At 40.7% G+C, this 253,969-nt stretch overlaps 11 protein-coding genes and 1 long non-coding RNA gene across 13 annotated transcripts; 8 read left to right on the forward strand and 4 right to left on the reverse strand.

Moving 5' to 3' along the window:
- The first annotated feature begins 24,140 nt into the window (after nt 1-24,140).
- Nucleotides 24,141-25,910, forward strand: LOC146698211 (uncharacterized). Its single transcript, XM_085472647.1, has 3 exons — nt 24,141-24,643; nt 24,789-25,105; nt 25,314-25,910. The coding sequence occupies exons 1-3, from the start codon at nt 24,192-24,194 to the stop codon at nt 25,667-25,669; spliced, it is 1,125 nt and encodes a 374-aa protein (XP_085328773.1). The 5' UTR covers nt 24,141-24,191; the 3' UTR covers nt 25,670-25,910.
- A 15,404-nt stretch (nt 25,911-41,314) lies between these two features.
- Nucleotides 41,315-102,614, reverse strand: LOC146698212 (eukaryotic translation initiation factor 3 subunit H). Its single transcript, XM_085473240.1, has 8 exons — nt 102,440-102,614; nt 94,086-94,242; nt 63,917-64,084; nt 59,139-59,238; nt 56,277-56,426; nt 46,544-46,664; nt 42,080-42,212; nt 41,315-41,602 (listed from the first exon to the last, which is right to left on the reverse strand). Exons 1-8 carry the CDS (start codon nt 102,539-102,541, stop codon nt 41,508-41,510), a joined length of 1,026 nt encoding a protein of 341 aa, XP_085329366.1. The 5' UTR covers nt 102,542-102,614; the 3' UTR covers nt 41,315-41,507.
- Nucleotides 102,615-103,990: 1,376 nt separating this feature from the next.
- LOC146698213 (double-strand-break repair protein rad21 homolog A-like) lies at nt 103,991-112,250 on the reverse strand. Its single transcript, XM_085473242.1, has 14 exons — nt 112,140-112,250; nt 110,611-110,802; nt 110,315-110,444; nt 110,041-110,140; nt 109,442-109,548; nt 109,048-109,245; nt 108,785-108,910; nt 108,563-108,688; nt 107,163-107,386; nt 106,438-106,591; nt 106,145-106,290; nt 105,570-105,746; nt 105,294-105,377; nt 103,991-104,987 (listed from the first exon to the last, which is right to left on the reverse strand). The coding sequence occupies exons 2-14, from the start codon at nt 110,752-110,754 to the stop codon at nt 104,796-104,798; spliced, it is 1,908 nt and encodes a 635-aa protein (XP_085329368.1). The 5' UTR covers nt 110,755-110,802; nt 112,140-112,250; the 3' UTR covers nt 103,991-104,795.
- A 79-nt stretch (nt 112,251-112,329) lies between these two features.
- Nucleotides 112,330-118,512, forward strand: LOC146698214 (uncharacterized). Its single transcript, XR_014923001.1, has 3 exons — nt 112,330-112,397; nt 117,943-118,133; nt 118,259-118,512. It is a non-coding gene; the product is annotated as an uncharacterized LOC146698214 (long non-coding RNA).
- Nucleotides 117,078-158,587, reverse strand: LOC146698215 (exostosin-1b-like). The gene is made up of 11 exons (XM_085473241.1): nt 156,682-158,587; nt 131,151-131,244; nt 126,229-126,336; nt 124,326-124,445; nt 121,769-121,901; nt 121,229-121,347; nt 120,298-120,393; nt 118,999-119,088; nt 118,640-118,800; nt 118,375-118,546; nt 117,078-118,092 (listed from the first exon to the last, which is right to left on the reverse strand). Exons 1-11 carry the CDS (start codon nt 157,632-157,634, stop codon nt 117,907-117,909), a joined length of 2,232 nt encoding a protein of 743 aa, XP_085329367.1. The 5' UTR covers nt 157,635-158,587; the 3' UTR covers nt 117,078-117,906.
- Nucleotides 158,588-165,588: 7,001 nt separating this feature from the next.
- washc5 (WASH complex subunit 5) lies at nt 165,589-178,316 on the forward strand. Its single transcript, XM_085473243.1, has 29 exons — nt 165,589-165,663; nt 166,173-166,442; nt 167,274-167,419; nt 167,578-167,662; nt 167,872-167,972; nt 168,307-168,499; nt 168,611-168,763; nt 168,919-169,032; nt 169,553-169,724; nt 170,506-170,633; nt 170,969-171,098; nt 171,425-171,537; nt 171,999-172,165; nt 172,467-172,542; nt 173,350-173,460; nt 173,825-173,965; nt 174,500-174,580; nt 174,710-174,811; nt 174,977-175,156; nt 175,322-175,446; nt 175,592-175,754; nt 175,920-176,022; nt 176,096-176,175; nt 176,310-176,413; nt 176,587-176,716; nt 176,898-176,994; nt 177,239-177,392; nt 177,567-177,654; nt 177,931-178,316. The coding sequence occupies exons 2-29, from the start codon at nt 166,257-166,259 to the stop codon at nt 177,985-177,987; spliced, it is 3,480 nt and encodes a 1,159-aa protein (XP_085329369.1). The 5' UTR covers nt 165,589-165,663; nt 166,173-166,256; the 3' UTR covers nt 177,988-178,316.
- Nucleotides 178,317-178,439: 123 nt separating this feature from the next.
- On the forward strand, nt 178,440-182,918 carry nsmce2 (NSE2 SUMO ligase component of SMC5/6 complex). The gene is made up of 6 exons (XM_085473244.1): nt 178,440-178,841; nt 179,351-179,463; nt 180,200-180,353; nt 181,235-181,326; nt 181,783-181,889; nt 182,576-182,918. The coding sequence occupies exons 1-6, from the start codon at nt 178,727-178,729 to the stop codon at nt 182,685-182,687; spliced, it is 693 nt and encodes a 230-aa protein (XP_085329370.1). The 5' UTR covers nt 178,440-178,726; the 3' UTR covers nt 182,688-182,918.
- A 2,092-nt stretch (nt 182,919-185,010) lies between these two features.
- On the forward strand, nt 185,011-187,370 carry lratd2b (LRAT domain containing 2b). Of its 2 annotated transcripts, none has more exons than XM_085473246.1 (2): nt 185,011-185,235; nt 185,551-187,370. In XM_085473246.1, the coding sequence occupies exon 2, from the start codon at nt 185,742-185,744 to the stop codon at nt 186,564-186,566; it is 825 nt and encodes a 274-aa protein (XP_085329372.1). In that variant the 5' UTR covers nt 185,011-185,235; nt 185,551-185,741; the 3' UTR covers nt 186,567-187,370. The 2 variants fall into 2 exon arrangements, with proteins under 2 accessions (XP_085329372.1, XP_085329373.1); XM_085473247.1 differs by lacking the exon at nt 185,011-185,235 and adding an exon at nt 185,256-185,438.
- A 30,994-nt stretch (nt 187,371-218,364) lies between these two features.
- LOC146698219 (kelch-like protein 38) lies at nt 218,365-222,454 on the forward strand. The gene is made up of 5 exons (XM_085473248.1): nt 218,365-218,572; nt 219,623-220,843; nt 220,929-221,070; nt 221,162-221,267; nt 221,530-222,454. Exons 2-5 carry the CDS (start codon nt 219,624-219,626, stop codon nt 221,817-221,819), a joined length of 1,758 nt encoding a protein of 585 aa, XP_085329374.1. The 5' UTR covers nt 218,365-218,572; nt 219,623; the 3' UTR covers nt 221,820-222,454.
- A 3,222-nt stretch (nt 222,455-225,676) lies between these two features.
- fbxo32 (F-box protein 32) lies at nt 225,677-232,581 on the forward strand. Its single transcript, XM_085473249.1, has 9 exons — nt 225,677-225,949; nt 226,431-226,555; nt 226,868-226,917; nt 227,045-227,137; nt 229,488-229,581; nt 230,170-230,354; nt 230,480-230,662; nt 231,014-231,157; nt 231,287-232,581. Exons 1-9 carry the CDS (start codon nt 225,837-225,839, stop codon nt 231,374-231,376), a joined length of 1,077 nt encoding a protein of 358 aa, XP_085329375.1. The 5' UTR covers nt 225,677-225,836; the 3' UTR covers nt 231,377-232,581.
- Nucleotides 232,582-234,160: 1,579 nt separating this feature from the next.
- Nucleotides 234,161-237,559, reverse strand: prelid3a (PRELI domain containing 3A). The gene is made up of 7 exons (XM_085473250.1): nt 236,902-237,559; nt 236,436-236,604; nt 236,132-236,221; nt 235,971-236,041; nt 235,683-235,785; nt 235,366-235,442; nt 234,161-235,244 (listed from the first exon to the last, which is right to left on the reverse strand). Exons 1-6 carry the CDS (start codon nt 236,931-236,933, stop codon nt 235,371-235,373), a joined length of 537 nt encoding a protein of 178 aa, XP_085329376.1. The 5' UTR covers nt 236,934-237,559; the 3' UTR covers nt 234,161-235,244; nt 235,366-235,370.
- Nucleotides 237,560-238,176: 617 nt separating this feature from the next.
- elovl4a (ELOVL fatty acid elongase 4a) lies at nt 238,177-242,880 on the forward strand. The gene is made up of 7 exons (XM_085473255.1): nt 238,177-238,427; nt 239,367-239,449; nt 239,967-240,154; nt 240,414-240,494; nt 240,979-241,150; nt 241,925-242,052; nt 242,203-242,880. The coding sequence occupies exons 2-7, from the start codon at nt 239,383-239,385 to the stop codon at nt 242,527-242,529; spliced, it is 963 nt and encodes a 320-aa protein (XP_085329381.1). The 5' UTR covers nt 238,177-238,427; nt 239,367-239,382; the 3' UTR covers nt 242,530-242,880.
- Nucleotides 242,881-253,969: the final 11,089 nt, after the last annotated feature.

Genomic DNA, 253,969 nt, shown 5'->3' on the forward strand with positions numbered 1-253,969 from the left:
ATGCAGAGTTTTCCATCTCTTTTCAAGGGAAGTTTCAATTTCATAGGTTTTTACCAAACAAAAAAATCACATGGAGCATTAAGTGGTACTAGTCTGTATTTAGCAGAATCCCATTTGACACAGAACTCCCACTTTTTCATGCACAAACTGCACTGTGGCAGAACAAAATGCTAAGCACTGAAAAAGAAACCTTTTAACTGTGCTAATGACTCTGCTATTAAATGCCAACAGAAAAAACAACCCCCCAAAAAATAACCCCCACAAGAATAAAAGCACATTTACTCCAAACAAGATGCTCAAGGTCAAGATGAAATCTGGTTGGAGGCAGTGGCAGCCAGTTAAATTGTCTGGATCGCTTCATTCCTCCGTATCGTGCCGGGCTAAAGACAGAAAAGTGCCACAGGGCACGAATAAACCCTTAGGCCATCATCTGTAGCCCTCAACAGTGCTGTCAGAGGTGACACTTGTGACTAGTTAATCCTAAGTAATGAGACGTCAGAGGCCTGGAATTTTCCCGAAAAACTGAGTTGTTGCAGGAGTTGAAGGGGTCACAGAGCGAGCCACGGGCTTTTTCTTTACAGGAAGCTTGTTGCACAAATATGCAAACACAACATAAGCACTTATTGCAACTGCTCACTCAAGAATAATTTGAATAATCTGAAATTATTACTGTTGAGAAACTAAATAAATAAACAAAATCCTCTGACTCATCATCTGGAACCACGGGTGCATTTTGCGTTGGTGTGGAAATGGTACTCAGCTATACATGTGGCAGCATATTCATCTTGTCATGTTGTTTGCACACTTCTTTCTTCATGTGTGGTTCAAGGCGAGCATTCGCGACATCTCAAACTAGTCAGCGGACTGACTGATCACAGCTGCATGCCTAGCTAAATTAACATCAGATACAAATAACCATCGTCACCACCCTCACCCCTCCACCCACTCTGGCTCATCCATTCGCGGGCATAAGCCCCTCACACAAGAGCGAGCGGCTGACGTGATGGACAAATATCAAAGAAGCAACGGGGGAAAATGAAAATGGCTGGGCAGCAGCATCTTGAGCTGAGCCACAAGGTAAAGGGACAGAGTGAGACTAATGCAATGGGACGTGCTAAATGTGAGCTAAAGCACCAGCAGGACGTGGAGCAAGAGGGCTTCAAAGCGTGGATTGGGGAGAAGTGAGGGTGGGGGGTTGTTGAGCAGTGGAGGCTCTAATCCTAACTGACATTGTGTGAACTACAGTAACTAAACCACACATCAGTATGGATCCCATTCACTCGCTACAGATGATGACTGTATCCTTTAAGACAGGCTGACATACAAAGAGACAAACACAGCTTGAGATTTTATTATCCGCCTACATTGCTAACCATTTAATTGCACTTGCATTTGAAAAAAAATCATGTTTAAATTCAAAATGTTTTATAAACAAAAATCCTTATCCGTATTCCAGGTTGACTTGCCCCCAGCAAATTACACTATTATTGCTAAACTAGTGACTAATGCACAATGGATAATTGTGACAACAAGCTGCTTAAGAGGTGAGGAAGCTGTTTTCTTGTGTAATTTTTTTTTTTTTTTTAATCTGCCGTAAACCTGAAAATGTTTCCTAACGTTGGTAACAACCAAATAATTTCAAGTTTCCCACAGCAGGCTGCACAGTAACAAGCTCCAGCGGCACAACAAACTAAAAAAAGGCATTAATTTAGATAACTGTGGGTACGGAAGCTATGCCACAGAGATATCATGTGACTGTGAATAAACACAAAGGCAACATTAGGTAACTTTATAGCATCATAACCATAAAAGTTTTTTGGGCACATACATAGAAACTACGTTATATATTAAATGTTAAAGTTAGCCAGCAACTTATTATGCACATCTACCTAATGCAAATATTCTAATACAACTGTCCCAAATAAAGTATACTTAGTTGAAGCCAAATTTGTACTGCAGCAGCTCCAAGTGAAAGCACATGACACACGCAGTTTTTAATGTCCACTTTTTATTTAGAAAGTTTTTAGTGTTTTTTCTTTTCTTTTCTTTTTTTTTAACTTTATGATCATCTCAAAAGCTGCACTCTGCAGAGCATTTAACTGTGTGTTGTAGATATCATGTCAGGGTCTACTATGGCTGATTTAAATGGGGTAGATAACATTAGAAACAACATATTAAACTCTTGAAAAACTGCAATTCTGTTGACTAAACCTCCATGAAACCATTTTAAACAGTCCAACACAGTAACCTTCATTTTGGCAGGCGTTTATCAAAGGACAGAGCAAATAAACTCGCAATCAAGTGTACATGGTAAATTGTAAAATAACGATAACACTGATAAATGAAATTTTAAGAAGCGACAATTTCCAAGAAACAGCAAGCAGGATAATTATCTTTGCTGAAGAAGCATTTTGGATTTGATAACATACTATTGATGGAAAGCTTACAGATACAGGCCGTTTGCTGACTTGAAAAAAAAAGAGTGCCTTACACTACTATGAAAACAAAGCAGACGTCAGCTGTTAGCTTGTCATATGTCATTAAAAGAACAAAGTCAATTCTGGAGGCTGCAGCATGCATGCAGTAAATAGATTTGTTTTCAGCAGAAAGTGCAGTGTCAGTGTTTGGTGCAATAAAGGAACATCGTGTCTCAATCATGGGATTAAAAGGCCTTTTTACGATTAGGGTTAATTAAATTAAGGAATGAGCGATATCAGGATATTACAAGACAGACAATAAGTGTTACTTGGATCAGCTTGTTGTGGCTTCTGGCCTTTACATGGGACAATGAATACGTAACAGATCTGCATACTTATCATTTAAAAGTAGACGGGTAAGCCTCTCGACACCGAGCACAACAGGCGGGCTTGGCTCTTCACTCCGACGCTATTCAGGCCAGTGCTAACCTGACGTGTGGGAACACCCAAGGACCCAACCTGTTCACACACAATCTGCAGTGGCACAATCCCATTACTCAGCCTGTTATTGGCCCCTTTCACACAGTGCAGCACAGCACTGGATCAGTCAGCCACGGCCAGTCTCGCTGCCTCTCTGGGGAATAGACTGGCTTCATGATTTTCTAAGGTGCTCATCTCATACTCTCTCCCTCTCTCTTACCCTCCATTGTCCTCAGTGCTCCGTGCATGCTGTCTATCTTTCCTCGGTCCCCCTCCATTCCCACCTTCCCGTCTATCTTTCTTGCTCATTTGCTCTCTCATTCTGCCCCTCTTGCTCCTCCTCTTTATCCCTTGTCCTGTCTCTCTCTCCCTCTCTCTCCGCTCACTACAGTCCCGGCTCTTTCTCTGGACAACAGAATACCTTATTTAGCAGTCTGCTCAGCACAGCCATGGCAAAGCTGCCAATTCACCTGCTTAGATTGCTGTATTCTCTACTCTGTCTCCAAAACCCATTGCAATTACAATCCCTGCATAAGTAAATGCACCTGGTACATGGCCATGTCTGAACAGCACCCGTATCATAACTTCCCCAAATGCTTTATTCTGCGTGGTTCTATCCCCAACAAACTCTCCTTTAAAGCCTGTAAAAGCACTCATTATCTGGCACAGGTTACTGAATGTCTCCATGTGCATGGAAAATGCGCATTAAAAGAAAAGAAGCTATCTGAGTAGGTACTTCTAGCCAACATTTGAATGACTGTGTGCTGTCAGATACAATGCTGTATTCTCTTTTTAAACAGTGGTTAGCACTGTTGCCTCACAGCAAGAAGGTCCTCCGGCTTCCTCCAAATACATGCAGTTTGTGGGGATAGGTTAATTGGAAACACTAAATTGCTCGTAGGTGTGAATGTGGGAGTGAATGTGACTGCGATTGGTTGTCTCAGTCTTTGTGTTAGCCCTGCGACAGACTGGCGACCTGTCCAGGGTGTACCCTGCCTCTCGCCCTGAGACACCTGGGATTAGACTCCAGCGCCCCCCGCGACCCTGAAAAGGATAAGCGGAGGCGAATGGATGGATGGATGGAAAAAAAGGCGTGCAACCAGGCATAGCAAAGTGTAAAGTGAGCGACCTCAGTCTGATGTCAAACTTATGCTTTGCATGGAATAATCTTACCTAATTCTGTAATATATAAATTGCCATTTGTTGCAGAACAGAAAAAAACTGTTGTATTCCTCTTCTTATAAGAAGAAGAGGGAGAAGAAGAAAGAGCAAGCAAAATAAAAACATTAAGACCAATAAACTGTGTAGTGAGAAATTTGGGAAATGCACAACAATTCAAGCAAATGAAAACTTAAATAAAATTGGGGAAAGCCTTTTCATTAAAGCATGATTTGAGACTGAGAAATGAACATGCTCTAACATTAAAGTCCCTCTATGGATGAAAGGCACTGTTGAAAAAGAATCCAGAAAACTACAGTTAGAAACCACAGAGCTGCTTGTTTGCTGCAAAGACTGATCTTCTGACATCTTCTGCACTTTCTGATATATAATCTATATCGCTTTTCCTTTATTCTTTAGTCTTTGCGAAACTATCTAGATTCATTCCCAAAGACTATGAAGTACTCCGCCTTCAATAGCTGTAAGAATATTCAAGGCTTAGGAGGAAATTGCAACACAGCCTGGAAATTTAGCCATAAAGAGTTTTTGAATAGAAAAAAATAGATAAATGCCATTCTATGAAATTCTACTAAGAATTCAAGTGTCTCACTGGTTGAAAAAGTGTTTAACATGAAAGCCAGTTGACTGAATGATTCATCAGTTAGTGAAAACTGCTCACAGCAAGCAGCTGCTTGTAATGCATCTACAGGAGGGACAGAACCTGCCAACAGAATGTATAATGAACCCGACCAAGGCAAACAATGAGCAGCAAGTAGCACTGAAGATTTAGACTAGCGCATTCCCACTCAACTTTACCCATTTCATCTGTTTGAGAAGAACTGCAAAAACCATGACCTGAACAGCTTGTGCATGTGCCATGTATTTATTTCGGAGTTTCATCGTAACTATGCAACAGGCTTTTTAAAAATAAGGATTTGAAGGATTAAAAAGGTCATAACTTAGCATAAAATTTGAACTTTACTAGATTTTGGTTTTAAACCATCTACATCCTGACCAGTCATTAATACATGCCTTCCCTGATCTGAAAGACATTATAAATGTCTCTTTCTTGAATAGTGAAAGTTGACAAGTACAGTAACTGAGAATATTTGCTGCTTCTTTGCACAAAACAGATTTTGGCTTTAAACTCGGTGAACACCAATGCAAAGGCTTTTATTTTTTGATCCAGAGGACACTAGTGCATCCAGAAAATGAAGCTTATGCAGAGGTTAATTAAAGTACAGTTTCATCATTATGTCTGTGCTCATTTCCATTTGTGACTTTGGCCCCATCTTCTTAATTTGGTCTTTATGTTCCTAATCTAAATTAGCCTGCATGAATATATATATATATATATATATATATATATATATATATATATATATATATATATATATATTAGCATATATATATGCTAAATGATTACTTTTAATCTGAGCACTTCTGTATCAAATTCCAATAAGTCCATGTTGATTAAGAAGACTCTTGCCATGTTTAATAGTTGATTCTGGGTCACCCTGAGTCCAGCTTTAAGAGAGAAAAACGCAACAAAAGCTTTTTGAACTAAAAAAAAATTGGTAGTAAAGGTAGGGTTTTTTTTTTCTGAGAACCAAATTTATTTTCAACAACACCTCTGCTTAAACTTAAGGATGTGTGGCAGAGGGATTTATCTGAGTGTTACATCAATTTGACTGACTGACTTTCCATATTCAGTGCAATAAAACTGAAGTGAATTTCCATCACATCTATAATGCTGCTAACAGCCAAGAAAGCAAAAAAACAAAACAAAAAACAACAATGACAACACATTTTTAAAATGTCACAGGAAGTAAAGGGACCATTAAATGTGTTCTGATACAGAAAATACATTTCATTTACCTGGAGAAAATAACCCCACTGATATGGTCCTTGGCAGTGTGATAAAAGTAGCAAACTATGGTGAAGTTACTGTAATTTTCAGTCATTCAGCTTGAATGTATACATGCGGCATGTGAGCGCCTTGCTTTATATCAGATTTATGTGTGTAGGTGTTTGTGTGCACGTGCTTGCATGCAGTCGTGATGTAAAAAGGAGTTCTCTCTGTGTGTTTTCAAGGTATTGCTCATGTTGTGAGGACATAAATCTATTGACATAGATTGACAGAGTCACATTATGAATTCCTTAGGTAGGAAAAAAAAATCCATTCCAGTCCTTTTCCATCAGGTCAATAAAATTTCAGGCGTTTTTAAGGTTATTTTAGGGTGGATTGTAAGCATGCAGTTGATGTACAGTAGTTAAGGTTTCAGTGAAACTCAAGAAAATGTTTGTAAGTCTGTGCAGAGTACACTGAAATAATTATTACACAAACTCTGTATATGTATGTGTGCACGTCTGTGTGTGTCTGTGCATGTGTGTGTTTTCAACTGTCAACTGCCCAAACAATTAAGTCTGTCTTTAACGTCTGCTGTGATGCCATGCTGACCTTCTCATGGCTTGCAGAGAAACTGTGCAAACAGCTTGGGGCAACAGTCATTAGGATGCACACAAATTAGAACCTTTGCAGCGCTATTACACTGTTTGGCTACTGGCCCTTGGAGGACAGACATTCAACCTGAGGAATATTGAGCAAAAACACTCCACAGAGTTAATGCGAAGTTCTGTTTTTAAATGCCAGAACTCTGGGTTAATCTCAAACTAAAAAACTCTGAAAATGTATCTTCTCTGTCACCTTTCTGCGTAAGTGTCCTTTATAAAAATTTATATTTTACACTTCTGTTTTTTTCTTTACTAATTACTGTCTGTATTTATGTTTTTGCCTCTCAGCTCTTTCCATCACTGTGAAAAAGAATTTTGCAACAAGCAACTCAAAAACTGAGTATTGTGGGGTCATTAAATTATGTAAAGTTATTCAAATTGCACTGAACTACACACGTAGTGTCCTATATTCCTAAATCTTGTTGTCATTAACCTTGAGTGTTGCTTATATGTAATTCAAAGAAGCTTATAAAATGAGTTGTTCAATGCCTGGCTGTACAGGAGCGCTCTCTAGCTCTTTCAAACCTTCCTCTCTTGTGCAGAGATGTCATAGCATCTTGAGCACTGACCAAATATAAACAGAGAGGACTATAACAGATGGACCAAAGTAACACCACATAATTGGATTATGTTAAAGTTTCCTTTTTTCTTCTTCTATTTTTTTAAAACCGCATGTGATCATTTTTGGACATAAGGAAAAGCTGAGGAGAAATTGATTATAACACTAGGTATGTATTGGTTAGCAAGATTTGTCCATACATGATTTACTGAGATACTCAACAGGCTGCTGATTTTGACCAAAATCAGAATCACATTTCTTTTAAAACTTTTTTAGCCTGAAAAACTGAACAGCCAACTTCTCAGAGTGTCTTTGACGATAGTTTAACAGCGAACAGGGAGAAACTGGTCACATAAACACAGCTATGCCCATAATAATGTGCTACGGCCTAATAAAACATTAGGCCTTAACACCGTGTAAAAGAGTGACTTATATAAAAATTCGCTCCCAGTTAGGATATCGCAAAGTAGGAAAATATAAACCTGTGAAGAGGTTTCATTTTTACTGTTAAGCATCTCAATATGAGAGTCTATGAGACTATGAGACAGCCCTTAAGTTCTTGTTTCATGCGCAGCAGTTTTAGGCACTTTAATTTCAGCTTCATTTTACAGCCCGAAGGTTACTGCTTTCTCCTACAACTGATGTCATAGTAACTTAATTCCCCTCCATTAGCTGTGTTATACCATAAGTTATAAACCATCCATCTGTTTTTTTCAGCTCATCCAACACAAGGTTGCAGTGGGACAGGAGCAGTCAACGCCGTGGACATGGGGAGGTTATTAACAACACCCATATAAAGTCATCAGATGGAACAGCTAAACTAATTTTAAAAAAAAATCCAAATATTACATCATGTTTCTGGAATTTGGTAACTTGACATAAGGTGCTTTTACTTAATTGTTTTCCATTTTAAATCACTAAAGAGTTGCTCTGCAGTTGATCCTATCATGAGTTCAAACAACTATCTAAAGAAGTAGATTGTGGTTTAACCAACAGTAGCTACAACAGCCCAATACTGAGGTTACTATGCAAGAAGGCTTTGATATCATTTTGCTATCGCCTGGTGGTACTGATCACACTACTACAGCTCTGGTTGTCACCAGAGCCAGTTTATTTAACGTGTTGACCTCTTTGATGGCTCTTTGCCCACATAAAGAGCCTTTATGTGGCTATATTAGTGCAACAAGTTAAGAAGTTCAGACTAAAGGTCAAATTTTGCAGCAGCGTCAATTAACTGTTCTGTGTTTTTTTTTTAAATCACATAAACAAATTGCTCAAATTAGTTCAAGTGGCCAATTAAATGTTAAGAAAATAACATCCTAAACTTAGAATGTAGAGTTTGAAACTTCACGCAGATAACTCCTCTGTCAATGATAACTACATATTAAAGGACTGGGAGGGGACGTAGTCTGGATAAAGTGACAGATTGACAAAGATAAAAAGAGCCGTGTGATGAAAGCTTGAATATGTGATCATAATGGGAGATGGGGAAGAAGTGAGGACACGGTTTGAGAAACAGGCACACTGAGGATGTTGGTAAGAAAATGAAATGCAGAACGAGAGCGAGATGACATAACACACACACAGATGAGCAAGAAAGGAAAAGCCAGCTGTTCCTATCAGTGTGATACTACTAATGAGGTGGCAAGCTGTAGTTCTTGCAGCCATATATGGTGTGGTCACCTCTGTTGCAGCCGATTGTTGCGGGCGAGCAGTCATAAAACACGCTGAAATCCTCATCGCTCTGCAGATGCATTGAGGGGTACAGGTGTGGAAATTAGCCATTCGATCCAAAGGGGCCCCGTTTGCTGTTACCTTGGAAACCAGCTCTGGTCTGTGGAGTTTCTTTGTTCTGCGCTGCCTATCTGAAACTTCTCTCTTTGATAAGAGAGTAAGACGATGAGGCAAAAACGGGAAGAATCAGAGTGTCCGTCTTTGGCCCGCTGTGGGATGAAAACATGTCTGCAAAGCTGCACATTTAAATCATTCCAGTTAATCCACAGATGATAATCATTTTTCTTTTATTTTCACCTTTTGCATCTTATATTCTGCTTCTTAGCATCCTGAGCAACATTGCACGCACTTGCATGGGAACTTTTTTTTTTTTTACATTTCAGTGTCGTTAGTTCTGAGGCAATGTGTTCATTTTCGTTTCTCACTCTTCTCCTTTCACAAAATGGATAAGAACTGGATGATGCTATTGTGTGCTTTCTTTCCTTCTCTTCGAAGCTCCGGTGGCAGATTACTGGTCTGTCAGTACTCTGTGGCAGAGGTGGGACCAAGTCATTGTTTTGCAAGTCTCAAGTAAGTCTCAAGTCTTTATCCTCAAGTCTCAAGTCAAGTCTCAAGTAATGTCAGGCAAGTCAGAGTCGAGTCTCAAGTCACTGGTGTAAAAGTCCGAGTCAAGTCACAAGTCTGAAACTTTGAATTTCAAGTCCTTTCGAGTCATTCAAAAAAACGAAAAAAAGCATGTTGCAGTTATATGCTAAATGTAAATATTAGACCATGTAATTTTTAAATCTGTGTTTTTCTCAACACATGACAAAATAGTGAACTTAGAAAATATACACAAATTGTGAAATTGCACCTCTTTAAAATGCAGCTCAATTAAACCTAGCTCCAAGAATAATTTTCACCGACAGTTCTGAGATAAGCTGCATGTTGTTCTTGGATGCGGTTGTAGGACCGGCTTTAAAATCGCATGACAAAAATATCATACACATTAAAAAAACTGTATCACCAACGTAGCCTGGACAACATTTGCTAGTTAGATGAAGTCAGCTATCTCATCGTAGCATATTTATATGCATATTTATAATTATACGGTTCTTGGAGTGAGTGCATACACTCATGAAGTTTAGTAACTTCAGGTCACTGCAACAAGCCCAGGTACAGTTTACCGACGGATGGGTACAGGACCTTGAAATGCACCGTGTAGAACGAAAGACCATCGTACGTATCATAAGTTTACCAGTCTCACAAATCGTCGTCATAAATACACATTCGTTAACCGTTTATTAATAGGACCTTTGAGCTCAACGGTAATTAATCAGTAGTGGAAATAATTTCTGGTACCCATCACAGAAATGTAGCAGTGACAATAATATTGTATGCTGTAATCGTACTGGGCAATTAGTGATACAAAAAAACCCGTTTTATCCTGTGAATAAAAGTATGTTTCTGTCAATGTACCATAATAACAGAAGCGAAACGCAATATTGTGTCAGGACAATTCACTATTTATGCACAATAAACACAATAAATAAAGGAGCATAGCGCGACCATTTCTGTTCAGCGCCAGACTTGCTTGTAACCTATATCACCAATTATTTTATGAAAAATGACGTATTAACTACTAAAAAACACTGACCTTCGTGGAAATGCTTGGAGCAGACTAACCTGTGAGCTGGAGTGTTCTGGGACGTTATATTTGGTCTTTGAATGGCTGCAATCCAGACCATCCGTCGCGTCTTTGTTACTTCGGAAACATGGCTCGAACAATTTCTCTTCAACGACGTAATCCGATAACAACCGATCTCTTTACCCGTCGGTTTCCCGTGGCTGTCATGCGACCGGCTATTGCAGTTAATAATACAACAGCTTCTTGACATTTTTGTGTTTCTTTTTATCGCTGTGTAACTGATTTCAATTGAAAGTCTGTGTGCGCTAGTACCTCTTGCCACGAGTTCCCAGAATCCTTTGCGGTTCTACCCGTGAATGACGTCACATTTTCAATCTCTATATAATATGCATGTTAAATTTTATATTTGGGGTAAAATATCAAGTCTTTTCAAGTAAACCGGTTCAAGTCCAATTCAAGTCCCAAGTCATTGGTGTAAAAGTCCAAGTCAAGTCACAAGTCTTAGAACATTTTTTCAAGTCAAGTCTAAAGTCATAAAATTAATGACTCGAGTCTGACTCGAGTCCAAGTCATGTGACTCGAGTCCACACCTCTGCTCTGTGGAGTTCAGGTAGAGTGTGCTTTGTGCTTCAGCTCTCAGGGAGTGTGAAGCCAGAGCGATAACTTGTGACAATTTTTACATTTTCCAGCCCGGGCGTTTAATGGATACACTCATCAAACACAGCATATAATAAGCAGAATGCAACTCAGACAAACAAGGCTTCACGCCTGAATGCATACCTTTATGCCACTTTTTCCCATTAAAGGATTATATTCATTGCCTCTTTCTAAGGACCTGACAAACATGATTTCTATGCATGAGGCTTAAGGGATTTCATAAAGGAGGGCAGTAATAATAGGTCAAACCTATCCATCTGTCATAAACTACACTCTTTATGAAAAGCTCTGATGTAAAAGCTTGTAATAATGACAGTAAATCGGAGCGGCAAAATGTCAAAGTTGATGACTTGTCAGAGTAGAACTTTGGCTTAAATTTGGCTATTTGCCGCTGAAATCTAGCCAATTTTTTTTTTTAAACTTTTGTCCAAACAGATGGAAAGCATATTTAATTGATTCGGCTCTATTAGAACATTCAAATCATTCTGATATGCTTTTAGTTAATTTTCATTTTCCCATTGCTAATGGCTCTTGACATTTGTGCCCTGTGTATCAAATGTACCATCATAACTCCTCTGGAAACACTTTTGGCATAGCCCAGCAAACGTTTGATCTCAGAAGGCAAGAGTACCTTTAATCTTGATGCAACTGTGGTCGGAGAGTCATGTCCCAGGGGTTCCTGGTGAGAGCAGTGAATGACTGAGTGGTAGAAAAGCCAGTGTCATCAGTGCAGAGCCGGGGCTCTCTGGCTCCTGGTCTTATAATACTCCACGCTACAAGGCCTCAGCTGTGCTTGTGCTCCCCTCTCATCTTGTCCATCTGTGTCTGGGACCACAAGGGCACTCCAGTCCTCCCTCCATCGTGCTCTCTTCATCACTCTCTAAGTCACACCCTGCCTCCACGATTTAAGCTGAGCCTGAAATAAAGATGACCCGAATCTCTGAGTGGCTTATTAGGCACATAGTTGAATTCTTTCTGTACTCAGAGACAGCAAAGACAAAAAAACTCCATTCAAATTTTTTAATTAAAATTTTTTATCATTCTAGTGTCATAGTATGTGGTACAGGTGAACTCCACAACAGAAACGAAGAATGCCCAGGGAGCCTTAAAAATCACTTTTTCTGGGTGTCACTAGAAATTTAGGGCAATGCCACAAGCCACTGTGGGGGAACCACTGAGCTCTGCAGCACTTTGGTTGAGACGATAATAGGTTATCACTAGAGATTTTGAGCTTTGGCTGACTTGGCAAGAGAGAAAAAGAGTAGTACAAGTGGATTACGGCACAGACGCACTGCGGCCCGATGTGCTTCTTGGTTTGAGGCATAATAATAAAAAAGGAGGGGGAAAAAACAAAGACCTTCTTTGAAACTATCCTCCAGTCAAGTAAACTTAGAAAGTTAACTGGGTACAAGATACAAAACTATTTTTATTTTCTTTGGAGCTAAGGAAGAAGGTGTGCTCTATCATAAGAACCAATGGCAGTTTATACTTTGTGTTATCTTTGTACCGGTACTTTGATTTTACTGACATTGAATAAGCTGTTAAAAGAAACAATAAAATGAAAATCCTGGTTGCCTGTCCACCCACACATCACTCATATCTACTTCTCCAGATCAAATATTCATTCAGCTAGTTCCAAATATTTGACAGGTTTCAGCATCATCCCGTCCCAGCTTTTAATTCAAATTTTAAATCTCCTCCCTCGTAACTCGAGCATGATTCAAGAACATACATGTCTTTATTATTGAAATTAACTGCTACATCATTAGCATGTGAAGACATGATTCACATTTGAAGTGCTCACCTCTGCTCATTAAACTCACTCATTTGTTAATTACTCACCAGCAGAGCAGCACTTGCTTCGAACGTGACCAATGCTAAGAACGGATACAGCAGTGTAATCACTTTTACTGGATTTCTGCAAGGATACATATCCATGCTCTAGGATAATTGAGCTTGCAGTATAAGACTTGCTTTAATTGCTGCATAACTTTTCGAGGGTCCGTGTTATTTAACATTCAGTGAACCAAACACTGTAATGAGAAACTTTGCTTTATGTCTCTCTAATATTTGCCCTCATAGTGATCAATACAGTTTTCCAAGTGTTTGCAGAAAATAAACTCTGCAGCTCCTCTTTGCTACGAGGCTACGAAAGCAAAAGGCAAAGTACACATTCAAAGAGATTCAAGTGCTTTTTTTTTTTGCCTGATTTTTACCTTTGGAGTAAGTCCCATTATAGATTTATTATTAAAGCTGAAAGCACACACAGTTACCAACTATTCATAAATTCAGTGCTAAGCATGTAGCATAGCCACTAGCTACACTGCGCTTATGAGTTGATAAACTGGAATTATAGACTAAAACATCTGCAAATCGCAACCAATATGGAAGGGCAGTAAACCTGCATTCTTCCTAATGGACAGCAGGGGGCAATTGATTTGGTTACAAAGAATCAAATAGCCGTGTTCCACTAGTACCTACTGGGGTCAGCTAGTCTCAACTCGACTCAGTTTTTAAGGCTTTTTCTGTTAGATGACAGTACCTGATACCAGGTACTTTTTTAGTACCTACTCTGTCGGGGGCAATCTGAGGCGATCCGCTAATGTGACATCAACTGCAAGCCATCGAGTCGCTAGTCAGTAGTGTCACCCAACGACTTATGAAAGCGACTCCCTCGTAATTATCAAATACACCATTTTTGAAACCCTGGCAACACGTGAAATAGAGGCCATGTTGTTGTTTTTTATGTAGCTGCATCTGACAAAGAAAGTGTGTTGCTATAACAACCCTACAGACCCTGCAGTACTCGATTGTAATGGAAAATGTACGAAACCAAGTTGAGTCAAGTTGAGTAGGTAATAATGGGAAATGGCTAAAACTTTATAAACCACCCTAATGTTTTTACGGTCTCACTCGAAGGTTTCAGATCTAATTTAATAAAATAGGACTGTAAATTTGTATATTGTTGTCGCTTTTAGAACAAAAAAAGAGAATAAAAGAATTGTGGGAATGGACATGATCAACAAATGAGTTCATTATGACTGTGCAGTGTTTTTATTTAGTCAGTCAGATCCAGTCTTTGCTTCTAGTATCCTGTTGATAGAAAAAAAAAAAGGGGATAACAGTCAAATTGCTCGGAAATCGACTTTGCAAACCAATGGTTCATACTATAGTCACTACATACATCTTTTATATACAGTCTATGATTAGCATGACAAAAACCATTAAAGAGGGCTATGAAATAACCATTTTAGGAAGCAAAGTGAACTGTTAATCTTATCTAACAACCCTTTGTAAACAAGGTTTAAGTTTTCTTTGTTGAAATTGTTCTTCTTTGAGGGAATTTACTTCAGCGTTTTATATTATTTACCTTTACACTGATAAGAAGGCCAGTCCTATAAAGCTTATGATAAACTACTTAGTCTGATTGTTTCAATATAACTTTACAAATATTTTGTAAAGTTATACAACATATGACTTTACAAGCATTTTGTTGCATATGTAAATGAACTTTTACAGTCTTTATACATTATATACAGTGGGGCAAAAAAGTATTTAGTCAGCCACCGATTGTGCAAGTTCCCCCACCTAAAATGATGACAGAGGTCAGTAATTTGCACCAGAGGTACACTTCAACTGTGAGAGACAGAATGTGAAAAAAAAATCCATGAATCCACATGGTAGGATTTGTAAAGAATTTATTCGTAAATCAGGGTGGAAAATAAGTATTTGGTCAATAACAAAAATACAACTCAATACTTTGTAACATAACCTTTGTTGGCAATAACAGAGGTCAAACGTTTACTATAGGTCTTCACCAGGTTTGCACACACAGTAGCTGGTATTTTGGCCCATTCCTCCATGCAGATCTTCTCGAGAGCAGTGATGTTTTGGGGCTGTCGCCGAGCAACACGGACTTTCAACTCCCGCCACAGATTTTCTATGGGGTTGAGGTCTGGAGACTGGCTAGGCCACTCCAGGACTTTCAAATGCTTCTTACGGAGCCACTCCTTTGTTGCCCGGGCGGTGTGTTTTGGATCATTGTCATGTTGGAAGACCCAGCCTCGTTTCATCTTCAAAGTTCTCACTGATGGAAGGAGGTTTTGGCTCAAAATCTCACGATACATGGCCCCATTCATTCTGTCCTTAACACGGATCAGTCGTCCTGTCCCCTTGGCAGAAAAACAGCCCCATAGCATGATGTTTCCACCCCCATGCTTCACAGTAGGTATGGTGTTCTTGGGATGCAACTCAGTATTCTTCTTCCTCCAAACACGACGAGTTGAGTTTATACCAAAAAGTTCTACTTTGGTTTCATCTGACCACATGACATTCTCCCAATCCTCTGCTGTATCATCCATGTGCTCTCTGGCAAACTTCAGACGGGCATGGACATGCACTGGCTTCAGCAGCGGGACACGTCTGGCACTGCGGGATTTGATTCCCTGCCGTTGTAGTGTGTTACTGATGCTGACCTTTGTTACTTTGGTCCCAGCTCTCTGGAGGTCATTCACCAGGTCCCCCCGTGTGGTTCTGGGATCTTTGCTCACCGTTCTCATGATCATTTTGACCCCACGGGATGAGATCTTGCGTGGAGCCCCAGATCGAGGGAGATTATCAGTGGTCTTGTATGTCTTCCATTTTCTGATGATTGCTCCCACAGTTGATTTTTTCACACCAAGCTGCTTGCCTATTGTAGATTCACTCTTCCCAGTCTGGTGCAGGTCTACAATACTTTTCCTGGTGTCCTTCGAAAGCTCTTTGGTCTTGGCCATGGCGGAGTTTGGAGTCTGACTGTTTGAGGCTGTGGACAGGTGTCTTTTATACAGATGATGAGTTCAAACAAGTGCCATTCATACAGGTAACGAGTGGGGGACAGAAAAGCTTCTTACAGAAGACGTTACAGGTCTGTGAGAGCCAGAGATTTTCCTTGTTTGAGGTGACCAAATACTTATTTTCCACCCTGATTTACGAATAAATTCTTTACAAATCCTACCATGTGGATTCATGGATTTTTTTTTCACATTCTGTCTCTCACAGTTGAAGTGTACCTCTGGTGCAAATTACTGACCTCTGTCATCATTTTAAGTGGGGGAACTTGCACAATCGGTGGCTGACTAAATACTTTTTTGCCCCACTGTACATACTTCTACATACTTGTATAAAGAGGGTGTGCACATTCATGTCTTTACTTTCAACATCGTTCTCAGTGTGGGTATTTTTTAGCTACACAACAGTTGCTTACTCGTGTAATAATATCTATTTTAATGTAGGGATACATGCTAAATCTTGTAGACTTTTTAACTAGATTGAGTCAGCTTGTGAATAGCAAGGTGCAGACACTTACACAAAATGTCTTAAGATGGATTAAAATGATGTCCAAGCTCTTAACACTTTCTTAGACATTATCTTGAAGCTGAGGAATGCACTTTCCATTGTCAGTTCTTCTCCCTGGGTCATGTAGAGAGGCTGTGGGTGTGAGTAGGGAAAGGGCATTATATTCAAAATAATGAAGGGATATGTGTTAATGTCCTTTTGCTGAAGCGAAACTTTTACCTCTTCCTCCTCGGGGACTCTATTCAGGACCATCAATGAGGCTGGTAATTTCTTTTTAACATCCTAATTGTCTTTCTTTTTGTCTGCTTTTTATCTGACGCATCCAGTCACTCTTGCTCCAGTGAATTTTTGTCGGTGGCATAAGGTCTATTTCGTGTTGTTCTCAGCATTTTAATGCATCATTTGTAGGAGAGGCACACAGAATAATGTGCAGCCAATTAGGTCATTTCTGTTGGTCTGCCACTGAGAGGTAATTCTAGATGTCCCTTAGATGGCTGCTGGATGTTTTTGAGCAAACTTCTAGCACAAGGACTAAAAATATAGTTGGGATGTTTTCCTTACAGCTGGGAATCCCCCTCGTTTAATGTAACATCATGGATCTCTATTAGTAGACAAGGCTGGTGTTTATTATTAGAACCATCGTGCTTCTGAGTAATCTCCTCGGTGCTGTGTTTTATATGAGCTAGTAAAATGTAAAAATGGATCATGTCTGGCTGTAGAGGAGCATGACTGTGACACTATGGGTTGTAGTGTACTGCTCCTGATCTGAAAGCACACAAAAAAGAGGACCTGATTTAATGTGGCTTAACAAAATCTTTTCCTATCACATGAGTAAAAGAAACATAAGCGTAGACTAAAATAAGCAAAGCAGTCAGTGATAAAGTAGAGGATGTTAATAGATAATAAGTCAGAAAACATGGATCTGTGCTGTCATAAATAATAAAATAAGGACTTTATGCTACTTTACACACATAAGGTGATGGCTTTAGACTCCATGACTGCATCACCAGGCTGATTAAAAGTAGGCTGTACGTATGATATGTGAGTAGCCAGAGGAGACAAAAATAATGAACTGACTCCGGCATCAATTAGTAATAACCACGAGGCAGTGTTAGATAATGCTCAGCGGTGCATTCTGAAAAGTCAGCCAAACTAATGGAGCCGAGCTGGCGTGTTTGTGTGCACGCGTGTACAACTGCAAAGGAAACAATAAGATAAATTCTCCGTAGTGTTACATCTGAATGAATTCTTTCCGAGCCTTGAATCTCAAAGCAGAACTGAAAGTAATATTTTTCTTTTGGTAAATGGCTCCGTAACATGATGGATTTCCCGGCTTGTGAGTGATGCCTAAAGAAAAGTTCCTCGGGAAAAACTTTAAGCAACTGTCATTGTCACGTCAAAGTTTAAGAAGCATGTAATGAAATTCATGGTGTGTTTGCAAGGTCAGGGAGACAAGGATGTGAGGCTAAGAGATTAAAAGTATCCTTCTACTGACCCTCCAGGAGCCTTCAAGGTAAGCTGAAATGCTTTCTACACATTCTCCGTGGGTGGTCATTTTTGCTCTTGCTCGAAATGACTGGGATGAAATTCTATTGGATGCAGTAATGAGTGCACAGAGTTTAAAGAAGATGCTTTTAGGATGCTTCAAAATTAAGTCAGCTGTTTCGTGCCTTCTTCTGTTGAGCTTTTTTTTTTCTTAAACAAATCAATAAGTCATAACACATACATTTTTCATGTGCAGCACATTCACCCGTTTGTGTCTTGACTCAAAAGGCAAATTTTATTTATTTATTTTTAGCTTTACAGAACTGCTCTCATTCTAATAAATATCAAACAGCGGTAGACATTACACAAGCTGCACCCTCGCCCTTCGCTTTAGTAGGAGGCAAAGGTGAACACTTGTAATTACTTGGAGTATTTGTTGCATTTGCCGGTGAATTTTACTTTGAGGTGTGTTTTTTTAAAGCTATCTGCTGTTAAACTTCTCAAACACCAGTGAAATCTGATTAGAAATTATATCAGTGTAGTAAATCATCTTGTGAAAAGATGAAAACCCCATCTCTTTTTCCAATCTCAATCCTTTTTAGGAGACCATTCTAGATACAATAAACTCGCTCTTTGATGGGAGAATCACATCCATTTTATCTCCCCGTGCTCCCGCAATTGCACCGTTACCAACAAAACTTATTTTCTCCCCAAGCTCTAAACTACTTCTGTTCAATATAATATCCAATTAACTGACTCTTGTCCTCCTCCGTATGGTCCCACATCCCTCGGCAGTCAATGAAGAGAATCTGGCTACGGGCAAACTGCTTTGTTGGCCTTCCTGGCTCTGATGTTGACTAAGATTAATCAGCAATTTTTAAAATTTCTTGCAGCAGCTCAGAGATGCTTTGAAACAAGGAGCAGAGGGATCTGCTTAATGGAGAGGTAGTGCTCTGGAAGACGCGGTGTGGCCAGAAGGTGGGAGAGCGACCTGTTGTTGTTCACTGGGAGCAGACCGACAGGAAACAGACTACTAAGTGGCAAGGTGGGTTGGCGGTGGGTGTGCGGCTGAGCCTGACCCCTTTATCAGGGAACAGCACAGAGCTGCCAACCCCAGCCTGCCACAGCACTAATCACCCAGCCGCCTGGCAGTAAAAGAATAGAATCCAGCCCGGACTGGATTCACTCAGCCAGCCAAATGATAGCCTGGTGGAGAGGAAATAACTGCTTTCAGATCAGTATCGCTCATATCAGTCGATAAACAGTGTGGGTCCTCACCTGCACCTATGCCATCAAATTTTCTATTGCACAAAAAAGGGAGCTCTAAGCTGCTTGGCTCAAGATTAGTTTTTTTTTTTCCTTTGACGTTTGGCAAGCAGCTAACCTCTTGAAAAACAAATCATAACTTGCTAGTTGACAGCTGAATCTTGAGCCAGGCGTCAAATTATGATACTGTCAAAACAGCAAATTCCCACTGTGTATAATGAGCAAATTATATGTGCTAATAGGAACGGACCATCAAATCTGTGTGAAAAGGCAGCGCATGCATTATCTAACAAAGAAATCACTGCATCGAACATTAAACATTAAAAAGTTACTCTGGTGTCAGTCCAGGCTAGCATGCAACTTGCTTTTTAACACGTACGACACTGGACAGCCAAACATAAACTGCACGATAGTCTTTTCCAAAAACAATCAGCACATTCCAGTGAGTTAATAAACAAGCTGGCTGCTGAATTCACAGAGTGGTTTAGATGGATGTTCCTAATAGCTACCTCGCAGTCAGTGCCAACTTTTTTAGGTACACAACGCAAATACCAGGTTGGACCACCTTTTTCCCTCAGAACACTGTTAATTCTTCATGGCACAGATACAACAAGGTGCCGGAAATATTCCTCAGAGGTTTTGCTCCACATTGACATGACAGCATCACACAGTTGCTGCAGGTTTGTCAGCTGTAAATCCATGATATGAATCTCCCGTTTCACTACATCCCAAAGGTGCTCCGTTGGATTGAGGTCTGGTGACTGTGGAGCCCATTTCAGCAAGCTGAATTAATCGTCATGTTCAACAAACCAGTTTGGGATGTTATAAGCTTTGTGAAATGGCACGTTCTCCTGCTGGAATCAGCCATAAATGTGGGTACGCTGTGGTTAGAAAGGACTGGACGTCATCACCAACTATACTCAGGTATTTACATGATGCTCAGTTGGTACTAAGCAGAGATGGGCAGTAACACTGTTACTGTAATCCGATTACTTTTTTCAAGTAACGAGTAAAGTAAGGGATTACTACTTCAAAGGGTAATTAGATTACTGTTACTTTCCCATAAGCATGCTGCATTACTGTGTTACTAAACTGTGATTTTGTTTATGAGAGTGTCTCATGACAAAGATGTACGAGCATGCGACGTCTATGGCAGCAACAGAAGTGTGTGGATCAACAATAGATAATATAGAGTGCGGCAGAGAGTACGACCATGCAGCATTTAAGGCGTGGAAGTACTGACATTACTTTGAGTTCGATTGCGTAAAAAGTGACAAAAACATTAGCGTTCGCTGTACACTTTGCATGAGAAGAAAACTTCTGTCTACAGCGAAAAATTTAACTTCAAATCTGAACAAGTACCTAGCACGCTGCCACGGGACTGCGAGATTCAGAGAGAAACCCCCAGATCCCACCACTGATATGACCGCTGCAGCAAACCTCCGACAGCCCCACTCCTGCTATCCAGTTCAATTTAATTTTATTTATATAGCACTAAAATCACAACAACAGTCGCCTCAAGATGCTTTATATTGTAAGGTAAACCATACAATAATATATACAGAGAAAAACTCAACAATCATCTGACCCTCTATGAGCAAGCACTTTGGTGACAGTGGGAAGGAAAAACTCCCTTTTAACAGGAAGAAACCTCCGACAGAACCAGGCTCAGGGAGGGGCGGGGCCAAATGGTCTATTTTCACTCGCTAAACAGGTGAAAATAGATTTAAGAGCGACAGGACTTAGTGCCGCTGAATCTTTGATTTTATTTATTTTTTCCTGTGTTTTACTTGCATCTATTTGAAAGAGTGAGTGTAAACACAAAAATGTATTTATTTTATATGCTGGAATATGCAGAAAATAGTTTTAAATGTTAAACAAATTTCTTCAAGTCAAAGACTGTTGCTTATAATTAAATTTTTGCTTGATGCATAAAGTTAAAAGATTAAAACTAATAAAACAAGTTTTAAAAAGAGACTTTTTCATTTGAATACATTTAATATGATGGATTATGCAGAAAAAATTGAATTGGGCTGAAAGGTCTATTACGTTATTACCTATTCAGGTTGCGTAGCATGGTTTTTAAAAGTAACTAAGTAATAAAGTAACTAATTACTTTTGGAAAAATAAGTAATTAGTAAAGTAATGGGATTACTTTCTTGGAGAAGTAATCAGCAATTAGTAACTAATTACTATTTTCAAGTAACTTGACCAACACTGGTACTAAGTTTTTTTATTGTCCAATTTTGGTAAGTTTGTGTGACGTGTAGTCATACTTTCCTGTTTTTATTTAACAGCAGGAACCGGTGTGGTCTTCTGCATCTGTAGCCCATCTAGGTCTTGGTTCAACGCGTTGGGCATTCAGAGATGCTCTTCTGTATACCTTGGTTGTAACGAGTGGTTATTTGAGTTGCTGTTTCCTTCCCATCAGCTTAAAGCTGCCTGGTCATTCTCCTCTGACCTCTGAAATTAACAAGGCATTTTCACCCAGAGAACTGTTGCTCACTGGATATTTTCCATTTCTTAAAGCATTCACTGTAAACCTAAGACATGGTTGTGTGGGGAAATCTCAGTAAATCAGCAGTTTTTGAAATACTAAGGCCAGCCTGTGTGACTTTCAAAGTCAATTAAATCACCTTTCTTTCCCATTCTGATGCTTGGTTTGAACTTCAGAAGTTCATCTTCACATGTCTACATGCCTGTTGAGTTCCTGCTATGCAGAGGTGGGAAGTAATGAAGTACAAATACTTTCTTGCTTTAAAAACATTTGCTTTAACAGCTTGGGGGGGGGGGGGGGGGGGGGTATTATTTCCAGGGGTGGAAGTAACGAATTACAAATACTCACGTTACTGTAATTAAGTACATTTTTTGGGTACTTGTACTTTTACGAGTAATTTTTCAAGTGTGTAATTTTACTCATACTTGAGTACAACTTACACCATGTAATCTACTTCGCTACTTATAAAATCAAAAGTCACTACTGAGTACACCCACAATTTGACTTAATATTCAAACCTTTCGTCTGCATTTTTGCAGCCAATAACGCCGTGCAATCGAGACCGCGCCAATTTAAGACGTAAGCAAAGAATAAACTCCGCTGCAGCAGCAGGCACAGGTGTCTGGAGGTGCTAAATGGTGGAGTATAAACTACTTTATAGACGGAAGATTTGGAGACAAAGAAGCCAAAATGGAGACAGAGGACAACACTGTCAACCATGAAAACGACGTAGAAAAGACGGAGGACGCGTGCCCGTGGCCATACCTGGAGGAATTTTTCGTGTACAGAGGGAGAAAAGGAGACAGCGTCCAGATGCAGTGCAAACTTTGTTTGACCTCTACAGTCATTTCAGCTTACAAGACTTCAGCGTCTAATCTTAAAAAAACACATTGAGGTAAGAGCTTTTACAACTATACGTGTATGATATTGCTTTCTTATTTTTCATGTGTGTTAAGGTTACTAGTTTGGCTAAGATATTGTCACCGCCATTGGTTAGCCTGATATTAAAATAAGACGGAGCTAGCTAATGTGCGTGTGTGCATGCATAACTGAGCTACAATTCGTAGGAATGTTTTAGCTTATTATTTGGATAACCACCGTCATTACAATAAATTAAACTTGTAGTCATTTAAAACTCACAGGCCTACAATCAGCTGCCCTATATTTAAAAAAAACAAACAAACAACAAAAACTTGAACACAGTGCTGAGCTGCATCTCAAATTAATCTTCCAGCTCTCAGCTGACATGTACCAGAGCCCGATTGATGGATCAGTTGATCAGTATCATTGGCCTGATATAGGTCTATCATAGTGACATGGCTCTTAATCAGTAGGGTTATGTTTCCCAATATGATATCTTTTTTTAAAGAACATAATGTGGATTGTTTTTATTTGTTAGCTGTATGGGCAGCATTTTTGTGTATGTGATCCCTTTTCTTAAATTAGATTTGCTATATACACATATTTTGCTCTCTTAGTATTTTTAGGACCTGACTAATACTGAAAACTTTAGGGTGATACTGATAAAAAGGAGTTAAAAATTTAGATACTGATACATTGGTCGATACTCTCTTTACAGATAGTATACATATTACAGAACTTAGAATGTATACAGAAATTCATGTTTTTTGCAATGATCGTTCAAAATTGGTTTACATTTGTAAATAAATACAGCAATATATCTGCAAAATTTGACCAATTCACCACTCTTTTATACTATGCTCAACAATCAAAGATTAGCTCAAGTCTAGTTGAATAATGTTTTAAAAATGTGTTTTCCTGTAGTGTTAATCACAGTGATGTTATGAAGTAATGTATGAACCTGACGTATGATAATATTTATCTCTACAGAGGAAACATCCATCGAAGATTGAGCAGTACAATATCACTGTGGCATCAACATCTCGACAGCGAAAGACCACAGCCACACCAAACAAGCTCTCAGCAAATACGCAAGCCAAGTTACCAGACCTGATGTTGAGAGCTGCAAACAAACATGTTCCACAAGCAACTGTTGACAAGCTTGTCATCAATTTCATATGTGAGGGTCTACAGCCATTTGCAGTGGTAGAACAGCCATCTTTCAAAGAATTGGTTACCACATTACAACCTCAAGCCAAAGTCATCTCCAGACCCACTGTCCGTGCCAGAATCTGTGAAGCTGCTTATCACATGAAGATGACTTTGGTTGCAGCATTGGATAAAGTCAAATTTGTTGCTACCACTACTGATTGTTGGTCAGCTCATCAGAAAAGTTACCTTGGAGTCACATGCCATTGGATAGAGGAAGAGTCCCTGGAAAGAAGATCTGCAGCACTAGCATGCAAAAGATTGAGAGGGTCTCACACATTTGACATGCTTGCTGGTGCGCTTGATGATATCCATTGCCTCTAATCTTGTATTGGCAAAGTTGTAAGAACCACAACTGATAGTGGATCCAACTTTGTCAAGGCCTTCCACATGTTTGGGGCACAAAATGATGCAGATGAAGCTGAAGATGAAGCAGACCCAGAAACTATTGACCTGACTGACCATATTGACTACCATGAGGCAAGTGCAATTCTTGATGAAGACTCTGGTTTGGAGTATCAACTCCCGCCTCATCAGCGATGTGCATGTCACCTGCTAAACCTTGTGGCAACAACTGATGCTGCCCTAGCAGAGAGCATGAATGACACCTACAAGAGGCTCTCCCGTGCAACTTTTGCAAAATGCCAGGCCATTTGGAACAAAACTGGCCGATCTCATTTGGCTAATGAAGTGGTAGAGGACAAGTGTGAGCTACAGATCATTCGTCCCAATGCAACACGGTGGAATTCAACCTACCTTGCCATTGAAAGGATAATACGCATCATTGATGAGAAGGGGGAAGATGCCATCAGGAGCATTTGTGAGGAGTTCAAGGTGAAAATGTGAGTAAAATTGGACACCTACCAATATGGTTTCAAATTTTGTGAATTTTCCTTAATGTATGGTTAAAAACGTGAGCAGACTCTTAATATTAAATCAGAAGATCCCTATTATAGTCATGGTGGGTTTTGTTGTTGTGTCTTACAGGTTGAGTCCTGCAGAAGTTGCATTCCTAAGGGAGTACTGTACCACCATGAAGCCACTGGTGAAAGCTTCAAACATCCTTCAGTCTGAGTCCACTTCCTTTATGGGATGGCTCCTGCCAGTAATCCAACAACTACTGTCCAAACTTAGCAGGCTGGAGACATCAAGCAAGACATGCGTGCCACTCATCAGAGCCCTGCAAAATGGCCTTCAAAAGCATTTTGGAGCGATGATGGAGGATCCAGAGTTGGCTGCAGCTGCAGTCCTCTTACCCAAGTTCAAGACTTCCTGGACTGACAGAGCAGATGTAATAGAGGCTGGTAAGGATTCATGTGATCCCATTTTTGTGTATTTTTACATTTGAACACATGCTTAAGTGAGTATTTCACCTAATACGTTGTAAGTTATTGATGGTCTGTCCTGAATACTAAACAATCCTTTTTGAGAATTTGCCGATTTTAAATTTGTGTTCAGGAATAATCACTGAAATTTAAATAACAAAATTGTGTTATCTACTTGCAATTACAACCTTGACATACATCAAACAACATCTTGAAACGACAGAGCATGAGAGTGAGGATCAGCAAAGAGAGTCATCTGATGAAGATGAATTCTTCTCCAGACCAATCTCCAGAAGGCTGCAAAGTGCAGCTGAGCTTGATGGTTACCTTGCTTGTGCCACAGACACCATGGAGCTGCTGCACTCCTTCTCAGCCATCAAAAACCTCTCTCTTAAACTAAACACAGCTCTGCCTGCTTCTGCTGCGTGTGAACGACTTTTTAGCTGTGCTGGTCTACTCTTCACTGCCAAACGAAGTCGGATTGCCTCTGTTAATTTAGAAAACCAGCTCTTGCTGAAACTGAACAAAAGGTTCAGAAAGTAAAGTGTGAAAGAAATGCTAAGAGTTTAAGACACTTACCTGCCTGTTGTTCAGTGTATGGGGAAAAGTTTAAATGGTTCTACGCATGTTCAGAAACATTTTTGTCATTGTTTTAACAAACAAAATTCCTTCTTTTATATCTACATTTATTTACAAAACAAGTTACCTTTCTATACCTTGTTCATCTGAAAAATGTGCTTTGAACATAAATATTTATACTGGTGAATCGAGTTGAATGCCTGCTATTGACGACAGAATAAAACATCAGTCTGTTAAAAAGTAATTAATACTCTGAGTAGTTTTTGAGAACAGTACTTTGTACTTTTGCTCAAGTATTTTTTAACACCAGTACTTTTACTTGTAATTGAGTACAATTTAACCAGTGTAACAGTACTTGTACTTGAGTACAAATTTTGAGTACTCTTTCCACCTCTGATTATTTCCCAGTGGTGTGTTCCTCCCAACTTAAAACCAGTATGAACCCAAATGGTGAGAACAATAACGCACCCTAGGCAATCCTATTTGTGTATTGCACATGACGAAATGAAAAAAGGCAAACATAATTCATGCGTCATCTGCTGTGCTAAGCACAGGGTTAAAAGAATCCAGAACAGTGTTTTTGTTGTAGATGCCTATAAGATGTGATATTTCAACATCTAACTTCTACTACTGATGAGTAGGGAGCATAAAGGGAGTGATTTTTTTTAAGTAGCATGCCATTTCTAACAGCTCGACAAATATCATCAAGCACACAGGCTGTTTCTGTGCAGTTTGTCAGTCTGCTAGCTAAAGGTACAGCTGCTGTATTTCTCAGGGAGAGAAAAGAATGAGAGGCAACTTGAAGAGAGATGTAAGAAAGACAGGACAGGAGAGGAAGAAGAGGTTATATTTAAAGGTTAGGACTGCTCAGTGGATTTGATAAACTGGAAATTTATAGCCTATTTCTAACATCCTCAATCATTTTAGGGTGTTTTGAACAGATATTGGATTGATAGCCTCCATGATGTGTTGCTGAAGTTGTGTTATTTTTCCTATTGTGAAAAATCTTGCAAAACAAATTGAAATATATTTAGCTTATTCAAAGGTTGCATGAAAATACTGCGTAGTTAAGTGCAGGCTAGAAAGGTTCGTTTGCGGTAGTGTGGTGAAGTCTGCTGTAATGCATGATGTTGGACTGGAACAGAGCAGTGTGTGATGTGAGGTTACATCAAGGGTAGCAGACGTCAAATTAAATTTAATGTGATGATGCTGAATAGACTCACTCACTGAAGACCACTTTTATAGTGTCTGAAGGTTGGAAATCAGCCGTGATAGCTCGTGTAACGTCAGCTTATATCTTGATGAACCGAGCTGTGTAAACCCACTCTAGTAAACCTCAGAGCAGCAGCACGTTAGCTGATCACAGCCTGTAGACGCAGCTCACAACAGAAATTATTCTGACTTTTTTCCCCACACTGCACCACTACAACTGATCTCAGGTTCTCCAACCTGGTGAATCTCACTTTAACTCTCGACTACATTAATTTTTCTGGTTAGGTCTCGAGGCAACATCATCCTTCTACAATGTAGGCAACAGCAAATACAACTTTTTTTAATCCCTGTGTTTTTATCTCTTTATGATTTACACAACAGATGTTAAAGCTGAACAAATTCTTTAGAATTCAGATTTAAGCTGAAATAAAGATTTGTTCTAATAATATTATTTTATTATTAAATTAATGCTTGTATGCTTCGCATAGAAGCCAGTTCTCAACTCTGCAGCTCAATCAGTGATGCCGTCTTAATAAACTTTCTCTTTTAAATCACCCAAGTTTCTTTTTTTTGTAATTCTGAAATAATAGGAGTGGCAGTTTCCATTTCTCAGCACCTGTATCTTTTTTACAGTTTGTAGTACATCATCTCATGCTTTTAACAGATTATGTTTATTGCAGTAATTTGTCTAGATTTCTCCAAGGCCATCTGTCTTTTAAATGAACTCCTGCATTCAAAGGTACATGTCCACAAATTTGCTAGGATTTGATCCAGCGTTTGGACAACAACCAGCGCTGTGTACAAATATAACTCAGGTGTGTAGTGAGTTTGAACACATCAGATATGCTGCCTTTTTGTGCACAAACCATGTCAAATCAGCCCACAGCACCATAACCAATTCCTTCTAAAATGGGTGAAAGTTTCAGAAATTTCTCTTTACAGAGTATATGGATCGGGTGCCAGGTCAAATACAGCGAGACAAGCCTGCAAACAGCACCCTCAGACAATTTGTAGAGATCCTTGAGTGAGGAGGCGCACAAGAAATGACCAATTTCAGGTTTGAAAATTGTGTGTGAATTTATTCCAGCAGTGCCCAAGGTAAGCAGGGAAGGAAATGCTGACGCTTTGAAAAAGATTTACTACTGCCCGGCCTTGGAACGTGCCTCTCTGGCAGAGGGTTTGAACGGCATCAACCTGATTTTCTGTAAATCACTTACCTGCAGGCCATCATGGCCTTAAAAAAAAGCCAGTTATGGCTTCCATAAGCTTCCTCTCTATCACATTCCCTCCATAACAGGTTGGCAGTTGCATCAGTAGTACAGCATCTCCCTGCAGGTGGCTGGGGAGAAATTGAATTAAGATATTGTAGCAAAGAGTGAAAGTGCGGTTCTAGCTGTTCACCACTCGCCACTTTGTTTACTGATGTCCACATGATTGTCCATCTCTGTCGCTGGTCGGGGTTTCAACATGCAATTCACTTGGCATCTGTGTGCATGTGTCGTGGTGCGGTTGACACAGCATTTGCCGTGCATTGTATTATGTGTGGTTCAAGTCACAGGTGGTGGCCACGAATCACTGTGCCAAAATAATGTGGCTGAATGTCAGCGGGCTTCCTTCTTTGCTCACAGGAAATAAGTAGACGTGAAACGATAAGGCTCAGGGCTCAGGCGTTACCATTTGTTATAGTCAGAATGCATTTGCAAAGAAATCACAAAAATGATTGAAAGCTTAAAATTAAAATGGCAACATTTCAGTTTGCTGTAATTGTCTTCCCAGCTGGAAGATGATGTGGTAGTTCATTCTGTTAAAAGGTCAGCGGCAGCTGCTCTGGTGCCACTCTCAGAGTTTGCTCCTGTTTGAAAAGGGTCAAGTACATATTTAGAAACAGATCAGTAAGCAGTATTAGCTTTTCTTCAACATCAGTGCACTAAAGAAAATTCATTTAAAAAAAAATCTAAAAGCCAACTGTGAGTTATTTTTCTTAACACAGATAAGAGATCAAACAAAATAGGCTAGTTCACTGAGTGCACATGTTGAAGCGGGTAAAGCAGACTTAGATAATAAAAGTAAATAATTAATAGCACTGAGGGAGAAACTAGAAGGGATCGCGAATGAAGCATTTATCACATTTTTACAGAATGCAACTAATTAATCAATTTTAGTGATTTTCAAAACGTCTTCAACACCCAAAAGTGTTCCCCAAAAGACTCTCAAACTCATTGTGCAGTTTTACCACTTTAAATTATATATCATCATACAGAGTTTTCCCTTTGAGTGGTTTCTGTTGAACTCAGGCCTACAGCACTGGTGCTTTTCTCTCTTAAACTCTTAATAACCACCAAATGGATTGTGTGGATTACATCATCACATAAACATAGAACCATCGAGTGAACTGGTTTTTCATTTACAACGTGTAGACTCATCACGGCTCTCCAGTCAAGTTGATTATCCAAGAGTCTGAGTCATAATGCAGCTCAGACTGGTTTCAGCATCAGCGCCTAAATCTAACTAAAATCCGGCGGAGAATTCTGTCAACACCTCCGTGGATGCTACTATCACCATTTAATGGAGCGGTTGTGGAGGATATGGGCGATGCCTGGGAGGGTGCATCAGCGAAGATGACTATGTGCACAAAAAAGACATCTCACACTAGTCTAACAAGTACAATCTGATAAACAAGCGAAAAGGTACAACAGCAGAGTCAAAACATTACCACTGCATGGTTCCAGGCTCTGAATAGTCAATAGAAAGCACAAGGATGATAATGGCTTAGAAAATTATTCTCCATCTGCTAGTAAAAGCGGCTCTCTAATAAAATCCACAATCCCAGAATGGATCACAATCAATACAAAAAAGTTGTATTGATGGAAGTTACCTTAGGAAAGAAGACGTTCTTAAACCTGTCTTGGCAGAGAAACTTTTAGGCTCAATTTCTCAGACATAGATTAAGCCTAATCTTAGACTAAAAATTGTATTCATAGAATTTGTCCTTTCAGTTTAGAACTAGGCTTAATAAATGTGTGGAAAACTGGCTGTTAGTGCAAATATGTGTCCTGAGAGCAAAACAAATGGCAAGATACGCTGTGAGCCGAGTTTGAGACTAAAGAAAAATATGTTAGAGGCAAGTGCAGTAATTCCAAATCTTAGGTTATTTAGGTGAGAGCAAAGTGAACAATGAGAAATAAAAGACAGAAAAAAGTACGAAAAAAGGAAAACTGTCTATATCTCAAAAAAATTGGTGAATAATTCTGAAATAAAGGGATGTTCATTATGTTAGTCTCGCCACTATATGGTGTGAAAAAGAATGCTCTTAAATTAGGTGCTGCTTTTCATTGTGTGAAACAGACAGACTACATTAAAAGAGTGAGGAGGAGAGAATGAATAGGTGAACTGAATGTTAATGTTTACCTGCTGGAAAGAAATATTCAAATGCACATCAGTCATTCTGAGGACAGAAGCTGAGGCCAAGGCGTGCACTGCATTGATGATGCATGATTGAACATCAAAGGGGAGGGCGCTATCAGCATTTATCTTTGAGAGTCACAGCTGGGAGATAAGTTGCGCTTTAATTGTGGGTCTGTCTATTGTAGGTCACAAGCATCGCATCAATCACTGTACCTGGAGCGACCTGGCATCTCCCGACTTTAAGGAACGAAGGGAAGCTGATCATGAATTATAATTACTGCATTCATTTTCTTCATTAGAGAGAAAAAATGATAAGCAAGCAAATAAAAAACAAAGGACGGAGTTTAATTCAACACTTCTGGCGATACTTCTAGCACTGGTTTGGTTTAAAAGTCACAGTTGGGTTAAATATCAGTTTAATTAGTTTGAACAGGTTAAATGTCATGAGCACTGAGTGAGAATTGTTGCTCAGTTATTGAGAACAAAACAGTAACTTGACAACTGTGTCTCTCTTACTTGCCTGCAACACCTAAAATGATTTCCAGCCATTAAAATTGGTGTTTAATGACCCTAAATTGGACCTTCCAGCCAATCAGTCAACACTGGGTGGGAATAATTGTTCATTGTCCCATTGTTTTGTCTGCAGTTTTTGCACACCAACTCTGGACAGTTGTAGGAGAATCAGGTCAGGACTCGAGTTGTTCTTGCTCTTGTGAAGCAAACGACAGGAGATTGTTCACAGCAGCTGCGCTCTCAGTACTGGAAAGTTTCAGTTTCATTGGTTTGTGAATAGTGCGTGCAGGAAGACAGAGAACCACCAAATGGTCCTTGTAAATTCAACGGGCTGTTAGCTGGGACACTGGACATCAGCCAGGCTTTATACTGCGGAGCTAGCAGATTAAAGAGCGTTTAGTGTTCAAACCAGCTACATCTGACATTTGTGTTCTCGCAAGCACTCTGTGAGGTCTAGGAAAGTTCAGAGCTGTGGTGTTCATGTGAAAACAGCAACACTGTATATGGTCGGGTCACCCATGCCAAAGGAAGCTTTGTGCATACCTTTGTGACACCAACAGCTTTTAACAAAGCAACAGCATTTGATGTCTTGGGCATGTCGGCACTCTGGTGTTTCACATACAGGCAGTCTGAAGAATCTCCAAACACTTTTTGAGCTATGAAAAATATCTTTAAAAAGAGGTAAAAATAGCTCGAGGGTGCTGAGGGAGTTTTCAGAATCAGTGATAATGAAACCTTTTTTTAAAATACTACTAGCCATTAGGAAAGCATTGATTACAGCTAATATTGATTATTGCTGCTTTAAAGGAACTAGATGGCATTTAAGATAGGCACTCTGTCACTTTCCTGCTGGTAGTTTGACGAGAAGATCCATACCGCTGTCGTCTGTATTCTAATTTTGGAGCTTATTGAGAAAGCAGTTGATTAGCTTCATGTAGTCAAATACCACCTAGCAGTGCTCCCACAGCTATTAAATTAACATGTTGTATTGTGTTTGATGCATATACAGATACCATGTGATCTTTTTTTTTCATCTGTTTACGTTTGATGCTCATATTTTCAAACATCAGAGTTTAAAAGAGCAGCTGTCAAGTCTTTTAGTTATGCTAAGCTAAGCTAATTAGGCCTACTACATATATATGCTGTGCAAACATGAGGGATTTGTTAATTTTGTCAATTTTGTTAATTATATATAATAGAAATCAACGGTATGCTGCACTTTCATTCAAACATGAATAAACAGATTAGGTTTTCTACCATTACAAAATAACAAAATAAAAGGCATCCCCAAAAAAAAATAACAACAACAAAACAAATTTGTGACCTGCAAAATTCTGACAAGAATAAAAACCCAATTTATATTGTGCAGCAACCAAGCAAATCTAAGTATCATGCAGAAGATTACAAGCAACATGTGACTGATCTTGAGCAAGGGGGACCATCCAGTACATTTGTCTTAGAGTCCTGGGGATAAGACACGACATTAGTGATGGAGTGGGATCACAACAACGCACTGTAGCCTTGCCTGAAGCCCACGGATGCATGTGACAGACAGGGTATCATGCTCCGAAACCCTCCTTGAAAGGCTTCTGGTGCTGCTGTTCTGGGGATTAAACCAGCCTCATAATGGCCTGTGGGATTTGTGCCACTGCCGGGTGACAGCCGTCGAATTGGGTGGCAGGCAGAGACGAATTGCAACTAGAACACAGCGCTCAATCTATACAGCTGCCAATCAGAGTGAACATCTATTGACCAGGAAGGGGGAGAAAAAGAGATAAGGCAAATACAAAGCTGCTTCAATGACAGGTAGAGCGCTGTTACGTGAAGAAATGAATTCAGACCGTGGACTCGTGTGAATAATCCCATAAATGCTAAATTCCCTAACCATATCCACACCTCTTCCTACGACTGCATCTGCTCTCCACTGCTCTTGTTTTGGGGATTTGCAAGATGTTTTTTTTTTTTTTTTTCCACGGGAACTACTTTACATCCTCAACAACTCCATACAGGATCTACAGTTGCCATGGCAATATCCATGGCAGAAAAAGAGAGAGAGTGTAAAAATAAATAAATAAATAAGGGAAAAACTATTCACAGTTGACAGGGAAATAACTGGTTTCATTATATTCAGCCAGCTGATTCTCTCTATCACCAATGACAGGGCGACGGCAGGCGCGGTGAAAGAGCTTGTGTTTGTGCTCTAGCGGTAATAAATTACGACTGGGGTCAGGGCTGCGCGGGCCACGCTCGCTGATTAAATGAGACCAAACTTATATCCCTCTGACATCTCCCAGTCTCTTCTTCGGGAATCTGAAGGTGCAGAGACAAATCCCATAATCCTAATTAAGCATTTTCTCCTTTTGCAGCATGCAAAATGCCTGGCTGTTTACATACCTGAAGCCCTCATTCAACTTCCCTCGCTCAGTTCAAACATGCAGTTTGGGTTAATTCCTGCAAATACTGAAGAGGAAAGTGACGTCACTATAAGCTAGGAAAAGCCACCGAATCGTTAGCGAAGGAAAGAAAAAATATTTCTGGTTTTAAGGGTGGAAAAGTTTAAGCAATGCATCAGAAGACCACAGACTCAGCTTGTGCAGCGTTTGTGTGGGTATTTTTTTTTTTTACCTCATATTTGAAGAACTCATTCTCCTCTTCACCGACTCACAGCGGTATCATGGTCAATTGAGCAGGATATTGCAGGAGAGAAAAGCGCAAAAACAGCTGATATTGTGAGTTTCCATGTGTGTTTTTCTCCAAACAGAGAACATTTCAGAAACAAGCAGCACAAAGGAGAAGACACTCTGCACTTTTAAGTCCACAGAAATACCCCCCTGTAGGAACAAAAGGTGAAGTGTATGACCATATGGATGGACATTAAGTAGGCATAATGAATGTGCTCCAGAAAAAATAACTCATTACCGTCTGTCGGATGGCAGCATATTTACAAATGACAAGCAAAATAAGTGAGGTTTATTTTAACCCCATTTAACATTTAGAGGCAAATATAAACAATCAGTGAATGTATTACATGCTGCAAATTAGTTGTAAGCACATATAATAATAACATTTTAATTCAAAATACCACTCAGGCATGTGTTCTGTTTATTGGCACTTCACATTATAAAAATACCCAAGGGTTGTTGTTTTTGTTGTTTTTGTTGTTCTGTTTTTACACAATTATGTAAAACCTAATATTATGAGAGTTTGATTTGAACTTGGAATAGGCTTGGATGCTTATTGTGCGTCAATATGTGCCTTGAAAAAGTATCTTCAGTACAACAAAGTGTGAATGTACCTCAGTTTGTTTCAGTCTGTTTCTGAAGTGAACAATATTAGCATCTTCAATAATATCAAGATATGTTCTACAACTGTATAAAATACATTGCAAACCAAGTTTGCACAATAGGCGACCTCCATATTTGCTGTGGCAACTTGCCAGTGATTTGGGAGAGGCTTTGTGTGTCTGTGTTTCAGTACTGCTGTGAGCCTGTGCTTGGGCTAGTTTAATTGAAGGTAGGCATAGCTGATTGCACTTCCACTCCAGCCTACTTTTTGTCTTCCTAGGGGGGCTGTAGCTCAGGGGATAAAACAGACCATCAACATGTCAGACGGTTGGTGGTTTGACCCCTGGCTGCTCCAATCTGCATAACTTCAAGTAACCCCAAGTTGTTCTCCGATACATCCATTGGAGTATGAAAATATAGAAAGCATGTAAGCATAGAAAAAAGTGCTTGTATAAATGAGTGTTCAGGTATTTAAGTGCTATTTAAGAACCAGTCTACTTACCATTCATACTATGCAACAGGTATGTTGTATAATCCAGAATTAAGGTGGTTTAGATTAAAAACGCGTTGCATGCTCTTCCTCTGTGCAGACCAGGGCCTACATGCTTTAAGGTGAAGGCAGAGCTGGCTTACTCTGCACTAGGTAGTGGGTGTAGGAGGACAACTGCTGATACCTACTGAAGTTGTGAGCACACCAGAGAGTGTAGCTGACCTGTGGGGCAGGTAACCATGATCATGGACTTTGTGTTTTGTCTTCACTGCAAGCTGAACTTTCCCCCTTAAATTTCATGCATCAAATATTGTAACTGGGAACGTTTTATTGTAGTGTTTTTGTCTTTGGTTGTGAACTACTTAGTTAGACATTTACCCCAGAAAGGTCCTGGGTTCGAATCTACTGGCTGGCTGGGGACTTTTTGTGGAGTCTGCATGGTTGATCCATGCTTGTGTGGCTTCTCTTCAGGTCCGCCAGCTTCCTCCCACAGTCCATAAACATCTGGTGTTGTGTGAGATTGGATGATTGTCTGCATCACTGTGTTGGTTCTGTGATAGACCAGTGATCTGTCCAGGGTGTAGCACACCTGTTACCTGTTTACAACTGGAATCCAGCCTTTAATGAGGATATTTACCTCATAATGCACTTTCATCTCGCACATTATTAATGCAGCAAGAACAGCCACAGGATATAGTGGAAAGCTGTTACAAATATCAAATAAAAGTTTCCAAGATTGAGTCTTGTCTCTTTGAGTTTTAAAAACATTTATAAAGGTTTTCCTGTGTATGGCCTCCACATTCCACCAGACGAGTCTCTGTAAGCTGTATTCTTTTAAGAGATATTCCCTCCTTGTGTGTTTTTTAGTGGCGGAGAGACATATTCGTTCAATATTTATCATAGGTAATTAGTTACACTGCAATTTGGTGGCTGCAAAATGTGCTTCACATCATTTTCATGCTCAATTTATCACTCAGTGACCCCGTATGGTTAATGGATGGAAGCATTGGCATCTCTGACATTAGGAGAGACGTGTTTTGGAGTCTTCTCACACCCCCGTTCTCTGCGACCTGCTGGAGCGGGGGGCCGGGAGGAGGAGTTGGCCATCCGACTGGGGTCTGGAGTGTGGGGCCTCCCTGCTGCTGCGGAGTCGGGGCGGTCTGCTTCTCGCCACCGCAGGGAAAAAGGGTAACACCACCTGGGTCTGGGTGCAGTTTCCCCCTCCAGGGGCAAGGGTACCTAGTCCCGGTTCTTAGAGTACGCTTGGGGAGTGTGATCGTGTGTACAGTGTCTCTCTATGTCTGTCTCCACGTTGGTTGAGTGTTGAGTAATTGCATATGAGAGCTTGAGGGTGGGAATGGATGCTTGTATCTGTGTGTGCCTGTATGTCTGTGTCTATATGTCAGGTTGGGTATCAGACGCCACCTCTCTGGGGACATCTCAGGCCCTCCAAGGTATGGAGGCCTGTCACCCCCACCACTTCCCCTGCCGGTGGCAGATGCCCTCAGACATCGGTGCGTTGGTGGTTCTTTGTGTCCGGGGGTGGGTGCCCGGGTACACACCGGCTCACTCCTTGGTGCCTGCTTATCGGGGCCTGGAGCTCACTCGGGCCACTTCGGGGGTGGGGTGCCCTCGGCCTCTCGGCCTGGGGCTCGCTCACTCTGGCACAGCTGGCTGCCGGCGGAGCTCATGGGCGCGTCACTGCAACTCCCCCTGGCTTCTGCTCCGCGGCTGCTGAGTGAGCCCTCATCTGGGACTCCTCAGCTCTTTCTGGGACAGTGGCGCGGCTGCCCCTCTGTTGGTCTTCCTTGGTCTCTTGTGTTCTGAGGGCCTCTGGATGTCTGGAGTCTTGATCTCCTCCATACCTGCTTCATGCCCTGGAGGACGGGGCTGTGGCCCCCCCACACCATCTAGCAGATCATTACATGAAGGAACCTTTTAAAAAACAAAAAACAAGCGCGTCCATGCTCACAGGTGTACACACGGGTGCTCACACACACAAACGACACCCTTTTTGACTCCTACCTCAAAGCACACTGTACGCTGTCGATCTTACGTGCTGCACAATAATGTTTGATATTTAGTATTTACTGTTATATTCCCATATATCATCGTGATGTTGTTTATTGTATTGCTCTCGTTTTCTTCTGCTTCTGCTTTTTTCTTTCTCAACAGGTGATCCAGGTGATTGATATATGTATTTTTTTTTGTTTTTTTTGTTTTTTTGTCTGCTTATTTAGTTGGTTTTTGGTTTTTTTTTTTTGCCCTTTATCCCCGTCCCTCTTCTCCACTGTTTTCCCCCCCTCTTCCTTTCTCCCTTTTCTTTTCCTCATTCAAGTCTGTCCCGTATCTAGCAAGTGAAAATAAATAAATAAATAAATAAAATAAACAATAAAAGATGAATCAAATAGACCATTACAGCAAGGCTGGGATGGTCAATTTGGTAAAGTAAATCCGTTGGGCATCTTTCCTCGCCTTTAGACAATAATTCTGATGGCAAAAGAACCAAACGGGACAGGCAGAAAACAAAAATGTTTCATCATATGATATCAGTGATCATTCAGAATCTGTATTGATGTGCAATGACATTTCCTTCTAAAAAGACTAGTGGATCAAAGCCATAGAGGCAAAAAGCCCCCACCCACAGCATAGCAGAGGCACCATCTCAAATCACTGTAGAGGTCAAGGGTTCCGGTTTTAAAACGTGCTAAAGGCTTACAGTGTGTTAAACACAATTTATTGAGTTCATGTACTAAAGGGTTACTGACAAACAAGTTAGTTCCAGGAACACATCATTTGGCTTTGAATGTGACCCCGTCATGCCCTGTTAACTCTTAAAAGAGTACATATTTTAGCACCCATATTGGCTTATCAACTCAGCCGGCCGTTAATGATTATAATGATTTATATTGCTGTGGAGTAACGTAGAAGCACATCACCAGTTTGGCTCTCCTGCACTTCCACTCTATTGCCCTTGAGCCCTGCCGTGACTACATGATTTAGTCCAAACTGTTTTCCACTACAATCAAAACACTGTCACTTTAAATACCATCTGAACCTCTGTCACTGCCTTTGCACTCTGCAGGGGTCAGCGATGCCACACGATCCGAATGGATCTGTTGAGGGCATTTTCAAGTTTTATCATTTGCTCACACACCTCAGGGTTTGGGGACACAGGAGGTTGCCCCCACCCTCCCCCGGCCAGTCAGCCCCTCAAGGACAACGTCACCCAACAGGGGAAGCTTCAGAATTACAAACGATGCAGATTCAGGAGACACCGCTTCAAAAATCCAATCAATACCTGCTAGGAAGAAATGCCGCACATCACAGGACGCATCAATCACAAGCACAGCTGTGCCTGTCAAAGTGGCAGATACCTTAATTAATAAATATCAACTGAGCCTTCTGTTATGAATTAATATTTCCCCATCCTGCCTGCATGTCAGGGAAACATGTTATGATTTGGGGAAGAAATCATTTCCGGCTCGAGTGTCGCTGTTCCAATAAGCGTTTATTACGTTGGTTGACTTGTAATTATTGTTAATGACACTGTGCGGATGACAAGCAGGAGCACTACAAGTTATTACTCGACCAGGCGAGGCTGATGACAAGTTTAATAACATCATCCGCTGAATTAGATGATGCTGTTTAACCACAGGTCGAGGAAGAACAACAGAGAGCGCAGGCAGATAGAGCCGCAGCGTCATTATGATACACTGAACCGCACGCTGACAAGTCTCTTTATTACATGAAGCAAGAAGAGCCAATCATTCAGCGTCCCTGTTGCTGGGGTGGAGTGGACACCGGCGACAAGCTCCACAAATGAGCTGCGCTTTTTATGACTTCACAAGTAAGTACCGAGATAATGTGACACCTCTGCAGAGGATCAACACCAGAAACAGCTTACAGTTACATTTGAGGCGTTTCGCTGACGCTCTCACGCAGAGGGATTTAGCAGATGTTAAGGTTTCTGAGTTTAACTCGAGGACACTTCACGGGACTTTAGATGCCGACAGACATGCTGGATGCGCCGTCAACCTATAAGTGAGGTTTTGGCTAAGGATGAAACCTTCTTAATGGCTGAAGAGTAGAGGAAAGCCTGCCCCCCCCCCCTAAATATGTTCCTGTCTCGTGAAAACTGAGGCGAGTTAGTTCGGGAGGCCGGATTTACAGTGCTGTCGTGAATGCACCACGTAGGTAAGCGCGGTGTCTTTTGAAGCAGGTGGAGGAGGATGCCTCGCGTGTCAACAAGCACACCTCGATCACCAAACTAAAACCAACTGGAATTTAGTATTTGCCCAGATGTCTAATGTATTAAAAGCTGCAAAAGTCACCATAACTGTCGCCTTCACTGTACTGTGTGCACAATATATTTATTAATTCGTCATCATTGACAGTTTGGTGGCAAACAACCTAAACCAGGGGTGTCAAACTCAAATACACAGTGGGCCAAAATTCAAAACTAGAACAAAGTCGCGGGCTAACGTTAATATTTATTGAAATATATTTATTCCTCCAGATATAAGAATGAATCTTTTCTTATGGACTCAAACATGTTTTGCTGAAAAACTGAATATGGAACAAGCAAAGCTTAATACTAAACAATATATATATTAGCTGTATAATACCAGTAGGCCAGCTCTAATAGTAATTTGGTATGGCTTCGCGGGCCAAATGTAATTAGGCTGCGGGCCAAATTTGGCCCGCGGGCCAGAGTTTGACACCTATGACCTAAACAATATACCTGTTTAGGATGTGTGTAGGTAAGAATATGGCTGAAATGTCATCTTAGTGACCTTACCTTAATCTCAATAGATATTGCCTCACAGACCTGCCAGCCTGGCTGTAAGACTCCATTTTAATTAACTTTTCTCCCCCCAGAACTAAGGACTCGATGGAAAGCAGTATTGATACCAAGTGGTTTATCCTGTTGAAACAAGTAACTAGGAATAGAGTTTATAATCAGGTACAGCGAAGTGATGCCCAGAGGGCAGCAACGAGTATGTGCTTTGTATGATGTGGTCAGGTAGGTTCAATAAGATCATCGATTTCCTTTTGCCTCAGTGGTCACACGAAGAACTCCAATCCCTCTGCCTGAGTTCAGTAATTATTGACCAGGTCTTGAAAATGCTGGTCAGGAAAATGTTGCTCTGTTTCCATGATAAGATCAATGGATGGATAAAGCTTTTAAAAAAAGCACCAAAAAAAGGAATAGGGGTTGGAATTGTTTTTTTGTTTTTTTTAATGTGACAGTCAACTTAAAGGGAACTGATTACTCTTATTTCCAGGGTAGCTTTGCATGATTCACAGTTCAAAATAATCTTGCAGTATCTCATCTTGTGCCTTTGTGTAGTCCTTACTGCACTTACACTTCCTTTCATCTGATTGGACACACCTCCTAAACAGAAGGTCAGGCCAGCAGGTGGGTGGGGCTTTGTGCCTACAGGCAGAGCTGCATGCCTGAGATGACCAAATTAGGACCGTCTGCTCTCAATGACATCACACAGAGCCAGGGGTAGAAATAAAAAACTGAAACATATTGTTTAGAGCAGAATGAAGCCTGATCATCAACTTTAGCTCAGGGTAATATGAGCAGTCACCACTGCAACATGTATCAAAAGAATGGGCACAAATTTATCCTTGAGGGTTACATGTGACCGTTGCTTAGCTTTGTTGATATTATTTCTATTTCTGCTTGGAAGGTTTTAATCATAAGAATATACACCAGACATACATATCGATATGTATATTTATAAGCATTGCATCAGCCTGAACTTGTTAGGTCACTATTTGTTATGTAGATGTGGAAGTTCTCATGTTTTGCACAGTGTGTAATATGTGCTGGCTGATTGATATTAACATTTATTTATTCAGTGTGCATGACAAGAAATAAGAAAAGTCTTCTTTAACACTGTGGATTATAAAGTAAGTTCTTTAAGACCCAACAATCAGAAACATAACTGATTTATCAACTTTTATTTTTTCCTGAATAAAATTCAAAACCACTGAACTTTTTCCCTTGTTGGTAATTTCTCTAATCAAATCATTTGTTTTTTCTTTGGCAACACTCATCATCAAATACAGAATGTCACCCAGCATATATGACAGATTCTCAGCCTTGTCATTTGGCACACCTGCAGTGCTGCCCTGAAAACTCAACAAGCAAAATAATCTTTGCTACAAGCCCGATTTCACTTGTGGGACTTCTAAAAATAAACTCATGCTAATTGCAGTCATTGTAGAAGAAAGGCAGAGCATGGCGCGTTGTGCAATTTCACTTTAGGAAAACAAATGTCTACTTTTTGTGAGTGCGGTGAGAAAGAGGAGGGTTGGGAGGGCAAGTCATGTAACTGGCATTTCATTTAACGCTCAGCTTTCACTGATATTTCTGTTGCAGTTCTGTTTACATGAAAAAATGTCGTTTTCCCACCACGTGCGCCAACACGAGGCGAACCCACTGATAATTGGTTCCACCTGCTTAATGTTTGAACTGCGGATGAAAAGCATGTGGCAAAAACAACTCAAAGTACTGCGGAATTAGTTTGTACTTTCAAGCAGAGCTCCGTTCTCACATATTAATAGTCTGCACAAAAACATTCTGTACAAAAACCAATCATCTTTGTACAGTGAAACTGAAATTGCAATTTCCATCAAAAACAAAAGACAGCTCGACTGCGATAACAGACGAAGGAGACGGAGAAGATGTTGAGATGCAAGAGTTTTTATTTAAATCAAAACCAAGTGTTCAAAGTTAATTCTGTGTCTGGGGTGGTTCTAGACATAAAAAAACAACAACAAATAAATTCAGAGGAAAAAAAATAAAAAATGAAAATGAAGGCTGCTCCTGTGGGCATCATTAAGGTGGGTTTGCATCTCTCTTGCTCCTTCTGTCTCTCCTCTAGTTGTGGCCTTGGAGAGCTTCTGCCATGAACAGCTTCCCGAGGTTCTGCGAGGTGAATTCCTTCACATTCTGGCAGTAGTTGTTAATTTGCCCTGTTGGAGTGTAACCACATGCATCCACACGCCCCCATACAAAAGACACAAACACGCGCCCACAGAAACGTACAGACAAACACGCACGCACACACATGTACACAGACGGTGCACGCAACCAGGCGGGGGTGGGAGAGAAAACAGCAGCACAGCAAAACAGTGAATTAGTGTGGAGTCGGAGTAAACGGAAGGATCAGAATGTTGTCGGGAGGCGGAGGAGAGCTGAACAGCGTGAGACGGCGGCGGGGAAAAGGGGCGGTCGAGATGGAGATTGAGTCAATAAACTTTAAATTAATGTAATTTCGAGATAATGGCGGAGATAATTACAAAACAGAACCTGAGCTCCTGTGAGGGGAGCAGAGGCGGCTGATGGAGTTTGGAGGGAGGGGTGAGGGGGGTGGAGAGGGAGCTCTACAGTGGTCATGGAGAGTCATGACTATACTCGGAGGATGTGTGAGTGTGTGTTTGCGTGCATACCTGCAATGAGCAGCGTGTCCATGCGTGGTGGCGGCTGGGGGGGCTTGAATAGTTTGCTGATGTCCTCTTCAGGCAGCGGGGGCTCCCCTCTGCTCTGGCGCTGGGCGTTCTCTTGCTGCCGCCTCTGGAGGTACTGTGGAGGGAGCGATGCAGAGACAGAGAGGCGTGGCATTAGTGACGGCAGACACGGGAGAGGAGAGGATGAAAATAAAAGATAGATTGCGAATGGAAAAAGTGGGTTGGGAATTGAGGGAAGAAATCAAAAAAGTGGACAGAAAGGGAGAACGGGATGGGCCGGAGATGACGAGGACAGGATGAGAACATAAAGAGAGGGGAAACAGAGAAAGAGGAGGAGTGGGAGTAGCAAAAGTTAAAGAAAAAACAAGTGAAGTGAGAACAAGGAAAATGCAAAGTAACACAGAGACAGAAATAAAAGAGGAGAGCACAAAGTAAGAGAGACGATGCAAACAGTAAGAGGTGAGTGAGATGTAGAGAAACATAGTGATGAGAGATGAGATGTAAGAGACAGAGAGTAACAGAAGAGTTATAAGTGCTGACAGGGATGGAGTGATTTGTCGGGGGCTGACAGTCGGTAAATCAGTGAGGTGCTGGGTCTCTGGAGATCCTAAAAGCCTTCTTAATTTGGCAAGATGGAGGAGAGAGAGACAGACACACAGGTGGAAGAAGTGGTTGTGTCAAGGAAAGGAATAAAAAGTGAGTGGGAGCAGTGACTTCAACCACATCCCACAACGCACCTGTATGGTTGATTGAAGCTGAAAAAATTGCTAAGATAAACAATATGAATATGAAAATGAAAAATATAACTATTTGTTTAAATAAAACTTCTCTGCCACTGCACCGCAGCATGACTGTGTAATCAAAATGCTAATGCATAATTGTATGAAATTCTAGAAACAACTCTTTTTTTCTTATGCTCCAACTTACTCAGTATTCCATATAGATATACAATGCCTTAAAAAGTAATTTTTCCTACCAAGAAAAAAAAAAGTGTGGCACAAGAACAAGCAACCTTTGCTAAGTCAGCAAAATAGAAGCACCTTTGACTGCCACGCCCCCAACCACCCAGTTTTTCTGTACAAACTGCTCAATCTCTGACAAGTTCTATGTGATGTGTGTGGGAACAGCCGTCCTACTACAAAGCCTGAACTGAAATGGGGTCTAGACTACTGTGTATCTTTGACTTCATGTTTGAGCTTGATGTCTTGGTAGAAAATAATCCTATCCCAGCAGTTCTTTTACAGCCTACAGACAGATTTCTCTGAATTTTATTTTTCCTATAGTCATTTTACCCTCAACCTTCACAAGCTTTCCAAAGCACCACTACAGCAAAACTGCTGGAACCACTGTGCTCCCAGCTGGGGAACATGCCTTTCTGGCATTGTGCTGCTTTCCTGAGTAAAGCTTCATTATGACAGCCCAATATTTTCATTTTTGGTATAATAAGTAGAGGTCCGCACAGACCAGGATCAAATTCTACTTATTATAAACCACATTATGCTCTCAGTAGATATGATGGCTTCTTTTCCTGCCACGAGTGCCGAGTTTGTCAGAAAATATGTCTGACAATGAATATCATGAGGCGAGCTCATTTCCAGAGCACAATGTTTGTGTGTGCAAAATAGATGCTCTTAAACACAATTAAGGAATTGGTTTTTATTTACCCACAGAGATCGAATATAATAATTTAATATTTGGAGTCTGGCAGCGTACAGAATATTTTACTGTTGCTCCATGTGGTGAAATGGGACTCTTAATTATGTCCACAAATTAATCTTTGAAGCATGTAAATGAATTTTGGATTGACCTTCAATGAATTTACAGTTGTTCTCCGGAGAATATTGTGGCTTGTTAGCTGAGAATCGTCTTTCTGCTTGTGTCAGTGCTCTCGTTCTCTTCAGCTTAGGCCTAATTATCTTCTCGTCCCGTCAGCTAAGGTCCATCTTTGAGGGTTTTTTTTTTTTTAATATATATAAAAATAAATAAATTATTCTGGCATGCTTTTACATGCTCTGCATTTCCAGTGGGCTCCATCAACCTCCACGTCTCATTACTGTTGCTTCACCATGCGCTTTATCTGGTCTCATCTGACTTTCGCCAACCTAACCGAGAGGTCAAAGGTCATTTTTACCAAAGACGCCCCCCTAAGCCCCAATGGGCTTCATTTTCATTTTGAGCATATTTTGCTTCCAAATGCAGTCTCTCTTAAATTTAGCTGAATGTGTTTGCTTTCTGTTAAATTTTTACAAAATCATTACATGGCTATAGCATAACGTTAAACCTTTTAATCGGAGCCCTTTCGTTTCTATCGTTAACCATAAATGACAATTCCTCAGTTCATATGATTACCACACTGCGCCATACCTAACCTCCTTTAAAAGTGCGCCTCGCTTTCAACAGATGTAGGGAAAAAAGAGAAAATGAATGAATTGAAAGAAGTGAGATGTACATTTCCTGTTACAAAGACTAACTTGGCTGCAGACTGTTCCTGGGAACCTGATATTTACTGAATTCAGAGGGCTATAAATGAAAAATGGAGCCCTCTCAGCAGAACGCCTTTTTGCAACTTTCTATGATGATTAATAAGGTTCCATTTGTCCGGGAAGCAGCAGGGTCAATAGCACGAGATTACATGGAGCAAATACTGCAGATGTCTGAAAGGTTTTAACAGCGGCGCGCTTTCTCCTTCTCTGTGCGTTATTTGTTCATTGTCGAGACTCATGTGAAACGTGAAAAAAGGTGACACCATTAAAGGCCCCATCTGTGTGATATTGTGTATGACGAGAGTCTGGGTATAGGGGTGTACAGGGCTTCGGGGAGCTGGAGATGATGGGGAGGTCAGTGTGGGGAGGATGATGGATCATAATGGCTGCAGTGTGGGTGAATAGCCCGGGGATACGTGGGGATAAATCTAGGAGTGCGTTTTCGTTGTGTGCGTACTGAGGACGAGCTGTGGTCACCGATGCACGATTGTTGTGAGGTCTGCCTAATGACTGTGAACTTGGCTCTGGCTTTTTCTTCTGTCGGCCAAGATGCTGATGAGTCAGCCCCAATCGCCATTAATACCTCAGACATTTTCTCATTTCCACTTGCTGAAAATAATGACAAAATAGCGCGACCGGTTTTACCGTGGGTGTACGTTTGCGCGCACATTAGTGAGTCACCTGTGCCTCCGCTCTTCCACTTTCCCAAGCAGCGCGCCCGTGAGAGTCGCTGACTGTTAGCAATAGCATGTTTTGCCGGATGTTTATGATGCATCTGGACGAGGTTGTAGCTGCAGATGGTATGAGGCTCACTCTGTGTGTGTCTGTGTGCAAGTGCGTTTCGTTCTGGTTTGCTTCGTGCCTCCAGTTTGTGCTTGGAGGTGGTGTGTGCATCTGTGAGCCTTTACACACACAGTACATTTGTCACAGTGCGCTTGTGTTTTGCAAAACGCTTTTAAATGAAGTCTGAGTTCGTGATGTGTCTCGCTGTTACAGACAACAAATATAAACAGAGGATTTTCACTTCAGATGAAAGGCTCAGTTTACTAATGCCAGCTTTCGGTTTATATGTATCAGCTTTCCATAACCTCTGAACCTGCTTTTCTTAAGTACCTAAAGAGAAATATTGCTGTGACTGTATTACAGTGAGTAAGGACATTACCTCTTCCTTGACAGGAGGAGGATGAGGATGACGGTGCCTGAAATTGAAAATCTGCTGATCTACAGCAGTAACTGAAATGAGGTGACTGATGATAACACTATGACAGATATTGCAAAATTAACATTAGTCATTCTCTAATTGGTGCAAACTCAAGACAAGAGAAATCACTTTCAAACTGATCTCGGTGCCTCTGCTTGAATCTACTTGTGACACGAGTTTCATCTTTTATTCTTCATCTTTTTGTCCCCCTGCTTTCTGTGTCTGAACCTCTACAATGACAGCTGCATCACGTGCACGAGAATCTGCTGTGTTTTTTCACACAGGGATGAAAGTCAGCGTGAACATGACTCAAAATCACACTCAGCAACACAACTGAACTTTACCAGATCCAACCGGAAGATCCTGCGCTTTCAATCAAAATTATTTTGAGCCGACTTAACATGAATATGGTAGCGTTTCTTGCTTGATCCCTCCTCAGAACCTAGGACACGTATTTAACATTTTTACATTGTAGTTCCTGCTTTGACTCCTCAGTATGTACACGTATAAGCCTACAGGACCATATTCCTACATGTGCGTGTGTGGGGGTGTGTTTGATACCTGGTGCTTTTGCTGCTTGCCTGCTGTGATTATAGCTGCAATTGGTTGTGCCCATGTCTGACAGAAATCTACCTGCTGTTTTCCTGCTGAGACTGTGGCTGTAGGTGCATCTGTTTCTGTGTGTGTGTGTGTGTGTGTGTGTGTGTGTGTGTGTGTGTGTGTGTGTGTGTGTCACGGTGCATTCATGCATTCAAGAGTTACCTGGTGCTTCTGCTGCTGCTGCTTGCTCAGGTTGCGGCTGTAGGTGTTATATTTGACAATGTCTTGGCTCATGTCATCCACTCTGTCCATCAGGAGCTGAAGGCTCTTCTCCAAGTGGTTGCTGGAACAAAATTGACAGTGTGTCACTCAAACAGGTTTTTGTACTGTCAACAGCACTTGTGAACCTCAGTGAAATGTTTTTACCTTTTTACAAAAAAATCTCTTTAAATTAACAGCTCACACTAATCCATATTTAATTTCAACTTTTAGTTGTAACCTCTTAGTTATGTGCGATAAGTATGAAGGCTCAAAACAAAACAAAGGGAAAGACCTCAGAAAGCATCAGTATACTGGCACTGGCGTGTTTAACTGGCTTGGTTGGTGTGGAGAATCACAGGACTGACAAACTGCAAGTACGAGGAGACGGCTCTTCAGTAAGTTTACACATATCTCACACATAATAGGCTCCTCATTGTTGCTGCTCCTTCTAAATGTAATGTGATATGCAACATCGCCTTTATTGTTATGAGCTGTACAGATATGCTAGAGAATTTAGCTCCTGCTCCTTACTAGCTTTGTGTTTGACACCTGCTCATTGCAAGAAGAACACTTCAAATAAGACAGTGCCACTGACAAAACTATCAAGTTGGGCTAAGTTATGACTGACTGGGTGAAAGACTTGTTGCTTCATTTGGCCTTAGGAGGAATTTGCTGCTCCAGTGTCTTGCTCCGGTACACTTTGACAGGTGGAGCCAAGGAAATGTTCCCCTGTGGATGACCTGAGCAGCCTCCTGAGCTGAGATCCAATGCAATTCAATTCTATTCAATTTATACAGTGCCAAATCAAAACAGCAGTTACCTCGAGGCGCTTCATATTGTAAAGTAAAGACCTATGAGCAGGCATTTAGCAGCAGTGGGAAGGAAAAACTCCCTTTTAACAGGAAGAAACCTTTGACAGAACCAGGTTAAGGGAGAGGCAGGCATCAGGTGAGGAGAGGAAGACAGGACAAAAGACACACTGTGGAAGAGAGGCAGAGCTTCACTAATGATTAAATGCAGTGATTTATAAACACAGAGTGAAAAAAGGTAGGCGAAGAAGTAACACTCATTGTATCACTGGAAGCTCCCAGCAGCCTAGGCCTATTGCAGCATAACTACACTATTCCCATCTAGAATTGACCACTATGAATCTAAAACTTTCCAAGCTTTGAGAAGTCAAGGTCTTTGTATCCATCCAGACTTAATCTTTGACCTTTCACCGCCTACTAAATTTGTTGCTCTTGAGACCCATGACCTGAAAGTCACCTGTGATCCCAGGTTTGGTCAGTACTTGGTACAGGTCCTGTGGACCTTACTTCATGCCCCTCTCCTACACATTTCTGTGATGTCGTCACATCCTTCATGTTTTTCCAATGCTGCCATGCTGACAAGACTCAAAACAGAGCGCCACCAGCATTCCACTTCCCTCTCGTCCCATGAGCTCCATTTTTAACAGGATGTCTTGCTACCGCTTAAGTTCAACCTTCACAAGACTGCAGAGCTCTACTTCAAGTTGTATCCCTCTTGTACTTCCCTCTGTGGAGTTGTATTGTTTCATTTACGAATGTTTGGGTGCTACATAATGCAGTATGTACTGTGGGAAAACAGATTCGTAGTGTTTATTTAAATGACAGCTATACCCGTAAGAACTGCCAAAACCGTGTATGTTTTGGCAGTGTGCATACTTGTGCTGATGTAACTGTTGTGCGTTTGTATAAATATGTTAGTGTGTGGGAAGACTGGAGCGTGCTTTGAATGGTTTTAGTTACATTCCTCTCTGCTCTGAGTTTTATTAACAATTTCTAAAGGAATCAATATTTGTCTCTCAGCCCGTCACAATCTGTTTATTTTGTTGAAAGCCAAGAAAAAGAGATTACCGTCTCAACTCAAATTTGAGCCTAAACCCACTTAAACTCACTATATCTGCACTGACACCACAGAAACAATCTCCACTGTAACCATAATTGACCTGAGCCACATACATTTCCCATAACAATTTGTGCATATTTATTTCATATTCAATTCTTCAGCTTTCTGTAGTTCAAATGAAACCCACTCAGTCATGTTGGAGTATTCTGATCCCTTTACTTGTGCAGTTTATAAAATACCCGGTGTTTTCTTTTAGACTTGTTTGGAGCCCTGCCCAGTTATTTCAGATTTTGACTTTTCAGGTCAGAGAATCTTTTTCTTCAACTTCTCAGAGTTTTTTTAAATGCAGTTTGACCAACTCCAACAAGGCTGTCTTGTGCCTTTTACTCAGTTGGTCTCCATTTACCTACTCTAGCACAGAGGTCTAAATTGAGGGTTGCTGAATGGGCTGTCCTTTTAGCAGGCTTTCCCATTTCGCCAAAGGATTTCTAAACTAGCTGTTGTGACTGCTGGGTTTTGGTCACCACTACGACCAAGGACTGGCTGACTCGGTAACTCAGTTTGAAACCACCAGGTCATATTAGGAGTACTGGTGTATTCACAATTACAGAGGTCACTACGCTCTAAGCAACACTTAAAGATTTAGAAATGGTTTTGTGCTGTTGCCTTGATCCGTGTCTGGGTGGGCATCTGCAGAGAGTTAGACTTAATGGCTTGTCGTGACACGTACTGTGAATTGTGACTCTCTTAATACAGAGATGTTTTTATAGCAGCCCCTTGTCTGCAATACAACTCCGCCATTTTTGGTGAGCACATAAAAACCCCTCGAACCATTCGCAGAAGCTAAGGCCTCTTGATGGCTTTAGCAGAGGGATCATCACACATAACATCTCCCCAATCGAGCCTTCGCTCCAATGGATTCCGGTACATGTTCATAATACATTTTTTTTATTTTACTGACTGCCCTTAAAGCAAGTCTGGTTCTGGCCTCGAAGTACATTTCATATCATATGTTGACCTGAATTTGCAGTCCTAGATACCCTTTCGTGCTTGCGCCAGGCCCTCTTGGTCGTGACCTGCCTGAGGAGACCTGGTTTGAAAAATCCATAATAATCTCCTCACTTCTTAAAAACATATTTATAAACTTGCATTTATGTGATGTTGTTAGGTGATGTCTTTCACAGTCCATTACTGGCTACCACCTTGTTTTATTTAGTCGTTTGTGCTTCCTTTGACTTTAATCTTCCGCTTGTATTTATCATTTATTCTCATCATCTGTTATGCATTTTGCATCCTTATTCTTGCTAATTTAATTCTACCAAAGCTTTAACTTAATTGCATCCATTTCTTCTGGCTCTAATGTTTGGCCGTCTGATTTTACCTTCTGAGTATTATTTGGTTTGTTTGCCAAAGCACTTTGTAAACTCGGTTTGTAAAGAGGGGCTATAATTTGTATGGCTTACATAAAGCAATAAATGTGCATAAAGTGGTTTTGAATTTTTGTCTGGAGTAATTGCATACTGAGGAAAAGTTTCTCCTGTCACGGCGCTGCTTTGCAAGCAACAGATGACATAAAATTACAGTCCAACACTAAAAATACTGTAGTTCTCATATTTGAAAATTTACAGTTTCACTGCTGCATGCAAGCTCCGTTTTCAGGTTTTATATTAAAGCATGAGCAACATACAGAACAATATATCAGGTCTGCGGCTACAGTGCACACCAGAACAGAAACTACAGGACAATAAGTATTTGCATAAAGTTAAGCAGTAATACATTTTGGAAATTTATGCACATTCTAAAGACTCATCGTGATCATCTTGGTTTACCATCGCCTTCCATTAACTGCAAACACCTTAATTATATTTACATGAAAATATGCACACACCGAGAGAAAATTAATGCAACTAACCACAGGCATGCTGATAATTATATGAACAGTGCTGACAATGATTTATAGTGCTATTCTCACATGCCTTAACTATCTGTGACACTATCCGTATTATACTGTTGCATCTGCATGAGGCGTGCGTTAATATAAGCGATTAGATAATCTACTTAAATGCCTGCATACTGCCCTTTATTCAGAATTTTAGTCAGAAAAAGCTGAACAGGTTTCAGAAAGATCAAACTACTTAAAGCCATCATGCAAAACACGTAAAATTTCCACTAACTTCAAAGTCATTTCCATAATCTGGACTGCCTGAACCATTTCCAGTACAGTAATGTTTGCCTGTGAGGACTGTTGCGTGATCAGTTTGTCAACCCTCCATTGTAAACATGCAAACCGATGGCCCAGGACCAACTCTCAGCATAACACTTCCCTACTGCGTCCCTCTGACTGTGTCAGAATTGATTCTCACTGACGAGAGCCCATTTAAAACTATTTCATCCAGCAATATGGTGGCTAATTTGTGTGGTGCGCATGAATAATATATGCGAAAGAATCCATCTAGGATCCTTCAAAACATCTGCCGTTTATGTAAGTGTCAAATGCCTGAGCTGGACTGAGTGTGTGTTTGTGAGCTTTACTGTGTGCCGTGGGGAGTAAGAGTGACTTGCAATTTAGTGGGATTTCTTATCAGTTTGTATGTCTTTTGTCCCTGATTGTGAAATTGCAAGATTTTTGGAGAGCTTATGTAACAAATGAAAAAACGAGAAACTGACGAGTAAAAATTAAAAGGACTATTTTATCAAAGACTAAAAAAAAACTTCACTCCCAGTCCACAGACTTCCTTTACTGAGCTTTGAGCTTCCAACTGCATCAGTGTCTCGTGTGTCTGATAACTAGTTTAGTGCACTGGAGCATGTTCAGTTTGATATTCTGTTTTCAAAACCCTGACCATACAAGAAAAACCGCATAACTGCTCCGTGTCTTCTCCAAACACTCGAAAACTGAATGTTACCAGTTACAGAAAGTTGCTACAACTGCACGCTGAATAATGTATCCCACACTCCACAACGTCTGGCCATAAACTCCACAGGGTTAAATTATTCAGAGGCATCAGCAAGCTTTGCAATCAATACTGAATTAGAAATCAAAGTCTATCTAGGGATTTCGCACCATCGCCGATTCTGTCAAGTTCAGTGGAGGCCCGTACAGTGTACAGTAGGAGTGCCTGTGTCCACAGGGTTGTATTTGCCCAGGACAAAAGAGCACAAACCTGCATTGTTGTGTGAGCAAAAGTTGGCTGACATTCACTAAAACTGAAAGTTCAGAGGGGAGTTGTTTAACAAAGCTGCCAAGGAAATGACTTCCACTCTTAGAATGAGCGTTTTATTCTGATGGAGTCTTTTTAACTGATGGACTCGAGCACAATGTGGATTGCTGGCTTGCGCCGCCAGCGGAATAATTTGTTTTAAAGAGGACTTGAAATAAATCTAAAAAGATTTTTCCCCAACGTACGCGTACAGCATTGTCTCAGTTATATAAAAAAAGAGAAAAAGATGAATGTTAGCTTTGGCACAAATTTAAAACCTTATGTGACTGAATACCTTTCTCCATCCCTCACTGCTTCCTGCCCATTATCATTATTTCAGTTCCGTCTCCTTTTAAGAGAAGGATCTATTATTGGCTTTTGTTCAAAAATACCTCTTCTTATAGTCCATCTCGATGGATCAAGTTTGTGTGTCAAGGGTCAAATTTTTCTGCAGATCATTTCATTCACACAGACACTTCTGTCAACACCTGCCTCATGACCCCATTTCCAGTTATTTCTCTTCACCTGCATCAGCAGCTATAGCACACAAAGCCTTAAAAGTTCTCCCCTCCCCCTCACTCACCGAAAACTTATCAGGGTAATTTAATATCAGAGAAAATATGTTTACATATTTTTCACTTTTCCAACAGTAAAAGAGTCCAGGCAGGAGGCCAAATACACTAATCAGACAGATACTGGGGGTAATGAACTAAATGGGAAATTTACACATGAGTGAAGACCTTGTAAAAGGCCCAAAATGTAGTTTAGTTTTAATAACACTGCAAACATGGGTATTTCAAGAGGGCTGTGGGGGTTGAAAGGCTACATAGATGAATTTACATTCATACAATCCATCACCACGATCAACATCATGATCTGTGGTAAGAAGAACCCTGTTTGCTGGAGTGAAACGGCACTCTCTCAGCGTTAGACATAGATGACATTGACAAATGGGACCGCAGATTGGAAAATGAGACAAAAGGAAAAACATTAAATAAAACCCATTTCTTCTTTTTTTCCCCCGTTTCTTTTTTTTTGAAGGGGTGGAAATGAGGAGAAAAGGGTGGGGCTGTCAGCAGAAGATGTAGAGAGATGGAGCGCTACAATCCAATACGAGGGCAGAGCTGTGCAGCAATCTGACAACTTCGGGGAAACAATTTCATCTTGCCAGACATCCCATCGGCGGTTGTGTCGAAAAACCTACGGGGGAGGGCCATCCTGCTTCTGCTCCGTTTTGGGCGATATCAAAAGCTATGCTTCAACTTCAGAGTAATCACTTGGAAAATGGAACAATATGCAAGAATAGTGAGCCATTCTCCTTCACTCTATTTAGTAATTTGGAAGAAAATTGCTGGGGTTTCTGCCTGCCTCTGTTGGCCATGCTCATGGAACCTACATGTCTGCCTGCATGAGGCCTCATTTAAGTCATGCCATACTTGCGTTTAAGGACACAGTTGAGGAGAATAACAACAACTCCTGAAGTGCCTCGCCGCAGCGTGCAAGTGAGCACAGTGTTTTGCGCGCTGCCAGTGTGTAAATCAGCACTTTGAGTCGTTATTGTGCTAATTTCTCACACCTGCCCCCGGGAAGCTTTTTGATTAGCAGCTTCACAGCTGTTGCTCCACTTGCAGCGATTTATCTCCATAAATGATTGCTGATAAATTCTCCTGAGACTGATGCTGAGTGCCTCTGAGATATAAATGCGAGACTTAAAGAGCCAGGCTGTGAGTTGATATGGTTGGTTATATTTGTTCATATTGTGCTCATTAGTGATGGTAGGCAAAGTTTGATGGCAGGTCCTGCTTTTGAAGACATTTTGGAACAAATAGGCTGTGACATTTAAAATGTGGCATTTACCGGACCGAGTTTTAGAGTGAATCTCTCAATCAAACATCCAATTCCATCCTAAAAGGTACAGGATTGGGAAATCCGCGCCCTGGAATGCATTTGTGGGCAGTGATCGGAACAATTTACAAAATCCCCCCCCCCCCCCCCCCCCAAAAAAAACCAAAATGTAGCACCTACTATCTGGTACGATCCAGTTATTTTAGAATAAAGTTTAAAGGAATTGGTTTGATTACTTGTTCCTTCTTTTTTTAAATATATATATTCTTCATACCAAATAACATAAAAAAGAAGAAAATAATCCTATTTAAAAGTCCTCTCTCGTAACTTTTGCCAGCACAACATAAAACCCCATTATTTCCAAAAGGCTATTATGGGTGGAAAGGGACACAGTTGTATATGCTATTAAGGCTCCAGTGTAGTTTGTCTTCCAGCTTACAACTCCAATTTCAAAAAAAAGTTGTGAAATGTAAATAAAACACAAATGCAATGTTTAAACTGAGAAAATATACTATTTTCAGATAAATAAATAAACAAATAAATAAATAAATAAGGCCATTTTGGATTTAACAGCAGCAACACATCCCAAAAAAGCTGGGACAGGGCCATGTTTACCAGTGTGTAACACCTACTTTTCTTTCAACAACAGTCTGGGAACTGAGGAGACCAGCTGCTGGACTTTTAGCAGAGGAATATTGTCCCATTCTTGTCCGTCTGATTATTCTTGCTCTAGCAGCTCAACAGTCCTTGGCCTTATTTGCCATGTTGCTCATTTCATAATGTGCCAAATGTTTTCAGATGGTGAAAGGTCTGGATCGCAGCCAGGCCACATTAGCATCTGGACTCTTCTACTATGAAGCCATGCTGTTATCATAGCTTCAGTGTGCAGTCAAGCATGTTCTGGGTGAAATATGCAGGACCTTCCCTACAAACTTGATATGAGCATATGTTGCTCTAAAACCTGTATACACCTTTAAGCACGGATGGTGCCGAGCTGCCAATTTCACAGGCACGATAAAAGTGCTGATAAAAAGCTGGACGGTCCCTCTGCTCTTCAGTGCAGAGGGCGAAGCATGTTTACAAAATAAATTTGAAATTTGGATTTGTCCAGGTCCATTTTAACCCTGGAGAACCCATGGGTTCAGATCCGACCCCATTGGTTCTCCAGGGTTAAATAGGTTTGGGTCAGAGAAGAAGGCAGTGTTTCTAGACCATGTTCATATATAGCGTCATCTTTGGATCACTGAGACTGAACTTGATTGATTTCTGGAAGTGCTTCTAAGCCCATGTGATGATTTCCATGACAAAGCCCCACCTGTTTTTAAATGCAGTGTTGCCCAAAGACCTGAAGCTCACGAGCATCCAACATTTCCATCCCTGTCCCTTACACACAGACTTGTCCAGATTCTTTGAATCATTTGGTGAGATTATATACTGAAGAGGATGAGCTAATCAAAGTTTTCAAACTTTTACATTGAGGGACATTATTGTGAAATTGTTCCACGTGTTTATAGATGCAGTTTTTTGGAGTCTGCTGTACATCTTTACTTCTGTGAAACTCTAACAAGCTCTTTTGTTTATGTCCAGTCGTGTTACCTGAAATCGTGTTACTACCCAAAATTTGCAGTTCATTCCTTTATGCTTTTATTTACATTTTTCCCAACTTCCCAACATTTGGAATAGGAACTGTAGACACTGTGCATCCACCTCAATGTATCTGACCCTTTCCTCATGAATGAATCATCTGCATGTTCAACCATGTCAGAGCCATCTGACCTAAACACTGCAATGCAATAATAAAAATGTAATAATATTGATATGTATAATATCAATAACACATAAATCTATATTATCATACCAAGTAAAGTTTCTCAACTAGTACTAAACCCAAGTATAGGAGATGGAAGTGGATGTAAGATCCGGTGTTGTTGCCCTGGGGAGGGTACGCAAAAGGCAGAATGCATCAATAAACTGCTTATTCTTTCATTCAATCTAGCAGCTTTTGGAACAGTTGAGAAGACACAGATTAATGCCCAGGAGTTCGCTAATGTCAAATCAATTTTAATTTAGAAGTAGCCTTAAGTCATGTCTGTTGAAGCAGCCTGCAAGCTTAAAGAGATACCCTCAATATGGCTTCAAAGCTTGTAAGATGATTTTAAGAACTGCCTGCATTCTTTAGTAGATAAGTACTCAGTGTACTATGGTGACTATGTACAAAGAAATCAAACTAAGGTGACACTTTGCTCAGAGCTGGATTGTGTGGGCTGAAAGAATTTCCATCAATAACCACTTTTCCTCTGTTTGACTGTAGATTTTACACAAAGCCTGAAAAGAGATGGTACGAATTTCAGATGACCTTATTGAGCCATTAAGGTGAAATATTGAAAAACGTCCTGCAGTTACGATGTCCCACAGATCTTTTCATTTGCATTGTAAGATTAACTATTTGTCGGCTTTGCAAACAGGAGTCTTGAAACTTGAAAAGAAACCATAACACAGGGTTTTAAATCTGGGAATTAAAAAAAAAATGTATATACAACATCAGGAAGAAAACCAAAGCACTCACACTGCAATGCGGGCATGAGAATAGATAATAAAAGTAAAGCCGTACTAAAGGTTAGGAAACATATGTTGATAACCCTTCAAAAAAAAAACCATCCAGATAAGCTTCCCCTCTTGAGAAAAACGTGTAGTCCACCAATATCTTATTTGCCTTTTTACAACCGAGGTGTCTGGCCTTGGGCCCTTGTGGTAAATGGCTGCATGAGCTCATGTCTGACCTGCTTGAGAGGTTTAGCAGTTCGTGCTTGTCGGCGACCGTGGACTTGTCCTCCAGCTCCCACATTAGTACATTGATAAGATGGGAGTTTTTGATGACGATGGGCACCTCCTCAAACATTTGTTCAAAGCCAATGTTGGCCTTCTTCAAGCTAAAGGGAGACAGAGAAAGAAGAAAAGAGGGGAGGGGAGACAGGAGGTAAAGGTGAAATCACATTTCTTCACATTTCTCACGTGGATTTCGACCATCTTTCTACTTTAAACTCACTCGAAGTGTGATGGACCCAATGATGTGGCTGAAAATTAATGATACCAAAAAAAGTGGTGGGTGTTTAAACATCTCATATGATTTCTAAGGGAACCCTGATGGACTTCAGTGCCTGGCCCCGTGTGATAACCACTGTTCTTTTTGTTGTGCTGAATCACAGTCACAGGTTTATACTAACTACAGGAATTTTTTTTCTATTAGAAACATTAAGTTGTTTTAAAGGGACAGCTACCTTGACACAAAAGAGAGTGAATCAGAGTGGAAAATAAACAACTGTTAAACAAACCTGGTCTTAGCTGATCTATAGCAATTGCGAATACATTTTTAAGTGAACAGACGGTGGTTTGGGGTTAATAGTTGCTCTGCTGGGACTCATTTGCATTCAAGTGTTGAAATCAGTTTTTCTAGTCTGTTCCTCTGCTACTCCAAATTTTCGTGTTCGTTAGCATGCGTTTCTCCATATTAAAACAAAAGCTGCATTTCAGTATTGTGCAATATTGAAAAATATTATAATGCATGTTACACGCTGACATGTAAAAAATGCTGTCATTGATTCAGCAGTTCATATTGCCTCCCAATAGCAATGTTAGCCACAGTAACCAGTATGAACTTTGCGGGAGGGCTATTATGCCAAGCACACAAGGCACTGACTAATTCCTGATCAACTCCTCGGGAGCTGAAAGCCGCACCTCTCTCTCCCTTTTTCTAACAGGGGTCTGTTAACACAAAATGGAACTTCAATCTTTGCTTAATGTCTCACATAAATCTAATAACCCTGACTGACTGCCTCGGCTCAGCCTGTCACTCGCGCACAGTGGACGGGCTACAAACTAATGTCTGTATGTGTCTAATGTTGCCTTGTTAGATGCATTGTGCTTGTTATGAGATCAATACACTCACTGCATTAATCTGCCGTGTGCAATGTACCAGAAACAGAGATGTTTGGGCTGTATAATTCGTGTCTGTGTGATAAATAGGGATGTGGAGCATCACTGATTTTAAGTTATTCTGAAAGATATTGTTTTATATTCTAAGTAGAGCAGCACCTCAAGCAAACCTTAAGAGGAGACTTGGAGGCAAAAGCAAGACGACAATGGTGCCCCGGGCTCCGAGTCAGTATGGGTAACAGCAGTCTATAAGGAAATCCATAATGATATAAACACTGTTTGCTAAAGATTTGGCACAATTATCAATCTAGAGGGCTTTAAAACATTTCCTGCATTCGATGACCTTTTCAAATGCCGCCAGATTGATATAAAAAGGTGGCTATGAGGAAACGGAAGGACAGCACATTCTACGCAGGACAAATTGTTCAACCATACTAGACTCTGGCACACTTAATGCCACGCTCTTTACAAGTCGGGCCCCGCTGGACAGAGCCAAAAGGTTGACTCCACAGGCAGACTAATTTGAAGCTTCAGATTTTGCGTTGAAGTGGACGCTATTGACCACTGCCTTCATAGCCCGACAGACTTGGAGGGCAGTTCAAAGGGATGAGCCTATTCAACAGTCATCTATCCTTGCCTTTCATTTCAAAAAAAGGTGCACAATATATGCAAGCTTATGCAACATCAAATACAGCAACATGAAAGAGGCTGATTTTTTACTGCACATTGTAGCAGAGGGGAAAAATGAAACACTTTTGAAGTTTTGCATCTTTGGAGGAGGGAAAATGTTATTGATATTCAGATTTCTAGTCTATTTTGGAAATAATAGGATAGAGATGAGATTGTTGTAATGGGGCGATATTGTCCTTTCCTGCCCTGAGCTGCCCTCTTTCAATCACGGACTTATTGGGAACACTGATAGCTACAGATTGGGGCTATAATAAATCATAGGAACTAATGAAAAGCTGCAGAAATGAGAAGGATCCTGACTCTGGGCCAAACACAGTGGGTCAATAACAGAGTGGCTGGCAGACGCACACAGGTGGCGAAATACAGAGGAAATTGGGAGAGAGGGAAATGAAATGATGCAGTTAAATTGCCGTACTGCCTGCAAATACGCTTGCTTTTAGTGGATTTCAAAGTGTATATCTAAAGATTTTTAATGGACAGCCTGCGGTGTTTCTCCACTGGGCCGTTACGCTCGCATTTGTCCAAGCGTTTGCGCCCTCGTGCGTTTCTGCATGTGGGAGCTGGTGCACCGGCACCACCCTGAACTGCCAGGAAAATAGTCCCCCTCATTACAGACGTTTTTAGCAGCAATTTAAAAGCAATTACGATAAGCCTTGGGGTCAGAAAAAGTGTAAACATGGTACATTTGTTTGACGGGCAAGGGCGAGATGATAAATCATCATCATCAGCATCCATCTTCAACTGCTACTAAATACCTCCCCTGAGGATGCAAAGGCCATATTTGCATCCATTGAATAAACAGAATTGGAACTGTGAAAAAACCCCCACTAATAATGATAATAATAATAATAATAATAATAATAATAATAATAATTCTCAATTCCTATAAGCAATAGCAGCTCATGTGTATACATATAGTTATCTGTGAATATCTGCATTTCTGTGTGGGCATGGTCAACAAAGTAAAAGTAGTAGCATGAGTAGTATCCCGCTGTGTGTTCTGGTCCTGAATTACTCACCCCTCAGGTGTGAAATCTTTCTCTTTGCAGATCTCCATGAGTTTTGGGGTAAGCCTGTAGGCTTTGAGAGACAGGGAGCCTTGAGCCGTCTTTATAGGATCTAGAATGAGACAGAGGTGAGAGCTTGATTTAAAAAAAAGAAGAAAAAAACCTGCAATAACCATCTTAAATCATATGGGTTGCAGAAAACAAACTCATGGTTTTCATTTTGCCCATTTCAAATAAATAAATAAATACAACAATGCAATTTTGGACTCATTTTGGAAGTTTCACGACAGCTCTATTTATTGAACACAGTTTTGACATAGATTGCTTTCACGACTCATATTGTTATATGTGAAATCCTGAGTGAGAGAGGGATTGTTTTTTCTTTTTGATTTTCTTTCCCCCTTAAAGACGTGAAAAGTATTCACCCTGAATACAGTGATAAAACAGGGATGTTTCAAAATGTACAACACGGACTAGGATGATATCCAATTTTTCAGCACTGAGAATCATAAAACCCTTAAATTTTACAATTTTCATAAATGAAAAAGCCTAATGATTAATTTTCAGAGAACTGACAGGCTTGCCTTGCTATTAAGCCAAAGCCAAAGTTAAGCACTATATTTGCAAAAGCAACTTAGCATGACATGTCAACAATAATAATTAGCTTCCTTTCCATGCACGGAAAAGAGTGGTGTGTCTCTGCACTGTGACCGCCATCATCATAGGCCACAGTAGCTTAATCATAATGCACAGTATTCTCCTTAATAACTCTGAAATGTGGTTTCCAGCAGACTCCTTTTTACACCTCTCTAAAGTAAAGCCACAGTTTACAGATTAATACAGTCAAACTGAGCCAAAAACGTGCATGTCCCCAAAGTGAAAATATGAGGAACAAAAAGATCCTGTTAAAAGGGTCTCATCTGCAGATAAGCCATTATAACAATGACTCAGGGAATTTTCAGATTCCGTCAGTATGTCCTCTCCCCAATTTTCGGGATGGAAAACTCTATTCTTGTACTGGCATACAAAGTAGGAAAAAGAAGAACACTTACAAAATTGCTTCTGTTATAAAAATCAATTCAACACACTAAAATAAAGTAAAAGCAGCAAATAAGAAAAAACAAAGTTCACTTCCTGTTCAGATTACCTGCAGAAAATGGGTCTTAACTACATCCACCTTTTTACCTACAACTTAGCTAGTTCAGTTCATGTGGTCATCTCCACTGAGAGTGGTTGCTAATAGCAACAGTTCACCAAAGATAACCATCCTATACTTGGAGGAAGCCTGATGGCTTAATTAACATTTTGCATGATCAAGCCTGAAGCCCCAGGAGCCTCGTGAATTTGGACACGGAACCTTTATCTTTTCCTTCCCACAGACACTAATCTGTGCCAAGTGGTACACACATGATTTTATACATCAGTTCTGTTGGTCAATATGCAGTAAACTGTTAGACTTTTGTCTTTATTTTTGCAAATACACAGAAGGAAACTGCACAGAGCTGCTGCTGCTTAGCTCTGCGTTGGTCCATCTTAACCGCTTCAATTTTTCACCTCAAATAAGACAGTCACTGCACTGAACACATTCAAACAACTGGTTTAACAACCAGCTTTAACTCTGTGCTGTCACTGGACAGAAGCCATTAACGCCGCCAGTTGGCCACGGGATTGATTCCTTAATCGACGTAAATTGAACGGTGAGCTAATGAAAAACAGAACAAAAAAAAAAAAAAAAAAAAAAAGGAAATCAATTTTCTTTCCTTTTGACTTTAAACGGAGATATAATGTCAATTCCTTTGAGGCACTGTGATCTGTTAAGCGCTGCATTATTGACTGACATAACAGCGCACTCCTTTGGAATGAGAGGACGCTCACTGCTTGGCTAAATGGCTTTCTGGGATGACTGGATCAGAGGGTTGCATGTTTAAAATGGTCAAATTTAATCTTTGTCAATACTGAGTGTCTACAATCTAAAAACAATACAACCCAGGAGTAATGCTAAAGAGACAGAACAGGGCAGGGAGAGCTCCTCGGCAGTCAGCATTACTTAAACCTTGAAATTCAAAGTTGTTTTCATTAGCAATTTCCCTGCACAGAATACATTTATTTTCCTAAATCTGAGATTTTTTTTAAACTACAGTCCTCTTTATTGTCTGACTCTAGACTTGAAGTAACTGGATAAACTGTGAACGGTTTTAATGAAAGACTGCTTTAAATTCAGTGAGCTTGTGAGTCTTTTTGTGTCACCCTGGCTTTACTTTTATTTTTCGGTTCATAAACCTGAGGGAGAAAAACAAAATGAGCAATACAGAGAGGAAATACTTTCTTGACACAGTGTGGCATACTGACAGTGTCTATATTTGATTCCTCAGCTTAGAAAAGTTTAATGTGTTGGTCCATGTCCTCTGTAATGTCTAGGGTCCACACACCAACACCCCTGCCTTTGCCTACTGCCCAGCTCAATCTGCAGCTCACACCAACGCCTGCCTCTGCAGAAGGTGGGCCCACAGGGTAGCAGATCCATGCTAGTTTTCAGGCCTCATGGAGGCAGGCCTGGCCATCAGATGCTCGCTGGTGAGGTTAATCACCTCTAAACAATCGGTTTCTTTAGAATTTTCCAAATTGCTCGCTGTCCGGTCCCACCTCTGTGACAAAGGCCTTGGACAACACACTTCCCAGGATCACACGGACGCACAAATGACACGCCCTGGCAATTTGTCAAGGGCATGTCAAAAGGAGTCCGTTGAGGTGGTTCGGACATCTGGTTTGGATGACGACTGGGCACGCCTGACTGGGCGTACAACCCAGTGTAAACCCAGAACCTGCTCAAGTGACTGGATTTCTTATCAAGCCTGGGAATGCCTTGGGATCCCCCAGGAGAAACTGGGGAACATGGCTGGGGAGAAAGATTTCTTGAATACGCTGCTTAACCTGCTGCATCCACAGCCTGACTTCAGATAAGTGGAAAATAATGGATGGATGGATAAAAGAAAACAGCAGCACTCTGACAGGAACGACAAAACGATCGCCATTATCATCCATTTCATTGTCCACTTATCCATGTAATGTATTAATATGCTCCCTCTGAACTTGGTGTGGCAATAAAATTCCATTTATTTAGACACTAAGAAGTTAACACTTCACTAAGTAGTGACAGGTTTTCATTTTCTGTCATGTTTTGCTGTCATTTAAATCCTTACACCATCTGGGGTGGTTCAGCATTTCCGGGGAGCTTTTAAAGGCTTTTAGTGTGAAGCAGGTGAACCCACATAATGCCTGTTGGTCTCATGTTAGCAGCTACAGGCTACATAGTTAATCCAGTCTTCTGCGAGCCCGCCTTTCCCTCACAAGAGTTCCAGACCACGGCATCAACAGAATTTATTGTAAGGTCAAAAGCCAAAAGTCATCTCCATCTAAATCTGTACTATTGCAGATGTGCACAAAAATAAAAACTCTCTATAAATAATCGTCAGTCTCCTTGATGATATAGACTTGATGACAATGCAGAACTTGCAGAAATCCATCTTGAAACAAAAATCTAATTCCAGGCACATGGCGCTTAGAATTAGATTGTTTTTTAAACATCTGTGCTTACCTCCACTAATCTGTTCCTACATCTGTCAGACTGATTTATTGCTGAGTTTCTAAAAGTGCACCGCAGCAAAATATCTTAAGACTTCTCAGTGGCAGTCCTATTCTTGGATACCTATTGATTAAAGAGACTAAATTTGACATGTGGTTGTTTAATCATGGCAGAAACCTGAGTGACAATGAAGCATAAATGACTGTAATCAACTCTCTTGTAGAGGCACCATTTTGGTGCAAGAGAAAGAAAACAGATAACGACCATGTTTACTGAAACTAAGCAAGCTTTTCTGCTTTCAGGCCTAGGGTGAGTGTTTTGATGTTGCTGTGTTTACTTTATTTCATGAGGACTCAGCAGTACTTTGTGGGGCCAACTTTACTAGAATGACTTTCCACCAGCTTGAGTCTCTTTCAGTACTGGTGCCCTGTGAAAGGTTTGAATGGCTTTAGGACATGTGACAAATACAGCAGTGGATCCCTTCTCTCCTTTTGGCTTGATATCACATTATCAATACAACTTTTTTTTTTTAATGTAACAGCAACAGACAGTCCAAGATTTACACCTTTATTGTGGCTCTTAAAAACACACACAACATAAACTTGAAGGGGACCTATTATGCAAATTTCCAATTATTTTAATTCTTGAACCCCACTAGGGCAGCTTTACATTATTAAAGGTTCAAAATAATTTGGCTTATCCACTGTGCGAAATAAGCCATTTCAGCTTCCATTCCCCTACTTTAAGGCAGATTTCTTCTCGTGGGGGCTTTTATACTCAGTCACAGCTGTGGACCTGACACATTAGAGATACCCACTCTCACTGACATCATACGGAGCAAAAGGAAACAAAATATCAGAGATCAAGTGCTTTGAACAGTCTGAACTTTAGGCTCAGCTGCTCTTATTCTTTAAATGTTTATGCAAATTTAATATGAGCATCCACCGCCAGTGCAAGTATGAAAGAATATAAGAAAAAGTATAATAAGTAAATTATACTTAAATTGATGAATTCTTAATTTAACATCTATACCATGAATCTTTTTTATTTATATTCAAATTCTTTGTAATGTTCTGTCTGTTCATCTATAGTAAAATATATTTGATGTTTTGCCAATTTCTGGTCTTAACTTGCAAACAAAAGTAAACAAAATGATTAAAAAAAAAAAAAACTGTCTTTACGCCGTGTTCTGTACAGGACTACTCACCATATATGAGTACTACTGACTCCTCAATGGCGTGCTGGTAGCTGAACTGAGAGTCGAGCAGCGCTCGGCTGACAAAGGAGCCATAGTAGGTGGACTGGTACCAGCCCACATGCAGATGGTCAATGTTGACGTGACGCAGAGAACGCATCATCTCCATCTGGTACTGGACTAGAGGCAGAGGAAGAGGAAGAAATAGAGAGGAAGGGAGGGGAAAGTCAGGGAAATGGGACAAAGAAGAAGGGGAAAAAAAATCAGTTCACTGAAATCAGCTTCTTTTTTTTGAAACTGTGAATATCTGTTCTCCATCTGGAACTCTACATGGTGTATGAACAAGGGGAGGGAGTAATGGGAGAGAGGAGATGTGAGAAAAATGATAAATATGGTGAAGAAAAAGAGCAACCAGGATGTGAAGGACGAATGCAATGAAACTGAGGAAAAACAAAAGCTTCATCTTCTGTTATCAAGTGGCTGTGGTGGAGATTTCTAAAACAAACATCAGCTGGGTTCACCAGTCAGCCTTTCATTACTTGTGTCAGTTAATACCGTATTTTCACAACCATAAGGCGCACTTAAAAGTCTTAGATTTTCTTCAAAAAGTGCGGCGCGCCCTATAGCGCAGTGCGCCCTGTGTGTTGTAAGGAGGACGTAGTAGAGAACACCATGAGAACGCTAAAGGGTGAAGTGTGTGCGTTGACTTTATTGCACATACCTGTATAAAAGAACAGGTATGTGCGTTATGCAGGACATCGTTGTTTTAACAACCCTGAAAATGGCAAAGAGACACGCTTACGAAGCACAGTTTAAACTGAAGGCCATCAGCTACGCGGAGGAACATGGAAATCGAGCAGCGGCGAGAGAATTTAAGATTAATGAATCGATGGTTCGCAAGTGGAGGAAGCTGGAAAACAAGCTCCGGCAGGTCAAGAAGACGCAGCTGAGTTTCCGCGGACATAAGGCGATCATCGAGCAAAGAACGAGCGGGAGAAGCGTTTCGACGGTCACCATTCGGCTAAAAGCAGTTTCACTTTCACTTTTTATGAAACGGTGCCATTTTTCCATCCGGACCAGGACTACGGTAGCGCAGCAACTTCCAGCGGATTATAAGGAAAAGCTGGCCATCTTCCGCTCCTACTGCAGCAAACACATCGGCGACAAACACATCCAGCGATGGATGACCGATGGAGACCACAGTTTAACCAAGAGTGGAAACCAGCGCCGGGCGAGTTACGCCACAATTTGCCAATGGATTGTAGATGCTTGGGCTAACATGTCTGCTGGCACTGTTGTTCGAGCTTTCGCAAAAGCCGGCATCATTTCCGAGGAGCCGCACGGCACGGAAAGTGACTCTGACAGTGAAGAAAGTGAACCTGGCATGTTTGATGAAGATTTAGCGCAGCTGTTCAATTCAGACACAGAGGATGAGGACTTCCATGGGTTTGATTGATGATAAAAATGTGAGTACCAAACTTTGTTTTGCTCCTGCTTTATTTTTAAATACGCACACTTGTATGCTTGTGTGTTGTTGATGATGACGATTACTGGTAATAAAAATGTGAGTAAGGTACCGAACTCAGGTTTGCTCCCGCTTTATTTTTAAATACGCATACGGTACTTGTATGCGCCCTATGATCCAGTGCGCCTTATGTGTGTGTTAAATACAGTAATGGCACACATAACTGAGACTGCGCCTTTTAGCACAGTGCGTCTTATGGTCGTGAAAATACGGTACATCGTACTGGGGAGAGAACGGCAGGACAGAGACACAGACAGGCTTAAGCTAACAGAGAGAAGGCAAGATGCATTTTGGGGAGAGCCATTTCATTATGGCAGACACATCCTAAGGATGCACAGCCACAAATACAAACAACCTGCCTCGCTGGCTGTAAGTAACAACCAAAGCAAGCAAGCAAAACAGTATCTCTATGCAGGCTGGCTGGAGGAGGTTGATAAATCAGTTTGTGATTGGGCAGCTGTGGCCCCCTAGACCCCAGTCTGTAGAGCACATCCTTCTCCTACTGGGGCTGTTAGCAAGAACAAACTGGAGCGGTTTGAAAAGAGGCATGGGTGAAAAGCAGAAAGGGAAAGAAAAAAAGAGCAAAGCTGGGAAAAATGAAGGACACTTGAAATGGAGGGAACGTGTTAAAGAGGGGAAGTGGGATGAGAGGGAACACACAAAGAAAAATAAGGCAGGGAAGAAAACAATTTTTTTTTTTTTTTTTTTAATGGGTGAACTTCTTTTTTTATCTTCTGCCTTATGGTCAAAATTTGACCCCTGGCAGTTGAGGTTATGTAAAGCAGAGATCAGCCAAAGTCAAAATATATTAACATTTCATTTGGTTGTAATTAGCTGACCTCCAAGAGTTCATGGAGTGTTAAAAACACTGAGGTTTCTGAATCACTAAAATCCAAAGCGATGCAAGGGACCCCATCTGATTTGCATTAATCTCAAGTTTTCTTGAAGCAAACCTCCCACAAACCTGTTTCTTGCAACAAAACAAAGAAAATAATCAATCAAATGTTCTCCTTGAACTGAATTTTAACATTTGGCTTGGAGCAGTGGATGGGAACAGTCCCTTTTTGTGGCCCCATACATGAATTGATGAACTGGACGTAACAGTCTATCCTTTAAATCTTCCCCTTTATTTAGTGTTTGACATGGTCAGTGAGACAAAAGGAAGCAGAGTCAAACAGAGGGAGGAGGATGAGAAAGTAGGAGAGAAAAGGGTAACAGGAGAAGCAAAAAAGAGCGTGAGGAAAGGAGGGAGTGATGGTGATGGAAGGATAATAAGTCTGTTGGAGAGTGGCTCTGCTCGGGGGCTGGCTAGTAGCAGACTCCAAGACACACAGAGCTCAAGGCAGCCTGCCACCTAAATACAGCATCTGTCTGTGCACTTCTATGCCCATCAGTATGGGTACTTACCTTTTAGGCTCCACTGAGGCATGCACCAGCCCAGCACCCTATCATTAGCAGGGAAATTGTGTACAAAGTGATCTGTCTCTGATACAAAAGCTAAAGGCTGGGCGATTGACAACAGAGGTAGGAAAACCAATTGGCCATCTCTCCTCCCTAACTCAACACCACCTTCAATTCCTAGTTCGCAACTCTAATCTTTGTTGTGTCCAATATGCAGCTCAATCGGGACTTTGCTTTCAGCACATATTTCCTATTCCTTATGACTGTATTGCAGATTTAAACAACTGGTGATGATCTTCTTAAGTGATGGTTTAAGAAGGTCGTCATCAAAATAAATAAATAAATAAAAAAAATATGATGATCTATGATAACAGGGTTCTTGCTGATCGGAGCTGGCTCGGCCCTGGCTTATCGGAGAATTAAGAAAGCGGAACCGGCTGTTCAAACCCCCCCAAGGCTGCCCGCTGGGATTGAAACGATGGGACGAGGCGCGACTTCTCAGAACGGGCTCATTGAGAGCAGCATGGTTAAGACCTTGGAGACGCTTACAGCTGCCGTGAATACTCAGAATAACACCCCTGAGCGTATATTGGGTTACATCAAGGAGAGGCCTGCTCAGAATAACACCTTTGAGTGAAAGTTGGATTACATCGTGGAACAGCTGACTGCAGTCGTGAGTTCTCAGAATCGGCTCTCTGAGCAAAAGAATGTCAACACCACGGAACGCAAGTTTGATACCATCATGGGGAAGCTCGCAGTTCTCCAACGGGAGATTGAGAGACTAGTGTCGGAGTGTTAAAGAACAGCTTTGAAATTCTCATGAGGTGTTGCAAAAGAAAAATCACCATCATAATGCGGCTACCCGGTGCCAGCTGTGGGCTCAAGGCTGGAGCCGAACAAAAACTCCCTGATAACGACTGTGTTGAGTCTGTTCCTTCCCATTCCCTACAAGGCCACCTGGGTTGGCTGGAAGACTGTTTACTTAGCCTGGCAGGGCGAAGGACACAGTCTCAGCTGAACTATGGACACGCAAACACATACATATACTGATACTGATAAGCAATCACTGACGCATCACCCTCCCTACCCCGGATCCAACGCCACCTCCAACGCTTACCTCCCCTCTGATGTGGACATCGGGTCAGCTGGAGGCGCAGTCGAAGATTGCAGCGGTCCCAGATCAGATGTACACACTGGAACACTTTCCCATGTTGCTTGTCTGTGTTTATTGTGCTATGGTGTGTTGATATCTATGATTTCCTGTATTATCCTTTTGTGTTACACATTTCGATGTTTTTTTCCTTGCTACCTAGCCTGACCTGTCTCCCCAATGTGATGTTTGTGTATTGTATGTACGGTCGGCAAGGTCTGTCATCTCGGTTGTGGGCAAAAGACCAGCAACTGACAAATAAAGGCTATCTCATCTCATCTCTCATCTCAAAAGCTGCAAGAGCTGAACATGTGTTGGCGCGACACCACTTAAAACGGCCTGTTGTTTAAAGCGTGACTTTACACCATCGAGCCTTGCTGAATGTTAAAACGTGTCACTCTCAATCACTCGTCTTGGATCTCTGTCAAACGAGTTGATCTATAAGGCATTCAAGACAACTTCAAAGTCCGTGGGTCTTTCTGCAGTCGATATTACAGTTTAGATTCAAGGGTGGATTTCAGCGTTTTCTTTAAAATGAAAAGGTTGGTCAAAAGTCTAAGTATCCTTGAGAAGCATTTACAGGGAGGTTCTTTTTAACAGAGGAGCAGAAATCTAAGACTCAAGTGAAAAGTCACTGATCTTTAGAAGGTTAAGAAATCATATCTGAAGTACTCGGAATTTCAAAAGAGTGGAGCAGCCTCCATAACGAAAGAAACGCCGTCTCAATAGTGTCTTTCCCCCTGTAGCTTGTAGGACAAACTGAGCAGCAAAGAGGCAATGGGGCACAGAGAAACAAAGGGACAGCCATATATGAGCCTCAGTAAAAATGCTTTAACCCACTGGGTTTGTGGTTCTGATTCCTCAGAATTATTATTCATATTTGGATTGATATACAGATTTCCTTCAAGACTATTGTCATTTTTAAAAGTTCTGGAATAATATGAATTCTTCCCACTAAAACTTCAACAATGTGAGGCATGGGCAAAAAAAACAACCCAGAAAACAAACAAAAAGACCCCCAATTCACAAAAGGTGAAAGTCAAATAATAAAAATGCTGCAGAAATAGTAGAATTAGTATTCAGCGGATACTTTTGTATTGGCCTTCTTTAATTTTAATTTGAACTTTTTGGGGATGTTTTTCTCTTCTATTTTGCACAATTTGAATGTGTTTCCTTTGTGTTTGTTACATTTCCATAATTTGAAAATACATGCATGCATGCACCACTGCAAGTGATGGTGAGAAAAAATTAAAATATATTTATTCCAGCAGATTATCCCAGCATGTCATTAAGTCTCTTAACATTAAAATGACACCATGTGAATGGGAAAAGACTACCGCGTGTTCAAACTAATCAAAGTTTACACCAACTTCACACTGACTGACGTGTACTCTACTCGACTGGATGACACTCGGCTTCCAGACGAAACTCAAGCAGACAGGCCGCCTTGCAAACAAACTCCTACCGGCTGTACTCAGGTCAGAAAGGAAAAGACGAAGAAACAAAGACAGAAGACACATGAAGAAAATCAACTGTCTCTTAGCCTGAGAGCTAAAGTGAGATTCGGGGGCGAGTGAGACAACCAGCCAGTGGCAGGCCTGCAGAGGCATCCACTACAAAAATCTAATAGAAGATACAAGAGTCTTGTAAATGGCACAGGACCACTACCTTCTTTGTTCATAAACCATAAATTACAGCTGTGGAGGAAAAAAAAAAAGAACAACAAACAGCAAAACAAACTGCGTGGCATCTTAGCTGTGTCGACTCAATACTGATTGGAAGTCATAAACCTCTGGAGATCTTTCAATCTGCCTGATAACATAGGTGCTAAAAACAATTATTTTTATAGTTATATAATCACCAGTAACAAACTGACACTTATTGATGAGATAAAAAACTGTATGCACTTAAAGTGAAATTCTGTGTTCTTTTGTATCAACTGACACCGATAAACAAATCTCTCTCTACATCTATATATATTTATTTAGCTTACTTATCTATATCAGCTGATACCTGTTTATCTTCCCTATTTTTGTATTGTTCTCTATTATGACACAAGTATTCTTCATCACACTTTCTCTGAACCTTTACCAAGGGCAAAACTGACGTGACAGCACAGATAAATATCCTTCGCTGACACCTGTAAATGCCATCTTATTTGCCAATAGTCAATATCAGTCAACAAGCAAGACAGATTGGTACATGCTTGGAAAACACTGACACGCCCCCCCCCAAAAAAAATAAATAAATAATGAAAGAACATTTTTACTCTGAGTGGCCAATTGATTATCCGGTGCCTATTTTTGATCTACGCACTGACTGACATATTGTTTTATACCTAAAAATGAGTCATAAAGAGATAAGAAGTCAAAGCTACAAACACATCATGGGACTCGAGGTTCATACACGACAAAGAGAAGCTTTTGTACTTCCTGAATGTCAAAACAGGGAGGAAAAAAAGGCTAGAGTAATCTGACGTGAATAATGTTCTGTTCTTTCAACTATGACTGTGCCTGCTTTACTTTTACCTTCAATATAGTACTTACAGCACAACAGTTCATAGACAAAATGAAAGAGGCAGCGTGCATCATCTACAGGCTCACAAGTATCATGTGGATTAATTATCTTGAGGGTGCACACACATAATAGATGATCGTGCTCTTTCTTTTCCCTCCTTTCCCTTTCTTCATCCACCAAGGGTGAGACTACATTTAGTCGTGCTAAGGAACAACACAAATTCTACTTCACCAGAATAGCTGGAGAGCTACTCCAGTTAATATGGACTTTTTGAAAGAGAGACAGAAAGAGGACTTCTTTCTCCCCCCCTGTTGCTTTACTAGGGAAGCCAGTAATATTCTGTGGACATAACAGCAGCATTAGCCCAAGAACAGCCAATTTAACAATATCATCAAGGCGTGGAGGTGGGAGCGTGCCCCACCATTTGCTATTCCTCACTCATTTCTGCTGCCCTGCCGCCTCTCCTATCAATCAATCTGGTTCTGAGGCCAGACGGGGAATGAGTCTGTCCATTCCCTTAGTGCTGCTTGATTGTGTGTGTGTGTATTTAGACAAGAGACAAAGTGAAAGTGTGTTTAAAGGAGTATGTGAGGAAGTGTGAGTTCAACAGAAAATTGAGAAGGAAATAGGATGTGATGCAGAGAGTAAAAGTGTGACATCTGGAAAGGAGAGAGAGAGAGAGTGTGTGTGTGTGTGTGTGTGTGTGTGTGTGTGTGTGTGTGTGTGTGTGTGTGTGTGTGTGTGTGTGTGTGGAAAAGGAAGGTGAGAGACGTGAAGCTTAAGGATGGACAAGCCGTATGTATGTATGATAGACTGGAGGTGTTTATCAGTAGGGAGCAAAACTCCTTACCTTGGGGAGGAACATTCAGAGTCATAACCAACAACGCACTACCGTGTGTGTGTGTGTGTGTCTCTCCGCCATGAACCAGACAGACAGTCCATACTCTAATACTCAATGACACAAGAGGTGAACTGCGTTGGACCTTGCATGCTGCTGCAGGCCACAACATCTCTGTGCGGGCAGCAAGGTGTGTGTGAGCGTGTGTGGGTCTCTGAATGTGAGGCTGCACGTATCTGTGTGTCACAACACATTCTAATCACCACCTTGACAGGCTGACGGGGCCTTGCCTGGAAAGTCTGTTGCGGTTTAACACACACACACACACACACGCCAAAGTTTACATCCACCAGCGTCAAGTTAAGCAGGTGAGTAGCAGACAATGGTGCCAAGTGTTTGAAGCTTGGGAGAGCGACATTTCTTTACCCTCAGTTTCCTCCCACTACTTACCGAATTTGGCGAATAGAACATTTTAATAGTTTAAAATAAGGATAAATGGGCCAATCAGACCTCCATCAAAAATACATTTTCGTTATAGGGGGAAAAATCCATTTGGAAGCCGCAATGAAATTAAAATTATGACTTTCAGATGGTGCATTTATCAAGGAAAGTTAAAGAGAAAGAAAGAATATGTTAAGAAATATCTTCAATATTAAGAAATATCAAGCTATGCATATATAATGCATTTCTAATTTGTATTAACACCTCAAGCTGAAACTTGAAAAACACACACATACAAAAAAAGATTCAGTTCGTGCATGAAGTGTAACACTTTTGATTGTACTGAACAGACTGAAAACCCCTATTTCCACATATGTTCTCCACAGTGACAGCAAACCACACTCATTTTGGCATTTCATAAATACTTTAGAGCCACGAGGAAAACAAAACAAATGTTTAGCTTACAATTTAAAGACATCGTATTCTACCAGCGTACTGCTGAGTGAAGAAGGCTGTTGTTCTTCTCCCCCCCACCTCACCCTCAGGGCCCCGGAGCACAAACCCTAATTGAACAAGTCCACACTCTTGACCCATTCATTCAACACAGCTGACAACCCACTTTTACTCTGCACTCCATTCTGACAGTCATTTACTTTGCGACAAGGATGCCAAGCTGTTTTGGAAGGTAAAAACAGAGTGGTTCTTACCATCTCTGTGTTTACACATTTATTTTGCAGTTCTCTTTAAAAGCCTCTCTGACAAGCACTAAGCATTCTATAAATACTCCAGGCTTGACTTAACCCCATATGCAACTAAACAACGCTGCATCCACTACTACGTCTACTTCAGAGGACAAAGATAATCTGAATGTTTTTAGGCTTTGAGGCCGACTTCCTTCTCTTCTTTGTTGTTGCAATGCTGCTGCCCCGTTTGCCAAACCCTTCATCTAACCTTGCTACTCCCTCAGATTCCCTAAACAGACTCAGTAATGTTTGTACTTCTCTCCTTCTCCAAATCTGTTAAAAATTCCAGGTTATCTGCAGAGTCCAAAAACTCTTCACTCATACCCTGTCCAGATTTGGGAAAACAATGAAAAATGACCAGCGCAGAAAGTGAAAATAATGTCTCCACAATAAAACAAGGAAATGATGGACATGCTGTTACTCTCAAGGACAAATAAGATTAGCCATCATCAAATGCAGTGCATGTCTATATGCTGTACCCATGAGATGCAACTGAGACAAAATCCATAATGCTATCCATTCAGTCCCAGCCCACAAAGCCCATGTGGAACTCAAATTTAATGGCTGTAGCCCTTTTTTATGAGTTATTCATGATCTCCCAGGTTCGCAGGGTTTCTTTAGCACTTTAAGCTCACAATACCAACCTTCATCACGCTTGTTCCTTCATCACTGATTCTACCCACCTGTGCTTATAGCTTTACAGCTGACCCTTTACTACCAGATTAACCAAACAACAACAGTCACTAGGGTTGCCACAAACGATTATTTTGATAGTCGACTAGTCACCGATTATTTTTGCGATTAGTCGACTAATCAGAGCATGCATCCATTGGACGTAAAACCTACAGCTTACTGCACTAGCATGCATCTGCTCTTATATAACTATCATTAGCTTACAGCTTTAAGTGTTTAAAGTATGTGCTAACTAAAAATAAAGACAAGATAGTTTATTAAATTTAAATGAAATTTGCAGATTGTTTCGGTGAAGTTTAATAAACTCCTTGCTATCTAAAATATAACGGGACACCGGAGTATATTCTCGAGCATCTTACACTTCTGATAATCAGTTGTCTGCTTGACGTTTATACAGCGGTGTAAAAACTATAACTTTAATTTCAGCCAAACCGATTTACTCAGGAACAAATAAAATACTAAAAAAAGCCAAACAATAACATTTTTAAGTTATCTAAGTGACATATATATTTAACCTGAGTAGCGAAAGATGGCGGTGGGTTTGAAAACGATTTGCCGGGAGTCCGGTGTTCTCACAGGCTCTAGTGAGCCTTGCCCCCGGCTAGCTATCGAGCTAGTGGGTAACAGACGTCTCCGAAAACGTCGGAGCGCTTTTGAAAATATGTGGTGTCTTGATAAACTGAGCAGATATTTGAGGTTTACACAGCTACATTCTCGCCTGAAAATATGTTAAACGTTTAATTTTGTGACCCAGAAAGAATAATAAGAGTAATATTAAAACAAACTAGCTGCCACCATTGTTGGAAACTGAGCTGGGCTGCGCTATGAATTCTGGGACGCATCTTCTTCTTCTTCGGGGTTTAACGGCAGCTGGCATCTTCTGTTTCAGTCCGTTATTACACTCTTAAATCCTACTACTTATTCCTGCGTCTTTTGTGATCTTACAAAGCTTCAAACGATGCGTCGACTATTAAATCAGTCGTCGACGATTTTGATAGTCGACGTAATCGTGACTAGTCGAGTAATCGTGGCGGCCCTAACAGTCACACAGTAATACGTATAGTTTAACAGTGGGGTCATGTGCTAAAAGGCAGATTTAGTGAGAACTCTGAGTGGAAAGTTTGAGTTTTCTTCTTCCAGAAGACCCCCAACTTAGACAACCTTTCTTCAACCAACTCAGGGTTTCTCTACAAAACTGTCAATTCTTCCTTCATAGGCCACATAACATTAATTTGCCCCAGTTCACATCTCTACAATGACAGAAACCCCATTTAGTTGTCAGTTCGTGATTTGTTATAGTTCAACAACTATTGGCTGATTTCAATTCTGCTGGAGTACTGGCTAAAAAATTATTCCTGGCATGCAAAAATGGAAGCAATATAAGGATGGAGGAATGTAATCAGTTAATACTTTTCACACCTCTGATTCTGTAAAGCCCAGTCAAATTTAACAGCATGGGACCTTTAACATGACAAATGCAAATGCACAAGTTCCTGCAAATATAGTTTGCTTAATTAACAGCCACTAAAGACAATAGCTAGGTTTTGTCTAAAGTCTAATTCATTAGGGCCACACTCCTTTTCTCCCCACTGGCACAACACAATATGCCAATTAGGCTTCGAGCTAACAAGCGCTGCCCTAAGCAAACACATGTGCTACCTACATCAGCCTTAGATTGAAAACAAATGGAATAAATCAATCTCCACTTCTGTCTGTCTCAGGCAAACAATCTACACTTCCAGGCAGCGATATCCAAACACAAGTACACCCAGATGTGTGCACGCACATGCACACTACACAGACACACGCAGGTACAGGAGATGCCTTTAGCCAGGATTGATATAGCAGATGTCCTTAAGCAGGTATGATGGTCCTTCACAACCACTGCCAATCAGTGTGGTCAGTGTGTAACCTAACCAAGTATACTAAACTTTCCTTTTCTCTTTCCTTTCTGTGAGTGAGTTCCCCAACCTACATATGTTGTCACATCTAAATAATGCATATTTAGCAAAAAGAACATGAAATCTAAAAATGACAAGATTAGCAAATAATTATTTTAAAAAAACAACAACAAAAACCCCATTTTGGATAAATGGTGAGAAAACAAGTGTGAAGAGATAAATAATGGGTTGAAAAATCAGGGGTGGTGTGGATGAAAGAGTAGTCTACTTCATCTGACAGGCCTGAGAGGGTGTGGAAAAAAGGCCAGGAAACAGAGGCGTAGATACATTATCTGCAGCACAACACAGGCACAAGATAAATGAAGGCCACTGCTCCCCATCATTATGACATACATGATGACAGTAACCGAGAGGTGCAGAGGGGAAAAGTGAAGGGAGGAGACCAAGGGTAGGAAAGGAGAAAGTGTGATAGGCAGAGGGAAGAGAAAGAAGGTGACTGCCCGTCTTTCATCAAAAAAAAAAAAAAAAAGTCAATCTGCGCGTGTCTGTTAGGGATGCACCAGTTTAATATTTTACCTGGATATTGGTCCAATCTGGACTCAGAAAGCTTGGTCGGTGATTGATAACAACAAGCAGAGCTATGTGGCAATCCACTGAATTCAGTTCTATGTTAGTGACCTGGTTGCTGGTGGAAAAGCAACTAGCTAAAACTTAATTATATAACACACTTCAAGACAAGAAACCAGTCACAAAGTGTTACAGGGGTATTTAATTTAAATTAATTTTTTTAAGAGCAAATACAAGGTAAAAGTAAACCAGGTAAAACAACACAGAACATACAAACGTTCTGAATACATGAGTTTTAGTGCATTACAAAAGATCAAGTCGGAGGAGACGAAGGGATGAGCAAGTGTCTCCAGTTCACTTTTTGAGACAGAAAGGATGGGAAAGACCTTAGATGTTTGGAGAATGATAAAGTTATTTGCCATCCAGCCACCAGTTGCAGTGAGACAAAATAAAATGGTTAATTTATATGTGCTGAGATATAAAGGAGAGGTACAGTTCAATGTTGTCAGCATACAGATGATTAAAAAAAGGTTTTCAAACTACTACTAATAATATGACATAATGAGATAATAATATACCACAAAAATAACATGAGACTGAACCCAGATCCTTGTGGAATGCCACATGATTTTGGGGTGATAAGAGCTAACATAGCCAAGGAGGAAGCTAAAAGCAAAGTCCATGTAGTTTGGAGTCATTTCACACCTGCTTCGTAAACAGCTTTATTTTGTAAGGGAATAGAGGAAACTAGTGTGACTGTAAATTACAAGAGTACAAAGTAACCTGTTGCCATGTATTATTTTACTAATGAATACCAATTCCCTAACGGTGTTCCTTCCTCTAAAAAAGAAACCAGGAATTAACCTATTAATTTAAGTCTGGTGTCAAAAAATCCTCTGTAGTGGTATTCAATCACAACTGGAAAAAGACAGTTTGATGCATCTCCTGGGTGTGTGTGTGCGCGCACCTGAGAAATTAAATCATGAATGAACCTAAAGTAATAAATGAAGTAATAACCTAATTTTACTCAAAGTTCACCTGAAAAAAGCAAAAATTTTAAATCAACTTTACTGTTGAAGTATGACGCCCGAGTTCTCTCTAGACTGGATTTCATTTTCAAACCACCATTTCCAGCACACTGACCGTGAACACATTTTAATGACACTGCCAACCAGGACAGGTGTAACCTGACAGGCCAATCAGCATTTCCCAACAGCATGGTAATGTGCAGGCTTTCATTTACAAGCAATTCACTCTACAGATGACTTTATTAACAATAAATTAATCATTGTCACCATTAATTTCTGTAGCCAATCATCAACTTCGCCCTGCTATACAGTACAGTAAATATATCGCTGACCTTGGAACACTCTCTTTCCCATTATTTCAGTAAAACTCCACAGTGCACTTGTTCCTACAGCTATACATTAACAACGACTTTCGAAGACATTAAGTCCTCGTCCTCTTCTCTACAGAGGAAAGATGACAAACGCATTCTTTCTATGCATTGTCAAGGTCAGCTGGTGCGGATGTGAGAGAGCAGATAGCTCCGTCGTGGCATTCTGTCCGTCCGTGCATTCATCTGTCGGGAGACGGGAGCAGTGATAAATGTGCAACTTGTCGGGAAGTAAATGGTGGTATCGAGTTGTGGTCTGGTCCGGAGTGTCAGGAGAGGTGCGGGGCTAATTTTCAGCAGCAAGGCTATAATGGGATGTGTGTGCCTATTTGTGAGTGTCTCTGCGTGTTTGTGTGAGTGCACCCACCACGGTCTATGTTCCACCTGGCACAGTGGATTAGGTGCAATTAATCTTAGTTAAGCAAGCCCTGCGGAGAGCTGCCTCCGTTACACGCGCATGTACATACAAACACGCACACTGTGCCACAATCAGGCACACAAACCACCCTCAGTGATGCAGTGATGCACAAAAGGGAGTGCGAGCATACTGAAGCAGCTGCTTTGTGTGCATAACACACTGACGAGCTCACCGTATGCACATTTGACAACGCTGCTTGTCAGGCCTTTGTTTTTACAGTGGGAATGGGGAAGGGGAAATCATGTGTATTCGCATACTTGTTTATCTTCTCAAATGTGACAAAAAGGAAGGAAATTGGGTGCTCACAGTCATACAGGTGTTAGCATCAACAAAGGTAAATGTCATAGCTAGTGGAGGTTTATTTATTAACTGTGGTGGCCGATTTGGTGACATTATGAAGGCAAAGGGGAGTAAGATATCATCTGTGAGGTCACAAAAGCCCACGAGAGTATTAGAATGGGTAATGTTACATGTTGTTTCCTTTGAATGATGAAGCCTAGCAATAGAGCTGATGGGTGCTTCCCATAGAATGCTGAGCAACTACCTTAACAAGCTACAATACTTGCTAACAGCTGACCAAACATAACATACCAACATAAACATTCAGTTTGCAGAAAACCACATTCAACTTGTACACATTTCACATTTGAGTGTTTGTGAGGTCCAAGCAATGAAGGGGATACACAATTCAACACAGGCTTCCACATACCCATTTTTCAGTCATGCACATGCTTCTTCCTTTAAATGAATAATTCTCATGACAAATAAGAAATGCCTTAAATGCAATCAAGATTCATCAAATCATTAATACATATATTTGCACTCGAGCGAACACATTAAATGTAAAAATATTTTAAATACCTATTTTTTGATATTATACTTTAAGCTTCACATAAACAATACGAGGTACCCCTCGCGTTGCTAATGGCTGCAAACAGGTTTTGAAAGTGCACTCAGTCCTGTGTAAGAGAAGCTGGAGTAGCTACACCTGTGACTACATGAACTAAGTATCTGTGCAGAGAGAATTAATTTCTGCACCACCCACATCATTTGTTTCAAACTAAATCCCAAGTGGCTTCACCTGTGTTTTTTTTTTTTAAACAACTAATAATAAAAAATTCACAACTATCAGACTCGCATGAGTAAACGCTTGCCCATCTGTGACTAAAACAGCCCAGCAGAGCTGCAAAGGAAGATGAGAAATTTTGGATATTCAGGTTTCTGGAAGTAAGAGTCTTCATTGGCTTCTGCTTATAAAACGAACGGTGACTCTGGGGGAAAAATGCTGTCTCAATGTGGAAATGTCAACTACGTCTTTGTGTTGTCAGTCACTGCAGATACACAGCAAATTCAAAAGTGTTAGATTTTTTGGTGTTAATAGTCTCCTTGCAAAAGTAGAGTTAATTTTACTCTAAGCAGAGTCACATTCTTTTAATGTAACTCTGAGGTGTAAAATGATAGTAGTTAAAATCGAGTGTTAAAAATGAGTGTTTCTCTGTCAAATCTGGAGGTGTTACAATGGAAACATTAACTCTTGACCTCTTAACTCTGAACTCCTAGAGGGGCTATGACACCAATAGAGTAAATTCACAGACTCCGCCCCCAGCACGGCTCCAATCGAAGCTGAAGTGAAGCCGTTTCAGAACATTTTGCTCTACATATTTGAGTTGTTTGCCATGCTTGGTAAGTCATTTTTTTTTCAAAGATTGTTTCAATTGTTATTATGAGCTTTTACTTCTGTGGCTCTTTGGAGTTGAGACAAAGCTGTGTGAAAGGCATTAGCCGTGTTGCTCGCTGATAGCATAATATTCTGTTTTAGCTAGCTGAAAGGTATTGTTTGCGGGCAAATACCACAGCCTTGAAAAAAGCTTGCATGTGAATTTTCAGTCAAACGTTTGGTCAAATACACCTAAAACAATGTGTAGAATGTGAAATGTTGGTATAATGGTGCTACTTGAAGCCTGAAAACGATCGCCCATAAAATAAAATAAAAAAACGAGCAAACAGCAGTAGCAGACGTCCTGACTGGGTTCCACGGTAGCATTTAGATCCCTCCAGAGTTTTGTGCACACGGTTTAGGTAAAAATTAAAAAGGTTGAGGTTTTACATTTAGTTCAGTATACCTGTTGCCTGTGTCTTTGTCTTTTGGGAAAATACTTTACACAAGTAATGGCTCAAAGAGGATTCCTTTTTTTTTTTTTTACTGTGCTGCAATTGTTTACTGGATTATTTGTGCCATTAATTGGTGTCAACTAATTTTTATTCGGTCTCCGCACAGGATATGCTTGTGAAGATGGAATATGGGGGAGAGCAGAAGTGCGTTGAAGTTCCACAAAGGGATGAATGAAGGACATGCATATTGTATTGAAGAAATAAGTGATGAGAATGCTATTATTTGCATTTACCATGTCAGACCTTTTGATAAACAAAATTCTAATGAAAGTGAGAACATGTATACTGTTACATCTTTCAGAAAATGTTTTGAAATTGTGGTGCACAGTTCAGAATAAATGTTTTTCAAAAACCATTGCATCTTTTTAGTAAATGTTTATTTCCAAAAGAAATTTCTAGAAGTTCAGAACAGTAAAATTCCCGCTTTTTAGAATGAATTAGAAGATAACTCTTACGTAGTTAAACTAAAATACTCTTTGAGAGTTAATATATAAACTCTTAACACCAAGTGTTAAATTATCAACTCCAGACAGATTTGGTGTTTAACACTAAATCAGAGTTAACGTACCAACTCTCCAAAAAGAGTTAAATTAACACTCTCTGGTGTGGACCCATATAGACACTTTAATAGTGTTGAAATCAAATCCGACAGTGTTAATTTGGACATGCTGGATTAGCTGTGTACTTAGTTTACCTCAACTTTTAAACTTAGATTGAGTGACTTTTTAATATTCCTCTACGTTTCTTTTTTGTTGTTGTTGTTTTGTTTGTTTGTTTGTTTGTTTGTTGTAAATCCTGTGGTCAGAGAAGCCGAGCGGAGCGGAATGAATCGTTAGCACATGCACCGTGTTTTCCTTGTGATTTGTCACCCTCACAGCGGCTGTGCACTGTGTGACAGGGAAAAAATAAAAGAGACCTGTTGCTTCTAACATTCTTGTCAAATGATAATTTTACACACAAATATAGCCGAAATGCCAGCGCAGCTGTTGTCTTTATCTTGTGTGCGTGGTGATTTTGCCGCTACGATGCTGCGCTTACAAAATCAGTATCTTTAAAAATTACTGCCTTTAATGCTTTAAACCAAAAAGCAAATGTCCTTCCCGTGTCATGTTCAGCATCCCCACCTCATTTCTCAAATCCTTGTCACACCCCTCTCTCCTGCTTACCTTTCACCCTCCCACTAGTCCCTACAGCACACCTGGATTATCCTGCAGTCTGCAGTAATGCATTCTGACCCCCCTCCACACACACAGATGCACAAAATTTAATGCGGGGCAGAATCGTGAAGAGACAAAGGAGCAGATGAATAAAACAGTGGAACTGATGGCAATGTTGACGGCACCCGGGGGACTCACATTCTTGATTTATAACGCCAGGTGAGCATTCAAACACAGATACAGACCAGGCTCGCTGCTAACAGCCAGTCTTAGATCTACACTACAGTGAGAGAGACACAAAACTCAGGTAGAGGGGATGAAGATGAGGAAAGAGGAAATATTAGTATGGAGACAATGGGAAATGGAATGAGTGATTTCTTTTTCTTTTTTATTAGAGAAAAGGCCAATGTGCCCTTGAAAACTCCTAATACATAACAGTCCACATATTAGCTTTTATGTTTATGTATTTCCTTTAAAGGTGGGCTGCCAAGTGATTTCTAATTAGCCTCACTGAGGGAGAGTAAGGAAAAACGGAGGAAATCAATTTCCCATTTGGGGCAGGTAGACTGATCTATTGAAGGGCTAACTCCAAGGTAGACCTTATCAGAATAGGTGTGGACCATTTTTTACCCAATACACACAGGCTGAATATTATATATATGTAGATACACAAGCAAAGAGCAGAAATCACGACAAAGGCATTTTTAATCCTTGTGACTTCAATTAACCCACATCATCGTGTCTGCCACGAATGACAACGTTTAGAAAACTTACAAACCCTGCAGGAGGAGAAAGCTGATCTAACATGTCCCAATTAGGTGTTTTCTTTTTTTGCATTTTGCTAGATTTTGAGTTCCCATAAAATTGCTAGCATAGTGGTATGTGCTTCAGCACTTACTCATCACTGTGTTTCCTATAAATGTGAGGAGCCAGAGAGGATGCTCTCCTTCTAAAAAGCCCCGTCCGCTCTTACTGGTCTGCTCCCAAGGGCTGAGCAGGCACCACCTACCACATCATCAGTATACGCCTCCAGGGGAAGATGATTCATTAACATTTCCTTGGCATTTTATACGCAAACAGCAAACTATTATAAATAAATAAATGAATAAATAAATAAAAGTACCCACAAAATGATTTTCCCCCATCATTGGTGTATAAACAGCACACAGTATTCACTTTAATTTGATTTCATGGTGTCTTTACAATTCCCCTTAAGACAAAATTTCAATCAGAGAAGCTTCCCTCCAAGGTGTTTATTAAATCAACCCTCATGATGAAGATGAACCATTGCTTAAAAGAAAATTTGCCTATGAAAAACTCTGCAGCTTCCCTGCCCGTCAGTCAAAGCAGAGCAGAAGACGTCGTTACAGTTGCAACAAAAACATTGGAATCACCAGGATTACTCACAAAATGCTAACAATGCCTCCAAAACTGCAGTCAGGGTTCCTACTGCAGAAATGAAATTGGAAGTGTGGGTTGTAGAGGTGTTCCTCATTATAATGAAATTACATACACTCTGGTTGCTGAAAAACTATGTTCCTATCCTACTGTGTAAACAATTCCCAGATCACAACAACTCTCAAAGAACATAGGAAGAGGTTTTCTAGAGGTACAAAGCCAGACACTGCTTCAAAAACATTTCTAAAGACCTTGGTGGTAACCAATCCACAGTAAGAGAACCTTCACAGACAATCCACAGTAAGACACATTGTCTACAACAAAAAGGAAAATCAAGAACACAATGCGCCTTCCTGAAAGAGGTGGAAAGAAGATTTCAAGGATAACAGTGACACACAGAAATCTAATCTCCACAGAGATTAGATTTTCTAATCTCTGTGGAGATTAGATTTCTGACTTCAGAGAGTTGTTTTATAAAGATTGCAGTAAAAGGTTAGAAGCTTAAAAACAGTTACCACATTAAATATTGTGTTTAAAGAAGTTTACAACTCTTTGCAGTCTGTGATCCAAATGTAATGAACCAAATTGTGTTTATAATACAGCGGTCGTTCAAATACCTTGTTTAAGAAGTCAATCACATATGCATGAGGTTACGACACGAGGTCACCTGGACACAGATGGTAATTTAAATGCCTAAAATGCAATTAGTCTTGCCACACCCTAAAAGATACAAAAAAAATAAAATAACCTGAGAGTCTGGGAGAGGATGATCAAGCAGCATTTACACAAACCCACACACAGTCCTGACAACAGGTCTAATTAAGCAAGTAACTCCAAACACCAGCGGGGATGTAACAGAGGTGTGCAGTGAATTTACACCAACACATTTTGGTGCCCTTGTGATTCTTCAAGAACACGCACACCGTATTTAACAGACGACTTTGACTGCAACTGTAAGTGTTGTCTCATTTGAAACTAGGGCTGGGCGATATGACCCAAAATTCATATCTCGATATTTTTTAGCTGGATGGCGATATAAGATATATATCTCGATATTTTTTTAAAGCCATAAGGTAAGAACAAAAAGAGAGTTCTTAGTCAAAGCTGTGTCCCAGATGTCACACAGGCACTTTTATTAACATACAGCATAGATATACATGAAAAAAACTACTCAAAAATAAATTATGAGCATTTATTAAATAATAATGCTCCATAAATAAAAGAAAACTATGTTGTTTTTGTGCATAACAAAGAGCTCACAATTGCGCAGTCAAAATGTAAACTAAAAGACGCTGAGCATAATAACAAAGACAGATTTCAGAGCTGCTCTCTTTCCAAGTTCGTGACTGACAGCCTGGAGTTTGAAATTCACTTCATAACCGTGTCTCTTAACAGGTGCCATTTATGGTCCTTATACACACACAATACGGTAATATTACGTCGAAGCACCTTACGTATCACTCCGCGAAGCTCCTCGGTAGCCGTAATGCTCCGACAATCCATCAAGCCGGTGCAGCTCCGTAGCTTACCAAAGTCGAACAAAAAAAGTTTTTGACAGATTGCTGAGCGCTGTGTTCCACATAAAATCGGTTCGCGGCCATCAAGCACAACCAGAATTCATACATAAGGCGCACTGTCGATTTTTGAGAAAATGAAAGGATTTCAGGCCGTGCATGGCGTTAGCGTGGTTAGCTCGTTAGCGTGGTTAGCTCGTTAACACGTTGACGCCGTCCAGCCCAACGCACGGGGCGATGCGCAGTAACTCGTTAACGGAGATTTGCCGTGTCCATCTTGTCTCCGCCTGCAGGTGAAGCGATGGGGGAGGAGGGGGAGTTGTGTTCAGTGAAGGAGAGGCAAGGCCGAGTAACCTTGCGTAAAGACAAAAGCGGACAAAAGAGAGGCAAACTTGTGGCTCCACAACTATAATTATAAAGTAACATAGACTATATCGATATAAAAGATATTGTCACATCTTATATCTCGTATAAAAATATATCGATATTTTTAAAAAACTCGATATATCGCCCAGCCCTATTTGGAACATTAGATATTTAATATGCAAGTCACAACAAATACTGGCATTTTCAACAGACTCTTTAGAAAAAAAACCTTTACAAGTGCCAGTGAAGAAAATACTTTTGGCTACTCCCTCGCCACGAGGGGTCGCCACAGCAGGTAGCTCCATGTCTCTGATTTGGCAGCGTTTCGCTCTCGATGCAACCTCAAAGGGGATTTGTGCCTGAAGCCAGAACACTTATTAAAATGTCTATGAAGAAGAAGAAGAACAGGGACATTTTGGAAGGACTTTCTCTTTTCTCTTGGATAATTTATGCTGAGCAATTATGCAACATCTTTCTCTTATCATTCCAGCAACAGAAGCTTCCAAAGGTATGGAAAAAGTCGATTATTGCTCCAATTGCAAAGACTACAAAACCTACATCACTGAATGATTTTAGGCCTGTTGCTTTAACATCTCTAGTGATGAAATCCTTGGAAAAGCTCATCAGCATGGAGGTTCTGCTGCAGGTAGAAAAGCTTATTGATCCACTGAAATTTGCATACAGGCCTTGTAGGAGCGTTTACAATGCTGGGGTCACTTTATTAAATTTCCTATATTGCCAACTGGATGGGGCCAAAGTCCATGCTCGGCTCCTGTTTATTGACTTTTCTTCAGCTTTTAATACCATCCAGCCACATCTTTTAGCTGATAAGCTTCTTAACCAGTTTGGTTGGATTTTAGACTTTTTAACTAACAGTTTTCAGTGTGTGAGAGTAAATGGCTGTTTTTCCAATCAGCTGAATTCTTCTACTGGTTCACCACAGGATGTTGTCCCTCTCCCTTACTACACATTTTGAATACTAATGACTGTCGTAGTACACAGGCTAACAGGCATTTCATTAAATATGCGGATGATACACTCATTGTAAGCCTCCTTCATGGTGAAGAGTATTCCCATGGGCCTGTTATGTTTGTTTCTTGGTGTGGTGAGTCATTTTTAAAGATAAACACCTTGAAATCTAAAGACATGGTCACTGAGTTCAGGAAACACAGGATGCACAGTGTACTTTGTTAATGCTACTGATAAAACTTGGGCTGTTTTTTCCTCTCTTTTTTGTGTATGTATGTGTTGTTTTATGTGTGGACATGCTCCAAATCAATTTCCAATAAAGTTACAATTGACCATTGAGTTTTAAATCTGTAGTCTAAGCAGCCAGATTTCCCTTGTAAGGAGGCATTTTTCTTTACCCTGCAGCCCAATCATATTCACTACAATCTAAAGCTATGTGGCTAATTAGTATGCTGAGTAATTCAAACAAAGGCAGCAGGAGTGACATAAACAACAAATAAACTGAAAAGAGGGTGCCAATCAGCAAAAATCAACCTCATTAATGATTACAGGTTGTTTATACATCAAGGGTAGCTTTCAATGTGCCTTTTAATTAAGTGTCTTGTTAAGACTTAAGTAGCAACAACCTGTTATCAGCTGACATGTCAAATGTACAAGTGAAATGCTCCTTGGCTGAGAAGTGGCCATCATGTTTTGTCTAAGGGGGCTAGCCACAAAAACACATCTAATTACCGAATCAGGGAGCTCAAACTGCAAAACAAGCCCCCTTATAACTTGTTTGTTTCACAAGGCTGACAACAGCTCCCATCCTCAGGGCCAATGGGAAACATGACATGAGGCCAGAGGCCTTGCAGCCAATGCAACCTGTGTCAGGCAGAGAGCTAGCAGCTTGGGGCAGCAAGCTAATCAGAAGGCTGTGGGAACGCATTCAATGGGGGAAAGACTCCACAGATAAATACAAGCAACACATAAATGCATTGTGATATGTGTCTATTACCATACAATACACTACCCCAAAAAACAAGACACTGATCACTTTTTTACCCAGTATCAGCCCTGATAGAGAGATTTTTCTCCGAGTGGCAACACCTATGGTTCAGAAGAAGACTGCAGTGCTGCAATGATGTCACAGCATAACCACAAATGAGGTGACCATTAACTATCATCATGAACTTGCATAACATCAATCAACTTCCACTGTTATATCTGCATTTGCTGATGTTAATGCGCCTATGACGGCAGGCACTGTACTGCAAATCAGGAACACAATAATTACTCCAGTTATTCAATTTTCTTGGCGCTGGCATCAATGCAGTTGCTTTTCTAAGAGAAAACCAAAAGCCATTGCTGGCTTAGTACAGTTTGTTCAGAAAGAATTTCTGGGAAATAATTACCCCAACAGGACATTTGTCGGGCGCTTTCATCCTCTCTTTTTAAAATAGCATATTTACTTCTCACCGTCTCTTCTCCCCTTTGGTTTTCTTTCTTTCTCTCCCCCTCTTTCTCTCATTCATTCCCCCTGTCCTATTTATTAAAAAAAAAAAAAAAGACAAAGGATGAACTGAAGCTCTGCCATCACGTAATGTCGCATACTGCTGTTTCTGATGTCATTTAGAAAGAAAAAAAAGAAGAAAAAAAAAATAGCATATTTACTAATCTTCCCATTGTTGTAGCGGGAATGGAAGGAAGACTTGGAGCTACTGGGTGCAGGTGGGGACAAACAGGAGGGAGAGTGGGGGGGAAAGGAAAAGAAAGTTGATGATAAAAGAAGGAATGAAGAATGAAATACTAAAAGGAAGGAAACAATCAATGATTGCAGGAAAGAAGAAAATTGTGGGAAGAAAGGCTATAGGTAGTGCTTACCTGTGGTGAGTCTGGAAAAAAAAGGGAGGGGAAAAGAAGGAGAAGTAGTGGAGAGTGGAAGGAAGGTGACTAATTTTGTTCTACCTTCAGGATACCTCCTCCTGCTGCCGAAGTCTAGCGGCGTGGGTTGAATATCAAACACCGAAAGTGGTACTGAGCAACGGTTTGTTTGATACAGTCCCTTCTTACAAGCCAAAAAAAAAACCCCACTACCCAATTATGCTTTGTAATCCTGTGAAATTCATTAAGCCACAGTTCCCAACAAATATTAACAGTTTGCTGAAGGTTTTAGTGCTTGTGTTCACGAGGGGTCTCCCAGTCGAGATTCCCCCCACCCCAAACCCATTTTTTTTGGCCCGATACTGATCCAAATCTTTTCATTTTGTGTACCTGAGCCTGATCCAATAAATATTTACCCCATGAGAATTAAACATGTATCTGCCACATGGAATTAACAGCTATAGCCTATTAAATTTGACAAAAGCTACTTAATCAAAATACCAAAGGGTTCAAATCTACTGAGCTGATCAGCTTAAACTATTTAACGAGTAAGAAAAAAAAAGGTTAATTAAAAGATTGAAACTCGTGCAATAGATCCAACTTTTTATAACATCAATTGCATGGAGGTGAGGAGGTATTTCTCACCATTTTTTGAAATACTGAAGCAAACCAAATACTGAAGCAGACCAGATCAGAACGCAAAACCAACCCAGCTTCTACGATTTGGCAGCATCATTCTAAACAGTTAAAACAACATTTGGTGCTGTGTGCAAGCTAAGAGAAACTGCTTCCAAATCCCCCTCCCTCCCTCTCGTATATTTATCTAATGGGATAGAGGAGAAATAACTGTTTTGGTGAGCTAAGTGGTTTAGCAAATTTTGCCAATCCAAGGGTCAGAAGAAGTCAATCACCAGTGTGTCCAAATAATTTTTCACACTCCCGTGCTGTAATTTTCACTATCACACGCAGGGAAATACTTACAGTGTAGAGCTCGACTGTTATTAAGGGAAAAAATGGCAACAAGACTACCAAGCAGAGGTGGACAAAACAGAGCATAGGCGAGTAAAAAACAATAAACAAAGAACGGGATTTAGAGCAGCTTTGTTATTGTCCATAGCAATCCAATAAAGCATCTCTTCATCGTCTCAGATATCCAACAGGACTGGCTGCCACATCTATAGACTTAACAGACTAAACAGATTCATATATTCAAACAAATATATACATCACTAATCATACTTTGATTGAAGATGATTAAAAGAAGTGTTTTAATCCAGCAAAACGCAAATGAGTTCCTGGTATTGTGATGTAGTTGTGATTATTCAATAAGATTTCGAAAAGGAGTAGCTGCCCAAAGTTTTTGCTCAATGATTGTTTAAAGTTTTTTTTTTTTAAAATAGAAAAATCTTCGTGAACCTGTATGCAAATAGACAACTTCACGGCAAAATATGCAAAGATGGAAGAAAAAAAAACCCACACACACACACACTGTCAAATGCAGTGAGATCTCAATAAAAACTACAATACGCGAGAGTGCAGAGGTTATACAGAACCATAATGAGAAACATGGCACACTGACACAAAGAGCTGAAAGTTACAGTGTCAACGGAGCTTTATCCACCCGCCATATTGCGCGGCACAGACTGAACAGTGAAGCTGCATGAAGTGCACCTCTCATTACTTCTTCTGTGCAAACACATTGCTGCTACTAAGAGGAGAGGTTATTAACCACTTCCAGCATGAAGGGTAAGTAATGAAGGCAATACCTGTGGGAGATCTTCAGTGTACTGTGATCCAACAATGAATTGGCCTACTGTAAAGCTTTGATTACACTGGTTTGCATCTATGAGTCCGCTGTGGTCCCATTGGGTGTGGGCAATTTAAATTTCGTCATCAGATGGTGAGTGTGAGGGTCCTGCCTGTTTTTTTCCTCCACCCCGTACAGACTTGTCTGTGGAGCATTAGCATTACATATGCTCATATGCACCTCAGGCAGTAGGCTGCAGGCGGACTTCAAAGGAGTATAACAGGAATTAGTACTTGGTCGTCAGGTCTCCAGCCTAATAGGATATAATCAAGGCTTAACTAGTTAACATAGGTGTAATACTGTTAGCTAAACAACTAAAGGTTTCGGATTATATGAATGTAGCCTCTCAATCATGTAGGTCATAGTAGTATTGAGGGCTTGTTGGTTTGTGACAACCCTCACCTCCCATCCAAGATGCTTCTTCAGTTCTAAATCCTGGGAGGTGGTCCTGAAGGTCGTATAAACCAATCTTAATTATGCGAGTCATTACATGACCGAAGGTGTGAAACAAGGCACTGGTGATTATCATCACAGGGGCCATGGTCTGAAATGCTTGTGAGAAATTGCCTTGGAAATTGCCATCAAATGAGCTCTTCAGGTCACATGACTCTAGGTGTGAGTGGGGGCTAAATCGCCTGGGAGGAGCTCTCAAGGCCGCACTGTAGGTGGTATCGCGGGCCACTACGTCTTTTGTACAATGGTCGTTCAAAGTCAATGTAGATGGCCTACTTTACTCCTCTTTCAAAGCGTCAAGTCTTCTCAGTCCAAAATGTGAAAATGAGCATCATCAAAAGAATGTCCTTTCTCCTTTAAGTGCAAATGTACAGCAGTGTCGTCCTGCTGAGCTGCTGCTTTTATGTAACATAGGAGCTAGCTCTCCCGAAGAAAAGCTTGCTACTAGATGAAACATTTTTCACCAAAAAGAAGTCCAGTTGCTTTCATTTCAAGCCCTCAAGAGTATCAAATGATAACATTTACTTGGTTCTTTTACTCTTTTTCTACTACTAATAACTCTTTCAACCTGTTTTTCAATCGGGACAGTATGCTAATATGACACATTCAAAGTGTTTTTCTGTTTTTTGGAATATTTGGTACCCAAAGAGAAATTTTAGCCAGCACTAAGGGGAAAATACCACCTGCCAGTTTCAGTAATTTACTGAAGTAGAATAAACAGTTTTGTTTGCCTGGTCTAAAATATCTAGAAATGCACAGATTCACTGCCTTTATGGTGCGTGATTCGATCCCGCTCACTATCAAGTCAACCCCCAGATGATGAGTTGAGTCCGGTTAGCTGGTGGATTTGCAATACACCAGTGAAAACCCTGTGATAGTCGCTCTGTACTAAAATACCTCTGCTTTGTAATATTGCTGATATCACAACAAAAGAGTCGGACCAATGCACATCATTAACATGCTATTTGAGTGCCTCTACTGCACAAAATGCCAAGAGAATAAGTGCCCGCAGTTCCACACATTTCTCTCAATACATTTTGTCAATGATGCAAGGAAAGCGTGTGTGCAAGGACACTGGAAGATAGGAGGGCTGGGGTTCAGTCAAGGTCATTTCTTTTTTCTTTTCCCATTTTTTCCTCTCTCTCTTTTTTTTTTTTAATCTGAGGCCGATTCTGCTGTGCGTGCTCAATTACTCTTTATCTCATTCCTCACTCATTTTGGTCACATTTGCTGCCACTGACTGTCCTGTAACTACAGCTCTATACTGGCACCTGTTGATGAAAGCATAGCATAGCATATACATGCGCACACACAGACACACGGGAAGGGAGGGGAAAAAAAAAAAAAAGAGTCACGTAGCTGCCAATCCTGCCCATTGTTCATTTCGAGATAGATTCGAGGAGTAATTCTAATCTGAGGGGCCTCCAGCAGGCAATGAGTCAGTGTAAGATGATTTAGGTGTACACAGACACACACACAGATCACAAAAACACAAGGCACACACACCAATCTATCCACATATGCAGACCTTGGAAGCAAAATGTATTGAGGGTGGCTGATTTGAGGTGAAGAGAGTACACGCTTGTCAGCTCAGTCTGTGAAGGCCCAAATCTCCAGCTTTATCTCAGAGAGTATTGGTTAACTGATATGTATCAGAGTCTCATTATAATGGTCAGAGATAAGGCTGCATTGAAATAAAAGGTATAGGTCTGAAGCAAACACTGTAAAAGTCATCAAAAATTGATAAAAATGTTCAGATTTTGGACAGCGTTACCCATGTGCCTCTAGAGGACATGAGTCTACAGTATAACAGTGTGCGTCTGAATGAGTGTGTGTTGCTTCTGTCCACTTACAGAAAAAGAAAAAAAGAGCAAGGTACAGATTAATGGAGCACTGATTGAAAGTAGCGATGGAGCAATGTGATACTCATATCGCATATCGGTCTGACACAGACTCAAATGGCTGTATCGTGCATCTGTGACAGCTGGCTGATGCACGAGGCCAATCCATTCAGTTAATTTCCTTTATTCCATAGCTGTGTTCACACATACACTGCAGCTCTGAAATGTTCTTGACATTAGCTTGCAGAGCTATATGTGGAAAAAAAACTGCTCAATCTGGGCAACTACAACCACATCATAAGAAAATTTCCAAGCCTCTTTCTCAGTGAAGAATGCAGCTTATTAAGATCACTATCCGATTGGTTCATACACAAAGCATCACCAACTCAAGTGTGAGCAACTACCTCTGAGTCATTATCCAAGCTACTGCTCTGCAGCAAAGTTACTTTATTTGCAGAAACATTCAGCGTGGTTAAAAATCTTTGATACAGGCAGATGGCCTGGGTATCAGTTAGTAGCGCTGCCTATTGTTTGTCTGTACAATAGCAGCAGACGTTACATTGACAGAATTCGTTTTTTAATTCAATACGCATTTGTGACCTGATATGACTCAGATACTCTGTTATAACACAGTAGTACCACATAAATGTCTCCAGGAGTAAGTTACAATGTCTGATTCATTCTTCAACAAAACTCTGTTGTTCTGCTGCTTCTACAGTTGGTCGAGGTCACCCGCCCCAGCATCAGCACAGATGAAACACTAACAATTGCTACAGGGGCGACGAGACAGAGAGAAAAGGGTGGCCTGACTGGTCGCGCGTGTGTGTAGACGTTTCAAGCTTGAGTGTGAGACCAAAATGATCAAATGTACAGGCATTAAATCCGCTTTTCAATTTTATTTCTAAATGTGTAGTAGCATAAGTGCGTAGCATAAACTTTCTGTCAGCTTGGAGAGCGGAGATGGGAGCGCTGTGTAGCTACAGAATTGTCTGCTTTATGATGTGCTGTTGCCGTTTAAGAGGTCGAAAGCACGGAGAACATGAATGAATCCCATTTCCATTTCCGTTTTTGAATTTTGTTCCATACTGACAGAAAACCTGAAGCCTGTCACCTTTTACAGCTGGATCAAAATCCCCACTGAGCAGAGTTCTATTGTAGCTCTGTAAATTTCCCAGAGTTCACGGCAAGACGCTACTCGCTGAAGCCCTTGTTAAGTTAAAGGGAATGACAGATGGAAAATCCAGCGCTTCCAGTGTTTATAACACAACAAGCCATCACCGACACACACACACACCGACACACAGAGAGAGAGAGAGAGTGAGCTGCTCCTGACACTAACAACCTTAAGCAACCATTGGCGCTTGCATATGCCGCTGAATTTTTGACTATTGCTCGTTAGCAGCTGAAGCCTCACAGACCAGGATTTCTCCCTTTCCTCTGTTCTCGGGACCACCTCACATTCCTCCCACCCCTCAGTCTGATGCAGTGGGGTTTTTTTGTGCTAACAAGGAGAGAGTAACAATAAGGTGTGATAGGGGAAGGGCAGAAGTCAGAGGGCATGACACTCTTTGATAACAATGCTGACAGAAAGCAGCAGGGGAAAGGAAAACATGTGCGGATAAAGACCAAATCAAAACCCGTGCACGTTCGCACCGCCCACCTGTAACGCCAGAAGCTAGAGCACTCCATCCTTGGACTGCGCATCAACCCTTGGCACTGACAGGGTAGGACACCCAGCACCTAGTTAGCTTAGTTAGAAGTCAGCATTGACCTTAACATGACGCCGGAGGATATCTTACTCAAACTTTCAAGAAAACAGACATTCAGTTCGTTCTTGATACAAGTTTACTGTGACATCATCTCAGAAAATCAGTTACAAGAAGCCAAAAAACAAAAAATATAAATATGAATAATAATTATAATTATAATAACAACCTTGAATTTACTTTATTTAGTCAAATTTAGTGCCCTCTTTTCATTTCAGCACACAGTGATTCCATTGTGAACTTATTGGCATGTTAGATTCACTCATAATTTGTACCCTCTGCTGTCACTTCAGTCTGCGGCTGTCACCGTGTGCGTGTGAAGGGGCGGAACAAGGCAGCAAGCGCGGCAACAGAAGAGAGACGAGGAGAAAAAGACGAGAGCGTTACTTGAGTTGATGACAGCCTGTTAGCATGCAAACAAAGGCGTCCCAGCAAGCGGTAATTCTTCTAAAACCAAACACGGCATGCACCAACTGACTCCACATCACGGGCAAAGCCGGTCCTAGAACGGCGGCAACGCTGCAGATGAGTTAAAGCTAAATCAGCCAGCAACACAGGACCTGTGTCACCCCTTCAGCTCTGAGGGAGATGAGCACCCCCAGGTGTCTGGTCACAATCTCTTCCCCCGACCCCACCTCCATGCTGTTAGATAAGCTAACATACGTGGCGCGATAAGGGTCAATTTTAATGAGATTTCCACAGAAATCTACAAAGTAGTTCCCCCCAAAATTCAAAGACTTTCTGTTCACCCTTGTAAAATTTTAAAAACAAATTAGTTTGATGCAATATCTGATATAACATTTGGCTCACACGTCAGTCATGCCAAAATAAATTAATGACAAACAACAACACCTTTTGTCCTGCCAAAAACAATATACGTTTTCCACGGAAATGTTTCAAGTCAGTGTTTTCACAGCCATCTGGTATATCAACTCAAGAACACTGTGTTAATTAAAAACTTAATCATCCAAATTTGCAATTCATAATGTCACGCACCAGAATTTAAATGACAAAGCAGCTCTTATCTACAGTGGAGTTTCAAAATTTCATAATAAGCAAATACCACAGCTCCCATGTTGCTGAAGATTTCTTAATATCATCTTGTCATAAATTGAGCGGCCGCAGTCACCGGAGACACCATCATTTTACGGTTTTACTTGCGCTCGGTGCTTAACGGGTATTTATTTCACACTCTGTCGTGATGTGATAAGTGTGCGCGCGTTTTTACAGCTGCAGGAGAAGATCGATGGAACAAACAGAAAGCAGGCACACTGCTTTTAGTTACCTTCATCAAAGTCAGCATCATCCTCTGTGTGCTGGGGGAAAGGGAAGCAGTTGGTGATCTCAAGTCGGTCGTCGACTACCAGGCCCAGCAGGACGCCCTGAACCACCTCACTGCCCTGGCCCTCTTCTTGGTAGTGCTTGATAATCTTCAGCACCACCTGTGAAAAGGGGAAAAAAAAGCAACATTAGTGCTGCAGTAGAAAAGGAGGCAGAAAGGGAGGTTGATGATTCTTTATCCTGCTTTCAGTGGCATTTACTGAAAATTGATTTCATTTTCTGAATTGATAATATTTTATCCATCTTGTCGTTTATAGCATTTATGTAATTTCTTGCTATTGTTTGATTTATGGTACCAAATACAGTTGTCTCCCTGCTCGCCATGTTGATTTGAGCTCATTAGTGTGAGTTGAGGATTTTCTGTGTGAGATGCTGTTTAAAAGTCACATGGATGTCTTCCTCTGTTCTTTGGCACATTATTTTTTAATCACAGTACAAACACACTGAACAATTTTCTTATTTTCAAATAGAGAATAATGTCTAACCTCTAGTGTACAGAAAAGTGGTTTGATTTAGTAAAAGAATGCAAATAAAGACACATGATAAAGGCCTGTGATTTACGCCTAGGAAATGTGAAAATAGGAACTTCCAGTTAAAGAATTTATGTTGTTATGATTGTAACGTGTAGTTAATATACTTTAGGTTGATTGTACAACTCTAGTCACTTTGTGGCTGAGAATATTGTCCCAGCAGAGCACATATGACACATTTCTCATCAGTTCCCCACCAAGAACAACCAACACAAGGCTTCTGATTTCACCAACACCCAAAGTGATATCAAGAGAAAAACCAAACAAAAACCACCCAAAAACAATGAGACTTCATGCATCACTAGAGTTTTCTCTGCTTATATACACAAACTAAAGTGTTAGCATTACTCATTACGCAAAAGAATTACAACAACGTAAATATGAATAGTAACCCGAGGTTTAACAGCTCTGAAACAGACACCAAATTTGTGCTGTAAACGTCCACGGTCTTGTGTTTTTTCCTTGGAAAAGGTTAAAAACAGGTGCAGCAGTGTTTAGCATGAAGCATGCTAATCTGCAAATTAGTCATATGCTCATGTTACCAATTCTCCATAGTTCTCCATGTGAAACTGCTGCACCTGGCTAGCACGCTAATCGTGCTTATTGTTTTCAAAATTCAACACATTAAGAGTGAGCAGGAAACACTTCAGTATTAAAGCAATCATTTTTGCTCTTCGTGATTTTTATTATGCACATTTTGCTGTGGAGACTCCAAACACACACTAAACGATAACACCGAAGATAAATCCTGCTCTATAATGAGTGTCACACATACATCCAGACAGCTGTGTGCACCCTGCAGCTCAAAGAATAATGATCTAGGGCCTGTATTCAGTTGTGATGGATCACAAGGATGAAATGGATGTGTAGATGTGACATAAATAATATCACACTGCTCTGGAAACAGTTCCATTTTTTTGGTAGAAACAAGCGGTTGTCATCTGCTTGTGTAACTTTCGAGGTGCTGATGCTTGATATGGTTAAGCCCCCCGTAGCTATTACACACTTTCCCTCTGGAAAAACTATTACAAGTTGAAAAATCATGTTCTTGCACTGACAGGTGCACAGCTCAGGTTCAATACAGTTTTAACTGGGTGGTGACGGGCACAGCTACTCGTTATCAGCCCGGTCTGTAGTTCTCCTGATAGAGAGACAGAGAAGTCTACTTTTTTGGGAGTGGGATGAGGGGTGAATTTGCATGACATTGGCTCATTACTCTGGTAGGAGGAGCCTAAAACCCTGATCATATCAACAATTCATACTAATCCCCTAATGAAGCTACAATATTGCAAAACTGGGAGTTAAAAACAAAAAAATTAATACAGCAAAGCATCAGGAAATTCTGTGTGACAATGCATGATACTGACACAGGGACACTAAATACTGATATTTAATGTAAAAACTCAAAATACTCTGAGAGTACTATGAAAAAGAGGGCTATCTCATGCACCACTATCCTGAGATACCAGTAATAAGTGACGTATTTTGATATCAACAGGCTTTCTGGTGATTCCTAGCGAGATGTGAAATTGTGTAGTAAAACAGGTTTGGGGGGAAAAAATATAACTCCTCTAATACTAAAACTAGAACATTTCTAAACAAATTCTAGTAAATTTATAAGAGCTCTCCCAATAGACAGCTGAGCTTAGGTCTGTTGCCTCAGAGCAGTCTTCTTATTGTCCCTGCGCCTATGTGAGTTTCCTCTGGTGCTTTAGTCTCCTCCCACACTCCACAGATGTGCATGTTAAGTTAATTAATGATTCTAAATCCAATGTAACCCAATGATCAACTTGCAACCAGTCTAGGGACCCCCACATCACAACAAAAACACCACTTACTTTGGTAACAGATTGCATAATGAAGCATTCTGCACTCTTCACTGGCCACTAAGCTCTTACATAAAAACCACAAAATTGTCAAAAAATAACCATTGTTATGTTAGGAGAAATTCTGGGACAAGTTACTAAGGCAATCACTGACTGTGGTTGAGTGCTGGAGCCCGCTGTGGTAAGCACCACCTGCAGGCTCAAACACTGGTGCATCACTGATCTTGAGTGTGTACAAAAGGGCAGTTAGTATTCAGTGCAGCTTAGCAATTTACACTGGAGAGCGAAGAGGCGGCACACATAAAACTTTCAAGAAAAATGCCATCCTTGTACAGTGGGAGGGTATATTTGGACTCGTACTCCGATATCCCACATAATCGTGCTTCATCTGGACAGAGTGTCCATGCATCATCGTATGCATTTAATTTTTAATGCCAGATAAAAATGGGCCGATAGGACAAAGCCTCCGAATGATTCAGGAGTGGGTTTAAGCTCTAATGCTGTGATACTGACACCAAGGACGGCGGAGGAAAAACTATCGCACATGCACAATACAAACATGTGGCAGGCATACTGACAAGCAAAAAATAAATAAATAAAAAACTGAAAAGCAATGGCACAGAGCAGAGAAGGTAAAGCGTCTAAATGAACAGGAACAGGACAAAAAGCTGAAAAGCGCTGTGTGGAGGGGGAGAGCATAAATCACGCTGATAACAGTGTGGGCAGGTCACAGCCAGAGGCATTAATAATACACACATACACATTCACACATAGGAGCAGGGTGGCAGTCCTAAAGCCATGCTCACAACAAAAGAGCCAACACCACCATAAGGGAGCCCTCGCTGGTCTCGGGCAGCTGCTCGTGCACGCGCAAACATACACATACACATGCGTGCTTGTCCGGGGAGATGATTTATTTCAATAGAGCGCTGGCTCTGTCATGCAACAAGTAAAAAGAGCTAGAGGCGGGAGAAGAAAAACCAAATGGGTTGGAGTGGAGAGAAAAACAAATCTCATTCCCTGCCTGCCTGCTTTGGCATTTTTGACTGAGAGGGCAGGAAGGTCTGAGCAATAGGTCGGTGAAGAGAGACACGGGTGGAAAGGGAGGGAGAAACAGCAAAATAACTGAGTGGGAGCGCAATGGAGGGGAGCAAGGTGGCGGAGCTGGGTAGCGAGGAAATGCAATAGTGCAAATGTGAAACGGAGAAACAGGTGGATGAAGGAACGGATGACAAAAAGAAAGCAGTGGGGCAGTAGGTGAGGTGTAGCAAAGAGAGCGAGGAAGAATAAGGAGGAATCCGGCAGGGGAGAGGAGGGCTACAGTCGAAGTCTCCAGGAACAGTGGCATTGGCTGCTTTACCCTGTCCCCGGTCCCCTTTGAGCTTTGGCTCCTTTTTCCACCAGCAAATAGCTTTTCTAGTCTCCCTCCATCATTGAGAGCAGATAGCAACGGATACACAATGCTTTCAGCTATCTAGCTCTTGGCGATCTGCTCATCGCACACTTAAACAGCATCTGTCTGCAAAAAGGGAGGAGGCGAGAGATGGACAGTCGGCCAAAAACAACTCCAACAAGGTCAAACAAATAGGGCTAAACACGATGGGGGTTTAAAAAAAAAAAGAAAGAAAAAAAAAAAGGGGGGGGGGGGGGGGGGGAGAAATCCTGAATGCACAGAAATGCTTTAAAGACAGGAAGCAAAGAGGCATCTGCACTACAAGAAAAGGAAGGAAGGAAGCCTGGAGGTTTCAGTGGATTTGTAGTACTGGCTTCCTGGCGCTCAGTAAATGCCATCAGGTATTGTAAGCAAAGCCTGGAAAGCTTAACGTCTGTGCAAACCTGCATGCCCACAAAGACATGCCAACTCTCCTTCCAGTACCATCCCTCCCTACTACTCACGCTCTCAGACACACACACACACACACACACACACACACACACACACACACAAACTCACGTATAATTTTATTGATCCAGTACACCGGCAGCTAACCCAGTGATCTCACCTCATGTGGAGAGGCCCAAGATTGATATGTGGACAGTGCATTATAAATCAACAAGCTTAAAATTGAATTGTGCAAAATCAATTGCGGTCTAAATCCCCTGTTGGCTGCCTTTAATTCTTATCATAAATCTTCTGCCTCGCTCACACAAAGGGGCTTATATTCCTGCCACAACGGGGCTCAAGTTATGAGAAAGTACAGCAAGAGAGACGATCGCGTAATGAGGTTTTGTTTTTTTTACCCTTATTTTCTTTTTTGCGTTGCTGAAGTGTGAACGGACTCTAAACTCAACGCCGCCTGCAAAATATTTGACAGAGAAAATACTTTTGTGTGGCAGGAGTCGTCTGTTGGGTTAAGCCACGGATGAAGACCACGGCAGATTCCCACTTCATCTGCCAGCTTTCGCCTGCTGGCGTGGTGAGATCTTTCTCAAACATGTTTGATTTTGCTAGGCCAAGTCTGGCGTGTAATGTGAAGTAGTCCAAGACGGATGTATAGCAGCCACTGACTCTGGCAACAACCGATGGGAGCAGCTGTAGCAATGTGGGGAGACAAATAATCCAAAAAATGTACTAAAAGGAAAGTACAGAGGTCAGAGCAATACAGCTAATTTATAGTGAGGATATTTATGCATATCATGCGTCCTGTCTGCTGCACAGTCCATCAAGATAGCAGCCTGGTCTAAACCAGTGCACAGTTTCATGTTTGAGACACCTCATCTGAAACCATAATACACCTTAGTCATTTTTAATTAATTTTTTTTAATCTAATTTAAGATCAAAGTCTAGCCATTAATTTCCTTGACATGTAGTATTTTCATTGCTAGGAGAATAATCTGCCATGATTGAGGAATTCACAGCATATCCAGCAAAACATATGATTAACTGCTTATCCAGGGTTTCCCCACAGAGGTCCCGCCCCAATAATATCTGGCTATCTACCCATTTCACCTTTTTTTTTCCTGCCCAAAAGAATGACGCAATCCACTAGCAATTTCCTAACGAGCAATTTCCTCAGTCTTATTTTGAAAGTTCGGTTGCTAAACAGCTACTCCCCTTCCCATCTTGTGTTTCCTTCCTGGCATACTCACCAGTCGCTCTCATGGCTCTCAGAGTCTCTCATCCCACGGTCAGACTGAGTCCAGCTTTGCCATCTTGGACTGCCGCTGGCAACAATAGTCCTTGTTCTGCTCTGAGGATCTGCTGCGAGCTGGAGGGCCACTCTAACCAGAACCTGCAGCCGGTTTAGGACTGGTTCATGTGCTGCTCCATCAAGGCTGCGGAGCAGAACAGGGACCACCGTAGCCAGCTGCTCCCCAGGATGGTTTAGCTGGCATCCAACAGTGGGGTAAGAGACTCATTGGAGAGGCAGCTAATTACTGGTCTGTTAGTTATTTGTCACAAAGGGATCCTGCAACTAATTAGCAGTGGATAAAGTTTATATTATAATATTTACTATATTAGGTATAGATGTGCCTCCTTTCACACACACACCCATGTGTGCACAGCCACCTACTACCACAAACGGGAGTATCACTGTTATCTATTACTATTTTATTGATATTAGCCTCCCTGTTTAGGGTTTTATTCATATTTCAAACTCATCCTTTTCTCTCCCTTCGCACATCTAAAGCACTCGGTGGTGAAACATGGCTGGACTAATGTTTTTTAAAGATGTGACTGAACAACAAGCAGTAGCCACCGTGACCAACAGTGCTCGGCAAAAGGCTGCACTCCTCCGACCTCTCAGCAAGGTAACCAACTCAACTGTGGAACAGTGAGCTGCTTGAAATCTGATTATTGTTGACCGAGTCTTCTTTTTTTTACTTCACATTTCAACAATGCAAGTTTGTTTGACCTGAGCAGCCGCACTGGATGCAGTCGTGCTTTATTTTTGCTCAAGTACCTGCTCAGCGAGTGCTTCAGCGAGTGTATCAAGGAACTCTGAATGTCAAATTAAAATAAATAGCATGTAAACATGACGTATAGCTTCTGTGCTATGTAGAAGAATATATGTAAAGCTATGATTCTGCATTGGATAGCAAGTCATCTCCTGTGTGCATGGCAGCAGATCTGTACTACATTATTATATGACACCTCCCTGTCAAGCACAGGCTCAAGAACCTGAGGCTTATCTAAAAACCCCAGGGGGGCAGAAGGGACTGTTCTTGCTGAGAGTGGAAAATGACTGTTACATGAAATGTTAAGATTAAACTTACTTTGTTTTTTCCCTTCCTTTCAAGTCAGTGAGACCGTCAAATCACGGTGCCAAAATATCCTGCACAAAGCACTCTGACTTTTCCTTAATTCGTGGTACAAGAATAAGACGCGTGTCTGACGTGCATCGAGGCTTCTTCTCAACAGAGGCAATTGTGTGATCTCAGTAGGTGTTTAATGGAACCCACTGCAGTGCTGCTCTCCACTTCTGTGGCAACATCAGTGACTGAAACCTCTTCAAAAGCAAGGAAACAATTCAGTTCTACTACACAACAGCAGTGATGCTGTCTACGGGCAAGCCTCCAGCTAAACCTCTGACAGGCGTGTCATGACGCAACACGACAGCAACAGCTGCATCTCAATGCATTCAGGTGAAGCGCATTTCATAACGCCACCTGAAATAGACACCCTTCCTTCAGCAGTCTCCATTCAAATGAGGCTGCACACTAAGCTCTTCCTGACTGTTTTTAATTTAAGTGTTGCGATTAAAATGTTTGGCTGATAAAGCCGAGAAAAGGAATTAAGAAAATCTCATTAAGGGTCTAAATAATACACATGGAGGTGAAATATTCAGATTTGAAATTAGAGCCTAGGACTCTGGGGCACCTTTAATGAGCAAGATAAAAGGAAAGCAGCAGCTGGCAAGTTTAAGTCTTGGTACTGCGTTCAGGAACACTGGGGAAAAAAAGAAGGAAAAAAAAGAGCTGCTTTGTGTCCAGTGCCACTCAGGGCAGGAGGGAGGGAGAACGTCAGCGAAGCAAGTTTGTCCTCTGCTGTTTCTGCAGAGGTACTACAGGACAGGAAAGGGGCCATGGATTGTTTCAAGTCCAGTTTGAACATGTTCCACTATTTACCTGTTAATGAACAGTCGCAAGAGCTTACTAACAAGTCAGCGAGGAAGTAAATTTTGTGTCCAAAGTACACACAATAGCCACACAAACCAGCACACTGTTACAATACATGTGCCCAAGAACCCTAGGTCTGAACAAATCTGAAACAAAGGCCTCTCTAGCTGTGTATGTTACGGGAGACAATAGTATCACCAGGTCCCAACAGGAAAGGCAGAACAGTAACTTGTTAGTTTTTGTGCTGCAGAGGCAGAATAGTGGGAAAATGAATTTATTTACTGTGTTTTGTTAACCTAGCCACAAGAGATTTAACATCATCTAAAGCAAATTCTGCTTCAGAAGACTCACTTAACAAGGGCCTAATTTAATCAAGACAATAGGATCTGTTGGAAGGCACACAGGCCTTCTGTGGGTCTATAACAAAGGTCAGATTTGCCAGTGAAGGTACTGTTGTCTGCCACAATGAACACAGCTAACAAATGCAACCTCTAAAACACTTTACATCGTAAAAAAAAAAAAAATAATCAGCACCGGCAATAACACAATTCTGATACTCGGGGAAGTCCTGGTGCAAAAAACAAACACCCCTTTCGTTTAATGAAACCTACACACCGGCTAACAAAAAGACGATTGTTATTAGCATGTTATTAGTCTGCTAGTAAGTTTGGAATCTCTAAACAGAATTTTTTTTCATATGTTTACCAAAAACTGAATAACAAGGCTCCATGCACGTTTTATCCCTTTAAACAGAACCAGAAAGGGCCTTGTACTATCTCTCCGCCATGATGATGCTCACACTGTAACGCACACATCTGCTAACAACCGTTTTCTCTGCCGCTCGTTAGAAGCTGGTAACACAGACCCACACTAACACTTACCAGTCCCTCAATCTGGATCTGCTTTACGGGAGAGTCCAAAGTGCCGCCAGTAGAAGCCATCGCTGTGCTGGATACTGAGCTGGACTCCTTACGCGATGCCATCTATGTTGCGCTCCACGCGGAAAAAGGAAGGAAAGTGCTCGGCGACGGACGTTTCCGGTGATGATACGCCCGTTTTCCTGTCCGTGTAGAAACAAAGGCTGAGAATCCGATCTACTTCTCGTCTAGAAGTTCCAGTTGAAGTTGTTGGGGTTTTTTTTCATTTAGCGCATCGGAGTTGTAAAATAATACTTTTCTACAAGTGCCCTAACATGATATATGCTGACAACCGCCGCTACAAAATAAAATGAAGGAGCAATCCCCATACAGTTGTGGTCAGAAGTTCACATGCACTCATGATGTGCATGATCTACATGGTGCTTTGGGGCTTTTAACGCTGTCTTTGAACTGTTCTTTTTCTTTGATTGTACAGTCTACTAATGACTTTAAAGAAAAAAACCCCACATAGGCATAAACTCAGGGTCACAAACACACACACGTGTGTATGTGTGTGTATATATATATATATATATATATATACACACACACACGTGTGTATGTGTATATATATATATATATATATATATAGAGAGAGAGAGAGAGAGAGAGAGAGAGAGAGAGAGAGTTAGTTTAGAATGTTTTAGGGCGTTCAGGAACACCCATGAACCATCAAAGCTTAAGCCCGCCATGAAATGGAAACTATCCAGTTTTACATCACCACGAAGTAAGAGGTTGTCAACTAAGAATCAAGTCCCTGCTCTAAAATCGGTGGAGAAGTAAAGGTGAGGTTTTCAATCCTAAAAACACTCTACCAGCTATCAAGCATGGTGGTGGTAGCAACATGATATGGAGCTATTTTGCTAGCACTGTTATATTGCATTGCACAAAGCAGATGTAATAGTGAATAAAGAGGACTAGTCAACAGCTAAATGGTTAGTAGCCATTTCAATAGGACAATCCCCAAAACACACCAAATCTGATTAAAAGATACAGCAATCTAACATTAAGGTTCTAGAAAGGCCTCCCCAAAGCCATTCCTGAGTTCAAATAAACTCTACCAATCCTGCAAAGAGGACTGGTCAAATATCCTTCCAAAATTATGCCAGAAGGTTGTTCAAAAGGTAGAGCTTGCTAACAGCTAGCTAACACACACACACACACACACACACGCTTGTGCATACAAGTTTGACACAGTGTACATTCAAGATAACCCCAAATACATTAAAACTTTTGAACCATTTTTTTAAGTCATTAAAGATGTTTACTATACAATTGTTCCAACCTTTTAATGATTTTCCTTACCAAGTATAAAACTATTAAAGGCCCTACATTTCCATGACATCTATGCCCACAATGTCATCTATGCTCACAACTGTAACATTTAGTATTTTTGATCCCAGTCTCTGGTTTTTGCATTTCAGTGCTTTCTTTACATGGTCAAGCAACAAGAAAAAACTGAAAGCAGAAATGAGCCTTTGAATTTAAGGTGAATCAATACTCTCCTGTTAGTAATCAAAGTACTTAAAACACTTTATTTCAAATCTTTACAGATGTATCACAACTAGAAGTTACCCAAAGACTAAAAAGGTGGGATAATGAACTTAACTGTAACAAGGACATTACCTAGTTATATAATGCAAAGAGGTGAATAAGCATAAACTTAAAGGTACAAAAAAGAAATTTACATGAAACTTAATCGACAAACTTCCTGAATTATACATCTGATACGTGATATTTAATGCCAGGTAAGATTGACCAATTTTTTTTAAAAAACAGATTAAACATTTTGTTTTTCAAAGAACAAGTGCAACAAGGAGAGGATGGGAAAGGTTACACTTCTGAGCAATAAAACAGTACCTTTGCAGAACATGGACAGTCATTACAGGATGTTTTATTGAAAAGTACACTGGGGGGCTTTATCTAAAATCTGCAATATTTCAGTTGAAACAGGGGCAATGATACAAAACTCAAGGAATAAGCAGACAATAGAAATTTAACTTTAAGTTTACAAATTGGTGACTGAAAAATGTTGCTTTATAAATATTCTGTTAAACATTCTTCCTCGCTCCATTTGAACCAAGAATACTGCATGATTCAATCTGTAGTACAGTAAAATCTGTTATTTTAAAAAGTTTCCAACGCATTTGCGCCTAATCCCTCCCCCCTTTCCCCAGGGAAGAAGTAGGAGAAGGAAAAAAAAGAAGAGGGGGGGGGGGGGGGGGGGGGGGCATCAGGAAAACACAAAATAAAAAGGAAAATAGTTGAGAATCAAAAATGTATGCCTGTTGCAAGCAGTGTTTGTTGGTTCTTCCAATGTCTAAATAAGGTGGAATTTTGGTCCAGCTGTGGCGATGATGTCGCTGTAGGGCTCAGACTGGGTCACTTCGATGGCTTGCTGCTTCTTCAAGACGAGGAAACTGTAAAACTTGGCGGCTGCCTGCTTCCTGTTGTTGTTCCGGCACAAGTCCAGCAGACTAACAGACTGTGCACCAGTCTTAGCCATAACGCGCTATGAGACAAAAGCATTAAATAGATGTATGATCAAACATAACACAACTTTGAGATGATTCTCACTGTTGAGGTCAATTTGTGAGGAAAAGTTCTTAAAAGACTACCATGTTTCAAATTTAAATCCATACCATGGATTAAATCCATCCAAACCATGTTGCAAGTAAAGTACAAAGGTTAGTTGTTGTTTGTTTTTTTTAAAGCACTCTGTGAACTGCCCAAAGCCTTTTCATTATTACTTGCTAACAGGCTTAGTTATTTAAATTCCATTTTCAGAAATGTGTAAGCACCATAACAGCTTTCTTACCTGGAGACCATGCAGCATCTGTTGGGTTCTCTTGTTCCATCTCTTCTCTTCCTGATCTTGATCTCCACCCTGCCCTTCCTCTTCCTAAAGTACAAAAAAACAAAAAAAAAAAAACAAAACAATGATTAGCATCAACTGGTCCAGACATGTATAGCCACACAGACAGAAAAACTACTTCTCTTGATTGGGAACTTTGGACAAATTGGCAACACTGTCAACTACAAATTCTCCAGTTTTGCATGTAAATAAATAAAAGAATAGGCTATTTCCACTCACCTCTTCATCGCTTTCATCCTTCTTGTCTTTTTCCTTCTCCCCAAGAAGGTTGAGTTCAGGGACAAGGTCTGTGAGGTTGAGACTACTCTCCTCTGGGGGCAATTCCACCTGAGGCATGTCTAACCTCTGAGGCACGACTGAGCGGTCAGCCAACTGCTGCGGCTCCAAGGGAACCATCTAAAAAAGGAAAGAAAGCAGAAAACATCAAAATCAGGACCGAGTTAATACAAAATGCAGTAACCTGAAATGTTTTATTTCTACAACTGGACCCATTTTGATGTTTCAACAGATTCAAAACAACTTCATCTGTTGGAACCTTTCTATTAAATAACATTTAACACGAATGTGACCCTAACCAGGTGAAATCTTTAAGCCTGGTCTAGGAAAACACTGTTTAAGAACTGAAAATCTAACAAGAATCAGCTGTCCATTATATACATTTTAGATACAAACAACAGCACATTGTTATACGCAATGCAAAGGTAAACTAGACATCTGTAATTTTGCTGATTTTACAGCATAAATAATTTTTATTTATTTATTTAAAAAAAAAAAAAAAGGAAATAGATATTCACAGGAAGGGTGCCGTCTTTGTCAAGAGCCTTGCGTTTGACTGCACGTGGGGTGGAGGGAGGGGGCATGACAGTTTCATCCAAGGCCGTTCTGCTGCCCTCCATTGCAGAGGCTGCCAGTATGCTGGGCTCCTCCATGATAGGCTGGTCTGAGGGACACAAAGAAAGAGATTAATTGAAAGTAATAACAACTGTCGAGGTGAACACCACCTTATTTGATGAAATATGGTCTCCCTTCTGAGGCTTTAACACAACTAATGACATGATCTCCTCTCATCATTTCCAGCAGGACTTACCAGTAACATCTCTGTGCTGAGTTAAGACCTCGTCTCTAGGCACCTCTGGGTTCTCCAGTTCTTTGAGGAACTCATCCAGACTGTCTGCTTCGCCTCCCTTCCTCCTCTTCCTCAGCTCATCTGGCACCAGAGGTGTCAGGCAACGTGTGAACATCTGGTATCAGATATGTAAAAGTTAAAAAAAAAAAAAAAAAAACAACAACTTGTGAGAGGGGCGGGTGTTACTTTTTTTTTTTTTTTTTTACACATTTAAAAACCACTATATGACAAGTTAGTATTAAAACAAAAATGCAGAACTGTTGGGGAGGACTCATGTGAGACAAAAGGAAATTGTCCTAAATTATGCATCGACACATTTTCTATTTAGTATTCAGAAGCAGTAACGTCAGTGTTAAAGGACAGGGAAAGAGGCAAAAACAATCACTTCCTCCACCTCCTGCTCCTTCAATGCTCTCATTGTAAATCCCACAATCTGAACAGAATGCCAATGAAAAAATACTATGTTATAAATCTACTCCATCTCCTCTCCCTTTCCATTACACAGCAACTGAGGCTGACCTACTTGGAGAATTGGACTGCTGTTGTGAAAGTGGTGATAAGCACGCCAAAGTGCTAATATTCCTTAGCAGTGATTTCAGACAGGCAGCTGAAAGTCTGTGTTAGTTCTCAATGTGTGTGCGCATTTACCCACAAATACATGAATATTTATCACAAGTATTTGTTACCTTGAGCAGCCTGGCATTCCAGAGGGGCTGAGCAGGCAGAGAGAAGAGCTTCTCCACTCCTCCAGTTTCCTTCCACATCATAAGCTTCTTAGTGGGAGGGGCAAGGTCCAGGGTGGTGACAATATCTGAGTAGTCAGACAGTTGGGCTCTGATGGTCTTGCTGTCCAACTCCTTCACGCTGTCCACAATCAGTTTCCTTTTACGCTTGGCCTTGGTCTCTTTAACTGAAAAGAAACAAGAAAAAAAAAAGTTCACAATGGTTATTTCACCATAACTACCCTACAACTAAAATTACAATTTTAACCTCCTAGGACCTGGCGTCCACATATGTGGACATCACATTTTGGGTTATTTAGACCAAAATACTCAATTTTGCTCTACAAGCACCTGATATCCACTTACGAGGACATTATACTGCTGCTGTTCTATCAAAATTTTAAACGAATATCCTCATATGTGGCTCTCATTTTTCTTAGAAACAAAAATTAAGTTAAAAAAAATAAATAAAAAAAAAATCTGGTAATTCTTTGTTTTTACATTCATCGAGTCCCAATATGCCCAAATATCAAAGAGAAATTAAAAATGCATGCGATGGAAGAGTTCGGGTCTTAGGAGATTAAATTATTACGATAAGTGCTTAATGATGTTAAAGCTGTGTCTACAGAGAAGTTAGTAGTTTTTTCCCTATGTTACACCAAGCAAACATGGTTCTGTTGTAATCACTCCAGCTGTATACACAAATGGCACATTTAATTCATTTGTACTATATGCCCGTAAATACAGCCTGCACTGTATTTTCATGCTTCCACTCTATATAGCCCATTATTACCCAGAGAGTAAGAATGTATTACACTAAGCATGTTTATTGGAAGTGAGGACATTATCTTCCTATCAAACCTGTGTACACCTGCAACTATGTGGCTTATCCTGCAAAATATAGACAAGTAAAACTAAAAGTTAATTGCTCTGAGCAAATTATATATCAATATTACAGAAATTTAAGCCTTTCTTCAGTCCTATTAATTTGCAGCACTGCCTTCAAATTTCTCAGTACAACTAGAGACATTAAATAGAAAAGCTATCACAGCACTAAAGAAAAAGTGTAATGTTATTAACTTTATCTGTAGTTGGTTTTAATTTTGTGGCTACTTGGTGCTTATTGCCATAAACTAATCACTTTTAAGCATTTAAAATTGCAGAGCGAGTGTGTTTATGCAGCATTGACTATAGAGGCCCCCTTTTCTTTTTTTTTATGGACCGCAATTAAAAAAAAAAAAAAAAAAAAAAAAAAAAAAGAGTAAAACTGCAATGCTACAAAAGAATAATAAAGAAAGAATTCAATTCAATTTTTTCTCCTCTTTAATGCAGCCTTTCATCTCAACAAAAGAGCGGGGACTTACCAGTGATATCAATGGGCTCCAGGGCAAAGGCCTCCTCCTCATTGTGAACCAGAGTGGTCTGTTCTGTCTGGTCAGCCATGGCAGGCAGGGGCTCTGGTGGACCTGAGTCTGGGCTGTCTGGGCCCGCTGGACACACGCATCAAAAGAGGCAATATGGTCACTTATAACAGCACACAACTGAGGAGTTTTATCACCATAGTTTCTACAATTTTGTTTACTTACGTGACTGGAGGTTGTCAAAGTCATCCTCATCATCACCATGATCTGGAGGCATCATGACACTTTCTGTAATAGCTGGAGGATCGTCAAAGATACCGCCGCCGTCTTCAGAGCTCAGCAGTTTGTCAACTAAGAAATAATACATTTAGCTTTATCATGTTATCATATCTCACAGAACAAGAATTGTTTGCCAAGTATGAGAATGATGTGGCAGTGATGATGATGCGGTCACCAGATCCCAATGTGTAAACAAATATGCTTCTCACCCAGCATCCCCCCATCACTGTTGCCCATGGAGCCGTCCCCAAAGTCATCATACTCCATGTGGTTGGATTTGTCAGGAAGATTAGCTGGACCAGGTTCAGCCTCAAGCAACAGGTTAGAAGCCGTCGCACCATGTATTATATCCTCCTCAAATGTGCTGGCATCACGCATCATCTCTCGGTCGTCCATGCCAAAGTCAGCTGAGGAGTACAGCAGATATTATTATAAAATATACACCACATTTCTCATTACACAGAAATGAATTAAACATTTCAAACCCCAATGGATAACAAAGACATAATTAGTAAATCTAAATTTGCCAAGTGTGGTGACCATTACCATGGTTGGGTTGTGCGATGTGTGTGTGTACACATGAGGACATAAATAATGACCTACCAAAGTCATTGTCTTGCAAGAGGCTCAGGTTGCCAACATCTTCCCTCATGGTGATCTCCTCTACTCTGCTCTGGTTCAGGGTGAACTGCTGAGCAACATCTATGTCACTATTTGAAGGAGAAAGCAAACAAAGGTATTAGAGATGAGTCAAACAGTTGCCTATGACGTTATTATAAAGCCTCCATGTCAGCCCATCACTGAAACTCAATATACTTGTTGTTAATTGCAGTATTTATTTATTCATTTATTTACAATACAACTTGCAGAACTACATTTTTCTATGTAGTATACAGACTTCCATTAGCTACAATAGCCCATGTTGGTCTTTGTCACCACTGTTTGAATCACCAAATAGCTGCTCTTATTTACAAAGTTTTCATCTTTCTGTTATTGAACAATCTGTGTAATGATGGCAATTGTGCAATGAGATGGGCTTCACTGACAATAAAAATGGTTGATGAAAGCAAAAATTGGGGGCATGCGTTGCTGTCATACTTAACACCAAGGACTGAAAACACAGACCTTACACTGCATCCTATAATTGACAAAAGTATTTGGTAGAAATTACAAAATAAGAGTCGTTTACATAGTTGACTTACTCCAGATCTGGAAGTGGCTGGTCAAAATCATGGAATTCTTCAGGTAAGGTGATAGCATTGTACGCTGCCTCTCTGTTTTCCTCAGGTAGATCCACTACACCTGAACACAGACAAGCAGCAACGTAGTTTTAAACACACAACTTTGTATGTGGTTCTTATTTATGAGGTGTAGCACAATGGATCAAAGTCAGTACCACAGCAATGGGCTGGAAAATGTTTTTATTTATTTGGGGAAAACGGATCAAAACTTCAAGAAACAGAAAAAAGACCTTACCTGGTCTAAAAGCCATTTTGATCTTGATGAAAGCTTCATTACAGTCAGCAAGCAGATACTTGGCCTTCCTGTGGTAAATTCTCACCACCCCAAGGAGCAAGTGGCCTGATGTACGCAATGCCATCTTCACCTAAAAAACAAAAGTGCCCAAAATGCTCAAAGAAAATAAATCTTTACAGGGTTATTTGTCCTGTTTTAGTATTTCACCAGCTCAAGATCAAAACAAGCATAGAAAGTGGACTAAAAAGTCTACAGTAGAACCACCAGAATACCTGAGACTATTTTTGTTGTGTTACCTTGGGTGAGATGATGCTCTCCACACTGCTCTCGAGGTTGCATTCAAACACATGGGCCTTGGTCAGCTTTTTGTCCCAATGGGCCGCCAGCCAGATCTTGGCCAGCGGCCCACGTTTGCTGAGGACAAAGTGGGCGTAGAACATTGCCCTGCTTCTCCTGGGTCACACGCTCACCCCTGTGGTATAATTTACCTGTAAACATAATAAAGTAGTAAAAAAAAAAAAAAAAAAGTCAAGACAAAAGCATTACCATCCCTTAGGATTTGTGGAAAAACAATGCATCTTTTGCCCTACTTCAACAATACAATCCTCAACACTTTTGACTGTTCTTAATGTGGGATTAAGAGTCAAATCTACTTTTTGAAAAAGTCGAAGAAAACACCACTGGATAGTTGCACACGATTATTACTTAGTAATACGCTGCAACTATCATTTGGTCAGAAATATGCTGAATATTTAAGCCAAAATAAAACCTATTGCTTAATTACATATAACCTTGATGTTCCAACAAAACAAGCCATTACAAATAAAACGGATGGACACTCATGCAGATTGTGGAATAGAGATCCAAAATTTAACCAGGCCACCAAGCCGGAGTTGGGCAACAAGTCGCATGAGTCGTTAAGACACTACCCCATATTTTAAATAATAATGCCATCAGAATGCTTCTATTTAATAAACAGCGGTCTATTGTATCTCAAATTAACATTTTGAGACAACTTCGAAAGCCGCCGCTCATATTAAGCAGGGGGCTTGCTAGCTGGATTTACCGAGGCTACTTCATACTTCATCCAATTGAGCTCCCTCGAAACACTTTGTATACTTTTTTTCTTACAAATAAATTAAAGTTATGAAACTTTAATTGTTACTTACTGCTGGTAAGATACTAACTACACATAGAAAGTGAGATTCGAACGTTATCAAAACATGCGCCGTGACTTCATTCAAGTTCCGCCTATTTCCCACTCTCCGAGGCAAACACTGTAAATGCACATGTCTATCTGTGGAAAGTCGCACTTTGGCGGCGCTTAACTTCAATAATACGACAACGTTTTACATTTCCAAAATGCAATAATTAACTAGAAAAGCCCCACGCGTCTTTGAACACGCACTTCAGACAGTTTAACACGTTAAAAGCGCCAAAGAGTGGTCTGCGCCAGCAAATAGCCGGCGCCATCAAGTGGGATGAACTAAATTAGCCAGCAGCTAACTACAAAAGAAGCAGTGAGCAGCTTCGCGGTGAAGCAGAAAATGTGGATCAAACTGAATTAACTTAATTTGAGCAAAACCACAAATTTTATAAAATGGCAAGAACACAAACGAAGCACGTGAGGGGGGGAAGTGAAGCGCACAGGAACAAGGCGCCCATACTTTTTCCCTCTACACTAGCACAATACTATCGCTAACTGCTGGCTAACGGCTTCTTTTACACTGAAGGCCGCAGTGAATAAACTCACACATGCATGCTTACTTCCTATTGTAAAATACACAAAACTGCGCCCAAATATTTCCGCTGCAAACACACTTACCGACAGTATCCCCTCTTGAGCGAAACCCCAATGATTAAGTTATTTCTCCCAGCAAATTCTTCCCTGTTGTACTCATTAAAACAGCCAAGATGGCGCCAGTCGCCTTCCTCCCGCTCACCGCTGTCCTTTTAAAATCGACAGGATGTTTACAGTCAAAAATGGCGAAGGAGGAGTCTGCTAAGAAGGGTGATACTAACAGACAGCCTGCTGTGAACGGCAGCGGAGGATAGGAGGCGCTGTTGCACAGAGATCGCCAAGGTAATTTTAAATTCTGAAATATATATCGCGTATGTATTATTAAAATTTCAACAACAACAACAACAACCACAATAATACATATTAATAATCTTTTTTAGGACTTGCTAAGGCGACTGAGCTAATCAAGGTTATGTTAAAGACTATGTAAAGAGCAAAAAATGATCGGTTGTATTCACGTGGGATGGTAACACTCAAACAATGTCAATCCTTCTAACAGTATCCTTAGTGGGCAGTGAAGTGGTCATCCATGCAGTCCATAAACCATTTTAGACACAGAGATGAGGAACATGGCTAACAGACTGACTCATCTACAATCAAATTACAAAATGCACTAAGAGGATTTGTCTCATAGGCTACAGCATCTGTTGCATTACAACTGCTGCCAGCTGAGCATGTTTGTAATTTAGCAGCAGCAGCAAAGCTCTGTATCACTATATGAGGGAGATATCAGAGGAATTACTCTGTTAAATTCGTTGTTAAAGAACTGATTCATAACAATATTATTAGTCATCTTCAGTGAACATCAAATCCTAACAAGACAGTATGAAGTCACAAGGTCTGTTTATGCACCACAATCACATAATGCCGCCACATTCCTCGTGCATTCAGTCAATGTGATCTAGGCCAGATTACATTGGGGGCAAAAATACATAAAAAGTGAATATATTTCAAAACTGGATGGAGGTGTTTGAATGGATTACATCACTAATTTATGGGGACATCGTATGAAGTTTTAGAAAATGGTCTATGACCCATTTTAACACACTTTACTCCAGAGCCGCGTCTGGATCGCAACACAGTTTTGAGCTTCCATCTGTTAAACAAGATAATATTATCTAGATGATTGCTGTCTGCAGCTATGATGTGACGGATACGCCTTAATAGCTTTAGAGAAAGCAGCCACTTCTCTGTTGATGCTTTCCTGCTTTAGATGAGCTCCTACGTTTGATGTACAAGGTTTGAGTCAAAGCCTGAATGCATCTGATTATCTACATCTAAAAAACAGAAGTATATTATTATCTGCAAAGCTCTATTTAAGTTGAAAAAACCCCACTTAGGCTGTACTGCATTCTTATATGCAGAGACTTGCAGAAAAGGATGAAGCCTAAAAACAGCTGGAGATTTTTATCTAGGCAAATACTTAGGACTTGTATTCCTTTAATCCTGTGAAATTAATTGATTCTGGTTATTAGAGCAATAATGTCCCTAATCTAAATGTATTCAATTAAGTCACCACAGGGAGCACCATCAACTCTTCTGCAACGTAACTGCCTGTTAGAAGTCCTGTATGGCATTCAGATGAGCTGCAGATGTACTCTTCAAACTCTAAATGACTTATTCCTCACGTGCTTAGTTTTCTTTAAATATATGCATTTGCATAGACTAGATATCATCTACTTTTTTTTATTTTTTTATTATGGATAAAGACAGTTAAGTGTTTTATACCACTTGCAATAGAAGTGTAACAGAAAAGCAAATGTGCTCCCTCAATATAGTTCAAAATGCACAATGACTCTCAGGATTTTATCCCAAAAGGCAGCATGGAAGAAACATGAAATCCTTTATGAATTGTTTTTAGTTGCAGTGTTTGAAGTAAAGTAAGGCAAACAGACACCATGACTATATAAATTCCCATATCCCAAGAGATCTATATTGGCACTACAGAAAATAATATGTCTTATGACTTCAAATGCAGCAGAGATAGAGAGAGAAAAAAAGAAGCCCTTTCTTCTCTTTCTGAAGCTTGAGTGTGTCCTCAATCATTTCTCTTAGCATGGCATAATGTTATCTGATAGGGAGTGGCATTTCTCAGATTTGGCCCTGAGTCACAGTGCTTAATCCGACAGCAGGGAATTGTCCTGCCTGCCAAAACTGAGACCCATCACCACAGCAGATACACATCTCATCACCAGGATTAAGGAAAGTTGAACTGATTTGCAGAACATTAAAAAAAAAAAAAAAAAATACAAGAATACTTTTGGCATTGGATAGCATCCCCAAGGCGCTGTGGAAAAACTCCAGCGGTATCACCTCTGTAGTTTCCCACTTCAGTTTATCTAAAACTACACATTTTCAGCGACGCATCTAAATCATTTCTTTCTGAATTGGACCACACCGTGGATGTGGACCTGGTGTGAGTGTCCAAATGGTGTTCTTTTTGGTGTGACATGATAATTCATCCTGACTGGGCATTAGTCCAGCTTTTTCCAACTGCAGATCTTTTTTTGCTTTGAGTTTTGCCCAGTTGAGTTTGTGTGTGTGTGTGTGTGCGTGCGAGTGTATTGGAGGGAAGCAATCTTTCCTGTAGCTGTTGCTCCAGCTGAGTTGGCAGCTCTCATGCACCATGGGATCATCCTGGATAGATGCTGTTATTTATGCAGCGTGTCTAAACCAATCATCCTGACACAGATTTATGTAAACACTGCAGTTTCTTGGCATAGGATGAAATTCACACAAGCACAAGAAGGAAGCTGGAAGCATTATTCAGTTTGGCTCTTCTTTAGTGTGCACAGTACACAAAATATGTTTTGGGAGCCTAAAAATGGGTTGTGGGTAGGTCAAACAGGAAAAGGGAACAGAGCAAAAAAAGGGTATCCGGATCGCAGCCAAACAAAATTCCAACTTTAGTTTCAAAGTAACGAAAATTAAAACCAAAAACCACACAAAGAAAACCGTAAACTTATATCAAACATTTTATTAGATTTTTTTTTTCCTCGCCCCTGATTTGTTTTTATAAAATTCATTTTACAAAATTCAGAATTTTCCACTATCTTTCCAGCTTAATCTCTATAAAATTAGGTCTGCAGTTACAGAAGAGAGTGAAGGAAGCAGGCAGAGATTCATTCAGGTCACAATCCTGTCAGATGAATACCGCGTGTGAAAATTTACAGTATGTGTATTACATGTACTACTACCGCTATGACAACTGGGAAGGAGGAGGATTTTCGGGGGAATTCGCAAGTACAGTAATACAAGGCAGTATGCGTGTCAGGATGAGTTCAAGAAGACATTGAAAAATTATGCTATTACAGAAAAGGCAGGAATGTTTGTATCAGATGTGTGGTTATAGCATTCCAGTGTTGAACAATATCATTTAGGCAGCCACTATGAGTTACTGGATTTTGATAAAGGAAAAAAACACTACGAAGCAAAAGGCAGATGAGGAAAACTTTAAACTCGTGACAGTATTTCTTCTGAAGGCACATCAATATGTAACCTCTCGCCCTCTCAGATATTAACACAAGGGCACAGAAAAGAAAAAGATAGAGAAAATGTCACCTTATATATATTGCACAGAGTTTATTTCAGAAATGCAATTCTGTTTTTTGTTTTTTAAATTTACTGTCAAGCTGATAGCACATTCTCTGAAGTGAAAAATACCATGCAGCACCCTCATCTTTGGACTTCCCCTTCCTTTTTCTCCCCATATAGACAGAAAAAACACACCTGCTGGACCAAATAAATATGAGAAGGCGAATGGAGTTCTTCATATGAGAAAGGGAAATGGAAAAAAAACGAATGCTTGTATTGGCACATACAAAGGGCCGAGGAGCTTATCAAACTAATCATATGCTTGATCTTCTTTAAAAAAAAAACTAACAGAAACAAACAAAACAAATTATTAAAGGATGTACAGGGGTTAAGGGGTTAGAGTTCTAAAGAATTGCATTACATTTTGCCTGGATGATGCAGTGATTCAAAAACACATGCCCCATTCTAAAAATCATCACGTGACAACGTTTTAGATAAAATGATATGACATATAAACCAAAAAACAAATGCTGCTAATAGGATCCAACAATCAGAAATTGTTTAATAAAGAAGCAGAAAATCCCGATTTCTTCTTGGCAGTCAGCATATATTACTGCAGAAAATTAGATATGCCTCTCAGATTTAGAAGACTAATATATGTAGCAGAGGCCGGGAGATAATTTACCAGACTGACATACTGAATTGTGGAAAATACTTTCCAGTGTCTTTGTTTTGGATTACACTTGTTAAATGCGGGGTACGCACAGTGTCATAATGCCAATCTGAGGGCAAGTTTAAATCTGTAATTATCAGTGAGGTTTTTGATTGTGTGTATTCTTTAAAAGGAACATTGAGAATAATCCCTTACTACAGGATCTCCAGGACATTCCCCAAGCTGAACATTTCTACCCAGTTAGAAATAATGCAAATGCTCGGTGCAAATGTTTGTCAGCCGCGTCCTATTTATTTATTCTAAGTGAGGAAAAGTGGTAGTCTCTTCAGTATCATTTTTAAATTAGATAAAGGGTTTAAATGATTTATGAGGATTTAGGCATATATATAAATCTTGCCAAAAAGTTTTTCTTTCTTGCCTTTTCACAGTGGTGTGTGTTTCAATTAGTTGGCTCAGTTTGCTAAGCCTGTTCTAACAAAGGCAAAGCTGTATTGTTCTAGCCAAAACACATGTACAAGTATCCTAGCTTGTTATTTAAGAAGACTTTTTTCTAAAAAGCTCTCAGGGAAGTACAGTCTTGGATTCAATGAGAGATTTCTATCCCTGCATTTGCAAATCTAGTTGTGTAAGTTGGCTTTAACACCATTATAATTATACCATGAGAATGTAATCAGAATAGCACATGACAAGACTCAGATTTTTTCTTTTTTTGCTCATATGAATGAAAGCATGAATGAAAGAGCTACAACAAAATATATAAAAGCTGACTAGGAAGATTTTACTCCACGTTCCATGATTTCATTTACACAGAAAATAACAAATGACGGGGGAAACCAACAAAATAAGATAAAACTGACAGCAGCAAGATCAAAGTGCTCATTCTGCACCATGTCTTTTTCGGAGATTCCCAGATCCCAACGGCATCAGATAAAACTGTGAGGCACTGTGAATATCAGATCAACGACCGCAACTCAATTCTGTGGTCGCGGCTTTGTTTCCTCTCTTAACCCACTCTAAACTATTGGTTTTAAGACAATACAGAAAGAGTAGTGCTGGCCGTTCATCCACTGTATAAAAAAATAGCTAAACACAATCCAAAATAGTGTTATCCTCTTCATAATTATCAGTAATATTCTATCAGCAAAAACTTGCAGAATCCTGTGCATAGTGTACAGACCAGACCTGTCTCTTTCAGCGGGGTTGAAAGTGGTTTGCCACTGACGGGATACTGAAGCAGCAAGCTGTGAATTCAGACTCCAAGACCGCTTTGCTTCAAGGTCGAGAACCTTTAGCTCCTCAGGTGAGCTTCAGCAGGTGGTAGTCAGTGTAAATAGTGGGACTCTTGTGGTCAGGTCTCTCCAGTACACATTACAGTAGGTCAGAAAGGAGACACGGAGGAAGTACCAAGAACAAAAAAAAAGACACAGCCGCATCTGTTCCAGTTTCTTTTTCCCCAGTTCCAAACCCCATTTGCTTCTCTACTGATCCATCCATGCAACTCTGAAAAGGCTGTGCGCATCTCTGTATGGTCGCCCCCCTCGCTCTTTCTTTGTAGTGTCCAGAGAACGGGGGGGCTCAGGAAGGTTATAGCCTCTCTATGTCCCTGTACTTTTTCCGCAGTATGGACACCTGGTCTTTGAACAGGACTGGGTCCAGCCTCATTTGAGAATGGATCAGGGGCATGGTGCCAAACCAGTTGGCAAACTTGTTCATGCAGGTCTGACGCTGGGCAAAATGGTCCGGGTCAGCCCAACGAGATGCTCGGGAGCTCTGTGGATTGAAGGTGCGAGAGACACAGACAGTGGCAGAGGGTAAGAGATCAACAAAATAAATGATTCATCACCAATGACAGTGACCTTTCTGAGGCAATATTGCAAGAATACAAATTTAAATTCAGGTTTACAAATGACGACTGTTTTGTTTTGTTCCTTGACAGGAGGGATTTAGTGGAACTAAAGGCTATCAGAGCATAAAACACTTAACTGTGGATGATAATAAACAAATCCACAAAACCATCAACACAATTTAAGAAAAAAAAAATAAATGCCCCACCTGTCCCATCATGGTTTCCTTGTATTGTTTCTTCTGGGTGACCTTGATAGGTGGCAGTTTAGTCACCAACGACACCAAAAAATTCATGAGAATGTCCTCACAGTTGGACATCTGGTCAACCATGATCTTCAGACTGGCTGGAAGGTAGGTGGTGTACAAGTCGTGGTAGTATCTAAACAGGAAGTTTGACAGAGTGACTGATTATAATAAAAGGAGAAACTGTGTAAGCTCTGGACTAAATGGAATCGGAGATGAGTGACAGTACTTGTGATAGATAGCAGCCCCGGTCAGCACCATGGAGTAGTCATTGGTCCATTTAGATGTGTAACCCCACCGCTCTTTGTTGCTGTCCCAGAAGTGGCTACGGGCCGGGTAACCAACAATGCGGTCTGGGAAACTCTGCCACACTGTGAAGGCAAAGTCAACCTGGATCGAGATCACAGAGAAACAAAGTGAGACGGGCAGAAAACACAGCACATGAGGACAGGAGAACAGATGATTCCAGAGAAGTGTACCAACAGCATAGAGAGAGAGATGATAAATAGACAATGACTAGCTCGAACTTGGGCCACTTTTGGTCTTAAATGAAAACACAGTACAAGTGAAGTATGATGACAGTCTGACCTCTGTAGTGGAAAGCACCGTGTCCTCGTCCAGACTGAGTACAGCATCGGTGGGGATAGTGTTGTAGGGCAGAAAGCGGCTGCTTATCACCTGGTGTGATTTGGAAAACACAAGCAAATGTGACTGGGCGAGAGAAAAGAACAAACAGCTTTACTGTGCAGCTGATTACCAAATGACACTGTATGAATTAGCCTCATATGAGCACAAGTGAGGTGCATGTGCTTAACAGACGGCACCAACAGTCAGTGTCTTTCATGTCTCTTTGTGCTACAGAGCTGTTCATCTTACAGAGTCAGTGACAGTACAAACACACCGTGTTAATGAGGAGCTTAAAAACACAGATCAGGATCCATAAGTAGAAGAGTGCTTTTCCCTACAGTCTCTCATATATCTCTCTAAATATAGTTAAAAATAACTATTTTATTAAGTGATCATAAGGACTAAAAAATAAAAATGTGTCTAGACTTCTAAATGTCACTTTTAATCAAAGTGTAGAATGTGGGTTTTTAATCGCTGTCAGCAACAACCTTGTTGGCCACACTGGCATTCGACCCACGGGGCTTTAGTTGAATAAATACCTGCAAGTTTCTTATACACTACAAGTTTCATTTTGCTTGGAAACATGTTTACAGGATAAATACCGATAAACCTCCTTGAATCAAGCTCCAAGAAGTGAGAGAGAAAGACACAACGTTCCAGTGCCATGTCTGAAAAGCACTTATGCTTAAAATTTAAGTCTTCTTCATTATTTCTGAGACCTAAATGATAAATCCAACATTTTTGTATCGAATCCCCAGTAAATATAAAATAGGTTTAGATATTGAACCTATAGCTGACACACTCTAGCATCCTCCTGCATTAGGGAGGCTGTGGTCTTAGATTAGTAAGTGTTGAAAGCATAAAAGGTCATGCAGTAAACAGTAAATTAAAAAGGACCCAAAGGCTGTACTTGTTAGAAATTCACCTGTGCCGTCTGCACTGATTCCCACTAATAGAATTCACTGATGCAGCCCAGGTTGAGCTTTAGTGATTCTTCCGAGAAGAATGGGGAAAAAAGAAAATAGGTGTACTTCCGCTTAAACCAAGCACCAAGTAAAGGTATGAATGCTTATGTAACATTTCAGTGGTTAATTTTAAATTAAACACACACATAACTGCAAAAACTGTTTTTGTTTTGACATTGTTGAATACTGTGTGCAGTCCAATAAATACATTTTATTCAGTTTAAGAAGATTTGTGAAATAAAACCAAATGTGGACAACTTGCGTAATATGACACATACACGCCTAAGGTTTTTACCTTGCTTTCTCCTTCTATTACAGTAACAGGGACTGATGTGGCAGGCCAGCGGTGCTTGGCAGGAAGAGGCTTTTCACAGTTCCACAAAACTATCACCTGCACAAAGAGGGGAAAAAAGTATGGATTAAAGATAAACACCATGAAGAAGACCTCATTTTAATTTCAAAATCATCTCTTTACTAGCTTTGTAGAAGACAACAGCATCTTCATGAAACTGCATATCTATTTTCAGAACTGTCACACCACCTACACGACAGTGATGTGTCATTACTGTAAATGCTGAAACAAAATGTACTGTGAACCCAATATTCACTGAAAAAGGCGACAGGATTGAATGAACACACCGAAACCCGTGCTGCAAAACACAGCACAGACACATAGTAGTTAAAACACTGCCACCATATCTTAAACAGCTCTGTGTCTGAATTTCAACAGTATTTAAGCACAACTTTCACGTCAGCAGAACAGCTGTAGATTACATAGTTCTACTGCTAATGGCTTCTTATATTTCCTACAGTGTGCATTACCAGAGTATAAAAGGATCCGGAGAGAGTGGAGTGTTGGGGTGGATGTGTTGTGGCAGGAATGTTGCAAATGCAAATGATTTGGACAGCCTCCCTTCATCTCTCCAGCATGAATAAAATACTGCAGTTCAAAAGCAGCTTTAAACCAACAGCCGCACTTTGGTGATACGATAAACCTGAGCAATGACATAGCAGCAGACCTCCCTTTCCTACCAAAGCGGCTTTGCTTGTGTGGGTTGTCCGGAAAATGTCTTTAAATAATGCTTTGGAAACTTTCTGCATTTTAGGATGCAAAACATTTAAATTAACTGACAGAAGGAAATCACATCAGCGTCACGGAATAACCTCTGTGGATCGGGTGTGTCTGAGCATAGCTGTGTGTACATGTGTGTTGGGTTTTTATTGACCTGGGCACAGTACTGGGATTTGGCCACAGCGACAAGTAACTTCATGACCGGCTGGGACTGGGAGACCAGTGGAGTGACCACATGAATGATCGCTGTAAACTTAGAAGGTGGCTTAATACCTAGAAGGCAAAAAAACAAAAAAAACAGGACACGGTATTTAAAAAACAACCTTTTTCTTCTCACACATCTACTTCAAGCTGTGTGGATGCATAGCTGAACAGGTCTAATTAGGTCTGTAAAGGAAAGGAAGCCAGTTAACCAAATCCCAGTGTCAACAACAAGCCAAATATCTGGCCAATTAACACAAATTAGCACAAACACAACATGGCAAGTGTAACTGATGTGCTTCTCTGACAAATCATAAAATAATAAATATGCATTACATAACTTGTCCGTGATTTACATATTAGTTTACAAGCACTTAACACCTGTCACACACCACCTGTTTCTGTGTTGTGCCATAAATAAAATCAGTCTAACCAAGCCTGGGGTCTCTCAGTAATGTTGTTCCTATACTGCATGCATGATTGATTAACTGACCCAGCTCAGCGTAGTAGAAGGGAAAGTCTCTCAGGGAGGTGGAGTACTGAGGCAGGGTGAAAAGACCTCCAGGAAGACTGTTCCACATGAGGTTACTTCTTGAGGTGTGCAGCAGCACCCGGTCCTGAATTATCTACAAGAATAGGAGAGGGGAGTGGGGGGGTGGGGCAAGATCACATTTTTCAGTAAATTTGTAATTTGATCATAAATAAAATCACAACAGTGCTTTTCCTGAGTTATTTCAAGACAAAGAAACTTCTCACTGTTCTCACAAGGACTGAGGAAATAGAGTTGTGCGTCGAGATTGTGCATGTCCAATCCAACATGCTGCTTGGGACTGAGTGCAGGCACAGATCCTCTGGCACTTCTCAAAATTAACAACTGAAATTACGAGTCACTTCAAATAAATAAGGATCCTGCAGAATACAAATGAGGGGCTTTTTGTCTTCATCTTGTTGTGCCTTCTAATAAACGTCCTTTCATTCTGTTATTTGAATCTCTTTTAGGGTTTTTGTCAACTAATTTTTGGCTGTGCTTTGTAATTTCTCATCTTTCAGTTTCCCAGTTATGAATTTCAGGTTTTCATCGGTATATTTTATATATGTGTAACAAATGACAGAGTTGGATTTAGACTAGAATTGACAGTGACCGATCTATTTTGAGAAATTGAGATGATATGAATCTGTGAAAACAGACATCAGTTCAAAACGCTGAAATCCGATGTTGTAAGATCCTCACACAGTAAAAGCCTTTATGCACCAGATGCATAAACGTCGTGTGAATGTTTCATGCATTAAAAATATTTCTCAGACCAAACACATCATTTCGCTGGACAAATTTGCAGCACTTATTTTTTTCAAGTCAAGCTCAATTTTTTAGAATTTTTAAATCCAAATAGAGATCTGATCATTCAGTCCACTGCATTTGACATCAAGTGTGTTTGAAGCTCAAAATGTGCACTGGTACCAAATATAGAAATGGTAAAATAATATTTTACCTCACTGACATCATTAATATTGAGTAACAGCAGTTGTGACATAGCTTTAACTCAAACCATGAAATTCTCCCTGTTGTCGTGATCTTGTGAGAACTGAATGAACCCAGTTTTCCCCCTTTTATTTTTAGGAAAACATTACGATGCTTGATTTTGTTTTCCTTTTTTCTTCTTCCTTTAAAAAAAAACAAACTAAAATAAATACATTTAAATAAATCGTTTAAGAACGATTTTTAAAAAAAAAATCAGAATGTCATGACAGTTTTTCGCAATGGACTCTCTGTAACGAAATTAAAAGTCATGTTTAGTTATTTAGTCCAATATTACATTCTGTATGCTTGTAAGCTTTGCAAGCCCAAGCATCACCTGTTCCCACTGACATTCCCAGATGACTCCTAGACATTAAGAGGATATCCTAATAGAAATGTTATGTGTCCTCAGTAGTTATGGTGCAGCTACAGACCACAACAAACCCTGTTTATTTCTAGCAGAATACATGTGGTGATAAACGTGATTGTTCAGGTTCACTTTTACCTTGTTTATGGCAAAATATCAAGAATCCCCAGATAATGGTAGCTCGCTAAAAGAGTGCATCAGGAGTCAAAACATAGCTAATTTGGTGTTGCACTGTGGGATATGTCGGTACAGGGTTAAGATGCTGAGTGTAAACAGATCGAACATCAGCTTCTCGGGGTTGTAACTTTAGCCCGCTGACACGGAAAAGCCATCTCTGCCTTCTAATGCTCTGACTTACTTACTCTTGGTATGAAATGTCTGTAAAGTTATACGAGCATAACTATTATTGGTGTGAATTGCAGTCAGTCATAAGACTGACTGCATGTTATGGAAAACAGCTGTAACATGATCTTCTTCACCTGCCATTCAGATAGTTTTTCAGTCACTTAGAGGTCACCTTCATTTGTTGTCATAAAATAGTGTCAGGTAAATTTATAGACACAAATATTTAACCATGTAAACAGAGGATGAGTTTAAAGAAAAAAATCCTCACTTCCACAGCTTTACAATATCCTTTTTGCTTTTTTTCTCGCCTCTTTATCCTTTTTCCATTCTTTACAGCTCTCATCTTTGTCTGTTTGTAACTCTAGCCCAAGAGCAGCGTGATAGGCTGCTATTCACCGGGAAGCCTACAGATAAATGGAGTCTGACAGGAACAAACTACTGACATGATTGATAGCCAAGCCACAGCGATACGCAGCCTCAAAACATGACAGCAGTGCTTAACAATATACATCACTCCTCTTGGTTTTCAATGTGGTTTTGAGCATTTTCATTGTACTAGTGCTACTACACAGTCTGTACTGATAATACGTCACCACAAAGTCGATAAGAATAATGAAAAGAATAGAATCATTCCTAAATGATAAGACAACTAATAGATTTATAATTTAACTATTTTTTTACGCTTGTATTTATGCACAAATACAGAAGTGAAAAATACTAACACAGTAGTGAGGTTTTAAAATATGACAAATAATACACAGCACTTTTACGCCTGTATATAGTGACACACATGTGGAGAGTTGTATGTAGGTGTGTATGTACCTCCAGTGTGGTCAGTACTATCTTCTCCACAGAGTTGAAATAAGCCTCCCACAGGAACTGTGTCTGCTGTCTCAGAGAGAGGATCTTATCTTGGTGGATGGAGTGCACTGTTGAAGGGATCTAGGGAACAGGTAAGATATGCAAGAACATTTATTTTAATGAAGAAAGTAGAAAAGAACAGCTTAAACTGGATAATCTCAATACACAAATCAGTTCTGCTGTATAGTAGTTTCAGGTTAAAGGGGTTAAAACCAATAAATCAGCACTGAACAATTCATGGAGGTCATCGAAGATGTGCCCTCAAAATGCAGCAATATTCAGACACTTTGCACTTGCTAGCTGACATAAACAAAAACTGGAAAAAAGAAGCAAGGAACACCTGCATGCTGCTGTTACCATCTCTTTTTAAGACATGCCAAAAACCTTCAGTGTTTAGGGGAAAAAAACTAAAACTCACCTTCAATCTACATCATCGTCATCTATGAGAATTAACACCCTTAGAGTTGTATGTAAAATGTTATCATATGAACAAATAATAGATAATGTATGATGACACTTTACTAGAACCGATACTGACAATGTTCATCACAAGCACTAAAGTCTCTTGTACATTTGGCAAGTATGGGTACTACAGCTTCCTTCATCACCGTCACGTCGGAGCAAAACAGGAAGTCAAAATTGGTGAAAAAAATTAATACAAAACTGAATAACCAAATACTTTCATGATAACAGATTTGAGAAGCCAGCATTGTTACTTATCCCATTTCTAAAAAGGTACACTTTATTAAACATCAAGTGTGATCACATGTATAAAAGCAGAAGTGTTGGCAGTTTGTGCATTTTAACACAAGGCCACTATTTTACCACGACTCAACATCCTAGGAAATTCAAAATCGCAAAATTGATGGTGACCACATTCGGCATGAGTGACAAGCTCGGTGTCAAGACCTATGGAGACATTTCAAAGCAAAGCCCCGAAACACAAGCAGCCATTGAACAGGAAGACTGTCTGACCATTGAACGAGGTCAGACAGTGCAATGTTTAGAAATTGGGGGTGGGTGGGCTACGTAGGCCTCAGTTAGCAATTTAAATGTTAAACATCATGATAGTAAAATTTGCAAAAGCCTGAACAAGCATGGCTTGTTTGGAAGGACTGCCAGAAGAAAGGTTTTTCTCTCTAAAAAGAATATTTTAGCATGACTTGCAAAGTCGCACCTGAACAAACTACAAAACTTCTGGAGCAGAAGTGGAGACAATTCACAGCACCACATTTGGAAAACAAACAAAGGAAAAAAAGAGAAACAAGAACATATCAGCACAAATGACTCATACACACTATCAAGCACAGTGGTGGAGTCGTGATGATTTTGGCTTGTTTCAAAACCATAGAACCTGGGCACCTTGCAGTCATTGAGTCGACCACAAGCTCCTCTGTGTGTCTAGAGTCAAACATGGGGCCCTCTGTCTGACAGCTAAATCTTCGCTGAAAATGAGTCATGCAACAAGACGATGACCACAAAAAACAGCAGCAACTCACAGAAAACTACAAATGTGGTTCTACATGCTACTAAATCATGTGGCGTGCTCAGTTTTTTATAGTTCTTTGACAACCTTCTTTTTCACATGAATGTATGCATTGAAATCTGTCCAATGAATTAGATTCTGATAAAATAACCAAAAACATCAAGACAGGAGATAATGCTTTTATTATAATAACTTTCACTGGTGATGAGGGATTAAAAAAAAAAAAAAAAAAAGTAATAAAAATTCAAGAAATGGCAATATGACAGTGGTGTTTTTTAGTGGTATTCTAGGAGGTTTTAATGAGCTATTATGGCACTCGACCTCTATATGTATATAGGGTATCCTGCTTTAGGTTTTTAACTTAGAAGCTCTGCTTACCTGTAATAGCAGCCTTTCATCCCCAATAACAGCTGCCCTATTCCAGTCGATGATCTCTGAGAAGGGAAGCTCCCAGCCATTACTTAGCATCACTGGCACGCAAGCTGCCTGCAAGAGTAACACCACAAATACAGAGAGAAAATGAACTGTTAATAAGGTGAACCGCTTTAAGAATGGAACCTGTGAAACTTGTGAGACCCACAGTATGCTAATAACGTTTAAATTTACAGTAAATATCTCAAGCAGGGAGGAGAAGTTGGATAAGAGTGCAATCAGTTTGCCAGTGCCATATTGCCTGCTACCTGAGTCTTAAAATATTTATACTCAATATTCATATTCAAAGGGAACAACCAGGCATCGGTCTTGTGGAATAATTTCTCTTTTAGGAGGCAATAAAAAAAGGAGGTACTCATATAAGGCAATTTAAACAGTTGGATCGACACTTTTTTTTCACAGCACATTTCCGTAAACCACAGAATCACTGCAATACTGTGACGACTACCTCTCAAAGTGACTAAGCAGTGTGGCTTCATAAAAATGATCAATGTACTTAGTGGAAAGGAAGATAAACTTTAAAATGGCTTAACTATCAAACCCCTGTGTCTAAGAGATGAATGAAATTCTTACTGAGGTGTGTCTGTTGGTGGATGTCTTTGTGTCTTAGTGGTGCACAGCAGCCTCCTGTAATCTGTTAAGCGGACTACCAATTACTGATTGGTCTTGTGCATCCAGGAACAAACACTCGTGCATCAGAGCGCTGCAGTATTCATCTAATCATCTTCTTGTCATTAGCAAAGGTCTTTGCATGCTTTACCTGCCTAGCTGCTCTCACAGAGAAATAATCTTCAAACCCTTGTAGGTAACTCAGGATATTACACAGCCAATATGTGAAAGAACCATTATAAAAACTCAGTATGACAAACTTTCTGCTATGATATATACTATTCTATACCAAAGTCTCAAGCCACTGTTCAGTTCTCTATACTTTGCTAGGAAAATAGGTCATTGCTGGATTTTTCCTGTTTCTTTAGGGCATGACTTTCATATACTGTTCACGTACTGTAGATGGGTTTTTTTTCCTTTTGTTTTTAGGTGTGTGCCAATTCTTCTTTTGTCCTCTTTGTCCTCCTGTCCTGTTCTCTTTGGTAATCCTATTCTAGGTGGAAAAATATTATTTTTTGTGTTTCTAACTTTTATCTTTCGCATTTTCACTCAACTCAGCTGAGGAAATGGGAAAAAATTGTGCATTTTTGTCACATGATGAAGTGCTTAAAGATGCTATTTAAAATTGGTTGTTTGCCATCTGTTGTGTGTAGACACAACATGGTTCATCAATTAAGTACTTTTTTTAATTCTTGAAGACTTCATAGATCAGTGTTATGTGGTTCAAAAGAAAAAAAACCTTTGAAAAATGATCAGGTACAAGGACTAGACTGAAAATCAATGGAAAAGCTGACAATGGCCAAAGAAAAAACTTTGAAAAACCTTCAGAAAGCCTGGAGAACTACTGCTTAAAACCACTTTAAAAATCACAATAAAAACTGGCTCCTTGGAACCAAAATATAAAAGTAAGAGGGGTGACTCAGTCCTATAATGTAGTTTTCTTCTAGAGGAACTAAGCATTAAGCATTGGATTTCCTTAATTACTTTGCAACCAGGTTTCCAAAAAAGTTAGAAGTCTGGGTAAAATGTTGTGGTCTGCATGTTTTCCAGAAGCTCTGCTTTCTCCCACTAAAACATGCTGGGTTAATGATACCTGTCTTGGACGATGGCACTACAGCAAGAGATACTGTAAATCTCAAGAGTTTCACTCTAATTAAATAAAGATTTAAAGAAAATCTTCACTCCAGCAGCGGGAATGAGGATCAGCACCTCCAAATCTGAGCCCATGGTTCTCAGCCGGAAAAGGGTGGAGTGCCCACTCCGGGTCGGGGATGAGTTCCTGCCCCAAAAGGAGGAGTTCAAGTATCTCGGGCTCTTGTTTGCAAGTGATGGGAGAAGGGAGCCGAAGATCGACAGACGGATTGGTGCTGCGGCCGCAGTGATGCGGATGCTGCACCGGTCCGTCATGGTGACGAGAGAGCCGAGTGTAAAAGTGAAGCTCTCAATTTACCGGTCGATCTACGTCCCTACCCTCACCTATGGCCACGAGCTGTGGGTAGTGACCGAAAGAACGAGATCACGGATACAAGCGGCTAAAATAAGCTTCCTCCGAAGGGTGGCTGGCCTCTCCCTTAGAGATAGGGTGAGAAGGTCAGCCATCCGGGAGGGGCTCAGAGTAGAGCCGCTGCTGCTCCACATCGAAAGGAGCCAGCTGAGGTGGTTCGGGCATCTGACAAGGATGCCTCCTGGGCACCTCCTGGGTGAGGTATTCTGGGCATGTCCCACCGGGAGGAGGCCCCGGGGCAGACCTCTGCTTAGGCTGTTGCCCCCGCGACCCGGCCCCGCAACCCGGCCCTGGATAAAGCTGAAGAAGATGGATGGATGGAAAATCTTCACTCCTTACACTCACTGACTTCAGTCACTGGGGCATTATGCCTCACAACAGCCTGTTCGCTTTCACAAATTCCGTCAAATTTCCGTGCGTCTGTCCTACTCAACTTCTTTGCTTCTTGTATAAGTGTTTACACACACCCCAGTGCCTCTCCCTGCCACGGCCCATCCCTACAATCTAGCCAACCTCTGCATTCTAACTCCACTGCAGACACACAGCTTTCTCCTCTGGCGTCCTGTCTATGCGTGGCCTCCCCTGTGATGTAATCATCTTCCAATTTCATTCAATACAGAGGCAGTGCCCATTTTACCTCTGGTAAAATCAAAACTCATCATTTTAGTTCCATCTCCTACAACATTCATTTAACAACATAAATTGCCTCAAGTAAAAGTATGCGTTAAATAAAATTAACTTAGGCACTCTTCAACGTATGATCTGAGCACGCTGTCACTACATGAGCCTGGCCATATCTGTACACCTAAAACACAGACAGATGGTGTGAATGAGATAATTACTGTGTTGGGGTTGAATTAGGGACACTTGTTGGATAATTGAGGAACATTAAATGCAGGGTAGCCATTCACATAAATGATTAGGCACATGTTTTCTGCCACACAAAAACAAAAGTGGAGGAAGATTTGAGTAGGTGGGGGTGGGGTGGGGGGTGTCACCTAAAGGAATGGAAAAAGCTGAACCAGATTAAAAAAAGAAAAAAGGAAAAAAAGAAACAAGATGGCAGAAAAAGCTGTGAGTCATACGCAACTAAAGTAAGACTAGCTGCACATTAACAAAATGACTGGCACTGGGTGAGAGAGCTACTAGGACTAAATAAGCACTTCACTTTTTGCACTCTCGAGTGCTGATGAGGAGCTTCATTGTTTGATCAGGTTTGGTGTTGACACACAACATTATTTCTTGAATCAGTTTAATCTATATTTGCTTAATATAAGAAAGACTGTAAAATGATGATGCCTTAATGATCTTAGCACCTTACAATTTCTGTGGGCTGGAAATCAGCTGAGATTTATTCATGTTCAAATTTTAAAGTGATTCCTTAAGAATAATCTGACTCTGTGTTTGTGTACCATGTTTACATATCTTTGTGCGGACCAAAAATTGGAATGTCAGTATACTTGTGGGGACCAACAGCTCTTGTAGGGACAAAATGCCCATCCCCACGAGCTTGAAGGCATTTTTCAGGCTCAAAATGTGGTTTTAGTGTCAGGGTTACAATTAGGTTATGGTTATTTTTACGCTAAGTGTTAGGGTTAGGCATTCATTTTTGATGGTTAGGGTAGGCTGCAAGGAAAGCATTATGTCAATTAGATGTCCTCACAAAGATATGAAAACAACTGTGTGTGTGTAAAATAGCTTCTTCAAGCAAAATTAAACATGATGTTGCATATGATTTGTATTTCCTGAACTATTGTACTATACAACCCCGTTTCCAAAAAAAAATTAAATATCAGTCTAAGTAGCAGACTGTTTTTAAATATAAGGCATTTAAAAACTATACATAACTGTAGGATGGCAGCATGCACCGCTCCAAACCCTGTCCAATATTAATGATGCCCTCACAGATGTGCAGAAGAAACAGCGTTCTTAAATTACTGGACCATTTTATCCATGAAGGGTGATGAAGACTACTTCCCTATTTCTGAAAGACTGCCTTCTCTGGGATCTACATTTGGTGAGATGCCACAGCGGCTCCATAGTGTAGTGATCACACATTTGTCTAACAAGGAAAAGATTCCTGATTCAATCCTAGGAAGAAGAAAAAAAACAAAACAAAAAAACAAAAACAGGGGCTGCATCAGGAGGAGCATCCGATATATAAGAAAAAAAACCCTCCCAAATCAAGGCATGCTACCAGCTGTGATGACTAAAGTGTAATATAGACTTTGTAAAGCCTATGACACAGAACATATTTATCCCTAAAGTTTTTTCACTTCTTTGTACATCCAATATCAGCATTCTCTCTCCAGGAATTTGCTGACATTTGTGAGTCCTTGTATTGACACTATGATTAATATTCCTTATACTGACGATGGTTGTTATTCTCTCACCGATTTAAAAACTATGGCAAAAAAGTATCTAGAAATGGGTGAGAGGAATCGACGGTAGTGAACAAGCCAATCACAATTGTTCCAGACTATGCTGACGCGATGTTTAGCTACATTTCCAGGGAGGTCATATTCGTAGAGTTACAGATGGGTTTACGGTTACAACATAGCTACTGCATAGATTCAGGGAGCAGCTGTTTCTTTTAGTTGTGAGACATCCCACTTAGTCTTTTTTTTTTTTTAACACTTGTTTTAGGATTACATTTTCACCACCCTAAAATATTGAATAAAATTCGCAATGAGCCTATATTCTAACAAAATACAGTCAGCAGTAAAAAGCAATATGTGCGTTTTTAATCACTGACCTGTAAAGCCTCTAAGAAGCGAAAGGAACCCAGCCGTCGTCCTCGAGGTACCAGACAGAATGTGGAGTTGTACAGCATTTCTCTGTAGTCATACCTGCAGAGCAAGAAATTAGAGAAATCAGCAACACATGTTCAGAAGATGAATTTAGGCAACCATACAGAAAACAGAGCTGTGTTTTTGTTTATTGATTAAAAAAAACTTATTAAAAAAAAAAAAAAAAAAAAAAGGACTTTAGGAAGAAAGCAAATGCAGAACCAATTTTATTTTTTTTACATGTGCAAAACACGTGTTACCTCTCTTTTTTGGATAAAGGAATACCTTGAAAGAACTAATACTATGAGGAAAAAGCCCATTCTCTGATCTTGACTTCTGTCCACTCACCTATAAACCCCTTTGCCCTTTCACCTGCACATCTAAACATCTCTCGTTCTTCCTCCATTCAATCTAAGCCTCAGTCAGCACTTGCTTGGATTAAGAAGCTGCTTGGAATTCCTTCAGTGTCATTATTATGTGCAAGAGAGTGAGTGTAAAAAGGAGCGGGTGTGTGTGTGTGTGTGTGTGTGTGTGTGTGTGTGTGTGTGTGTGTGTGTCTTGGCTAGTTGTGCATTCAGTTGAGTTTTATGAAGGATAACTGGAAGTGTAAATATTTTATTTCTCAGTATTATTTGCAAACAAGGACAAATGCAAATGTGTGCTACATTTAAAACAAGTTGTGGTTACATTTGAATGAGACTGCAAATAAGCAAAGGTGAGTCATCATTTGTGTTTGCCTACTGTGTATATCTACCTGGATGTCCACAGCCTCTCATTTACTGTGTGTGTGTGTGTGTGTGTGTGTGTGTGTGTGTGTGTGTGTGTGTGTGTGTGTGTGTGTGTGTGTGTGTACATAAATTATGCTTCGGGTTTCACTGCTGGGTGTTTCACCAAGTGTACTGGTAAGGCTCAATATTAAAAAGGCACGCTGCTCTGCAGACTTGATCCATGAACTGATTTACATCTAGTCTACAGGGCACTGCACAGTCAAGACACATCCCGGCATACTACTATGCACACTTGGTAAAAGTAACACACAGTAGTACACTGTACCTCCAGCTCTTCCTAAGCACTTTCATAACATAAAGCACAACACTTTTTCTTGCTATACCCAATATACAATCATCCAAACCGCATTCTTAGAAACACTAAAAATACCTCAAAGGGTGTCTAAGAAATATATACCTATGACCATAATACGACATTATTACACCACTATCAAGTCATTTACACAGCAATACAAGGGACATGCATTATAGTGACATAAAAGCAACAGCTAAGCTTGATGCTGTTGAGAATACACTTAATACATAATACACTATAAAACACAGAAATCCATTATCAACACTGGAATTATTAGTAGGTCAGAGCAACTAATGCTGCAGAGTAGGTAGCACAGATGTTGCTCTAATCTGTGCATCCATTATGAAATAGTGGACTTAATGAAAAGTGTGACTACATCACAGATGGATTGCAAGATGACAAACACACAGTCTAGCGAGAGTCATGATATTTAACCATTTTGCATGCCTATAAAATCAGAAATGTAGGTCTGCATCTGGGCCCGGCGGGGTGTAAGTTTTTCACATCCATCATCTTTTCTGTCCGTGCAAACTCAGGGAAGACCAGATGTTCCTCTCCCTGCATACCTCCATTCTTCCCTACTCTTCCAGATGGCTGCCTGCGGGGAGGAGCAGTCTCACAGTATGCTACCTCATGTCAGTGAGGACGTTAAGGATGAGTGTTCAAAAACATCTTCCTTTTGAACCAGCTCATGCCTCAGTGTTTTTCTTATATATTTCACAGTGCAATTGTAAGGCATGAAGAGGTTTAACAGACTGGTCTCAAACAGCATAGATGTCAGTGAGAAGCTCATTGCCCGCATCTCACAGCATTTAACTCTGCATGATATGAGGCAAATCCTGCCTTGTCCCATATTTCCACTATGCAGTTAGCTGCTGGTGAACAGAGCAGTTTCACAGTAGCAGATTGGCTGTAGGGATGAGCAAAAAAGAAACAAAAAATAACAACAACAAAAAACCCCACAATTTTTCCCTGTTTGCTTCTCTTTTTTGTACCTTTGAAAGAGAAAACTGTGCTAGTCTGTGCCATTTTTATGCATTCTGGTCATTGTACTCAAATGAATGAGTCCAATTCTTCCTTTTTTAAATCCATTTACTTTCATAATTCCTTCAACCCCTTTGTTAGGATGGGTGAGGGTGAGCTAATAACATGAAGTCAAACTACATTGCAAAACAATACAGCTTAGCCTAAACCCACACAGAGTTATAGTATGTATGTGGTAGACAGACACATTCAATTTGGACTGAACCTCGACCAGCTGGTCAGTCAGAGCGACCACACCGTTGACGTTTACTGACCACTGTGTTGTTCTTGGTTAGAAACAACCACCTTTTAGAAATGGTAGCTCCTTTTATATGACCAGTCTGTGTTGTCTATCTGTGAGTGACACAGGGAAGACGGGAGTGCAGACTAGTAAAAAGAAACCTTAAAGTCAGAATATATACTGATTTGTCAACCAGTATATTAGTTGTTAAGCTTACCAAAACCCCTCTACTTTCTTCCATAGTTCGTCAACATCGTTTCTCTTTTGTGTTTGTGCGTTTAACTAATTGCCATCTTTCACAGGTCACTGAACTCAGCTGGAAATTCCATCAGTAGGGACCAACCCCTATTGGCCTGCTATGCTATGCTGTGCGAATAAGCATCCTTGTATCACTTTTAAAGGAAAATAAGTAACTGTATTTTTAAACGGCATACACTGGTTTACCAAGATACAGTGATGACAAGTGTTATGCAAGAAGAAAAGCAAATCTAGGACACACTGTACACAGATTCCAGTGAAAATATTATGAGGTGTTTGTTTACTTATGTGAAATCATTTTACATTAATATTTGAGGTTCAAGGCCAGAATGGCACATAAAGGTGGAATCCTGTTATTTGCCAATAATCAGTGCATAGTTTCAATTGACAGGAAGAAAGTAGACCAATCAAACCTCAGTTTAGGTGCAAACACTCTCCTCCATGTGCAAAAGAAGAGATGAGAGAAACGCACTAATGCGGCCTCATCATTTCGACACTTTACTTGATATTAATACATAACTAGTCCAGTTCTGACAAATGTCCAAACTTTCTCACTGAGGAAAACAAAAAGGAAAAAAGAAAAGGAAAAAGACTTGGCAGTAAAATGGCAAAACATCAGTTTCAATGCTGTGACCTTCTGTTATGCCTCTTTACATAAGTCTATTAATTTTTGAATATAATTTAAAAAATAATTTTTAGTATTAGAGGTAAGGAACAAGAATGATTCAGAAAGAGAAATGAATAACAAGAAGTGAGCTGGGTCAAGAATGAACATCAACCAGTCTCCTAGCAACCAGAACGGATGGTGTGAAAAAGAAATGCATAGCACACTTTGTCAAGTGCCGGAGGAGACTTGGAAGAAGAGCCAAAGTGTTTGTCTCCCATAATCCATGCAAGAGACCACACACATTATCCACATAACTCACAGAGAGGGCTGCAATCAAAAGAGCCATTGACGTGGCATTTCAATGTGCTGATATTGGTTCCACCAGCATGACTACCAGGAACTACAGAGCAGTTTCCTTTAATTTATGTAATTGTTGGTTCTCTTAATCCTCTACACAGTATACATTTACACAACAACAAATATTTGATTTCATGAATTTTCAGAAGAGGTATTGTTAGATTGATACAGATAGGTTAGGTGAAGCAGGATGAATTTACTCATAAAATAACCAAGGACCTTTTCATAGCTGGGCAACAACAAAATTTCTGTAACCTAGATTTTGGATATACTGAACCATCAGTTGGTTTAATTATGCCAAATTCAAAATAAATTTGGAAAGGAATGAATACATATCGAACTTCATTTGGTCATTTGGGTTTTTGGTTTGTTTGTTTTTTAAGCTTACAAACCAACAGAAGTGGGTTTTTATCTACTGGCAATGCCAAGATCAAGGCATGCCAATGACAAATGCCACTGTACATGCAGTAATTTGTTATATAAAGCAGAGAAAAAATTCTAAAGCATAGTAACAGTAGGGCAGTTATATATAACACTAGATCTGTGTACAATATGCTCTTTGATCAAACCAACTGCTGTCAGATGAGAACAGAAATTCTGAAGATTTTGGCAGAGCACCAGTTTTTATCTGCGTGACTTTGTTGTAGTATCTGTAAACTCTGGCTCAAGTTCTTAAAAAGAGAAAATCAGTAACAAGGTTCATCATCATCAATGATCTGATGGCCTGGGGCTAGTTTTAAAAAAATAAATTATATTGCTGGTCATGTTGGTTAACCAGCTTATTGCTCTTTTAGGATCAGTGATGGTGTTTCCACAAATTCATTCACCTGTAGCAAACTGACTAAAATGTATTTTCAGTCAGTTACAGTTAGCATTATCACATTATGGGCGATCATGGCTCAAAGAGTTGGCAGTTCGTCCTGTAACCGGAAGGTTGCCGGTTCGAGCCCCGGCTCGGACAGTCTCGGTCGTTGTTTCCTTGGGCAAGACACTTTACCTACCTCTTACTGGTGATGGCCAGAGGGGCGACAGTGCGATATGGCAGCCTCGCTTCTGTCAGTCTGCCCCAGGGCAGCTGTGGGTACAACTGTAGCTCGCCTCCACCAGTGTGTGAAAGTGAGAGGGAATGAATAGTGGAATTGTAAAGCGCTTTGAGGGCCCTGAAAAGCACTATATATATGCAATTATTAAAATGCCAAAAAAGCTTCATGCCTGTTGAGATCTTTAAATTTGAAAAAGAACGATCTAGCGTCTGTTTGTTTTATGTAGGGAAAGCATAAAGCATAACTGATTTAACCAGATGCTAAAATGAAACCCGTCTGCATACAAACTATTTATTTTGACACAGTCTTAGGAGCAGCTGATCATCGCACGACTTCCAGCAGTGACAGGGGTGAGTACTACTACTTCTATAGATTTATCTTAAACCTCTAGATATTTAGATACATTTCTCTGGATTAAACTAGCACTATACTAAGAAATTACATTTGCTTCTTTTTTCTTTCTTTTTTTAAACAAAAACTCCCATTTAATGGCCCAGGAGCCAGTGGGAGAAAGAACGTTAAAGTAGACATCGGTTAAAGTAGAAACTGATTTAACAATTGTCTCCACAACAAAGGAGAAATTGCATGAACTGAAACGAGAAGGGAGCTATACGACTGTGCTGCTCTCCCACCCCACAGTACCAATACTAACTTCATATCTAATTTTACGCCTTCTCTTTTCTGTCACAGTTGGACTAGGTTGATAGACATTTGGCTGTTGCCAGGACCATTTCTCTGAGCCCGAGGAATTTGAGCCTGAAAGGCAATGAGTGAAAGTGAGTGTCATCAGAAGATAAAGGAAAAGAAGGATAAACTGCAGCTGACAACTGAACACTAGATCCAAGCCCCGCACAGCCAGAGCCACCCATGGCAAGACTGTCACAGACAAACACATAAAGCCTAATTTTAAGATCAACACACATCGGAGCAACTTCAATAGTTGAACAAATGGACCATCTTAGACTCCGCTGTTTTGTTTCTTGACAAGACTGCACACGAGGAAGTAGACGTGTACACCACACAGTGATGGGCCTAAGAGGGGAACACTTTTGGAGAAATTGAGAGAAAAAAACCCCAAAAAAAAACAAACACTCACTCTTATTGAAAGACTTGCATCTAATGTAATATGAATTTACATATAGTGATTTTTCGTGTATGGGAAAAATCATTAACTGACCGTTTATCTCTACAAAGCATTCAAACAGATGCTTTGAATATGGGACTAATAGCATCAAACTTGCATGAGGGTATTTTGCAGTCTATATACTGGAATCTGTGGTAGCATGTCTTCAAGATTTTATTAGAGCTTGGAAAAAACTTGCACACCAACCAAAGCAAGACTGAGCCTACACAAATTTATTCTGTGTTTATATATCTGAATATTAGTTAAACTGTGAAATCCATTCCAGTAATGCAACACAACCAAGAACTTCAACACTAGGGGACACACAAGTTATTGGCCAGAATAACTAAAGAGAACAACTTAAAGCTTAAAATACTCCATTGGCCTGAGGATGAAACATGACTGATTAATGTCTAAGACTGTTATGAATGAGATTCCCTGCACTATCTTGCATTTAATAGGGTAGTTAATCTTGACCGTTTTTAGCTGCAGCCATGATAAATGAGAAACTTTTTTTGAAGCATTGGTGCCTCGAGCAAGGATGGGGACCTAATACTGGGTCCACGGAAAAAAGAAGAATCGGACGGCAATAGAGCTTCAGGGGTAAAGGAAAAAAAATCTAATTGAAATAAACTACACATTTACAATGTCACCTAGACTTGGCTGTGCTAGACTTTCTTTCACCGAAAGTCTAACACAACTGTTTCCCACATCAGCACAGTAATTTACGTTATGGGAAATGATCATTTATTTTTAATAAGAAAACAGGATTGCATAAACATATTGTAGGTAGCTGGATTGCTGAATGTATTTTTTCCATTGAAAAATTTATGGTTGTTACACTTTATTAGACAAGAGGACAGTTTTCCAGCGGTACAAGAATTACCATTGGTGCTTAATGGAGTTTAACAAGGACTGTGTGCTCAAGCCCGAGTCAATGGAGCAGAGAGAATGTTAGAACCAATATGGCTTTTTCAAAAACAAAGCCTTTACTCATTTCCTCAAGGCGCCTTGGATTCACTCATCTTGCTCTGGTTAATGAGTTCAAGACAGCTTTATAAAAAATTTACAGACACACAGAGGGGGGTCTAAAGCTCCACCACATTACATGACCTCAGGTTAATTTACCCAATTACTATGCTTTGAGTCTTCTATCACTCTTCTTTTTCTTGTGCCCCTTCTCAGTCTCTATCCATCTTAAGCCCTCACTAAACAGGAAAACCTAAACACAAAAACCTTTGATCTGCTCAAATGCTGCTACGCACACCCGTAGGTTTGTACAATTACACTCAACATCCATGCACACTGACCAAATCAAACTGATTTTTTCAAAACATCCATCCAAATAAAAATGCTTGGATCTTAAAAGAGCTGCTGATTTATTTTGGCAAAAGCGTCTCCCACATCTCTAATCAGCCATCCATCAGCTTGACGAGGCTGATGAGTACGATGCTTTGAAGTGCTCTCTGGATACCATAACCAGAACAAGGGACTCTTGGAGATAATGAAATGACTGTTGTTAATGGAACAGCCATTAGTGCTGGAATGTCAGAACTGGCTTGTAAAGTCAGGCAACATAAAGATGTTGGATCAGTCGTTAGGGTCAAATTACTTGACTACAATGACCATGGAGGGTCTAACGTCTCTAGCAATAAGGATCACTGAGAGTAATATACATTTATGCTGGCTCTGGTGTGTATTTCCAAACATTAAATTAGACCTGAGTATTACAGTATAATCTTTAAGGACTTTTTTTATAGCCTGCACCAAGGTTGTTATCGTTAACGAAAACTAACGAAATAACGAAAACTAGAAGTGAAAAAACATTTTCGTTAACAGAAATAAAAATAAAAACAAAAAAAAGGAAAACTAACTAAAACTGTAATGAGTGTTCACAAAACTAACTAAAATTAACTGAATTTATAGCAAAAATGTGTCTAGTTTTCATTGATGTGTGCGTGTCATACAATAGTCAAGGGTGAAAATGAAGTTTAGTTTACAGATTTTTTTCTTGCTGTCTAATTATGCCAGCAGGTGGCCAGTACGTTAGTCGAGTCGTCTGTGTTGCTGCTCCGTCCACGCGCAGAATCATGTCAGGAAAAGTCGGGAGAAAGCGCCAGAGTCCAATTTGGGATTACTTTGAATATGACTGTGTTTTGGATAAAGCAAGTGTCTTGTAGTGGAAAGAGACAAATTATGAGGCATGATAGGTTTGTAGCTTGAACCTATTCGCTGGAACGTTGAGGACAATATAATTACACAGCAAGCAAGACCCGAAGTAGGCAAAGTTCTTCATGTTACTCATGCATGAGGGAGACCTGCCTGGAGCCAAGTGTCGTTCCACCACTTGACCTCCGTCAGACTCTCAGCCAGGTTCCCCATAGCACTCCTTTTATTGTGGTTACATGAATATGCATAGGGTCATTAGCATATAACATCTTACATAGGTATACATGTGAAAAAAGAATACTGTGTGTGTGTGTGTGCGTGTGTGTGCGTGTGTGTGATTTGTGTGAGGTCAAGATGTGACCCTGTGAAGAGTCTAGCGGGTCCATCTGAACAAAAGGCTCTTATACTTAAAGAGATATACGTGTGTTTGCTATACCATATATCAACAAGAGAAGATACGACCTCTCCTAGGAGGTGTGTAATCTATACCAGAACACTCTGTAGAGGAGTGAACGCACTCCCCTCTTCATGCTACACAGAGTTGTTACAGACCTCCTAGGATGAGACATTCTTTCAATCTACAAATGATTATACACCTCTAAGCATATATGGTTAAATATTTCTAAGCATAAATGACAATCAACAATACAAAATCTAACAAGGGACATTTCTAAAGGGAAAAAAAAAAATCCCACAAACCTTAAAGTGCACTTGAAAAGCTCACACAAGGAGGCTAACCTAGCTTACCTTGAGAAGGTAAGGGAGCACACTCAACCCTCATCCCCAGAAAACAGAAGCTAACCCCAGGCAAGGCAGCGTGATGCATCCCGAGACAACAGGACGGGGATACAACTGTGTGAGTCAACTGCCTTCAAAAAGTTTATCAATTCACTTGAACCAAAATTACGAACACCTGGTGCTGCGAGAGTTAATAGTCTCATTGGGGCCAAGATATACATTTTATAGTTGCCTGGTATCAGTGGTTGTTCATCTGCCTTTATTTATTTATTTAAAGAACCCATAGGTGGGAATGTGAGTTGTCTGTCTCTGCGTGTTAGCCCTGCAACAGACAGGCGACCTGTCCAGGGTTAGCGTATGGTAGCTGGAATAGCAACATACCCAAGGATAAGCAGAAGAGCATGACTAATATGATGGAACTGGGATTTTGTTAGACTTAATTATTGCAAACACAACTAAAACTATAACTGAAACTAATCAAAACTAAACTGAAACTAAGGATTTTCAAAAAATAAAAACTAAACTAGCAAACAATTGGTAAATACTAATTAAAACTGATATAAAATTGAAAATCAGAAGTCAAAGCTAAATAAAAATAAAAACTAATGAAAATTGCAAAACTATTAAAACCCTGGCCTGCACTAAGAGATAAAGAGTATTTCTTGATCTTAATAAGCACTTGCACTTTAAGCTGAGAAGCTTACTGATCAACTAATAACATGGCTTTGGTAAAAGCCAAAGCAAGACATCCACAGAGCTTTAAGTGTGTCCCATTAAGAACAAATGTGGAAGTTGAACAGATTAATCTAAGCAGCCTCCATGCTTCAAGGAAGGGTGTCAAACAGCCAGCAACAGGCATGTGTAGGACACAAAGCCTATCTGGTGGTGCAGGAACAGGAGCTGTTCTGCAAGAGAGATAAGTCCAGGTCAGGAATGTCTCTGTTCCTGGGCCAAGTAGAGAGGATGGCTGCAAGAAGAGATGGAAGTGCAAGAGGGCAGATAATGATGGAGAGGGGGATTGAATGACACAGAGGTGGAGGGAGGGGACGAAGGAAACAGGAAAACACACACAGGGTGATGAATGGATAGGAACTGAGAGGGGAAGGAGGGGAGAGAGGAAGAGTGATGAAAGATGGGATTATGTGAGGAAAGAGTAGAATAACATATGCAAAGATGGATATGAAGAACAATGGAAGAGAGCATAATAAGTGACTAAAAGTAGGTTGAAATTAAGTGATTATATTTGATTTAATGTGTTTAAATCTATCAGTACATTGACTACATTTTATCTACATTTTGTTAAGGATGGAAATGGTCTTAAATTCATAGGCAGCCGGTCCCTTTACTAGTACAGCTGCCAAGATAATAGCCATGACAGGGAGAAGAGGGATTGGTAATGCCAATCTTAATTCAGACTATGGAATGATATGAACCAACTATGAGATCAATGCACCGTCAAATGGACTTGTGGGCTGTGTCTGATCTGAGCCAACATTCATCACGCTGAGAGAGGGATTTAGATAAAGCCTGGATGCTGAGACTGAGGAGTTTGTTTTTGAAACATTCTTTATTTGTTTGTGTGTGGGTGTGATTTTGGACAATATCTGAGGGGTAAGGCAAGAGCTGAAACACAGGGCCATGTATGTAGGTGTGTGCATGTATGAATGTGTATGGGCATGACTTATTTATTTTAGGGCAAAAGTGTATGCTTTAAGACACAGAAACAGACATTTCTTGCAGCTTTTCATTATGCTAATGTGTGAGTGTGCTGTGATTATTTGTGAGTATTATGTGAAAATGCATAGTTTTGGGGGATTGGAACCCCAGGAGTGCAATCAACAGTATCCACAGGAAGCATTTCTTTAAAAGTAGAAATAGCGCTATTGAAAAGTGTTCAACCCACCTGAATACCTCAGAAACAGATATCTCAAAATTTAACTACAAATAAAACAGAAGGGGACAGGCACTACTAAACCTAAGTGAGAAAACAAATTTAATTTTGGTGACACAATCAAAGAAAAAAAGAGAAAGGAGTTTTTTTTATCCAATCTGCTGATGGCATCCAGCCTCAAACGCTCGCTAGGTAAAGAATGGCTGAGTGTGTGAAGCCAGTGTCAAGTAATCAGAAGAGCAGCTTCATTCTGCTGCTGAGAGTGTAAATTAGCATCTCACCAAGTCGAGCCGCCAAAAAAATCCCACCAAGTGTAAACACAGTCTTTTAGCTCTCAAGAGGGAAAAGATGATTACCTCACAATTACGAGACCACAGTGCAAAGAGAAGCCCCATTGCCTCAGTGACAGAAAGAGAGATTACAGGGTGGCGGTAGTACTAATGATGATGGGTAAAGTGAAAAATACTGCAGTTTATCCCAGGGGACACATAAAATTGCAGCAACTAGCTGAAATTTCTGGCACTTGGCTAGCACACTGGCAACGCTCTTCAAACTGAAACATGAAGAAGAGCTGGTTGCGAGTCTGCTGCCAAATCGAACGGTTTCTTTTTCTAAGGGTTTCTTTTTCTGTGAGGTGACACTGTACCACAGACTCATTAAATGTACAAACATGCAAATTTTGTGAGGGTTTTTTTTTTTTTAACAAACTTACATTTAAAACAGGAACTGAGTCATTTAAAGTCCTCTTTTGTTTTGTTTTTTTGTTTAATGGTTTTTTTATAACAACAACAAAAAAATCAGGACTATTTTAAACGGTTGGATTCACAAATTTTACTGATGCAATAATAGTAAAAGCAGAAAGTTCATTGTGTCATTAGGAGTATGACCTGCAGAGACTTTGACTTAGCAGGAAAGTAAAGAAATAAACATACATTTGACAGTACTAACATCCAGCTGCTCTCTGAAAAATGAACGACAGGAATCCATTGGGAATTGCTCAAAACTTCAGATCAGAATCAAATAATTTACAACAGCAGGCAGCAGTGGAGTTTGCAGAAAGCAAAGCACAGATGGGCTTTGAGGTGGACGAGAGAGAGAGAGCACATATCTGAACCCCAGTACAGCAGCAGCTTCAGCAAACATTAGAGGGGGGGGATAGCTGCATTTCATTTCCATTTCTGCTTCTTTTCCTCCATGCACCAAACCTTTTAGAACCAAGCTGGTTTGACAGCACTCCGTACTTTCTACCATGCTGGGATGACGCTCTCTCCCCTACTCCTAGGATTAGGTCACTACTCAAATCCTCATTACTAATTTGGTTAGTACTATTTTTTTTATTAGACCTACAACCAACTGACAGATAGTTATTCTGCTGGAGAAACTGTGGGGAAAACATGGCAGATCATTTTCATATATTTTGGAAATGCCCAATAATCCAACCATACTGGAGTGAAGTGGTCAAATCAATTTACTTGGTGACTAGTCTCAAATTAAATTTGGATTTCTGTACTGTGTGTTTGGGCAATATCCCATCAGCAGCCTCCTTAAAGGACAAATATTTGATAAACATCCTGTTGGGAGTGGGCAAAAAAGCGCTTACCAGGAGGTGGCTGGAGAAAGAGCCCCCCAACAAAGAAAGATTGGATAGGAATAATGGAGGAAATATATAGAATGGAAAAACGTACTTTTTTTTTTGAACCTCAAAATGGACCAATTTCATAAAAACTGGAGAAAGTGGGAGAGATTTGTTGAAGGTGGTAATGTGGGATGATGGGTGGCGGGTTATATAACCAGAGCTTCACTAAGTATTTTCACGCCACTACTGGAAGAAGGAAGGCCTGCTAAGGACGTGGTCACTGTTTTTTAGAAGGCAGCTGATAAAAGAGACTGGAAATACCCTTCCGAATATCATCAGGGATGGACTGTAAAGTGCTGCGTGGACAGTAGCAAAAACCTGACGACATGGGACCTGTAAAGAGGTGGAGGGGAGCTCCCCCAGACCGGGCAGATCTGAGGGTTTCACTGTGCCATTATGTTATTGTCAGTGCGCATTATGTTTGTTTGTTTGGTTGTTTTTTGCTGTTTTTGTGTTTTTTCATGTGGATGACTGTCATAATTACAAAACTTTCAATAAAAAAAACAAACAAAAAAAAACAACCTACAACCAGTATGCAAGCTCAAGTGTTTTCATACACTGAGGTAAAACTGAAGGATTATGAGCGTTATTCACAAATCTATAGTGCAAAGTTAAGAGCTTAACATTAGCTGGCATGTTTTCTATCAAATATCCTAAAAACAATTATTTATGTACCTTTAAAGGAAACAAGAAAATAAACCAAAATTACGACGTGACACACATTTAAGGTTCAAACGGTGGTCAAAAATGAGCACAAGGTGAGCTAACAAGGTTTGTAATTACCATGAGTCACTTAAACTACTGTCACAACATGTTATACTCAGCACCTTTTATTTAATAAGACAAGGCTAGAAATACCTAAATCCTCATTACTGTTTTAGCAACATTACACACAATGACAATTTAGCCTGTTTTTTGGGAGGAAAATGCACAATGCACACAAAGTCTGATGCAGCTGATTTCCTGTACATACTTGCAGACACACTTGCCCAGAACAAAGCTTCATCATCTGTTAATGAATTCCATGGCCAGCAGTGTTTGCTGGTGCAAGCAGGTAATTAGTTTAAACAGCGGGAAAGATCAAAGACAACGCTTCCTGTCTCGCTCCCTGGTTATGACCTCGCAGGGGAAAGTCACAGATTTCACAAGCAAGAGAGAAAGAAAATGTGTGCAGCTCAGCATACAGAACCAAAATCAGAGTCATCATTTTGGTCTCAATCATAGCAAAATATCCTCTTTTGTTGTAATACACAAAGTGTTTTGTTTTGTTTTTTTTTTAAAACTGTACCCTTGAGTCGCTATCAGCAAACTATGCTTTTAATCTTGCTAAAGGTTGATACGATTTACGTGATTTTTAAGTCTAAAAGGCACTTAATCTGTTAAGAATTTCAACAAAGGACGAGTAGAATAGGGCCATCATTCCACTGAAGAGTATCACTTACTCTGGGTTATCATCAGGTGTGCTACAAGTTCCCCTTTCTCTCACCGTGCCAAGCTACGGCCCTTATCTGACAAAATGGAGTCCAGAGAGGACAGCGAGAGATAGCATATCTCTGCGTGTTTGTGTGCCACTTGTATCTGATGATCCAAGTCACTCCTAGCAAAGCGCCACAACATGGTGGCTGTTGATTTTTCAATGCTGCCAATTTTTGGTTACATTTAAACAGCACAACATGGCCTCACATGGTGACAATGATCCACAGCCAAAGTACTTTTGAGAAAATACAAGGACAATGCCAATCATCATACTACGCCTGCCACTTCCCCCAAAACACACTTTTTAAAAAAAAAAAAAAATTATGAATCCTCTCCTCCCTTACAGAAATAACACAAACAGAAAAAAAACAAAATTTTATATATATATATATATATATATATATATATATATATATATATATATATATATATATATATATAGTGACGCCAAGCCAAATGTCACAGACAATGAGGGACTTCATATCTGTGGGCTTTGCAGGTCTCCTCTTCATACTGACAGAAGGATTAAAATCCCATAGGATTTAACTGGCACTGGTGGAGAGTGGAGCTTAATTCTTCATGTAGCTCTCTCAACATATTTCACTGTACATAAGGGATAATTTGGAAAGCTCTCATCGTGCCGGCCAAGCAGGTTATCTAAGCGAAAGGACTCTAATGTATCTCATGGGTCACGCAAACACTGGCTGCCTGAACGATGACTCAGTTCCATTAAGTTACATCTTTGTCCTTAAATGCTCTACCAGCAGCAGTTCACATGACTTTGCTAAAGCATGCTATCAAATATTTATACCAAATCTTCTGTCCTATTCTATGTTAAGAGCATTTTACCTTGCACAAAGCAGAGCACAGACTGGGTTTGAGGTAGACCACATATCACCTTTCCGCACCCTAGTTTAGCAGCAGCTTTAGCAAACTGACCCTTCACAAATCTCATGCTTTTCGTCTCCATCACCATACAGGAATGACTGCATTTTCTTCCCAACCCTCTCAGATCCAAGCTGGTTTGGCAGCACCCCTAATTTTTGTCCATACTATAGGTTGTGTAAATTCCTTTCCTTATTCCCAGCATTACAAGGGGAATACATCACCTGCACATGGCTGCCAAGGATAAGACATATATCAACCTGTCAGGACTGGAGCCAAGCTAGAGGAGAAGCATGGAAAATAAATAGCACTGCCCTCTGTCCTGAACAACTGGCCTCAAAAGAGGGTGAGAGTGTGGCTAAAACCTATTCAAGCAAATAAAGCATATTTGAATTTGAATTGGACAAAGAGTGCAAAAGAGAAAGGGAGGGAGAAGGGGAAACTAGTGCAAACATATCAACAAATGTTCAAGTATACAAGACTAGGCCACCAGTCATCACATAATTTGCCATATTTTCACTGTTTTTAATTTAGGTTTCACTCAGTCGTTCAATGGTAACTTAAACTTGAACTAACTAATGTGGAGATACAGAAATTCTTTTATTGCTGCCATATAATCTGCATCATTATAATTGCATTAATAACATTCTTTATAGCATTATTCCATTTAATAATATTTCTCACAGTACTGATATAGCATTAAAGTTGCTTATTGAGGATGTTTAGTTAAGGATCCTTCCATTATGTTAACTTTTTTTTTTTTTTTTTTTTTTTTTTTTTTAAACAGGTACGGTCAGAAGTATTTCATACACATTGCATATTTGTGCTTATTTCGAGTTGATGTTCGGTTCATTGAGGGTCTTAAGCTTCACTGGTGTGACTGTCCAGGTGATACATGCTGAGGGAAACTAGAACATAGAAGGATGATTGCATGCATGCTTACAATACATATAACACATATAATCTAGGAATGTGTCAGGCCTGAGGGTGTCTCACTATATTTTACTCTACTTGGCAACAGATGACCAGAGTCAATAATTAGCCCCAGAGACCCTGAGGGCTTGAAGTTTATTACCTTGTATGGAAGGTGTTATAGAAAAGAGAAGTTCTATGTCTGTTTATAGCCATTAAAGATGTACAAGATGTACCATTAACTGTGACTAATGTCTGGACCCTATCACCGTTTGATTGCACTTTTCTGAGGCCTCCGTGGTTTGTCTCACTGCTCTACATTGATCGATTTCGCAACACTAACTAGTGGCAGTAGTGAATGACTGGTGATGAGATGTTAACAGTACATAAACACAGATTTAGCATTGTCTATATAATAAATATCTGTCACGTTATAGATAGAATAGAGCAGTAGAAAGTCAAAGGACTTTCTGCACAGGGCATCGGCTTGACTAACTGGTGATGCCGAGAGTAAACTCAATAGGTTAACCCCTGAACCTGTCTTTACTCACCAGACAGAATCAGTTTGGTAATTTCTATATGACTATTATGTAGAGTAAGAATGTTGGTCACATTATAGCCTGGTAGTGTTTCTTTAAAAGTACCGCACACTGCAGCATGAGTGATTGACTGGAGTTATTTGTCACCAAAAAAGTTGAATCAGCAGAGATACCGATTCACTGATCTAAGCTGCCAACATTAAGGTGCAACCATACAGCAACACTACACTTGAGTCTATACATATTACATAATATGTATAAGCCAACACTGAACAGGAGGTGGCTGTCTTCGATGCAGCTGCCACAAAAAAATTTTGTCAGCCGTCTGCGATCCACTAATAGCCTGGTTAGTCCTGAAGTTGTGCGTTGTTCCTTTTTACATGCCAAGCAATGGCAGCTTTTCATTAACTCCGGGACGGCTAATCAGAACAATTTCAAACTCAACACTGCACTTTGTGAGAGTCACAACTGTCTGGTACACGGACACTAGGGTCTGCATGGTTATTACAAAAATCCTAATTATGATTATCTTAGTCATAATTAAATTCCATTTATGTAAAACAATTACTCATTAACAGTAGTAACATAACTGTTATCCTGGCTCAAGCTAAACTAAAATGAGGCAAAAGCTCACCAGTGAAAGGAAAAGAGGTGTACTGGATTTATATTACAAGACAGAATGAGACCATCCTTGCAATAATTAAACCATAACTACCGGTGATCTTGTTTTCATAGTTGTGTCAGGTCATATTGAAAATACACACACAATCATAGGATGCATCATCTGTTCAGGAGATAGCCATCACTTCCCATGAGCTTTACAAATATAATAAGCAGCTTCTTATTTGTAGCACCTAAAGAAACCTTTATTATCCATTTAGTTGAGCCCATCGCCTCATAAGGCTGGTGGAACCCGAAAGTCAACAAAAGCCTTCGAATTTTTTTATAATAGAGAGTTTATAAGCCAAATGAATCCTCACTACAAATTAGGGCTGCACGATTAATCGTTAGAAAATCGCGATCTCGATTCATACTTATGTGCGATCTCATTTCCAAAAGACAACGATTAAAACAAAACAAAAAAAAAAGACGACGATTGTACCGCATTTTGATCCGGGACGTACTCTGCATGAAAACAAGCGCTCACTCTTCCTGCTCAACAAATGACAAGGGCGGAGCCTTATACCACGTGATACAGAAGCTGTGCCGTGTGATGCTAAAATTAGCAGGGAAAAAACAACGGAGAGCACGTCAGGGATGACGAGAAAGTGACAGGAGAAAATCCGTCCGGGTCAACCACCCAAACATCAATAACGGGAACCTTATACAGCGCTTCCCTATACCCGTCGAACTCCCGCAGGCACCTGACCAAAGATATGGCTCCCATCAACACTGTGCAAAACGAGGGATTTAGGAAAATGATCAACACCCTAGACAAACGCTACACAGTGCCGTCCCGCAACTATTTTTCTATTGTTGCACTACCTGCTCTATACACGCAGCGCCGAACAACGGTGGAGACGGAATTTCAAGCAGTACAACATTTTGCGGCAACAACAAAACGTGAGACATTTGTTGTTTTTATGTTTATTTATTGTTTTTATGTTCAGTCTCAACTGTTACGAAGTTGATGTGCAGTTAATAAGTGCAATAAATATTTATACTGGAAAAGAAAATCGTGAGAGAATCGTGATCTCAATTCTAAGCCAAAAAATCGTGATTCTCATTTTATGCAAAATCGTGCAGCCCTACTACAAATGCCTTGTGGCTGACACAAGGCATATTTTAAACCAACAATCTAACCAACCTTTTTTCTCATGATAAAAGAAGTTTACAAAAAATTAATAAATAAACAAAAAAAAATCAGCTTCCAAATATCACCAAAATTCTACATTCAAAGGAGCCAAACTGATGCGGTAAAATGTGGTGGGAAAACTGTAGAGATAAAGATAAAAGGAGAACGGAGGCACAAGCTCAGTGCGTCACACTGACACATTTCCTGCTCTACCGTCTGTCATCACTCTGAAAGATGAAGATCGGCAGACAAAGATATGAGAGTAGTTTTCAATCACAGCATTCAGAAGAGCTCATCTCAGCTCAATGCTGTCAGTAACTGCTGCTGGTAGCATTTTCCTCAGTGGGATTCTGCATTATGGTATATTTGGAAATGAACAGCCAAGCGGAACAACTAAGCAACAGCTGAAATTATACAACTTTTAAGTGAGAAACTGGTAACATAGTTTAACAAGTTATACTGGGAACACAATGTACAAGAGTTACATAAATACTGCAAAATGTATTCCAACAACCACTTCAGTGCTGTAATACACTATACTATTCTCTTGAGAAAAGCTCATAGCTTATATATGGCTATTTGTCTCAATAGTTCAAATACAGTCACTATGTTGGTGTCTGTAGGAATCTGACCTGCTCCACAAAATACACCATAAATTTCTCACACAAACCTCCCAATCAGAAAAACTATTTCAAACACTACCACACAATTTTGGAATGGTCAATGTGAGTGTTATTTCTACACCAGTGTCAATCAAAAATAAACATAATCTGTGCAGTGTGGTTTTGTGGCTCGCCAGCCTCCTTTGCTTCCTGGAGCATCATTCAGCCCTTTATAGCAGGTCCAAATGTTTCGTGGACAATTTCTGACACATGTGCAAATGTCCCGCCTGCTGTACTCTCTACATATGAACAGACATCCCCACACAACACAATGTCCTGCATTTTCAGCACAAAGCTGTCAAACGGCTTTTCACAGTTATGTACGCATTTTAGCACAAAAACAATACAATCGGCTACAAGTTTCTCTGAGCAACTCTGACCCTCATTCACCAACAACATTATAAAACTACCATTTTTCAATCCAGCTACAAGCAGATTAAGAGTCCTGACACACAAACCGAACACGGGCAGCAAAGCACCACTTGGCTGCTGTTAGGTGTCTAGTTTTATGTTTTTTGTCTGTGTGTGTGTGTGTAAAGTGAGCTTTCCACTGAGGTCTTTAGCTTCTACTTTAGCTACGACTTTGTTCAGTGCAATTCTTTTATTAATATATCTATCTATCTATCTAGTGCTGTTTGTAACCATCTTTCTCAGAGATCTCAGGCACATTCTATGCTTATACAATATCTACCTCACCGTAGCCATACAGGCTATGGGTCCCTCATATTAGCTGCGAAGCAAAGGAGCACATTTGTGTGAGCTTTTTAATTTAGGAATGACTCATTAATCTCTTCCATTTTAGCAATGTTTAACTAAAGTTCATTTTGTGACCTATTAACACCACAGCGCAATCTAGCTTTTAGATGTGCTTAGTTAGAAGCACTCTTCACAAATACGACTAAAAAACAAATTCTGAACAAGTACACAGGAGCCAGTGTAGTTGCGGAGGAGAAAAAAGAAAAACACGTGACCTAATGAGTTGAAATGGTAGACAACATGGTGAAAAGGGGAATTTATAGATAACGTACAGGAACTCAGAAATCAACTTTCCTCCCGCAAGAATTATCATTTTCCCCAAGCTCAGTAAAGCCTGCATCAAGTTGGCTCGCAGCCCTCTGCTAGGGGCTTTGGCCAGTACTGAGGATTAAAACCCTGCAAGTCTATAAATACACCTAGTAGAACAACGTCAGCATCCAGCCAGCTATTGCACTCACCTCTCAATGCTGGGTAGCTGGCATGCAGTTTTTTCTTCCTTTCTCACTCTTCTTTTTTTACTTTACACCACCAGTATTTTAGCCTCTCAGACTGTCACTATTTGTTCTCTTTGTGTTCCCATTTCTCTCTCCCCCCTGAACTTCCTCTCAGCTTGTTTCCCACTCCTTTGTGACTCTCCCCGCATCTTTCACACAGTCCTGCTCATACTCCCACGCTTGGCAGGGCCTCTTAATTGGAAACAAGCTGTGAGCAGGCTTTCAGTTTGAGGTTAAAATTGCATCTGACCTGCCTCCTGCTGCATCTTCTCTTCTCTCCTTTGGCTGCATTACAAGCTTGTAAACAGTGGCTGAGTGCAGATATGAAAGGGACAATGTGTTGAAGAGGGGGGCAAAAGTTGACTCTCACTGGCTATAAACAGCAAAAAAAAAAACCAAAAACACATCACAGATACACAAGCAAAATTGTGTCCCTGTCTTCATAGTATACTTAGTAAGCCCTTACTAAGTATACTATGAAGACAGGGACGGGCTATATAACAGAAGATTTATTTTAAAAAAACAACAACAACAAAAAACGTCAACAACTCCGCTTTGTTTGTTATTCAAACGAGCTGAGCGTAATCAGGTAGCCAAGAGAAAAAGCGTAACTTGGAGCTAATCCATTGTTTTCAGCAAAAGATCTTTGACAAATAAAAAAAATCCAACAAATCTCCTGACGTGATTTTTTTCCATTTACTGTAAGCAGTGCCAAATCATCTTGACAGCCAGTGCTGATGTGCACGTCTGCCTCATCAAGAGAACTGCACAAGCAATAATCATGACAGAAGCAAAAGACAGAAAAGGATGCACTTAAATTGTGCATGTGATATGCAGACATGGCACATCAAAATATCCACATCAATCAAACTTCTGAAACATAAAGTCTGAACTGCAACACAAAAAAATGACATGACCATTACATGGTAATTATGATGAGAGGCTGCATTTGGTCTGTCACAACTTCCTTGTTGTCAGTAGGAGAGGATAAAAGGGATTTGTTGCACAAAGAGCCACAGCCAGGCACAGAAACTATTACTTCCACCCAGTTAGACCACAGACTGCACTGTCTGACCCATAGAGCTGCATAACAGGATAGTGCAACTCATTCACAATCACACACCAACCTTCACAGAGAGCTCAGCTAACTAAAGATGGGGCAAACGTGCATTAGTCTTCGCGTCTGATTTGTACTTGAACATAATGAGCTGATGCCATGTGGAGCACCTGCATTTATTTAATTATTTAACATGTTAACAAATTGGTTAATGTCTTAAGATGAGTTTAAAGCCTCCTGTCTGACAAACAGCTGCTTAATCCAGTGAGATATATTTAAAAGCTCAACCCGTTTAACATTTTCCCAATTTGTAACATCCTCCAAGCAGCTTACTCCAGCTAGTGTGTTGTTTACATCCCTGTACAAGTCAGAGACATTTTTTCATTTAGAGAGCTGAATCATGACCAGAAACAAATATTTATCTTCTTGGCAAAAACCTTCCTTAACTACTGTCCCATCTACATCTTTGACTCCATCAAGACTAACTCATTTGGAAAGCCAGGAATGCCAGAATGGTGTACACAGCAGTTCTAGGTATTATTAATATCTGAAAATAGCTTAGCTTTCAGGGAGTTTTTAATCATCCCTGTAAAAGATACTAGAAGTCAAAGAGCAATTAATTAAGACCAGTACGGTAAGAGAAACAGGAAAAACGTCTTGTTGAAAGCTACCCACAATATGGCGTCTGCATGTTCTTATAAATATGTCAAACACTTCCAAGTGGATTATTCAGCCTCAAACCAAAGTAGTCAATCAGTAAGGGAATAGCAGAAGTGATTTGATCTGGTACTGGTCATCTCATTACATAACAAGGTGATGAGAAGAAAATCTGGGGAAGGAACAATGTTATACAGATATGTGTAAAAGAAAGTTTTTCAAAGAACTGCATAGATGCCTATGAAAGCAAAGTACACCTCATGATTTAGTAGCTTGTAGAGCAACGTTTAGCACTAGCCTGCCGTCTGACAAAGGGGGAATTTTTGCCCACTCATCTTTACAGTGCTGTTTCAGTTCATTGAGGTTTCCTGGCATTGTTTATGCACAGCTCTCTTAAGGTTCCAACCACAGCATTTCAATCAAGTTGAAGACTGCACTTTGATTGCAGCCATTCTGATAAACCCAATTTTGGCCAAGGTTCAGTCTCATAACTGAACCCTGGAACATTTTGGTTCTCAACTCAATGGTCCCATTGCAAAACAAGCCCAAATCATCACGCCTCCACCACTCTACTTGACAGTTGGTATGGGGTGTTTGTGCTGATATGCTCTGTTTGGTTTTTGACAAACATGGCACTGTCTCATATGTGCAAAGGACATTATTCCAGAAGTGTAATGGTTCTTTTAGATGCAACTTTGCAAACCTAAGCTGTTTTGTCATGATCTTTTTAGAGAGAACAGGCTTTTTCCTTCTAGAAACCCTTCCAGACCTTTTCAGTATTCTTCTAATTATGCGGTCATGAACTTTAACATTTAACATGGTAACTGAGACCAATAGACGTGCTCAAGTCAAGTGTCAAGTGCATTTCATTAGCAGCACCTAGCTGCTACTTACACTCTTAAATCCTAATGAAAGCTGTAAAGGTGTGGTTAGCTTTTCACAAGAATGCAGTTTTTCTTGTTGACATGATTATATAAAAATTATGTTTGTTTGTTTTTTCAATAAGAACCCAAACAAACCTCTTTTAAAAATGAACATGAAGCTGCAAAATGCACAGTTTTCTCTGCTTTCTCTATAAAATTGAATAATAATGAAACATAAATGATGAAAAACTTTTCCATGCAGGAGTTACTCAAATGTTCTTTTTTTGTCATCAGATTTCATTGAGCTAATGACACAGTTCAGCTGCCATCATTAACCTGTAATATTCTGTCAGGCAATCTAGTGATATGAAAACGATGAAATTAATTTTAGCGTTTATCAACTTACCCTAGTTTACCTGATGTTAATGAGACCAACTGTATTCTGAACTTGAGAGCAAGAGGTGGGAACAAATGGGGTGCAAACAATGCTGTCTGCATTTCTCTTATCACAGGTCTTCTTGGTCACTCTCTTTATGTCAAAAATGTACATGGAAAAAAAACAGACACACATAGCAGCTCACAAACTGCAAGACTCCAATTCTGGAAATTTATTGTGTCAGCTAAGCTGAGAGCAGGTGTGCCTGAAATGTTACAGTTTTTATGTTGCAATAAACTAGACAAAAGTGGAGTCCTGCAGGGTGCAAGCTGTTGGTCTTTCCATGTACATTGTTGACCTAGTTTTGGCCAACCTCCTTCACCATTTTTTGATAAGGATATTCATTTACTTTATCTATTTTTTAAGATAAGTTAGAAACAATTTTAATTCAATTGTTAGTAATACCGGGCATTTATGTAGATTCATTCACGGCTCACAAACTCAGCAGCCAGCCAGCAAGCCACAGCAGTCATGCTGCAGCATGATATAGTGCAAAGTTAAGGCAAACAGGTCTATAAACGATGACAACACAAGGTTTGGTGAGACTACACAATCTGCCAGTTCTGCTCTGTGAAGGCACTGCATAGAGGTTACTCTGCCTTAGTGACAAGAGTCACAAAAGCTGCCTCACAGACATCAATGTGAAGGAAAAATAAAATGACAACCAGCAGTGATGCCTTTAATCTATGACAGCTGATCTGATCACCAAAAAGCAATTGTCTAAAAAGACCAGATTACATCCTGTTTGAGATGTAGCCGACCTTGGTGGTCCATGCATGCACCAAGGAAGAAAAATAACACCCACATATGTTCTTTTCTTCAGTAAACTGCAGTGTCTGATCCTCACTATTTAAACCTGCAGGGTTTAATTTTTGTCTTTCCCTTTTTGCAGTGAAAATAATTACATAACAAAAAGCAAAAACGACCTCAGTGGTGACCCATGTTTTTCCTTGCTATTGATCGCTTTCCATTTTACGTGACAAGATTTATATATATATTTTTTTTTTAAATCTGAAGTGTTGGAAACTTCTCTTGAAACACTTCTTAGGTGTTTTACCCATACTCCTAGCTTCTGTAGCATACCCTGTCACTGTGAAGTATTCAGATAGATGACTTTAAAATAAAGCAAAGATATTTACTTGTTTATATTTGTTTGATAATAAATATAGAAACACCAGCTTAAAGGTAAGGAACTTTTAAAGACTCAATGTTAGGCAGCTGCCAGGGCAAACTAACCCTGGTGTTAGTACATGTTTTTCGTCAAATATTACAGAATTGTGCATTGGACTTAGCACCAAGCTAAAGCTTGTTAACTGAGGAGGTGCCAAACACACTTTAACCATGCAATGCAGCTAAGAAGCCAAGGGCAAGAGATACTCCAAGCCCGTTTCACCCCCAGTGTACTTAATGACAGGAGGATTAATTTTTCCTTTGGGTTATAGCTCTGATGCCACCCATCTCACTGTGTAAAAGCACACCCTGGCAGCACTTGGCATCAAGCACTGAGCTGGTAAATCGTGGCAGAGAGAGCAGATAGTTTAAGTCTATGGTCTGATATGAGGATTATTATTTTTATTGGCTGGGTGTGTAGAAGAGCTTTGGTGTTATTTTCCAACCAAGTCAAACATTAAAGGCGAATCCTGTGAGGTTTAATGGTAAACAAATGAGATCCAAGAAAACCCCTCAGTCATATTGTTGGAGCAGCCAGGTTTCAGAGCTGATTCCTTCACAAACTATAGAAAGGAGGATCCCCCAAACAAGCAACTCACACCAACAAAGAGTTGAACCCCAAACAACGGCAGGGGTCACGCAGGACACGGGTTGGGGCCAGGGCATTCCTGGCTGATGCAGTTGGGTTTGTCTGGGAAATGACTGAGCAAACAGAGACCAGAGTGGCTTCCCCTTGCTGGCACCAGCGCTTTGTCCCTACTAATCCACTCCAAAGAGCCACAGTCAAACACCCAGCGCCATACAGTCACCAATAACAACATAGCATGGTCTGAGGGGACACGAAATGAATCCCACTGGCCAAAGCTGGGAGACAGACGCCAGTTTACTCATCACATTTGAGTACAGAATACAGTGTGGCTTAGTTGTGGGACCGGGCAAACCGATCTGAGTACAAGGTAGAGACTAGTTACACTGAGTATTATGTGCCTGTTTCATTATAAAACTTTTATTTGTGTGTCATGTAGAGAGCATGACATCTGTCAGACACTATCAGGAAAGTCAGAGTACCAGTTATCAAGAAAAATAATAACAAATCCTAGATCAATGGGAATATCACCTGAATACAGCAGTTCTTGTGTTTGACATTAAAGCTACTTATCTGTGCCTCGTGATGCATACCTTAGTAAATAAAATGATATGGCATAAAGAATATTTAAAAGTGACATATCAAACCGTGCCAACATTTGGACATTAGATGCACTTAATGTAATGACACCTTATCTTTTTGACAGCCCAGGCTCGGGTCTCCTTACTTAACAATAGGAATAGTTTAATTTATACAACACTGGGAAATTCAACAAGAAATATCACTGGTATTTGCCAATTTTATGTACAACTCAATGAGCTGACCGGACACAAACCTGAAAAAAAAAAGTTTCAGTCAGGAGCAAACAAGTGTGCTGACAAAACCTTTAACACATGACACCACCTGTTTTGTCATTATTACAGTCACACATACAAGCTTCACTCAACTAGTTAAAAACACCATACTGACAAAAATTAGTGGCAAGACAGACCTAGACTCTTGCAGTACAGCTAACCGGAAGATAGTTGTGAAGTACTTACTTGTCATATTCTGCATTGTCTTTGTTACAGCGTGCATCCTTGTGCTTCTGCCAGTCCTTCCCATGCTTACAGGTGGTGAGGAGGACTACATCCTCTGAGTTATGAATATGATATAAAGCATTCCTAGTGTCCGAACCTATTCCAGTTAGGTACCTTTTCCCCTTAAAAACAAGCATGTACTTTCTATAAGGGGGGATTGTGTTGTATTTCAGATAGCCCTTTTCCCCACCTGTCCTTGGGTGGTCTTTGGAGAAAAGAGGGATTGAAACGTCAAAGTCAGGCCGAAAGTTCTCTGTGCTGATGCTGGCTTTGGCCAACATGGCAAGGCCAATGTCAAAGCCAAGGTCCTCTGTGTAGTCCGGCCACGTGCCAGAATATAAATTAAAGATGATGTGGTTTTTGCCTCCATTCCACAGAGGGAGGCTCTGGATTTTTGCTTTCAGGTTGTGTACATACTGGGGCGAGAGCTGGTCCCGGTCCAGAGTGTCCAAACTCAGGACAAACAGGCATGCCTGCCCTGGGTCAGATGTGTAGAACCTGGAGCCTTCGATAGAGGACAATATGTTCTGATAACTCTCTGAAAGTTTTTCCCCTTTTTGTTGGGGGTATACGTAAACTTTAAAGCCATTCCTCTCACACAGTGAGAAGTCAAAGCAGGACTCCATTCTGCAGCGTTTTCCCGTGTAAAGGCCCGAGTTAGCGTCCCTCTTCTGCCTGGGAGATATGTGTTCAGTGAGATCATCGCTCCGGTCCTGCTCCCAGGAGCTGAAAGGCTGCAGGTACCCCGACATGTGACGCCATCGCGCCCCGGGGCCATAACCGGAGAGTCTGCGGTCATGAGGCCGGCTGGGACCCCGTCTGGACAGGGGGACTTGTATCCCCCCTAAACAAAACAACAGTATGAGACACGCGCCGGTGGAGAACAGGATTAAGTAGCGTTTTTTGGCCTGCATGTGTCCTACAGTTTGGGATGAGATATGCGGCGCTGAATCCAAGAAGTCCCAAAGTTTTGGTTTCACCACCTCCAGCGGGAGCGTTCCGCCATCTTCCCCCGGGCTGCAAGGGCTGTGCGTTCACGTCTCCCTCCTGCTTCAGATGCCTTTCACAAGTCCGAGAACTGATCCAACGCATGTGGGCGATTTATAAAGTTCATCCACCTCGTCTCCTCGTCAATAGTGGTATCGACTAGCTGACAGCAGGTTTTCCTATAGAGGAGAGTGACCCGGTGCTCTCAAATTCGGGCATCTCAAGACGCACCCTAGTTGCCTCTGTGTAATGCCACCTTCACTAAGCCATGTGCCATCGTTGTCACACAGAGTGTCGATTTCAAGTCAGCGACAAACAAACACAGCACCGCACAAAGTACAAACTCAACGTTAAAGCTGTGATGTATTTCCGACTTGTTGCCTGGACAGCTACAACTATTGTCCCTACTGGAAATTAAAGCCGAGCGGCCACTTGAGCTCTGGACGTTTACACAAACCTACACTTCGAGACACTGCCACAGTTCCCTCACAAACTGCACACAAAGATACGAGTATCGGTGTGGCTGTTAAATCTACACGGCGCATTGCTCCAGACTACAATGCTAGCTAGCCGGCTAACTAACTAGCTAGTTTCTGAAAACATTCCCGGTTAGCCTGTTAGCTCAGCGAGCTTCAACGCTGGTTGGAAGTACAGGCAACCAGAGACTCTACCCTCTACCTTTAAAAATAACACGTCTCTCCATTCAGCTCATTCTTCTCTCTTGTCGTCAAATCCACAGATTCGTTCCTCCGCGAATTTCTCGAGTAGTGTAAAGTATTCAAGTGGTGTTTCTCTCTCTTTCTCTCATACACACATACACAATAACAGGAGTGCAGCAGAGACTGCAAGCCAAGCAGAGCAGCACGGCCGTCCCACTAGGACGACTGCTGATGGTGCTGTGACGTCCTTCCACGGCGCACGGTGCGTTACCATTGGCTCCTGTCACACCCGAGGCGGGCGGGGCTTTCCTCTTGCACCCATTCACATCTTGGAGAAAAAAAAGAAAAATCGAGGAAAGAAAAGATTTCTGTTTAGAGTTTCCAAGAAAAAAATGGAGTGGGCTTAAAATTGTGGTTTGACTATTTAACCATGTGATGGTGTATGGGTTGTCAGTTATATAGACATAGATAACGAAAGTCCTTTAACTTAAACTGAGACTTGCTGGGCACACACTAAGGAGTTCAGAAGTCGAGATTCAAGATTTTGTTTTCGGTGTTTTCTTTTTTTTCCATTAATGCTGACTTTAATGTGTAAAAATTAAATTAAATTTTATTTACCAAATCACAAACAACAGTCACCTCAAGGCCCTACAATAACAGTACATACAATAAATAACTGTATTTGTCATCCAAAATTAATTCAGAGCTAATATCATCAATATAACTAATACTTGCACCTCAACAGACTCATGAAGGTACTGGCCATAAAGATGCAGGATGTAGGAACTATATTGTATGGCTCATACAAGTATTTGCAGTTGCGTTTCAGTTTACAATAGATGATTATTCAGGAGATGCATCACTACCCTCTATTAAACACTCTCCATCAATGAGAATGAGTCAGACAGAGGGCTGATGGACTTTAACAAAGAAAGTTTGGTAGATGGACTAGTTCCTGTGGATCACTATTCTTCTCTACTTCACCACTCAAAGGACTTTATACAACATGCCTCATTCACCTGTTTTTTCTATGCCCACGTGCTTTCTATCTGACATTCACACTCACTCACACTCTGTTGAACCCATCAGAGAAAAACTTGAGTTTCAGGATTATGTTTAAGGATACTTATACTGGAGCAGCCAAGGATTGATCCACCAGCTTTCCAAATAGTAGATTACCTTCCTGAACTGCAGCCTTTGGTGGCATTGGATCTCTGTGTTAACAACGTTGATTAACAAAATGATTTAACATTTGAAAATACCATAAAGGAGCATGTCTGCATTTTCCCAACCCCATCGATGCTGTCTGCTGGACAGTTCCGGTGCATGCACTGGTCCTGCAGAAGTGTCGTTGAGCAAAATGTAGGATTCCGGGATCACACCAGTGCTTTGAGTAGAACACTGATCCCACTGTTGAGTGATAAATAACAAGACAAATCCATCATTTTGGAGCCTGCAGACAAATGGAAAGTCATGCAAAAGGTTGAAAGCAGAATAGAGTTTGGCCTGAGAGGAACTGCTGCACTAAATGAGGACCAGCAGGACAATGGCACTGTGGTGCGTTACTCAGATCTTTTCTGGCATGTAGTATGCCATAATGTGTTTTCACAGCTGCTGTGGACTGAAAGCCTAGAAGTGATTTTGCAGAAGCGGGGAAAGAGCAAGGAGGAATGTGAAGCTGCGTTCCTCAGGAGCTGTGGACCAGCTATCTGCACTGCCTCGGTTCCCCATGGACCACTGATCAAAGACACGGAGTGATACAAAGGCCACCTCCTCCCTTCCTCTTTGTCTCTTGTCTTTCTGTCCCACTCAACCCACTCCTGCCTCCCCCCTCTCTTCATTATCCCTTCCTCCTGCTGCATTCCTTCCATCCCTCCTGTCTTTCATCCCCTTTTTACTGATTTCCAAGAGGGGGTGGTGCCGATGACTGATGTGAACACATAGATGTTCCTCTGCTGTTGCTGCTAAGATCATCAGCTGTGCCTTGTGTATAAGACAGAGTAAATACAAATCAGCAGAATATACAGGCAATTGGACTCCAGCAAGGGAGAAAAAGGGGAAAAAGCATAAAAAAACAACGAGGTTTTGCTTTTGTCTAACTATAATCCGCAGCTTAATGAGAATGTGGAGATGCTGTCTCCCTGCTGTTGCATTGTGTTTGCTGAACTGAGCACTGGCCAGATTTAGAGCAGCAGGGTGACGGAGCCAGAGCAGCACTCCCACTGTGTTATACACGCAACCATGCCAATATCTAATTTGGATGCACCCAGGTCAGCATAGTTTTCCCAGCCAGGCCGCGACTCAGCCAGCCAGCAGCCAAATGGAGATTTATTACTTCCTTCTGAGTACATTTTGAGGTCATTAATTTGCTGTTTGTTAATCACCGCAACACAACTGCAGTTTTGTTATCAAAATTCCACTCCCTTCGAAAATCTGTCAGAGCCATTCGGTGTGCTAGGCTACACACATGCATGCTTATGTGTGGTTGTGTAAATGCGGCGTGCGTGCGTCCGTTCCTCTTTCATGTGCAGTTTAAGTGCACAGCCTTGGATGTGATAATTTAATTTCCACTCCTGAGTCAGACTGACAGCCTTGGTGAGGAGCCTCATACATCTGTGTTGACACTGAAAGGCATGAATCGCACCTGAGCCTATCAAGACAGAGAGTGAAATGAAGGGTTCATGGGAGAAGTTTTTATGTCTTACATGCGCAGACAAGGATTAAAATAGAGGGCTCTTTTTTGTACATCTGCCACCTTTTTCTCTAGTGGGAACAGGTTGTATTATTGGATTAGTTTAATAGTCTTTAACAGTTTAATAGTGTATAAAATAGCTTTTGTGAAAGGAAAAGTTCAATATTTTGGGAAAATAACAAATGTCACCACCACCACTTGCTTATATTATTAAAGGAAAGGTGGGTCCACAAAATCAATAGGAAGCATCCACCAGGAACAATGATTGTCTGCAGTACTGGATTGTAAGCCATTCAATAACTCTGGAGGTATCATGGAACTGACCAAAGTGGTAACACACCAACAAATTAACATTGCAATGCTGTGCGTGGTCACAAAAATATCCCCAGAATCATAATCAGTACCCTGTGATTTTATTGAATCTCATTACAAGAAGGTTAGCATAAAGAGGCCACGGCTGCAGGTGAGTTCTGCCTTTAAAAGTCTGCACCTGTTCCCAGCATTCATGTCTGTGATGTGCTACAGTCACAAGGACCTGTCACATAAATTTGAGAGGCAACTTCAAAGTGTTTTCACCCTGTCATGACCCAGATCATTCAGAGCGAAAAACCAAACCATGACCTGTTAAAGGATCAGTGTTCTGTCGCTTCTTGCTAATCAACAAGAGTGGAGAAGAATGATTGGATAGAAAGGGATTCGGGATATTCTTCTTCTTTTCTTTTCTTTTTTTTAAAATTTGCATCAATTAGTTTTGTGGAAGTATTTATTAGTTGAATAATAGTTTGCAAAAGTCTTGACTTACCCCTCATTTTAAAAATATATTATTTCTTCTATAGACTTTCTTCTTTGGTTTTAAGTTTAAAGTAGTCTTAAGGAATCGTTCTCTGTCGAGCCTAAAATCATGTCAGGCTGATATTGGTCAGTATGGACATTGTGATAGCTGAAGGATAAAGCTAGCCATACCAAATGCTATTTTTTTACTTTTAACAGTTGCACAACCTCTGTGTTACCTATTTCACATATTCCTGCATCAATTTTTTTTTATTCTCCTGGCAAAATGACAAGAAATGTGACATAGCTCAAAATGTTTGGACAGTACTGTAAAATATATATTACATTTAAAGATTAAACTTAAAAGCAGCAGGGATATTTGTGAATCACTATCAACAAACTGTTATTCCTGTGGCTGTGTTAGAAATAAACTTGATTATAATGACTGCAATAGACGATTACCATCAAACATCCTCCTCTGTTTCCTTCTCTTCTGTTTGTATTTAAAGGAAAAATCACAACCTAAAACCGCATTTAAATGAGAAGAACAAAAAAAGCACAATGTGCTCAATGTGCACGGCAGAGTGTGTGTGTTGGGACATCTCAATCACAGAGCAGAGATCAGGTTCAATTACACATGCAATAACTTTTCGGTCTCCATAGGCCCAGAAACCATTTATATGCTAATAAGTATGACAGCAGTAATGACTTGCAATAAAAAGACATCTGCTGCTTGATCGAATCTGATATTAGAGCATTACCACAAGCAGCCTTTGCTATTTGACTTGAAACCACTTGTTAGCCTCGTAACTCCATGTGGGAAGTGTTTTGGCATCTAGAGTTAGTGATGTAATAACCCTTGTCCTGGCAGTTTTGTGCCTTTCTGCAGTGTGTGTTGGTGTTGTATTTGTGTCTCCACTTGCGTGCACTTAGGGAAAATTGAAACTGGTTGAGTAAGTGTCAATCATGTGAGCCAAAATTTCAACAGGGGCTATAAAATATGTAAAAACCCACTGGCATATCAGCGCAAAGATCCTTTTCTTCTTCTTTTTTATTTTGATCAGTATGCTCTTCAGAACCAATCCTACTGGAGTCCGGTCTTGAGTCTGATGTATCTTCATGGGAAAACTTCAAAGAGTCAACTCCTTTTTGCTCTCATCAGTCATCTGGTATCAGTCTTTACAGTATCAAAAGAAACAACAACAAAGTTAATCCCATAAATGTTACTAAATGCCAACCATATATGGCAGCTAATTTGAACACTAATTAGTTTTCATACATGATGGATCGAAAGAGTGAGGCACAGTATGCATCCTGTCTAAGTCCAATAAGAGAAGCCTGCTGCATGCAGCTCTCACTTCAAGGGCCTGAAACAAGATCAATGAAGAAGAATAGCAGTGGGACTGGACTACAAATTGAGCAGCTTTAATCACCTCGCACAGTTCACAGCGGTGTGAAAGTTCCAGCCATGAAAAGGTTTAATCACTAGTCAAGCTGAATAGAGTCAACTTGCTGTTAATAAAGGGCACATGGAGCCTGAGGGGGACACATGCATGTGTGTGTATGTGTGTGTGGACTAATGCATCAAGTCACACACATGCTCACACCCATGCACGTCCTTGTGTTAGTGCACCCAGACCAGACATTACCCTCCTATAGCTGCTGAATACTGATAATAAAACCTCCAGTTTATAAATCTCAGAGTCGCTGTTTCTGAAAAATATTCAAAATTTGAAATTCGGCAAGTTAGTTAACACATGAAGCAGGTCACTGTCAGCCAACTGAGTGGCTTTATTTACAGAGAAGAATTACTTAACCTTACTGTCGATGGTCACTGGCTGCTCAGGGGAGAGAGAGCGAGATCTGTCAATGCTCTTAATGGGCCTAGAAATGAGGGCTATTTAGTCATTCTCCTGTCGATGTTTAAATGAATATTCAATATGTGTAATATTACTCCCTGGGATAAAATTGCAGCCTTTTCCCCCCTCTGTACACATTTGTCTAATATTTTTAGGATTAAAGCAGTTCTTCAGTGAGATCCCAGAAAGACCAATCAAGATAACAAGCACAGGAAAGCCTCAAGGCCCCTGAAGGTTAATGAAGAAGGTGTGTAATAAGAGACCTCATTAGTGAAAACCTTTCATGATGCTTCCCGGGAAACCCATATAGCTGACCCAGGTGCTACTGAGAATGTGACCTTGGTGTGATGGTAAACTGGTAATGAATCCATCGGCTGCAGGGACACAGCGTGTAGCATGTGGACAGCTGGGTCAATGAAGAGGCAAGCAGTGAATCGAAATTGCATCGGTCTCTGTCAGGGTTTCTCTGTGTAAAACGCTTTGGAATAATGCTACTCCAGTGGCTGGGCGAGAAAGGGAGCACATTAGGCATAGCTCTCTTTTGCCATATGTTACACCCTGTGTCCCATTTCCTTGTCAGTCACTACTCTGCACTAATGATGAAACTTAAAACCATTAAGGACAATCTGTAAAAACAGCCTGAGACAGAGTCTTTTGTATCTCAGAGATAAGATGAGGTTAAGATGATAAAGCAATTTTGCAGGAAAAGACTGACAGCCCTTGCACCGCGTTGGAATTTAATTATTGGGGGGGGGGGGCCGACACGCTGTACAGTCTGCTGTGGCACACAAAGACATCAAATGGCTTGTGATTGAGATGAAACCTTGTTCTCGTCACACAGAGAGGTGGCAGGTCAAACAAACAGCTCTCACCATCTGAATGCTATTAACCTCTGGCTCACACTGCTTTGAGGGAAGGGCCTGCCAGCGTTTTAGACTTATCGGCAATAGAGCTCCAATTCAATCAGAGTTTTGAAGGAAAAATGAAGGCTTGTACTAATTCATCCATGGTGGCCATGTGCTGGTCATAGAAACTTTTTTTTATTTTTAAAAAATGTATTTATTTTTTAATCCAAGTTGGGAACATGCGAAAATAATGCTTCAGGCAAATATATTTTCATGCAACAGTAGTTAGAGAAAGGTCTGTTTCAGATGCCTGCAAGAAAACACTTTTTTTGGGGGGGTGATATTTGTCGACTGCAAACCATATTTTGAATTTCTTCCCTGTGGATTTAATTTCAGTTTAGATCCTATCCCTGTGGAGCAAGAAACCTGCACACAGTCTGGTCCTGAGTGTGTGGTGCAGCAGCAGCGAGACAGACAAACTGAGGCTTTAGTGGATCTCTGTCGCCACCTAGCGGAAATATGCAAACATAAGGGATCTGCCTGATTTGACTTCAAAGTACAGGTATTCTGACAAACCATCCTCCTTTGGCAAAACGTCCTACCGTAAGTTGTTTATGCACATTTCTGCTGTCACAGAGTAATTCCACCACAAATTTAACTAGGTATGACGGTTTGCCACTTATGTTTGCCCATCACAGTATGCTTGTAGCTCATATTCATAAAGCCAGGACGGTTTACCACTTCATTTTACCTGTTAAAGTATGTTTGTAGGTCACATTCACAAAGGTAAGACGGTTCGCCACTTAAATTCGTGTTGTGCGCATACGCAGAAACAACGGGTAGGATGGTTTGTCAGGTAGGATGGATTCCCAGAACACCTGCTTCAGTTAATCTTAGCTGCCCTTCTTATTACATGTTATTAATTCAGGAACGTTTATGCCATGGTATGTTTCGATAATAAAACAAGTAATAATACATCAGCCTATTACCATGTAGTGGAGGTCAAAGCGTTTGACAAAGTTGTTCCCGCTCGACTCCGGGGCAGTGGGTGAACAGAATCAAACACACCCAGCAGCAAAGTCATGTGGCTGGTCATGAGGAAGTAAATAGGGAAGAGGAGCTGCAAGGAGGTAAGTACCTTTCTCCAGCAGTGTTGGGGTTTTTAAACGGTACACTCTCGACTCAGACGTCAAAATGTAAAAGGGTAATCACTCACGTGGTGTTTGGACCTGTGCACGCGCTCGTGTGTCATCTTCAGCGTAAGATTTAATGAAAATAGTTAGCAGGTAGGCTACATGCTAACGTTAGCTCAGTGATAACTTATAGTTACAGGTTACAATCATATACTAACTTCGGTTCTGTTTTTGGTCTGTCTCTAAGAAACAGGAACATTGGAAAACCTTATGGTTTTTAGGTTTTACAAACGCAGACACGTCAAGATTGAAATGTGAGAAAATGATGCTTATGAATGATAATAACATCTCCTCGTCGCAGTCAATTGTTGTAATAATGATGCCAATAGATTGTAATAAGCTCTTTCTGTTGTCTGTGCGACAAATGTCCTGCAGCTTCAGAAAGGCCTCAGAGAGCCTGCGTGCTGTTTTAAGTTCACTTTTTTCACTTTTCCTTTGTCTCTCAGGTGTAGCTACAGTATTTGCTGCAATAAAGCTTATTACACTATCTTCCTCCTCCTCCTCGTCTTCCTCGTCCTCCTGTATCCATTATGGTGGACTTCCTGGCAGACAACAACCTGTGCGGCCAGGCTATCCTCAGGATAGTTTCCAGAGGAAATGCCATCATTGCTGAGCTCCTGCGCCTCTCTGACTTCATCCCTGCAGTTTTCAGACTCAAGGACAAAAGTGACCAGCAGAAATACGGAGACATTATCTGTGACTTTAGCTACTTCAAGGTATGAACTACATCAGAAATTCAAAAGATCCTTTCATTAGCTTGGACCACTTCCTCATTGAGATTTGGCAGGATTTATAGTAGGCGGTAGGTGGAGTAAACATGAATTAGGGAAAGCCTCAGAGCGGATTGGCATTAGCTCTTGGGCCAGGCATGATCAAAAAATGTATGAAAAAGGATAATCTGATTGTAAAGTGTATTTTAATTCTGCAGCTGTTCACCACTAACAAAACATGTACTGGTAGAAAGAGGGGAGTTTCACAGGGTTGCCGGTAGGTAGCACACAGTAGTGGCTGCAGTGACTCCAGAGATTGTATGGATATATGCCATGTGTCCGGAGGGGGACACATTGACTGTTTGTGAACATTGTCAACTTTGTATGTAAAACTTTATATTTAGCCATGTATTTGACTTTACTTTTTTACTTATTTTGATTTTACTTTGGCTTTACATTTTGAATTACTTTATTTTTATTAAGGGGAGTGTATGAGATGTAGTTCTGCTCCTGAAATTCACATAAATGATCTCCAATTACTCTGTGGTGTAAAGTTTACCGTGCTTGTACTGAGAAAGCTGCAAGAGCTTATCCAAGTCTCTATTTGAGGAAACTACACACACAAAGGATACTCAGTTTTGCAGTAGTCAGCACAATGAAATATTCAATTGATGTGACTGGGATAAATACATACACCCTAATGGTTTTGACATTTAGCTGTAAGTCTTCCTAAAAAGCAAAAGATAATAAAAGCAGTATTATTGCTTTAGTTTCAGCTGTCTTTCGGCATCGTTTGGATTTGCTTTGCATTGTCACACAATGTTGCTTCCTGTTCAGGGTCCTGAGTATTATGAAGGAAAGCTGGAAGCCAAACCGGAGCTTCAGGACTTGGATGAAGAGTTTAGAGAGAACAACATCGAGATTCTGTCAAGGTTCTATCTGGCTTTTGAGAGCGTCCACAAATACATAGTGGATCTTAACAGGTATAATGAGATGGAATTATTGGAATTAATTATGTCTTAATCAAATAAAAACTAAAACCACAGTGCTTGACCGTGAGGAACACTGTTTTCTGTTTAACCACATGCTAAATAGCCCTGTTTTAAAAGATGTCGATGAGCTATTTTTTCCCTCTCTTAAGATATTTGGATGACCTACATGAGGGTGTTTATATTCAGCAGACCTTGGAGACTGTGCTTCTAAATGAGGATGGGAAACAGCTCCTAGTAAGTAACACAAATGCAAATTCATTTTAATTTTGTAACATTACAAAACAAGTCTGCATTACATGCAGGCTTACATCTTTAAATATCTGTTCCTGAGAATTAGTCGCCCGTGTCAGATGAATGTGCATGCTTAACCCTCAAAACAACACATCAAAACGAAACGAAACAGCACTCCAGGAACTGATTGGTCATGTTTTCTCTTCTCCCAGTGTGAAGCTCTCTACCTGTATGGAGTCATGCTGCTGGTTATTGACCAAAAAATTGAAGGAGAAGTCAGAGAGAGGATGCTTGTTTCCTATTATAGATACAGGTGCGCTTGTGACTCACATCCCCACACATCCACATGACACTCTCTTTGTGACTCACTTGCTCAGTGCACTCCAATCACCTGTTAGCCAGTGAGCTTGCTTCCAGTGAGGGTGAGTCATTTACTTGACTCACCAAAAGGTTAACTCCTGTGTCAGTTCAAGCTGACACAAAAGTGTACACTACACACAGAGGGATGCTGTTTACCCATAAATAACATTCCAGTTGTATTTCACGGCTATTAATAATTCTTCTTCTTTATATTATTACTTTTTTGGGGGTTATACTGGCACCAACAATCCATTCTTCTATTTGGAAAAACACGTTTTTTTCTTCAGTGCTGCCCGTTCCTCGGGCGACTCCAACCTGGATGACATCTGTAAGCTCCTGCGTAGCACCGGCTACTCCAGCCAGCCTGGAGCCAAACGACCAGCCAACTACCCGGAGAGCTACTTCCAGAGAGTTCCCATCAGTGCCACTTTTACTAGCATGGTCATTGGGAGGCTGCGCTCGGACGACATCTACAACCAAGTGAGAAACATTTGGTCCAAAATCTCTTTGTGGTTAAACTAAATAACAGATCTTGTCCCACAATGTTTCCCTCATTACAAATTTTTAAGACGTTTTCCTCCTCTCCTCCAGGTTTCTGCGTATCCTCTACCAGAACATCGCAGCACAGCACTGGCTAACCAGGCGGCCATGCTCTACGTCTGCCTCTTCTTCAGCCCCTCCATACTGCACACCCAGCAGGCAAAGATGCGGGAGATAGTGGACAAATACTTTCCTGATAATTGGGTGAGGCACTTGTTAAGTCTTTTCCATTTGCAGTAGATCTGAATATAAACATCTTTATAAAAGGTTATGTCATTTATTTTTAAATGTGTGCCATGTTTTTGCTCAGTTTTTTTTAAATGTTGAGCATATTTTTCTGAAGTGTAGTCTCTCTGCAGGTTATCAGTATTTACATGGGGATCACAGTGAACCTGGTGGAAGCCTGGGAACCATACAAAGCTGCCAAGACTGCGCTCAACTACACCCTGGACTCTGCTAACATCAGAGAGCAGGTATTAAAAAATACATTAGCTTCAATGTCAGAGAGACCTCAGATTCTTTCATTTACAGTCCTGCAGTGTGCTTATTTGTTCTGTGCGGGTAGTGATGACAGCGTGCACAGAATTTGTAACAGCACACAATGTAAACAGAAACAAATTTCAGGAAGCCATTCATAAACTTTTCCCGGAAAGCTCATTTCAAATATGGGGATGCCTGTAGAGCTGTACGCTGTAAGAGTCATTAAAAAGTCCTCTCTCTCTCTCTCTCTCTCTCTCTCTCTCTCTCTCTCTCTCTCTCTCTCTCTCTCTCTCTCTCTCTCACACACACACACACACACACACACACACACACACACACACACACACGGCAGGAGGAGCTAACTGAATAATCCACATTTAGTCTTTCACCTGCAGACCAGGCCATTCTCACTAATGACCACTAGTGGGAGTGAATGTATGAATAATTGACTGCCCCGAATGAAAGATGGTGCACTGTATACAAGAGCCATGTTTTTTTTCACCGTACGTGTAGGCTACTCGGTATGCAGCCAGCATGGAAAGCCTGAGGCCTCAGGTGCAGCAGCTGCTAAAGGAAGGTTTCCTCAGGGAGGAAATTATCTTGGACAACATCCCAAAACTGCTCAACTGTCTGAGAGACTGCAATGTTGCTATTCGCTGGCTGATGTTGCACTCTGCAGAGTCAGGTGAGATACTGCGGTTTCTTTTTTCCTCATTTACATTGGTGTAAGCACTTGTGTTGCATTTACAGTCCTGTGAAAAACAAAGTAAACCCCATAATTCAGCTTGTAAAAAAAACTTTTAACATCAACAACTTGAAGTCATTTTTCTGTATGACACTGTGGAGGACTTTTTGGCCCACTCTTCTTTACAGTGTTGCTTCAGATCAGAGCATATCTCTTTTAAATGCCACAGCATTTCAATCAGGTCAAGGTCTGGATCTTCACTGGCCATCGCAGCACCTTGATTCTTTTCCTTTTCAGTTATTCTGAAAATACACACGCCAAACTAACCGCTTAGTTATTTTTAACTTCCTCTGAGCATTCCACAGTCTGACCTGTAGGGTGATGCTGGCACGTCCACTTCTGGGAAGATTGTGGTATTCTCTTAGCACACACCTGAATGCTCCAGACCCGAAAATTGCCAAAACGTCAGCTTTTATAGAGGTGCTGACACTTGCTAATGATGAGTTAATCAAGTGCATTTGATTTAGCAGCACCTGGCTGCCACTTCGCTCCTATGGGAGCAGTAAGGGTATTCTGAAAACGATTTTACACATGACTGTAAATGTGTAAAGTCAAGGATGAGTCTGAAATGAACTCTGAAATCTGATCCTTAATTTTAATTTACCTGTATTGAAATGACACTGTTCGTAGAGTAAATGTCCAATGAAGTCCAAACATTTATAAGGGTGATGTTGGTGAAAATAGTGTATTGATTTGTGATCAGTCATCCTCTGTCTCATAGCCTATGACCCAAACAACAAGCGCCTTCGTCAGATCAAAGACCAAGTACTTAATGACTCCAAGTACAAACCTAAGATCCTTTTCCAGCTGCTGCTCGACACAGCTCAGTTTGAGTTCACACTTAAAGAGGTGAGAGTCTTTCATCAGTGTTACATAATATAAATGATCACAGGGAAAAAAGTGAAAAATGTTAAAGACAAAAGTGTAGCATTTCTTTAAAGTGATCTTTTCTCTTTTTTAAAGAGTAAAAATGGAAAATGAGTTCCTTTATAATTTCAAAGTGATCTGTCCAGCTGTAGTCCTCGTTAGGTGTGTCCGCCTGGTTGCCTGTTAGCCTACTGTCAGGTAGCATATGGCTAGCCTGTGTGTCATTTGGAGGGGACACAAATGTAATGTTCTAATTACGCATCTCATCTGACTAATCCTCCCTCATCAGCTTAGCATCTGCGCTATTCCTCTTCCAGATGTTCAAGCAGATGCTGTCAGAGAAGCAGATCAAATGGGAGAGCTACAAGAAGGAGGGATCAGAGAGAATGACTGAGCTGGCTGAAGTCTTCTCTGGTGTCAAACCTCTTACCAGGGTGGAGAAAAATGGTGAGTTGGACTGTGAGAATGGATAAGGTGAAGACTTACACACAGCGTTGAAAAGTAGTTCTGACTATGGGAGCCTCGGGCATGCAGCTTGGATTATTTCAGTGTTGGGACATGAAATCTTAAAAGATTTTAAGCTTGAAGGCGTTCAGAGGAAAATGTTGAGGCAGGGAAACAAGATGGAAAAAATGCATTAAAGGTACACACGCAGGGAGCGGCGGATTAAATTTACATCTGTCATACTTACCTCGAGCGTAACTGCCGCTTGTGAAATACTTTGGTAACATTTTGTATCTGCTTCAATGACACACTTTTACTGTCCTTGGCAGAGAACTTACAGGCCTGGTTCAGGGAAATCTCAAAGCAGATTGAGTCTTTGAACTATGAGGACTCCACAGCTGCTGGGAGGAAGACGGTCCAGCTTATACAGGCTCTTGTAGAGGTGAGCATGATAATTATATTTCAGCATGGCTTTACATTTTTGGATTAGCACAGTGTAAGGTAACAATGGTGCTAATACTATGTTTTGATTGCCTTAACTTCATGCATAGAAAACAAGCAAATCCAAGTACAATGTTTCAGAATGGCGGAAAAATTAAGAGATGATTTTTTTTTACTGCTATTAAATGCATGTAAATAGAAAGACAGAGGATTATGTAATAGGAATATTGTGTTGGCACAGTGGCATCATTTTCTGCTCTGTCCTGCCAACATATATTAAAAATACTGAACTGGAACTAATAGAATTTGGCAGCAAAGCTTGGAACATGTTTATATAAAGCTGCTGATAATTGCAAGAAATGTAATCAATACCAATACAAAATTATTATTACTATTTTAAAAAAATATTGAAAGGAAAGCTGTCAGGCTGTGCCTATAAAACCTTCTCCTTTTGGACTTCAGGTCCAGGAGTTCCACCAGCTGGAGTCCAACCTGCAAGTTTGTCAGTTCTTGGCTGACACCAGGAAGTTCCTGCACCAGATGATCCGCACAATCAATATCAAAGAAGAAGTCCTTATTACCATGCAAATAGTTGGAGATCTGTCCTATGCGTGGCAGATTATTGACAGGTATTTACTTCTTTGTTTACTTAATAAACAAAATAAGGCCAGTGTAAAGTAGTTAGTTTAACTAGTGTCATATTTTGTCATCAGGTTAGTGAATCTTAGTGGAGCACAGTCACTGTGCTCGTCACTTGGTTTGCAAAACACAGCAGCAACTCATTCTGCTTACCTTTCTAAACTGCAAACCATCACAAAACCACCACAGAACACTGCAAGTGTTTTGGCTTTGATTTATTTCACTTGTGTTTTTGGTTTGTCTGTGTTGATGAATTCGTCTTTTTTTCCTGACTTGTGCTTTATTTTACAGCTTTACATCCATTATGCAGGAGAGCATCAGAGTCAACCCATCCATGGTTACCAAACTGAGAGCTACATTTCTGAAGGTGAGGGTCTATTTATGTCTAGAAGTGGGACAAAATATGCCGATTACAATACATCCCACTGCTTCCTCTTGCAATATGACTGTCGACTCGGTGCTAAACAGTGTTATTGTCAAACAGTTTGACTTTTCAGATTCACTGCTTCTTGACTTACTGTAGTAGCACTCATTATTTAGCATATTAGAGCTACTTTCCCCCTTCAGTTGCACCAATATCTTCATGCATCACAGATAAATGTCTTGCGAAATGTATGAGTATTGCAGATTCACTGTGGTAGCATTTCATGAACAAATTTATACGTCCAGCATATACACAGTCGTTTTTGGACTCGCCTATTCTTAATGCAGCTGTTTACACCGATCACGTAACTTTGCTGAACGAATTTGCAACATTCATTTTTTCGAATCAAGCTGAACTTTTCAGATTTTTTAGATCCAAATAAACAAATGTGACTAATCTAGCCACTGCATTTGTCAATGAGTGTGATGTTGCTCTAAACACGCAACGGTGCTACATATACAAATTTAAAAATTAATACTTTTTTGCCTCAAAATCTCAGTTTCTTCCTTTTCTTGTTTAGAAACATCAGGAACTTCCTTATGATTTATGTCAACTTCATTTTTTTGTTCTGTGTATTTTTTAAGGACAAATTTTCCGCTAAAACCTAAACATTACACAAGTATGCATCCAAAAAATTTGGAAATTCGTGTCACTTTTTTGCAGTCTGCTCACGTGGACCATCATCTCGATATGGAGAAATGTTACCTGTGATTTAAAAATCATTTTTTCTGTATGTGTGTGTGTGACCAGCTGGCGTCTGCATTGGATCTTCCATTGCTGCGTATCAACCAGGCCAACAGTGCTGACCTGCTGAGTGTTTCTCAGTTCTACTCTGGAGAGTTGGTGTCCTATGTGAGAAAGGTAGTGTATGATGTCATTTTTTCTGCTTCTCTTTCCTCTTACAAAAGCTTTTGCTTTGAAATGTTTTGGTCTAATATTCTCCTAGCGTGTAGTCTTGTTATTTTAACAAATGAGCTCTGCATGCTGCAAACTGTTTGTCAGTATCAGTGCTGTAGCAGCTGCAGGAATGATGAATTTTTGAAAAACCATCTGTTTGGCAAATGTACCCAAAAAGAAGTGCTTAGTGCATCTGTACCTTGACGTTGTGGTAACTTCTTAGCTATAACTTTATGCTGGAAGATTTTTTCCTTCTGGCTGTACTCGAGATCCTTGATCTAATGGATATACAATAAACAGTCCTTTTTTTTAATCTTCTTGCTTCCAGGTGCTGCAAATTATCCCAGAGAGCATGTTCACTTCGCTGGCTAAAATAATCAAGCTTCAGATCCACGACATTATGGAGGTGCCCACACGGCTGGATAAGGACAAGCTAAAGGACTACGCCCAACTGACGGCTCGCTATGAAGTGAGACAAACTGATGTGTATGAAACTGTCTCCTTCCCCTTGAGTGTTGATCAGAATGTCACTGACGTAAAGAAAGGGGGAAAAAATATCTTCAGATGTTGTATAAAATAAAATAATAAAAAAATAGATAAGAGAGCTCATTTTGTTCTGTTTTGATCTCGCCTCATCAGCTGTATGGGAGTCGGAGGCAATCATGCTAACATTTTTCAATCTGCTCACAGCTTTTGATGTGAAATACAAATTGGAAAAGGAGGCGTGATATGGAAACAGATTGTGCCAGCAGACTTAGCTGAATTGGATTAATTAGAGTGTGAAGTACTGAAGTTACTTTTTAATTTTTTTTCAGTCATATTTGGAATTGCAGTCCAGTGCCTTGAAATTAAAATAAGATCATTGTAGAGTGAGACTTTTTTTGTTTTTTAGACTGAAAATTAAACAAAACATTGGCTTTTATATAAATGATTGATATCAATATTATTCATATATATTATATTTTTGCATGCCTAAACATCGTTCTGCTCTGTGTCTTTGCAGGTGGCAAAACTAACTCATGACATATCTATTTTCACTGAGGGCATTTTAATGATGAAGACTACTCTCGTTGGGATCATCAAGGTAAATGCAGTGATTAAGGTTTCTGAACTTTAAGAACAAAGATTTCTGTCTTTCAGAAGATTAATACAATCCTGCTGAGGGATTAGGTGCAGCACAGGTTTGCTTTATTAACACACTGTGACGTTTAAGGTGGATCCTAAGCAGCTTCTGGAGGATGGCATCAGGAAGGAGCTGGTGAAGAGGGTGGCTTATGCACTGCACAAAGGCTTAATATTCAATCCAAAGGCAAAGGTGAGACGCTACACCTGTTGTATGTTATGGATTATTAATCGTCAAATAAAGTTTGTGATATATTTGCTCTATGTTGACCAGTTTCCATGTTAAGTTTCCCAATGATATTGAAGGATTAACAGCAGTGAAATAAAATAATAGAGAAAAAATACTGAATTCTTTCAGCCCAGTGAACTGATGCCCAAGTTAAAGGAGATGGGCGCCACCATGGATGGCTTCTACAGGTCGTTTGAATACATCCAGGACTACGTCAGCATTTATGGCCTTAAAATCTGGCAGGAGGAAGTGTCCCGCATCGTCAACTATAATGTGGAACAGGAGTGCAACAGTTTTCTCAGAACCAAGGTCGAACTTCACACGCTTTCTCCTTTTCCCTGAGTAGTGCACTGAGAGCAGTTTGTCCCTGACTGATAGATTTTCTTATCTATCAGTCAGGGGCGCGTTCTAGTTGTTTGGCTGTTTCTCAGTAATAGCAGTTGGCTGATTGGCTTGTTTCTTGCTTCTCTTCAGATCCAGGACTGGCAGAGCGTGCACCAGTCCACCCACATTCCTATTCCCAAGTTTCCCTCTGTGGACGAGTCTGCCACTTTCATCGGTCGTCTCTGCAGAGAAATCCTCCGAATCACTGATCCCAAGTATGTCTCCACAGACATAACAGTGGAAGTGAAATAAGAGTTAGCGAAATTAGCAGAATAACTGAGTTTATATCTGAGGATGGAGGAGAAAAAATCTTTGGTTATGCAGTTTATTGATGGTGGAATAAACTGATTCTTTCTATAGGGTGACGTGTTATATTGACCAGATGAATACCTGGTATGACCTGAAGAGCCACCAGGAGGTGACTAACAACAGATTGTTCTCTGAGATCCAGAACACCCTTGGTACATTTGGCCTTAATGGACTGGACCGACTGCTCTGCTTCATGATTGTCAGGGAACTTCAGGTATTTACCCCAATATTTACCTCAGCATCCCCCCACTCCCCCCCAAAAAAGATGCCATTCAGGTCAGCAAAGATCAATCCCTGAAATCATGTCAATGTTGGTAGTATCTTTAGTGCGTTTAGTATGGCTCCCAGATTGTAGTAATGTGTGTGTTTGTCTCATCAGAACTTCCTGACAATACTTCAGAAGACCATCCTGAAGGACAAAGCTGTGGTGGAGGTCTTCAGAACATTGCAAGGTGCTGTCAGCCCAGTCCAAGGCATTGTGGGTAGGTATTCACTTAGAGAATCTATAACCTGCCTTTTCTTGTACAGATCTAATTATTGTTTTTGTTGCTGTAGCTAATGCCAGCAAAGTCTACAGCAGTGCTGTGGCCAAATCCCAGAAGATCTGGGGTACATATCTGGAAGCCATCATGAAGGTACTGCTCCATGTTCCCACGTTAGTGAATAGAAAATAAAAGTAAAAAAAGAAAATCCCTTTTTTTTGGTCTTTATTGTCACAATTTTCTGATGAAGAGATTAAAATAATTTTGAATGCATGTGTTTATTGAAGGTTGGTCAGATGCAGATTCTCAGACAGCAGATCGCTAATGAGCTTAACTACTCCTGCAAGTTTGACTCCAAACACTTGGCGGCTGCACTGGAAAACCTCAACAAGTCTGTATATTCTTACCATAATGGCACTGAATTGTTTTTATGTTTTCTTTACTTACCCCCCAAGTGCTACTCTGTGTTAATGACTTTCATGATGGATGCTCCTGCTAATTGCATCATGTCTGTTTTAGTCTCACACTGTTCTTTTATGCTGACTCTGATTATGTTCTTGCCAGGTCTCTGCTGGCAGACATTGAGGCCCATTACCAGGACCCATCCCTGCCTTATCCTAAAGAGGACAACACTCTTTTGTACGATATCACTGCCTACCTGGAGGCTGCTGGCATTCACAATCCTCTCAACAAGGTTTGAACAGAAGGGGCATCTCTTCCCACATAATCAGTTAGCCTTGTTCTGATTTCACCTGAATCGAAATGAGTCTTTTCAATGACGACCACAAAATGCAAGCTGTTTTTTGCTTTCTTTGGCTATACATTAGCAGATGTTCGTGTTCAGACTCTTTTTGTTCTACTTATGCTTCACACAGATCTACATCACTACAAAGCGCCTCCCGTACTTCCCCATCATCAACTTCCTCTTTATTATTGCTCAGCTGCCTAAACTTCAGTACAACAAAAACCAAGGTGATTTTCCCCCCATTAGTTCACTGTAACCTGTTTGAAGTTGATAAGAGATCAGGTTATACAGTTTTGAGTACAATGGGTACCCTGCCGCCTCTTCACTTAGTTCAGTTGCAGCAGACTTTATTATTTTTCAGAAAGCGGCATTAAATCTTATGGATTTGTTTTTCCCCACATTTTTCTGCTAACGCACAGTCCCTGAATGTCTCTGAATGTGGTTGTAATTTGATGTTTTGTGTTATGGCAGGAATGACCTGCAGGAAAGCAACAGACCCGGTCGACTGGCCTCCACTGGTGCTCGGCTTGCTCACCCTGCTCAAGCAGTTCCACTCCAGATACACACAACAGTTCCTGGCTCTCATTGGTCAATTCATCCGCTCAATCATGGAGCAGTGCACAAGGTAGCAAAACAGACTTCACAACTTCAGAAAGATTTCTAAAATAAGATTCGAAATCAAATATTCTGTGTGGTAGGTTTCCTTGGTGATGATTGTGGATCGTGTTACCGGACATAAAATGTATCTGGTTATAGCCTCATGAAATCATATTAAAGCTTCCGTTTGATCCTGTTATAGTCAGAAAATCCCTGACATGCCTTCTGATGTGGTGGGAGCTCTGATGTTCCTTGAAGACTACGTGAAGTACACAAAACTGTCACGTAAGGTAGGTGCAACTTTCCCTATATTATTTGTGTTAGTGTTAGAAAATATTTTAAGAGGTTGTAAATGATAAGAGTAGACAAAGTTGACAGTACCCAGGGGTAGTAGTAGAGCTGAAATGGTGAAACATCAATATGCTTAGGAGCATTATTATTGGACAGCCAGATTTAATAACCATCAGCTATGGAAAAAGATTTTAAAATACTATTTTTTGCATCTGTACTCTACTATATTTGTGTGACAGTAACATGTGTTTCCTTGTGTTTTCTGTATTTTTAAGGTGGCGGAAGCTCATGTGCCCAGTTATATTTTTGATGAGTTCAGAACAATACTGTGAAGATATGGATGAAGATTTTCATTTAAAGATTCGGGTTTTTTGCCGAATGTTTTTTCACTGCAGACATTTTGTCTCAATGTAGTGACTGCACAGGTGTTACTAATAATTAACAACTGATTTGTTAGGTTTAAGTGCTCCAGCAAGCGTGACCACATGTATTAATACTATTTTATTATTATTCACTGTGCCTATTCTACAGTGATATGTCAAATGTGGGGCCTATTGATTTGTTTACTTACATTTCATTCTGCTAACTATCAGTGTCTTGCACTTACAGATTGTAAATTAAAAGAACATTAAAATGCAAATAAATCACTCTTACACCTTTATGTACTAAGATTCTGTGCCATTTATAAATCAAATGGATTAATAAATACGATTCTTTCTATTAAAAAGGCAGTTTTGTTTTCCTTCCGTTTAAACATATTTTGTTAAAGCTTTTACCTTGAAAAACCATACCCGGAAGTTAGAAGTTAGCTTCTGTTGTGGCTCCGTTTTAGCGGGTGATTTGTGTGCGTTTGTATAGCATCCACAGTTTCTATAGTTTATTTACGTTTCACTTGTTATTTTTATACTAAAAGCGTTTTTGAAACAGATTGTACTTGACGTTCATGTAGGTGTCGGTCATTTTGCCGGCAGAACTAGATACCTGTTAGCAAGCTAGGCTAACGTTAACGTTAAAAGCACGTTAAATTTAGCTCTGGTTTGTAGTCCCAAAGTAATAAAGGTAGCTTTCACAATGTCTCTGAGCGCTGTTCACGGAACTCTGTCGAGTCTGAAATCCTGTCAGGCTGATATCGGGACAGGTATGGACATTGTGACAGACGTGGCTATGGACCTGGCGGAAGCTCAGGGTAAATATTAAAGGTTTTCTCATCGTACTGCTCACCACCTCCATCTGTAATCTCTACATTAATTATTCGCTTACCAGATATATTTTCACGTCTATAATTAATGTTTTTATGTGCTTTAGATTTGTTTTTAAGGTTTATAACTAATTTTGGAGCGTACATTTATAGTACTATGCAAAAGACTTGCATCACTTTAATATTAAAAAAAAGAAGGCACCTACCTCAAGGAACCCAGTGTCATGTCTACATATATTAAATAACTTAGCAAAGACCTGATTTTAAGTTGTATAATTAGGCACTTTGTGGTTTTGCGACAGGCTGCTAGTAACATTTTTTTTTTTTAGTTGAATCTATGAAGAATGCCAAAGATAACACAATTGGACAGACATTACATAGGATTTTTGCACAAACAAGGTGATTCCCAAAGATCTGATAGTTGTTTGTGTGCGTGTGTGTGTGTTATGGTGTGACTGCTTAAGTGATTACTTCTTTGGTGTGCACTTATGTTAAAGATGACGAGATGAACCCGGGCATCAAAGAGATGGAGGCCATGATTCTGGAGTGTGCCAAGCTGGACAGGGAGATTAACTACTTTGTTGATGTGGTGCAACAAGTTACAGCTGAGGTGAGAGCAGCCTGAAGGTTTCCTTGCATTAGGCGACTGAGATAATGGATATTACAACAGTGTGCTTAAACCCTGTTCATTGTAGGGAAAGTTTTGATGCACCATTTGACTGTTCTGCTGCATAGTGTAGACCCATCAGGTGATGCCTAGTTGACTCAAGAGGAACATGTCGTTGAAATGCTAACAAGAATTAAAAAACAAACAAACAGCAAAATGCAACACTTGTGCAGGAAATAAGGCAAGAAGTGGAATGCTGAAATATTATTGTCTTTAAATAATCAGTGCATTCTTAATGCTGCTTTTTCTGCATAAAGTCAGAGCTGCACATTAGAGCTCTTAAATGTGACACAGTTATAAACATTATGACTAATAATGAAGTCAACATAAAAGTCAGTTTAGCAACATTTTTTCAGCACTTGAATATTTTCAGTGATAATGGGGAATAGAGCAGAAAGTGTCCCATGGGATCACAACACACACAGATTGTTCAGCTGCATCTGATTCTGTCATTACTAACATACAGCTCAGCAGGTTAGATCACATCGTCAGGAATGGCTGAACATAATCTTGCGCAGAGTGCAGCATACGTCACCATGGTGACGTAACCGATGACGTGGAAAACTCTTAACACTATGTTCAGAAGAAGACGCAAACCTCGGGCATTTGTGAAGCATTTCTGAATTAAATACAAAATGTAGATTATTGCAAATTATATAACAAATTTCAATCATTGTAGGTTGCCACGCAGCAGCCGGAGGCCATGTTCAGCCTGTCTGCCAAAGTGAAGGAGCAGTTCACAGAGAGAATAGCCCAACTCTCTGACGCTGACCTGCACACTCACCAGAAAGTAATGGCTTTCAAGGAAAGTGTCAAAAACTCTTTCAAACAAGGTAAGGCCTGTGGAGAGACGGAGGAGATTTACTTGAATTAGACTCACCGCAGTGCATTCAGGACTTCTAATGGACTTTGATAATAGCAGTGCTATCTGAGGACTTCTTGCTGAGCAGAGAGATCTTGGGATGTGGCTTTCTTGTTTAGGATAATTAGCTTTATTTTAAAACACGCAGCTTCCTTTGTTTACTGTTGAATGATTGTTTCGCTGTCACCCTGTGGCTGTTATTTTCTGCTTTTTAACTCTTACTAATTACAGCTATGCCGGCCTCATATAGTGCCATGCTTTTGTGAGTCTCTGTAGACATTATAGGCTACATTATGCTAAGTATGTTATTTTCACGAGCTGACTTAAAATGAAAATGTCTGATAAAAGAGCCAAATGTGATAACCCACTTTGAAGCATGAACTTTGCGAGCCGAGGTGATCATTGCAGTGTGTTCTGTGAAGGCTTAGCCCATTATTATTCACTGAATTAGTATTACTTCATGTTCCTGTTAAGGGATACATTTTGAGGATTCAGTTCTGCTTGCTTAAAGGCTGAAATATAAATATGTTGAATAGCATAATCCTATGGAGGAGTTTACAAAGGCCACATATAGAGAGCAGTTTCTAATACTTTGGGCTCAAGTTAGCCTTTGAGTTCTTCAGTAGTTGTAGATGTGCCAGGACAACAACTGTAGATATGAAATTTATGTGCAGACTAAAAAAAAAGAAGAAGATGAGTTTGTTTTGTTTTGTGTTTGTTTGGGAGTGTTGTGTATAAAGTTTTGTGTGTGCAGTAAATATTGGTGGATGGTGGTATGTGCCATCAAATTGAGTCATTTTTACTCTGAGTGGACAAATGGAAGCAAACTGCATGTGCATTGTTTGTTTTTAGCTAACCAGGAGTCAGCAGAGAGCATGGAGGAGCTCGATGAGGACATCGCTGTGACACAGAGTCAAGTCAACTTTACCTGCCCGCTCACACAGGTAGATTACTGATTAGATTTGTAGATTACAGGTAGATTAATCCAGTGTGTTTTCATGCCTCTGTCTTTGCCTCAGAGGTGTTATGTTTTCATTGTGCCCATCTATGTGTCGGGGTATTCCTTGAGTTTAGGCACAGACATTAATTTGGACTAAAGGTTGAGCTCATTAGAGTTTGCATGGTCACAATCCAAAACATTTGGGGGCTAATTATGACAAAATTTCACACCAGTCCCAGGATTATTACAATATTGGTGTTTTTCATTTGGCTCAGGCTAAAACATCTTAGGTGGGTGCCAAAATGTGTCTACGCAGAAAAAAAACAAAACCAAAATCCTGACTGTAAGATGATGTTCCTGCAAAATGCATCATTCTGATCTCGCTTGCTTGCTTGTTCAAACTGCTTTTTCAACAAAACACAGGTAACTTGAAACGTATTCTTTTGTGCCTCTGTTCAAGGTGGAAATGGTGAACCCGGTAAAGAACAAGAAGTGTAACCACCACTATGATGAAGCAGCAATCATAAACCTGATCAAAACAAAACAAAGCCAGAAAAAGAAATGCCGGTAAGACACTGCATCTCTGAGGACCGTTAAAAAGTGGAGTCAGGTTTTCTAGCAGTAAATAACACTGCAGGCTGGTGTGGGACCAGCAGGCTGCCTTAATTTACATTGCCTTTATTATGCTGCTTTGATGTTGGAGTCAAATTAAATGTGGCTGATCCTGCAGGAACACTGATAAAATCCCAGCAGCAGTGTTGCTGAAAAATAAACTTGCCTATTGTCTTGGGTCCTGACTGTGGTCACTGCACACACTGCAGCAGTATGTTTTCCTTGTTGAGATTAGGTTTATGCTTGAAGAAATGGTGTTGTACCTGCAGTAAATGGCATTTCATCACATTTACTGCTTTAGCAGCCTCGAAGTTCCCACCGTTCAAGTCATCCAGTTTATCACAGCATGTGTAACGTCAGGGGACTCCTCAGTGTAGAATGCAGACATTATAATAAGAACACAAAAGATGGAAGTCTGGTTGCTGATAGGCAATCAGAATCAAACTGCGAGCACTGGCACAGGAAATAATAAAGCAAGTTTAGGTAGATGTGTAACGACTTAACAGTTACTCAGCAATGAACGGGGCAAAGCTAATATGAAACTGATGCACAGAAAGCTTTTTTTTGAGCTGTTCTGCAACTGTTTGTGTGTGTTTAAATGTCTGAAGCAAGTTAAGGTTCTCTGTGTCTCTGCTCCGTAGCTGTCCTGTGGTGGGCTGTGGAAATGCAGATGTGAAAGATTCTGACCTCATTCCTGACCAGATGCTGAGGAGAAGGATCCAGAGCTACAAGAGGCAGAACAACCGGACTTAATAATGAACATTTCTATGGAAATAATCAATAGTTAAAGAAATACATTTTCCGGTAACAATTTTGTACACTGAGAATCTAGAATGTTTATATTGCCATCTACGCTTTTATATAAAATGCCATTCTTTTTTTGTACCTTGTAATTTTTGCTGCTCCGTTGAATCTGGATGACATGTTATAATATTTCATCTGGAGAACTTTCATTGAGTGTAAATAAATAGTAAGATAATTACATGTTTAGTATTTTCACAGTCTGTGGTGGCTACTTCAAGAGTCTATCTGATGCAGTAAATCTACTGAACCACGTGAGGGCAGTGTTTGCTTAAAGTCAGTGCAGAAATATATAAAGGTGCATAAAGGTGCTTCAGGGTTTTGAGAATCTCCTAATTTCTCAGCTTCACCTACATCTAGGGTTACTGGCCAACATGGCAACTGTAGATCCAAGAAAGGATGATCTTTTACTTAAAATAAAATCCTTCAAAAATGGCCTCAGTGAATGAGCCATAAACAAACAGTTCTTTTACATTGGTGGGAATGCACTTATGTGATTAAGCCTGCTCTCGCTCCTTGTGAAGGGTCTTTGTTTCAAAAGAAGAAACAAACAAAGGCTGCGTTGAGATGAAACTAGGTGAAGCTAATCTTTTAATAGCCTTGCATCAGGAATAAAAAAAAAAAATCTGTAATTGCCCTCTCTCTACAGTGAGTGCGTCAAACAGCACTAAGAACATTTCAGTGAAGCTATTAACTGGCAATAAATGACTGGCTAGTGTTGACTCATTCATTTCTCCACTCTACTTCATTTTGAATTGCCATTCTGCAAATCTAATCTTGTTTACTACACAACACGTGAAGTCACTGGTAATTCCCCCCCCACCACCACCACCACCACCACCCCCACACACACAGAACGCAGTTTACTTTGAGCAAAGTGCACACATGAACACACTTCAGCGTTCACCACATCACAGGAAGGAGCCATCGAGCTGTTTCCTTTGTGAGGATGTAGAAGCGTAAATATCCTCGGGAATCACAATAACCGTATGGACACACAGTGCTGAGAAAAATGAACAATTTCTCACAGATTTCTTATTTCTGGTTCCTGTTTGATCTGGAATTCACATTCATCTCTGGCCTCAAAAAGCTCCAGGAAGTAGGTGTAATGGATGGCTGAAACACTGTAAGCCTGGATATAAGGCCTGTCCAAGCAGGATTTTTACCTTTTGGCAGGAAGTGAACATATTATCACTTCTTGGCACACGAGTCTTGGCCCGAGCAGCGCTTGAGCTGATTGGAAAGACGGGGCAGAGAACAACGGGCCTCCAATGAGACTCGCATTTTAAAATTCTCCTCTGACACAAGTTTCTTGTTTTCCTTGCCAAGTCCAGGAGTGGCCTGGTTCTGTGCGCTGTTGACACACAGGCTTGGCAAGAAAACAACATTCTCTAAGGTTACCCACATGACCCACCCACCACCTTCTCTAAAGTGAAACAATTTCTGTACAGCATTAGGCTGCTGAAGACTACTGGGAGCAGAAGAAAAACCTAAACAATTGTGTGGCTCCTGTGTTTATGTAAATCCTCCCTGAATGGTGCTCCTTCATTAGGATTCCTGTGCTGTTACTTGGAAACTTGATCTCAATGAAGTGCATTTCACTTTTTCCACATCCAAGCCTCACTGAGCTCAAAAAAAGATTGGCAGGTGAGATATCAAAATCCAGTGTTTTGTTTTTGTCCTCTGAGTAAACACATAAAAAAACCCATCCAATTCTATAAAATTCATTTGGATGTGACTGCATAATGTTAGTTTTTGCTTTCCTACAATGACACAACCTGAATTTAAATAGAAACCTGTTAATAAAATATGAATGCGTCACCTTGGTTTTGCAGCATGTCTGAGTTAAACAAGTCAAAGTTGTCTGTAGGGATGAAAAACTGTCAGTTCCCATGAAGTTCCCACTAAATGGGAATTTTTGATGACACTTTTGTTATTTCCTGTTTTGTTGTTTGTTGTGATTTAAAACTCCATTACAAAAAACCTAGCGCCATAACTTTTTCTTACCCTCAAATATAATAATATATAATTCCATTTTAAGGACCTGCTAGTGGACATATTGCGTAATCCCCTCTCGTCTTTCATATTGTTAACATAGTTATGGCCTTTATTATCGACATTTATCAAATTTCAGAGCTTTTGGGATCCCGGCGTCAGTTTAAAATATTAACGTATCCATTTCTAATGTTCTGCTGATTTTGACTGAAGACTGAACACGCAATGAGGCATAAAAGGCGTACTGTCGCTTTAAATGACAACACCTCCCAGCAGTCGTTGGATCCTGGGCGAGTTTCGCTGCAAAGAAGAAAAAAAAGAAGAAGAAAAGAAACAGCCCACAGTGGTTCATGCTTCAGTCTATACAACAGAGCAAAGCACAGCGCAACAGCTTACCATACAGGAAGGAGAGCAGGTGCCAGCGCAGTCTAAACTACTCATTATTTTACTGATGAGACAACAGGAGCGAGTGAGACGGCAGCTGCTGACTGGAGCTGACCTGCAGGTGAGTGTCTGCTGCCCCGCGAGCTCACGTTCAAAAATAAAGAAGAAAATCAGTAAGTGTAGAGTAGCTACAACTGAGACAGGCTGACGCGACAGGAGCAATGTAGGTGATAGGATACAACACTGAGGTGACAGGAAAAGTAAAAACTGCAGCAATAAGAATAGTTGTGTTGGGATTGTTACGTGGAAACTGTGAGCCAACAGGTGAGTCAGGTCACACCTGTTAGGACTAAGCGTCACAGTTTGACTTGAAGAAATGCCTTTAATATCTAAATTCAACCCCTTAAACACATCCGTCTTGTGTGTTTCCACATAGATCGACGCAGTTGGTGTTCAATTGGAGAAAATCTGCTGGACATGGATTATTGGTGCCCTTCTTCGCCGCTTTGGATTTAGTTAGTCCCTGCAACCTTTGTTTTTTTACGTGTAGTTCCCGGGGACGCCAAGAACAGGTGGATCCTGTTTCTGTGTCAGGCTCAAACCGGCTACCGCTGACCGTTCACCTTTATGGGGAATCAGGTGGAGAAACTAACGCATCTAAATTACGCGGAGGTGCCAACGTCGGACCCAAATGGGTTCGACCCGGAAGACGACGGACCGCGGATTGGCGTGTCTTATATTTTTTCCAACGACGACGACGACGACCAGGACGACAATTTTGATCACTTTCCAGCGGACAAACGCCAGGTAAACCATGAAGAGAAGCCCTTTGACCCCCGGGACGAGCTGGAGTGCGCGATCTATTATCGAGAAGAGTGCGTCTTCGAAAGAAAAACCGGAGCCGCGACTCACTCCGCGGAAAGTCTTCTGAACAAGTGCAGACCGGGAGACCTGCTGGAGTTCGTGGCCACTGGACAGTATCCACACTGGGCTGTTTACGTCGGGGACTTTCAGGTGGTTCATTTACACCGGGCTGAAATCAAGAACAACTTTCTCACCGATGTGAGCCAGGGCAAACAAGGCCGGATAGTGAACAGCCTCTACAGGTACCGCGCGCTCCCGCCAGAGGTGATTGTGCGCAACGCGCTGGACCACGTTGGGTCAAGAGACAGGGAGCTGTACTGGAGAAATTCTGAGTGTTTTGCAGCCTGGTGTCGCTTTGGCAAACGGGAATTTAAAATCGGAGGGGAGATCAGGATTGGGAAGCAGCCGTACAGGTTAAAACTGCTGTTTTCTGAGAAGAAAAGTCACGTCCTGGAATTTCAAAGCCTGGAAGACGTGATTATGGAAAAGAGGAGGAACGATCAGATTGGTAAAGGTGCCGTGATGCAAGAGTTGGCCAACCATTTGAATACAACACATGAACTCAAAGAGGAGAATTTTGTTAACTGACACTGGATGCACTGGTCATCTGGAGAGGATTTGAGGTTCCACGGTGATGTTCCATGCTCCATTTAAGCGCTTAACCCATGAGGTCACGTAAACGTGTACACTGTGCCAACAAATGTGCATATTCAGAGGGAGTTTATGGTGCATCATGAAAATATTTTTCACCCAGAGGAATTTGTGAATTCCAACTAAAATGCTTTAGCAATGATCAGCGGGGTTAAAGCGACATTTCCATACCTTAATTTGCATTGAAAACAAATAAAAATGAACACACCCCAGTGGCAGATATCCCTCTCTCCTTTTATAAGAAAATGAGAGTTCAGTCTCTACCCCAGGTTAAGCAACCTGTTATGGCGGATACAATTTGCATTGGAGCTTCACCTGCAGTCTAATCAGTCGGGAATGAAGTTAGAATTTAACTGCCCTTAATTATTTTTCTAATCCAGCAATGCTTTGCAGAGAGGAGCAAAAAACTGTCCTTTTAGTCCTGACTGACAAGAGTGCTCAAGCTGCTTGCTCCTGTACAACTCAGGTGTTGGAGACCAACCCACAGAGTGGAAGAGAGAGACGGTTACTCAACGTTATGGTGTTTCAAGCTGGTGGATTGCCTTCTGTTGCTTTATATCCAATCATCACACAGCTTTACCTTCTCTTGGACTTCTTTGTGGACACTGTTGACAGCTATGGGCACTTTTATTAATTCACCTGTTACAACAGTTTATTTTTTGAAGCAGAAAGATGTTTGTATGAAGGATTATGGAAATAAATATATATATTTGAAGAGTAAAGGGTTTTCTTTTTAGCGAACGGTTGGCCTTTAAATGTTTTCTGAGAGCATTGGTACAGTGCTAATCGATAGTTTCAAACCACCAGCCTCAAGAGAGGCCGCTCTATATCCTGCATCCTGAACACCGGCCTTGTCTTTTGCACTGCGCTTGGCAATTGGAGAGCAGCTACACCCCAAACAATTCAATCCCAGCTCGCAGTTGGAAGAGCCACAGTCATACCTGTTCATCTGCTGCTTTTTGGTTTGTGGTTGCGTGCAGGAAAGTGCAGGCTACCCACACAGTTAAAGCTGCCAGTTTTGATCTAAATATTTTCCTCCGAGCAGCAGCTCCCTGAAACTACTTAAACATCTGCTTTGTTAGGCTGTGTCAAGATGAGTTCCAACTGTGCTGGACATTTTTGCTTTGTTTACACCTCTACTTACTGAAGATAAGACTTTTTTTTTTTTTTTTCCTTGAAATTTACCCAAAGGCTAAAAATGTTTCACATCCATATTTTTCTCTCCTTCCCTCTCCTTGAGCTGCATCATTTATTAAACTTGGGGTAAAGGTGCAGTTAAATAAGGTACAGTTTTATTTCTATTGGGAAACAGTATTACAACAATGACTGAAACACTTTGCAATGTGTTCACATACAGAGGCTGCAACGGAAATTACAACAGGCTGTGAGGTTGTTTGAAATGCCAGACATCTTGTTTTTTCCCTCCCCCCTGTCTGTGCTTCAGAGGAAACCAGTGATCACGGGTAGTCAGCAGATGAGTTACTTTTTCCTCTGGTGATATTTGCGTGATGATACTGCTGTAGTCATTTTCGTGCAGGTAAAGGTCCCACTGGACTCAAAGCTGGATAATCATCAGCACCCGTACTGAATGGGAAAGCTGCCGAACACATTAGCATTTCCTCAATTCTCTGTGGTCTGCCACGGTGATGAAATACGAATCGTGTATGTTTATGTGGTGCATATTTATGATAATCAGTCATATTTTTCTTTTAGCACCTACAAACACACACAGTATTAAAGCAGCCGCCAGTGGAGTTGTGTAATTGGGATTATTAACTCACATTTTTCATCATATGTGACAAAGCTAAAATTGAATTACACGTACTTCATATATTACGTTCAGTTTGATTTACCGGTCTCTACATAAACTGTATCATGCGCTATTAAAGTAGTGTATGTAATGAAAACCACACAGCTAAGAAAAAGCTAGTTGTGAGTTGAGTTGTGTACTCTGCAGCTGGTGCAAATTTGATGCTGCCTTGTGGGGTTTTCTTGCAAAATGCAATCGATTTGAAAATGTCTGAAAAGTCTTACTAGCTCTTGGTCTTCTTCAGTGTCTTGGTTAACACGCTGCAATGCTACATCACGCATTACTTTACTGTCAGCTGCTAATATGCAAAATAATGTCAAACTGACTGCATGATGCAAGCAAAACAATCACCTTTTGTAGTGTTACTGGTCCAGAAGTTCACACAGTGCTTATAATTAAGCTCATCTTCAGTTTAAGGAGAACCAAATTGAGTCGAGTGTCCTAGTAAAACTGAAAACTGATCAAATTCAAAAGACTCTGGAAAAGAGCCATCAGTGTGATATGCAGCCATACTAGAGGAGGTGTGATCACTTTCAAAGATTTATTTCACTTTTTGTGTTTTATAAATATCTTTTTTTTTTCTTTTTTAAAAAAACCTGTAAAATCAGGGCAAGATTTTTGATTTGACACGTTGACTCATTCATGTTGCATTTTGGCCGATGAGTCCGTCGTGTTTCCTTTGCAGGGTTGGAGGAAAGCCCACATCCTTCTGGCAAACCTGGCAAGGTTACAGAAGCTGGGGACAAGCCAGAGCTCCAATCAAACCCACCCTGTGTTTACAAAATGTTGTTATCTTAAAAAAACTTCTTCCCACACGCAAATATGTCTGAGCTTTAAAAGAGAGTGCTTATGAGGAGATCAGATCATATCTGACAAGCCTACAGGAAGTGGGAGTGTATTTTAGATGTGGCCTCGAGCAACGGCGAGATTGTTATCCATGTGGGACAAACACTGTGTAGTGTAAATATGGATTCTTTGAGGACATTTGACAATTTCAGGTTATGTTCTGAACTACTTAGAGTTTGAATCTTACCTCAGGGGTTTTTTATTAGATTGCCAGCGACTCTTACATGGAAAGGCTTGCCAGAAGTTAGGATTCTCCTTAACCATTAAAGAATGGGATTGAGAGTGGCTGCTGGGCTAAAGAGTGTGCTTCTAAGATATGATAGTGAAACAGATTATTAAGATTACTCCAGCTTTTGATTAGCAGTGCCATACGGGGCATCTCATTTCAATAATGACATGCACAAGAGCCATTTTAACGGCTTACTGTAAGAGTGCGAATGTATTTCCTTGCCTGTAAAATCATCTATCTGCCATAGACAGGAACAGAGTGCTGTGGGGTTTTGTTTGTCAGGCCACTCTCTCTGCCCACTCACCTGAATCATGTTTATGAGAGGCATTTCCATGTGAATTAGAGAGTATAATGAAACTCCAAAAGCCCTTGTAACTCTAAAATTAACTACACTGCATTCATTACTAATCATCGATCCACTGAGCTGCAACTTACGCAGCTTTGTTTTCCCCCTTTCCTGCGATGAACTTTACTTAGACTTAGCACTACCCACTTGTGCTGGGTTAATTATTCATATGGGACTCCCACCAGTTTGACATGGACTGTGCTGTGTTTACCGTCGGGCTCAGACTGGCGCTGCGCTGTAATTCTTTCTCGTCCCGATGTGGGAATTGTTTTTTCAGCCACACAATGGCCATTCCCTCCCACTTCCATGGTGTTTTCTTTTTCTTTAAAAAAAAAAAAAAAAAATCAAAGAAGCAATCTGGTAGACCAGTTTTACTGTGTTTTTGCTTTGACTGCTTCTTTCCAACTGCAGAACAATTGAATGCAGCTTGACGCAGACGCTCTTGCAACTGACGTCCTGCTTCCTTCCTTTTGTGGTTTCTTTCACTTTCTCATGATAGACATGGTTTTGTAGGGATGAGCAGCAGAATATGAAGGTAACCCCCCCAGCAGTAAAAGCCAAAGCTGGCACTGCTGTGCTAAAAAAAAAAAAAATTGATCAGTTCCAAGAAGTTATGGTGATTCACAGGAAATAACATGGAAACAACACAAAGCAGCAAGTAAGAGCGGGAAACTCAGACTTGCAATCACATGTAAAGATATCTTTAAGAGACACAACAATGTCTTTGATTTGATCTGACTACAGGTAGATTACAAATTCTTGGACAGCAGGAGATGACGAGAAGCTCCCGAGAATGGAATCAAGGCCCTATTCTCGTTCGAGGCGCCGTGTCCGCTCAGCTGGGGCTGTCTGGTTTACATAAGCAGAGGCGGACAACAGGAAAAGGCTCGAGGAAACTTTCAATAAAACTGACCTCATTCTGTGGTTGGTGATGAGGGGATGAATAAAAGCTGGGGATAGAGGCCTCGAGTTATGACCTGAAAGTAAAGGAACAGAAATCTCGCTGGTTATTAAACTCTCATTCTTGAACTTGAGATGTGACTGAGAGTTGTTGCCTTCAAGCGCTCTGGCCTGTTTGTCACTTCAATTATTCATGGCAGGCTGATTCAATAGCTATCAGCATTCATCTTACTCTGAGTCATCACAAGATTTCCCGCCCCGCATCTTTAGCTTCACCGACTTTCTACCGAGCGGGTAAGCAGACGTTAAAGGTCATTTTTAAAGGCCTTTTTCAAAAATCTTGGTGTTACATAAATTGAGATACTGCTCATGTTTTCTCTTCAGACATGAAGCTAAAATATTTACAAAGGAGCTGCACATTTTGGAAAAGCGTCTTTTTTGTGTGGGGTGTTTCTTCACCTGGCAGTAAGAGGCATAATCCCTCAGGAGTCTCTTTTTCATTTATTTAAATAAACAAATAAACACTCAGCAGAGTTTCTCCTGTTCTGTGATTTTAAGGAAACTGATTCTCCTTTCTTGTCCGCATCGTCCTCATTAACTTATCTTCTGCTAGCACATATATTTGCATAGTTTTAGTTGAATTATGCCTCTCACTCAGAAATCTCCACATCTGACTTTTTGTGCTAACTGTGCCTCATTCTGCTCTATGGATTGCCAACTTTAGAGGTGTTTCAGAAAGAAGAAGCAGGAGAGCAAATATTGGTAAAATCAGAATAGAGTCACAATCATTATCAGCTGCAGGTTGGAGAAAAAAGTTAACATGTAAGGAGATCGTATACCTATTCAGTTTCTTGCCAAATATTCTGTCTATACCTTGAATTGAATTGGAAATCCGAAGCCTGGTTTAGTTTATATTAGCTGTAATTGAGAAACTGCCTGCATGGCTCTGTTCAACAATAATAAAATTCACGTACAATGGTTACTAAAGCTCACTAACGTGTTACGTTTCATTTGTTTAACTACTACAAATAACAACTAAATACAGGAGTGCAAAAATCACAATTACTGGTTTAAAAGGGAGTAATGTGCAGGACTATTTCTTGGTTGGGTGCAATGACTTCCTGAAGTTTCTGCTGAATGCAAACCATTGATGACAAGACAATCTATGCTGAATATGAAGTTTTAGCCAGCAGGGAATTAGCTCAGCACAAATACTGCAAGCAGGTGTACAGTCACCTTGAGACAAAGCTAGTTTGTTCTCTATGTGTTCATTTTTCATTCTTAGAAATTCCAGTCATGGTAAAAAGAAAACACACCCGCTGTCAGTTCTGAGGTTTTATTTGTCAGGACATAATAATGTCCAGTCTTTTCCAGGCCTTAAAATGATTTAAATACAACCTCACAAGAACTGCAAAACAAGATATATTAAACAGTGTTATTATTTATTTAGAGAAAAATTAAGCCAAAATGCAGAAGCAATGTGTGAAACACTAAGTACAGCCTTAGTGCTTATATAATTAAGAGGGTAAGTAGAATAGAGGTCGTACTAATCAAATTAACTTCATTTGTTGATCCTCAGCAAGTGTTAGCGCCTCTATAGAAGCAGAGGATTGGCAGTTTGCTTTGTGTTAAGGAGGAAGCATATGATCTTAGGGAAGTAATTGTGGCTATCCAACATGGCAGCACAGCTTAGGTTTGCAAAGTTGCATCTAAACAAACCACAAGACAGCTGGAACAGAGTCCTTTGAACAGACAAGACAAAAGTGGAAATGCTTGACCATAATGCACAGCACCATGTTTGGCAAAAGTCAGACACAGCATATCCTCAATACTGCATACAAACTAGGGATGATGATTTTACAGCCAGGGGACCTGATGGTCACTGAGCCGACCATAAACTGTTTTGTACACAAAAATGTTAGAGAGTGAAACGTGAGGCTTACATTGGGTTATACAGCAGCAAATCTACAACAGAAAAAGAAAAGATTCAAAATGAGAATACTTTATGAATCCCTAAGAAAATGACTTGGTTACAGTTGCTCCAAGACAATAAGAACACTAACAGACTGAACTAAATTAAATAATTCAATATATTACAAAGTTACAAAATATAAGAAATAGCTCTAATTTATTCAAATAGCTTTATTATAAATATCCAGAATATTACAGACATTAAAATTATATAATTGACATTTTACTCTAAACTGTAAACTGTGAAACTTTGTTATTTTTACTGGTGAGGATGTGGAAAAGGGTGTAACTACTGCAGTGTGTACTGTGCGTTATATGGAGGATTTTTAATGGGAGATATCCACAGGCAGGGATGATTTCCTGTGTCGTTCAGTGGTGCATTTGGGTAATCTCAGTCGCTCACTGAACGTGCTCCTGTGACTGGCCAGCACATCATGGAGTGGGTGGGTGGTATTGTCCAGCATTTTCCTAATCTTGGACAACATCCGCCTTTGCGACACCACCTTAAGGGAGTCCAGCTCCATCTCTACAACATTACTGGCCTTGCGGATCACTTTATTGAATCTGTTGGCATCTGCAATCCTCAACCTGCTGCCCCAGCATGCAACAGCACAGAGGGTGGCACTGGCCACAACAGACTCATAGAAAATCCTGAGCATTGTCCGACAGACGTTTAAAGACCTCAGCAGCCTCAGAAAATAGAGACAACTCTGGCCCTTCCTGTAGAGTGCAGTGGTGTTTTTACCCCCAGTCTGGTTTATTATCTATGTGTACTCCTGTATTCAAGGTGCTGCAATGGCCCAGTCAAAGTCAAGATGTCAACCTGATTGAAATGCCGTGGTGGGACCTTAAGAGAGCTGTGCATAAATCAAACCCTGCAAACCTCAGTAAACTGAAGCAGCATTGTAAAGAAGAGTGGGGATTTTAGAAAGACATGATGGTGTGTACCTGCTTTAATGGGTGAGAAAACATTGCGACTCAAAACTTGTTCATTATGTTTGTATCCTATAATCCAAATTAATTTAATATGATTTAAAATCTTCATTCCAACGTGTTTATTTTAGAATGTTCATCAGAGACTAGAACTCAGCATGCTGAGATAACAATGATGTCACGGACAGAAAGACAGAAGTGCAAAAAACAGAAACTTCTTACTAGGAAAATCATGTAGTAAACAGAAATGAAAGACTCGATAATATCAGAAAGAATTAGACTCACTATTAGAATAGCAAAGAAATCAAAGCATGAATCCAAAATTCAGCAGATTAAAAAAAAAGAAAAGAAAAGAAAAAAAATCAAAACTTCAAACATTTGGAAAAACAATAAAACCTCAACAGAAACCCAAACTCAGATACATTCACAAAGAATCCAAAGCAACAAAACTTTAGGACCACTACAGCATGACTTGCAGGCATGATGCCGACGTTCAGGCTGTGACAGCAGATGCTGAAGGGGAAGAGGGTCTGCACATTGTTAGAAAAGGTTAAACGCCAAGCGACATTTACTGTGTGTGTGTAATTTAAGCAAACGTAACCTTTGCTTTCTGCACATGCACCGTGCATGCGTGTGTGAATAGTTAATAAACTTGTTGATATTTAACCCGCCCTCCGGGTTGACGCTCATCCATATTAAACTAATTAAATCATTTCTATTTACACAACAGAGCCTGATTTGCATTTCCACTCTCAGGTTGCTGTGAGAAAACCTCGCCGTGTCTGCCCACCAATGGAGGGAGCTACGATTTCCTCTTCTCTCTCCAGCTGATAAGCATCCCATTATCCTTTGTGGGTGTCTGCTATGAAAGCAGATGTGCTCAGTGGCAACCTGGACATCCTGCTGGCTTAATCAAAGATATGGAAATGGAAGTATTAGTGTCAGAGTGTGAAAGACTGCGAGAGCATCCCTACGTGCGTGTGCTTCTGCATACCTGTGAATTCATTGCACGTGTGTGTGTGTGCGTGGCAGTGAGCTGGTGGGTGGCGGAGAAGCAGAGGTCTGGCCCTGCAGGCTAGATCTTGGCTGCTGATAACGAGGCACTGTTGGAGCTAATAGAAGGCAAAGCCAATTTAGACGCACTCAGCGGCCGTCTCATATCACCGCATTGACCAGACTGAGGGAGAACTCAAAGATGAGTTGTTTGTGCATCAGTATTTCGCTGCTTGGGACTGCAGTCTAGACATAAGTTGTTGAAAAAAGAAACACAAGAGGCAACAGGTCTGGAACTAAATCATTTTATGCTTTTGGAGGGGGTTGTTTTGTGCTGCTACCCTGTCTGCTGAGCAAATAAAATCCACAGATCTCCTCTGTTGATATATTTATAGATTCTACACACATTTATTGGCACAAAACTGAACTAAGTCTGTGTTCTGTGCGTTGTTTTAACCGGATCAGTGCAGAGCTGCACTTTGCTTCTTGTAAATTTGTCACAGTAACACATCTTAGCAGGATAATTGCAGTATCCCAGAGATGGATCGGCCTCCCATGTGTACCGCAGTTTTATTGCCTTATAATTATAATACTAATTACAAAGATGTATTACAACCCCCATGTGAACAGATATATGTGTGTAAACACACACACACACACACACACACACACACACACACACACACACACACACACACACACACACACACACACACACACACACACACCAATCAGAAATACTGTAGCCGATGATTAAAATCTCAATGTGAAAATGGGAGGCAGTAATGACTACACCACTGCCTTCCCAAGCCTGAGTGTTTGCGCTGAAGCAACGCTAATGCCTCCCTTTAAAGGTCTGACTTTGAGATTTATTGTCAACAAAACTCCTGATTCCAGTTTTAACAAAGTGTGTCAACAACAAAGAAGCAATTAAGCTGCATTCGAATTTCCACAGGTTGTTATTACGAATCAAAACTTAAAAAAAAAAAGATCACCTACGCTACCATCATTGTGATTGCACGACAATTTATTTTATTGCTATGTTGCAATGTTTTCACCTATGAGAGTTTCTTCTTGTAAATGAAGTTGTGCCTCGGTCCTTTTCTTCTGCGCACCTGTCACTGCAAACGCTAGTTCAGTGGCGACAACAGCGAAAGGGACAGTAATTGTAACAAGGCTCTTCTGTGTAGCATCAGTCAGAGTACAAGAAGTGCACTAAATTGATACAACTTCACACTCGGAGCGTTAGGTTCTCTGTTCCAAGGGCATATTACAACTGATTATACACTGTTTGTTCATTCAGAGCCAAGACAAAGCGGGGGCACACCCACACAACCTTCCTGGATCTCAGAGGATCTCTTAGGACAATGGTAGAAGGCTGTACACAAGGACGAGGTTTGTCGCCTCACGCACAGGCAGGCAGGCGAGAGCGGATTACGGTTTGAGCCCAGTGGGAGGCAGGAATTCATTTCAAAAACAAGTCGAATGTGAATCATCTGGGCATACAGAGCTGGCTGAAGAGTCATCGATGCTGTCAGGAAGGAAACAAGCTATTGCTTTTTCATCCTCAAATGTGGACAAATTGATGACCTCAGACTGACACACACACACACACTGAGGCAGGCAAAGACATTTACATCATGGACTTGCATTTTCTCTCCAAAGACACCTATCCTGTGTCCACAAATGGAGGTAAACCTAACAGAGAGATTTAGGACTCTGTGGATAAAAATACGCTCTCTTTAAACTCTGACTGAAGTTCATCAAAGTGCATTCTGCCCCTTCAGCGAATCCAGTTGTGCCTTGATCCTTGGTAGAGACCCACTGATAAGTAGTTAACTCTTTCATGATAAAGACTCCATTAGTGCTGCACACGGAGCTCCGAGGAGGTGGTGGTGGTGGGGACGATAACTCCATGTTCCTAAACAACAGGCTGACTTATCTCCCACTGCCTTCCTGTCCAAGATATCCTGTTTTTCCCCCGGAGGCAATGTCATTATCATGGAAAAGGCCCAGCACGTGGACATTTTTAAGTTCACAGATTGTGCTGATATTCTACCGACTTTTCTCTTCTGCATGGCATTTTCCAAGATCATATTAGCTTAATGGGTTTGTCTCATGTTCGGCGTTGTTGTGAGCTGCTAGTACAAAGGTTATCTGGGTGTCAAATCCCTGCAGCGGTTGTGCAGACACGCTTGTGGAGCTGTACCTATCTGAAGGCAAGGTCTGTTTATACGAGAAAAGCGATTCAGTGATTTCCTTTTTATAAAACAACATGCAGCTTCGTGGCTCCTCAAATCACCCCATACCCAGCACCTGAATGCAGAATTCGACACCTACAGTTCACCCACATGTGCACAATGATGAATACGATCTCGTTTTCTTCCACCGTGTCCGCACAGAGGCGTGCAAATATTCAAATCTATGTTTGGCATTTTCAGATGAATTATTCAGGCCTAACATCAGAGGCTTGCATGAATTGAACATACAATACCCTGTCAGAGGCTGGCCATCTCTGACTGGTGCGCTCTGTGTTTGGTTGAATGATGAACACGAGCAGTTTGCCTCTCCGGCCATCCTCTCATTGACTTTTAATGCAAGCGTGTGGAATGTCTGATCATTAAAAATCTGAGCGGCAATGTGGAGGCAACACCCCCAAGCGCCTCTGTCTTTCTTTCTCTTAGTCTCTCTCACTGTCCATTCATTAATGATATCTATAGCCCTTTAAGCCCTTCATGAGTGTTGGTGGAGTGTCTGGAAGCTCTCTAATCCCCACGTTGCTCTTTATTCTGCCCATGACGCTCATCCCCTCTGTGTCAGATCCCGAAGCCCCCGCTAATCCCCTGGTGGCATTGCGCACGGGGCCTCAGCTGTCAGATCCCATGCTGCGCTGCTTCTTGCCCGGCTAATTTGTGGCCCTGCTTGGGATGCTATTGATGTCACCCGGGCCCGTCTAGTCCAATAACTTTTTTTCCCTCACTCCTGTGCTCTTTCCCACTACCTCGTTTCTTTCTTGCTCTCCCACTTTGCCCACCCCTTTCTTGCTCTCTCTTTCTCTCCCCTGGCTGATGATGAAACTCCCAGCTGGCTCCAAGCTCAGGCTTTTGTTCCCTCTGTTGTATTAAGAGTCGATGTCCTTTCCTCCGTGCCTGCACATTACAAATCTGCCAGAGCCATTCCTCCCCTTCCACTGAACGGACGTGCACTGGAGGTGGCTGAGATAAATACAGCACAGAGGGCAATTCGAACTAAGCAGCTGAGAGAACACAGACTAAGCATTTAAATGATGGCACATTAAGAATCCAAGGAATTCTTAATGTGGCCTAAATTCTAAGAAGTTCAATTAAGAGCGCTTAACAATGCATCAGTATTCCGGGTTGCTGTCTTTTTTTTAATGAGAGGAAGGAGGCGGGAAGAAGCACACAGGAAAGGGAAGGGTGGAGGGTGAGGGTGTGTGTAATGATTAGAGCTGTTTTCTTTCATTATAAGCTCCTCTGCAGCTCAGTGGAGCTCAGTGGGCTGCACAGAGATTTTGGACAGCTCGGTGTCGCCCACCCAGGCTGCCACCCGCCTGGCACGAAACACTGTAGACACAAAACACCAGCACAGGTGTAGACTTCAGAGCTTTTACTGAGCATAGAGAGAACCAAGATAGCAATATGTTGAAATGTTGTCGCTTCCTGAATACAAAGTTTATGTTTTTTGAAAAAAACAAAAACAAAACCCAAAGCAATCAATGCTGAAAATGTGAACTCGGCAATCTAAAAAAAAAAATTCTGTGCAAATAAAATGCATTTTACATAATTTTATATTTTGTCTTACAAAAACAGACACAAGCTGTAGTTGTACTTTGTATACTTTTCTGTAACAAGTAGGATGTAGTTTCTTTTGTGTGTACTTTCTTAGCTGAGGTTTTAAAAAAAAAACTAATCAAGGACGTTGCTCCATTATTTCCTAAGGATCTGCATCTTTTTTTTTTTATTATTATATGGCACAGACTGTACAAGATGGACGTACAAGATGAGTGCTTACTCAAAATATTTGCTCCCTTTTTTAAATAAAAAATGTTTATAAAATCATGAAAAACTATGGAGAAATTACAATTAATGAGTACACATTATCCATTATCCATTTCTTCCACTTTTCCACTCCAGAGTTATGGGGATGCTGGGGTACACCTTGGACATGTTGCCAGTCTATCACAGGGTTAACACAGACAACCATTCATACTCAAATCCACCGATACAGCCAAATTAGAGTCAACACTGAGCCCATGTCTTTGGACTGTGGGAGGAGAGTACCAATCAGTGCAAACCACCTCACCATCATGGTGCAAGTAACTTATGATACAAAGAGTAAATCCAGCATCAAACAGACATATAAATTGAACCCCAAGTTGCCACTCTGATGTGTTGAGAGTATGAATATATAAATGTTATTCTAAAAGCACTTAAGAATAGAAAAGGTGCTTAAGTGACTATGTGGGTGAATGAGGCTTATAGTAGGAAAATTCTTTCAGAACTTCAAACTGTAATAAAGTGATCATTTAAAACAAAATTTAAAAAGGGTTATGTATGATGATTATATATATATGTTTATTTTAAATAGTTTCTTATTTTTCATACTCCCAGTTGTCTATATGCAATCTGCTTCTATCTTAGCTTGATTATAGGCTTAACACACTGTACAAAATATTCAGTTAAAGGCAAAAATCCTGACCGTGTTTTTCTTTGTTTTTTTATTCAAGTCAAATAAGAACTTTCCCCATTTGCATGTAGTGCCTTACACACAGAGACATAGCCAGTGTCAGCTTTCTATGCTTCGACACAAAGTAAAAATAAATGAATAAATTCCGGCTACATGTTGCAGGCTGACTTTGTATAGCATCTCTGTCTGTGACATTAGTCTTGTGTAAACTCAGTGGCGCTGTGGTCTTTTCTACGTTCACACTGCAGGTGCACAATTCCGATTTTTTGATCAAATCCGATTTTTATGTCTGCTTGTTCACACATGCGACAGCAAACTAGTGTGAACCCGCATGAGCAAAAGAAGACGTCACACACATCGCGCTCTGTTTAGACCCAGAGCAAACAATATTGTTTGAATGATGGCCCTTAATATAAAGACTTCGAACTTTACGTTTCCCAATTTTTGCTTTAAGTTATTTTGTTATTTACATAATAATGTAAATAACCTAATAATTATCCTTATTGCTGTTTCAGAGGAGCGGTGCTTCAAAGGATAGTTGCAGATTTCTGTCAGAATCTGCAGATTATACAGTACAAATAACATGTTCACGTTGTCTTCCCAACAGTTTCACTAACATCTACACTGGATGTCCAGGAAGCGTTTGCGATATCTTCTCGGGTGCTTCTCCGGAGCTGATAATTGGCGTCCGTCGTGTGTCAGTGACGTAAAAGACGGATCTAATGCGACATGACCATTCAAACAGCAGTCGCTTTCTAAAACATCGGATATGTATCTGATTCAGTACCACATACGAAAGTGACCCAGATCGAATTTGAAAATTAGATTAGATTCGTGCCATTCACAGTGTCATACCATGATCGGATATGCAGTGGCGTTCCTAGCCAGTTTGGCGCCCTGGGCGAAAACTCCCTCTGGCGCCCCCCCGCCACACACACACACAAAACATATTAAGGATTGTACATTAATATAAAACTGTTGTACACACACACACACACACACACACACACACATACACATATGAAGAGAGAGAGTATGCATAGTATGCAAACGGCTACCAAACAGCCATCATAATTCGTCATACAATGAGAACAATTGACAAAGACTAATTAATATTAAAATCTGTAACATAATGTATTGTTTGGAGTTTAGTCTGTTACTGTTGCTATTTTTACCATTTCATCTTGGAGCAACTGTAACTCACATAATTTCCTTAGGGATTAATAAAGGATTCTGATTCTGATTGTTTCAGGATGACCTGCCATTATCCAATGACACATCTGCTTACCTGTATCTTTTGCTCGTTTCTCCTCCTCTTCTTTTCCCTTTTTTCTAAACTGAGGACCTGATGGCTTTGAACTTTTCTTGTCCATCTTCCATTGGTTTTAATTTTGCACTCCAGTATGAACACCCATCCCTCAACCCGAGGATCACCACAACATGATCTAACACACCTACACCTTAGTTCACAGATTCACTTTGTCTAGGGTGCATTTCTGAGATTTCACACAACCCAGGATTCAAATCATGAATACATGATGGGCTTGAATTCACATCATTATGAATGAAATGTGCTCTATTTGGAAGCAGCCAACCCCTCCTCCCCTTTCAACGGCTTGTGTGTGAGACTTGTGTATCAAACTTTAAATTTTAAATTGTATATTTATTTTCTTACTCTTCTTATATATATATATTTTTTTTGTTTACTTGCACTGCTGTAACTGGAGCCTTGTCATCTCGTCTGTCTATATACTGGACTGTAGCGGAGATGACAATAAAGTTTACTTTGACTTCAGCAGCAAGCAGGCGCACCGAGGGCTCTCGCGCTCACTTTTCGTGTATAGAATTTCGAAAAAACATCGGTGCAAATTATAAGTCTGTATTATAATGTCTGGTGTTTTCGTGTTTGTTGGTTTGTTTTTATTTTGTTTTACTTTGCAAGTTGGTTATTAGATGCTGCTCCAGCCGATCAGAAAATCCCCCGCCGCCCCGCCCTCTCCTGTCAGTGCACCTCGCAAATGAAGGGCGTCCTTACTCCCAGCAAATGGGCGATAGAAAACCGATCGGTGCATGTACCATTCCCAATATGCGCTGGTTGACGTCGGGGGAGCATGAGTACCAGCATTTTTTTTGCCGATGCCCGTGATGCCGCCCCCCACCACAATGCCACCACTGCCCGTGTCACCCGTATCTAAAACCGCTACTGTGGATATGAGTCACATAGGGTCAAAAAAATCGGATTTGATGCGCTTTCACCTGCATTGTGAACGTAGCCTTAGTGAAGTAGTTATGGATCAGAGGAAACAAGCTGTATTCTTAGCACCAATTCTAGCTGACAAACAACACTCCAACTGATTGTTGGAGGTGGTGGCTGTAGCTGTGGAGTCGGGTGGTTCTTGGTTTAACCCCCTGACTCCTTTTTTCCTTTAGTGCCTATAAGATAGTGAAACGTGGGGCCACAGGCCTGTACATAACTGGACTCAACTGCAAGACCGACATGCAGAGGTGATACAGTTAACTTAACACAAACTTTAACACAAAACACAGAGCTATACTTGATGTGGGAAGCGTAACCTGGAAATCTGGCGTGGCACTGACACACAATATTTGACATAGGGATTCTAGCATGGTAGCCTAAGGGAGGTAACTCAAGGGGAGACTGGTGGCGTGGCGGTTGCGAGGTTCCACTGAGGAAAGAGGAAGAGGGGGTTAGTCTTTACAGGGGCTGGTCCAGAGATAACAGGAATTTGAGATTGTTTGGAGTGACTTAATTTTGCAGGTGGAGTCTTAGGCTTGGAGGGGGAGGCAGAGGTTCGAGTGGCAAGCTGATAGCATTAACGACAGGCTGACCTGAATTTCAGGAGTCCTGGTAAGTTGCGGTGTCAGGAGGGCAAGCAGGTGAGTGTGGTGGGTGTTTTCTTCCTGGAGCATAGCGTGAATCTGGTGAGGTTTGTGACCAGTATCCAAAAGGTGAGTTCTGTTGCGTGGCGGTGCTGTGTGCCTCCATTGAGTCAACGGAGCTAGAGGATATAGAAAGCAAGGTAAGTAATATAAGGACATCGATCTTGAGCAACAAGAGTAAGCCTGTTACCAACATAGGTGAGTTGACGGACCAGCGGCGAAGTGATGCTGGTCATAAATACCCCTCTGCTGATTGCCACAGATAACTTCCAGGTGAGTTGCTCTGGTGAGAGAATGGCAGCTTTGCCCAGAGGTGGACACTGGAGAAAAGGCACATCCAGACTATGACAGAAAGCAGTCTATGAATAATCAAAAGTGTCAACAGGTAAGTTTGGTTTGGCTTGTAAAGCTATTTAAATAGTTAAAAGCAGTCAGTTTGCCTCTAGGCTTTGTTCACAAGTTATACAACAGTTATTCTTTAACACAACCAATACGACCAGCCTTTCTGGTAGGTTTAGCAGTGTTCTGCTTATTCATTCTAGCCCTAGGTTTTAAAGGAGTCTTATAGGGTAGGGGACTTGAATAGTCCTACTTTTATTTCCTTTGCAAGAAAAAGGTTGTAGCATAGCTGTGAATTATACAGAGTTGGAAAAGAATAAGAAACTAAGGAAACACAGCCAGGAGTGAGAGATGAATAGTGTCCACTGTCGAACGAGGGGCAGAGGAAAGAATAGTCCAGCAGAAAGACAGGCAGATTAGAGAGGCTGAAAAGACGACTAAAGAGGGAGAAGAAGACCAAATAAATGAAGGCAGTGAAAAATTGGAAATCAGAGCCCCCAGCTAAGACACCGGGAGACAGGAAGTAGGAAGTAGCTGATCTCATTCCTGACTTCTCTTTGAGAGGCCTCATCGATGTGACACGCGTTACCATCGCGGCTCTCGTCTCGGGCCTCATCGTCACTTCCCGTCACTGTTGTCTCTCTGCAGCCGGCGATGATCACAGCCTCTCCTTAACATGCAGAGCCAACGCACCACGCCGCTCTCCCTCCCTGTCATCTCCTTCTCCGGACCCACTGTCACGAAGATAAATAAGAACTAAGAAGTCAGTGAGAATTTTCCAACAGTCACTCTCTCCAAGCGGATTTTTCTGCACTGTTTCTTCTCTGCGCTGTGAAGCCGCAGGATTATCTCGGGGGCTGTCGGGCTATTCGAGGTCGGGACGAGTATTTAAAGGTCTGCTACACAGTGATGGAACAGCGCGGAAGAAAAAGTATTCACAGAGTGACACAAATTAAATCTGTGTGAGTCGAGTTTGCAAAGAGTGCGAACCCCTGATACAGGTGTCAGCTCCCATTCTGCTGAGGAGGCCGAAGTCGCCATGGAAGCTGAACTCATCAGGTTCATTTCAAAGTAACATCAGGTGCATTTACAACCCTGGAATGGTTCAACTAAATTACACGTCTACAGAGAAGATGCCCTATAGGGTTTCTTTAATGTGTGTTCTGTGGGTTGTACAAGCAAACCATTTAAAAACTCCAAATGTTCACTCTCTCTTCTTGTAATTCTTCCACGCACATAGATAAAAAACACTTAATGGTGCTCATCTGCCAACCCAGCTCCACAGAACAGCAAATCAACAAATTATACCTCCCCTTCATACTACATATTATAACTGCAGGACTATAATTCAGTCCTTGTACGTGTGACAGACTTTTTTATTTCCTTTTCTGCCACTTTTCTTTTTTTTGCCTTTTTTTGGGGGAGAGAAATGTACTCTAACCACCCACGAGTGGAAAATGGAACATACTCGGTGTTCATAATTTCTATCAAGCACCGTGCATCTGTTTTTCTTTGAGAACCAAAAAGCAGACATCCTCACGGTCACAGCCGGAGAGGATTCAGACAGACAAACGGATGCTTGAAACAGAGACAGACTATGAGGAGAGGCTGACACAGAGATGGGATGAGAGAAAATGACGGGGAGAAAAATTCACACAGGTAAGTGGAAACCCAGTAGGAAACGAACACTTTCATTTTCTATTGAAAGAAAAGAAGAAGGCTGGTACCATTGCCAAAGTGACCAAATTGACTACACTGTCATTTTCTTTCAAATCAAACCTATATTTAAAAAGAGGCAGGCATGTGTCATTACAATACCTCTTTATGTCTGCACTTCTGATTACAGGACCGTCAGAGATGTGCCCTTGGATATACTCAGGCTTCACGAGTGTTAGTGTAAGTGACTGCCTCATATGTTGTCTTGATTTCCCTGCTACATTTACCAAATTCATATACTTTCATTTAACAAGACCCACACCCAGAGAGGCTAGAGTATTGCTGGCTAATGTGAAATATAGCTTTCTGGCAGAAAAATCATACAGGCAAAGAAATCTTTCTGAATATCAAGCATCTATTGATTAGTTTTTGTCACAAAAACACTTCTGAATATCTGCTTTGTGCTATTCTTCCACTTGCTATTGACTCTTGAATAAAGGTATCATGTGCACCGGAGTTCACACAAAGTTTGCAGGAGAGATTATGGAAGAGCTTGAAAGCTTTAGCGCACAAGGTTATGAGCTAATACCTGAACAACAGGGAGCCAGATGAGTGTTGTTGATGCCATGTAGGAAAAGGACAATGTGCAGTATTTTTGATTCCTGCAGCACATGATTGTGCTGTCACAGCGTGGGCAAAGTACTGGATGTGCACATGCACACACACACTCGCAACTTTTCACATTCCAACATGGTGACATCTTCCTCCATGCTAAGATGTTAATCCCTAGATCACTTTGTCTGCCTTCTAAACAGCTAATGTGTGACCTGTAAGGTTGTGAATTTAGGTTGCATCAGCCTATCAACAAAAATAAAACAAAATAAATAATATATGTCCTTAAAAAAATATTTGAGCAAAAATAATTCATGCACTTAGCTTGTAACGACTTTCCTAAAATCTGTTTTTCTGTTAAAGAACTAGCAGATCTGGAACTGCTTTCATTTATTTATGTGAGACTGAGATCTTTCACACGCGAGTACTAATAACACACACAGGCGTTGCACCACTCCGGAGGAAAAAAAAAAAACCCAACCCTGGGGGCAGGTTTACTGCTGGGATTTATATGCTAGTCTTCAATAGGGTGCAAAGGGGGATTTGCATTGTCCCCTCCAGGTACTTTCATCCTGACCTGGCATCACTGAGCACGTGCTGGAACTGTGGCCAGTGCAGTTGCCTGGACAACTGATCGCTGGATTACAGGTTGTGAGAAAGAAAAGAGAGAGAGTGAAGCCTCTGAGGGCAAGAGTCGGTAAGTGTCTGGATCAGTGGTCTTCAGTCTTGATCTTCCGGTTTCTTTTTTTTCCATTTTGGGCTTCAGATGCAGGATTGTTTTAGACTTGGGAAACAGTTTTATTGGCTGGATTGAATTCATTTATTTGTTCAGTAATAGAAGCTTTCCCCCACTGGCTTTGAATTTTGAATCCTTCTCCTCACTTACAAAATGACCAAACTCTAGAAGATCTGAAAGTGTTTTGTAGTACTGTATTATCCGAAAGCAGCACCGCTCTCTCAGAGTGCAGACTCTGAGAGCTCTGAGAGTTTCTAAGAGTACGATTCTTACTCTTCTATCAAACCAGCTCCCAGGATTGGTTTCAGGGGGCAGACACTCTATTCTGCGTTTTAGCTCTGTCTTCAGTCTTTTGGATAAAATGTCAGTCTGCATCAGGGAACCCTGCGCTATTCTTTAGTTATGGTGCTGTATGACTGGGGTGCTGGAAGACCTCTCGTAATGATTGTTGTCTCTCCCTGTACTGTTTTGTAGGTACCTCTAGCTCATGACCTGCATGTTCCCAATCACTGGATACTTCCACCATCAACAGTCTCAGAGTTCACGTTAAACTGTATGTTCTCTGTTTCCTCTCCATGCCGGTCCTTCCTCTCCTCTTTTCTCTCTTTCCAACTGGCTGTGGCAGATGGCCGCCCTTGCTGAGGCCACTCCTGCTGAAGGTTTTTCTCTGTTAAAGGGCATGTTTTTTCATCCCTATTCTTTCCAAGTGCTTTCTCAAAAGGACTGGCTGGAATTCTCTATTACTGTGTTTATCATACAACATAGTGTGTATAAAGATGACAGTTTGCATACATTAGATGGAAATGGGATGTCATTTTTGCTTCATCCAGTCTTAAAAATTAATTACTAAACATTTGATCATATGATAAAGAAAATCTTAAGGTGTTTTTGGGTGAACACATGTTGCAGTAGGCCTGCTTATCCTATTATGAAGTTCTAATCTCACATAGAGTTTCATTTTTGCCTTCCTAACGTCAGTGCTCCAGATAAGGATACACAGTGTCTCTGCACTATCAGGGAGCAGCTAGACTGTCCTTGAGCCTCTGATAGAAGCCAAACACCCAGACAGTCAGGTCATCATACACACCTAAAGGGTCCATTTTCAGGGGTACCACAATAGTGAGATAAAGGAGTAAACTCCAAAAAGTCCATTACAGTTTAATCTATACTGCACAGCATGTAAAACATGTTCCATTATTTTAGCTTTTTATAGATATAGTGATAGTTTGGGCTGTTTTTACTATCAAGATTCTTTTTGACAAAGTTTTATGAAAAATAGACTCGCTTACGCCGGGCCTGTGTCCTTGAATCAACACTTGAATAAAGTTTAATGATAACTGGTCACAACCCAGGTTCTGTTTTATTTTTTCTTAGCTGCTCTTTGGCTGCAGGTGTACCAAAATGAAATCACAGTTTGGAGTTTGGCTGGATTCCAGGACGTGGCCACCCAAGTGAATATAAACCTGTTTGGGATTCAGTGAAAGTTGATGTATGAGCAAAGAAGAAGTGCTAAAATAAACCTTGACCGTAAAAGTGTGCTGGTCTGGCTTCACTCTGCGAAACTTTCTCTCGAATTAAATAAAAAGCCTCTTCTCATCTCTGTTTCCATTTAGACCACACTATTGAACTACAGGATGTGGCTAACTGAAATCTAATGCCTTCGGGGGGGAAAAAGTTTCTACCGCTGCTGCATATTAAAGCCTAACTATTTTCTGTGACTGTGCCATGTCCTCATTCAATATCAGGGGCTCTGCAGACATACAAATGGCTAAAGGCTGGTAGTGGTGTAGTGACAGCTTGAGCTGCTATCTGATTGACTGATTGACGGGCAGGGATAGCTCAGTAGGTAGAGTGGTTGCCCCATGATCGGAAGGTCGGGGGTTCGATTCCCCTTAACAGCTACCCTGAGGTACCCCTGAGCAAGGTACCGTCCCTACACACTGCTCCCCGGGCGCCCAATGGCTGCCCACTGCTTCACTGAGTGAATGGGTTAAATGCAGAGAGCAATTTCCCCACGGGGCTCAATAAAGTACAATAATGTACACTTTCGATTGTTTTTAATAATGCCCCCATGCAAACATGTGTTCATATTTAACTAAGGACATGTTGACTAGACCACTACTGCTTTGTTTTTTGATGATCTTTGTTATCTAAATGACATCTCAAGATAACATGATTGGGTCAGTTATGCTCACCTGGGGAACCCTAGCATACCAGAAAATGCATTTCTTCTTCTTCCCAGCACTATCTATCTCATTATGCTTCAGTATCCATGAAAACACGCTATTTGAGGTGTATTTTACATAACTTAGCATAGAAAACAGAGAGCCTCATATAGCTGAGCAGCACTGTATACACTGGTATGCTTTCTGAAGGGCCTGCATGACAATTGTTCCTACTATCTCAGTTGAGGCAAAAATCCATAAATTCAAATTTTCCACTTCTGGTGACCCATCTGGATACAGCTGGACCAACTATTTTCTAGCTAGTCCGCAACTAGAAACAAACATATTTATCTGTTCTGGATGACCAGACTCGAAGGTGAAGCAAAAAGCCCCAAAAAGCTATCTGAACAAAAGGCTTTCAATCAGCATCCTGACTCCGCAAGGTTTGCTGACCGTATTCCTGCCAATGATTGTTTTCCTTATCCAAGATCATTTAAGTTTATTGAAGGTTCTTAATTGGCCCCAACTGCAGTTGTGAATCTGAAAGTAATTGGCTGTCTGTGTCTGTGTGTTAGCCCTGTAACATAATGGTGAGTTGTCCAGGTACCCCCACAACCCTGAATTTGATAAGTGTAGAGTATATATGTGGGAAAATACATATACATATATGTTTGTTATGCACTACATTGCCAAAAACTCATCTGCTTTTCCATGCACATAAACTTGAGAGACATCCCATTCCTAATCCATAGGGTTTAATATGATGTCTGCCCACCCTTTGCAGCTATAAAAAGCTTAAATTCTTGTTTGTGAGGTCAGACACTGATTTTGGATGAGAAGGCCTGGCTCACAGTCTCTGCTCTAAGTCATCCCAAAGTTGTTCTCTTGGGTTGTGCAGGCCAGTCAAGTTCTTCCACACCAAACTTTCTCATCCATGTCTTTATGCACCTCACATTGTGTACTGGTGCGCAGGAAGGGGCCATCCCCTAGCTGTTTTCCAAAATGACTTGGTATGTTCAAGCATTAAGACTTCCTTTCAGTGTAACTAAAGGGCCAACCAGTGTAACTAAAGGGCCAACCCAGAATCCTGAAAAGAAGCCCAATACCATAATCCCCCCGTACTTTCCACGGGGGGATTTCCACTTGGCACAATGTATTCAGACTCGTACTGTTCTCCTGGCAACCACCAAACTCACACTGGTCCATCGGATTGCCAGATGGAGAAGCATGATTTGTCGTGCCAGAGAACACATCTCCACTAAGCTAGAGTTCAGTGGTGGCGACGCTTTACACCACTCCATCTGCACTTTACCCTGTGCTTGGTGATGTAAGGCTTGGATGCAGCTGCTCAGCCATTCTATGAAGCTTTCTACACACTGTTCTTGAGCTAATCTGAAGGCCACATGAAGTTTGGAGGTCTGTAGTGACTGACTCTGCAGAAAATTGGTGACCTCTGTTATTTTATATGACTTATCTTTCATGGCTAAGTTGCTATCATTCCCAATCACTTCCACTTCGTTATCCAAAGTGGAATACTTAGTGAGGAAATTTCACGAATGGACTTGCACAGGTGGCATCCTGTCATGGTACCACACTAGAATTCACTGATGTTTGTAGAAGCTGTCTGCATGCCTGGGTGCTTGATTTGATACATTTGTGGCCATGTGAAGTGATTGGAACACCTGAAGTCGATGATTTGGATAGATGAGCGAATACTTTGCATGTATACGTATTTTCCCAGATTTTGTTTCACACGCACCTAAATCTTTATTTAAAAAGATGCACATTTTCTCTTTCTCAACACTTTGCACAGGTTTGGCCACCTTTCTGCTACTTCTTACCAACATGGTTAGAAAAAGGAAACCCTGTGGATGTTTTGCCAACTCATTTTTTAAAAAGAGCAGTGGCTCAAGTCCAGCATATGATTATCGATGTGCTCTCTTACCTCGGGTTCTGTGTCCCGAGTGTTTTACACAGACAAGTTTTCATCCATTTTTAAAGAAACCAATACCAAGATCAACAGCTTCACAATAATTACAGACACAGCTCATTACCTGTCTTTCCCCTAAAGTCCTAAAAAAAATCAGCTTAAAAAAATATTGAAATGTTCAATCAGGCAGCGTTCATTTCAAACCAGATGTTGTTAAACATAATATTTAAAATACTCGCTTCTGCTTACATTCAGCTACCTTGCACACAATAAGTTTGACCTTATTTCACTTTCTAGTGTTTCAGGCTGTTTTTTTTTATAAGGTTTGCTTGGATTATTAACTCTAAAGTTAATTCTCCCAGTTGAAATATTGTTTTAATCCAAATGATTTCAGTAAACTTAATGATTTTTTTCGTGTCATCAAAAGATAATTATTTGCAAAAATTACATTTTAATTACAGGCTCCATGGTTTACGAATGTCATCATTTTCTGGGTAGTAAGAATGCAAGCGTTTGTTCTGATCCATGAACACATTTGCATTTTTAAAGGTTTCTTATTATTATCATTTTTTCTTTTTAATCCAGTAAGTCTTAGTGAGCTGAAGGAAAAGAAATTGACACTTTCACGCAACAAAAAAATCTCATCTGCCATTAATCTTAGAAAGCTTGTTAAAATTGGATCCTTAGTGACCCTGCTAAATTCACCCGTGCCCAGATTTTTGTAACATGCTTTTCACATTCAGTATGTCAGTCTTCAATAAATCACCTTCAGAGCCTTCAAACTTTGCAGCCAGACAAGTCAAAATTTATCTTCACAGCACAGGGTCGTGGTGAGTTTTCAAATCAATTTTTTTTATTATACTTGAAATACCCAGAAAGAATTACGTCTCAAATCAGGATGACTAATCACTACACCTTTAAAAAATATGTGTGCCTGCAGCTCACCAAAATCTTTCCACTATCAAAGATTTAAATATTTGATCCTCTTTTCAACTTGTAATTTTTCTATCAAACTTTTTTTTCTTTTGCTTTTTTATAAACCGAGCAAATTATTTGTATTATTTAAAAACTGTAGCATATACATTTGTGTAAGTACCAGATGTCCACTCCAGGGGCCACTTCATTTACTAGTTGTACTCGCTTTTGGCTTCTGAACTGCCTCAATTCTACAAGGCGCAGATTCTGTAAAATGCTGGAAACATTCTTAAGAGGTTTAAGAGCGTCACACAGTTGCAGCAGATTTGTCAGTTGCACATCCATGATGCGAATCTCCCATTCCACAACATCCAAAAGACAGTCTGTTAGACTGAGATCTGATGACTGTGGAGGTCATTTGAGTAGAAGAATGAGAATTGCCAGCTAATTGTGACATTGGATAAATAATTAAATGAAAAATTTAAACCCCAAAAACCTTCTGATGATGAAAAACACATTTCATGTTCCTTCAGTTTGAAATGCCCAGAAAAAATCTTGCATGGTGACTTTGTGGCCGAGGGGAACTTAACAGCAGTGCAAACATGTGAGATGTATAAGCTCTCTCTTTTTCTGTACGCGGCCTCTTCTCCACGACATGTCAAAGTCGAGGTTAACGCAGTGTCGTTCAGCTCAGCCCTATGTGCCTTTTAGTTATTCTCGATTAAATTGTAGGTTTTCCAAAAAGCCCAGTGTCTCAGCCCTCAGTTACACACTTGGGGGGGTCGGGAGGAAAGAGACAAGAGTGCAGATAAAAGAAAAACTGCAAATGTATGTCTACTGACACAGTTCACTGGACTGCACTCAGTAAAACAAAGTTGAGGACACCTCCTGAGGCTAATCTTAAAGAAACCAGAGCGCAGGGTCAGGTTTGTATCTCAGTGATTTTGCTGTAGCTCTATCAATATGCAGCAATTCCAGTAAAGAGATGGATTTATCCAGAATAGATTTAAAGTCTAAGTAAGAGACACACTGTGCTTCGTTCTTTCACTGGAAGGTCTGTCCAGATACTCTCTGTTTAGAAGATTAGCTTTCTGATGTTCTTTTTAAGCGGAGCGATACGCAGGCACCAAATGGGTGCGCTTTGACAAAACACTGCCAACATTAGACAAGGTCAGAACAGTCATCATCCCCGAGCTGCATTACATGAAAAGGACATTCCATTAATTTGGATGATGTTTAGAAATGCGAGGGAGGACGATGAGGGGGAGGAAAGCGCGAGTGAGTGAGTGAATGTGAAAGGAATGAGGGAGGGGAGGAGAGGTGTAACAGGTTTCCAGGAAGCAAAAAGGGAGGGTTGCCATGAGTGCAAAGATAATAAGGCAAGTGAAGCTGAGAAGAACCTGAAGGAAATGATGGATGGTGCAAAGAGGAGAAAATGGAGTGGGGCCATAATGAGAAACAGAGCGAGATCAGAAACTGCTCAGCAGTAATGGGTGTTAATAAAAGTAAACTTAACATCTAAATATGGCCTCAGCTCATTACTGCCACCGACAGCCCTTTGAGCAAGGCCCTTGATCTTTTAATTACATGGGCAGCCGCAGATAAGACTGTGTGGTTGCTCTTAGAAGCGTACAGGTGAAAGAATAAAGAGCATGTGAAAATACCGCAGAAATTGGCGTTAAAGCAGCTTTATTTAAATTTTTGCCCACTAGGAGGCAGCAAAACAAGCTGTGAACGTAATATTGGCATGTAAAGACATGATGTGGTGAATTATTGCTTTGTTCTTTCATTCTTTTTTGTTTTTTGTGTTTCACAGCTATTCTGACATTTATTTGGAGAAAGAAATCAAGAAGTCATTAATCGATTATTATTTTTTACTAGCTACTTTGTAAATATGCCAGTTCAATTCAATTTGAAAAAATTTTTTTTTTTCATCAAATCACAACAACAGCCACCTCAATGTGCTTTATATTTAAAAGTAAAGATCCAACAACAATAATACAGCAAAAACCCCAAGAATCAAATGAATCCCTTTAAGCAAGCATGTAGTGACAGTGGGAAGAAAAAACTCCCGTTTAACAGGAAGAACCAGACAGAAAAAGGCTCAGGGAGGGACAGCCATCTGCTGAGTGGCCAGGAGTGATGAGAGGAAACTATGCCAACTATGTGGTGTTTGACAGAAAACTTGCAGTAATGAAAGAGATAATAAGAATGATCCAAAGAGCATCAGCCAAGTGTAGTAAATGAGCTAGTTATTTTACCATTCCTGAGAATAAAGATTAGACAAATAGATCAGCTTTAGAAAAAAAAAGAAAGACTAATCCTCAAGACAAAGACGAGAATCTTCATTTCATCAGAAACGTATTTCCACCTCGCCATGGCTGGGTGCTATTTATTCTTTTTTTCTCCCTCTTTTTGTTTACCTCTCAGAATAACGTATGAATAAAAGAACTGGCTTGGAATAATGTGTTTACTTTCTGTCTGAATCACCTGGCAGCGCTGAACACTAAATATACCACAGAGTAAGAGTGATAAGATCAGAACAGACTCACTGTTAAACCCCTGTAGGACTGTTGCAGCATTTAATTGGAGAGGCTCTGTTTGAAAGTAGACCACGGTTTATTGTGTCCTTTGAGCGGTTATTTCTTTGCGCTATCGTGCATTCGGTGACCCTCGGTGCTCCTCAACACCGCTCATTTGCTCTGTTTTTGAAACCTGACATTTTCCCTGCCTGCCCCTGCAGCCACCACTCCCTCTGTGTCCATCTGTTTCTCTGTTTGTCCGCGTGTCGCCCAGAATACAGAGGGAGAAGACAGTCAGTGAGGCCTTCAAAGACATCTGAGTAATTTCACCTCCAGAAAACCCACCTAAAGTGTTCTTTCCTCCCTCCCCTTTCAGTATTTCTCTCTCTCTCTCTCTGTGGCACTCTCTACTCTCTGTCTCTCTTTATCTCCCCTGCCTTTGTATTTCTGCTGTCTTTCATGGCCCCTCTTTCTTTATATATTTCTATCTCACTCCCTTTTCTCTCGTTGCTCCCTTTCCTCACTCGCCCCCTCTCTTTTCTGTACCTTAGGTATACCTGGCTGGCTGCTGAGGGCTGACACTTTAAAGACATGGGCTTCAGCTTCTGCTGCTGCTGGAATATCAATATCTGCTGCACACACACACACGCACACACATGCACGCGAACACACACACACACACACACACCCTTCTCTCCCACACATACTGCAACATATAGCACACATGAAGGCACACGCAAATCCACCAACACCCCTGCGTCGTCCACACACCCAACCCACACAGGTTAGCTGACTCTATCAGAGCAGACAACAAAAAAACGACGCTGTGTTTGCCTTGCTGCACAGTGGCAGCGACTGAATGACCGCCATACCAACAAGAGAGGAACCTTGGGAGAGCTACAGCAGAGGGCACAACCAGTAAACACTAAGTGCTTGCCCCTTGCGCCTTCGCATTTTTTTCCCCTTTACCAAATAACATGTCCTGCATTCGTTGGATACATCAGAAGAATTTTAAGCAGCTAACTGTAAGCCCTTTAAGACCACATCCCTGCTTGAGCCTGTGTGTAGGTACTGAAACACAGACTTACTTTCACAGCCTCCAGCCCCCCTCCCTCTTTGTCTCTGTAGGCTACTCCTCACACCTCCCTCTCCACCCCTGATTTACATGTAGACGTCTCTCCATCAAAACCCAGATTACTGATCTCAGAGTTGCTTGGCATGTATCTCTTTACGCCTGGGAATAATGCTCCATGGCAGACTCATTCGAAGGTTATCACACTCTGATTAAATGGGTGTTTTAAAGTTTGCACCATAAACGTGTGTGTACGGCTGAGAAAATAACGTTTCATGATAACCCAAAGCATTCAAGTCTCACGCCTCTATTTGGTTTCTTTTCGTAGAAAATGTTCTGTCACGCCAGCCAATTCTCATCTCTCATCTCAGCAGTTTATGCGTCTGTTTTGTTGACACACTGACTGTGAGCGTAGCCTTTAAAGCCCCCTAACCACTCTGAAATTTGCATAACGTTGGCCTGACACCTGCTGGATACTCTGCTGGTCTGAACGTGGTATTGGAGAGAGAAAGAAAGCGATAGAGAGAGCACCATCTGTGTGCTTAAAATAAAACAGTCCAATAGTAAAGTGATGTGAATAACGGAGGTAGTCTCCACTCCGTAATATTCATAATACTCCCATCTACATTTTTCAACCTTTAACTTGGACTCATGCTTAAATCGAGTGAGAAAAAATGTTACCACTGTAAGAACGTCTGAGGCTGGACAAGCAACATTTTCTCACCAACAGTTTGATAGCATTCATAGTAACCGTCATCCTCGTTCTGTCGTGGCTTCTGCTTGCTGTCACAGGCAGCCCACCATTCCCAAACTAGATTACATTTAAAATGTTAAAGGGATTTACATACTGAACACACACATCTACATACCAGTCACATTTTCTCCTGTTGCACAGTAAATCTCACAGAGTCATTTCTTCCCTCATCATTAAGTCATGACGTCATTATCGATAACCCCTCTAACCCTGAGAATCTGAGATTTTTTTTTTTAATAATTACTATTTCTTGGCTTTTGAATACTGTTCTCTGAATGTTTCTACCAGTGTCAAATGGCCTGTATTTATATAGCGCTTTACTAGTCCCTAAGGACCCCAAAGCGCTTTACACTACATTCAGTCACATACACGCACACTGGTGATAGCAAGCTACATTGTAGCCACAGCCACCCTGGGGCGCACTGACAGAGGCGAGGCTGCCGGACACTGGCGCCACCGGGCCCTCTGACCACCACCAGTAGTGAAGTGTCTCGCCCAAGGACACAACGACCGAAACTGTCCAAACCGGGGCTCGAACCGGCAACCTTCCAATTACAAGGCGAACTCCCAACTCTTGAGCCACGATCGCCCCTGTCCTCTCAGAAAGTCCATATTTTATTCTCCAAAGCACATGGTGAGGGTGGCAGCGGTGCTTAAACCTCACAAGGTTAAAGTATGTTCCAGGTGATCAGCAGGTGAGTGAACCCTGGCGTTATTAGAAAGTTCTTGGAAGATGTTGCGCCTCATATGACAAGTATTTTTTCCCCACAGAGCTTTAGAAGGTGCTCTAATAATTCATGTTTTTAATGTGAGTCATGAATCATGTCACGAAATAACGAGTGGCATAAATCACAGGTATACCCAGCTATCTTTGTCTGCGCTGTGGAAGCAGAGCTCGTTTTGGGCTGAACATTTCAGTGAGCTTAGTCAAGCGCAGAAATCGCTTCTCCGGCGCCAAAGGCCAGATATCTAAACAGACATGACAGAGTGACAATCCAGTTTACTTTGGGCCCAAGTCTGAAATTCATTACAAAACAACAAGAGAATGTTTTTTTTGGGGGTCTGGGTGCAACTGAGGAACACTGATTCAAACTGAGCCGACAGTTGGCTTTGTGTGGTGCGTGATAAACTAGCTGCGAGCACAGTAATCTCAGATAATATGATTTGTCCTGTACTGCGTTATCTTTTTGGTACCCTTCTGCAGAATAGTGCAAATAGCACTGATGCAAATGATCTTATTTACTTTCACTCTGATGTAATAAAAAGGGCATTAAATGAGCAAACACAAATGAAGGGGACTCATTGCGTGATTTGTACAAGGATGAGCACTCCTCCCTACCTTTACCTTTTCTTTATAGCCAGTGGTCTGTTTTCTTTAGCCCTTCTGTCTCCCACAGAACCTGAATTTCAGCTCCTCATATTTGTGGATTAAGAATGAAAACATGTAATAAGTAGGGGGGCTTTCTTTGTGGAAAACAAACTATTACCTGCAGCACCGAGTGCCGCAGAGTACAGCGAAATTAAGTGAAGGACAGAGCTGCACATGTCGCTTCTGTTTGACCAAGGAGAGCTGTCTGACACACACTCACACCTACACAAACACAAGAGTAATCGGTGAGATTTAAATCCCCCTGGGTGTATAAGCTCTATTAGAGCGTGTGCTTATGAGAAGATAATCATTTGGTGATATGAAGACACAGCACGGGGCAGTGGGTGGCAACAGTTAAGCTGTTGTATGAAAACGCTGCGCTATGAAAAGTGTGTGCCGAAGCTTTAACTTTTAATATAACTTGTTGCCTACAGGCAGACATTAATGAGTCCTTTTTGTCAAGGTGACGGAACAGAGATAGAAGACAATGTGCTTAACTTTTAAAAGATGCAATCGCGGCGCTGAATATGAGAGTGTGGGTGATAAAATGACACTGCGGTCTCACGGGTAAACGAGTTAAGCGTTTGCCTTTGACAGGAGCACGTAGTGGCAGATATTAATTTTTTTACATTTTGTTTCATGATACAATTAGCAGGCAAAAAAAACCCCAACAGTTTAGTTTATTGGAATATAAATGATGTCTTTGTTGTGTACTGTCACTGAGGACCCCGTAAGCACAAACAACAAAGGTTTAAGCGTTAATTAGAAAGGAAATTGTTTTTCTTTTTCATAATGAATTGTGTATTTACCCAACGCTCGGCCACTAGATGGCGCTGTTTAGTTGTGTCTGCTTATAATGCAAAGAAGTACTATCCTGTGGTATCACACGTGTGATTATTGTGACCTCAGTTCTTGATGTTTACAGCCTTTACTTTATTTCGTTGTTGTTATTGTTGCTATAACTGTGCAAGCAGTGACATGCTCGCATTTGCCCACAAGCAACAGGACAAGATGTCAACATAAGATGGCCAGTAAGTGCAAGTGCTCTATGATGTGAACTGCTGGTGCTGTTGTACAATATCCTACAATCTACACTGCCATGGCAACCCAGGCAGCTATTTATCTTGAATTTGCCAAGCTCTGTACAAAATCCCACAAACACGAGAAAACATGCCACATTTGTAACTGCGATTACTGAAAATGCCTTTTCATTAAAAAAAAAAAAAATTATATGTAAGTGCCCACATTTAAGAAAGACCCAGCAAGCTTTGATTCTTCTCCAGCTTTAATGAATATCCTGTTGCCACTTTGAATGACGCATTCCATGAAAGCCGCTGTATAGGCTCTATCTGTTTCAGAGAGCATAAAAATGAGATGGAAATGAGCTTAAAAAACACACAAAGATAGGGAATGCAAGCAACTGTTGCTGATATACAGTTAAATTAGGATATTCTTTATGCATAAAGGATCAACACACAAAACACCTCTCATGTTCCTCCATTAAACCCAAGCCTCTGGCTGAGGTTACATAAATCGGAAACATTTTCACTGAACTTGTGGCGAACTGTTTGTAATGTTGTGGCCAAAGTGTTTTCCATGTTCTTTTTTCTGGAATCCTGCTGAAACCTCCTCGTATCGCTCTGTTTATGTCGCTTCTGCTGTAACATAATCCTGTTTTTATATCTCTGTGTGTTCCACGAGCCAGCCGGCAGAATGAGCAGCCAGCAAAAATGAGTGTTATCAAGTATCAGTGCCGTTTTTACTGCTGCAATCATGTGCCAGACAGAGATAGAGCTGATGGAGTGAGCAGGAATGCGAGCTATAAAGAAGAAAAGAGAGGTCTCATGTGGATTTAATAAACAGAGGAAGAACATAATATCAGAAGAAGAGGGAGAGAGAAAGAATAATAAATAAAGGAACAATACAGATTTGGTGGTAAATCCAGACAGACTCTGAGACAGCTCTCTAGCATGTCACATGTGTCTGCAGCAGTGCTGCCAAAGACAAGCTCTATTTTTAGGGGAGGAATGTACACACGGGCCTCGTGGAAAGAGTCCATAACAACAAACAGTGCGCAACACACCTCTACAAAGAGAGAGGAGCGTACAGTCACATCGATTTAATGCTAGAAGAAAGAGGAAGACAGGGAAGGAGAATGTTCAGACATCATATTTGATGCTGAGAATTTACTTTGAACTCAGTGGGACCCCCAAGAAACCCTGAAAGAACCACAACAGGTAAGAGCCGTATTCATGTAAGGCTGCAAGGAGGACTGAATCTGCTCTGTGTGATGTCTAACCTTAGCAGTACCTTACATATACTGAAATATACTTATTTCATATGCTGAAATAAATGTTAATTTATAATGGTAAATGGACTGGTTCTTATATAGTGCTTTTCTACTCTGAGCATTCAAAGCACTTTATACAACTTGCCTCATTTCTCCTATTCCCTTCTATTTTCTATGCATAAGTTCTTTCTATCTAACATTCACACGAGCAGCTATGGGTGAGTATTTTGCCCAAGGATATTTTGGCATTCAGACTGTAGCAGCCAGTGATCGAACCACCAATCTTCAGATTAGTATATGACCTGCACTACCTCTTGAGCCACAGCTGTACAGCATTTAATACTTAGTTTTGACAGTATGTGACATTTGGTATTAACCATGTGCATTAGTTTGCACAATTTGTACTAATATCTAATGCATGAAACGTGTGAAGCTCATAAACATAAACACTGCCACACATAAACACAAAACACAAAATCATCATCTGTCCCATGACACCTCACCAAGAAAAATAATTTCATGGGTGTTTCATCAGAATTTTCGACTTAGTTTCCAAAATGATCAGACGGCCATGCTGCAGGCCTCATTGAGTATCTGTGTGTGGTTAAAAAGGCTAAATATGGTCCAACTATTGCCTGAACAAAGATTATGTTGCTGTTATGAGTTGAAAGGGTTGCAAACTTTAAAACTAGACATTTGGAGCAGAATTTTAGGAAAAGCTAACCATGTGCATTTGCAGGAAAATAGTTTCCTTGATTGATTCATACATTCGGATATTCGTTCATCAAGTCACTGAAAAAAGCAGAAAGGACTTAGCTCATCTAAGAAATAGAATCCCAATATGTTATCCGAACTACACAATAAAAAGCTGGTATTCTGACAGCATTAAGCCAATAAACATAACTTCACAGCGAGCACAGTGAGTAAGTGATCACATTGCTCATAGGCTTGAATAACAAGTTGCACGTGATAATCTGAGCCTGCTTTCTTTTCTCAGCATGGATCAACCAGCACGTGAGGTCTACCATTTCAAAGACAAAGAGCAGTCCTCCAACCTGCTCCTGCAGCTCAACAGACTGAGACAGGAGAACATCCTGACTGATGTGCTGCTGTGTTCAGATAATACAGAGATCCCCTGTCACCGAAATGTCCTGGTGTCCAGCAGCCCTTACTTCAGAGCCATGTTCTGCAACAACTTTGTGGAGAGACAGCAGACCAAAATAGACCTAAAGGGAATCACGTCCACCATTCTGAGCAGCATTATCGACTATGTTTACACAGGACTCATCAGCATCAGCATGGATGACGTGCTTCCTCTGATGCAGGCAGCATCCATGTTGCAATATGGCCGCCTTTTTGAGGCCTGCTCGAGTTTTCTGCAGGAGCAGCTTAGCCCAGACAACTGCTTGAGCATGATACGACTTTCTGATATCATGAGCTGTAAAAGTTTAAGAGACAAAGCAAAAGAGATGGCCATGAAGAGCTTCTGCGACGTGTCAATATCTGAGGACCTGTGTGAGCTGTCTTTGACGGAGCTCATGGGATACCTGGAGGATGATTCCCTTTGTGCAGAGGAGGAGCAGGTTTTTGAGACACTTGTTGCTTGGATCCATCACGATCCTTTGTCCAGGCGAGGTGCTATCAGTGACCTTTTCAAGAAGGTTCGCCTTCGATATATCCACCCCACCTACCTCTTCCAGTTCATAGCCAATGATCCTCTGATCCAGTCCTCCACCCTCTGCACTGAACTCATAGAATCTGTTAGACGCCTCATGTTCTCTGTTAGCACAAAATGCAGTGGAGACATCGCAGCAGACTTTAAACATCCCTGGGTTGCGCCAAGGCGCTACAGCTATCATGACATGTTGGTGGTGGTAGGAGGGAGGAAGAATAATGAGCAAACCTCCAGGGAGGCCATAGTGTTCGATGAGAGGAGCCAGATGTGGCAGTGGCTTGCTAAGCTGCCTGTTCGTCTCTACAAAGCCTCCTACGTTGCCCTACACAGTATCCTCTATGTCATCGGAGGTCTGACCACAAATCCGAAGAACAGCGAAGTCAGTAGAACTGTCTACACCCTTTCCCTTAAGACCAACCACTGGCGCACAGCGGAGCCTATGTTAGAGCCACGTTTTGCCCACCAGAGCGTCTCCTACCTCCACTTCATCTTTGCCCTGGGCGGCCTTGGACCTGACAGGCGATTGACAGGCAGCGTGGAGAGGTGAGATGGTCCGTCCTTAGTCAAGAAACTCTGCATACACAGAATGACACACATGAGCAAACACATCTCTCAATGCTCTCATCAGGTACAACAGTATGTTCAATCTGTGGGAGTTGATGGCACCCATGCCTGAGGCTGTACTGCACCCCGCGGTGGCTGCTACTAACCAGAGGATCTACATGTTTGGAGGAGAGGATGCCATGCACAACCCTGTCAGAATGATACAGGTATTACTACACCTGTTACCTTTGCAGTCATTTGTTTCATCCATTCACATTTATTCATGCACCCTTTTTATTTCTCCTCTCCCCTGTGTAGGTGTATCACATTGCCAGGAACATGTGGTCTAAGATGGAGAACAGAACAGTGAAGAATGTTTCTGCTCCTGCTGTGGTCATGGATGAGAAAATCTACATCATTGGAGGTAAAAGGGCTAAGACAGATAGAATAAACATGAACTGCACATGTGATAATGATAACTGTGTCATTTCACCCGGGGCCTGGACTGAACTTTCATACCATTAGGAATGAAAGTTCCATTAGGAAAATGGGATTTTTACAGTATTCTTCAACAAAACAAAGGGATTCTTGCAAAATTCTTGATGGATCACTTTACAATTTCATCACCACTACATACCAAACTATTGCATATGAATATATATATCATAATATCTTCTCTGTCACAGGATACACCAGGAGGATGATTGCATACGACACCAAGGCCAACCGATTCATCAAGTGTGCCAACCTAAAGGAGAGGAGGATGCACCATTCAGCCACCGTTCTCAGTAACGAACTGTATGTAACAGGCGGACGTTACATCAATGGCCACGACGTCATTGAAGACTCAGACGCTTTTGAGTGTTACGACCCGAAAACAGACACATGGACAAGTAAAGGGAGTCTGCCTTTCAAACTGTTCGATCACGGCTCCGTGACTCTCACATGTGTCTCACAGACATGGTCGAAATCATAAATTAGACAGGCAGTAGTGTTTCGTTTTGTTTTGTTTTGACGTCAATATTTTATAGAACAAATGTCATTTTCATTTTTTAATGTTTTCAATTTAAAACTAAAGTATTTAAATGTTAAGCACTATTTATTCCACGACTTTTCTGTGTTGTTGTTTAATGCCTGACTCTGACTCGCATAAAAGAAGACGACTCTTGTTGCATAGCCTGCTCTTAACCTGTCTGGCTTCACAATGGGTGAGAGTGCTATTTTCAGCCTGCTCTAAATCCAGAGATTTCACCTGTCATGTTTAAATCGAGAGGGCTGTGTACCGGTTGGTGCAACTCAAAGCTGTGTGTGCAGCTCGTAGGTTTGAGCCTGTTGACGTGAGCAGCAAAGCCTTGGATCAATTTCTGTCACTTTAATGAAAATGGTGGTGAAATTCATGTGATAAAGAGCAAGAGATTGTTAATGCAGTGCTGAAATCAAAATAAAAGCATACCAGAAGGTCAACTGTTTTGGGACTTTGGGTGCCGAGCATACTTTTGCATCAAATGCTGAAATCATTTGTTCTAAATGTTCAGGTTTAATGTTTTTGTACTGTTGTTTACTGGTTTTAGCCCGTTTTTGTACAGCTTGAAAATAAAATCACAGTCTATATATGTGGTCTTTCTTCATCCCCACAGTACGACTCAGCAGTTCTTGGTCTGTTGACAGTGAATCGCAATCTGAGCCGGTGCCCTGTATGTCTCATCGTATGTCTGTTTAAACCCTCTCACACTGGATCTCAACATGTCCAGACAGGTTCCTGTTCTCCACACACATGGAGATACAGAATGCAACCATGAAACGTTACCCTTTTATAAAGAACATGCTGAACTTTTACCCAGTGAGAACATCATTGCTGGCCCTGTGACAGTGGGAATTGAGTCCACGAATCCCATCTGACTCACTGATTTGTTATGGTTCACAAATTAGATGTATGCTAAAAATCTGAAGATATGCGGGACAAACAGCTTCCTATAGAATGATTGCATAGTGCAAGTTTAAGCAGCAGTTAAAGAGATTACATCATTTTATTCATCAGTGGCATCTGCAATGTAATGTCAGCCTTTCGTATGGCGTAAACACAATGTGACCAGAGGGGACATTTTTTTGAAACCATAAGTCGCTGGGTCAGATGTTTCAGTCGTTTTGCTGCCAGCAAACGGAGCCCAGGGGACAGTGGGTGGAGTGGCCGAGACAAGGTGGTGTGGATGGGTGACTGGAAAAACTATAGGTGATCTGATGTTATTTTGAGCAACAAACAAGAAGGGCAAATGTTACACCACGTGAGGCATGTGGCCCGGCCGGTTTCCGTGCAAGCTGGCAGATGTTAGCGAAGACTCGAGAGAAACTCATGAGCGGGGGTTTCACAACAGAGAACCTGACCGAGTGATGAAACCCATCCAAGAGGAGCAGCAACAGGTGTATGTGTTTGTGTAACTGTGTGCATATATATGTGTGTGTGTGTTTGTGATTAAGGTGTTTGGCGTTTCAAGTGGGGCCGTGTCTGGTCACAACATCACAACAAAAACAGACAGAGGTGAGAGTGGAAAAGATCATTCACTGACGACCTTTCCTAGGTTCTAAGTTGACAAACATATCAGAGAAAGATATATTTCAACATATTTAAACATTTATCTAGATATAAATATAGAAAATGTATAAAGTTAAAAAATATACATTTATGCATCACATACACACATGCTGGCTCTGTAGGGCTACATTATTGGTCATTCCACGAGTAAACTAAACCCAGACTCTTTAGGTCATAGCTGCCTTCTTGGTCAGTCACTAACTGACTGCACTTGCTGGGACTTTCCAGCCTGCCATTCAGCCTAGTCTACAAATAGACTTAATCAGACTTCAGGGACTCACAGCATATTACTGCATTACCCTGAAGTTCACACAGTAATACATTTTAGGTTTTTCAGTTCCACTTCTCACACACTCTCTATGGTCACCCATATGGGGAACTACTTCTGCACAAACAGCTCTGCAGCTGCTGAGATTATATGCCCCGTATGGCTCTATTGTATCTAGCAGAGAGTGTTCGCAGGCCTTCTACATATATCAAGATGTTAGATTAAAGCCACAAACATCTGTTTCAAAAGCTTGAGCCATAAAGTTGTAATACGCAGTCTGAGGTGGATTTTTTTTCTACACGGTAAAAAAAAGGCAAAGAAATAAATAGAGGAAGAAGAAGCGGAAATACATTTGTAGCGCTGGGGGGTAGTTTGTGACCATCAGCAGCACAAAAACCACACGAGCCACATCTGCACGGCTTAATGTGTCAAAGCACAAGTGCTTCTTGGAGGGAAACCATGTGCCAGAGATAACATGTTTTTCCTGATCATATAACGTGTCGTGATATACGACAGCATTGTAAGCGCTCACTCACATGGATTGAGATACACACATGCGTGCACAGCTGCCATTGCAGCAGTTTACTGAGAAGTGTTTGCTATGTTGGAGCAATTTTTAGAAAACATTTATATCCGCAGCTAAAAGACAGGTTGACCAGACCAGGGTGTGTGTTGCAAGATCTTAAAGGCACTTCTTCATCAATCGCTTTTATCTTTGTTTTTTCAATGAACCGCTTGGTCATTGCACTGAAAGCTCAAGGCTGGCATGAGAAAAGCGATTAAAGCTGTAAACACACAGACATAAACTTTTAATGTGTATTCCGAAAAGCCACACACAGATTAATGTGTAAACGTGTCACATGTTTAATGAAGCTGATAAGATCCGACCCAGTGACCTGTAAACGCTATCTTCTGTAACGTGGGCCAAAGTCAACAAAATACCCTCATCCTGTCTTCACGGATCAATCTGGGCCATTTTGGGAAAACTGAAACACACTGGTAAGCCCCCTGAATGACACACACACACATGCAGACACAAACACACTCCTTCACAATCCACAGTGTGGCCAAATACCCTGGAAAAATCTAGAGGACAAATCAGTCTATTTATAATACAGAGTGAGACCGAGAATCAGGGCACTTAGCTGTGATATTGCAGTGTAATTTTCCCCCTTATAGATTTACAGTGTCATGAAGTGAGCGCTGATAAGGCTGAGCAGGCCGCTTCCTGAACAACAACTGTGTTTTATCAACATCAATCCATCAGGCATTAAAAAAAATGTTATTGTTTGAACAGGAAGGTTTGCAGTGTGCCTTCCTCAAAGTCAGAGGTTTGCTGCAGGATGGCTTACACAGCATATTTGGAAATTATGCTTGATTTGTAAACTATTGAATAGTGATTAAGGAAGATGGGATCAAATCAGTATGAATTTAACCCAGCTCTCGTTTGAGCACGCAGACTTGTGAGGTATATCATTTTTCTGTTTACCAAGTGTTATTTTCTTTATATTTAACCCAATCATCAAAAACAGCAGTGGTGATATAGATTTATGAGTGTAACAATGATTATTCCTTGTACTTGAACTCCGACCACAGCCAGGAAAGTAGCAGTGTCTCAATGTAAAAAAGCAGAAGAAAAAAATGAATCAAGCACAAAGAGTACACACAAGTCAATCAAACGACTGCAAAGAGACACAAAACATCTCTAAGTCCAAGCATAAAATGAAGTTGAAATTGACTTTCTCAAAGTTACATAATAGTCTGTATACATTAAAAAACGCCTTCCTCCAATGTGTTAAAATATTTGTTGGTGTCCCCTGTCATTATTTTCCATGACATGAGGAGTGTTGATTCCTCCGCTCGCTTCTCCGAGAGGTTGTGCAACGCTGGAGTTGATAAACAAAGCCACGTGTTGCGGGGAAGTTTCCAAAGTGGGCGGAGCTCGCGTGCTTCCGGGTTCTCACTTGGAGGATATAAAGAAGAGCTGCGCAATGTCAACAGTAGGCTAGAAACACAGGGGGCAAAACAAAGCACTTAGAAGCGGGGGTGGTTACATAATAAGCTAAATCAGAGGGCTTTCCAAAGATTTCTCACACATTTATTGACTTTGTTTAAGTTAGCGTCATCGAGTGAGGATGCCTTTTCTCGGACAGGACTGGAGGTCGCCGGGTCAGAGCTGGGTGAAAACCGAAGAGGGATGGAAAAAGACAACAACCGACGACAAAAACAACAATGTCTCCGTGCAGAGGTTGGTCATTAACCGAGAGCTAAGAAATGGCGCTGTCTCTGAGGAGCTTTGGAAATTGAAATGCGCCATCACTTTTGTTTGGTTAGAGAGAGATGGAGGGAGGAGGGACTTTCTTCAAAAGTCCAAACAGCATTATGAACAGAAGCAGGCTGACACACACACACCAAACCAAAAACAACTATAGGCCTCCACCTCGGTGTCGTTTCCTTCTCACTCACCTCAGTGTATTTGTGTGTTTCTGGTTGCTATGTTACTTTCCTAGGCTAATCACCGAGCTATTAATAACCTCCCTAAACAAGTGAGTGGATTAACAAAGATCTGTAAACTTTCCAGATGAGCTACAGTCATTTCAACACGGCCCAAGTTACACTTTTTTCTTTGGGTTTGATGCTGGAGTTGCTCGTTGTGTAGAAGGAAAAGGTTAAAGTGGATTGCAGTTCAAAATAAATTAATAAATAAATGTGTCCTTGTGTTTTTGCAGCTTCTGCAAAGAGGCCGAGGAGGAGGAGAGTTTTAACAAGGAGAACCTGCTGCTTTCTTTCAGCTATGACATGGCTGCCAAGAAGAGGAAAAAAGACTTAATGAACAACAACACAAAAGTCCCATGTGAGTCCTTATTAAAAACAAAAAAAGGAAGCAAAATATTTAGCCCGTTTTAAAGCGTGGGAGTCATAAATCACATAGCAATGCATCAAACTTAAGTTGGAGTAGGTAATACAAGCAGGAGAAAGCTGGAAGGGAAGGCATTGGTGGAGCACCTCCTAATGACACTGATGTTTAGTCATTCTCCTGCATTTCATAAACTCCCTTTCCAAAGGCAGCTCTGAAAACTTAGTTGTGCTGAATACATTTGTCACAGTGCTTATAAGCCGCTTAATGAGGGCAGGCCACTAACGTAAACACTTTGCTTTCTCACAGATTTCCACAGGGAAAAATGGATTTATGTTCATAAAGGAAGCACCAAGGAGGTAACAAACCGACTCATTCCGCTTCACATCAACTTTTCATATCGTCATTGCTAATGTAAACATGCTGAGAAAACTATACTCCTGCTGAGGATTGCAATCTAATACCCTGATAATTAAATTCTCCCAGCGCCACGGATATTGTACACTGGGAGAGGCCTTCAACCGCTTAGATTTCTGCAGCGCCATCAAGGACACGAGGAGATTTAATTACGTTGTCAGAGTGAGTTATCGTTTCTTTCCTTTCTTCTTAGTTTGTGCTGTCTCTTTCTGTTTGTCTTTCTCTGTGGTTGTTAATGGGAGATCTGTTTGTCAGTGGCACAGAAAGGCTTAAGGTTAAGAGGGTGTGTAGGCCTCTGCCAGCTTCTTATCATTGCTCTGCAGACAAGAGTCTCTCAGTGCTGATGATAGGGACCCAGGGAGTGTGTGTTTGAAGTAGGGACACAGTGTGGCTCTTTTTGTTTTGGAATATGATTGCCAAAGCATGTTGGTATCCCATAGGATTAAGCGAGGAACAGATGGATCATGTAGTGAGCTTAAATGACCAATTGGGAGATATTAGTGTCAGTAGCATTGTGGGATATGAACAGAAAACCTGGAAGGCCATGCACGGGAAACTCTTTAATGAAAGTCATCCACACATGCACAGAGTTTGAACAGATTCAGCTTGGTGGGTATTCCTGACAAAGACGAACAAAAAAGTGATGCTCGCTTGCCATCATCTAGTCGAATTTGGAGCTTCTTCCTCACTGAACTGAACACCAGCTCTCCCACATGTGCTCACATGTGAGGCGAAGGTGGGGGAGTGTGTATGCAAGAGGAGGGTGACAGCTGTGCAGTGAGGTGCGACCACCTGACAGTTGCTTCACGAAACCAAACCCGGTGGTAGTCAGATGATTCGGACCCCTCTGCAAACACAAACACAGATACCTCTGTCAGGTTAAACACCATCCTTATGTGTTCTCCTCACTCGTCCAGTGTCACATTTCTGTCTTTCTTTTTCCCTCTCTATGTTGAGTATCTGTGTGTCGTTCTTATCTAAAGAAGCATTTAAATGAGTTGTAGCCTTCTTCAGGAGGACACAAGAAAACTTTCTCTTGGCAGAACAGTGAGGTTTCAGGGGATCGTATTTTATACAGTGTCAAACCCATAAATGGAGATTGGGCTCTAATCTTATCGGAATACAAAATAATCTGGTAGTCCAGATAAGTGTTAGATTTACTGCAGATATTTGGCTAACTCCTATTTGTTAACATCTCTGTTGGAGTTTGGGATTGACCTTTTAGTTCAGGTTCCAGTTAACGAGTGCAGTGTAGTGTGGTAAGCCCAAAGAACAATATGGCTGTGAAACACTAGCGCCTGGTCTGGACACAGTGTCCTAGGTCACTGCTCTTCACTGGTTGTGTCTGATGGCATTTGCGGGTTCATTTAACTCTGTCTCAGTTACACAGATCAGATTCTTCCATGACAAGGCAAGTGGTCCTCCATTTGTTTTTGTTTTTTTTCTTTCTTTTTTTTCATCTCACAGCCAGTGAACGTAGGTCATTTCAAGGGCGAGCCATGTGTAACTTTAAAATGAGCATCAATGCAGAGATGGCACATAATAACAAAAGGTGGCGGCGTGTCTAATTCTGTCGGTGTGTTTGTGGAAAAAGTGTGAGCCGCACGCCAAAGTATAAAGCGCAGTTTAGTGAACTGCAGGAGCTAAAAGTAGATACGGAAACGCACATTGTTCTGCCCGGCTGCTCTACAAAGAGAGGAGCACTTGATGAGCTGCTAAAAGAAGAAGGGCACGGGATTAGGTTTTAGGAATGGCGCTGGGAAGAGGGGGAGGGGGGGGGAAGACAGTGAGGAAGGAGTGAAGAAGCTTAAAAATGGCAAAGCTGACAGGGAGCATGAGGATGAAAAGGCTCAAAAAAGGTCATTTGGTTAAAAATGACGCATTATTAAGATGGCTGGTTGGCTGGTTCTTATTTTTCAGTATCCTAGTACCCCAGAAAGTACCCCGCAGTTTACCAGTACACTGATATACAAACAAAGGTCATGACGTGGTCAAAATGAGCCAGTTTCTCCATGATGTCACAGCATCTGCTGCATGCCAGACATGCCACCCTGTTGGAACCCGCTGTTTGTCCGCTAGCCAACGGCAACAGACATACATACACACACACGCGCGCTTACACAGTCACGCACACTCTGTCAAATGATTCGGCTAATTCACATGACAGGAAAACCAGGACTCAAACGATTAAAAGCTTGTTTGTGCCGGCATGGGGTGGCTGACCTTGTTGACAGCCTGCGCTCTTATCCAACACCTTTCCGAGTAGCTTCTTCCCCTAATAAAAGCCCTAGAATGCTGTTAGACGTCCACAGCTTCACTTGAGAGAAATGACCACATGGAACGTCTCCAAAGTTGTTCTAGGCAGCAATTATTGTTAGAACCAAGTGCTTTGTAAGAATGCAGCCTAACAATCTTTAAGAAACACTGCAGTGGAACAGAGCGTCTCACTTGCAGACAGGATGAAATTTATGTTGTTTCTTTTTTTTTTCCCCCCACCTCCCCATTCCTCCAGCTCCTGGAGCTTATTGCCAAGTCCCAGCTCCCCTCACTCAGTGGAGTGGCGCAGAAGAACTACATGAACATTCTGGAAAGAGTGGTACAGAAAGGTGAGCTCTGATGCCCTGCCTCTTCATTTCAGTCTTTTTGTGTTTCAGATGATTTTCTTTTCATGTCGTTTTGTTTCCCTGTGCTGTTCTTAAATATTTGCCCCTCAGTCTACTTAGTTTTTGCTAAGCTCGTATATACAGCGTAGTGGACTCTTCTCGTCTTACTTTCTCAAAAGTGTAAACACAAATAATGCAGGTATAGCAAAGCTGAAGCTTTCGATATATGATGAAATGAACCTTTGTGATGTCTGAAGAAGGCTGGGGATGGAGTTCAGTGCTTTAGTGGCACGCTGAAAAACACTGACAGTCACCAGACCCGAGTGCAAGTCACAGTGTAAACTAAATGTTCCTTCTGCTAAACAGAGATTCAGGTTGTTTAGGTAGCGTTATGAAACTGTTTTGCCAAATATTTGAAGTTCTGCGGGGCCGTTCCATCACAACCAAATATTTAGTTTAATAGAGATTTTTTTTTTTTTTTAATAATTTTTATTTAAATTATTTTATTTTGCGGAGTCGCTGTCTACTTGGCTTGAAACTTCATTGTATCATTGTGGTCATTAATCTTGGCTGTTGACCAACTCTCCACAGTCCTCGATGACCAGCAGAACGTCCGCCCCATCAAAGAGCTGCTGCAGACCCTATATGTCTCGCTGTGTGGGCTCGTTCAGGACATGGGCAAGTCTGTGCTGGTGGGGAACATCAACATCTGGGTACACCGAATGGAGAACATCCTGCAGTGGCAGCAACAGCTGGACAACATCCAGATCAATAGGGTAAGCATCTGCCTACAATGCAGAACTCCAGAGGGGCTCTGAAGTGCAAATCTTTATTACATCATAGATTTTCTTCTTTTCTCTCATCTCTTCCTTTTTTTTTTATTTTTTTTTATTTTTTTAAGCCAACAAATACAGGTATGACTCTGACTGACCTGCCTGCCAGTCTGCAGCTGAACATCATGCACAGTCTTTCTGACGGCAGAGACCTGGTCAGCCTGGGCCAAGTGTGTCCGGAGCTGGGGACCCTCACAGAGGACCGGCTGTTGTGGAAGAAACTCTGCCAGTACCACTTCACAGACAGACAGGCATGTAGAAATTTAAGGGAATGCAAACACTTGCGTACGTGGAATGTTCAGATGGCCTTTATGGCATCTGTGATAAAGCTAGCCTGGAAAATGGGAGGCAGTAACCCAGCACCATGCTCAAAAGGCATGCATTTGATAAGTGAGTGAGGGATTCTCACCTATAGGCTAAAGTGGGTTACAGAGAAGCTTTACAGGATAGACGCCCTTATGACAAAACTATCCATTAAGGTTTCTAAAAATCTCACTCTGAGTGTGACTAGTATTATATGAATAAAATAAAAGCCTGAAGTATTTATTTATTTTTTTTATTTTTTTGAGTAACATTTTTTAAAAGCCTGTCTTATATTTTAGATCCGGAAGCGGCTGATGGTGTCAGATAAAGGTCACCTGGAGTGGAAAAAAATTTACTTTAAGCTGAGCCGCTGCTATCCTCACAGAGAGCAATACAGCGACACCCTGCACTTCTGCACACACTGCCACATCCTTTTCTGGAAGGTACTCTGCTTCATTCTCTTTCATTTTGCACTTGATCAGTGTAGATGTGAAACTAAAATGTTCTTGTTTTTAAAGCAGAGGGGGAAAAAGGCATTATAAATTCATGCAATGTTTCTTTTTTTCTTTCAGGATATAAACCACCCCTGCACAGCCAACAACCCAGAAAGCTGCACCATGTCCCTCTCCCCTCAAGACTTTATCAATCTTTTCAAATTCTGATCCCTCCCACTCACAGACACCCCGAATCCCGATGATCGGACTGTACATACTGCTGTACATATTGTTTTCTTTAATATCACGATTCTTGGATGTATTTTAGAAGAGACTGGAGAGTGCTGAGGCAGCGGGACAGTTATGCAATCAGGTTTCTTTTGAGCGAGCACTGAGAACCCATCAGAGTGGGTTAACTGTGGAAAGCTAGTGGACGTGACGAAGAGCAGTAGTGATGTCGAGGAAATCGGGCTACATGCGAAGGAAATGAAGGGAATACTTAACTGCTGGAGTTCAATCTTAGTTTAATGTGTTTTCTGAAATTACACTTGCAAAGTAAAAGCACCTTTTGAACTTTAGATTTGAGCACCTTTTTTTGGATTTTGTTTTTTCTTTTAATCTTGTATTTCAGTGGTTTCCAGTAATTGTTCTTCAAAGGAAGAAGAGCGATTTCTTTAAAGTTGTATTTGTTATTGCTCGTATGGGGAGGTGCAGTGTGCTTGGTGTTTAGATGGAGTCTGTACTAATATTCATGTTTGGAACTGGGATGAAGAAAAGTAAATGTTAGGTTGCAGCGGTACCTAAGAGAAAATGAATGTAAGCATGAGTTGTAAATAACCGTTTAGACTGGGTTTGACACGTTGACTCACTGTCAGTCTTTTCTATTTTGATTTCTTTTTCACTTTTATAAGGATTTGATTTTTTTTTTCCTGTTGCAGGCGATACAGCCGCAGCACGTGAGTGCAGTATTACCAAAGATTGTTATCAAAGTCAGTGTAACAGTGGTGTGTGCCTTTATCATGAAACTTGAAGCCGTATAGGTACAGCTTGTGCCTTGTTTGCAATGCTTTCAGATCCTAATGCTGTTTATTTTATTTTATTTTATTTTTTATCATTTTAAACATCAAGTGTCTCATTTACAGAAGGGTTAAGCTCTGAGGCTCTCACACCAAAGTTAACTGTTTGAGATATCCTGCATGACATCGAGCTGATTGTGTTTACTTAATGAGATTTTTGGCAAGCGGCTCAGCTTGTGCACTTGGGTTTGAAGGAAAAGTGCAGTCTGACCCAGACTCACTTTTTTATTTTTTATTTTATTTTATTTTTTCACTGATCAGACAGTGAAGAATGATGTACATGCTATGCAATGCATTCTCTTTATGTTCTGTTCAATTAATAAAAGGGGGGCAAAAAAGCCCTTAAAGCTGGTGTCATTTCTGAGTAGTCGCTACACCTTTCTATTGGGGGGGATGAATAGAGCACTTGATCATCATGGTATAACACACAGTTAAACTTCAAGGAATCAATCTGTCCAGTAAGGAAGCAGAATCCATTGTACACCAGTTCACTTTCCTTGGTGCAAATGAAAGTGACAAGTGCTCTGGAGTGGAAACAACTGCAAAATAAGGAAGCTTCTTGCTAGTTTCCCCATCACTCCTGGTAGCTGGAGGTTAGACAGGTAGTCCAGCTCCTCCAGGGTGTGTGTGTGTGTGTGTGTGTGTGTGTGTGTGTGTGTGTGTGTGTGTGTGCGCGCGCGCGCAAGAAAATTTAGTGTGTCTGAGAACGGTTTCCAGTGTGTGAAGATCTGAGGAGAGCTAGGCAGGACTTATTTTGTGCAAGCATGAGTGCTCCTAGAGTCCTACAAAATGACCTCCAGCTGGCTACTTGTCTGCATGTTTCTGACCAAAATGGGAAGCAACAGACTTGGCATGATGTCCTGACATAATTTAGTGGGACTGAAGTTCTCAGACCAGTACCATGCAGCTTAGTGTGCATTCTCTTAGTAACACCAGAATTGCCAGGCCCAACACTGGCACCCCATTCTCTTGCACAAAGGAGCAGATACTGGTGCTGCTGGGTTACCTCCCTCTCTTCCTGTGTAATGGCCCCTCTCGTGGGATCTCTGCAACACTTTTGAGACAGTAAACATTCCTGCAACAGCATACATTGATGTGCCATTTTTGGAGGACCTGGTCTACTTGTGCAGCCTGAATGGGCTGCAGGTACTGTCTCATGTTACCAGTAGTGATAAGGATGCAAGCAAAAAGCAGGGTTAGAGAGAAATCAGGCAGCAGGGAAAAGGAGAGAGCAATGGTTCTGTGGGCACCACCTGTAAAACCATTCCCTCTTAGGGGGGTTGTCTTGTAATTTTTCCCCTAATCGGTGAACCTCGTAACTTTCATGTTTACCAAAGCAAGCATAATGAATTCACAAAACTCGATAGACTGATATGCTTTAAGTTTAACTGACTTTGTGTAATACCGTGATCATTAAGTGCGCCGTTAATTTAAAAAAAAAAAAAGAAGTTTCCTTTATTTATTGAACGGCGTATACAATGAGCTTACATGAGGACAATTTTTAAACATTTTCTAGGTTTCTTGCTGGAGGTGAACAGAGGCCGCACCATAGGTATCTGTGTGCCCCCAATTGGACAAATGATGAACTACACTGCAGTTTAAAAAACTCTTGGTATGTTCACTGTGGTCATGGTGCAACAGTTACTGAGAGGTTTGCCTCAGATTTATGCTTCTTTTCAAATGTGAGTGTTATTGACACAAACCAAAGCATTCAGGCAGTGTCAGCCTTGTATAGAGAGATTCATGCTATAAACTGACACTGTGGCTCTGAAGTGAAAATCTAAATGACTTCAGCAATTTTTCAAGCACTTTTTTAATCATTGCAGAAAGACAACTGTTTCAAGTTACAAATAAAAGAAAAAGAAAAAGTAACGTTTTCCCCCCATGAAATGAACACACACCCACACACACATGAAATAATTTACGTTTTATCACACATTGTTAAATAAATAATATTTATACAAATATGTAATTTTTTAAAATTTTACTCAGAAAGCTGATTTAGCACGCTGTGCTTCTCCCAATGCAGAATTGCACATACAGTACTGCCCTGCTCCTCAGGGTATACAGGTTATGGAGTAGTTCAGCATGTGGAAGCATGACAGGTGTGACTGGCAAAGGCATTGCACTGCCCTCAAAGCAACAATACACCGGCATCATCTTAAGGCCATTATAAATGGTTTAGCCTGTGTGCGTTTGTATAACCTGCACGATCCTCCTCTTCCTCAGTAACCTGCTTGCAAACCTGCTGCCCATGCTACATCAAAAAGAAGCCGGTGTATTGATGCTTTGAGAGTACAGAAAGAAGGCGATGTTAATGATACATTCCCATCTTGTTTTTGTGATAGTAAGTCAAAGAACTGATATTGTCGAAATATTTTTCTTCCCACTCCCACATTCTTGCAGGTTTTTTTTTACTACTATCATGCGGACATGATCTACAGTCTGTGCCCCGTTGTAACAAGTAATAAGCACCAATAAAAACTTTCCAATTTAAACTCCTACTATAGTCTCTGTTGTGTGACACTACACAAAATCTACATTAGTTCAAATAAAATCATGAAGTTGGTTGCATACTAGTAACATTGTACCACGTCGTCACCTTTTGCATCCTTCCTCCGTAGTTTTAAAAATAATATGGCATGGTGTGAAAGTCATCTGTAATATAATATTTCAAACAGTGTTTTCAGGTGGTCCTTCAGTGAAGCTGATGCAGCTCTCTGTTTTGCTAACACTTCTTTAAACAGCTAATGAGTTAATGAGTAGTCAGTGAGCAATGAGTTATGCCTACCACAGTTGGCCCCTTATCTCTTAAAATCTACTCTAATACTTTTTAATAATCTTTCAGCTTTGGCAAAAATGTTACTTTTTGTTTGTTCTTCCAGTGCTGTTTCAGACAGAAATCCAGAAAAAAACCTCTCAGACCACCACCGGCCAGAGAAATGCTGGAAATGCTGAGGATCGCCAGTTGTTTATGAGGTGTAGCCGGGGAAAATAGTTGCCACTGTACACTTCAACATCTGTAAATTCAAACAAAGAAGCTCTAAGAATTTTATGGCTTCTGTGCACTTACAACTTTGGGGATTTTCAGAGGTATGAATGAAGAAGAAAGTTGCGAAGAAAGGCAAAAAGAAGAGTTACCAGCGTTAGTAAATGTCACAGAGAGGAACATTTTCTCTTTCAGAGTTCTGAATAATCCACTCAATAGCATCCCAACCCTACAGATTCACAGAGAAAAAGAAAGGTTAAAAACAAGACCAAGGCCCAGAGACTGGCCAGTGAACATCCTGGTGGGGTTGTAAACCACTGACTGTGCTTCTGCCAGAGTGGTAAAGAAACTAGCAGAGAAAGCAGAGGCCCACTTAGAAGACATGCAAAGACTGTATTATTTGAATCTGCATTCATCATCAAATCAGGGTGCAAAAGACAAATAAAAAGAGAAACATATTATGTGTTACCTTCCTGGCGTTAGCTGACATACTCCTGGCCATCATGGCTTCCAGGTAGCTGCCCAGACTGACTCCCTTCACTGTAATGATGGCTTCCTGGGTCAGGACAGTCCTGAGCAGAGAGAGCACAGGCGATGGCAGAGACATCGTTAAACAGAAAAACATTACCGTAACATCTTGTTTCTGCAAAAAAATAGTGTCACGTTGATTCTGGCTCCTATCTCTTAGCCCTTTAAAAATGGACTGATGGTATTCATTCTAAACACATGCAAATAAAATAAAAGTTAGACTACTTACACCTCAGGATTTTCTGGGTGTGGTCTATAAAGAAGCCTCTCATCCACAGATATGAGGTTAGTTAGAGTGATCTGGAAAATAAAAGGGTAGATGGTGACAAAGTCTGTGCCACACTTTGTTTAAAAGCATTTATCAAGCTGCAAGCCTCCATATTAACTTACATTTGTTGAGCACAACTCCATCTTTTTCTCCTCTGGATCAACTATGGAATGTTCCTTCACATAGGTCTGTGTCTGGTTGGTTCCCAGTATCTACAGACAGAAATATACAGCACAGACACACTAAATCACACCAGCAATCAAACCTGTACTGGCAACAGCCTAATTACTACAAACACTTCATTCACCTGAAGTGTTTGTAGTCACTTCAGGTGAATGAATTGTTGTGCTGTCATTCCTTTGAAACACGGAACCCCTGCAAGACATTGAGAACCATTTCATATATCTGTATCTGCTGATGACTGACCGCTCTGACGATAGCCGGTAGGCCCCACTCTGTGCTGAGGAGTCTGTGGCTGTGAAGCCGGCCCTCTGTGTCCAGACTGCGGTCCAACACGTCCACCCCGATCACATTAGGGTTCATGGGATTGGGGTACTTCCTCATAGCAGCCTTGATCACCGTCTCCCAAGGGTAACTGCACACAGACCAGGACAAGATAACGTTTAAATGTGGTTACAACAGCAGCCATCAAAAATCTTCCATTGTTGGTTTCTGAAAGACACACTCTGGCTTGGACAGGTGTGGTTAGTGATCATCCTTGAAACATCATCAGTGGCACGCCTCCTGGTGTCAAGCCCATATAAAGACTTACCATCATGACTTAACATAGAGCAGACTGACTGGAGATATGGAGCCATGAGCTTCACCGTTTAAAGCACCGGGTTACATTAAGTTAAAGACAAGGACATGCCGGCTCAGTGTGCTGACCAACCTGAAAACATGCTCCGTGCTCCAAATTTTCATTTTATATGTCAGTCTGTTGACCTTATCGCGGAACAAAACGCCCTTTTCACCGCACCATTATAATGAGGAACTAGCTCCAGTAATGGGAGAATGAGGCCTGTGATGACAGAAGCTCACGAACATCAATGCAGTGAGTCCAGGGAACACATCCCAGCTTTTCTCCGCATATCAGCTTCGCGTAAAAACTGCGCAAAACACCCTGCGTTCCCCGCGTCACGGCGACGACAGGCAGATGGCCTGTAATGGATGAATTCAAGTAAATCGTCCCGCTAGGACACAAAAGAAGCCGGTGCAACTGCGGAGGCAAGTAGCGTCAAGTCACATAGTGAGATACAGGAGTCAGGTCGCACATTTCAGAATAAAATCCTCGCTCGAGTGTCCTGATCAGTCGACGACACTGGTTTTACCGACATCACGTAGAGTATGTGGACGATCTCATGGAGATATACAGTTCATAAACGTTAATTAGCATTAATCTTTTTATTAGTGTCAGAATTTTTCTATATGAATGTACTCGTAATGAACAGCGCCCTAAACTGCAATCATATCTCTTAATTTGTATCATTAATGGCGTTTATACAACTCTTTAATGCACTATGATGCAACACTTTCAATGAGTGTATTCCAATGAGATTTCTGCGAAGGGTACCGCTCTTCCTGTCTGACTCTGCTTGTGTCCGGCTGACTTGACTAAAGCTGGTGAAGCGCTTGTTGCTGCATCCGTCTCAATTTGTGCGCATGTGCAAAGCATCCTTCCCTCATCCACCGACAAGTGGCAGCAAAGGAGCGGGGTTGAGTCAAGTTGCACGAAGGAGATCGTAAACCTAACCGGAAATAAAGGGTAAGTCCTTTCCAATAAAAACCCAAAGTGCGCTATTAAAAAGGAGAAAAGAAAAGAAAAGAAAAATAGAAAAACAACAAACCAAACCATATAGACAATAATAATAATATTATTTAATGATTATTATTATTATTAATAATAATAATAATAATAATGACAATAATAATAATAATACGCTACGTCGAGATGAACGCAATCAACTTTTGGAGATTTACTTACCTGGATGATTGAGAATGCATCAAGACGAAACTATTATTATTATTATTATTATTATTATTATTATTATTATTATTATCATATAATATTATTATAATAATATAAGATCATTGGGGTGGGGTGCAATCAGTTGGGAACAAAATCTTATTATTTTTGAAATATAACCGGAAGTACAACATAATAACTGTTTGGATTTTACGCTCGTGTTGTTGGTATTCATAGAAGCAGACGCGCAGTGGAGGCTAGTATGGTCCCTTAACGAGAATTTCGTGCCATTGCCGTTCATTCAGCGGCCCGTCTGTTTCACTCCAAATAACGGAACAATTCATCAGGTCACATAAAAGTCTATCAGGAGATTGGAGGTCGGATTAACGCGCATCGCGTGACCTTGCACTGAATGTAAAAATAGTGGGATTTTCTTTTAAAGCACCGACACGGTAAGGAAACGAGCATCCTCATCCGCGCGGAGGTGAAGGCGAGACAAATGTCGCTATTGTGGCCTACTGTGCGATGCATGCAGACGTTGAGTGTCAGATCATGTGTTTTGTGGAAAGCGTTGTTTTAATGGCGCATAGATACAATCAGCTGTGAGTTTTTGAGAGATCAGGCTGACAATAAGACTGCTCGTGCAGCCCGTGGTTGAAGGCCGGGATTGCATGCCGCAGAAAGCAAACCCGTGACACAGAGTGGGCTTTTTAAAACGCATGCAATAAAGCTTTTATCGCAATAAAAGCTTTTAGAGATATGCGTATTAAATACGAATCTTAACTTCCATATAAATTGCAATTATTGTCTTATTCTCTGATCGGTTTTTGTGTAGAGCGCGTGCAGGAATATGGCAGATGCTGCAGCATCGCTTGATCCGCTCCGGGCCGGAGAGAGAAAGGGGAGGAGAGGGAGGTGGGGGGTGGTGCACCTTTTTAGGAGCGTTAAATCACACCCTGCGTATGAATGTGCAATCCACAGTCAGAGTATTTCATCCTGGCTCTCTTTACAGGAGATGAGGCATTTCATTGTAAAAGTATGTAAGGCATCTTCTCGTTCGAAGAGTCACCAGGTTGGCTGTTGGTCGTGTTCAAACCAAAAATCTGCTGACACATGCGCTCTACCAGCCTGTGTTCCCAGCTTTTGTGCGCAATGAACCCTATTGCCCAACTACCAAGGCCTCATGGAGCACCAAACTCCTATCATATAACTGACCTCCCGTTGGCCTATTGATCTATTTATTTGATTACTTTTCTGAGGAGTGGTGTTAAAATAAAATTATTGCCATTATTAAGATGTCTTTTCCCTGTTATTGCTCTTCTACATAATGACACCACTCAACCTCAGTGAATTTAGCTCTGTTTATTAAATGGTTGTCTGTTTTATTTCAGGTTAACTACCCCAGCCATGGAGATCATCACACATTTAATCAACGACACCATAGAGTTCTACAAATGGACCCTCACTATTGCAGGTAATACCTTCAAAACATCCGGCATGCCTGAGAGCATCTGTGTGAGATATTTTAAGATCAGAGAAGTTGTATTTATCAGTGAGTAAATGCACATTCACTTGCCCGTGTGTCCAGCCTTAGATATTATGTATCACTCTGCAGGGTTCTTGCTGCTGTGAGTCATTATAGAGGGAGTTAGTATAAGAATAGTGCATCACTGGCAATTTGTTAACAAATTACTCAATACTTTAGGACATATAGTAGTACTATGTACTGCAATATACCGCAGTATGTATTTATGTTGCTACACCCAGTAACAGGCCCTGTACCCTTTATCAACCCAGGATATACTTGGATGCTCTCTCAAAGTATCACCATCAAACTGACCACTGGGCATCCACCTGCAGGATATTATCTGTTATCTGCACTACTACTCAGCACGAGCACTCCTCTCAAAATATACTGAACCCACGCTGCATCAGTGCAATGCAAATATTACGAATATTTATGTAACTCTATGAAAACATGTTTCTGTCAGACAAGCGTGTGGAGAAATGGCCCCTGATGGACAACCCCCTACCCACGCTCGCCATCAGCACCTCCTACCTCCTCTTTCTCTGGCTTGGGCCCAAATACATGAAGAACAGAGAGCCCTTCCAGCTCCGCAAAACCCTTATTGTCTACAACTTCAGCATGGTCTTCCTCAACTTCTTCATCTTTAAAGAGGTAGATTGTCACATTGTTTTGATTGTTACTTGCACGTGTCCAATAACTGCAGTCAGTGAATTAAATCTGATATCCTCTTATTCCAGCGTTAACTGTGCTCCCGAGTTGATACGTTACAGCAGCCGTTTTGTCCTCTGGGTTTAGACTAACCTAATTACAGTGTACTCATGCTCTTGTCTGCACTCCATCTCTTCTTTTCTCTGCCATTATCACTGTATGCTTGATAGCAGTGACTCAATGGACACTCTTGTTTTTTCAGCTGTTTATGGCAACGCGAGCAGCCAGATACAGTTACATTTGTCAATCGGTGGATTATTCAGATGATCCCAATGAAGTCAGGGTGAGTGTTCAGAGCGTGCACACACACACACACTTGCATAGATAAACTCTGAATATAGTAGTGGGACTTCAGCTGTTTATGTAACTTACTATTTTAAGACTTTTGTGGCTACAATAATTAGTTTCCTTGGAACCAGATCCCTACCTGTTAATAATTCTCCACTGTACCCATGGTTCAGAAAATTACAGTCAGCCTGCCAGGGACACGTCACTCAGAGAGCTTTTAGAAACATGAGCGGCGTCCATACATTTAGAGCATGGGCCTGTTATCAGAAAAAAGTACAAGCCGGAGTTGAATGGTGTTCAGTTTCACCTTCCTTCCTGTTGCTCCATGACGTAGTTTGAAACAGAAACCACAAGTGAGTCAGTCTCGGGTCGAGGTTAAGATTTCCAAAATCAGAGTTCACGCACATGTAGCTCTTGATCATATATGTTCATATGTTAACAGTCTTTTTCTTCTCCTTCTTTATTTCTGTGGGAGTCAGGTGGCAGGAGCTCTGTGGTGGTATTTCATCTCCAAGGGCATTGAGTATCTGGACACTGTGTTTTTCATCTTGAGGAAAAAATTTAACCAGGTCACCTTCCTTCACGTCTACCATCATTGCTCCATGTTCACGCTCTGGTGGATTGGCATCAAGTGGGTGGCAGGAGGACAGTGTGAGTAGCTCACAACACAGCAGACATCAGCTATATGCTGAATTTATCAGCATTGCTGTTGATAAAGCCTTCACCGGCTCTGTAGTTTTGTGGTTTATACTGGGTGAGGGCTGGGAAGAGACACAAATCCCTTGGTGGGTGCTTCAGGAAGCTAAACCAAACATGTGGAGCTACTTGTCTATAAACCTTTTATTCACTACTGGTAAATGTATTCATTATTGTTGTTTGTTGAGCTTGTTTTTTTTATAATATGCATCTGCATATTAACAGCCATGCTAGCAACTCTGTAAAGGTATACCACAGGCAGAGGAGCACTTTGAGCTAAGTGCTAATGCCAACAAGGCAACATGTTGAGAGTAATAGCATTTAATCGCTGAAGTTTACTATTGGGTACAATGTTTATCATGTTCACAGTATGTATTTAGCATGATAACACACTATCACTTGCTAATTAGTAAACGCAGGTGCAGCTATATGTATATTTGCAAGTAGATGATTGTGACTGAGAGTAAACTGAGTCTGAACACTGATGAGGAAGCTAGATGACAAATTTCACTGAAACCCACAAGCATAGTATCGTCATATGTAGCTTGGATAGTTTAATCTGGATTCATGGGGCCCCTGGACCTACGCTTGTTTGTATCTCCCACCCCCTCAACTATTGTCTTTTTATTGGATACAGACAGCAGGAGTTCAAAGCAACTCAGTTTAAGATTTTTTTTTAACTATAGTAAGCAGAACAAAATTAAAAACTTATTGTTTCTTCTACTGCAGCATTCTTTGGTGCACATATGAATGCGATGATCCATGTCCTGATGTACCTGTATTACGGTCTTGCCTCCTGTGGACCTAAGATCCAAAAGTACCTGTGGTGGAAGAAGTATCTGACAATTATCCAGATGGTAGGTTGATTTCCAGGGTGGCTGATTTTGAAATTAAATATATTGATTGTAGGGATCATTTGACTGAAAATCATTCTTCTTGCTATGAAAGAACAGTGAAAACACAATATGGTGCAAAAGCATAACTCTTATTCTCTCTTTGGGGCTCAGGTTCAGTTCCATGTCACCATCGGTCACACGGCCTTGTCTCTCTATGTCAACTGCGATTTCCCCCACTGGATGCACTACTCCCTCATCTGCTACGCCATCACCTTCATCGTCCTGTTTGGCAACTTCTACTATCAAACCTACCGCCGCCAGCAACCCGCACGTCGCGACGTGTCCTCTTCCTCTAAAGCCGGCAAGGCTGTTTCTAATGGCACCCTCAACGGCCTCAGCAAAGCTGCCAACGGAGCAATGCTGATGGGGAGCAAAGAGGAGAAACCCCAGGAGAACTCTGGGAGGAGAAAGAGGAAAGGACGAGCTAAAAGAGATTAAAGGAGGGTGAGTCAAAGAGGTTCAGGTGAGGTAGGGCCTTGCTTGGTTTCTAGGCTGATCGTGCTAAAACATGAAAGACTTACTTTGAGGAAGATTTAGATAAGTGGATGATCAGGTGGGATGAGTTTATTTAAGCCATGATCTGAGTTGTATATAAAATACGAGGCAGGCATTTTTTGTTAAGAGAGGACCATTCTGTTACTAAAAGGTGATCGCTGGTCATACACCGGATGACCATTATCACAACACCAAATACAACAGTTTCTGGTGTCAGACAGAGCTTTGTATTCCTTCTCTTTATTGTGGCGCTGAGTAGACCTGCTTCCATGAGTGACTTTTAGCTAGTTAAAATCGAAGCCTGAAAAGTGAGAAAGTTGCATTTAATGCATCTGAGCTGGTAAAAAGCAATTAGAAACTGCTATACTGAGACAGGAATACACATGATAACAGAAATGTCTATTTATATTTGAGTGTATTCTTATTTTTTGTTGCTTACCTGTACAGATACAAAGCTGACGATAACGTACACTATCGTGTCAGTGTTGTCCTCATATTATTTACACGTTGTTGACGTTGCACAGGTGAGCACCTGTGTGCTGCAAACTGACACTCCTACAGGTAGCCACTTAGTTGTGCAGATGAAACTGTCTTATTTACACTAATTTATTTATGGGATATAAATGCTCACTTTTGAGCTGTCATCCATTAACGCACAAGTATACATATGTATACATATATATACATATATATATGTATATATATATATATATATATATATATATATATATATATATATATATATATATATATATATATATATGTATATGTAAAGGAGAAGAAGAAATCCATATGCAGAGATACATAGGGGTACATAGAAATAGGAGTAAATGAATTGTCAACCCTGATTGGATGATGCTGTTCCACTGCTGCTTTTAAGATGAAAAGATTAGCTTCAGCTCACATGGGGGTGACAAATTATTATTTCTATTTACAACCATAACCAATTTTGCATATCCTTACCTGTATGTAAAGTGATGAAATGTAATAAATGTTATTCAGATAAATGATGAATCTGATGACTATCTCAGTGTTCCCCCACCACCACCCCACCCCCGTCAGCGAAGCTGGCTGCGTTGTGTCTTTGCTGATGTTTACTTGTCTTTTTATATTCTGTCCTCTCAGAAGTTGTTGTTCGTCTTAGACCCTGGTGAAGATGTAATGTGCTGACGACATGGTGGCATTCTGGCTTCCCTTTTGTACTTGTAGAGAATTCAGAGCTAGCTTACAGCTGCTACCTTTTTTTAAAGAAACAAAACATCACGTTAACTAAACCTGCCTTCAGCGCTGTTTTCTTTGAGAAAAACTCCTTTACGTATTCAGTCAACTTTTCAGATTGAATTCATGCCTGGAGCAGGCTTGAATGTAAATTTATCAGAAACAAGATTTGGATTAGAAAAGATAAAAGATAATGATTTCTACATAAAAAGACTTGGTGTGCATCTATTAGAACTATGTATGCATTACCACTGTCTGTAGTATATGGAGCATAAATGATCAGCCTGATATATATGAACAACTCCTGGCTTATTTCATCTTTCAGCTAATGTGTTTCAATGTCATTTTATTTATTGGTTATTTATTGTTATGTAAATACTGTTTTCCACCTTGCTAAGAGTAATTGTCTATGTATTTGTCTTCTTTTTGTGTTGTACATATTATATTGTGATATTTTGGACACTGCTCATTTGGGAATGTTCCTGCCTTTTCTGCTTGGGCGTTTTATAAGTCAACATTGCTTCCTTTTTTCTTTTTAATATCTTATCTTTGAACTCTCTTCAGATTAAACTAAACTGAATGCCTGTACAAATGCTGACTTGGTTTAATTGTCTCCTTCATGGTGCAGTTTGTCTTTAACAAAGATATTTTCATTCAGCACTTACCAGAATCTTCATTAGGTACACCTGTACAACTGCTTGTTAATGCAAATATCTAATCAACCAATCACGTGGCAGCAAATCAATGCATACATGGGAAAGGTCAAATTGAGCATCACAATGTGGAAAAAAGGTGATTTAAATTACCTTGAATGTGGCGTGGTTGCTGGGGCCAGACAGATTTGTATTTAATATTTGCTGATCTGCTGGGATTTTCCTCACACAACCATCTATGTGGTTTCCAAAGAATGGTCTTAAAAAGAAAAGATATTTTGTGAGCTGCATTTCTTTGGCTGAAAATGCCTTGTTGACAGTAATTTATGAGATACAGAAGTGCATTTACCCAGCAGATCGAACCTTAAATCCCTTAATTTTAAATTCTTCTTAACATTTTTTAACACTTTCTATATGTTCATGTAAAGTTGGGTAACAGTCTAAGTCTAAGAATTTCATTAAGGGTAAATGTTGCTACAATGTTTTCTGAATATGACAATAAACTTGAACTGAACCTTGGCGCAGATGGGCTACAGCAGCAGTAGAATATACTGGATGCCACTCCTTTCAGCTAAAAAGAAGGAAATTGAAGCTACAATTCACACTGGTGCCAAAATTAGTCAACAGAATTCTGGAGAAAGGTTGCCTCGTATGATGAGTCTTGATTTCTGCTGCATTCAGATTGTAGGGTCAGAATTTGGCATGAACAACATAAAAGTATGGATCCATCCTAACTTGTTTCAGCGGTCTAGGCTGGTGGGGGATGATGTAAAGGTGTTGGTTGTTTTGCACCCTGTATTGCCAGCTGAGTACCCATTGAATTCCACAGCTTAATTACATATTGGTGCTGACTGTGTCCATCCCTTTGTGACTGCAGATTATCGATCTAATGATGGCTGTTTCCAGCAGGATAACGCACCATGTCACAAAGCTCATGTCATCTCAGACTGGTTTCCTGATCATGAAGGTGTGTTTGCGGCTTCCACAGTCACCATATAACAGGGCACCTCTGGGAAATAGTGAAACAGGAAACAGAGATCATGGATCTGCAGCAAAATCTCAGATGAATGTTTCTCTGTTGAATCTGTACCATGGAGATTAAAGCAGTTCTGAAGGCAAAGGCTGGTCGAACCTAATACTGACAAGGCCTGAAAAATGTGTTTGAATCAAGTTTGTGTTTTTACCCTTAATGTGGATTTCCAGGTTTAAAAAACAATGGGGGAGATTGGTCACATTAAAATGAGCATCAAATATTAAATTGTGTGCTCACTACACTGACCACGTTTTTAAATGGAAATAACTTGTCATAAACATAATGTACTGCCTGGTTTCATGATATGAAGAGAATAGACCTAAGTTTTCAATAGATATGTGAATCAAATGATCCCAGTTCTCAGCATACTGTTTAGGTTCTTCATCAAAAACCATCAGATGGTGGGAATATGGAAGGAGGGCATAATGGACTGGAGAGAACAGGTTTGATTTGTTTGATCCATGGCAGACATTGCGACCCTAGGAGTATTTGCTCGTGCTAGTCCAACTGGGAGGCGAGGGTTCAGCTCACAGTGTTAGTCTGCAGAGTCCATTTCTTGGCTGGATTATTCTGTCAAGGCCAATAGACTGGTAGACTCAGGTGCAGACTTGGAAGATCTCAGATCAGTGCGGGTTGTTTTGTTGTTGTTTTTTTTTTAACAGTGAAGAAACTATCTACAACAATCACAAATATGCAAACAGCAAATTATGTTCCGGGGGGAGGGTCCAAACATCCGCCATGCACAATTTTCTCATGCTCAATTCAGGCTCACCACACCAGGGGAGGGAATCCAGGAACCTGTGCAAGAGGAACAGAGAAACAAAAGTTAGTGATGGCTGTCTGATACCGATGCGCTGATATTTCACCACTAGATGTCGCTGAAACGAAGCTTTGAATGAACGATCCTATTTTCAATACAGTTGATGAAGTGGTTCGGTACTGGTTCATTGCTTTATTTGCACATCAATATCAAAATGCACAAAGGAAGAAGCAGAGCAAAAACAGGAGCCAGGGTTACAACTAACTGTTTAGTTCAATGATCTAGCAGAGGCTGAGCCTCAGCCTTTAAGTAGGGTCCTCCATTATCAGGGGCAGGTGAGTGATTAGAGCAGAGTGTTCAGTCAGAGACGTGAACCGCGAAGTCCCGCCCACAAACAGACACAAACAAATGAGCACAGAGAGGAGAGATAGAAAAAACAAGGGGGAAACAGATAAAAGATAGAACCTGGAGCAGAAGCCAGGAGGACTGAGGGACCATGACAATTTGGAAAGTTAAGGTTATTTTTATTACCTTAATCTGTAAAACAGCCTTAGCTCAGAGTTGGAAAGTAAGTATATTTACAAAAGTGCTGAACTTAAGTATTTTTCTGCTTTATATTTTCATTCCACCACAATGAGATAGAAAGGTTGCACCTTACTAACAATGATTTGAACCAAACATGTCAAATTTGGATTTGTCACTTGATACGACTGCTTGACACTGATTTTTAGTCCATTTCTTGTATAATTTGCCATACATTAGCCTTTTATCCCTGTTCCCCTTCCTTTTAAAAAAAAAAAAGAAGTTTTTTTTATTAGTTTTTCTGTTTTCACAAATAGTACATAATTATATAACATAATAAAGTGTACAATTCAGAACCAAAAATAAAAACAAAACAAAACAAAAACAAACAAACAAACAGACTGATAACTAAGCACAAAACACCAGCTTAGGTCCATCTAAAAAAAATAAATAAAGAGAGAATACAATACAGTACAATACCTGTGGTCCCAGTAGTACGTTGCAGTTTAAACACTCAAGAGAATCCTTGTAACATAATATTAGAGATGTCAGGTTCCACATAATTCAAGTATGGTTCCCACACCTTAAAGAATTGGTCTGTTTTTGAGTGCAGTACACATGTAAGATATTCCAATGGCACTAGATCCAACACTACTCTTTGCCAATCTTTAATAGTTGGTGCTTTTTTATTAATCCATTGGAGTAGTATATTCTTCCTTGCTGCATAGGTGAGAACACAATACAATCTCCTATTATTCTTGGATATTAACCGCCGGCTGGGGAGGCCCAGTATGAGAGACAGAGGGTCCATCTCCAATTCACAACCAAAAATCTTCTCCATTTCAGATAACACATTAGACCAAAATTTTTGCAATTTCAAACATGACCAGAAGCTGTGAGTTAGGGTACCAATTTCTGTCTTGCATTTGAGGCACATGGGTGAAAGTGTAAGATTATACTGATGTCTGCGAAATATGGATATATGCACTCTGTGTATGATTTTCAACTGTTTTGCTTTGGTAAGATTACAAACTGAGATTGATTTGGCGTAACTCCAGACATCTTTCCACTCCTCATCATTGATTGCTATACCTAACTCCCTTTCCTATGTGCCTTTAAGCCTCTGTGACATCACTGAAGGTACAGAATATAAAGCCTTATAAAATATCTTCACAGGTACCTCTTTATCTGTTAAAAATAATAATTTTTCAACAGGAGAGACTTCATGACTCTCACTAAAGTTAGTACTATGCAAGATATAATGCCTCATCTGTAAGTAACAGAAAAAGTCATGTTTGGGGAGAGAATATTTCTCAACCATTTGGTCAAACGGCATAACATCGTCGGAGAATAAGTCCCTCAGTCTGTGAATTCCTTTGTTCTTCCATTCCTTAAAACCTATATCGAACATCCCCAGTTGAAAGTCAAGATTATTCACAATAGGGGTAAACACAGATGTTAACTTCAACCTTCCCTCAATTCGACATACTGACTGCCAGGCCTTAAGTGTATTAAGTGTGACAGCTCAATCTAATATCTTTAAAGTTCTTAAAGAACAGTAAGTCCCTTAATGGATACTTTGAAAGAGAGGTTTCAATCCCCAACCAGATAGAGTGTAAATTATTTGTGACCCAGTCATGAATATAGCTCATGTGAGTACTCAATTGATATGTTCTAATATTTGCTAAATCTAAACCCCCTACTGAACCTGGGAGCTGCAGTGTAGCCATCTTAAGTTTTGGTCTGCGTTTACTCCATGTAAAAGAGCTTAGCCAGCCATTCAGATCCTTCATCACCCTATTTGAAAATATAACTGGAATCATTTGAACAGGATATAACAGTCGAGGCAAAATATTCATCTTAATCAAAGCTATACGTCCTAGCCAGGAAAAGGGTAGGGAATTCCATCTCTCCAAATCCTGCTTTACCTTCTCGAACAGAGGGACAAAATTTGCTTTATACATTTGTTTACATTTTGGAGTTATAAATATCCCTAAGTATACAAAACCTGTGGGGGACCATTTGAAGGGGAAAGAAAACAGTCCAGTTGGCAATGAATTAAGGCTCCCAATTGACATAGCCTCTGACTTAGTCAAATTTACATTGAAACCAGAAAATTGGCTAAATGAATCAATAATGTTAAGTAAAGCCGGTATTGATGTCTCTGGATCAGAAATAAATATTACAACATCATCTGCATATAAACTGATCTTATGCTCATAATCGATTTGCAAGCCCCGTACATCAGGTGCCGTCCTCATAGCCTTGGCTAACGGTTCGATGGCAATAGCAAACAAAAGAGGTGACAGTGGGCAGCCTTGCCTCGTTCCTCTATACAATGAGAAACTATCTAATTTCAGTCCATTAGACAAGATGGATGCCTGAGGATTATCATACAAAATTTTTACCCACTTAATGAAATTATCACCAAGACTGAATTTATTTAAAGTGTAAAATAAGTAAGTCCATTCTATCCGGTCAAAAGCTTTTTCAGCATCCAGAGAGAGCACCAAACGGCCCACGTTCCTTTGCTGAGCAGCCTGAATTAAATTGAGAAGGCGCCTGACATTATTACGAGAATTACGGCCTTTTATAAAGCCTGTTTGATCTTCTTTAATAATTACAGGCAGGAGAATTTCGAGTCGAGTAGCTAATATTTTAGAAAGTATCTTCCGGTCCACATTTAGAAGAGCTATCGGTCTATAAGAGGAACAAGACTCTGCACACTTCCCCTTCTTCAAAATAAGAGAAATATTAGCTTCCCTTAGAGTCTGAGGTAATCTATTATGCAAGAATGAATAATTAAACATATTAAGTAATGGGTCTATTAACAGCTCACGAAATTCTTTATAAAATTCACTACAAAAACCATCAGGTCCTGGGGCTTTTCCGTTCTTTAAAGCTTTTATAGCGTTTAGTAAGTTCTCCTTCCTTAAGAATTGCTTCTGGACACCCATCCTTCCACTGATACCATTTCAGATGAGGCTTCAGCGGACAAAGTCAGATTCATCGCTCATGTCCTGCATCAGGTCTACTGACATGACTTTCGGATATCATTCACTTGCTCTAAATATTTTATTTTTTAATTAATTTTTAGGTCTGCAACTTATTTGCTCTCCATTTGCTTCTTCTGGTTTATTACACTACACACGCTTTCAGATGATAGCTTTTTGGGAATCGCTTTAGTACTGAAAAAGCACAATTTTATGTCTTATCATCTGGCATTTTTTTTGTAGTTTCAACTACTGAGTTGTGACCAAATTACATGGTCTTGTGACAGCCTGCTAGTAAAAAAGTACCTCAAAATACAAATTAAAACTGGTTGAATGAACCTGAATAATTAGGTCAGCGTTAAATGGCTTAAGAAACAAACAAAAACTATTCCCCTGAAAATGGTCAGGTACAAAGACTGCAGTCAAAACGAGTCAAAAAGCAACCAATGTCCAAAGAAAAACTCCTTCAAAAAGCCTGGAGAACTATTGCTCAAGACCACTTCATGGAAGCAAAATGTAAAGAAATGAGAGGTGGCTCAAGACTTTTGCACAGTGCTTAGCATGGTCTATTACCATATTAAATAGCGTATACTGTCATAGTGTTAGCTTCCCACCACATATCGTTTAAATAAACTATTTCCAGACATAAATCTCAGCTTTCAGTATTAATCAAGCAGTATTGATATTACCTTCACCAACAGGACATTGTGTATATGCAGCTAAGCAGTAGCCTATAGCTGGGCGGTTTCATTAGATGAAATCACATCTGCTATGTTTTAGATATTGCAAATCTAAAATGCATCAAACTATTAAGATAATAAAAGAAAAAAAGAAAACCTTTAACTCATGCCAAATTTTCCTTCCAGTTAATGAGTTCAGACAATGGTTTCCATAACAACTGTATACAGCAGCTGTCAGACACCCCCTACCCATTCATCTTCTCAAAGCCCTCCCAGCCCCATCCCCATTATTCCCCCATTCCCCTCCTCTTGCTTTAATTTCTCCATGAATCAGCTGGGGTCTATGTGAGAAAGAGCACTGATGCAATAAACAGTTAAAGTGGGTTTTCATGCTTATATGTGTATGTGGGTGGTTGGCTTAGTGAGTGAAAGTTTTGTGTGTATGTGCATGTTGTTGTGTAAGAGGCTTAGAAACGTGTTTCTATGAGTATGCAATCCCCCTGCAGAGTTTATGAGTGGGAGGCCTCCACTAGCAGAGGGGTAGGCCTATCACATGGACTACGTTTGTATTATTCCTCAACCCAGCGCAATAATTTCACAACTCAGTAACATAACACCATAACCTCATCAGCAGCCTTTTGCTTGGATGATGACAGAATGTCGTTATAACACTTTCAGTTCTGTCTTAACAATCTGTTCTGGTGGACAAATGCATCTCCATAGCATAAAGCACTAAGAAATCTCTGAGTTCAACTTTTCAATAATAGGCAGTGAAATTTAATTACAAGTAGATAAATACTCTTTATTTATTCAGAAATATTCATTATTATCTGAATATTTATTATAAATAAATTATAAGGAGCATTATACTGAGGCTTTTTAATGGATTCATAAACGTCTTATATGCCAGATTTCTAGACTATTCATGTCGGTTAAGATTTTATGTCTTTATTTTAACTTTAATCAGTGTAATTTTATTCATGTGCAATTTTTTCAGGATGTCAATCCTGAAACGTTGCACAGGTAACGGCCCGATATACATTACAGCAACTTTAGCATGTGACTGGATTTACACAGAGGTGCCTACTTCACTAAATTCCCCTGTGGATTTCACAGCAAAGTAACAATTTTCCTCGCTGTCACAAGCTCAGTCACCTTTCTCACTCACTATGTGTTAATAGACCTCTCTGCATTGAATCATATCTGTTATTAACCTCTGTCTCTCTTCCACAGCATGTCTTTATCCTGTCTTCCTTCTCTCACCCCAACCGGTCGCAGCAGATGGCCGCCCCTCCCTGAGCCTGGTTCTGCCGGAGGTTTCTTCCTGTTAAAAGGGAGTTTTTCCTTCCCACTGTCGCCAAAGTGCTTGCTCATAGGGGGTCATATGATTGTTGGGTTTTTCTCTGTATCTATGAAGCGCCTTGAGGCGACTTTTGTTGTGATTCGGCGCTATATAAATAAAATTGAATTGAATTGAATTGAATTGATATCTGGAGCACAACAACTGAGGCTGGAGGCAGGCATTTTTGTTCCTCACAGGGGAAACTCATTACACACACTGACTTCAATAAGCCTACCTTTCAGGGAAAAAAAGGAGTTTTCTTTTTGTCTAAAAAAAATTATTTTCGTGTGACATGTGACTATTTTAAGAATGGCTATTAATAAATAATAAAGCAATTCAACAATCAATTTAAGGCAAAATAAAATCCAGCAAGTTTAAAGCTTGTGTGCATGCCAATACTTTCATATGCTATCAGCATTTTACTATGGTGTTTAGACTAATTTAGCAATACTACAGTATAATATTTGGAAAGGATGATTAGAAATGACAACTTCATGCTGCAGATAATTTCTGATAATATCGAACAGTGACATTGGCCCGGTTTTCTGTCTATGCTGATGTTACTGTGATGATTCGGGATAAAGGGTTTTGGTATTAATAGAGGAAGTGAGAATTAAAGAGAGGCTTGAGTGTGTGAGTTCAATGAGGGTGTTATTTTTAGATGGATGCTCATCTCTCTCCTCTTACCACCTGGTAAGTTCCGCTTCTGGTGCTCATACCAGTGAATGTGATGGGAATGAGATTTGGTACCCAAGAATATAGACTTGTAAGTTGGCATTTCTTCTGACAGGACTTTGAGACTTTCAGCTCACAAAGCATTTCTTTCCCATCCACAGCTGCATTTCAGTGTAGTTTAGTCTTCCTTTGGGAGTTAATCTGTGAGTCAATGAGTAAGTAATGTGTAACTATTGTAGAGATCATATTGTATTGTATAATGCTTGTACTGTACAGTACTGTGCAAAAGTCTTGAGAGGCCCATTTCTCTTTATATTTTGCTTCCAAACAGCCAGACTTTCTTGTAATCTCTTAAGATGATCGTGAGCAGTAGTTTTGCCAGCTTTCTGAAAGTCTTTCAAAGTTTTTCTTTGGATTCAGTGTAGTTCTTTCAGAGGAATGTTTTTTGTTCGTTGTTAAGCCACTTAGAAATTATTTACTTGGATGAAAATAAATAATTGTTATATATACACAGTATGCTGAATATAAACTACTTAAACAGAGATATGCTACCAAACTGCAAATCTGCATGTAACCAGGAGACAGGACACACTTTTACGCCAGTTATCACCTTCCTTTGTTTCACAAGGCACAGTTAGAAACCTTGACTGTCACATAAGTGCCTTGATGACGCAGACATCTGTCACTTTAATTCAAGTAAATAATTGAATATACCAGAGGAAAGAAAGAGGGTAGAAGTGGGGGAAGGGTGTGACTGTGTGACAATGCAAAAGGGACTGCAAGCCCACAAACATCTGTCATCCTATCCTGTCCCAAAGTGGTGGATTTGCCCTGCTAGACAGCATTTTGTCTGGTGATTAAACTGTGATTACAACACAGAACCTTCTCTGTCTGTCTTTTTAAACAGATATACTGTTGCAAAAGCCTGAAGTGACAGAGGCAAATGGATTGTTCAGACGTAGGAGGCCAAGATCTGTGGTTTGTGAAGCCTAGAAAACCCATGCCATAAAACCTTCAGAGCATAGCAAATCCCCACTTTTCAATCCAAGTCAATCCCTGGCTCTTCCTGCATACTTGTTATTTCACTCACTGTGGGGTGATGCAAACAACTATTCACCACTTTAGCTGTGTATCTTGGAACCATCATGCAACACTTCAGATATATATGTGCTTTCTCTTATCATCTATAAGAGATCTACTGATGCGTGGCCAAGAAGGAAAACTTCAAATAACTGGTCAGATGAGTCTGGCCTTCATGATCTGAGCCACTAATAACATAATCAAATTGAAGTTGCCTTGAGTTCAGCCTGTTCCCAAACAGAATAAATTACCCTCAGTATATATTTTCCCTGGGACTAACACACTAACCTGCTTTCAACCCATTTCCATTTTCTCACAACAAACATCCAGAGAAATTTGCTGGGAGAAATGGACAGCACACAGATTTCTCTGTGCAATTTCTCATTTACTCCCCCGAAAGCAGTACATGAAGGCTGCCTCTATTCTC

This window comes from Copadichromis virginalis, linkage group LG11, assembly GCF_057382275.1.
Source record: "Copadichromis virginalis isolate Kocher_CV1m ecotype Utaka linkage group LG11, C_Virginalis_male_GT1.1, whole genome shotgun sequence".
Lineage (NCBI taxonomy): Eukaryota > Metazoa > Chordata > Actinopteri > Cichliformes > Cichlidae > Copadichromis > Copadichromis virginalis.

Excerpts from the sequence above, each read along its gene's own strand:
- LOC146698211 (XM_085472647.1), top strand. The coding sequence starts at position 24,192 with ATGTTTGGGGCACAAAATGATGCAGATGAAGCTGAAGATGAAGCAGAC. Across the intron at positions 24,644-24,788 it reads GAGGAGTTCAAGGTGAAAAT|GTTGAGTCCTGCAGAAGTTG; the intron begins GTGAGTAAAATT and ends TGTGTCTTACAG. Across the intron at positions 25,106-25,313 it reads AGCAGATGTAATAGAGGCTG|CCTTGACATACATCAAACAA; the intron begins GTAAGGATTCAT and ends TTGCAATTACAA.
- LOC146698212 (XM_085473240.1), bottom strand. The coding sequence starts at position 102,541 with ATGGCATCGCGTAAGGAGTCCAGCTCAGTATCCAGCACAGCGATGGCT. Across the intron at positions 64,085-94,085 it reads TGATGCTGACTTTGATGAAG|TCCAGTACCAGATGGAGATG; the intron begins GTAACTAAAAGC and ends CTCTGCCTCTAG. Across the intron at positions 59,239-63,916 it reads GTCAGTAGTACTCATATATG|ATCCTATAAAGACGGCTCAA; the intron begins GTGAGTAGTCCT and ends GTCTCATTCTAG.
- LOC146698213 (XM_085473242.1), bottom strand. The coding sequence starts at position 110,754 with ATGTTCTACGCCCACTTTGTCCTCAGCAAACGTGGGCCGCTGGCCAAG. Across the intron at positions 110,141-110,314 it reads CAAAATGGCTTTTAGACCAG|GTGTAGTGGATCTACCTGAG; the intron begins GTAAGGTCTTTT and ends GTCTGTGTTCAG. Across the intron at positions 105,378-105,569 it reads AGGATGAAAGCGATGAAGAG|GAAGAGGAAGGGCAGGGTGG; the intron begins GTGAGTGGAAAT and ends TTTGTACTTTAG.
- LOC146698215 (XM_085473241.1), bottom strand. The coding sequence starts at position 157,634 with ATGCAGGCCAAAAAACGCTACTTAATCCTGTTCTCCACCGGCGCGTGT. Across the intron at positions 119,089-120,297 it reads TAATAGAAGGAGAAAGCAAG|GTGATAAGCAGCCGCTTTCT; the intron begins GTAAAAACCTTA and ends AAATCACACCAG. Across the intron at positions 118,093-118,374 it reads AGGAAACCATGATGGGACAG|AGCTCCCGAGCATCTCGTTG; the intron begins GTGGGGCATTTA and ends TTCAATCCACAG.
- washc5 (XM_085473243.1), top strand. The coding sequence starts at position 166,257 with ATGGTGGACTTCCTGGCAGACAACAACCTGTGCGGCCAGGCTATCCTC. Across the intron at positions 167,663-167,871 it reads AGGATGGGAAACAGCTCCTA|TGTGAAGCTCTCTACCTGTA; the intron begins GTAAGTAACACA and ends CTCTTCTCCCAG. Across the intron at positions 174,812-174,976 it reads TATTCAATCCAAAGGCAAAG|CCCAGTGAACTGATGCCCAA; the intron begins GTGAGACGCTAC and ends GAATTCTTTCAG.
- nsmce2 (XM_085473244.1), top strand. The coding sequence starts at position 178,727 with ATGTCTCTGAGCGCTGTTCACGGAACTCTGTCGAGTCTGAAATCCTGT. Across the intron at positions 178,842-179,350 it reads GGACCTGGCGGAAGCTCAGG|ATGACGAGATGAACCCGGGC; the intron begins GTAAATATTAAA and ends CTTATGTTAAAG. Across the intron at positions 181,327-181,782 it reads TTACCTGCCCGCTCACACAG|GTGGAAATGGTGAACCCGGT; the intron begins GTAGATTACTGA and ends CCTCTGTTCAAG.
- lratd2b (XM_085473246.1), top strand. The coding sequence starts at position 185,742 with ATGGGGAATCAGGTGGAGAAACTAACGCATCTAAATTACGCGGAGGTG.
- LOC146698219 (XM_085473248.1), top strand. The coding sequence starts at position 219,624 with ATGGATCAACCAGCACGTGAGGTCTACCATTTCAAAGACAAAGAGCAG. Across the intron at positions 220,844-220,928 it reads TTGACAGGCAGCGTGGAGAG|GTACAACAGTATGTTCAATC; the intron begins GTGAGATGGTCC and ends TGCTCTCATCAG. Across the intron at positions 221,268-221,529 it reads GAAAATCTACATCATTGGAG|GATACACCAGGAGGATGATT; the intron begins GTAAAAGGGCTA and ends TCTCTGTCACAG.
- fbxo32 (XM_085473249.1), top strand. The coding sequence starts at position 225,837 with ATGCCTTTTCTCGGACAGGACTGGAGGTCGCCGGGTCAGAGCTGGGTG. Across the intron at positions 227,138-229,487 it reads GATTTAATTACGTTGTCAGA|CTCCTGGAGCTTATTGCCAA; the intron begins GTGAGTTATCGT and ends CCATTCCTCCAG. Across the intron at positions 231,158-231,286 it reads GCCACATCCTTTTCTGGAAG|GATATAAACCACCCCTGCAC; the intron begins GTACTCTGCTTC and ends TTTTTCTTTCAG.
- prelid3a (XM_085473250.1), bottom strand. The coding sequence starts at position 236,933 with ATGAAAATTTGGAGCACGGAGCATGTTTTCAG. Across the intron at positions 236,042-236,131 it reads TGGAGTTGTGCTCAACAAAT|ATCACTCTAACTAACCTCAT; the intron begins GTAAGTTAATAT and ends TTTATTTTCCAG. Across the intron at positions 235,443-235,682 it reads TGTCAGCTAACGCCAGGAAG|GGTTGGGATGCTATTGAGTG; the intron begins GTAACACATAAT and ends GTGAATCTGTAG.
- elovl4a (XM_085473255.1), top strand. The coding sequence starts at position 239,383 with ATGGAGATCATCACACATTTAATCAACGACACCATAGAGTTCTACAAA. Across the intron at positions 240,155-240,413 it reads ACTTCTTCATCTTTAAAGAG|CTGTTTATGGCAACGCGAGC; the intron begins GTAGATTGTCAC and ends TTGTTTTTTCAG. Across the intron at positions 241,151-241,924 it reads GTGGGTGGCAGGAGGACAGT|CATTCTTTGGTGCACATATG; the intron begins GTGAGTAGCTCA and ends CTTCTACTGCAG.